At 42.0% G+C, this 231,636-nt stretch overlaps 7 protein-coding genes across 23 annotated transcripts; 4 read left to right on the forward strand and 3 right to left on the reverse strand.

The window, feature by feature from the left end:
* The first annotated feature begins 10,753 nt into the window (after window positions 1-10,753).
* On the forward strand, window positions 10,754-119,753 carry HECTD4 (HECT domain E3 ubiquitin protein ligase 4). 5 transcript variants are annotated; one of them, XM_090063984.1, is made up of 76 exons: window positions 10,754-11,131; window positions 36,932-37,449; window positions 41,103-41,192; window positions 41,567-41,697; window positions 43,950-44,058; window positions 44,524-44,662; window positions 45,406-45,576; window positions 46,704-46,896; window positions 49,945-50,106; window positions 50,209-50,322; window positions 51,071-51,211; window positions 51,602-51,834; window positions 52,321-52,466; window positions 54,264-54,334; window positions 55,119-55,224; window positions 55,914-56,034; window positions 57,452-57,580; window positions 59,362-59,486; window positions 60,368-60,521; window positions 61,859-61,959; window positions 62,961-63,159; window positions 64,587-64,733; window positions 65,961-66,065; window positions 66,800-66,963; window positions 68,038-68,271; window positions 68,556-68,748; window positions 68,911-69,015; window positions 69,407-69,495; window positions 70,054-70,229; window positions 71,295-71,430; window positions 71,540-71,681; window positions 71,802-71,968; window positions 77,575-77,721; window positions 78,187-78,371; window positions 79,084-79,237; window positions 81,586-81,866; window positions 82,255-82,444; window positions 83,785-83,866; window positions 84,640-84,842; window positions 84,974-85,109; window positions 85,635-85,817; window positions 86,115-86,285; window positions 86,676-86,845; window positions 87,285-87,400; window positions 91,030-91,133; window positions 91,380-91,541; window positions 91,658-91,806; window positions 92,091-92,170; window positions 92,265-92,428; window positions 92,699-92,936; window positions 93,406-93,542; window positions 93,689-93,815; window positions 96,829-96,966; window positions 97,242-97,378; window positions 97,524-97,684; window positions 97,779-97,960; window positions 98,741-98,946; window positions 99,304-99,434; window positions 99,689-99,894; window positions 100,587-100,766; window positions 101,880-103,183; window positions 104,505-104,712; window positions 105,335-105,558; window positions 105,646-105,797; window positions 106,031-106,137; window positions 106,988-107,111; window positions 107,867-108,057; window positions 108,389-108,535; window positions 109,756-109,875; window positions 110,017-110,172; window positions 110,705-110,808; window positions 111,547-111,768; window positions 114,353-114,519; window positions 114,788-114,983; window positions 115,553-115,775; window positions 116,402-119,753. In XM_090063984.1, exons 1-76 carry the CDS (start codon window positions 10,964-10,966, stop codon window positions 116,536-116,538), a joined length of 13,281 nt encoding a protein of 4,426 aa, XP_089920110.1. In that variant the 5' UTR covers window positions 10,754-10,963; the 3' UTR covers window positions 116,539-119,753. The 5 variants fall into 5 exon arrangements, with proteins under 5 accessions (XP_089920110.1, XP_089920111.1, XP_089920114.1 ...); XM_090063985.1 differs by having other exon boundaries at window positions 106,034-106,137; XM_090063988.1 differs by having other exon boundaries at window positions 64,614-64,733.
* A 1,519-nt stretch (window positions 119,754-121,272) lies between these two features.
* TRAFD1 (TRAF-type zinc finger domain containing 1) lies at window positions 121,273-132,914 on the reverse strand. 4 transcript variants are annotated; one of them, XM_090063992.1, is made up of 12 exons: window positions 132,831-132,914; window positions 132,093-132,156; window positions 130,727-130,862; window positions 130,590-130,643; window positions 129,040-129,454; window positions 127,358-127,621; window positions 126,430-126,503; window positions 125,572-125,808; window positions 124,276-124,399; window positions 123,381-123,693; window positions 122,611-122,683; window positions 121,273-122,290 (listed from the first exon to the last, which is right to left on the reverse strand). In XM_090063992.1, the coding sequence occupies exons 2-12, from the start codon at window positions 132,140-132,142 to the stop codon at window positions 122,246-122,248; spliced, it is 1,785 nt and encodes a 594-aa protein (XP_089920118.1). In that variant the 5' UTR covers window positions 132,143-132,156; window positions 132,831-132,914; the 3' UTR covers window positions 121,273-122,245. The 4 variants fall into 4 exon arrangements, with proteins under 4 accessions (XP_089920118.1, XP_089920116.1, XP_089920117.1 ...); XM_090063990.1 differs by having other exon boundaries at window positions 122,611-122,686; XM_090063991.1 differs by lacking the exon at window positions 132,831-132,914 and adding an exon at window positions 132,516-132,808 and having other exon boundaries at window positions 122,611-122,686.
* Window positions 132,915-137,150: 4,236 nt separating this feature from the next.
* Window positions 137,151-170,654, forward strand: NAA25 (N-alpha-acetyltransferase 25, NatB auxiliary subunit). 3 transcript variants are annotated; one of them, XM_090062882.1, is made up of 24 exons: window positions 137,151-137,236; window positions 140,996-141,081; window positions 141,382-141,520; window positions 142,750-142,868; window positions 146,091-146,165; window positions 147,018-147,125; window positions 148,286-148,364; window positions 149,469-149,580; window positions 150,890-150,979; window positions 151,346-151,515; window positions 152,335-152,447; window positions 154,367-154,574; window positions 155,382-155,471; window positions 156,174-156,354; window positions 157,082-157,181; window positions 162,046-162,197; window positions 162,751-162,876; window positions 163,191-163,434; window positions 163,653-163,776; window positions 164,149-164,214; window positions 165,745-165,842; window positions 166,371-166,481; window positions 167,621-167,767; window positions 169,093-170,654. In XM_090062882.1, the coding sequence occupies exons 1-24, from the start codon at window positions 137,179-137,181 to the stop codon at window positions 169,213-169,215; spliced, it is 2,919 nt and encodes a 972-aa protein (XP_089919008.1). In that variant the 5' UTR covers window positions 137,151-137,178; the 3' UTR covers window positions 169,216-170,654. The 3 variants fall into 3 exon arrangements, with proteins under 3 accessions (XP_089919008.1, XP_089919009.1, XP_089919010.1); XM_090062883.1 differs by having other exon boundaries at window positions 164,152-164,214; XM_090062884.1 differs by lacking the exon at window positions 141,382-141,520 and having other exon boundaries at window positions 137,182-137,236.
* A 3,213-nt stretch (window positions 170,655-173,867) lies between these two features.
* Window positions 173,868-177,515, forward strand: ERP29 (endoplasmic reticulum protein 29). The gene is made up of 3 exons (XM_090063655.1): window positions 173,868-174,032; window positions 175,874-176,012; window positions 176,803-177,515. The coding sequence occupies exons 1-3, from the start codon at window positions 173,913-173,915 to the stop codon at window positions 177,300-177,302; spliced, it is 759 nt and encodes a 252-aa protein (XP_089919781.1). The 5' UTR covers window positions 173,868-173,912; the 3' UTR covers window positions 177,303-177,515.
* Window positions 177,516-179,297: 1,782 nt separating this feature from the next.
* On the forward strand, window positions 179,298-197,239 carry TMEM116 (transmembrane protein 116). 3 transcript variants are annotated; one of them, XM_090063653.1, is made up of 11 exons: window positions 179,298-179,569; window positions 180,444-180,490; window positions 180,711-180,774; window positions 184,280-184,411; window positions 188,750-188,854; window positions 192,345-192,394; window positions 193,265-193,348; window positions 193,448-193,586; window positions 195,238-195,382; window positions 195,518-195,591; window positions 196,622-197,236. In XM_090063653.1, the coding sequence occupies exons 2-11, from the start codon at window positions 180,477-180,479 to the stop codon at window positions 196,820-196,822; spliced, it is 1,008 nt and encodes a 335-aa protein (XP_089919779.1). In that variant the 5' UTR covers window positions 179,298-179,569; window positions 180,444-180,476; the 3' UTR covers window positions 196,823-197,236. The 3 variants fall into 3 exon arrangements, with proteins under 3 accessions (XP_089919779.1, XP_089919778.1, XP_089919780.1); XM_090063652.1 differs by lacking the exon at window positions 179,298-179,569 and adding an exon at window positions 179,636-179,861 and having other exon boundaries at window positions 196,622-197,239; XM_090063654.1 differs by lacking the exon at window positions 179,298-179,569 and adding an exon at window positions 179,952-180,335 and having other exon boundaries at window positions 196,622-197,237.
* Window positions 197,240-197,447: 208 nt separating this feature from the next.
* On the reverse strand, window positions 197,448-205,622 carry LOC149857859 (disintegrin and metalloproteinase domain-containing protein 21-like). Its single transcript, XM_090063644.1, has 2 exons — window positions 201,493-205,622; window positions 197,448-201,112 (listed from the first exon to the last, which is right to left on the reverse strand). Exons 1-2 carry the CDS (start codon window positions 201,497-201,499, stop codon window positions 198,789-198,791), a joined length of 2,331 nt encoding a protein of 776 aa, XP_089919770.1. The 5' UTR covers window positions 201,500-205,622; the 3' UTR covers window positions 197,448-198,788.
* Window positions 205,623-205,752: 130 nt separating this feature from the next.
* Window positions 205,753-230,115, reverse strand: MAPKAPK5 (MAPK activated protein kinase 5). Of its 6 annotated transcripts, none has more exons than XM_090063647.1 (14): window positions 229,733-230,115; window positions 226,053-226,126; window positions 224,637-224,712; window positions 223,206-223,303; window positions 221,975-222,083; window positions 219,127-219,216; window positions 218,430-218,525; window positions 217,631-217,711; window positions 215,808-215,995; window positions 213,496-213,616; window positions 212,683-212,813; window positions 210,932-211,053; window positions 209,855-209,959; window positions 205,753-208,465 (listed from the first exon to the last, which is right to left on the reverse strand). In XM_090063647.1, the coding sequence occupies exons 1-14, from the start codon at window positions 229,766-229,768 to the stop codon at window positions 208,377-208,379; spliced, it is 1,416 nt and encodes a 471-aa protein (XP_089919773.1). In that variant the 5' UTR covers window positions 229,769-230,115; the 3' UTR covers window positions 205,753-208,376. The 6 variants fall into 6 exon arrangements, with proteins under 6 accessions (XP_089919773.1, XP_089919776.1, XP_089919771.1 ...); XM_090063650.1 differs by having other exon boundaries at window positions 210,938-211,053; window positions 229,733-230,114; XM_090063645.1 differs by lacking the exon at window positions 205,753-208,465 and adding an exon at window positions 209,158-209,381 and having other exon boundaries at window positions 229,733-230,114.
* Between the last annotated feature and the right edge of the window lie 1,521 nt (window positions 230,116-231,636).

Genomic DNA, 231,636 nt, shown 5'->3' on the forward strand with positions numbered 1-231,636 from the left:
CATCCTTCTAGTTTCCCTTTTTTCCCTTCAACTTCCTTCTCCTCCAGCACCCTACTATAGATGTAGAAGTTTCTTGTCTCCTCTCCTTCTCTAACAACCTCCATTTGAACCAGGGACACTAACCTGACCCGTCTCCTGACTGCCCTCATGACCAGTCTGAATCCCTCTCCACTCACTATTCTCCTTAATTTCTCATTCCTCTCTCCAAAAACAAGTGTGTTTTTAGTTTCTTCCACCTTACAATACCCACCCTGGGCACTGCTTGCCTCATCTCCCTTTGATCTCTAAGCTTATTGAGCATAGTTTGCAATATTGTTTGTTTCCTTTCCTTCGTTTCCACACTAGCTCATTTCCAATCTGACTTTCATCCCCTGCTTGCAATGAAAACACTCTCTAAAAATCACCTATGCAACCAAAACTCAGACCCAGAACTCCATATCCCTTGACCTGTCAGCTGCCACCAGAACAATAACCTATGTTCTTGAAATGTTGCTTGTTCTGCAATGCTGTCCTCCCAGTCCTCTCCCCAGCTCCCAAATCCCTCCTCCAGCATGTCCTTCCTATGAGCTTCCACAGGGCTCAGTCCCTATTCCTCTGCTCTTTTCCCTGTGCACCCTCCCTCTGAGTAGCTTCAGCTACAAAATAAATTCAGCTATTGTCTCTATGCTGACAACTCGGAGATCTACCTTTTTGCCTCCAGATCTGTCCCCACTTTTGTCCAGAGTCAAGCTTCCTGTCATGGATACCTTGCTGGTAATGAAGCTTAGCATGACTAAACCAGAGCTTTTACTCTTTTCCCATCAAGAAGGCTTCTCTCAATCACTGTTAAGAACAGTCCCATTCTTTCTGTCACTGAGGTGTATAATATGGATGTCATTATATCATACCATAGTGATCTGCTATCTGGGATGGTAATACAAATCAGAATGTTCCACTTACATGCCTACTGAAAGAGCATATAATTCACTTTACTGCATAATACAATGTAAGTCCCAGTTTTTGCTTATTGTTTACATTATAAAAAACATCAGTTGTCTGCATATCCATTAAGTGGATAAACCACCTACATGAATTGCATCTTTCAGCCCTACTGTCTAACTTGTACTGCAATTAAGCTTTCTTTACCTGCATACTAATTAGCACCAACAACAGACAGGGGGAGAGCAATTGCTAAAGAGCTAGTATTAAAAGTCTTGAAATTAAGTAAAGCTAGTCAGTTTGAGGTTTGTTATTAGAAGCCTTGAAAAGGAGGCCAAATAGGATCTAATCAGTTTTGTAGATGCTTTTCAATACCTTGAACAGCAGCCATGAAGCTGACTATAGGAAGTCTTGGAAGTGATGGGAGCTAGCCAGAGTCTGGGCTGCTAACATCACAACACTGACAGAGCTGAAGGAGTATTTTTTACATTAAGTTCAGCTATGTGCATACTCACATAATAAGCACAGGACCGCCTGAGGCTCTGCACGAACATGGACTAAACTGTAGTAACAAGTAGGATGGCCAAGTTCTTAATTTGTCAGTAGTAGTAATAAAAGCTCTCCACCTACCTACTCATTCTCAGGTCCCATTTTTCTGCACCTAGTTCATTTTAATGTACGTTTCTTAATGTCAAATCTTTCAGAACTTTAACTTATAGTAGTTTCCCTGTAAAGCATGAAAACATTACCCTATGGTGAACTGCACAAATATTTTCCTACATATTTTGATTTTCCTGTACTCTGCTGGCTCCAGAAAGTCTTTCCAACATGTAATTTATTCTACTCTTAGGTTGTGTCCTGTAATGAAACAAGGCTCTCATCACCATATGTTTTGGAGATTTATAAAGCAATCTGGTCACAAGCAATGAAACAGCCAAGATGCATCCCTATTTCATGATTAGTTCTACCATGTAACAGAGGAAAACTAACAGCTTCACTTGTGAATAGCAGGCTCTGCATTAAAGTACCATGAAATCTAGTTAGGGTGGTCAGAATTAGTGTTATAGCAAGAAAATGCTGAGGCCTAAGGGAACAACCTAAACACCAGACAAATAGATACAATGAGGTTTTTATGTAAGAGAAGAACCCTTGGGATTAATGTGTAAGTTTCTTGATTTTATGTTGGAAGTACCTCAGAAATAAAGCCTTGTTCTGAAAAAGAAGGGCTGTGAACAAGACTGTGTGTGCTTCCTGGTCTTTTCATTTCATTCTGATAACTACCCAATTCAGTTAAATTCAATAAGACTTATTGGCATGACAAACTGTACAAGTGTTAATAAAACACTGTCCTTTCCGGTATCTATCAGAAACAGTCAAAATCTGCTCAAGATTCTGGGCTTTACACACACACACACACACACACACACTTCCGGGCTTTACACACACACACACACACACACACACACTCCACCTAAGTGTCAACTCGTAGTCCCACTGAGGTTTCTCCCAGGAGTTTTACTTACAGGTTTTAGGGTTCCCTAATAGTACTAAATAATATTATTTTTAAAGATAAGCAAAAGGAACAGAGGACAATAGTCAACGCCAGCCCCCTGATCCTATTCACAGTACTGTTTCTTCACAGGCCACCCCGCTACTGAAAAGCAGGGAGCTAGTTTTTAGAACTCCCTACATTAATTCTGAGCTATACCAGGTCCTCAAAATCTTCTAAACCATTTTATTAGACCTTCCTAGCTGCAAGGGTCAAACATCCAAACATTCATCTCCACCATGTAAGTGTATCCCAGCGTGCTTTTCTCTGGGGGCAGAAAGGTTCAATCATAGAAGGGCCTGAGAAAAGGCAACACAGTATGTACTCAGCAGTGGTTTGTGGGTTTGGACTAAGGGACTTGAGAAGATAATGGATGGACTTTTCTTTTTAAATGAAGGCAGAGCCTTTTTGTGAAGTTCTCCGGCTAGGACCATGACAAAAGCCTTCTCTACACTAAGTTTCTCTGAGAATGGTAGACTGGTGTGATTTTGCACTGCAAGATGTATTTTACCTTCCATTATAAATGATAATTATATACTTATATATATAATATAGAATTCTCATTATAAATTATATTATATATTAAATATATAAAATACAAATATAAAATAGGATGTGTAATAAACTAAAAGTAATATTAAACACATTAAACATAAGATAAATCATCAAAATAGAAATTGAAATAAAATGTTTCAGTTGACTTAAGATTTTTTTAATGTTGTTACAGAGGGTATTTAAAACATTCTGCTTTTCATTCTAAACAGGTGAAACTTTTTTAATGTCTCACAGAGCGCAGGCTCCAGTTCCCAACCAACTTGAAGGGAACAGCTGTGTAGAAGGAACTGTGGGGTGAAAGGAAGTCTGCTGGGATCAGAGAAGACAATCTGATTCTTCATGGGACTCCAGCGTTTAACACCACGAAGCTCTCCTTTATCACAGAGCAAATTAAACCTAACACACAGAGTGAAGAAAGCAAATGAAATATAACACTAGTTGTTGTAACTGGTTCCTGGCAATGTAGACAGCTTTCTTTCCTCCTGAGACTTCCTGCATGTTTAACAGCTCTTTGGAGGGAGCCTTAAATGAGGCTGTACACACCTAGTGAGTCAGAACTAAACCTTGGGAGATGAGCCACCCTTCACCTGTAGCAATATTAGCCAGTGAGATAACATCCTGTTTGTCCATTCTTAGGCAGGGCCTCTACAGCTGGTCAGGGTAGCATCATCAAATTGCTCAATATATTTAATTGTCTGCATGATGCGATAGCAGTAACTTTGACATTGCAACTGCCCATGAAATAAAAGGGAGCATGAGAGCTGTCTTTATCCTGTGCCTTTTCAAATTATATCATGTAGAGCGATGCGCCTGTATTTGACAGGTGTTCAGATTTAAAAAATACGGGGGAATTTTAACATGTTTAATAGATCTATTCTACTTTCTTCAGCATCAAAGATTAAATAACATGACCTAGGGCTGGTCTACTCATTAAACTTATACTGGTTTAATTCAAATCTAAGACAGGATATTAGCTGTAAGACATAGCAATGACAAATCCTCTAGATGTCTTCCACTTCGACCAAAGAAATGTGCGAAGAAAAAGGTAAAGATCCCAAAAGAAATGAGATTCTTCTACCATGCATGTGTTTCCTGACAACAGTTAATAGTTCTCAAACACAGAGGCTTTCAGGATGCTGCCAATTAACACTTCCACCAATCTACAAGGAAATTTGGAGAAATACAAACATCGGAAACTGAATTATTTCTTGAGACGCCAACAGAACATCAGCATATGGTAGTGTTTTCTTTCCAATAACTGTATATAATACTTAATGCAAAATGAGCACCAAATATGCACCCAGAGATATTTCAAGTGGAAGATTCATTTTGGATTCACGTCCAAATATTAGTCCTGCCTATTCACAGACCTTTTTTAGTATCATACCAGCATTGCGAAGCAGTGCTTTGCTAATCCACAAGAGGAGGAAAATGGTGCAGATTCTGCAACATGGAAAGCTCTAACCAAACAACATTTTTGTAACTGACTCTTGGAAACTGCAATTTTAAACCCTCTCAGGACTCAGCTAAACCATGGAATTTTACAGCATAGATGCAGAAAACTGGTTATTTCATCACTTCAAGGGGAACTAAAATAAATTATCCAGTGGTGAGTGATTATTAGGAGTTGACTGGGGAGGAGCAGGAAAGAGGGCTGCTGGTAGGCAAGTGGGCAGTCAAAACAATGGCAAATTGAACCATAATGTTGAATTATCTTGTAGGCAAATTAACCAGACTTTACTGTATAACAATTCAGTGTAAAAAGAAGCCATAACATGCCTTGTAAATTGGCCCTGTAATAATTTGTCAGAAGCACATGCTCCCCCTTTTGCTATAATTATGTCTTCATAATAACAAGCACAATGCTGTCTCAGGATTTTTTTCTGATTCAGTTTTACAGAAGGCTGAATTTTAAACCAGGACAGAATACCAGTATTTAAAATCTACCTATTTTGGGATATTAATAATAAGTCCTCAGGGAGATCATGGATTTTGACGTTCACAGCACATTTGAACGGATCTCTTCATCCCCTAAGAATCCCTCCTCACCAATAGGTAGCATTTAACCATCTCCTTCCTTTAAAAGGTCCCTTTTGTTAATTTTTTTAATGCAAAAATTGCAGTTGATAATATACAGGCAACATTAAATAAATGCTTCCTCACATTTCATCTGAGACATTTATAAAACACTACCATGCATATCACACACTCATTACAGCATTAAAATATACTAGTTTCCAGTTCATCTCCCACTTAAATCTGTTTCAGATTCACCTTTCATTTAAGAAATGTTTGCCAGGAAGGTGATTCATTAGTAATGTTTCCCACATTAAAACTGTTTTTGCTTCTTTTAAATTAAATCTCTTACTATTTGTTCTTGTTATCAGGCCACAGCCTTATCCAGAGATGGTCATTACTAAATCAAAATGAGAAATATGTTAATGTCTTTCTACTGCAATTACTGAATGTGTCACAAGTCTGAAACTATATTCTTCCTCTATTGATTTTGTCCTGTTTTCTATGTCAGATACTGATTTGCCTACTCCAATTCCTTCTGTGTTTCGAATGGAGAGAAAATTGACAAAGCTGTATTTGTTTAACAACAGTTCCTTCAACGTATGTGGCACCTTGCCAAGAAAACAATATTTTCTCCTGGTGCAGAAATATTAGTGATAGCAGTATGGCTCTGTGAAAAAAATATTTAGTAGGTATCTATTGCTGAAGAATCAGGTTAGAGGACTAAATACTACAAATGATCACACAACATAGCAACACATGCTTTTGTTTTAAGCACAATGGAACATTTGTTTTTTAAGTGAATAAAAACACATACAACACATTTAGAATCCAAAGCATTTTTAATCATCATATCATAACAATTTGAAGGCAACTGAAACTGGAGGCCTAGACAAAGTTAATTTAAATGGTGTTAGAAAGCATAGGCACCAGACAATTACTGTACAGGAGCAGGGAGGTGCCATGTCCAGCTTACCAAAGTGCTACTCCCAACGGACCATGAAGGTCCATGCTGCATCCTGGCTTCAGTGATGTTTAGCACCTATACACTAAACATCCATCGACAGGAAGAGGGACTCTGCTACTGGGTAAAGTTCATTCAAGAATTTAGCCAGCAGGGGCAGAGTCACCTACAACTGAAAACAGATGAAGAGACAGTATTTTCTGCAGTGCATACACAGGGAAAAAAGATGAAGCAGGCAGATAGCTGACCAATCAGAACCGAAACAAATGAAGCAATGAACTCTTTCTGGCTTTTCCTGTAAGCCTATTAAATGGATTATGGAGAAATCTACTAGTAATTTCAACTCGTTATGTCTCTAACTTGGTGATTTATGGCAAAAAGATGTTTGTGCCATTTCAAGTCACTCACCCACTCTCTTATCATCATTTGATACCAGGGCCAGACACAGGCATAGGCAAACTGGGAGGCCACCCAGTGCCCAGACAGAAAGGGGGCCAGAAAATGGCAATTTTAATTATTATTATTATTATCATTATTTCTGGCAAAGGGGAGCCTGATATTAGAAGTTCACCTGGGGCCACCAGGAGTCTAGGTATGGTGCTGTTTGATCCAATTACTTTCTAATTAATGCACCATTCTTGAAACTGTTGTATGAAAGAGACTGAGACTGACATCTGCTAGTTACCTGAAAAACAGGAACAATATTTGCCTTTCCAGGTAGACTGCTTCATATGAGCAAAGCCTCATTGCAGGACTAGGTCCTTCATGGTTAAATGTCACCGTGCAAACACTTCCACATACTGTATTACAGCTTTTGGTCCTGAGGCACTCTTCGTTGCATAATAGTGTTCATGAAAATAATTACTCATCCCACACCATGTAGAACTGAGAGGCAGCTAGCCTATCAGAACATGAGAAGATAATCTTAAATTTACTAATAATTGTGTTATTCACCCTAGGCAAAGTTAGATTAGTACATGATAAATTACTGACACTGCAATATGTTAACTAAGTAACAATTAACTATAGAGTTCTTTGCATAACTCTTAAACTGAAACCAAAACCCTTCCACAAAGAACAAGAACCATTAACAAATGAATATATAATACTGCAGGGCAACAACCTCTAACATTCATGTTCCAAATCTTCAGTCAAATTTAGCTAAAATGGATTTCTAATATTTCTGTTCTGTTTCCCCTTTCCAGTTAAATGGCCGTTCATTATTCATGGGGCAGGTCATGTTACTCACCTCTTGCAAGGATGTATGCATCAGGCTCTCTGGAGACTGGTCCAATTTACAGATGGAAATCTGGGCGCTGAACAGCTGCTTAGCTGGATATGTGGAGCTGCACAGTCTGTGGACTGGCTGTGCTGGGAGAACTGGTCTGCTGGTTCCCACTCAATTTGAAGATAATGCACAGGCTTTGCCTGATCCAGGATGCTGCTGCCCACCTTTCCAGGCTGCCATCGGTTCCTATTCACTTCCCCCACCTTCACCATGGCCAGAGCTCTTACAGTACCCTTGTCTCCCTGTAGCATAGGATGCAGTTTTCTGTTGTATAATAGGATGCTTCTTAGCTAGGGAAGATAAGAGGTGCTGATGGTCTTGAAGATGCTTTTCGAGAAGGTTGGCCCCAAAAGTATGGGACTGGATAGGCAGCTTCCAATAACAGGTTAAGGCCTTAGACTTAATTTAAAAGCCTGAGTTCCATAAAAGGCTGAATGTCCAACGTATGAACTTGTGACAGCTGTGGTCCACTGGGACTGTGAAGACCATAAAGCTCAGGATGAAGCACATGACAGCTGGAAACAGGGCATTCTCAAAATGAGGGTGTCAGGCAATGCAACAATCTTACAGAGGCCACATCAGGCAAACCCACAGTCTAGGCATCTTCAGGAAACACTGAAAACCTTGCTGCCTGAGTAGACCTTTTCCCCAGAAGTGATGCTCCCAACATGAATACCTGCTTTTCTCCAAAATCCTCACCAAAACAACAACAACAACAACAAAAATGCTACCCCAGCAGAATTGTGATCCTGAACAGGGCAGTATGCCAGAAACTTTACCAAGCTCGCCAGGAATTTTGCTATTGATCCTTTCCAATGTTACAGTAACATGCAATTATACTTATTTTTCTCAATCTTTCCTTTCTTCCTGTCTTACAGAAATTAAAGACAAAAATAAAAGTCTTGGTTCTGGTTACAAAGCATTAGCGTCACAACTTTGTAACCAAACCTTGTGAACTGAAATAACAACAGCAGCTGCTCTGTTCCTCCAGGGAGACTTTGTGTGAGCAGCATGGTTCACCAGTCAGGGCATAATTGCCAGCCCCCCGAAGACCAGAGAGGCTTCAAACCCCAAGTTGCCACTTCTTTCTGCTATTAGAGGAAGTCCCAAGAGGTGATCGCATGGCTTAATGGATGGATATGTCCTTTTGTGGTCCATGTTTCAGAAAAAGTACAGCCTCCTCTGAATCTAGGAACCACCTTTCACAACTGTCAAAAAACTTTCTGAGTCCAGCTTTTCATATCATCCCCTTTAGAAAAGGATTCACAGAAAAGACAACTCATTCTCAACAGCCTTTGAACCTTCTGGTCCTAACTGCATTTTCAGCACAGAGAAAATGAAAAAGAAAAATCCTCTGCCAACACATTGTTTCTAAAGCAATTCCTTTTGCTCTCCCATGCTTACCCCCTGGGTGTGGAGGGTATGAGGGGTATGTGACAGGTGTTGGTGGGGTATGGAGGCAGGTGTGTGGGGGGAGCGTATGGAGATTTTGTGGTGTTAGTGGAGTGTGGGGGCACAGGGAAGTGTTAGGGGTGTGTAAGGGGTGTGTGTAAAGTGTGTTGATGGGAGCAGGCACTACAGATATATCCTGTAGCAGTGTATATCTGTGGTCACTGTGTTTTCACACAGATAAGCACCGAAATGCAGGACTAAACCTGCATAAACACCATACCGAGCTAGTGAGTATAAAGGTTTCCTACATGCTATGTGACCTTCTCCCTTGACTGCAGAGAGACCTGTGATTTTGGAGAGAGGCCTGCTTCTTCATAGTAAAGATTTAATAAGAAATACAGTGCTGTAGGTAGAGCTCATATTACTCTGGGTTCCAGGGGTTTTTCCCATTATAAATACTACAGAACACCTCTTACGATGCGGTCCTATATTTTAAATTAACCTGGGCAAATAGGTAAATAAATCTGTGGTGCCATCTCTTTGTTCAATTGCGCTTATTCACTTTTAGTTCCTTTGCAAAGTAATAAAAGCAAAATAGAAGTATTCTGCTCTTTATTGGTGCTGCTTACTCACCATCATAGAGGCATGCATGCATATCCATGTTGTATATGTATGTGCAGACACATGTGCCTCGCTGGGACCCTCTGGGCATCTGTGCACGCCTGCATACATTTCTGAACAGACATTGGCAGAGGGGTGAAATGATGAAGGTTGTGACAGGACTGGGGAGGGAAACAATGGGAATGGGGGTGCTTGAAGATGGGCTGGTGACCGCACTGGCAATCACTTAGTATTGGGGAGGGAAGAAGAAGTGCTACCGGTTGGGTCATGGTCTATTTGAACTCTCCAACACTCTTGTACTTCTTTCTGAAAGTGCCAAGGGGGCTCGACTTCGAGTGGTGCCCACTGGCATGCAATTTGCACAGAGGTTCAATAGGCATAAGTCAAGGGGTGAGTGTGGGAGGACATGTATGTGTGTGGGGTATTGGTGGGGGGCTGCAGGCAGGTGTGTGTGGAGGGTGTGAGGGGTGTGTATGGGTGCGTGTGTGGAGGGTGTTGTGTGGGGGTAGGTGTGCATGGGTGTGTATGTGGAGGGTATGTGAAGGTGTTGGTATGGGGTAGGGATAGGTGGGGGGTATAAGAGGTGTGTGACAGGTGTTGGTGGGGTATGGGGGCAGATGAGTGTGTGGGGTGCGCATGGGAGTTGTGTAATGTGGTGGGGTGTGTGAGGGTAGGTGTGGGGGGAGTGTGAGGCTGTGCAAAGGATGTCAGTGGGGTAGGGACAGGTGTGGGGGGTATGAAGGGTGTGCAGGGGGACTGTGTGATGGGTTGGTGAGGTATGGGGGGAACACTAAGGGTGTGTGAAGGATGTCAGTGGGGATAGGGACAGGTGTGTGGAGGGACATGAGGGGTGTGTGAAGGGTGTTGATGGGGTACGGCAGCAGGTGTATGTGTGTGAGGTGTATGGGGGTTGTATGACCAGTGTTGGGGTGCAGGGGCAGATGTATGGGGGAGGTTTGTGTGAAGGGTGTCAATGGGGATAGGGACAGGTGTGTTGGGGGATATGAAGGGTGTGTATGGGGGCTGACTGCTTTTGGTGGGGTGCAGGAGCAGGCATGGGGGGGAGGTTTTAGGGGTGTGCAGGGTATGTGTGTTAAGGCTATCAATGGGGTAGGGACAGGTGTGTGAGGGGTACGAAGGGTGTGTATGGGGGTGACAGGTGTTGTGCAAGGGCAGGCGCGTGGGGGAGGTTTTAGGGCCGTGTGGGGGTGTGCATGAAGGGTGTCAGCGGGCGTAGGGACAGGTAAGTGGGGGTACGAAGGGTGTGCAGGGGGTAGTGTGACAGGTGTTGGTGGCGTGGAAGGTGCGAGAAGATTTGGGGGTGGGTGTGAGGGCAGGTGTGAGGAGACGGGGGGTGGGGGGGCGCCCTTAGGCGGACCCGCGGGGCGGGGCGAGGCGAGGGAGGGGGCATTGTTCGCGGCGCGGTGCATGCTGGGCCGCTGGGCTCCAATATGGCGTCGCGCTGTCACCCGTGTGTGTGAGGGGGGAGCGGAGCCAGGCGCTGCGCCCCGGGCTTGGTGGTGCCGGCAGACCCAGCCCCCCGCCCTGGGCCCCGCACCCGCCATGTGGGGGTAGCGGCCGCTCCCAACCTGCCCCGCCGCCCACCTGCCACTCCCGCCCCCCCCCCCGTCGCCCGCCCGCCCGCAGGCAGCGCCGGATCATGGGGTCGCCGGCGGGCGCCTCGGCCGCGGCCGCCGACTCGGCGCAGTGGCTGTCGGTGAAGGAGGAGACCATCTTCCTGCACGACGGGCTCATCCGCGTCACCGACCTGGCCGAGCTGCCCAGCGAGATCGCCGGCGTGGCCGAGCCTGCTGACACCGAGCTGGAGGTGAGGCGGCGCCCGAGGCGGCTGGGCCCCGGGTAGGGGCAGCAACTGAAGGCCCGGGGGGGCGGGGAGGAAGCGGAAGGCTGAGGAAGATGTGGGGTGGGGAGGGGGCTGGAGTCTGGGGGGGGGTGGGGAGGGGATGGAGAGAGAGGAGGGTGCTGGGAGTGGGAGGAAGCTGTAGTCTGAGGGAGATGAGGGTGCTGAGGCAGGGGAGTGAAGGGAGGGGATGGGGGGCAGGAGGAAGCTGAGGGGTGGGGGTGCTGGGAGGGGGGCTGCAGGGAGAGGTGAGGATGAGAGGCCTGGGTGGGAGAAGATAGTGAGGATGTGGAAAGGGGGGGACTAAGAGGAAAAGGTTGACTTAGGGGAGCCTGGGAAAGATGCAGGGGACCTGGGAGATGACTCTGGGCTAGGGAGAGGCAAAACCATCTGCTTGTTTCCAGCCCATTTCTGGTAAAGGGAGTGAAGTGTTTTTGTTTTGGTTTTTTTTGTGGTGGGGGGGGGGAGGGGGATGAGGAGGGAATGAAGATGGAGGGATCAGAGCAGTTCCCCTTGTTTTGACTGTTTCAGCAAGGCCCTGGCACATTGGCTTTCTTATTTATGCTTCTTCTGATTTTTACTTTTTTTTTCTGTGCTAATGTAAAATCAGCTGGTCTCACTGTAAAGCACCTCTGATGCTTGGGGGGTGGGGGGTGGGGTCTATGTGCTGTATCTCAGTGGCTGATAAGGATGGTTATTAAAGGGTGAGGGGAGCAGCTAGAGTTTGTATCATAGCTTCCCCCCCTCCCACAACTGGTGGTGGCTCTCCTTGTACAGCTGCATGTATTTGTATCTTATGTAATAAAGATGTGCATCTTATCTTATTGGGGAGTGGGGGCTGTCACTGATCGAAGATTGCATCTTGTCTGTAGACTGCACCTTTTTTTCTGTGTGCCTCTTTGCTTCCTCACCCCGCCCTCTCCCCCCGGCAATGTGGCTTGCAATGACACAGGGTCTTTGTCAGAGAAGCTGAATGGTGTGAGCTGAGAGGGGATGGTTCAGCAGTAGCTTTATCTGTGTGCTGGAGTAGGTGACAGATATTTAGGCCACAAAAAAAAAAACATTTAGTAAGGCTGTGGCTATTAAGCGGGGTGTTGCCAGGAAGAACCCATGAGCCATGGCAGGTGCAGCAGCCTGCAATCCCGACAATAACACTGGATGTTGGGGACAGGAAGCTGAATCTGGTGTTTATGAAAACTCCTTCCAGCTTTATGTAGCAAGGGAAGATGATCATTTTTGCTGACTCTGCCTTTTTCTCTCCTGTACAAGATGACACTGAGGGTGGGTCTAGGTAGCACTGACTGGGTACCATGAAATGCATGTATGTTGGCACAAATCTCAGGAGTAGGAAGGGAAACTCTTATGATGGATGACTTATCTGCTTGTCTATATTAATGAGGGGAAAAAAAGGTAGGGGTTCTTCTCTTGTGATCAGAGTACCTTTTGACTATTCATTGCAGCTTGTATTCAGAAATTGATTTGAACCCCATCATGTACTTGTGGAGGGAGTAGTGGCCAATTCTGATCACTGTAGTAGAGATCTAGTCATGTCCACAACATTCCTATGTGTTTATTTCCTCAGACAGTGGTAAAGGCTTTACGCTCTTCCCCTTGAAAAATCCTAAAAATGATAATTTATTAAACTGGATCTAAAATCTTTTCCAGCTTGGATTTTGACAATCAGGGCTTTATCCTTGGAATTTTAACTTATAAATTTTACATATGGTGTTAACCTGCCCTAAAATTTTAAGAATTGGGGAAATGAAGCGTTGTGTTGTCCTCTTCTTTCTTGGGAAGAGAGTGGTTTATCAGTTTGGTACCAATTGTACAGAAAAACTCTGCAATTGGCAAAGAATGCGGATGTTGCATATGCTTTCATTATGAAATGTGGAAAGCAGCTCTTTTCTACAATATCTTTTTTTGCTTTGATATGTCATCTTAAATTGGGGAACATTGAGACACTAATGTTGCTCATAATGCCATAAAATCTTCAAGACCACAGACTGAAGAAAATATATCTGATTTTTTAAAATTCTGTTTGTACAACAAGTGTGAAGATTTAAATGTCTCGTATTTGGATTTGTGCTGTTTCTAAAACTGTTGCAATCTCAAATGACTAATATAAATGTACAGTACTCTGCTTACAACTTCTATTGTGCATTTTATATGCTGCTCTTGTGTTTTCCCTGTAAACTGGAATGGCTTTGAGGGAGCCATTTTGTACCAATAGGTGAATATCTTTGAATTATTATTTTTCTTAACTGGAGCTATGTACTCAATTAGTAGATCAGAAAGCTCATTTGGACTATCACTTAATTTTCTCAACTACGTATCCAGCACATCTTTAAAACTGGTGTAATATGTATCTCTTGTGAGGGGTGATTAGGTAGAGGGAAGATGCGCTGCTGCACTGTTTTGACCAATCAACTCTTCTTTATTATGTTTGTAAATTTGTCAAGGACACTCAGGACTCTGGATGGGTGTCTGGTATGTGATTTTTTTGGATTAAACAAATAATATAAATAAATGGATGTGTTGTATTCCAAAAGTGTCACTCTGGTCTGTTAAACTCTCCTTGCATGTTTGTCAGAAGAAAATATTTTGGATTCCCCAGTATGTTTGTTTTTTCTTTTTTTTTTATTTAGAGTTTTCCTCTTTCAAAACAAAACAGGAAATACAAGAGAAGTCTGACACGCTAACATCATGACAGAAAGGAATGCTCTTTAAATGGAAGGCCATGAAATACCTTACTGTCCCATGAGGAAAAAATACATTCTTACAATATCTTTTAATTTTAAGGACTACTGAAACATTTAAGTGTTAGTAGCTAAATGAAATTTAGAACTCCATACATGTGCAAGGTACTTATGTACTACATTATTCAAAGTACACTAATATTTTTGTACTGAAATGCTTATTAAAGCCAAAGTGACCAGTCTTGATGGTGAAGCCCTCTACTCCCAGAACACATGCAGCACGTTAACATGGTCTGTGAACTTTCCCACCAATGTTCTTAAACTCTCATGTAAAGAAGAAATAGAAGTTTGAGGTACAGTCACTCCTTTGTCTCCCTGACACTAACAAGGTGTCAGCAGTTAAAGTTGTGATGCCATCAATTGTTTACTAGGGTCTTGCTCTAGACTACTTGATGGGCTGTGTGAAGAAAAGAAAAAGTAGTCATCAGATGATAGTGCTTGGTGTCAGGCTGATTAAATTTTAAATGCTTGATGTGTGTTCCTGGTTCTTTCTTCCCATATGAACTAACATCTGGAGGAGGGGTTGAGGCCTGCCCTTCTATGTCAGCTGGTCAAGGGGGGCCTTGCTTCCATGGGTAAAGACCAGAGAACAGCATACTTGGAGCATGCCTCCAGTATTTGTCAGTGACTTGAATCCAGGAACTGTTCATGTTCCAGGTTTAACTTATGGCAGGTTCAGTTTCCATGAAACACCACTCGCTACAGAACTTATACCAAATAAAGCAGTGAGAGGGAAGGTGGGTTGTGAGATGAAGAAGAAAAAAACTGTCCCACTACAATTTTAATTCTCCCACAGGTTAAATTTTACATGTCTAACTTAGGGATGTAAATACTGTTAAAAAAAAGATCTGTTTAACCTTCTCCAATTATATCAGTTAAAAAGTTAACTAGTACCTCATGCCTTGTTTAGTGACCTCCAGCAAGAATAGGCCCAGCCCCTTACGTCTTCATCATGTGCCAGACACTGTGTGGGCTCCCGGCCTTTGGTAGGGAGTCACAGGCAGTGGGTGGCAGGTGCAGCTGAGCATCTAGGGAGTGCTGTTCAGCTGCAGAGCCGTGGCTTCCCCTTACCCTCATGGGCAGGGGCTGCAGACCTCTCCTATGTCCAGGCCCTACCACCACAGGGAGGGAGGAAGGTGTTGGACACACCATGGTGGGTCTGCCCAGCTGCCCCCTGCAGCTGCTATTCCCAGCAAGGTGATGGTCTTCTTGCACTGCTGCTGCACTTATGCCACCATGGCCTGGACCTGGAAGACTCCTCTATGCTGCCAGGCTGGGCCTTCCCCAGCTCACCCCAGAGGTGGTTGAGTCCCAGTGGAGCAGCTTTGGCTGGGCATGCTGCATCCTTCCTCCCTCCTGCCCATGACTCTGGGGCTACTCAGGGCCTGGCCTATGCCTGAGGCAGAGCTGAGTGTGCGGCTGTTTCGGGCCAAGGCGGGGGTGTTGCAGTAGGTAGTGCTGGGTCTGAGGGGTCATCACAGGCCCCTCATGCGGTGAGGTTGGCCTTAGAGCATTGCAGAGGGGCAGCAGCTCTAGCCTAGGAGGCTACTGTTGCAGCCCTAATGTTCCTCCTAGGATTCCTGCTATGCTGCTGTAGCTAAGAAACACCCTGGTGCTGTGCTCACCACCTGAGGGGCTGGCAGCAACCCCTCAGTCCCAGCACTGCCTGGTCCAGCTGCCTCAACGCCAACTCAGGCTGAACCAGCCGTGTGCTTGGCCCCTCTTCAGGGCTGAGCCAGGTCCTGCACAGTTCCAGCACCATGGGCGGGAAGGGGAAGGACATAGTGTGCCTCACAGGGACTAGACCCCACCCTTTCCCTTTGGGAGGACCTAGCCAGGTAGTGCAGAGTGGCCTTCCATGTCCAGGCGACAGGACGTGGCAGGAGATGCAGGGAGCCCATCATCCTGCCTGGCCCTGCCACTGCAGGGGGACAGACAGACCCACTGTGGGCCGGGAGTCTCACTGCTGCGCCAGGGAGGCCCCTCCTGACCTCTGTGGAGGCCCTGGCACCTCCCTCCTTTCCTGTGCCTGGGGGATCCAGGCACAGGAGAGGTCTGCAGTCCCAGCCCCTGCTCCTGCCCATGGAGGTGAGGGGAAGCCCTGGCTCTGCAGCTAGGGAGGATCCCCTTATGGCTCAGCTGGACTTGCCGCCTTCTGCCTGCAGCTCCCCACCAGCAGCTTGGGGCCCATGCAGTGCTGGGAGCATGGTGAAGACAAAAGGGCCAGGGCTGTTCCTGTTGGAGTTCACTAAATGATAGAATTATAATTGTGGTTTAACTGTTTACATCCCTAGTCTAAATACCCAATTCCTGTATTTGGAGCTAGAAATTCAACTGCTGTACCTGCAGCCAGTCACCTACTTCCTTGGACTTGAATATCACTGTTGGGAGAGGCCACTGGACTGGTGGTGCTTTTCAGACTTCATAACCATATTTGAAAGATGATTTGGGGTGTTGAACATAGGGCTGACAGCTCTTAGTGTCTTCATCCTCCTTGCCAATGTCACTGCTTGTTGATGCTTGAATTGGCCATATCTAATTCTACTTGATCTCTGCTATTTTAGTTTAGCTTAGATTTGATTTGTCAACAATTAGCTTTCCAACCGAGCCAGGGTTGGGCATCCCAGAAAAGAAGGTGCTTATCTACCTTGACCTCAGACTAACAGCTAGCTACTTCTCTTCATCCCCAGAAACTGCCCCCTCCCCTCCCCAGCTATTCCTAGTTAATTAGAACTAGGCACCCTGTCCCTTTCTGCTGTGGGCTTAAATCTAGGAAAGCTCTGCTTCTCTGGGTGAGAACTGAGAAAGGGATGCTTGGAACAGGCACCAATCACCCTGTGCCAAGACCTGGGTAAGGAGTTCAGAACGGCATGCTTGCTATGCAGCCTGGATTCAGAAGCAGTGACATTGGCAAGGAGGATGAAGACACTAAGATGCACAAATAGCTCTATTAATCTTAGAGCTGTTGTTTCAGCTCTACTTATCCTCCTGGGGTGTCTTATTCAGTTGGGAACATCTCATTGAGATGAATGGACCACTTCACACCTCTCCTGTTCTGTAGATGTCTTTGTAGAGTTTCTTCTGGGTTCCCTAGACCCAGATCTGAGTGTGGGGACCCTGCAAGCCCAAGCCCTTCCTTGCTCCATTTAGTCCAGGCTTTCCTGACAGCCCCAAAGCCTGGTGATTTTCAGTCTTTTTCCACAGTGACCCTACCTCAGGTCAGAACCAGACCAGTGTAATAGGATTTCTGTGAGGCTCTTGGCTCCGTTTGTTAAATTTGGGGACTGCTGCCATAGCCCACCGTGCTTACCAGGAGTATAGAGTGACATGGTGGAGCAGACCCTGGTATGTGTGGTTGAAAGGAGATAGTAGCTTGGAGCTCTAGGAATATGGAGGGCATTTTAGAAGACAGGAAGCATTGATAGGAAAGTGAGAGCTTTTGAGGGTTTCTAAAGAATCAGAGTCATGAGCTGGGCTGTTTGTAGATGGAGGTACTGAGAAATAATATATAAACAAACAAACTAACAATGTACAACATCCTCAACTTCATTACAAAAGACTTGAAGTTGTCCAGTGGCGCCTTGTGGCTCTCCAGATTGTGTAGTGCTTAAAATTATTCTTTATTTGGTGATTTTTATTTAAAAGGTTTATAGTGTAAGACAGCTTTTGACTTTTAGCTCCTGGGGCATAGCTGCTTGTACATGCTGTGCAACTTGGTGCTTGAGTGAGATGTACAGGACCTCTCAGAATATACCTGCTTGTGCTTCCTTTAATCACAAGTATGGTGAGATACCAACAGAGGATCTTCTCCTCACCTCTGAAGGCCAGGGTCTCCCAGGTCTCACTGCAGTTCAAGTTCTTCTAATTTTTCTAATCCTGCCACCGTTCAGTACAGCTACACATAACACAGTCAGTACAGCTAGAGTGCCCCCACAAAGTGGCTGTTACCAGTTCAGCAAGGGCACAGTTAACCGTGAATTGGTATGTACTTTAACGTTTGAAAAAACAGATGTGAGTTTTGTTGAGTGTGGCATTCTGGAAGGGCATGAGGTGCTGGTGCTTAACCTCAACAATGCGTTAATAAAAAATTTTATTTTATTTTTTTTTAATCATCGCATAGATACAGAAGGTGGGTGGGATCTCCATTAGTGGGTTGTAGGAATAATACTCTGGTGAGGCAGAGAACACCCAAAGTACAGTGCTGGGATTTCTAGCTGGTTGTGAAATAGTTTTGGGTGTTCTCTTTCTTAATGTCTTCAGACTTAGGTGTCTCATAAATTTGAAGCTATAACCCATTTTGCGTTTTTTTTGGGAAGGGGGGAGCCATTTTGTCTTGTTTATTTCCTTAGCTGCTGAAAAAGGGGTGGTTCTCTTTTGGTATTTATAAAGTCTCTCCTTCTGTATTTTTGGATTCTCTTTCGTTCCAACTACTCCTGTATCTCCCTGCTGGCACCTCTAGCTTTCACAGGCAGGAGCAGCATGAAATCTTGAAAGTATCGCTGCTGCCCAGAAGAATGACATCATAGGATTAGTTCAATGCTGGGCTTCTGTTTCGAAGGTTATCTTTGCAACTATATGTACTAGTACTAGCAACTTTAGTCTCTTAAAAAAAGAAAGCTTAAATTTTCCAGTAGTTGATGCTGAAGACCCACTCACTCACTAGGGCTAGTTTTTAATTTGCTGCTTTATTGGATTTTTCAAAGCTCCAGTAATGTTCCTTCTCAGGGTCACTTTCATAATACAATTTGGGCTGGTCTCTCTAATGCTGGTTTGATTTAATCTCCAATATAGATGCTACTGTTACATGTTTTATATCACCAGTTATCTTAACATGGCTCAGGCCTGAATTATAAAAAATTGTATCTCTAAAAGGCACTGGTCCAGTTGCACATCAGTGGCCTGCATAACTTTAGCTTAAATTGTATTCTAAGTATCTAAGTACAGAAATATTAGAAACTATACCTTTAGGTCTGATTCTGCAAACGTCTGTTACCAAGCATATTGCTTATTGCCGACTTCAGCAATCAGTGCTATACACTGCAGTGTTTAAAGGATGAGGATCTGGATTTTTTTTCCTCCCCTCCCAGTAATTTCTATACAGAAATATAAATAATAGGAAAGGCTAAAGGCCCATTTGAATACAGAATCTCCCACAAAGCGTTTTCTTTTGTAACAATATTCGTATGCATTTCAAAATATGGCTGAAGGGTGGTGGGATTGTTAGTAGTATCATCATCATCATCATTATCAAATGGCATTTTGGCGTGACTTGTTTATTCCTTGCATGCACTCTAAAAGATATGAAAACTGCTTAGAATATTTGATTGTGTGCATACATTTTAATTATCTTTTTCTTATGCCATATTTCAAAGTGAGTGATTAAACTTCTGATGCTTCCACAGGGGAAAAATGGTTCACACTTTTAGCTGAGCTGTTAAAAAGACTTGCTTCTATATACAGCATAATATGATTCAGTAGAGGGTTTGAACAAGGGGATATGATTAAAGTATTTGACACAAAAATTGGAGCAATCTATAAACTCCTGATTTTAAATTGAGGATACCTACTGCTATGTGTAATATTGTAGTGGTTGAAAGACTTGTGTTAGGAACAATGGAACTTGGGATGACAATTTGTAGCAGCTTTTAAAAACGACATATTTTCAAAATCCAAATGCCAAATTACATATGTATACACATACATCAAATATGGAAGCCATGTACACAGTTTAGATATAGCAGTGCGCAGAATAATAATAAGGAAGTTTTAGGCAGCATTCTTATTAATAGGGCCAGAATTTTTCCCCCTTATTCAAGCTGAGTATTACTTTTCTCTAGGAGCTTTCTCTTTGAATAAGATTCAGTGGGACTGTTTGCATAGTAAAGTACTACTTAATATCTCTAAGCGTTGGAGACTCAGATTTACAGTTTGAGCTATTCGCGTTAATTTTGGAGTACCTCTGTATAAAATAAGCAATTAAAAACTTCATTGTTATACTCTGCTTGGTGTTTATAAAAATGAGTCTTACTTATTTCCTTGCATTTGGCTTAGGCAGTATGTATATACTGTCAAGTCTATTGGTTCGCGTGCCAGACTGAACTTTGTGCAGTAGTACTCTTATTAAAATGTCTGTTAAATGAGGAAGTAATCTAGCACCCAACATAAATTTAATTGAAAACTATTCTGTTATTTCACAGATGGAAGAAATTGAAGGTTGTAATCTAATTATAACTGAATAAAAACCAGCTATGCAAAGGTTTACATCTCCTTGTTATGACTAGGACTCCTATATATTCGAAATACCAGTAACTTGACTGAGGCTCTGCATTATGCATGCAACCTAGTACAATGTAATAATTGTACTAAAACATTCTGCAATACTAATAAGTAAGACACCCGACTGAAACATTTAAAGCAGGTTTCCAACATCAGAAACTCATATGATGATATAAAGGCTGTCCGTGCTTTCTTTTTTCTTGATTTTAATAGCAGCTGAGAACTGATCATGTATTTCTCTCAATAGGCAGGTTATAAGACAGCTTTGACATCGATTTTGCAAAATACCTTTGCAGCAGAGCAAAAGCTTCTTTGTTTACTGCTACATGAGCTGGGCATGTAATGATTTTAAAGTTTTGTAATGCTGATTCAACCGTTATTCTGAGAGTTTAAAAACTTTTAAAGCTAAACTACCAAATTTACATGAACCACATGTAGACACAAATAAGGATTCCTTTTTAGACACTTTCTAACTAGTCTTAATTGTCTTTCAAGCCAAATTATCAGATGAGTTCAATCATTTTTCAAAAGAAACCAAGAAACTCCTGTCCTTATGTAATATCTGGGAGACAAGTACATGGCCTTTTGTTCTTGTTAAACTCAGTGGGCAGTGCACATGCAATACTGGCCTGTCCAAGCACCAGTAATGCTAGACTCCTTGGTCTACAACTTATTTTCCATTTTCAAAGTGAATAAACAGACGTTTTACAAAGCCATCGCCAATTTTGGTATGATTGAGACCTGTACGTCCTATAATTAGAGTTTACAATGCCTCCTCTGTCAAAGGATATGAAAATCCTTCCGAAGTCATCCTTCTGTGGAACCGTAGCAGATTAAACACACATCAATAGAGATAAATCCAGACGTTTGGAACCTGAACTTTTTCAAATCTCAAAATCCAGTCACTGGAAGATTCTTGTGACAGACAATGGAAAGATAAAAACCACCTTTGTTGTGCTTCCATGGAGATAAATAGTGCAAAATGTTCTATAGCTTTTGTATTTCTAAATTCGTGCAACAGGCCATGGAAAAGATGAAAAAAAGAATATTTCTCTGACCATCAAGTGGTAGCAGTAAATAAAACCAATAATCATTTTGAGAACAAATTGTTTCAAAAGTGCCAGAGTTCACTGCAGCCTAAAAAGTACCCATTGTGCTTCTCAGATGCTTCAACCCCGTAATTTTTTTCCAGCTATAATCTATACACAGCATATTTAACCAAACTACTAAAAAATACTTAATGAGTACTAGACAGATTGGTCTAGATACTGCTCTTCAGCTGTCTTCATCTAAATTGTTATGGACTTTGAACACATTTATCCATGGAAATACTGAAGCATTTTTATAGCTGACTAACCTCTTCTTCTGAAAGGGGTGGCCAATCTGTGGCATAGGTGCCACAAGTGGTACAGGCAACTTCTGTGCGTGGTGCATAGAAGATCAGGGAGGGGGCAGCCATCACAGTGGCTGATAGGACTGGGAGCAGAAAGCAAAGTAGCAAATTGAGGAGGGAGCACAGGGAAGGAAGTAGAAAACAGAGCTGCAGATGGAGCCAGGGAAGGGGATTGGAATAATCCTTGGGGAGCTCATGGGTCTTATTTGTGGCACACCTGCCAGAAACATTAGGCTGGAGGGACTAACCTATGCACAGCCAGCATGGGTTTTGAATCTAGTAAAAAGGGGAAGGAGATCATGTTTTAGCATCTTCTTCCAAGATAATTGTACCATGGAGCTCATTCTTTGTGGTGAAATTTCATGTCTGTGGGGAAGATATTGCCTGAAAGCTGGACTAAAAGCTGTACAGTACATCTGAACATTTGAGTTATGCATCATTCATTTTCTTAGACAATGTGAGACCCAGATGAGCAGTCGTGTAGTTAGTAGTGCATTGTTAATGCAGAGTATGACAATGAACGTCAGAGCCAGTAAGAGCATGCTAGAACCGTGGCAAGCTAAAAAAGAATCCTGTTTCCTTTCTAGGGCAGTTAGCTTCAGGGTAGTTGTCTCATTCTGTCAAAGAGCTCCCTCCCATGGGGCCATGTCATTGTCCCTGTGGCATGTGCTCAGTTCAGCTAGTAGTGCATTGAGTGACCAATTTCCACATACGGGCAGAATATGATTCCTGATTTAGTGCTGGGCAATGGATTTTGCCAAAGTCTGGGATCTAAATTCTTCATGGTGTCACAGACACTTTTAGCTTCCAGCAGAATCTCCTGCTGTAAGTCATCGTGAACTACATTGTCAGTTTTTTCCCAAAGACCTATATATTAGTTAACAAAAAAAAGAAAGAAAAGAATTAGCCTTTCAAGACTGGAATTTATTACAATAGTGTAAAGATTGAGTCATTTATGCTTATATGAAAAGATTTTACTAGTTCTGTAAGAAGTATTCCAACCATTAACTAGTGCGAGTATTTAGACTGCCTATCTGGATTACAGTACAACATATGTTTTACTGAGGACCTCAGGTATTCCACTGTCATTATTGAAATTGCACACCTAATTTCCCAGACTTACTTTTTTATTAAATTGCTGTTTCTCTTTTATGAGTATATACATTACAAGTTTCCACTATCTGAGCTGGGCATATGCTCAGAATAAATGTATTAAGTGTATTCTACACGGAGTTTAGAATTATGGCTTGCTGCTTTACTGTGGTTTCTAGCCTGTGTTGTCAGAAATGGCAATAGGCAAATGTACTGGACTGTAGCATGCTGACGGAAACCAGAGGTCTGAAGGTTGAGTGTGTGTCCAAAATGTTTTGGAGCAGGTGATATTTCCTATCTACAGACATGGCGGTATTTAGTTTGCAAAAGTTTATGAAAGTCTTGCATTTTTATTGTAGAGCAGTCTGGAACTTAGCATTCGCTTTTTCCTACTAGACCTTTTTTTTTTTTTTTAAAGAATAAAGGACCACGAATAGTGTCTGTCTGTCTACATGTGTGTAATATATACATAAATAAATATGCTTGATACTATATAAAGTATATAATACATATAGTATAACTCTATATATTCAGATACTTTCAAGTATATGCTTTATACACTATATAATGTATACTGTGTATTACTTAAGCAGTATTTAAATAAACATTAATAATAATTACTATTATACTATTATAACATTTGAAAACATAAATAAGTTGAAATAAACTAACTATGGTACTTTTATGGGTTGGGGGGGAAGTAGTATGAGCTCTTTAATGTCCATAAGTAGTACAGAATCTGCTTTTCTCTTCAACAGGGACATCTTTAGTAGCACTTTGGTCCTTATTCCTTTGCTGAGGTGTAGGTGTAGCATTCTACTGGAACAAATAGTGCCATATACTGAATGGGCACTTTTAAAATGTTTTTTTTATATAGACATTTGGCTGATGAAGTCATGTGCAGTCCCCTGGTGTCACATGGTTGTAGGGTTTAACATGTTAAAGAGAAAATGTGTATTATTTTCTGTAAGCCATGCTATTATGTTAGCAGTTGTAGCATATCATATCATTAGAGCACTTTGAAAGCTTGTGTTAATTCATGATGCAGGAATTTTCTATATGAAGATCCTTAGATTTGTATGTTACAGACATAAAAAGCTTTTTCTCTTCAGTCTGCAGAAATATGTCTACAGGTGATGTGAACTCATCGAGTCTATTAATGCTTATTACATGTGACACTTGAGCATCACACTTAATATGGTGAAAAATGTCTAGAAATTACATTTAGTACCTTCTCTCACTAGAGAAAGTAACTCCGTTGCTTTGTTTTATTTATAGTCTTTATCGTTTTTTATAATCTGTTTTTTAAGGCAAGGAAAAGCAGTTATTACCCTCTGTGGCATTTTGAATAGAAGGCCATTGAGCTCCAATTCCTTCCCTTCCTTTATTTTAATGGTGTTAATTGGAGGATTCTAACTGCTGATGTTCTAAAGGTACCTGGGATTCTTGTTCACTTAAAATGGGTTTACTCTCTTGATACAGACATAAAGCCAACTACCATCAATGAGAGAACTGAGTAAGCCAGGATCTATGAAGACTAGGAAAATGTAGTATTTTTGCACTGCATCAGGAAAAAGTCCAGCTATGGTTATCTGCACTCACAGGGTATTGCTGGCTGCAGAATTACAGGGGTCTTGCTTTGCTATAGTTCATTGCCCCAGAAGTATAATCTCTGTTGTACACTGGGAGGTACAGCATTCTCTAGGTTTTGGGGAAACTACAGAAGCGTTGCAATGCCTAAAAACAAATGTCGGCGAAGGGAAAAGCACAAGATCAACCTCTGTGTAATGCATCATTGTGCATGTTTTGGTGGCTGTTTTGGTAATAGAGAACTATAAAAATACATACTGCCAGTGCCATAAACACAAGTGATAGTTTTGATGTAACATCATATTTCCCTTTGTGTATATCAATTCTGTGTTCTAATTCAAGTCATTAATATGTAAGTTCAAGTCATTTATAATGTTCCATCTGAAGTGGGAGGAGCAGGGGAAAAAACAGCTTTTGGAGATTATAATTTAGATTACACAGTTTTTTTCACAAGTTTACTAATAAATAATTTAATGAGAAGATGGCTGTTAAAAGCTTAATCTTCACACAGTCTTTGTCTCTTTCTTCAACATTGTGTAAAACCCTTTCAAATAACATCCTTCCTTTCTGCTTGGTGTTATTTGGCTTAGGACATTAATCAGCTTCTTGTACCAGGCTGAGATAAAAAATCTGATCGTTTCTCTTAATGTCAGGAGACCAGTAGCCCCAGTATCCATTTGTATCTGCCATCACTAAAAATGTCTTGAAACACCATTCCAGCTGGTATTTGAGAGTATGAAACTGATGTTCACAGAAGAGTTGGTTTAGTTTTCAGTCAAATTTCAAATTATCAGTGTCATACCAGACTAAATAGGGCAGTAGTTGATTGAAGCTGCTACTCAATAATGTCTTTTTATGTGGCTGTTTTACTTGCTTATAGCTTAGGTTTCAAACATGTCCCCCAAATAGATGTCTTAGTGTACACATTATTTAACAAAACATATAGGTATCCAACGAAAGGCACCCCTCAATATAATAAAAGGCAGTGCAGTTGGGGAGGAGCCGTATGTGACAGTGGGGAGGCTCCAAACATCTGTTAGTGTGCTGACTTATCCCATCACCTTTTTGCCAAAGGTCCATGAACGAGTTACTGTATATCAGCTGCTCCACAGTTACTGCCCGTTTGCGTGCCCTTGTCCTGCAGTACATGAGCTTAACACCCAGTGCCTCCTTCATTAAGCACTAAAGCCAGGTACAAATGTTACACGTATACTGGGATAAATGATTGGAAACTGGTCTACAGCTATAATCAAACAAAAGGTCAGCACACATAGGTTTAAAAGTAGCGAACTTGGTCTAAGATGGACCCGGATTGATGTGGTGTCAGACTTAAATGATTTAGATTAGGCCAGTCTGTCAAACTTCTGGACCAGATCTAAGAGCCAAAGCAGACAGCTCCAGAACCACGTTTAGATCTTACTCGGGGTTGCCTAGTAGTTCTGGGCTCAGTCAGTAAAACATTCCTCAAGATATAACTTTTGTCACGAGCCACACAATTCAATGAGCAGGGTACTGGACTGGGAATCAGGAGACAGATGTTCCTACCCCTTGCTACTGACATGCTTTGTGACCTTATTTAAAACACTTCAGTACTCTCTGTTTCTTTTCCTGCTCTCTGTAGGAAAAAAATACACTTTTGCTTCTTGTGATGGCTGTCATTTCCTTAGGGTGAGAGCTTTGTTTGTGCAGGATCTGCTGTAGTGAAGTGTCAGTCTCAGTTGAGAGTCAAGGTGCAGCTCTAATACAAATACACCTTTGTGTAACATTCCCATTTTTCTGTCTATTCTGTAGGAACGTGATGTTCCTCTTCACTTGCTATTTCAAAGATTCTGGATTCCTTTTCCACATGAGCAGTTGTTTTAATTGTCAAAGAGAGATGTGATCCCATAAGAGAGGTGAGGAGATATGTTCAGTTGTGAATAGCTGTAGCGTAGCCATTTTTATTTCAAATGTGATTCATACTTGGAGAACTTAAGTGTTTAAAAAGCTTATCTTGATTAAAGAAATGAAGCCTTGAGGTCAAACTGCTGGATCTGTATACAACTTTTTTTTGGCACGTTGCATTTAAGAATTTGTACGTACCTGTTCTAAAATGTGGTAGTATGGTGTTTCTTAGCATCTCCAGCATTCATTTGTTTCATGTGTCCCTCCTCCTCCCCACCCCACACCTATTCACCCCCATTCTTTTGAGTTTTTCTGGGGACAACATCAGTTGTATTCCGTTAAGTGGGATTCTGAAACTTAACAGCAATTGGGCAATGTGTAATGCATCCCGTGATCTTAAAGCTCAGCTTTTGTCTGAACATCATTTTAATGAGTTCCTCTTGCAGCAGTAGACCATGCTGTGCATATTTCTTTTCTAGCTCCTCCCTAAACAGCAGACTATGCCTGTGGCTCAACTTCATGTTTTCACTTCAGTAGTTCTGCTGCAATTGTTTACAGTGGAGAAAATAAAACCTTCTGCTAGCTCTCTTCATAAGCATACTAAGCAAGTCTTTAATGCCTCTTCTCCACTAATAACTTAAATGCTAATAACTTGTGCTTACAAGAGGTGCTGAGCAGACACTCTTGGAAACTGCTGTCCCAAGCATGTCAGGTGGGATGAGGTCTCCTCACACTTCCTGTGTGTTAGACTTCGGGTGTCCTTGTAGAGAGAGGCCTGAACCGCAGGGATCGCTATCCTGGGTTCTGTGGGTAAGGTAGGCGCTGGATGGAAAGCTATGTTCGGAGGGGTTGTCTGCACACCCCATCTCGTCCCTCTCATCCTCTCTCTCCCTCTTTCCTGAACATACATGATGATACAGCTGCATTGCCACATGACTCCTTTTGATTGTCCATAGCAAGCAAGCAGGCATATCCATTCGTACACCATCGGGACCTTTTCCTAGTAACTGCCTTTTGTATGTCTGTTTAATTCAAGTAAACTGAGTCTGCCTTGGTTCACCAGGTTTTGGCCCAGTAGTATCCTGGGTCACACTATACTTTGGGTTTTTTTCCTTATTAACTGGGTCTCCTAATTGAGGTACTGATTTGTGAAGAGAGGCTTAATCATTTTCTAGCAACCTAGTCTAAAGTTTTCAGTTGATGGGAAAAATGCAAAACTCGGGAAGTTTTCTTTCGGTGCACCTGAACATCTTGAATCTGTGTTCTTTAGTTTGATTTAAGTTATTGAATTAGAGTATAAAGCCTCATAAAACATCTCTTTGTAGTGAAAATGTTTCTGAATTAAAAATTCCATGTAATGAGAATGCTCTTTGAACTTTTCTCTAAAAAATGCAACCAGAAAAAAACCAAACAACATAACTCGTCAGGATGTTTTTAAAATTCTGCTATGTATATGGAGGAAACATCTTTCCCTATAGGCTACACACAACTATGCACATGGCATTTTTAAACTAAACGTGTATTTCTCTAGTAGACCACAGTGTCCCTAAACAAATGTAATGCCATTTAAAGTTTACCAATACTGATCCTACCAGTTACGGAAATTTTGAAGGTAATTAAGTCCTTATGTTATAAAACCTGTAAATTCTTTTGCAAAATCCTTTTTTTTAAAAAAGAAGCAAATCTCAAGTTATAACTTTGGCATAGATACAGTCCATTCGTAGTCAAGTGTGTGTTGCAAAATACCAGGAGTATCATTTTTTCAGTTAATGAATTGGTCTGAGGTCTGTGTGCAAGTGGTGCAAAAGAGCAAGACCAAGCAGGTGCCTCCATTTCTGTTTGACTGGAGAATAAATAGTCCATAAATGACCAGGAGAATGATACATTCAAGGTAGGGGGCTATGTACAAGCTAATGGTTCCACTGTCACTTTTCTAAGCATCCAAGTAAAGAATTCAGCGAAAGTCTGGGACCTTAGGAATCTGAAAACTAGCAAAAAGAAACCCTTATGCATTTGATATATATTGCTTTAAAGGGAGAGCTCTTAAGTTAGCTGAGGACTGTCCTAGAAACCTTCCTCATGAATTGATGCACTTTAGTAGATGTACACCATAAGTGCCTTAAAGAAGGATCGGATGCGTAAGTGCAGACATATATAGCAACCTTTTGAGATCCATGATCAGAGACCATCAAATAAGCAGTGATATGAGGCAGCCCTGTGTTTAATACCAGTACTTTGTCATCAGGTATTAATTCCTATCATCAGCTTTTATTACTTTGTTAGAAGAAAACTATATTTTCACTTGGTCGATCTTTGGACTTTGGTTCAGAAGACTTGGGGCCAGATCTTGAGTATATATAAAACAGCCTAGCTCTCACACCAGCTGAATATTTAGTTTAGGATTTTTCGAATATAGGAATTAAAGTATGACTAATATAAACGGTCACAATTGAGTGAAAGACAGCTTCTAGATGAGTGCCAGATTTCCAATGTTGAACTAACCGGAGCCAAATAGTCCATATCAAAAAAGCTAAAAATCGCATTATAGCAAGTAAAAACACCCATTTTTTACATTAATTAAGCTAAAAATAGGCATTCTGCATGATTATTAGAAAGACTGTATAACATGCTGTTTTAATAACTGTCTAGAGGTACTTGAGCTCTGACACAATTGTTTTTCTAATTAAAATATTGCTAGCTGTGATTATAAGATTCAGTAAGAATATTGTTAGTTGACTGGCCCGGTACAGTAAAATGAAAGGAATACTGATCCTAAAAGATGATCTTAAAATATGTTAAAGATAACACCTTTAGGCTATTAAATCTGAGAGTGTTTTGTTTGGGTTTTTTTTTTTTTTTAAATAGTAGCTTTAAGTAGACATGACCTGCATGGGGTTGTATTCTCCTACTGGCTGAAGGTAGACTTGTTACTCATTATCAGTTTTGAAACAAAGGACAGGATTCTCAGTTGCTAAGAACAATCATACTTCTATTGATGTTCACCATAAATATAACCTAAGAATTACAGCAAAAACTTTTTAAAATCAGTTCCCTCCCTTATTCTTTCCCCTGTTTCCTTTATTTTATTTTCTACCAAGTATATAGCAAGTGGTTGTGACTTTCATGGGACTGTGCTTTTGGAAATATTTTAAACTGTATTAACAAGGACAATATTAATGCATAAAATTTAACTTTTTGGTCAAATTTAGATGGTTTAAGGTTAAACTGCTTTAACTCTACCACTGTGATGAGTGGATGCTGTTACACTGATTCAGTTTATGACCATATATATATAAGACTGGAAAGAAGCTATATCTGTACAAGGCACATGTATATAATGGTATAAATGCATCCTACAAGTTTGTACTAGTATTGCTAATTTAAGGAGAAACATTGAAACCTCAACAGAAGTGGTTATACTGGTTTAAAAAAAAAAAAGCTGTATAGACCAGGCTTAACTAAACCTAAGGAAATACAAGGTTACAGTCATAGCTGTTAAAAACTTCTTATGTAATGCTTATTGTATGCCTTATGTATGTATTTGTTGTGCATTTGTGGCATTAATGTACAGGAGACACATTTTGGGATCTCCACACTTCCATAACTTTATTAACTATGCTGTGTCATTGCAGTGTTTTCTTTTTTTAAGTTTGAAGTCTATTGCACAGTCCAGCTGAAATCAGTAATTTTGTACACGTGCAGTTATTGTAGAATGTAGGTCACTCTATCTATAGAGCCTCTTTTAAAGGTAGTCATCCTACACAATGATTACATCGTTAGATAGTCTCATTATTCCTTTCACAGGCTCCTTTCTCATTATTCCTTTCATAGGGTAATCTTTTGATAAAACCTAACACGATCCCAAATGCAGTCTTAGATATTCCTTTCCATTCCATACAAGTTTGAAAATGTTTATACTCCACTGAAATTAGACTGTTTCACTAGAGACCTTAGGATGCAGTGCTTTCAGAAATTAGACAGGTTATAAAAGGGTAAGCCTTTGTTAGCTTTCCTAGAAGGGGGAAGGTAACAAATAAAAGCACACTCTTCTTGGAGTGACAGATAGGTGGGTAACATAGGCACCCACAATTAAAAACTTGTTAGAATTTGTGGCCTTTGCCTGAATATTAAGCCTAACATTTCTTTTCTGTGTATGCAATTTCTTTAGTTGTCACAAGAATGTTATGAACTTCTAAATCCGAAGAGAAGAGAAGAGCCCATAACAGTGCTTTCTCAAAAGCCCTTCTGTTTTTTGATATGCTGAATTTAATGTAGCCTGTAATACTCTGGAAGTTTGTTTGAAATTCTGGGTTACATTTATGGTATGTTACTCAAATAGTTATAATCTGCTCAGAGAATCTAGTGAGTTTCTGACTTTCCCATTGTAAGGGCTGCATTTGGTTACACATTTGAATAGTTTATTTTTCATTTTGAGCCAATGTAAAAGTGAAAATAAATCTGTTGACAGGATTCAAATAATAGTTCGGATCTGCTAATGTACCATTCTTGGGACTGTGGTATTGCAGTTAATTTATTTAAAGCTGGAGTGAACTCTGAATTTAAAATCTGTTTGCAAGTAAACCAGACATTTTAGTGTTTCTTACTTTCAAAAAGCCATGTTGGGTGGGGAGGGGGAGAAGGTTATTAAAAGTGTTTCTTTGCAAGCTTGCCTTCTGAAGTCATTAGTCCTTTGAACACATGATCTGTATTCAAAAGTAGATGCATCTTAATTGCCTTTAACGTTGTTCTCAAAGGATGTGGGGTTCTATCAGAACCTTAAATATAGCTGAGGTGTCTTCTGCTATTTACTTCAGTTCAAGCCCCAGTTCTTGCTTCTGCTTTTAAACTACTGTGTAGTTATACCAAAATTAATTATTCAGGTTACTGTTAAAATTTTTCTAACACCTTTTCCTTCTCTTTTTCCTATCCTATTCCCAGTGATTTAGTCTTTGAATGGTCAGGTTGGTCAGTTCAAATGAACGTTCCTATTGCCATTTGAAATGAGAAATGCAGCATAAATCAGTAGATTCATTAGCTGAAGCACATACCAGCATACACTATAATCAATTTACTTGCAACCTCTGAGACTACTATTGGCATGTTCACACACAAAGCCAAATATCTGTATACTTTTCTTCTGAGGGATAGGAAATATGCTATTGGTGTCTTGCAGATTTGGCTTTGCTTGGGACTACTTTGACTCTGTAAAAGTGACATTTGTACTGTAATCACGCTTTAAAAGCAAATGGTAAACCTGGTTTATTGTGAGTGCACTCCAAACTTGCACACTGACTTTGAATTCCCACTTGTGAGAAGAGGAGACTTGACTTTATCACAGAGATGATGTGATTGACCTTTGGAATAAAATAATAACTACTTACGTAGCCTTCCTGCTTAAAAGGAGGAGGAAAAAAACCACTAGCATGCAAGATCACTAAGGTCTGCCAGCCTTCCTAACCACATGCAGTGAAAAGGGGAATGTATTTGACTTGAGTGTGAAATTTTATTTGTAGCATTTTATGTAGTTATAGAACAACTATAGTTAATAAGTAAGAGACTGGACTACAGAAAGGTACTCTGTACCTTTTTCTTGGAAAAGAAAAACACAAAATGATTGTTTAAAAAAACATTTCAGGCTATGACCTTCTTATTCTAGGAATTGGTGTCTGAGGAACAACCTTGTTTTATTAATAAATGGACTTCCTAGTGCTTATAAGATGGTATTGAAAATGGCTAATGCTGAAGAATGTAATGGGTTTTTGAAAGCACAGTAAGCTTTGGGCACTGCTAAATCAATACATATAACAGTCATTTAAATGTGTGCACCATATGATGCCTATTTTGGTTAATTATCTCCCAGATCCTTTCAGAATAATCCTATTTGTTGTTTGCAGATGGAATACTAAAAAAATTACCCATGTAAAGGATATAAAATAGAAAAAAGAATTGATCCACAACAAATTGTAGAGTTTTTCTTAATCAGTAAAGCTGGATAGTTAGAATCAAATTTACAAATATCATACTGGTTATAAAATTGCAGTATAAACATTTGGTAACAAAATACCCACAACAGTGTTCTAATTATTTGAACTAGCGAAAGCATGTTTTGATTTCTTGGATAATTGCTTTATGTAAAATTATTTTTTATTAAAAAAAATAAGATAATGTCAGTGGTGCATATGTATGTATGTTATATCAAAGAGTTATTTATAAGAACAACAAAAGAATTACGATATCAGTGGTGAAAAAAACACTCTTCTCTGCAAGAGATCGTTTAATTGTCTTCCAGCTGTTCGGACACAATTAGGAAGCTGATTAGATTAGGAGCATAATTTTTGCATATTCTTCACAGGTTAGGGATGAAATAGAATGAAAAATTGGATAGCTTTCTATTCATCAGCAGTCCAGAAAGCCCTTTGTAATGGCTGGGGGTATATAACACTTTTGGCAGCTGTCCCTACATGGATTATTGGAGCAGGAGGTATGGTGATCTATGAGAGAGACTTTCCATCGTGAAGCTGGGGTTTGGCATACAGTGTAGTCTTGGTACCATTCAGTTATGTAATTGAACCCCTTTGTAAAGGTCCACACTCAGAGCTAATCTCTGTGATACTACTTTCATCACTATATAATTTACTAGTTTGGTCCATTAAAATGTTGTGTACTAAGATGAAGTATTGAATTTGCACAGTAATTGACCTTTGGTTTGAAATTTCCATTCAGTTTCTTCCCTCTCCTTTTCTTTTCTGTCTCTCTTTTGTTCTCATTTCATATATATTAGTGACATATTAATTGAATATTAACAGGGGGGTAGGTTGTAGCCATGTTGGTCTAAGGACATAGGCAGACAAGGTTCTTTGTGTCAATCTGATATCTTTTATGATTATGGGTGGGTCTAATAATAGTTATCAGATTTACTCAAAGTACCTTGAATATTAACAGGTACTCTGATGTTTTTGATTTTTTGTTGTTTCTGTATCTCCTTCACTGACTGGTGCTTTGGACCATTCTGAAATTTTAAAAGTGACCTTTTAAAGTATTTTCACCTATTATTTGCTCATTTAGAATGTCCCTTTTGGGTAGATCTTATCCATATGCTCTTTTGGTGAATTTATGCATGTTTCTCTGTCAACTTAACAGACAAGGTTCTTTAGGTAAATGCAATATCTTTTAATACGCCAACTAAAATGGTTGGAAAAATTCTTTGCAAGCTTTCAAGTACAAACACCATTCTTTAGCCAAAGGAAGCGTCTGCAGTTGTTTCGTGCTCTTCCTGGATGGGACAGAATAGAAGCCAGAGGCGAGTATGCGAGAATGCCAGTCAATGAAAATGATGCAAGTTGAGGCAGACAGTGGGTGAGAAACAGGTGTGGAAGTAGGAAAGGGAAATGTAGACCTGATGATAAGATGTAGCTGGTAAATAGTAGAGACGTTACCTGGGGAATCAGATGTTAGGCAGGTTATAGAAAATGTGCCATAAAGCCAATGTCTATATTTAGTCCATGATTTTTTGTATGCAGTAGGTTGGTGAAGTGAAGTTCATAAGCTTGTCTGCGAAAGGAGTTTTGTAAATTCCCTTTGAGGATTAGAACTGAGACTGGAGACAGAGTGGTTCTCTTGTGAGAAATGTGCCCCCACCGGTAATTGCGTATTCTTGTCTTGGATAGATTTCCAGTGTGCATTCATTCTGGTGTGCAGTTGTTGTTTGGTTTCTCTTACATATTTTCCATCAGGGCATTTAGTGCACTGGGTGAGATGTACTACATTTCTAGGGGTACAGCTTTAAGATCCAGGACTGCTGATGGCTCTGTTGTGGGGTATAGTAATTGTGAGGGTGGTAGAGATATGGTGGCAGGTTTTACATTTCTTATCATGGCATGGTTTAGATCCATTTGGTGTGCTTGAGCCATAGGAAGTTTGCTTCTGGTGACAAGATTTGGTGCTTCCTCTGCCTGAAGAAGGGTGTTTGTACCCAAAAGCTTGCAAGAAGGGGGTCGGACTTGAAGATCTACTTAGGTCCCTTCTGACCCTATATCTATGAATCTATGAAAGAAGAATTTTTCCAACTATTTTAGTTGGTCTAGTAAGATATTGGAGTTACCCAAAGAACCTTATCTGCCTGTGTCCTAGACCAACATGGCTACAACCGATATCCCTGAAACATGGAAAATATTGAATCTCTGTCAACTTGACATTGTTACTGCTGGACCTAATTGTAGGAAAGGAAGAAATATCAGAAAGTGGAAAAAATAGACTGGCAACTAAGAAGCCTAAATATAGCTGTTTTAATTCATAGTATTAAATGCCATTCTGAAAGCACAACATCTTCTAAAATAATATATGTTTGGAGAGCCCAGCAAGTTTAAGGCTTGAAGCTACTGATTAGGTTTTCAGGGTAACTGTAGCCATTGCTATGTTTAGGTGAGACTGTAACCCAGGGGCGGGCAGTTATTTTGGGCAGAGGGCCACTTACCAAGCTGTGGCAAGCTGTTGAGGGCCGCATGGGTAGCCCCATCCCTTGACAGGTGCCCTGTCCCCTGGTTACCATCTTGGGACCAATGTCCCAGTGTCTTGGGACCAATGTCCTAGGGCCAGCACTGGTGGAGCCCAGAGCAGGGCGCAGCCTGGCAGGGGTCTGTGGAGCCGGCCGGGCTGCACAAGCAGGGCAAGGGGGGAGCTGACCCGGCTCCATAGAGCCCCTGCCAGCCGGGACCCTGTACCCATGCTGTCCTGCTCCGGGCCCTGCTGACGCTGGCCCTGGGACAGAGATGCGGAACCTGCTCCCGCACAAGCTCGCTCCCAGCCATGCGGTACAGGCGGGGGGCAGCATGCAGCCCCAACCCTGTGCTCACCAGCAGGAAAGGAGCTGGTGCTAAGCGCGGGGGGAAAAGCGACCCCTCACCTGCCCTGTGGCCAGTGCTTCCTGCTGCAGCTGCTCGCAACCCGTGTGAGCCAGATTTTCCCTACCCCTTCTGTAACCTGACTGGAATAAAAGTGATGATATGATGTTTGAACTTCATGCTTCAGATCCCCTTAGCAAGTAACTGTATTTGCAGATAGTTATAGATTTTGTTTGTAGCACATACAAGGCTGTAGAGATTTGTGAATTTAATATAGTGATACATGGGGACTTTTGGCTTCATTGGGCACAACTAAGTGTTTAAGCCTCATCTGGCACATGCTTTGAAGTCCCCATTATTTTTTTGAGAAAGAAAGAGGCTGAAAAACACAACATAAGTGATCTAAAGAAATCAATTTTTCTAGTGCTTATAACAGTATTAAAGGGGACCCCAAATAGCCACACAATGATTCCCCTTTGTGATGCCTTTGACATTAGTATAGTAAACTTTCGTTAAAAGGCAGGCTTTTCTCCTTAGGTTTTAACTCTTGAGGAAGCTGCCTTTTCTGTGGAAGACCTACTGGTTTTTGTTTTATTTCTTTTTTTGTTTTCTAAAAGGAGGTCTGAGATGACAGCAGTATGTGCATATTCTAAAACTGATCTTCATGAATTGTTCTTCCTCTTTGCTGTTCCTATGTGTTCCTTTCCATTTGAAAATTCGTCCTTGTGAGTTAAAAGTGTAATTTCTTGCAAATGCAGTCTACTTTGACTTTCTCTGAATAGAAGTTTTAGGTTATGATTGCTTCTATAAAACAGGTCGATTAATTTTGTCTCCAGGAGGCAATAGAATTCACAAAGCTTAGCATTTGAAAAATGTATTTACAGTAAATATTGTTCTGTATAATACAGTTTAGAAGCTAATATTCTTAAATTGCTTAGAGAAATTGATATATAAAATGTACTTGCATTTTAATGGCTGAATATTAGCCTCTATAATGGTGTAAATGCAGTTAGATTTTTCAGGTTTTTTTAATTCATTCTGGTTTAGTAGTAACAAATCCCGCTTACCGCATTCATGAAGCCAGGAAATAACTTTTCCTGAAACAATTTATTTGCCTAACCTGCAGACTCATAAGATTTAGCTGTAGCCATGTTATCGTATACCCTGGATGGCTATCTCAAAAATTAAAACATAAAAGGACTGCGGCAAGTGTAACCACCTCGGCTCTTATTCCATTCCTTCCTGATTAGCCCAAGTGACAAGCTTTTGCAGCATACCCAGAAAGCTTTTCTGATGGACCAAGGTGAGGAGTGAGTGAGTTCCAAGGACTTCTTGCAGAAAAAACACACTGTTAGCAGCCCTCTTTGATTCTGTTGAAACTTCAGGTCCAGTTATTCTGCTGATCTCAGCTGTGGTAGTGTCAGGGAGAAAGATGACCTATCGGTTGTCTCGTATATTTTGGTTTTCTCTCTTAGCACTTGGAAAAATTCTCAAACACTCGTCTTTCTGTCGGGGTTTGTGATTTTGTTGTTGCTGTCATAGCTTTGCTTCCCTCTTTGCACGGAAGTGCCAAGACATTTCTCCTTACAAAAAATGCTATCTGAGAAGAAAGTGGCAGCAGCTGTTTGAGGTGATATAATCTGAAATAATTTGAATCTGAAGAAATTAGGAGTATCAGAATGAAGTTAAGAGGAATAGCTGGAAGCAAACAAAGCTGCTTGTTAACTTTAGAGAAGTGATGTTAACCAGTCTAAAATCGGAGGAAGTATTACACAATGTACTTCATGGAAAAATTCCATATTTTCTGGGGCATGGACTGAAAACAGACTCACATTATGTTTCAGTTTAATATGTAGAGGTTGTATTCCATGGGTATGTTTGACTTTGCTTTTCGAGTCACACTAGTAAATGTGAACTACTTCTTCCTTTTTTTTAGATACTAACATTTGAAACCAAGAATCCAACAGAACTAGCTGAGCGTTTACGTTCTGTATGTGGAAACCAGAGCAACGCATATGCCCGACTTCTTGAATACCGCTTAAACGCTTTGCGTGGACTCTGGAATGCCCAGCGCCAGCTCGCCTTGGAGGAGCAACATGAACGGGAAAGCTCTGGGGATGAAGAAACGTTGGCTTTGCTTAAACGTCAGGGCTTGTTACAGCAACCTGAGCAGGCACCATTTACTTCTCGAATGGGGCTCTTACTGGTCTTTCCTCTCATTCAGTCTCAAAGTAGAACAGACCCTTCTCTCTGTAACATAACTGCTGAGGTGCTATTGAATTGCCTTCGGGACTGCCAGCCTTTGAGTTTGACTAAGGAACCAGCTGACTGTCTTAACGGAATAGAATCACTGCTCTGTTCCTGGCTGGAGGATACTTCTGCGACAGGCCAGCAGATTCCATATAAGCAAAAAGAAAATGCAGCTGCTGCCCTGGTTGCCTTGGCTTGTGCAAGGTGAGAAAAATGTTAATTGAGCTCAGTATGGTTGATGTTGGTAGTATGTGTTTGTGCTAAACAGTACCAGAAGTTATATGCTCCTACTGCTGAAAGAAATGTAAACTCTAGAACTCTTGGTTCAGAGATGATACCTTTTATTAGAACAACTAAGAAATCACCAAAAATTACCTACTGCTGAAATGCATTTTATTTTACATTAACGTTCAGTTTCCTAATAGTAAAAATACTTGTGAAAAATGAATTTAGTGAATTAAGCATTGATACTGAGCATAGACATAGAAGGTTTTAGGTTATAACTGAATAATATGTTTGTGGGTTTCCTTCATTGTAGTGAGTCCTTTTGTAGGAATGATCGAAACGGGTTTTGAAACATTCTCCTCACCTTTTTTATTTCTTTGGAGGGGAGGCCATGGTAAAAGAGTTCTCTCTCTTCTTTATGCTTTTACCACCCCCCTGGTCCTGTAGCTTCAAGGATGTGTGGAGGGCAGCTTGCCTTTGTGTCTGTTCAGCAATACTCTGCCTTAAATTGCAGTAGGGCCTTTCTCAGTGAGTTGCCACTGGACCTTGGGAGGGCCTCAGAGTAGGAAAGATATTCTGATATTTTGGGGGGGGGTAAGAATTCTTGAATGATACTTTCTAAAGTAACTGGTGATTTATATTTTTTATGCAGTCATTTATTTATTGGAATCCCACTCATCCCTTTCTGAAAACTAAGTCATCTCAAGGTGGGCACCTCAAATCAATAGTGAATTCCGAAAATCTTGGCCTAAACTTTTTTTAAAGTTATTTTTTAGCTGAGACTTGTCTACCATTTTAACTCTGAATAAAGTGGTAAAGTAGAGTTTTAACCCAAAGGAAACTGTTTCTCAGAATAGAAACTAACACATGGAGAGAGGAATGTTATCAGGTACTGTTGTACTAGATTTCTTCAACACTGAATCTGAAAAAAGACTGCTATAGTTTGTAGGGGTGTGCGAAGCGGGCCCTGTTTGATTCGGATTTGTCCTGAATTAGGGACAGTGATTTCATAGTTTCATAGTTGATAGGGTCAGAAGGGACCTGAGCAGATCATCAACTCCAACACCCTGCCATGCCAACTTGATTCGTTGATTTGGATCACTGTCCCTGATTTGATTAGGCCTAATCTGAAAATTTGATGCTGATTCAGAGAATCAGTGATTCGGACAGTACACAGCTTTAAATGTTTTTTTCTTCATACCTCAAGGTACCAGTGCGGCTTGTGAAAGCTGCGATGGTGGGGCAGATGGAGTGTCCCACAGGAGTGGGAGGGGCCCTCCACATGCTTGGCAGCGAACCTGGAAGTGGACCGGAAGTATTCCAGTCCACTTCCAGGTCTGCTGGGTAGCGCACAGGGCGTGCCCTCTGCACGCACCCCCGGCTTGACGATCAGCTGTGGGGGGACCCCAGGTGCTCCTCTCCTCTTCCCCCTTCCCCCACTCCAGACCCAGGAGGCACCAGTTGCTGAGCCAGGGGTTGTGGGCGGCGTCCCCAGGCGTGCTCCCCAGCGGACCCAGAAGCAGACTGGAAGTGCTTCTGATCCACTTCCAGGTCTGCTGCCGAGAATGCTGGGGAACCCCTGCACTCCCGTGGGATGCTCCATGCGTCCCAGCCTCACAGCATTTATGAGCCTCCTGCTACCCAGAGGTATGTAGAAAAAAACATTTAAAGTTGTATCTATGTCCAAATCTCTCTGAATCGATTTGGAGGGTTCCAATTCGATTCAGAGAAATTAAAGGGTTGTCCAATTCGGTTTGGATTTGGCCCTAGTAGTTTGGCCTATTGATGTGCATGACCACTGAAGTCAGTGATGAACTTCATATAGTTTTAATGTATTTTGCAAACTCTTCTACTTTGGAAATTGCCTTAAATATAAGGTATTCAGTCAAGTTTATCCTGGGTAGATGAGATTAAACTGATAAGCTAGGAATATTTATTTTTTTAAACATGACTTTGGAATGCAAGAATTTATTGACCCAAGCAGGAGGGGTATAACACAGCCTCATTTATCATGTTCAGTTTATTTCTTTCTGTCCCAGATGTCAGCTCTCAAAAAGCTTTGAAATACTGTTAATTCAGTTCAATGTGTAAAGGAAACACAGTTTTAAGTGACAAAACTGAAACACAGATCTTTTTCAACAGATTTGTATTACTTTATCTACAGTGTAGTATAGTATTTTGAGATCTCTTTCATTTACCTACAAAAGTCAGGGATTTCTTTACATTTCAAAATAATTCCATGCACTAAACACACTCATATGAAAGTTATTTTAAGAGGAGATTCTTATTGAGATTCCCTTTTCCAATCTTGGGGGCTTTATTTTCCTAAGAATATAAGACCTAATTTTTGAATGACCCACTGAAGTTTTCGGAGGGAAATAAAATTAAGCATCTCAAGAGGTCCCTAGATGGAGTTTTTCCCATTTTATAAGAGAAAAATGCAGACATCAGTTTGAAATAACTGGCACCAGGGACATCTCCCAAAGCCTGTGAGGAAGCATTAAAGACAAACAGTAGAATGGCCATTTATGAGGGAAAAACCCAAAGACACCCATAGCGAAAGAAATCATCTAGGGGGAAAAAGAAATCTTCACTTAATTAATTGCAATTCTTCAGAAACAGTGCATTTGCATCTGAATATTGTCACAACTAGGGCACAGTCAACTCTTTCATGCTCAATAAGAGTTTTAAAATTTTGAAACAAAGCCATCCTTTAATACTCATTTCATAATTTTATCAGAACCTATAAAATAGCTATTAAAAAATCCTTTTTTTAATTCCAGAAAACTGTATTCACCATTAGGAGATCCAACTGTACTGACATACATACATACATACATACATATACATATATTCTACAATTTACTAATCAACAAAGAGTACAATTTGAAGTAGAGCTGTTGTGGAGACTAAGTTTTCAAGAGACAAACTTTTACAAGTTTCTCCAGTAAAGTGACTTTTAATCCTTTCAGGAGGATGTCATGCCTTAATTCTTTCAAATATTCTGCTCTCTTTAACAGAGAGCAGGCTATTTGAAGGAATGCCACATTAATATTTAAATAGGAATTCCTATTTAAAAAGTTATTATAAACGTGCCCTCAAAAATAGATTTTTAAAATTTCAGCCAATTCTAACTGATCTAGATAATAAAATACTGTCGGTTCATAGCTGACTGGCCGTGTTTAGCCCTACCATTGTTAGTTGATGATAATCTAACTTTATTCCTGGGGGAACTAGATGTACTTGAATGTGTAAGTAAGCATCTCTCATCAGATTAACCAAATATGTAAATGTGGCAGTCTTATTGGAGAAGATGTAGAAGAAGCATTTGAAGTTTCCCCATTTGAAGTCTTTCCTTGCGTATTGTTCATGGAGCTGCTTTGAGGTTATGGCTGGCCGATAACTAACATTCCCATCCTTGATGGTTGCCACCTCTGACATGAGATAGAGATCATCCAGGTGAAGGATGCAAACTGAGAAGCTTTCTCTGTGTGAGAAAGAGAACCATCACTGAGATTTTGCACTGATGGACATTATACTCTAATTGCCTGTTTTTTTCTTTTGAGAGCTGCCTTGTGTGCATATTCATTCTCTTTTCAACAAACTAATCCCTAGTTTTATTTTTCTCCTAGGGGATCGCTGAAAACCTTTGTTCATACAGTACATTTGTTGCAGAAACAGACTGATCTGGGATCCCTGCCTGTGGCTGATGTATTATACAGGTAGGTAGTAATTTAGTGTTTTGTATCAACTCTGAAAATGTGCAGATGTTCATGAAGATAAAATGTCCGTCCTGAAATGGGACTAAACAGCTTAACTCAATGAAAATTGAAAGCTCTAGGAAAGATCAAAATCCAGTCAATTTACATAAAGACAGTACTAAATGGCCAATTCTTGATAAGTCCATTAATATATGTTTTTAATTAAACCACTGAAATTTCCTTAGAATGACTTAATATGAACTCTGACGTGAAAATTTTCACTTTTTAAAATGTTTTTATCTTTAGCTTTTGAGCTGGTTAATTGTTGTTTTCATAGTTTTCCTGACATTTTTCTTTACATAACTTACATTATATCTATCCTCTGTTGTTTAAAGGTTGCTGCTTTTAGAAGGGGGACCTGGATCTCCTTCTTGTCTGTTGGGAGGAAAACACATAGTATCTTGGGGGTTTGAAGATATGTTACCTGCACCTGATGCCAACAGTGGTTCTGGCACTGAAAACAAAGGTGAGCTAGTTTACAACTAGGACAGGATCCATGGAGGGAATGAAAGATATGTTTTGGAATGATACGGTGCTTTTAAATCTTTAGAACCTGAAAGTGCTTTCTGCTTCTAGTAAATAGCATAAAAGCAGTCACAGTATATATCAAATGACAGAAAACTGGAGCACTCTGCAGTCAGATGGAACGCACAGGTCACATTTTCAGAAGCGAGCGTAAATGGGCCCTACAGAAATGGGCAGACAGCTGTTTTATCTGTAAAGCTCCACCTTTGCACAGTAAAATGGCTAGCTTGGCTGTCATTTTTCCATCTTGCACATTCCAAATTTACTTTTATGGTCAGGGATCTAATTTTACAAGGCTACCCACACTGTTATTTTGCTGCATTGGCATATAATACAAACTCAGGAAGATGACAGTATTGGTTTTGCACTCTGTTCATGTGTAGACAGTTAAATTGGCAGCCACGAGGGCCAGAATGTTTTATTTTTTAAAGAAAGCTTAGATTCTCTGTTTCTGAATCTATAATGCGGAGCACACAAATACATTAAATAGACTGGGTTTTTTTTCATATCCCTGTTTTTATATAGTGTGTGCCATAGTTAGAAACCTACCTAATACATGACATTTACAAAAAAGCTGGTGGTCTGAAAGTGGAGGTGGTCTCTATTTTCAGTGGAGTGTTGCAGGGTCATGTGTTGTCTGTCCGTGTTTCCCCCTCTGCCATGTCTCTGGCCAATGACCCTTTGTCAGTCTTCAGGGAGGGGTGGGACTTCTGGTGCCCCTCAGCCAATCAGCTGCACTCTGCTGCAGAAATTTCTTTTCCTTCCCTCCCGCTCCCCAAACTTCCTCCCTCTTGCTTGAGGACGGAGGACCTTCTGCCCTTTTGTTTTTGCAGCGTACTTTCTCTTTTTTTGTTCCTTCTCGCTCACTGCCAACTTTTTCACAGGGGACCTTCCAAATCCATGGTTTCCACAAAAATCACAAATTGTGAATTTGGTAGGTCCCTAGCCTTAGTAGTCAACAGTGAATCAGATTTTTCTGCATTTCATCCCCCTTTACTTAGAATTTCGTATTTTTGTAACTGACAATTAAAAAAAGCATGTTAGAGATGAGGTCCTCCTTGATCAAAAATCTTTCTCAGTTTAACAAACATCAGAGGAACAAATGGTTACTTATAAAGAGAAAAAGTGAGTTGCATCAGTAATGATGTTACAACTGTACAGGGGTACTGTACACTTTTTCACAAGGCTCCAAACAGTGTTTTAAGCAGCAGGGGTGGTCTTGAGCAGAAAAGTTTGCATGTTAATACATCTTAGGTATGTTCTTCCCATTTGGTACTGATATGTGAACACCAATAGCCTCTTGTGACACCCTAGAACAGTGATTCTTAACCAAGGTGCTGCAGCATCCTGGGGTGCCTTGAGATGCTTTCAAGAGGGCCATGAGGTGCCACACAGTGTTAGCAGTCTTGGGTGTACAAACATCATTCACAACATAAACCCAGAGATTTCAAATAGGAATTGATATCATTAAAAAGATTTTGAGCTGTTGTGGTCTTTCTGAGTTCTTTGCAACAAAAGAAATAGTATATTATTATTTTGTAGTAAAAAAATGAGTGAAAAATGAGAGCTGGCATTTTCTGAGTGGTGCCTTGAGTCTAAAAAGGTTGAGAACCACTGCTCTGGAAAGAAGAATTGCGTTCTTGTCAAGAAAATAAAAGAAAATGGTCCTCCACTCCTTTCTGCCCTTTAATAGAAAATGCTAAAAATGTATTGTAAGAAATAATTTTAGATGTTGTTAATGAAGATGAAGCATTTTCCATCTACAGTTAGTCCAGTTGAACAGGTCCTGCTTCCCAAGCACAGTTAACTGCAGCCATCCAGCTTGCACTATATTTGTTGATTTAAAAGTCTGCAGCCAGTAAAGTCTATGAGCTGTTTATCTGTGTATACAGTAACTGTGGCCTCAGCTCTGAACCAAGAGCCATCTGGGATTTGAGGCTGCAACTTTGGGGTGAAAAGGTAACCTAGAAATAGGAAACTAGTGAAATACATGTCCTAGATGCCTGTTTTTTTCATATAGAGTGAGAAGGAATACACAGTGAATAACTATGTATAAAAACTACAATACTAATTCTGATCAGTGTAGAGGAGAGTCTCCCATAGGTTTTCAGTCATTGTTCTGAGTGTAACAGACATGATCGTCATGGTTGTGTTGCCTGTTAAAGGTCTCTGATCATTTCCTTCCCATTTCAGATGCAGATTTAGGGCGCTGTCTTGCAGCAGATGGACTCTATCTTTATACAACTAATTCAGTGGGCAGAGGAATAAGCAAATTAGGATCTGGATTACATGGTACTTTACGGTAAGCCACAGCAGAGCTGAATGTTCACATAGTTATATTTCTTCCTCTGCTCATTTTTTATCTTGTCAAGATAAACCCTTTCAAAGGAAATGAGATGTGCTAAATATCTTAATTTTTTTATTACTATTATTAAACCATTTTTTCAGGGAATCAGATTTTGTTACTGGTTTTCCCCTCTGATAATTATTGCTGTTAAGCACCATCCAAGTTAGGCAATGATTTATTATGCTTTTGTTAACATATTGAAAGCTGTAGTTAGTTTAACTGCAAACTGGTTTCTAGTTATGGAATTTACTATACAAATAACTAGTTCATTACTTATAATTTTTGAAAGATAAAACCAGCATTACAGCACTAAATATTTAGATATATGAATCTGTAGCTAGGGTCAGGAGGAGTTCAGGACAGTTCTGAAAAGATGTAACATATTTAAAGGTTTTAACATCCTACCATCCTTTTTTCCAGAGGCTTTGTATACTGTCGTAATGAAGAGCTGGAGGCTGGTTGGGTTGCTTTTGGCAATGGCAAACTTCTTCATCGTCCTGTCTCCTTTGATAATAAGCCTCATTCCCTTTTCCAGGTCATTGATCAGCATACCCTTCAGGTAAAAAAAAAAAAAAAAAAAAAAAAAAAAAAGAGTTATATGACAGCTCACAAGCCATCTATGGTGTCACAGTACTTGTACATACAGACCACAAACTAGTAGTAGCAGAACACAGGCAAAGAAAAATGGATTTTTGGTGGGAAATCAAATAGTTCTAGAGGATGCAAAACTCCCAGACCCTTCCATTTTCCTCAAGTGTAAGAATAATTTAAATCTTCGCTACTCTCCAGAATCTGTGTTTTGCAGACCAGCCACACTTTCTCTCTCTCTCTCTCTCAACATGGTTAAAGGATTTTTTTTCCTGTTCTGGATTAAAGAAATTCTAGTAAAAAATAAAAGAATAAATTGTTTCGTTATTTCTAACTGCATACAGTGAGTTTCCTCAAACTCAGCATTTTGATTCTAGAAGTTAACATTTTGGAAAAGTAGGGGAAAGCACAAAACTGTTAGTACTTGTACGATACCATTAGAAAAATGTGTGTACGTTTCCTGCAATTTGAAACCAGTGACTTTATTGTAGATGGATATTTAGATGTCATGCTAGCACAGACTTCTAGTAGGCAAACATTATATGCTACCCCTCAGACTAACCAATAATTAAAAGTGCACAAATAAGCCTAACAAGCCTTGCTACTAATACCAAAACACCCTTTTGATATATACTGCTAGACTTGAGAACAGACTGTGAAATGTGAACTGGTAAGACTCTCTTCTTTTTTCTTGCTTTCCTACTGTACTTGTAGGTGTGTCAAATAATCCCAATGCCAGTAAGTCACTTCCCAGTTGGCAGTACTATGACCACCGTGCATCTTTCTTCAGATGGTACCTATTTCTACTGGATTTGGTCTCCTGCGAGCCTCAATGAAAAAACACCAAAGGGACACTCTGTCTTTATGGACATTTTTGAACTCATAGTAAGTTTAGTTTAAATATACTTTGCAACTGCTTTCTTACTCTGTCTTAATTTGATAACATGAGTAGCACTTTAAAATGCCAACATTTAGTGAAGTTGGGAGACACAAAAATGATGGATTTAAGTGCTAATATTTGTAACCTAACAAATAATAAAAATATCAGCAAATAACTACTGTTGAACAAAACAAAGTCAAGCTATAAGTTTTGCACTCTAAAGGCCATGCTGGCATAACAGTTGTACAGTATGTGCAGTATATTTGCATCATTGTTCTTGGTTCATTTCATGCCGAAATAAATAACTGAGTATAAATGTGAGATATACATCAAAAGTTGTTTATTCCAGATTGACCTTATTCCATTGTAACACAATAAATAAAATAAATAGATCATTTTCACAGAAGTCATGTATATGCAAAGCTGCATAATTCACTTTGCAACCAAACTTTTCAATCACTGGCTTTTAAGTAAATCTGAATGCTTTTCAGAAAAATTACACTTTTTGGAGATCTCTAGAGTTTGGAATTCTTTTCCTTTCAACAGCTTCTTTGTATGCAAAGGAAATGTTAACAGTGTAACACTCCTGTCTCAACGCTGTATAAAATGTTAATATTTATCAAAATGGCATCTTTCCTAACAAAAGCCCTGCTTATCATTTTGCTGGTGTTGCCAGTTCTTTGCTGTACAGCAGTAAAACCTTCTAGTTGTAGGCCTTCTCCATATTATCCCAAACTACTTAATCAAGGGACACTTTCCCTTCAGATTTTTCACGTTGTGCATGACAGAGAGGCCTTTCTTCTCAAACTTAATGATTAAAAAAAATCTCATATAATATACCCTAAAAATAGGGGGTTGTATAGTTATAGATATATTTATAGAAATTAATTATTGCTATGGAAAACAGACTAACAGTTCTGCGTTCCCAAGGACTGAAGGTATTACATTCAGGAATGTTGGTTTTACATCATAATCAGAATAAATCTATCTAGATATTTACAGCAATTACCTTTTTAAATAATTTTTGCAAGAAGTTCTCATCCCACGTAGTGTTCACGCCCAGATGTGATCTATTATCTCCTTTATCTTAGACATTTTTATATCTAAAGACCTTTTTTCTCCATTTGAATAGGTAGAAAATGGTGTATGCATAGCAAATCCTCTACAGGAACGCATCATACTAATGAGAAAAGAGGGAGAGTCTGCAAAGAGTATTAATGAAATGCTTCTGAGTAGGCTTTCAAGATACAGAGCCTCCCCATCAGCAACACTGGCTGCACTAACTGGCTCTACCATCTCCAATACCTTGAAAGAGGATCAAGCAGGTTAGAAACATTCTCTATCGTTTTACATGTTTAGCACATTTGTTTTCAATGATGCATAATTTTAAGAACTGCTATATGTGGGAAGAGAAATAATTCTGTACATACCATATCTTGCACACCTGTGTGTATGGTGTCTATATTTAGTTTCTTTTCAACTGCTGTCAGACACAATACTGTTTTTTTGCCTACAAGTGTATTAAAATATTTTTGAGCTGTGTTAACTTCTTTGCAAAGATAACTTTGAAATATTTATATAAAAGTACTTTGATGCAGATGGTTAACACTCAGAAGTCTAGTAGAAAAAATGTAGGTCATCTTAATATGAATTAAGCTTCTGGAAGAGAACAGAAGCTGAGCATTGAACAACAGGAGCTATAATTGTAAACCCAACATCTTGTTATTGAAGCTATGCTCTTGAATGGCTCAGTTCTGCCCCCCTTAATCACACTGATTGGTACCTTTCTCATCACTTAGTTCCACAGTTTCAGTACAACTATTTCAAAATTAAGTACAATTCAGGATGCATTGGCCTTTTAAGCATTATGTTTAACATAGCATACTGCAGTGGAGAAAATATAATTTCTTATCTGAGAAGCAACTTATATAGTGCAACTTGGAGGTAATTTCTTTAGTTGCTTATTTTGTTAAAAGGAATAATTGTAGAAAAGTAGGGAAAATTTCAAGCGAATTTGCACTGCAGATCACCCCTAAATTACTCTTGAAAGGCCTCAGTCTCCCTTTGCGTTGACATTACAGCAAACCTCCTGAAGTAGATGAAAAAATGTTTTTGCCACTGCATCTTGTAAACTTTCCATAGGTTATATGAAATTTACTTAACTGAAAATTTCAAAATGCAGAAGATATATATGAAGACTGAACATCCTGAAATAAAACCGATACTGTTACACACATGTGGGAAAGATGTGTTTTAGACAGAACTGACTTGCTTATGCTCTCAGCAAATAAGTTTTAGCAGTGAGCTTCTCCTTATGTATACGTTCTTAAGGACAAAGCTACCCGCCTTTATGTGGATGAGTAAGTAAAGCATGGGAAGGGATTGGAGCAGGGCTGAAGCCTGATTGGAGTGGTAAGCAAGATCTGTGAGCTTACCAAGTGCTTTCTGAGTTGATTGAAGTCATGTGATGATCACCTCTTCCCCCTAATGGACATGACAAAGGACATTTGAATAGTTACATATCTGATTCTAACAAGCTTTGGACAAAATGTTGGTTATGGGTAGAGAGAAGAAAGGACAGATTTTGGCAGTACTGTTGTAAAAGGAAAATTGGCAGGCTTGGATATTGGAGGAAAAAAGTGATGGAAAATTTTAATTGCCAAGATAGTGAACCTGTATCCCATGGGGGGTTAATGAAAATGGGAGAAAGGGGAAAACAAGCTAGATGTAGAAGGTATCTTGTAAGCAGTCAAAAATGGCATTTGTAGTATACTGGGGTAGAGATCCTTAAAAAGAATCCTCCAAGAAATATAAAAGGACATTTTTTTCAAACAAATGTTTTATTTCTAGACAGTGGTTCATAATTAAAGCACTAATAGATCTGTAATGATAGCATAATGAATGACTTCTGTTATGGCATCATTAATTCTTACTAGGAATAGGATACTGTAGAAAATCCTAAATAAGCTGCTTCTTGTTGTTTGATATCAGAGGCTTTCAAAATGAATTTTGATATTGCACCACTCGGTCTACTCTGTGTGAGAACAGTTAATCTTATTCTTAATATTCTATGCAAGTGACAGAGTGTATGTTGTAAAATTTCATTAACCTTGTATAAATACATTTTGAGCAAGAGATGCTCAGATGCGATACTCCATGCTGTTTGAAGCGTCTAGGTATCTATCATTCCCATTCCGAGCTTTTCTATCATACCCTATTCATTTTGGGGCTGTGGTAGAATTTCTCATCTTTGATAGTGTCCTATATTATTACTGATGAAAAGGCAAGTATATGGATGTTGGTATAAAATATGTATGTATTGTAAATATTACAACATTACTTTGTTATGAACTTGACACTAATAATTTAGGATTGTTTTAATAAGATTCCTTGACAAAACTGGTATATTTATTACTTTCATGGCTTTTGATGGATTTTTTTTTAAGTATCTCCCCCAGGCAAGATTTTATTTAGTTAGGTCTTGAACATTTCTCTTCCTCTCCCAAAGATGCTCTGGGGGTCTGGGCTCACTGGCTAATGTTGGATCATGGTAAAGTTCTGAACTTTTAAATACTTCATAGATCCAGGTACCACTTAAGTACTTGGAAAGCTAGAAGCTTGAGTGGAATATACAATACTTTTTGTAAATATTTTCTTAAAGTTTGTACAGATCTTACAGACTGTGTCAGGGTATAGAAAAAGAAGATATGTGGAACATCTTTAAAAGGATCACATTTGGCTAAGTAGTGGATTGAAGTGTTATAGAGAGAGAACTCTGAGTTGCTCGTGAACGAACCCCAAATAGATAATGCTTGGGGAAGGGTGGAGGCAGCTTCATTCTAACCTGCTTGTCTGGGTGGTTAGCTCACTATTGGTTAATAGATACAAAGGATGTATTAAGGTAAAGTGATGATGAATCCCAGGCGGCCTCTTGTCTTTAAAACCTTTTCTGGCTTTAAGATATTGCCCATAGTACTTTATCACCTTGTAGTGCCTATGGCAGATATCTCTTTGCCTCTCTGTGTTAGGTACTTGTTTTCGTTTTTTGGCTAGGTTTTTATGGAGAGGGTGGAGTGGAAACTAAGACTCGGTATTCTTATTCATATTTAAAGATGTGTTTTTTTCTAAATCATATTGAAAAATACATCTGAAACCATGCATGCTCTCTTAGGGATTAACACCTAATTTATGAAGAATCTTTCAGATCTAGTAGCTACTTCCAAATTCTGCACAAATGTTGCTAATCAGAATTTCTGGTGAATTTATTTAAATTCCAAAGCCAAAGCCTATAAGTCTTGCCACCTATTATATTCTACATATTTAATTGTTCAGAAAAACACATTTTTTACTGTAGTTTCTATTTAATGTTTCAGCTGCCAACACTAGTTGTGGGTTGCCACTAAAAATGTTACGAAAAACTCCCATTTACACATGTGGAACGTATTTGGTGATGTTGGTCCCACCCCCCGGTGGATCAGGCAGTTCTGCTACACGATCACTGTTTGGTGGTTCAAGTGGTTTGTCATCACTGAAAAGTAAGTGTGTTGTGTTTCTGGCATATCTAAGGAAACTCACTCCTGTAAAATACGATGAACTTCGGAGAGATTAATTGGAGACTTTTTTTCTTCTCTCCAAAGTCCTTGCTTCTAGCTTGGTGTTCAATATTTCGGATGGGCAGTTCACAAGCCGAGCAGATCTCATTGATGCTGCAGGAAGCTCACTTGGACGTGGGGCCCTCGTACCCGGACTTGGTAATAAATAGATACGTTTTATGAGAACCAAGCAGTACTGTAGCAACCTTTTTTCTACCTAAATTTATTTCAGTTGGCCATGCCTCATAAGCAATTTATGAGCTCCCAGATTTATGGATTGTTTAAATTTTGTAAAAGTCTAAATGTAGACAAGAATTTGTAAAGTGAAAACTCAAGACATACTGGAGGAAGATCCTGGTTCTCATTTCTCACCCTTATACAACATATAAGTAGCATGCCAGCTTCAGGAGTGAGCAAAATCATTGATCCTAGCAGAAGAGAATAATAGAAGAATTTTTGTTCTAAATCTTCTTCTTGTTCTCTTTTTCCTATAAGTATGTAGTATGTGAATAATTAGTGAGTATGTGAATGATTGTAGAAAAGGAATTGTGAAACCATTTTATCTGATTTTTTTTTTTCTTGGGAACAGCAGCATCTGATACAGCCCCAACTTTTCAGTTGACTGCAAATGGTAGCAAGCAATGAGTGATAAGGTCATGGTGGAATACTAAATATAGAATTAACATGTTTCTCTGAGAGCAGAGGAAGGGTATGCATTAACAACTTTAGGAAAATTCTTTTAATATTTTGTTATTCCCAGCCATTATTTTTAAGTAGCTTGGTGTGCCATGTAATAGAATTAAGGAGATAATATCAGATATAGCAATATTTCGGTTTAAAAATATTATGATAGAATTTGCTATAGTCAGATATTTTCAATACAGGTATTTATTTTTTCTCTCTGCAGGTGCATGTTATGATACTATGAATAACATGATATGGACATGCTCTAATGACTATATTGATCAATGGTGTAATCCTGGAAACCAAGCTTTCCATTATGTCTGTCAGAGACTAGGAGTTATCCATATCATTACAGAGCCCAAAGGTGAGGTAAACCTACCATCAGCACTTTGTATAAGGTGCAAGTGAAATATGTAAGTGAATTTACAGTAGCATACTGTAAATTCAAATAAATGGCTAAACAGACTTTCTTTAGAAAGTCACAACATATTGCTCCATGCAAAAGTGGATATACTTATTGGACAGAATTATTTGATCTCATTGAAGAAAAAGATGTTTTTGCACGTGTGTTTGAAAGATACCAGGTTTTTACTGTCTTTAGTGCTTAAAAATATTGCACAGAAATCCTTTGCCTTTCATGCAAGTGGTAACAGAAACACTGCTGCATTGGCCTGATGCTGATACTGATTTCATAATGTATTTTAAATGTGGGTGTACATTTCATAGAAGTATTGAAATTTGATTTTCCTTGTAGGGGATGCTATAACCACAAATGAGGTTATCAACCAGTTACTGCACCATGTTGGTGCCATGTGCATCCACCAACTCAATCTGCTTGCAGCCAGTAACAATCTTCCAGTAACAAATTTTTTGGGCAAGCAACATCCAATTGAAGCACACCATCTCAGCAGTATTTGTGACATCATGGAGAAAGCCATGGTTAATGGAGACACTTGCATTATACGCTGCATCCTTGTTGTCTTTCAGGTATAAACTAACCTCAAATATATTTAGAATCAGCTCTCTAAAGGAGATCTTTGAGAATGCAGGCTAAAAAGTAAGCTTTTTTAGAAAAGGAATGATGACTTTTGTCAAGTAAAAAAACTAATGGACATAGACCTAAAATTGACATTGTATTTCTCTTTGTTTCTATAATGTCTTCCAGCCTAAAATTAGGACTCTGAGAAACAAATACTTATCCCCGTTTTGCAGAATGGAAAGGTTCCAGAGGGTAGGAAGTGCAAGGTTAGGAAGGATGGCTTGTCTTGTTAACCTGCTAGCCTGAAACTCAGGAGATTTTGGATCTAATTTCTGACTCAGTTGCAAATTTTGAGGAATCCTTTGCAAAATTAGGGTTTTAGCAACAAAAATGTTCAAAATTCTTTTCCCCATTAAGCCATTGTTAAAGATGTTTTTCTTAAGGATTTCTCTGGAGCAGGGAGAAAATTCACTTTTAACTTTCTGTTTTTGCAGGTGGTTTTAAAATTTTTCTTCAGCCCCCAAACTGAGAGAAACAGAGACATTGTTAGACGATCTGGCCTGTTACTGTGGCAGTTACTGATGGCACCAAAGGACCAGATTTGTTCTGAAATTCAGAAAGAGGTTTGCCTAGCAATCAGGTAAATATCAGCTGTTTACTCAGATCCAGGTGAATCCTAGCATCTGACCGATTACTACAAAAGAGTATTATGATTGGCTTCGAGGGTTTTTAGGCTTTCCAAATTAATCAGGTTAACAGTACAGCTACCCTCAATTTTATTACAAGAATCTAGGTTTTAGTTGTGCCTTCAGCAGTTTAATTTTAGATTAGTATCATTGCATCTTTTAAATCTGGCATGTAGTTTGGATAGTGAGGATACATTAAATGGTTATGGTGACTTATTAGGTAATAGCTTACATTATTATGTCTACTTAAAAACTCAGTAGTAGATTTTATTAGCTACAGCATCTTTATTTTGTCACCCTAATCAGGTGCATGGTGTTGAATAGCTGCAATATTCCAGTTAATGACTGTAGATGGACAAAGCAATTACATTGCTTTAAAAGGACTTTCCAGTTATAATAAGTTTTGTCTGTCACAATATGGGAAACTAACCCACAATAATTTTACCTAAATGAAAGAGGGAGTAAAATTACTGCAGTTGAGCTCCTATTAGCATAAGAGGACAGATGAAAGAGGTAATGCAGTTCAGATGAATCTGCTATATTCCACCCCTGCTTTTAAACCAGCATAATAGTTTCATTTGTCCACACTTCAGTCATGGGTGAAGTGATTTCCTTGAGCTGTAATGTATAAGTTTGCATATGCTCTAAAATGAAGGTAATATTTGTGTTAGTTGTAAATAGTAGTGCTTCAGAAAGTAAGTTCAGATTGTTGGGAGGTGGCCAGCAGCATGAGGGCAAGCAGAGTGGGTTGTAGAGGATGCTTGTAGGTTGATGAGCACTTTGAAAAACTACAGAGGGGATAGCACATTTGTCCAGTGAGTCACATAGGGAAGAGAGACAAGAATCCTGTGAACGTGTGGGAGTGAACACAGTGTGTCTGCTGAGACATCAGCCCTTGAAAAGCTTACACAAAACAGCTGTTTCAGCTCCCCAGCATGCTAGATGGTGCTGCTGCTGCACTTGAACTACAAGCTGAATGACTTCTTTTCCATGGTTTGTCAAAACAGCCGCAGGGCCAAATAGAGGACAATAACAATGGAAAAAAAGACAATTGTCTATCAAGAAAACAAGATAACGTTCATCTCAAGGGCAAGGAAAGTTGTCTCAAATGTTCTGTTCACAGATCTAATTCTGCTTTCAAGTGGGAAGTGTTCCAAGGCTTGAGAACAAAATCTTCCAAAGATCAACCTGTGTGTTTTAGTTACAAACCACAAAGTTCCACAAGGTTTGCAACCATTGAAGTGCATGGGAGAATATATTTGAAAAAGTATCTTTTAAATGTCTTTGGATTTGTTCACTGCATATATTGATATTGGGCAACAATTAAGTTATTGTTACACTATTTAAATGTTTCTTTGGTCAGGAAATCTCTTAGAACATTTGGGGTAGATTAAAAAAAAGAGCAGATCAGTGAAGACCAGAAATCCTTCCTTTTCCTCATTGTGGTATTAAGATACTAACCTGTACTTCAGGCTTGGAATTCATGATTTTTTGGACAAATCTGGAATCAAATCTGAAATATGATTCATTGATTTTCCATGAATTAATGATTCTGAGTCTTTATTTCAAATCTACTTGGATATGGTCAGCCATGGAATTAAGAAGGAGCAAATGGCTCAGGGCAGGAGAATCCTCTGTTTAGGGAACAAAACTTATTTAAAGTATAGTATAAATTCTATAGAATAAATTCTGTTATTCTAAATAGCAGGAGAAAGCAGCTGTCGATATGATATTATTATTATTTTTTTTAGCTCTGGTTTAAATATCCTATATCCTGGAGAAGTAGAAATCAATAACTTACTTAAGTTGGTCTTAACTGAAGGTAAGAAGTTCTTATTGTCATTTTGGAAAGTAATTCCTGTAATTGAAAACACAATAGAAGTGTGTGTTATTTTGTGGTGAATATTCTTCCATTTCTGGGATCAGAGCAGTTTAAGAATGTTAGTGAGTCTTAGCCAATCCCACCAGCATCATTATTTTCTTGGAAGTCAGGATGTTTTAGGTCTCACACATTATTCTTTACCGGAATATTTGCAGTTGTCTAAAGCAGTGATTCTGAACCAGGGTGCCATACACCCTGTGGTGCTGTGAGAGCCTTTTAAGGGTGTTGTGGGATGCCACCCAGTATTAGCACTGTTAGATATGCTAATATAGTGTCAAAAGCATTCTGACCTGTTGTGGTCTTTCTGAGTTGTTTACAACAGAAGAATCTGTCTGTTATTTTTCTGTAGCTAAAAAATGGGTGAAAGCTAAGAGGTGGCATTTTCTGAGGGGTACCTTGAGTCTAATGTGGAGTGTCTTGAGTCCTAAAAGGTTCAGGTCACTGGTCTGAAATCAAGAAGGTTTAAAAATCTTTTCCAATACATAGCATGTCCCATCCTGTTTTGCATAGCATGGAAATGTTGTCTCGGAATTTAAGATGGGAAATTAGGAATTTCCAGTAAGTTCCTTTGTCTGTAGAGAACCACAGTAAACAATAAAAGAAGTTACTGTTGGTCTGTAGCGTATGGGAAGCAGATGCTTTATGAATTAACAAATATTGTTTCTGTAAAAGGCTGTTTTATAAGTTTTCATCATCTGTATCATAAATATGTATTCCATTGTAGGAGAGAGAAATAGTGGTCTCTCCCAACTTCGTGATGTGATCCTGACTAATTTAGCTGAACAGCTTCAGAACAACAGATTTGGAAGTGAAGATGATGATCATTACAGGTAAATTAGAATAATGCTTATCTTCGTTACTCTTATGGAAAATAGGCTTCAGTACATATTAGGAGCTTTATTATAAACTTGGCTGCTTTATGCCAAAACTGCTCATATTCATGTTGCAGTTTGATGTATTGCTAGTTGTATGATTGTACTGCATCACTTGCCTAAGAAGTGCTAAATTCTCTGGGTGGTTTGAGGTATTAATGGAATTCTGGAGATTTCTGTAGAGCTACAGGAGTGCTTTGGAGGAGCCTTTTGTGGAGTCCTCAGATCATTACAATAGAGCAGATAGCATTCTATAATTTGACACGGCACTCCACATTCCCATATTGCTGCTCTTCTGCCACAAAACTAAGTTACTTCAAGACTGAAGTTTGGGAGAGGTCTCTTTTTAAGAACTGATTTGCATCATGGAGTCCCTCAGAACTGGAACAAAATGAGTGCAGATCCATCACACTGAACTCTTTTAACCAAGCCAGGGGTAGTTTTTCTTGTATGAATTGTGGTAAGAAGGAAAATTTTCCAGTGTCTTTGGTATGGTATGCTGTAGCTAGCATGTCAGTCCTCAGCATTTCTGATACAGTCATTTATTTGGCTTCACCTAACTTGTAATGTGGTTTGTCAGGATTTTACACTCTTTTGAAAAGTATCCATCCTGATCAACTTCTCCTTATCTTTCCTGAATCTTAAAGACTAAATGATGAGCTGTTGCACTACATTCTCAAGATAGTTGTTCGAGAATCTTGTGTCTTAATCACCAAGTGCCAAACTGTATCTAAAGATGACTTTCAAAAGCTTCTTTCAACTGTGCCTGTAAGTAAAATGTACCTGATTAAAAATGTTACATATGCTTAAGATTTTTTTTCTTTTTATTCAGCCCAGCCATTTTTCTCCTAATGTGTAGAAATGTAACTAACTCAGGATGTAGCCTTCAGAAAGATAGGTGAGGTAGCTTCTTTAAGTTATACTGTTGCAATCATGAAGCCTGATTAATCTTACAAATTTGAAATGCCCATAAATGGAAAAAGACAGCTGAAAAACAGTAACATTCTTTCAGTGAAAAGTGATCCTTTAAACAGTGGTTCTCAACCTTTTTTATACCCAGACCCATTTGTAAACATTGATGGCCAGTTCTGACCCAGTGCCCCTCACTCCCAACGTACTACCCCCTGCCCCCGCTCCAATGTGTGCGGCAGGGGGGCCCCAAACAGCCCCTTGTAGGCTGGAACTCTGGCAGTCTGCAAGGGGAAAGCCATGGTTTCCCACATTTTTCTCCTTTAGTGTAGAATCCATGTTTAAAGTTCGTTGATCCATTTTTAAAGTTTGTTCAGAACCATTTCTTATATTCTTGTTATTTACTTCTGGGGCGTGATCCATGGCTTGAGAAACACTGCTCTAAACAGTGCAGGGTTGCGGACTGGTGCATTGTCCTTGTCACTCAGCTGTTTCAGTTATTTAAAAAAATACTTTCATATAGTATCCTTCAAAATTTCAAAGTAATATACAAAATAGGATAGAAAACAGAAAACCTTTCAGAGTCGTATAAACTGGTGCATACAGAGGGGAGGAATGCTGTAGGTGCAGAAATAGGAGATGAGAAAAAGCTGATATTTAAAATGTTAGAAATGCATATAAATATTCTCAGAGTCAGCTTACAGAATGGAAGGATGCAGTGACTGGGAAATATTAATTGGGGTGAGGTTTGGGATGTGTAGTGTTTCATATTTACTGCAGTAGCAAATCGCTAATTCTCATTTCAACCTTATTGACCCTGTGCTCCTCATAAATTCCATGCCAACCAATTATGTCCTGCCTTTCAGCAAAGATCCTACGGCTGAGCTCTGCAACGAGGTCTTTTGTTAAGATGTCATTTCTCTTACAATATATATGTGTAAATATTTAATGCTTAATTGCAGCTGCAATTTTTCAAATAAAGTATAATGCAAGATGTAAAGCTTTCAAATGTTTCATTTATTTGTTAATTTGAAAAATTCAGTGGTTTGCCATTGCTCCCAAAACTTCATCATGAAGTAGGGAATTTCTGCTGATACAACAAAAGCAGTATAGATAGGTGGCAATTGTCTGTTCAAGAGAAGTAATTATTTTCCTTACGCTCTATTCTTTTTTCTTGGTTGTTTCTTGTTCTTATTTTGAAAACGCACGAGGATTGTCTATGCCATGCTTGATTAAAGAGGATGGATAATGTAAAATGTGCTTATTTATATTAAAGGCTGCGTCTTCATGCTTGCGGTATCTGATGGCCGTACAGAATCACCTTCTCAGTAATACTATATTGATTAAACCTGATGAAAATGATGACAGTGACAGCTCCTTGCAGGGAGAGACATTGAAGGTACAGGTAAACACCGAGTTTTATTCCCAGTACTGCTTTCTCCGGCCAGTGTTCTTCTGACAGTTCTTCTGTCTCCAGTGCAGCTTACTGGTAGAATCTTTGTGTGCCGTCTTGTCAGTTTTTGTTACGTTGATGCATTTACATGGTGAAAGCCAATGCCGTTCCATATTTCAGCTAGAATCGATGGTTAGTTTTTGTATAATGTCATTGCTTGACCTTGGTTTGTTTAATGAGTTCATCATTGCCTCCCTCCTAAAAATTTTTATAAAGGGGTTTCACATTTAGCCATTAAGGGGCACCTCTACAAGTGCATTAATGCGCTTTAGTTAATGTGCATTAAATCTAGTATCTCCAGGCGTTTATACACATACCTTTTTGTCCTGCAATGCACCAGAGGTTGGGCGGATCAGAGCAGACTCGATTAATTGAGCTGCAGCACACTGCGCTGTGCTGTGTGTAGTTGTATAAGCAGCAAAATGTGCACGAGTGTGCAGAAAATGGTGGCAGTGCACTTTTGAACTAAAGCACCTCTGACGTGTTTTAGTTTAAAAGCGCACCACCGCCATTTTCTCAGCACTGATGCGCATTTTGCCACTTAGAAAACTGCACATGCCACAGTGCTGGGCACTTTTAAAAGCACCCCACACTACAGCGTAAGCATGTGTGCAAATGCCCTCCATTGTGAAGTACTAGGAAAATGCACATTAGCCTGTCTTACTGCGTATGAACTAAATATCAGTTTTTAAGTAACGCTTAATGCACATTAGCTTATTTTAATGCACAGTAACTAAACAGCATGTTTTTTTAGTGATACATGAATGCACATTAAAGCACGATGTACACAAGGCATGTTTTGGACAGAAAATTAATATGTAGGAAGTCATCTGCATATACATGTTTTTTTCTATATTTATAGCTGTGAAACAACTAATTAAAAAAAGATCAGTTCTTCTGAGATTTAGATGTGAGTCTGTTGCTTTCAGAAAATGGTTTGGCTTCCTATCACTCAATTGGCATCATTTATATATATTTTTGAGTGTGTTTTGAGCTTAAGTCATGTGGAATTACCTTCTTCCTTGCTTTGTAATAGTTTGAGACCTGTTCACCCTTAGAGCTTTGTCAAAGCCCACCTTTTTCTTCTCACCTCAGCGGGTGTCATGGGAAGTATGACATTGAGGTATTAGAGTGGTTTTGTCGGTTCAAGCTTTATTACACTGTGGTTATAGTTACGTTGATGCTGGAATAGTGTTGTTAGTAATTCTCAGTTTTGTCCCAATGCTTGTCTTGTTTTTGTATGTTATACTGTGATCTTACTAACTGGTGTTGCTGGGCTGTTTGTCTGTTGCTTTATATAGGAGTTTGTGCTTGCAATATTAGGTAGTTTGTTTGTTCAAGCTTATTCGGTAAATACTGAATGTTTCAGTACAGTTGTCTGTCATTCTCACTATTCATCCATGTCTTCATTGTTCAGTTTCTCTCTCTACAGTGATCCTCAAACCTGCTAGGACATTTTGTCATCAGGTGCAGACCCTTGGCTCGCTAGTAGCTGCTCTCATGGGCTGGGGATTGCTTCCCTCTCTAGAAACTGGATGTGCATCCAGTAAAATGCACCTAGTTTCTCCCAGCACTTTTGGGCTTAGCATTAATCAAATTTAAGTCTGGGATGAAGCTACTCCTGCAGGCCTGCCAGGTCGCATTACCATTATTTAATTTGGAAATCCATTCTTTTGCTGCTCAGTTGTTTTATTCTCTAGGAGTTTAAGCATTGTCTAACTTTTTGCACCTAGGAGTTAAAGGCCAGTATTTTGTCTCTTGCCACACAAATCCTGACCGGATGTGATGAAGTCTTAGAAATGCTGCAACAAGTCACTACAGCTCTTATAAATAGTGACATTTCTGACAGAGAGCAGAGGTAAGACAAGCTGCCTAAATACCTGTTAGTCTGAAAACGGTGAGCTGCTGCCCTTTTTATAGACAGAATGGCTCAGTAAAAGGATGCTATCGTTATCAGTATTTGTATCTTTGTAATTAAGTTGGTGAAAGACGACAGGGCTATTTCTTTATATCAGCGGTTCCCAAACTCTAACAGATTATGCACCACCAATTTAAAATGATACAACCTTAAGTACCACCAGCAAATTTTTCAGTTCAACCTTAAGTTTGAAGTAGCACCAGCAAATTTTTGTCATATGAAGTAACTATAATAAATCCCTTAACGCGTAGCACTGACAGGTTGTCTGCCTACCACTGGTGATACGCGTACCACAGATTGGGAGCCGCAGTTTAATACCATTATTGTTTCTACTTCTGGCTATTTCTATTTCTGTCTCTCTGTCTGTCTGTCTCTGTTTCTCTCTGTTTTTGTGTCTCATCTTATAGTTCTCAAGAGCCTATATGCCATAACTAGAGCCTTCCATCTTCTCCTGTCTTGTGCAGTCCCTTCCTACCTTGTCACATCTTTGCCCATCCCTTCCAGATCCGTTTTTATGTAATCTTCCCATCATTGCCTTGGTCTGCCTTGATCTGCCTGCAAGTCTAATACCCTCCACCTCAGCTTCCAGAATTTGTCTTGCATGCCGTATCTTATTGGTTCTTGCAGTTTATGATTTAAAAATATTAATGTACTCTGTACATATTAATAGATGTTATTGGTGCACTTGAGTATAAGTATTTGCTGCCACAGTTTGAATCATTTATGCAGTCTCATTAGCTATGAAACTCATTTCCTTATATAAGAATGGTCATGGCAACTCACGAAAGAAGTGTTCCTATGTATATTCTTGACTTTTGCAGATTAAAAGGCCTGGAACAAGTTACTAAGGCAACCATGCTTGGTCATTTGCTTCCTGTATTACTGACATCCCTGATGCATCCAAATTTACAGACTCTTACCATGGCTGATGCACTGATGCCTCAGCTGGTACAGTTGGTACTTTATACCAGTCAGGTATGGCATTTTTACAGTAGATATAATTAGTGATTTTAAATGCATATATTAAACTTACTAGTGGCATTTTCATGAGTAAGCCTCAAAACACAACATGTAGGCTGAAGAAAAACAACAAAATATTATGTCAGATATATACCCAAAATGAACTGTGCTGGTAATGCAGCCTCCAAGGTGTTGAGGCATAAAAATATCAGCTAATCATAAGAATTGCCACACTGTGTCACAAGTCCAGCATACCCAGTACCCTGTCTTTGACAGCAGGTGGCTGGTAGCAGTTACTTTATAGGAAGGGTATAAGGAACAAAGCATGGTTAGAGTTGTACCCAGTTACCAGTAGCCATCAGGTGTTGTTTCTATTAAAGTTTTTTCGTTATGTTTATCAGGAAAAGGCTAGGAAGAAATGACTAAGTCAGTTTAATATTGCCTATCGTTCTAGCTTTCTGCTGATTTTTACAACCCAGTTGTTAAGTTACGAAAAAGTTCCTTAATTTTGACAGCGCTCATGTGGCTGCAGTAGCTGAAGTAAATTTTGCTTTAGTACTTTAGCTCAGACATTCTGGTATGATGGTATCTTACAAGACACCTTCATAAGCTTCCTTAATATTAACAATTTTACACCTTCCCTGTGGCAACAACAGCAAGTGTTTACTCAAAATAGGATTTTTCGTATGTTTTTAAGAAGTGATTTTAGACAACGAGAACAATGAGAAGAGCTAGAACCATATGACCAGGCATAACTAATGCACGGATTGCAGTCTAAGAACTGCTGCTTGACACCTACTGATGTTGGAAACAGATTCCATGCAACGTGACCAACCAAGTTTAAGACACACTGCCATTAATACTTATGCTGCTAATATTAACGGGCTTCAGGGTACAAATCTACCCTGTTTCAGTAACCCAAGCAATTCTGGAGAAGAGAAGACAGGATTTGATAACAGCCTTCAAATATCTGACGGGTGGTTAAAGAGAATGAAGATTAGACTCTTCTCTGTGGCTGTAAGGGACAAGACTAGGAGCAATGGCTTCAAACTGTAGCAGAGGAAATTTAGTTTGGATATTAGGAAGAACTTTCTCACTGGGCATGGTTAAGCAATGAAACCAGCTACCTAGAGAGGCTGTGGAATCTCCATCCCTTGGAAATGTTCAAGAGCAGGTTGAACAGACACGTGACTGGGATGGTTGAGTCAGGGATGAGCAAGCCTTGAGCAAGGAGCTAAACTGTTAGATGACTCCCTGAGGCCCCGACCAACCCTGCTTGACTATGGTTCTATGACTCTTCCCAACAAATGTATTGTTTATGTATTGTTAAAGTTACTCCTGTTATGTTACAGACTGCCTTGTTGCTTAAAACTCAGTCTCCAGTTTTTGCGGAAGTGTGCAGTTCCCCCAGTGGTACATCAGACCAGAAGAGCAAGTTGTTACCTGATGAGAGGTGATTGATGTTAGATCAATTTTTTTCTCTCCTGTTATGTACCACCTTTCATTACTGATGGCATTCCTGCTAGAACATTACTTAGGAGTGAATGAAAGGAGCAAGAATCTTAAGGGTCAATACTATAGTTGTCTGTAAATTTCCTTGCAAAGTTATAAAAAGATGTACAAAGTGTATTTGATTTTTTTAAAGGAAGTAAATAATTGAAAAATCAGTCTAATCAAGATGCTTAAATAAAGTACAGCTTCATTTCTGCCCCTTAAACTTTTGAAAAGAATTTCTATAGTCTAGAATCAGAGAGAGCTCTATAACAAAATGCCATGTCTTGTAGCAGAATAGAATATTGAAAATGCATTGGAATTTAAGTTATAATAGGCAAGATGTAATTATCTAAAGTTCTGGCTTTAAATCATGGGTCACAAATGAAAAGCATATACTTTCTGCTTGAAACCTGTTATGATAGCTGCACTTCAGTTTTAGCAGTTGGCTTTTCCAACTTGCATCTGTTTTAGAACAGGTGGTATTAAGGTGGTATTTTGAGACGTGAAATTTATTGTGAAACAGCAATGAACAGCATGTTTTGCACTCAGTCTTTTGCTGACCTGGAGTGAAAGTTATATGTGTTCTTTTATGATAATCTTATCCTTTATCAAGTGCTATTCAGGGAGAAAGATTGACTTTTTTTTTATATTAACATTCAGAAATGAATCTTTTTTCAGTAAAATACATAACTTTTTCTAGAGCTGCTTAAATTTTTAAAACGCCATAAAATGTATTTACTAGGTAGACCCTTGGTATCTTGTACTTATATGTAACGTGTTCACATTATTAAAGACTCAACTCCTGCTTGAAGTGAGAATTAGTCAGATATTTAATTGCCTTTTGTTACTTGAAGAGCATCACTGGGCCTTTGAAAACCATGTTGCACTGTTTTGAATGCATACTACAAAACTAAACAGGTATGTTATGAGTAGTAACTTCTTGCTTTTCTGTGGTTTCAGAATGCTAGAAGAGAAAGAGGAACCAGGTTTTCTCACTGGCTTGAAGATCCCAGCTCCCTGGGCCGCTGGGAAGACTGTAGAAACAGTACATCCTGTCAGGGACAACTATAAATTTAAAGAAACTGTACATATTCCAGGAGCCCGGTGTTTATACCTTAGATTTGATAGCAGATGTTCCTCACAATATGATTATGATAAGGTAAGCAAGGGCCAGTACAGCAACTTGCTTATCTCTTAAGTGTTTCTTTCATGAATACCTCTCATTTTCATTTTGGCTGCCACTCGCTCTCCATGGCGCCTTATTTCTAGCAATGATGATAATTCAGGATGCTTTAACTTACAGCAGTACTAAGGCCTCCCTCTGATCAGAGGATCTTAGAATTTAAAGACTGAGAGAAATTATTTGGGGTGATAGGTAGCTGTGAAATACTATCCCAAAAGAATGGTGTAAGTCTTATCTCCAGAACATGTGGAATTAGGCTCGACTAAACAAGAGAATATGTTCAAAGGCAGTTACTCTGAAAGGGCAGGGAGGTGGGAACAGTGTGATCTTCCTGCATCTTATTCTCTCTCTACCACCCACCATTCTTTTAAGAAAAGTTGCAAAAGGGTATGCACTAAATGCCTACAGTGAGCCTGCCTAGAACATAGCGTCTAGTGACTGCATTAACAAGAAACTTAGTTGGCATATCCTTAATGAATTTGGTTCCTTTACTAGCCTGCATACAAAAAAAAAATCTTTTTAATATACCAAAACAGGGTGGTGATAATTGAATGGGAAATATGTCAGCCCTCAGAAAAGTTACCTTCCCCACAAACCCAAGCCAGTCTTGTTTGTTTACATCCATTTCATGACTGCTAAGGTGGTTTTTCTGTATTTTAAAATGTTGAATTCATTTGCATTTTCTATGTCACCCAGTTTTCCTTGTTTCTTTAACTTAAACCTACCCATCTCCTTTGTAGATCAGCACAGTTTGTATCAAACTGGGCAGAACTGGAAAGGATAACTTTCTGACAACAAATGGCTTGTTTATATGGATTAATATTAACGAATATTTTCAATTTAAGATTGTAGCTACTACCATTTTTCCTTTGTAATTATAGAGCTGCTTTCACTGATTAGTAACCGTTGCTATATGTTCTGTAATGTAACAGAGTGAGTCCTGTGGTACCTATATTAGATTTATTAACAGAAATACATCATAATATATCTGTCACCAGTGACTGGTTAAGCACTTTGGGGAAATTTTTGGGCCTCATCATGTTCCCAGTTGAAGTAGCTGGAAAACTTAATTCCTGTTAACTTCAAAAGGAGCAGGATCAATCCCTTTATTGTAGAGAGGCAGCATGTCCTAGTGAGCTGGGCATGGGAAGTAGGAACCCACCTGATGTCTATTCCTAGCTCTGCCACAGACTTGCTGTGTGACCTTGGGCAAGTCATTTAACTCCTCTCTGCCTCAGTTTCCCCATCTGTAAAATGGGGATAATAATGCTTGCCTTCCCACCTCACATGGCTGTTGTGAGGGTTTGTTAATCAGTGTTGATGAAGCGCTTTGAAGATCTGAAGTGCTATACAAGTGCTAAGTATTATTATTATTATTAGATTTTTTTGTTTTTCTCTTACAGTCTAACAGTGTATTTTATGTTTTGAAGTTGGTGATCTATGCTGGTCCTAACACAAACAGTAGGAAGGTTGCTGAGTATGGAGGCAATACACTGGGATATGGCAGCCGTAGTGTCTTAGGAACTGGTTGGCCGAAAGACTTAGTAAAGGTACAGTATTACAATCCAACGATATTTCACATAGAAAAGTGCCCTCTTGAAAACTGTATAGCATCGTTTTAACTGATTTTGTAGCTGTGGAGTCCAAGTATTTGAGTGTAAGCTTACCCTTGCTGAGGGCCCTTGCTAAGAGTCCCTGGGGAAGGAATTCCTGTCCTACATTAGGGTTTCCCCTTTTTATGAGTATGGCGTCACCTTTGGCATTAACTTATGTTGCATTGTCATGCTGGGATGCATTAGCAGCATTGTGTAGGACGAGAAAAGAATTGTGCATCAGTCCCTGAGACTTTAGGAACAGTACCTTTCTGCATGCGTGTGTTTATGTAGCACGAGTTCCTGCTGAACCTGAGGTTATACAAACTTCTTGGGAGTCTTAGTCGTGTCTTGCAAATAGCTCAAAAACCACTAAAACCCGTTAAATATAACATTTTTTTTTCTCTCTCTCATTTTGGTTCGGATTATAAAATAAACTAATATGTATATTTAAGAAATAGAAATTTAGTGGAAACCCATTGAAATTCCTATAGATCTATTCACTTAAGCAAATGCGAGAATGTGCTCAGTATGTTTTCTCTGATTCATATAATATCACTTCCCTTATGTAGTGGGTGTGCACCACAATCTTACCTTTTTTGTCCTATACTGTAATTGGGACTGTATGCTTGTATTTCAGTTTTAGAGTTGTTGGCTTGGGAATGTCAGTTCTAGTTTTTCCAAATTAGTGGAGATGGTAGAAAGTTGTCAGGAATGGCAGGGTTCAGTAGTTTTGCCAGCAGCCCCTTCTATTCACTCTAGATTATTTTACCAGCTTTCTCTACTTGGAGAGCTTATCTCTTTTCCTGGCCACAGTGAAGGGCTGTTGAATTGGTCTATGCTGTCAGAAGAATAAAGGAAGTGTTTTAGAGGAAATTGGTAGGCCTGTGCTATTTGGCCTCTAGACTTTATTGGTTATTCTTGTAACTCTGTGGCTATACCCTTTTCCCTTGCCCTGCCATAAGTAGCTGGCAGCAAAGCCTAAGCAAAGTGAACCCAGAAAAGGATACTCTTGGAGGAAAGGGGAGAGGGAGGCCGGAGCTTAAATTAGCCTGCATAATTGGAAATAGAATACTTTAATCAACCGTCACTTTAAAATTAATCCATAAAATAAGCCACTTTTGTGAAAGCTGTATTTGTTTACTTTATTGAGTGTCCCTTTTTGTCATTCCTTTAAAATTTAAGGTGGAAGGAGATACAGTCACCTTCTCCTTTGAAATGAGGAGTGGCCGGGAGCACAACACACCAGACAAAGCCATGTGGGGCTTTGCTTGCACAGTTCGAGCACAGGTACTTGCAGTGTAACTTAAGTCTGTCACAGAGACTCAACTTTATTTCAGAATTGTTTTGTGCAATATTAAATTTTTTTTAAATATGAAATTACAAAATGGACCTGATAGCTGCTTTAGTAGCCATGTAACCTGTTTCTTTACAGAGTAAGGTTGCCCTGTCTTCAGCATCTTATTTTATTTGCTAGAGTTGCTCAGGCACAGTTTAAAAAAAAAAAAAAGGAAAGGAAGTGACATTTCTGTAGAACCTTATTACTGAAGGCAACTTAGACCTTCTTTGAGTGTTAATGATCATGGGTTCAGTGGGGTGGTTGGGTTGGGTATCTCCTTATGAGCTGGGCATTAAAGGGGCTAAATGTGTGTCAAATAATGTCTCCAAACTAGACTTGGAGAAGAGGCAGGAAACTAAAGTCAATCACTAAGAGGAAAATTTGTACCACATGAGACAAAATATGATTAGCAGAATGATAGAGTCCCTGTCCTCTACCCAAGAGGACCAAGAATTATTTTTATCTGGCTCCCAGTTCTCTGTGCTTGGGGTTTGATTCTTCCAGCCATTGATTTGCAGTATATCTGGAAGTTTGGCGGGGGGGGGGGGGAGTTAAAACTGTCAGAGCGTGCTTCATTGTGGCACAATTTGATGATGCTTACAGATTTTTTTAAATAAGTTGCTTTGATTAGGAAGCAGTTGCAAAGGTAATTGAGCAATGTGATTTATTCCTGTTCATACTGCAGGAATCTTCGGAAGATGTGTCAGGAGGCTTACCATTCTTAGTTGACCTGGCTTTAGGCCTCTCTGTGTTAGCTTGCTCTATGCTAAGGATCTTATATAATGGACCAGAAATTACCAAAGATGAGGAAACGTGCCACGAGCTTTTAAGATCTAAACTACTACAGAGGTAAAGAAAATCTTGGTTTAATCTGAGTTCAAATAAATTTGTTTTTGGAGGCTTTAAAAAAAATGCTTCTGTGGTTAAGATCGTTGTCATGTAATTGACTTGTTTTAACTATTTATTAGTGTTCTGTCTTGGGAATTTTCTTACATCCTATAAGCTGCTTGAAAGTTAAGAAATGATCTAAAGAGTAAAGGCTTTAATTACTAGGGTTGCGTGAATAGTGCAAAATGTGTGTTCTGTGAATATTATTTCACACTTAGGAGAAAATTTCCATTTGTGGTTTTTTATATTAGCTTTTGGCAAACAGTTAAGTACTTGAGCTTTATCAACTGAAACACTTATGAAAAGTGTATTTTTAACTCATTCTTGAATATTAGCGAAAAGATAATTCCCAATTTGTGGTGGTAGCTTGGTAAGTAATGTGGCATTTCTGTTCTTAGATTGAACAGTTTGAGTAACTGACAAACACTGCTTGAATTGCAAGTGCTTCAGTCTAATATAAATTGAGATATCTGGGCTGTGTGGGTTAGATATGTAAATTACAGCACAAGTTGTAAAAGCAATTTAAATATGCACTGTTAGGGTGACTTGTGGACACTAAGAATTTTTGTTCCTTGAATCTGCTGAAAGGATTCATTACCAGAAAAAGACAAAATTCCTTGAATGAATTATTCATTCCAAATTAGGAACTCAAATTACATGAATTATCTTTTCTAAACTTGAATCCAATGCTCTGACTTTGTTAGAGGATTGTTCTCTGTGCATTCTGGACTTTCTGTGCACTGTTCTGCTTTAGGTTATGTTTTCATTCCAAACATAGATATAAGATGATACACTACAACCCAAGGGTGAAACAGTCAAAATTTGACTCTTATCAGTGCTACTTCCCATATGTTGTGGGGTTTAGACACTGCTTAGAATACAAGCCGCATTCTTTCTAGTTCTCAGAGAGCCACACGTACCCTGTGGTAGGCTGGAATATATTCTGAACCATTCTGTCTTTTAGGATGTGAGAAGTAAGAGTTAGAAAGAAACTAAAAACCCCTTTGATATAGGTACTTTTTTTCCCCCCCTCAGATGCCAATGGCAGGTGGAGGCAAATGGTGTAATATCTCCAGCCCTCACTCCAAGTCCTTCTCCACTGCCTCTTACCATAGATGAAGATCGAGAATTCACATATCCTTCTGATGTTCTTGTGCCTCCTGTGGGACACTACTTTGATCTGCCTAGAATCAGGCTGCCTCCAGGAATCATGATAAAACTCAGGGAAATATCTGGACGTGCTCGGCCCCAGTTTAGACCTAGTATAAAGTAAGTATCCGTGGCTTTCCCACTGTTTTCCCAACTCAGTTTTAGTAATAAGATGGCTGATGCATAAAGGGGACAAACTAAAATGAAATCTCTGACCTCTCAGTGGTAGTAATTGCAGAGAGATGCTTGCAAAAATATATTGAAAGGAAATTTTTTTCAACTTGATGGCCTTAAGTTTAATGTTTGCATTGTTGTTTACGTAGGCTAATGAATTAGAAATATAAATTGTCAAAGTATGCAGTGAGCCTTGCCCTAATCTGTTTGTTTTCCACCTGTAACGTCAGAGAAGTGATTCAGCCAGAAGTAATGGAAGAGATGGTAGTTTCGTGTGTTATTAAACATTTGAACTTGGTTGATGCACTCCAGTCCCTAATAAACTTTCAGTATCAGGAAGAGCATGCGGAGGAATATGACCTTCTGTGTAAAATTATGGGAGAGACCTTCAAGAAGCTAAATGCCATGGAAAGACAATTGCAGGTAAGAAAGCAAAAGACACGTCAGCAGAGAGAGCAAAGGATGCCATTGATGCATTAGAAATGTAAAAAGTATCAGTGCACTTGACCACTTGTTTTCTGACTGAGGTTAAGATGAATGAATACATATATGTATATTCAGTATTGGTTTTCTGGCTTTTAATAGAGCGTAGCTGAACTGGAACAGAAATGGCAAAGTGAAGTAGATGATGCCATGCATGGAAAGCTGGAGAACAATGTTCCATTCTTTTATGATTATCATTTCAATGAGGTGAGTTCTGCACTTATTCACGCTGTTAAGACTTTGCTATTTTATTTTTGTATTTATGGACTGCAGTAATAGCCTTTTATTTATTTGCTAATTTTTTTACTATGTTAAATGCGTAAATAGATACAGAAAGGATAGCATACTTACGTGTGGGCTGAAGATAGAAATTTTCTATAAATCTCAACCAGCGTTGCTTTTTGGACTAGTCTTTTTTTAAGAAGTAAAAGGAGGGTTTTTTTAAGGAGTAAAATCTCACAAAAGTATGTAACCAGAGCAAACTGGAAAGTAGTGGGTATTGTAACTGCTGCCATGCCTAGTGCTTGTATTCAGCAATCACAGTTCTATTCAGTCATTTATATTTCAACCTTTCTTCCTCAAATCCTTTTATCTACAGAGTAAAATGAAAGAACTGGAACTCTTATGTTCAATGAAAGAAGTGTCCTTTGATGGAAGTGATCTTGAGAATGTGGTCCTAGCATTAAGGTTAGTTGTTGGATCTGTTAGCTGAATTTTTAGTTCTCTGTTCAGAAAGGTAGATCAGGAAATGAGTGACATGAAGCATATGTAGAGTCCCATTGAGTTATATGAGATTATTCATGGATTTAAAGTTATGCATGTAGATAAGCATCCTTTTAAACAGGGTTGTGAATCCTATATAGTAGCATTCCTGACTCATTGATATGGAACAGAAGTGTTTACTAAATAACATTTTGAAGACAGAACTTTTAATTCTATTGAAAGGTCTTTCCAGGCCTACATATAACTCCTACGTAAAGGAGACATTATTTAGGAGCAGCAAAGTTCATAAATATTAAAACATGTTGATTGTAAGTAGAGTTACCTAATTTGAGATGTTTTACAGAGAGATGGGCAAAATAATCCTATTAGATTCTTCTGTTTTCTAGTTGAATTTGTTTCTTGACATTAAAAGCTTAAGTCTACAAGATGAACAGATCTTTACATAACTTTCCTTAGTGAAGTTATATTTTTGGCAGCATAAAAATAAGTAAGTGTACATTGACTTTTGTTTCATCATTTTAGGGAGAAATTTTTTCAAGAAGTGAATTCTTTGGTTCAGAAACCCTCTCATCCTCTGGCTAAAACAAAAACCTTAGTAAAGAGCCTGATGAACAGAGCAGAACTACTGCTGCATGTTACTATTGCAGCCCAGTCTGGTATCACAAGAAGTATATCTGGTACGCCTGCTGAGACACCAGGTACCAATTTACATTACATCTGATACTTAATATTGTGTGTTTATTTACCATTAATTCAGTTAAACATTCCTATATTTTGTGTTCTAAAAAGCACTGTTAAAAGCTTGAAAATGTTGTGTCTCTGCTTTTATTCTTTTCCATTCATTATGCACTGTATTTTTGTTTGCAAGAACAGTGAACCAAAATGGTGTGCTGTGTGCCAGCATTGTCACTTTGCCTTTGGCAGAGCAGATTGCTGAATTGAAAAGGCAATGGTGGGAATTTGCAAAAAAAATTTATAGTTACTGCAGAGAGTTTTAGGGTGGGTGGGGGTTTAAAAGCTTGAATGTGTAGCATTAACTTTAAAAATTAGTCTCCTGACATGATTCACTAGGTGATATAACCTTTAGCATGGTTATCTAACATTTTGATGCTTAGCTGGATTCCACTTTAAACATCAGTTTTATGGGGTAAAATATAAATTAATGGGTAAGACTTTTGTCTGTCTATTCTAATTTCTGGCCAGGGCCAATATTTTGTTCTTAGGGAAGAGTCACATTTCTCCATATTGCATCCGATCATATATGTTCCCTGCATGTGGATTTGTGGGATTTTACTTCCTGGCCAGTCCAGAAGGACAAGGCTTAACTGCCATTCTATCACTGTTAACTTGCATAGCTGTTTTGCATTTTAAATCTGGCTGAAGAATGTCTGTCATGTAATGGTGAATTCCACACATTGGTTACATGCTGCAGAAGTAGCACCTGTTTTAAGATATTATTTCATGTGTCTGTCAGTTACTATCTGATTCATCTCCTTCCCCAGTCTCCTAAAGTGTAAACGCTACAAACAACCAGAATGCAAAGAATATTTTAATTAGAAATGGCTACCTTGAAATAAGGTTTAAATAATTGAGGTTGCCAGCAGGGAAGTCATGGAAATTGAATACATAGCCCTCCCAAACCCACAGGACAGTATGCAATTCAGTTTTACAGTTTTTGTTCCATCATTTTACTAGTTGAAAACAATATGTAAATGAGGTGAGAGATCAGGGGTGACTGTCCTGTCTGTTCTGTGACTTTGCAGCCTGTAAGTCAGCATCTGAAACCAAAGTAATATCTCATGCTGTCCGCCAGCCTGTCTTCTTGCGAAGCATGTCAGCACCTTCTGACCTAGAGATGATTGGAAATGAAGATTTGGAGTTCACTAGATCAAGTCAGAGGTATATAAATGTTCTTCCACTGAGTTTTTAAATGATGCATTCTATATTGTGAGTTAAATTTTCTATTACCAGTCCATTCCTTTAATCTCTTAAGTTCTGTTTTCCCCAGACGACGCCATGTTACCAGTCATAGGAGTAGCTCTTTTACTCTCCTTCAGTCTTTGACCATTGAAGACAGCAGAGATAAACCTACGTACAGTGTCTTATTAGGGCAGTTGTTTGCTTTCATTGGAACAAATCCGGACCAAGCGGTATGTCATGTTAGATAAGCTAAATCATTAAATAGTGAAGAACATATATATTGTCAAACCTTTTAAGCTGGAAGATACAGATGCATAGTTCATAACAGTACTTTACTGTGTCTCCCTTAGGTGTCCAGCAGCAGTTTTCTATTAGCTGCTCAGACCAGGTGGCGTCGTGGGAACACAAGGAAACAGGCTCTAGTTCACATGAGAGAGCTGCTGACAGCAGCTGTTCGGGTTGGTGGTGTTACACATCTTGTGGGCCCAGTGACTATGGTTCTTCAAGGAGGGCCAAGGTAAGTTGTTCTCTGAAACTTTGGGACCAAATGATGAGATGATTGGCTGCCCAAGTCTACAGCGTTAATATGCAGTCTTTATGCTATGACGAGTTCTCTTGTAAAGTATTTCAGGGTTCCTCTCAGTATTTTCTACAGTGCTTCAGAAGAGCTGCTAGCTAGGTCCAGTACAAAGTCTTCTGGGGCACTGTGTTAATGTTTAAGAAGAGCTAGTTGCAAGTTGGTTTTAGTAAATTCATCTCAATGGAAGACCAAAGACAGGGAAAGAAATACAAGTTGGGAGCCATCCCCCAAGATATTTGCCACTGATGTAACATGTAAGTTGAGAATTGAGGGAAGAGAAGCTCTGGGCCTAGTTTCTATTACGGTTTTTATTTCCTGATGACTCTGTATAGGAGTAGGAAGGAAAATGGACTGGCTGTTCAGTTCTTAGGGATGGTGTCATATATGTTTAACTGAGGACATGAGCTCCTAAAGCAGATGGGAGAACTGTTCATCTGTGATCCAAGTCTGCAAAATAAAAAAGGACAAAATCTGAGAGTGTGTATTTTCCTGATACACATTATGAGGTTTTTGTTAGGGTATTTTATGAAACTTAAAGCTAAAAATACAGCATTCTTCTGCAGGTAGTTTTTGAGAACAGAACAATACCAAGTTAAGCAACTGCAGCTACCGCCCCTGCTCTACCCAAGACAGAACGTAAGGTGTTTGTTGTGGGAGACTCCATCTTGAGTGGGACTGAGGGGGCAATCTGCCACTCTGACCCCTTAGCCCAGAAAGTCTGCTGCTTCCTGGGGGCCCGCATCTGGGACATTGCGGAGAAGATCCCTGAGCTCCTCCAACCCCCAGACCGCTATCCCATGCTCCTTATTTATGTGGGCACCAACGACACGGCTCGCAGCGCTCCCAGCTGGGTCATGAGGCGCTACACAGATTTGGGAGCGGGGCTAAAGGGTCTGGGGGCACAGGTGGTGTTCTTTTCAATCCTCCCAGTCTTGGGCTATGAGCTGAGGAAAGAGAGGAGGATCCCTGTAGTCAACCAAAGACTGCGGCACTGATGTCATCGGGAAGGCTTTGGCTTCCATGACCACAGCCCACTCTTTGGCGAGAGAAACAGCAAGCTGCTGGGAAGAGATGGCCTCCACCTCTCTCCCCTGGGGAAGAGGCTCTTCTCAGCCAGACAGGCTGACCTGCTCCACCGGGCTTTAAACTAAGCCCGTTGGGTGACGGGGGAGGGAGGCGGGGCATCTACCACCACTGTTGGACCACTGAGCAACCCTTGCAAAGCCAGCGGGCCAAGGCACTTAAGGGAGCCCATCCTTGCCCCAGCTCTGGTACAATCTGTGGGCAAGGCAAGAGCCCCCAAGGGCACACTTGCCTGCCTGTACACAAATGCCAGGAGCTTGGGGAAGAAGCAGGAGGAGCTCGTCCTCCTGCTCAGTGCAAATAATTACGACGTCATAGGGATAACGGAGACCTGGTGGGACTCCACCCATAACTGGACCTCGGGTATAGATGGCTGGCTATACCCTGTACAGGAGGGATCGTGTACATAAAAGGGGCGGGGGTGTAGCTGTCTATGTTAAGGAAAGCTACATGTCCCTGCAAGCTGATCTTGGTGACCAGGTGGATGACTGAAGACACTCTGGGTTAAAATCTGTGGGGAACATGGCACAGGGGACACAATGGTGGGAGTCTACTACAGACCTCCCACCCAAAGTCCTGAGCTTGACCAGGCGTTCTCCTGGGAACTGGCTGAGGCCACATGGTCCAGGACCATGGTTGTCATGTGTGACTTCAATTACCTGGACATCTCGTGGGAGGATCACTCAGCAAAATCTGAGAGGTCGCAAAGCTTTCTCTCGTGCGTGGATGACCTCTACCTGACTCAAGAAGTCTGTGGGCCAACGAGGCAAAATGCTGCTAGACCTGGTACTGGCTACTGGGGATTACCTAATTGGCGACCTAGTGATCAATGGGAAGCTGGACGACAGCGACCATGAGCTGATCACCTTCACCATCCACCGTAAAGCTGGCAAGTCAGTCAGCAACACAGAAGTCCTTGACTTCAGGAAGGCCGACTTTGAGAAGCTCAGAAGGCTTGTCAGTCAGGCCCCCGGGGACCATGACCCCAGGGAGAGGGGAGTTCAAGACGAGTGTTTGCTCCTCAAGGGAGCGATCCTCAATGCACAAGCTAAGTATATTCCATCTCGGAGGAAAGGCAGTGTGACAGGGGTGCCACTTTCGGAGCCTCTCCGGACACGCAGCTCCACTCCCCTGTAATGGGCCGACCGTCCGCCTACTCTCGCCTGCCATGCCTTGATCTTATTTATAAACGATGGATAATTGGAATTAGCAGGAAGCTGCCCATTCGTGTGCGCCCCGATGACGGGGGGCACTGTCTGTGGCTCCTTATCCTCCCCTGCACCGCAGCCCAAGCCTCGCCGCTGGTGCTGGTGTAATCTGTCCTGGGCCATGTTATTATGCCACGGCCCATTGTCTGCCTTCGGGGCCCCTTGCCACCCCTTCTCCCCCTCGGGGCTCCTCGTCACCCCTCCTCACTCTGAGTTCCTCACTACCCCCCTAACTCCGGGGCTCCTCACTGCCCCCTGGCTCCGGGGCTCCTCGCTGGTGCCCCTTTCCGGCGCCTCCGGGCTTGCTGCGCAACCTGCGCCCCTTTACCGGCGCCTCTGGGCTGGTCATGCACCTGGCAACGCCCACACTGGGCCCTGTCTTGCTCTTCCCCCGCTTCTTGTCTTTCTGGGGTCTCTTGCCCCCTCTGGGCTTCCTGCCCTCTCTGGGTCTATGCTGCTCCTCTCGTGCTTGTGCTGCGCGCCCCCTGGGCCTGTACCGCACTTCCCGCACTTCTCGCCCCCTCTGAGGCCTGTGTCGTGCTTCTCGTGCTTGTGCCGCACTTCCTGTGCTCGCTTGCCCTCTCGGGGCCTATGCCGTGCTTCTCGCCCTCTCGGGCCTATACCACGCCTCTCACGCTCCCCCGCCCTCTCGGGGCCTATGCCGCACTGCGCCGCACCTCTCGCACTCGGGGCTTAGGTGGCCCGTAGCCGTGCCTGGCCCCCTGACCCTTCCTCCGGGCCACGCGCCCTACTGGGCAACCGCCCTTGCGGGCAGGGATCCCAACCCCACACGCCGAGCGCTTCTCCGGCGCTCTCCCACCGTGCCCACTGTGGCACCAAATGCCGTGCCACCCTGACACCACTCGCTGTGCCCCTAATGGGCACCCAGAACCCCCAACTACTGGGGAGCCCCCGTGAGGGCTCCTTACTCCCCTACAGCCTCACCCAGTCCTCCGGTATAACCATAACTAAGCCAAGAGCCAAACGGCTATAACACAAACACAAGAAGCCTCCTGGCTTATAACCCGAAGTCCACACTCACTCAGCTCTTCACCAGACCCCATCTCGTCATGCGGCCAGTTAGGGCAGCCAGGCTGTAACCCTGGACTCTGTCTGATCAGCTCTCCCGCCAAGCTCCTGCTCCTGTGGCTGCCAGGAGGGAACTGGCTCTGGCCTTAGCCTTCTCTGTTTATAAAGGCCAGGCCCTGCCCCCTGGCGGTCAGCTGACCCACTCTGTTACCATGGTAACTCTCACCTGCTGCCCTACTGAGTGGCAGCTTAGCCCATTCACTACCATTCAGTAGCAGGCACCCTAGTGCCATGCAACAGCAAGAGGGCACAGCAGCCCCCCTGGCTCTCCAGGGACCTAGCAGACCTCTTGAGGTTAAAAAGAAAGGCCTACAAAGGATGGAGGACAGGATTCACCTCCAAGGAGGATTATTCTGCACTGGTCCGGTCCTGCAGGGAGCAAACCGGGAAAGCCAAGGCTGCAATTGAACTCGAACTAGCTTTGAACATCAAGGACAATAAAAAGTCCTTTTTCAGATATGTGGGGAGTTGGAGGAAAAGGGCAACATTAGACCCCTGCTGAACCAGATGGGCCAACTGACGCCCAGGAAAAAGCCAACCTGTTAAGCGGGTACTTTGCGTCAGTCTTTCATCAGTCCCATGGGACACCCATGCCCGCTACGGGACGGAACAGGGATGGTCTGGGACAGGTCCGGATGAGGGAGATCCCCTGCCCTCCATAAATGCTGACCTCGTGAAGGAACATCTTGAGAAGCTGGATACCTTCAAGTCAGCTGGCCCTGACAATCTACACCCCAGGGTACTCAAGAAGCTGGCAAGCGTCATAGCCCAGCCTCTGGCACGGGTCTTTGGAGGCTGGCGGGGGGGGGGGGGGGGAGTGGGCAGGGGGCCGCTCGCGAGGAGAGGGTCCGGCCGCTTCCTCTTCCCTCTCCCCCCCGCGCATCTCTCATCACTCCGGAGCCTACCTCCGGCTGTGCTGGGGGTCGGCAGGGGGCTCAGCGGCTGCTGAGGGGGTGTCTGGGGGGCTTCGGGGGAGCGGGGGCGCAGCGGGCTTCACCCGCGCATCTCTCACCACTCCGGAGCCTACCAATGACACCAAACTTTGGGGCAAAGCATCCACGCCAGAAGACAAGCGGGTGATTCAGGCTGACCTGGACAAGCTCAGCAAATAGGCAGACGAGAACCTGATGGTGTTTAACACCGAAAAATGCAAGGTTCTCCACCCTGGGAAGAAAAACCTGCAGCATCCATATAGGCTCAGCAGTGCTATGCTGGGTAGCACTACGGAAGAAAGAGACTTGGGGGTCATCACTGACCACAAGATGAACATGAGCCTGCAATGTGATGCTGTGGCTAGTAAAGCGACCAAAATGCTGGCTGGCATCCACAGATGCTTCTCAAGCAAATCCCAGGATGTCCGTCTCCCCTTGTACTTGGCCTTGGTGAGGCCGCAGCTGGAGTACTGCGTCCAGTTTTGGGCTCCACAATTCAAAAAGGATGTGGAGAAGCTTGAGAGAGTCCAGAGAAGAGCCATGCGCATGATCAGAGGTCAGGAAAACAGACCTTACGATGACAAGCTGAGAGCCATGGGGCTCTTTAGCCTGGAAAAGCGCAGGCTCAGGGGTGATCTGATGGCCACCTATAAGTTTATCGGGGTGACCACCAGGATCTGGGGGAGCGTTTGCTCACCAAAGCGCCCCAAGGGATGAAGAGGTCGAACAGTCATAAACTACTACGAGACCGTTTCAGGCTGGACATAAGGAAGAATTTCTTTACTGTCCGAGCCCCCAAGGTCTGGAACAGCCTGCCATCGGAGGTGGTTCAAGGACCTACATTGAACACCTTCAAGAGCAAATTGGATGCTTATCTTGCTGGGATCCTATGACCCCAGCTGACTTCCTGCCTTTTGGGCAGGGGGCTGGACTCGATGATCTTCCGAGGTCCCTTCCAGCCCTAATGTCTATGAAATCTATGAAACATGGACCAAAGTTATCCAAATAAGAAACTAATTGCACTTAAGAGTTTAAGGTTAAAAATCTAGACAGATATTTGCATTTATTTTTAAATAATTTCTTACCATTTTACATGAATCCAGTATAGATTTTTTTTCACATCAATCTCATGAGTTCTTTCATATTGTGCAGATGTCCTATAGCTGTATTGGTAAGTGTATTAATTCTACATGACACAAATGTCCGATTTCAGACATTTAACTTCCAACAGAATTGAAGAGCTCACTTGTGGCGGGATGGTGGAACAGGTGCAAGAAGCCTTTGGAGAGACCATGACTTCAGTGGTTTCATTGTGTGCTCGCTATCCCATTGCCTGTGCAAATAGCATTGGCCTCTTGTGCACTATACCGTATACAAGGTAAGAACGGCTTTTCCTCAAGCAAGACAAAATGAAATTAGTGCTGATACAGTTATGCTGTCTAGTAAACTGTTGTGTAGAGGGCACTCTTTTTTTTTCTGGTTCCCTCACAGGCTGAGTTCAGTAAGTGGTATTTAACCATTGTTAGCATAAAGTGAACTCTGTAAGCTATAGACTTCATCATGTCTTGGTAATGCTTTATATAGCACTTATTCTTCTCTGGGGCTTGGGGTAATGAATATGATGGTCCAGGGGTAATGCTGATGTATATCTGCAAATATTCCTCTGCTTTTCCTTCAAGGGGACAATATGTAAAGCAGGAAAAACAGAATTATCCAATACTGTAACAGAAGAAACATGTACATTGCTGAGTATCAGCAAATGTATGTTATACCTGTGTGTCTAGCAAAAGACTGAGAAGTTATTGAAGTACAATCTTAATGCTTCTCTTTTTCTTCTGAGCAGGAGTGAAGAGAAGTGTTTGGTTCGCAGCGGCCTGGTACAGCTTATGGATCGGCTTTGTAGTCTGAGCAGCCAGACAGAATCCAGCTCGAATGAAAAGCAGACTAAGAAACAGAAGGTGGCCACTATGGCTTGGGCTGCCTTCCAGGTTTTAGCCAATCGCTGTGTTGAATGGGAAAAAGAAGAGGGTAGGAACAGTGTTAACAGCTTAACTTGTACATATTTTAAATTGAGAAGCACCAGTAAATGTCTCTTAAAATATTGCATTGACTAGGCACTGGCATTTAGCAGTAGCACTGTTATACATAAACACTGAATTGGGGTTCAAAAACAGGGGGGGCGGTGAGGTTTCTAAATGAATCAAAGGAAGTTTTTCATTCCAGAATTTTTCAAGAGGATAGAAACGGTTCATATTCTTTCTTGGCATTACTGCATGGGAAGGATTTTGTCCTTTGTGGGTGTCTCTTTTTTTTTTTTTTTTTGATCTTACAGCTCTGAACTTTAAACAGCAATATTGACTCTTTTATTTCTTTACTTCTAAAGTAATCTGAAATTTCTTGTAGCTGGACTTACCAGAGATTGGGTTTACTTTTTATGTGACATAAGTAAAATTACTTGTGGGGAAATGACCAAAATTACAAATGTACTTTAACCTATCTGCATATAGAGTGTAGTCAAATGCACTTCACTGGCATAAGCATGTATAAGTATTTGTCCATTTGCTACTTGCCACTGCTTTTTACTTGAGGTTGGGTTTCATTTAACTCATAGACAAAAACAAATATTGTAGAATTTATAAGCAAATGCTGTACTGTAAATTTACCATTCTAATCTCTTTCATTATGTGTAATGTTTATCCCCATTCTTTTCTACCATTGTGATTTCTTATCATTTTTGCAGGTGGTTCAACAGAGGCTGTTCATTCTGGTCTGGCTCGTCAGGTCTCCAGCCTTCTTACCAATCACCTGGCTCGAGCTACAGAGTGCTGTGGTAACCAAGCTGCTGGAAATGATGCACTTCAAGATGTGCTTAGCCTTCTTAATGACCTGTCAAGGTAGGGGAAGACAGATAGGTTTTTTTTTAATGCCTGAATTACTCTTCATTGTGGTGAAAATCGTTTCATTTTCTCTAATGGAAATAGCAAATATAACAGCATTTCTTTAAATACCATCTAAAGCTAACAGTATAAACTTGTGTTAAATCTTGGTACATAATCCCTTCATAACAACAGGTGATGGTATGTAGACTTAGTTATGCACTCTTTAGCTAGAATCCACACTCTGGCCAAATCAATGGGTTTTTCTCATAACTTTCGTGTGTTTATTGTTGTCACTAGTCTGCACGCTTTTAAATGTTTGTTCAGCAGTCAAACTGCTAACTTAATGCCATGCTGAACCTGACCCTGCTGATTCACGTGTGCAGTTTTTATTGACTTTAATAGGAGCAACTGGAACAGCCACAGGATTGGAATGTCTGCAGCCTCAGATACTACTGTTGGTATTTGACTATGTATGGGGGTTAGTTTTTGATTAGTGAAATATGATGCAAAGTTGTAACAGTTCAGCAATTATAGTTTCATAGTTGGTTGGGTCAGAAGGGACCTGAGCAGATCATCAAGTCTGACCCCCTGCCATGGCAGGAAAGAGTACTGGGGTCAAATGACCCCAGCAAGGTGTTCATCTAGCCTCCTCTTAAAGACCCCCAGGGTAGGAGCCAGCACCACTTCTCTTGGAAGTTGGTTCCAGATCCTAGCTGCCCTGACCGTGAAGTTGTGCCTCCTGATATCTAGACTGAATCTCCCCTCTGCCAGCTTGTGACTGTTATTTCTAGTCACTTGTGGTTGTGCTCGGGGGAACAGGCACTCCCTCAATGCCTGTTGGTCCCTCCTGACTAGTTTGTAAATGGCCACTAGATCCCCCCTGAGCCTTCTCTTGTGGAGGCTGAACAGGTTCAGGTCCCATAGCCTCTTCTTGTAGGGCCTGCCCTGCTGCCCCCTGATCATGCGAGTGGCTTCCTCAGGACCCTCTCCATGTTGTCCATCCTGAAGTGCGGCGCCCAGAACTGGACACAGTACCCCAGCTGTGACCTGACCAGTGCTGCATAGAGGGGGAGGATCACCTCCTTGGACCTGCTCGAGATGCATCTGTGGATGCACGACAGGGTGCAGTTGGCCTTCCTGACCGCGTCCCCACACTGTCAGCCCATGTTCATCTTGGCATCAATGGTGACTCCAAGATCCTTTTCTGCCTCTGCCCTGACGAGAAGGGAGTTCCCCAGCCTGTAGGTATGGTGCTGGCTCTGCCTCCCCAGGTGTAGCACCTTGCACTTGTCGGTGTTGAATCCCATCCTGTTCTCGTCTGCCCACCTCTGTAACCTGTCTAGGTCCGATTGCAGCCAATTCCTCCCTTCTTGCGTGCCCACTTCCCCCCACATCTTAGTGTCATCTGTGAATTTGAACAGGGTGCTTTTCACCCCCTTGCCCAAGTTGCTGATGAAGATGTTGAACAGTGCAGGCCCGAGGACCGAGCCCTGGGGGATCCCACTGCCCACGTCCCTCCAGGTCGAAAATCACCCATCCACCACCACTCTCTGGGTGCGGCCCTCCAGCCAGTTAGTGACCCATTTGACTGTGTAGGTGTCAACTCCATAGTCCCCTAGTTTTTTAATGAAAATGGGGTGACAGACAGTGTTGAAGGCCTTCCTAAAGTCCAGGAAGACTATGTCCACTGCTACACCTGCATCTAAGGATTTTGTGACCTGGTCATAGAAGGCCACCAGGTTGGTCTGACAGGACCTGCCCCCAGTGAACCCGTGTTGGTTGCCCCTAAGCATAACCTCCCATGCTGACCCCTCGCGGACATGCGCTAGGATAATTCTCTCAAAAAGCTTACTCAGGATCGAGGTAAGACTAACTGGCCTATAGTTTTCTGGGTCATCGTGTTTTGTACTGGGCTGTGCAATACAGCTGAAAAAGGAGATTAAGGTGGCTGGATACCATAAAGCTTCTTGCTTTTTTTTTTTTTTATTTATAAGCTTTGGTGCCTAATGGAGCTTTTCTGAAATTTTTGTGCATGCAGATAAATGGTTACTACATATCAACACTTAAACTGTCTTGTTGTAATATTCATCTTGACATTTCAGATAGTAGAGCTATTTTCAGGGCTGTGTTCTTGGTGATCCTATGGGAAATAAGAAAACTGCATTCTTTGAGAGGCTCAAAACACTGAAGACAGATAAGGGGTTCCCATTCATCAAGCACTTCATAATAATTTATTAATCTTATATCACCTTTCAGACCCTTTTTACCTGAGGCAGAATGTCATGTTTGATTTCAAAAGTATAATGAAACATGCCTGTTTTTGCAATTAAAAAGAGAGGTAACTAGGCTCTTCTTTCTCTCAGGAGTCACATAGGGAAAGCAATCTTGAGTCAGCCAGCCTGCGTCTCCAAACTTCTGTCACTTCTCCTGGACCAGCGTCCTTCACCAAAGCTGGTCCTTATAATCCTCCAGCTCTGTCGTGCTGCACTTCCTCTCATGAGTGTTGAAGACTGTGGAAATGTTGAACTGCCCCCCTGGAGTTATTCTGTACCCTCCCTGAACAGTGAACAGGATGACCCCAGTGACCCAGCCTCCAAGATTGCATCTCTGCTGTTAGCAAAACTGGCAGACTATGTAGTACCAGGTGCTAATATTTTCTCATATTGAAGTAGCTTGAGAAACTGGGAGGTGATTCATGTTTGTGCAAGAATCATATGTTAACAAAAGGCTCAGAAAGGATGATGTATTATATGTGAATGTTCTAGAAGTGAACTTGTCAAAAACCTTAGCAGCAGGATGAGCTAGCTATGTCTATCAAGCATTAGACATATTTCTTTCGCTCTTTCATCCTGCCTCTTTAGCATAGCTCAGTTATCTGAATATAGCATTTATTGCGGGCACATGAAAGAGAGCTCAGAAATATTTAAAAGCATTATTGTTAAAGTCAGGAAAGTCCATCAATAAAGTCAGCTTCAAAGCAAATGGCATTTAAAATGCTTGACAATTGTTCTGTTTTTCCTTTTTGATTGAAGGATGCCAGACTGTTCTTTCTCCAACTGCTTCTGAGCCAGATACAGCTCTGGCAAAAGCCAGTCCAAAAAATTCCATAAAAGGCGATAAAGATCCTGGGGAAGAGAGTGAGGCTGTGGATGGTAAACTTTCTATTTTTATTCATAAACGGGAAGATCAGTCGTCCCATGAAGTTCTTCAACCATTACTGAGGTAACTTTAACTCAGTGGATTAGAAATAGCAAAGCAGTTCAGGGATTTCCATTTCTGCTCCTATTCTTCCACAGCTATGGAAGCTGTCAGCTGGAGATGACACTAAATGAGAAGGCAAAATGTGTTTCAGATTCCATTATGTACTGTTGCTGCTTGCAAGTAAGTTCTGATGCACAGCATACAGTTACAAAGATAGAAGTGTATGTAGCTACACTGAATTTGAGACAAATTAACAACGTCAAGAACATGGATCACAGCTCCATTAACTTCTGTGCATGCACATATATACTCTAAAAATCGAATTTCTGTTTATGCCTTCATGTAGATGGGAGAAAGGTTTTTCTTTTACTTCATGTATTTCATAGCATGTGTTGTATATCCATCATCACTGTTTTGTTGATGGTTAATTGTACTTCATTTCAGAAGTGCTAAGATAATGACCTCAGGTTTGAACCTCAGGGAAGTTTTTGTGCATGTTTGTCTCCAGGCCCTGCAAGAATTTCCTTCCCAGCGATGAGAACTGTAGCCAGGGTGAAAATCTTTAGAGGGAGGGAAGTGGTAGAGGTGTGACATAGAGTAGGCCTTTCTAGTGGACTTATTCTTATGGAGGGGTTCTGAATAACCCAGATATGTTAGCAAAAGAGCAGAAAAACCTTCAATGTATTTTTTTAACTTTAAAACCCAGGACTATTTACAGGGGTGTAGGTTATAGCTGTGTTGGTGTAAGGACATAGGCACCCAAGGTTCTTTGGGTAAATCTGATATCTTTTACCCAAAGAGCCTTGTTGGACCATCTATTTAAAACCTACTAAAAGAAGGTTAAGGTCCTCTCTTAGTGTTGTAAAAAGAGGTAATATTGCAGTTGGTAGAACTATCAACAGAAAAAAAATATTTTAAGTGCCACTCCCAGTAAATGGCCATTACCTGGATAATTAGTTTATTATTAGGGGTATATAAGTGCTCTCAGTTGTAGGTCAAACTAGTTCAGATTTTGATTTCTGGAAGTATCTGAAGAGATGCCTCCAAAATAAAAATGGGAGTCTGGCCTGGAAGAAACCATGTTAGCAATGTATTATTCAGCTCCACTTGCTCTGAGTCAGCCGTGAACTGGTGCCTCAGTGCAAAATGAAAAGGTACTGTGTCAGACTGTTCCTACCAACATTGCTGTCTTCCGGAAGCTCTTCATCACTCAGGGCCATCTAAGCAGCTCATAAAACTTTTTTTGTAAAATTAGAAGTATTAGCTGCAGCATTGCCAACAAATTCCAGTGTGAATTTTTTAACTACGTTCCACCTATTTTTAGCTACATTCAACCTATGCCTTTTGTTTTTTCTCTGTAGTAGTTCAGAGGGTCGGCCATTCCGGCTTGGTACTGGGGCTAACATGGAGAAAGTGGTGAAGATGGACCGGGACATGACAAAGGTAAGAACAGAATGAAGATGGTTATTTAACACCTTTCAAGGTTATGAACCAGTAAATTCTCATTTCCCCCATTTGTTCTTAAACCCTGTTTAAAAGAATCAGGAAACTAAATTCACTTCAGAATGAGTTCCAAAGAGAGCTTTCTCCTAACAGGCTTAGACTGCCAGAGTCTATTGACATGCATGTATAAATGCTTAAAGACGGCTGTTGTGCACTAGTTGCAGTGGTGGATAAATCCTGCAAAAATAATTTCTGCTATTATTTTCCCAAACAAATTTGGATGAGGCTCCTTTTAGTGTTCGCTTTCTGTTGGCACTTTAAGTGACTGAGTTTTACTCGGAGGAGGCCTAGATAAAGTGAATGTCGAAGCACATGTTAGAATATTTATGCAAACGGAGTTTAAAGTCATACCTGTGAGTATTTGTGCCAGAGGTAACGATGGATTCTTCAGTCAAAATAGAAACAATACTCTCTGGCTGTCTGAACAGTCAAAACCAAGCTAAATTACGCTGCTTGAATACCTAACCATGTCAAATCCACACCAATTTATTTTTGACTAACTCGTAGGGGAGAATGGAGAAAAATCTGTTCCATGTGAATAATGAATAAATCTTAAGGAAATGGTGGATCTGTTTTGTGACTCTTCCACAACTGGAAAAAGAGTTTAAATTTGGTATATAAATGATATCCTTTTAGCTCCATCTCCATGGATTATATTTAATCTGAACTTAGCTAATTAATCATTTTCAATATCTCTGACATTTCCTTTGCAGAGTGGCTGCTGTGAAGTTATTACAGAAGAGGCAGCTGCCGCTCTTCGAAAGGCAACCAAATGGGCACAGTCTGGACTAATTGTCAGTGTTGGGCCCCCCATTGAAACTGTCAGTCCAGAAACCACTAGTGGCTTGTCAACTGGTGACAAAAAGAAAACTGCTCAAACCTCTATTTGCAGGGAGAGGAATTCTGAACTCGCAAGGTAAAAAATCTTGACAATAGCATAATTGCCTTTGTCTTTGTAATAAGTGCAGCTCTTGGAGTCTCCTTGGCTGGGTTGGGGAATTGATTGTTGTGTGAGTATTGGGCAAGTGAATATTTTCTTCTGTACAGAACGGATCCTGTAAGACCATTCATCAGTGGGCACGTTGCAAACAGTATGGCAGCAGAGGTGATTGCTTTGCTTCACAGCTTGCTGATGGCACCAGAATCAAATGCAGCTCAAATATGGACCACAACAGCTGAAAAAGTAAGCAAAAGTGGTTGCAGTGATAATGAACATATATTCCAGTCTACATATCCAGTGCAAGATAACTGCTGGCAGTCTAGAGTCATTTCCAGTCCCTTTTTCTCCACCTTCCTATTTGTAGTTGTCATTACTCAGCTTTTGCCCTTGGCCAGTTTGTCAAAACAGGACTCCACTGCCATTAATATATATATATTTTTAATATTCATGTGTTCAGGTGATAAACCTACCTTCACAGTCCAATCCTTTCTGACCTCTGAGGAGCTACAGGCTGGACGAAGTTGCCTCTGCTTCCAGATCCCAGAGGTCCCTTTGCCTATATCCTGGCTACTCAGCCTACATGGTGGAAAGGATTTTGGCTAGGACATGTGCACATCTCTGCATTTTAATTAATTTTGGAATAAGCAAATATTCTCTTTGAAAGTTGAAAAAAAATCAAGTGTGGGTTTTTTCAAACAAACAAAAAAAAAGCCATGTGTTCAAGTCCTCTGGTTTTCTCATCCTGCATTACTGCTTTTTTTTGTTCAGGTTCTTTCTCGGGCTCTGATGTACATTCCACAACTTGGGAAATATGCAGAGAGCATCTTGGAGAATGGAAGCAGCAGTGGCAGGAAGTTAGCAAAACTTCAAAGAATTGCTCGACAGGCTGTGGCTGCACTGTGCGCTCTTGGTGGCTTTAAGGAGACAATTAAAATAGGTTCTGAAGTTCAGGTAATTTCCTGCCTTTTGCTGTTTATAATTCATATGTAAGTCAGCACTTCTAATCACTGTACTGCCTACAGAGTCCACATTATTGTATCATATGCAAACTCAGAGCAATTATGAATCATGGTCAAAGCCATTGTACTGATGTTCATTTGTGGAGACTATTATTGTGCAGTATTAATTGTACTCCCAAACAATTGTGTAAGGCTTTATTGTAGTAAGTATTCTGTGTTTAGCATTTAGTATAGTTGGTTGTAAGTCTGAATAAAATGTAAGTGATCTTTTTTTGTTTTTTTTTAATAGGTTTTGGGTCGAGGAATAGCAGGAAGCATTGGTGTGGTAGCATCCATTAACGAACAGGAAGGTATAGCAACAGTCAAATTTCCTCCTACCTGTATAGACGGTAGAAAGACTGCACAAGCATCAGACACATTAACTATTCCATTATCTAGGCTCTGTGTTCCACGATCTGAGGTAAGGTAGCTTTGAAAAATCTAACATTAAGTGCAATCATAAGTTATGCTGTTATTAAAAAACAAACCTGCGGCATGTAAAAGGCCTCGATTCATCTTTGTTTGTTTAAAGATGGCTTGTAAAACTTATCTCTTTTTTGTTTTAAACAATTTATAATGATATTTAAATATAAAGTTCTCATCCAAGTAACAGTGTTCATTCTTCCTCTGTTAAGGATGTTCCATAGCATACTGTATTGTTTCTCTTTTTGACTTGTGGTTTTTGTGTGTGGTGCTGTTTTTGTGATAGTGTAAAATGAGAGTTTAACTCCAGGTGATAAAACTCACTCATTTCCTAGAAACTAACTACTTGAATTTAACTTTTTACCATGCCCCCCACCACCACCATCAGGCATTGCCTCTTCATAAACTGTCCATTACTGAGAAGGTAGTACAGGCAGTCCAGTCCATGTTGCTTCCTCAGGAGGGAAGTCTATCTATTCATACCTCACTTCCTGCAACAGGAGATGGCTCAACTCCAGTAATGGCAGTGGTCCGACTTCTTGCTGAAATAAGAACAAGGTGAGTTGTTGTTTGCTTATACAGTGCTCTAAATGTCTGCCCTGCTGTCCCAAATGAACATGTTCCAGATAGATGGGTGCATCTTTAGTTTAGTTTTTTGTATGTAAATAGTAGCATAGGACTACATGAAACTGCATAGTTCATAAAGATATTGTATTAGTTTCCAAAAGAAAATAAAGCAACTGATTATGTATTAGCTAGCAGTGAGGTGCCACTTTAGGAACCCAAAGCCAAGAGTAGAAACAGCAACACAGAGAGCATGGTGTTGCTTTAATATAAAGCAGGTCAAATACATTTTGCAGCAAACAGGCAAAGTAGTAGAAAAGAATGCAGCTCTTCTTCAAACTGGTCCTGAGATGGGGTTTATGATTATTGATATCAGGCTCAACAGAAGAGGTCCATGTTAAAGTGTTTTTAAATGTATTCTTTTTACATTAAGAGCATGCCTGGTGATGGCCCAGCTGTTAGAAGACAGCTCATTCTGTGAAGAGTTCATACAACAATGTCCAGCTGCTGTTGAAGTTCTGAATCTGGTGGCCCAGGAGTGTAGCCCTGGTAGGTCCTCAGTGTGTTTTGACAGCTGTCCTGCCATATTTTGTCATGCCAGCGAAGCCCTTGAATATTAAACTACTTCCATTTTGGATACAGCCTCGCAAACTATTTAAATACTGTACAAAGTACAGGCAGCCCCTGCTTAACGTGGCGTTGGTTAGCACTATTTTGCTATAACGCTCATTTTAAATTGATACCTGATTCCACTTAGCGCTCAGCAAATTTCATTATAATGCTCGCGGTTGCCATCTTGGGTCATTAAAAAGGGTCATTAAAAACACTTGCGGTCGCCATCTTGGGTCATCAGATACTTTTGGTTTCACTTAATGCTCGTTTTTTCAGGAACCAATTAAGAGTGCTAAGCAGGGGTTGCCTGTAATAGGAAGACAGCGTAATAGCACTTAGTCTGATTCAACATGCCTTATTATGCTTTTAGACCCCTAAATATATTGGTAGATAAAAGTCAGCTTGACTTTAATTAGGTTTTGTGTCTGAAGGCAGTGTGTTCGTATCTGACCTCAGTATGGCCCTTCAGTTCCCCTCACATAATTAATCTTACTGTTGGTTCACCGGTTTTGCCTCATATTTTTAAATTGGAGACCTTTCTTTGAGAGAAACCTATGTTAGGGTGCAAGTCTACTCAGTCTGAGTTAGTAGTAAAGCCAAATCCAAATGAGATTGTAGAGGATCTCCAAACTGTCAAAAGTATTAATTTTTAATAAGCTGTGGCAGTGATTATTGTGTAACTATAAGCTGAGGTATTCAGCTTACTGTACCTGCCCATGCTAATGCTCAAACGTAGTAGAAATGGAATCTTTAAATAGTGGACTGGGGGTGTGAGTTCAGATTAATTCAGCTTTTGTTTCCAATGTAAGCTGTTGTCTTTTTCTTCACAGTTCTCTTCAGTGCATTCTGTAGCATGTCTGTGCTTTTCATCTTTATTAAATGCTACTTTTGTTTTCTTCTTGTTAACTTCCTCATCTCTCCCCCTCTTTAAGGCTAGGCACTTGGACCCAGCAGAAGCCCTAGGTCAAGGACAGATTATAAGATCCAAACTGAGCGTTTAAGTGGAGGAAAAGGACTGAAGAAAAGGAAGCTTTGAGGCTGCAGAACCAAATGGCAAACCACTGTTTGGCCTCCAGTATGAAATTGGGTGTGCCTAGCTACTTGCCGTGTGATAAATTCTGTGACTTCATGCTTCTGTTGGGTCATAAGCTTGCTGACTGAAGTAATTCCTAGTACATACCTTGATTTACTTACAGTATAACTACTCATCAAACAGTTAGATTTAAATTCAAGCAAAACCAAAGCTTAGACAAATGAAATACATTGTCCTTGCTTCTCGTGGTTGCTAGTAGCTGTGGAACAACCTGCACAAATGGAGCATTAATTTGTGATGCTGAGGCCTGTTTTAACTGGCTTCCAAGGGACTAGATAAGGCTGATTGGGAGATGGAAATTTCCAGTTCACTTTAAAAAACAGTGCTGTGACTCTGGCAGTCCTTCTTTGCATGCCGAAGTGCATGAATGAAACTTCAGAGCTGTCAGTTGCCCTCTGCTTTTGATTTCTGCCTTTCTATGGCTCATTGGTCTTTCTCTCCCTTATTGTAGTGGTGCACCATCATAAAAATATTCAGCATTCAGGTTACTCTGCTGCAGATTTTGAAATTTTCATTGTTGCAAGTTTTTTATTGAAAAGCTTAAAAACACAGGTTTCTTGAAACTTACATCTACACAAAAAGGCTATTAATGTATGAATATGAACTGAAAACAAGACTCTAGTTTTAATCTTTCATTTAAAATATGGTGGCTCTGTAGACATGCATGTGTCATACAAACTGAATAGTGAATCCTCTAATAGTTCAGTAGTTTAAACAATGAGCAACAAACTGTTCTTCCTGACTGATGGAAGTCATCTTTTCTCCTTTAGGCTCAGCACCACTACTCCCCAAAGTTGATTCTACCTGAATTTTGGAAGCTTAACGTGGTTTTTCTTTGGCTTCTGATGTTACAACTCTCATTGTAAATGATCGGAAATTAGGTTTAAATCAGTAAATCGATTATAGGTGATTTGAGAAGCATAAGTGCTTCAACAAAGTGCTTTTACCCAACCTGGTTGGTCTGTGTGTAGCCTCATGGAAACGGGGTGAATTTTGTATCAAACATGTATAAATTAATTAGTTTTTCCCTTTCTCTCCTAATTGAAAGGCGTATTTTTAATAACAAGCGGTTTTGCCCTGGACACTAGTTTCATGTTTTTGTTTTACAGGGTCATCTACACGTGCATTAATGAGCTTTTCCTAATGTGCATTAAACTTAGTACCTTCAATATGAGGTACTAAATAAATGCATGTTAGTCTGTGCTAATGTACAGAAGCATAAGTGCACGCTTTTTAGATGATGCTTAATGTGCAGTAGCTTATTCTACTGTGCATTAGCGTATTAGCACTTTTTTTACATGCTGCTTTAACATGCAGTATTATAGGCTACTGCTCATTAAAGCGCACATGAAGATGCACCCACAGTGTTTTATTTATTGTCAGTTGAATGTAAAGCTAAGTCTCTCAGCTGAATTCATCTTTGATCAGGAGTTCCCCTTTCTTCCAGGTAGGCTTCTCCATAGAATAGTACCTTTGAGGGTGATGTTAACTAGGCCTTGAAAGGATCAAGCGCCATCTGCTCTCAACTAAACAGCGAGACATGTTAGTCTCATTCTTTTACTTTCTGCTCAGTCACAGATTAACAGTTTTAACAGAGGGAAAGATTTATGTGTTCTCGTTCACGCAACATTTTCTAGCTCCAATTTTCAAAAATGACGAGTGGTTTAAGATCTCTCTCCTTGAATGCCCAACTCAGCACTTCTGATTTTTCAGAAAGTGCTAAGCACTGTCCCTGTAACAGGAAGGAGGGTTTCCATTTGGTTATCCCAGATCACTGCATATTATATTTATGAATAATAATGCCTGTGCCCAATATAGTTTATTTCAAGCGATGATCAGGCTAGCTATTTTATTTCAATGGCCAGCCTATAACTTTGAATTTTCTTTACACAAAGTGCCCTGTAAGAATCAAAATGTTTGAAGCATTTTGGCTACCTCAGTGAAAACACAAGAATTGGATTTGACAGTGCTTTACTCAACTTCAGCTTCACTTGAAGCTGTATCAAGCTCATTGATTTTAACTTGAAAAAAGAAAAGCATTAAATCATAAGGAAAGCTAGAAAGAGTAAGGTAATCCTGAAAGGCGGTTGAAGGGAGCAGGTCTGAACACATCTCACAGCAGTGGGGATGCTAGATGTTGCTGTAATATTTCATTCTCACCCTGCTAGGAAAAGAATGAAGTGACAATCTTAAATGGAGAGTAACTGCTTTTGTTCATTTAAGCTGAAGTTACCTGTGTATTTGTACAGGGGAAAAATCAGAACAAAATGCACCACACACAAGCCATTTTTCAGAGGTCTCATTTTTTGGTAAGGTGAAGGGAGAGATTAATTGAATGTATGTATTTACAGTTTGACTTCCTTGCAGCATGTAGGGGCTTTTAACACAGTTGTGCTTGGTCAGGAATGCTAGTCCCCCTCTAGCCTGACCCACCTAAAAGGAGATGCCACTGGTTTCTTTTGTGTTGTTACAGGGGAGAGGCTCCTCGTTGTGGAAGTGCAATGTGAAAGGCTGAGAATGTTGTACCGAGATTGTGCTCGTCCCCCACCCCCGCCACTCCAGGCAGACAGAAGACAGGTAAATAGAGAAATATGGTGTGGGTTTTTTGGCCCCTTTTCAAATGGATTCAGGAGATAGACCGTTACAGTGTAAAAGGGAAGGCATTTCTCCCACTTATATGTGCTTGAATGCAACGTGGGTTATGTAGGTTACATCAGGTGCACTCCATAAGCAAACTTGGTCACTGGATTGCAGCAGGCTAATGTCTACCTTACTGTGTCCAAAGCAGTCAGATGAAGTAAAATGCCCTCTTCCGATTTCCAGCCCAAGGAGATTACATGGAGCCCTTCAAGAGTGTTTCCACCTGTGCGAGCCTGCATGTTTTCATCACATCTCACAGCTGTAACGTTCTTGGCTGACCCTAGCGCAGGTGGGGGACTGCCTCGTGGCACCTTTATCTATGCTACATCACCAGTCCCAGTACAGGTAAGAGGGCAGTGTGTGTGTGTGTATGTGGCTGTATCATTGTGATTTGTCTTGAATGCCTGACAGCACAGGCAGTCTCTGCCTGGCTTAATCCCATGCACAACATTTTTTCCTAGGCTCCATCATTCTACTGGGAAATTGAAGTAGTTTCCTATGGAGATACAGATGATGACACTGGTCCAATCGTTTCATTTGGGTTTGCCACTGAAGCAGAGAAGCGGGACGGAGCTTGGACAAATCCTGTTGGCACGTGTCTCTTCCACAAGTGCGTTGGAAATATGTTCACTGAAAAATACAGCCTTGCTCACTATATTAATGGCATATAAGCCCTTTGGGACTTGGTATAATGTTTTTCTGAGTACATTTGCATACTCAACAAATAATGTCGACAAAAAAGGAATCTTTTACCCCTTTTTAGTGAAATATGGTAATCCCTTATCCAAATGAGGAGAGTTCCAGTTGTGTTTCAGCACCATGAGCCAGTTTTAATGTTGCCTTATATAGAATGCTCCTGCTGTTAATGTGTCTTCTTCCTGTTTTCCTTCTTAGCAATGGACGAGCTGTGCATTACAATGGATCCAGCTTGTTACAGTGGAAGAGCGTTCGCCTAGATGTGACGCTTTCTCCTGGTATGTCCGGATGTAGCTTATTTACATAACTGACCACCTTAGATAGTGGGACAAAAGCAGATAAATGTGTACCTCTGATTTAATTTTTCTCCAGGTGATGTAGCAGGGATTGGCTGGGAGAGAACAGAAGGAACTCCTCCCCCTCCAGGGCAGCCAGCTAAAGGCAGAGTGTACTTCACGTATTGTGGACAGAGACTTGGGCCATATCTGGAGGATGTCTCGGGTGGAATGTGGCCAGTCGTGCACATTCAGAAAAAGGCAGGTGTAACACCTGAGCATGTATTTGTTGATATACTCTCTTTTGTGAGCATTGGTAAATTTTAGTGAAGGGGAAGAATTAGCTGGACTTTACATATTTGTTACTCAAGAGTAATCATTTTAATCTTCATTTTATTCATTTGTGTTAAAATATTTATTCAGTCCTCCTGTACATATACCAGCAATGGGTAAATGCATTTTTTCAGCAGCAGTTTAGGAACAGACCAGTGCGTTAAAACAAGAACTTATTTTGTGTGATCTTGGTTTCAGAACACGAAAGTCCGGGCTAACTTTGGATCTCGCCTGTTTGCCTATGCTGAGGGACAAGCTCACAGAAATGCTGCTGATCTGTGCATTGACCTTGCTGAAGAAATCAGTGCCAACTTTGAGGCTTTGCCTTTTGCCATGGCTTCTGATAGTGATAATGATGCTGGTACCAGCATAGCTTCTGATCCTGGGACACATGGACCTCCTTGTAGAATTGCTGCTGTTGCCACAGCTCAGCAACGTAAAGTAGTCGCTAATAATATCTGAATAGCTTGTTTGGTTTATTTAATTAAGACTTACTGAAATTAAGTATTCCCTAGCTGAATTTCTCAGGGCACTTCCAAGTGTAAAATGCAACTGTGATGCTTTATGTAGAGCTGCCATTGGCAAATAAATGCTCATTTAATTTTAGACAAAGCATTGTAGAACTCAGTTATCTCTTTCTTCCATAATGTAGAGCATATTGCAACCTGTTGTTCTGAGTTAAAATAACAGTAATTAAAATGTATTTTTATTAGGAATCTGGATGTAATTAGATGTCATAATTGATTGACTCACCCAGTTATTTATACTATCTCTGAATTCATTAAATTTCCACCATCTGATATAAGATAATCTGTAAGGGACAAAGTATTTGAAGGACTCTGTAAAGTACTTTAGTGTGTCTGCTAATGCTTGGAAGTTCATTATTTCATTGTGTTTGGTTACAGAATATGACAGTGACAATTCTTGTCATTATAAAATGGAACTTAGCTATGAGAATTTCATTACGTCAGGACCTGATCCCCATCCCCCTCCAATTGCTGATGATGAAAGCGATGATGACGATGATGATGACATCCCACGGGTAAGAAAGAGAAGCCACTCCATGTACTGTAAAAATGGTTTCTTAATACAGATTTTGTGTATTGAAACAAATGCATGAACTATGGGTTTTTCATTTTCAAGAAACTTCAGTTTCTTCATTGTTTTCTGTTTGGCTTTTCTTTGTAGGAGGATCACTATGCCTTGTTGGTGAAAGCCTGGGAAACTAAAGTTTTTCCTACCATTAGAAGACGGTTTCGTAATGAAGCTGAAAGGAAATCTGGTTTGGACCAGATTAAGGGTGCCTTACAGCTAGGTATGATTATTGAATGTTTATTTCTATGGTCATAATTGCATGTGATTAATGACGGGAGAGGAAGCAAACTATAGCGTAACGCATTTAAACTGCACAGTAAAATCTGCAATATATGAGAACCTAACTATTAAGATTCAACCAACAATATGTTATATTGTATTTTTCAGTGTTTTTCTAATTTTTTTTTGGTGTAAAATGCACAGGATTTGGTGGAATTAATCATAGTTGGTAGGGTCAGAAGGGACCTAAGCAGATTATCTAGTCCGACCCCCTGCCATGGGCAGGAAAAGGATGCTGGAGTAAAATGACCCCAGCTAGGTGGCTGTCTAGCTTCCTTTTGAAGACCCCCAGGGTAGGAGCCAGCACCACTTCTCTTGGAAGTTGGTTCCACCTCCTAGCTGCCCTGACTGTGAAGTAGCGCCTCCTGGTATCTAGCCTGAACCTACTCTCAGTCATTTTATGGCCGTTGTCCTTGTTATCCCTGGTGGTGCTTGGGGGAACAGGGACTCTCCCATTGCCTGCTGGTCCCCGTTGGCAAGTTTATAGGTGGCCACTAGATCCCCTCTCAGCCTTCTTTTGTGGAGGCTGAACAGGTTCAGGTCCCGTAGGCTCTCCTCGTAGGGCCTGCCCTGCTGCCCCGATCATGCGAGTGGCCTCCTCTGGACCCTCTCCATGTTGTCCACATCCCTCCTGAAGTGCGGCGCCCAGACCTGGACGCAGTACTCCAGCTGCGGCCTGACCAGTGCCGCATAGAGGGGGAGGATCAGCTCCCTGCACCTGCTCGAGATGCATCTGTGGATGCATGCCAAGGTGCGGTTGGCCTTCTTGACCATGTCCCCACACTGCCGACCCATGTTCATCTTGGCATCAGTGGTGACTCCAAGATCCTTTTCTGCCTCTGCCCTGATGAGAGGGGAGTTCCCCAGCCTGTAGGTGTGGTGCTGGCTCTGCCTCCCCAGGTGCAGCACCTTGCACTTGTCAGTGTTGAATCCCATCCTGTTCTCATCCGCCCACCCCTGTAACCTGTCCAGGTCTGATTGCAGCCTGTTCCTCCCTAGCATGCCCACTTCCCCCCACATCTTAGTGTCATCTGTGAATTTGAACAAGGTGCTTTTCACCCCCTTGTCCAAATCGCTGATGAAGATATTGAACAGTGCGGGCCTGCGAACCGAGCCCTGGAGGACCCCACTGCCCACATGCCTCCAAGTTGAAAATGTCCCGTCCACCACCGCTCTCTGGGTGTGGCCCTCCAGCCAGTTTGTGACCCTACTTTTAGAATCTTTTGATCCATTATCCCCTTGCTTTAACATAGGTTTTTATATTTAATTTTATGCATAACATACCTTTTAACCAAAAGACCTTGACAAACTACCATATCTCTCATGGACTTTTGGTGGTGTGTTTGATTTTGTGCTGTTCTTCAGGTACTGAGTGCTATGTAACAGCAGAGACTACAACTGTAATCTTGCAGGCAATATATGTGAATTAATTGTACTTCTCTGGTGGAAACCGTAGCATTGTTATTAGTTTTTCCTTTCCCTTCTTTCATGCTGATAAACTGGTGACTTGGACAAAGCAGAAAGATGCTACAGAAGGGTCTTTACTTCCATTTCAGCACAAATTTGGAAGGCACAACCTCATAGGCAATTCTCTGCTCAGCAGGAGAGATGTCAGCTTTCCCCTATATTTTCCACACAGACATCACTAATCATGAATGTTTAATAAAAAATGTGTACTGTAAATCCAGCTACTTCTGCCCATTTGTTCCAGAAGTAATTTTTTATTCCCCTACCACTTGGATACTAACTCCATTTGTCACATGAGAGTTTGAGAGAGCTGGCATGTGAGTAACAGTGTAATCCTTGTTCCATATCCCTTGACGTTGAGGTGTAATGCTGACCTCCTTCATGGGATGAAGATTAGGGTACTCGCTCTTCATGCCGATTACAATAGGATGCTCTTATTAAAAAGAGAGAGAAACATTTCTGTTTAGATGCATCTTAAACAAACTCCTGTGCTATGACTTTCCCTTAAAGATCATGCGTTCTTATTTTCTGTTTCAAGACCATTTTAATCCTTTGACTCAATCTTCATTTAACACACCCCTTGGTAATAGCAATCCTGGACTGTAATGCAAAACAGATTAGTTGTAATCAGCCTAGCTGATGGACTTCTTAAATAATCCTTAGGATTTTTTAAAATAAGCCTTAGGATTTCACTTACCTGTGATGCTAATGAGGAACAGCAGTGTTCTTAATTCTTTGGAAGAAACTTCTCTTTTGGGTGGAAGGGAAGCAAAGTGCTGATGCTATTTATATCCCTTCTTCCTTCACTCTTGGCACAGTTAGGGACATAGAGTCATAGTGTAGAAGCTATTCAGGCATTAAAGTACAGTGCAGTATCCTGAGTGGCAGGCATACTAAAACTCTACTGGAACTCTCAAAGGAGTGATAGGGAGATGAACCTATAATTTAAGGTTTACCCTGCATAATGGACCCGTATAATTCTGCTTTTGTTTTCCATGGTAGTTTTCCAAGTGTCTATATACAGCATCTTAGAATGATGCTTTGACAATGTCTTGTTTCTTCAATAATTACTGAACCACAAGCCTAAATAATAGAAAGTGGGGATGACAACTTTTTGTTCCAACTGCCCACGTTTACAGGTTTAAATACTGTGTAGTGTCAACATTGTGGCTAATGTACTGTCTACAGAATTGCTCGAGGGTATAAATGAGTTTAGCTCCACTATAGAATCGTGATTATCACTTGTCTGCAAATGTATTGGCTTTAACTCTAGAAATGCTTTCCAAAAACTGTCAGAATTGATGTAGCCCTCTTTTTTTTTTAAAATCTTGGCATAGTATGTGGTTCATAGTAACCACTTGTTCATTGTGGTGGTAGGGTTTTAATCCTCAACTGGAGAATCTGACCTGAAACATTCGTTAGAGATGGTGTGGTTTGTTGCAAAGATGACCAAGGCCAGATTTAATCAAAGGCTTTTCTGTTATCAGGCATGGTGGATATAGCCCGACAGACAGTAGAATTCCTTTATGAGGAAAATGGTGGTATCCCAAGAGACCTCTATCTTCCTACCATTGAGGATATCAAAGATGAAGCAAACAAATTTACAATTGATAAAGTTCGGAAAGGTAGGTTTTTCTTTCAATTTTATCGGTAATGGAAGAGTTGGGTTTGAAATACTGTTTTAACTTTGCATGCAAGAATGAAGCCCAGGACAGCATTGTGCTTGGTTAAGTCATGGCTGCAGCTTTTTTAGGTAACTAAACTCAGACTTCCTTTGTGTATCCTAGCCAAAGATAAGGCTGTGTTACTTTGGAGCTAGGGCCCAGTTGCATAGACTGTTACACTTAAATCAAGAAAACTTGTCATTTTTCTGGAGATATGCTGTTCCTTTTATCTCCAGGTCTCACAGTGGTGACTCGCTCTCCAGACAGTAACAATGTGGCCAGCAATGCTGTTGGTACAGCTTTACCTAAATTTGCTATTCGCGGAATGCTGAAAACATTTGGTCTCCATGGTGTTGTTCTGGATGTTGATTCAGTGAGTAAATCTGTATTTCAGTTTTTACATGCATTTACAGCCTGCATGTATGACCCAACACGATAGCATGTGCTAGTTGAAGTTATGTTCTGCGTTCTTTGTCTAAAAGTTCTTGTGTATTGAGACACTGCACTTGACATTTCAGGTCAATGAATTGGTACAAGTGGAGACTTACCTCAGAAGTGAAGGCGTTCTGGTAAGATACTGGTATCCTATCGACATGTTAGAAAGGCCACCTGCCGGTTATCGGAGGACTGCAACAAATGGCCTGGTTACTCTGGATAATACAAATATTCAAATTCATAGGTAAATAGAAAATCAGTTCAATAAACATTTCCATTCCTATTGCATAAATCAGCCTACAGTATTGAAAAGTCAACTCTGTTTTGCATTTTTGTAGAGAGCTGTTGCGATGCGAAGCCTCACTTGCCAAGCTGTACTGCCGCATGGCTCTCCTGAATATCTTTGCCCCCAAATCTCCACACATGTTTACACGCCTTTTTCATATCCCTGCCATCCGTGACATCACACTGGAGCATCTTCAGCTCTTGTCCAACCAACTTCTTGCCCCACCTCTCCCTGGTAAGTTATACTTGACTTGGTTTCTTCCAGTATGATAATAGAGTGATCCCAAGCAGTGTATTCTTTCAAGAAAAGCTGTGAAAGATGGAACAAGTTCAGAGGCTTCTTGAAACTGCCAGTTTTCCATTTGTTTCACAAAGGCATGAAATACTATTGTCATCATAATTAAACTTTTTCAAAGTTGCACAGACACATGCAGTCAACAGTCTCTTGCTAGATTCATGAACAGCTGCAGAAAAGCTTGTGATCTCAGAAAGGCAGGTAAGTAAGTTCTGGGCTGAACTGTAATATGTTCACTGTAAGAAGAAAAGAGCTAATTAAGGGGAAGGACAATGGTACAAAAACAAGAGGAAGATGGTGCAGAACTGCCATGAATAAATGTAGGTTGGCTATTAGAAGAAGGTGGAGCTTCCCAATAGAACTAGTAGGGGCAAAAAACCTGACAGCTTGAAGTTTCTGAAAGTGGTTATGCAGCATGTTTGTTTGTATAATACGGGAATGGGGTTTACTCAGGAAGAGGCTTCCAATCTGAAGCCCCTAAATATTTATCAGTGAGCTCACAAAAACTCAGAGCCATGAGAAAGACCTTTCCCTGCTTGCTTCTGCCCCAGACAGATTTATTCCACTGGGTGCTGTGCTTTCTGTATGTCCTCTTGAGATAGGTGGGATACTGTAGAGCCTTGTTATCCCTGGGGTCTTGAAATGTTTTTGTTTTACCAAGTGCTTAGAAGTGTAGAGTCACCTCCCAGGTCTGCACTGTGTTTTCTCCACCCTTTGCAGATGGAACAGTCAGTTCGAGTTCAATTCTTTTGGCCCAGTCCCTGCAACACTGCATCCATTCCCAGAACTGTTCTGCCACAGACCTGTTTTACCAGGGCAATTCACAAGCCATCCGGGAATGGCTTACAGTCGCCATCACCCGGACTTTGCATCAAGGAGAGGAGAGTCTATTAGAACTGACAAAACAAATCTGTTCCTTCTTGCAGGTAGTGTTCTTGATGCTTTCTGAATGTGTTTGTAGTTTATGAGAAACATTTAACTTACTAAAATATGTATTAGTCTTTCTCTTTTCTCTGTGTGTTGCCTTTGTTCTTCACACCTTGACACTGCTTATCACTATTCATAAACTCAACACTGTTTGTCATAGTGCACCATTTTTCTGAACATGCTGTAATGCTACTCAGATCATACCAAGCAATGGGATGCCCTGTGTAGTATTAAACGAAATGTCCTCAACATGTCAAATTATTTGCAATCCCACCCTTAGTTGTACAGTAAGGAGAGGAGTTTTGGCTTGTTGCTTTGCTACCCTGAGATTTTCATGCTTGAATGTCATTTTACAGACTGCGCCAGAGCAGTTCCCTGCTGAAGAGTTTCCTATTTCAGAATCCAAAGTCAGTATGGATGTTAACTTCCCTGGGGCTGCTTTTGTAGTTGTGTCCTGCAAGGAGAGTCAGTCTGGATTCCGCAAAGAGTAAGTTCTTCAGGAAAAGGAAAGGAAGACAAACCCTTTCAGGGCCAATAGGGCCAGAGTGGGATCTATCCCTCCCAGTACTTTCTTATGAAATCTGTGTAGACTTGGGTTCTTTTTTTTTTTTTTCTTTTTAAATAAAAATGACCAAGGATTTCTGAGGCGGGGAGGATTAGTATTGCAGAAGGGTACAACATGCATACTCAAGGGTGTGGATTTTGATCAAGCACCTAACATATTTTCTGGTTATTTTCTAGCTCCTCCCTATATAAGGCTCCCTGGGCTCGAGTGCTTGTTTATGGTCTTGGTCATAAAGTAAAGCGGAATGGCCAGTTAAACCTCATTGAGGCAGTGTGTTACCCTCGGGATGCCTCACCAACCAACACAGGCTTGACGCCTCCCCCAACAACCAACCAGTACCCTTCTGTGATCATCCCCACTGACAAGGTCCACATCAAACTAGGTAAATGCCTTTGCCATTTCTAAAATAGGTGGACGATGTGTCATCTCTTAGGAATTTCCTCCGTTGGCACCAGGTCTGCACTCCATTGGTATATGAACTTAGAGGGGGCCTTTTGAGCAATGGGATTATAGCATAACAGTAACCAGACACGGTTTTATATTTCTGGAAATTTTAGTGTTGCCTTTTCAGAGTGTGATAGCATCAGTTCACAGAAGCCTGTCAGTTCCTGTATATTCCTTGGCTGTCTCTAATTCACACAGCCGGAAGTGGTATATGGAACTAAGTTCAGCCCTGAGCTTGCTTGGTGCTGTGCTGCATTTTGAACAAAATACAAAACCTAGGTGGTGCTGTGGCAGGCACTCATTGCTGCAAAATGAAATAGTAATTACTATTATTATATTATTATATTGTATTATTATATTAATAGTAATAACGGCATTCTCCTTGTACAACCAGCAGGAGAAATAGCTTGACTTGTTTAGAGAGGAGTATGTGTATGCGAGAGCCCTTTTCCTTCAGAAGACTCTTAAGTTTCATCAACTTTGATCACCGGTTCCTGTATAACATTCTCCATTAGCCCTGCTTTCCATGAAAACATGCACCTGGCCTGGTGGTATTTTTACCTTCGGCTTGGCACTATCATTTGCTTTAATCAAATTGTAAAGGTCGTTTCTCCCTGTCTTTTTGTCTAGGGGTATCTCCTCCTCCTGGAGCCGTGTTAGTCTTACATTCTGTCCCCCTTGAATTTCCACTGGCTATGGCATTTACTGAACAAGTCTTAACTTGGAAATCAGAGGATGGTGATGGCAAATCCGAAGATGAACTGGATACTATTCCTGTGTCAGTTCTTCTACAAGTAGTGGAATTTTTAGGTGAGAGCAAAGTGCTTCTTGAGTGTCCGATAAGCACCAGTGAAAAAATGTGATCAGATGCAATGTTCATCAAAAAAAGAAAAATGACAGCAGTTAAACATGTTTGAGACACTGTCATGGAATCTGGTTTTTAAAAGTCCAGAAGTGTCTGTTGATGTGATTTCACCTTTTTGAATATTTATAAATAAACTCAGCATTAAAAAAGACCAAAAAACCCACGTGATGCTTTTCAGCTGACACATTTCACATGACTGGATAACATATTTAGAAGTGCCTCAGTCAGTTTGAAAACATAGTTATTTAAGCACCTTTAAATTTTTTTCTCCTGGTGTCATCAGTGAAAGATTTTTTTTTAGTAACCAGAGCCTTGTGTGTTCTGCAGTCACAACTTTTTGCCATAGAACCCGAGATTGCCCTGGGGAGGAAAAAATATAAATATGAACAGAGTATGAACTGATGCGGCAGTAGCCTTCAGACAAATTGAGATCCTAGGTGTTAATGAGCAAGTAAACTGCCGTATTCATCCTCAAATAACCATAAAACCTTAAAGATGGGAAACCTGAACACTAATTGTTTCACTGCTCATCAGTTTAAGATAAATATCCAGGTAATTTGCTTTTTTTCATTATCACAAATGGCCTCCTATGCTGCCTCAAATGTCCAGAAGCTCAAGCTGTCTCCACAGAGCTGCCAACCTCTCTATCTTCCCATGCCAAGATTTTTTTTTTAGTGTACGTGTGCATTGTGGCTTCAAACATATGGACCATAAAATCTGAAAAGATGTTGACATCACAAAACAGACTGAATGGAATATTACAGGAATTCAGGGGTCATTGGTCTGATTATACTCTTACTTTTTAAAACAAAATTTAAAAAGCTGCTACATCTAAAGCCTTCTGCAGCGCCGTATTTAGGTTGATTTTGCCTAGCGGCCTTTGTGATACCTACATGGTATCATGCAGCTGTTGGTTGCTCAGAGTCTCTGTGGGAAGAAAATAGCCAGTGGTTTTTTATAAGTGGCCTTGTTGATGTTGTATCTGTTGCACAGCGTTGTTGTAAATCACATAATAAAGCCAGTTGCAGCAAGATCAATCTGTTTGTCATCCTGTTTAGGAAACTTTCTCTGGACGACAGACATGGCAGCTTGCATGAAGGAACTATTATTTCATCTCTTGGCTGAGTTGCTTCGCAAAATTCACAGCCTGGAACAGAAAAAAAACCCAGCTGGGTTGTCTTCCTCCATTGCACTTCAGCTGAACCCCTGCCTGGCTATGCTGATGGCTCTCCAGTCAGAACTGCACAAGTTATATGATGAAGAAACGCAAAACTGGGTGTCTGGAAATGCGTGTAGTGGTTCTGGCATTGGGGCGGCTGACCAGGGGAGATTTTCAACGTATTTTCATGCTCTGATGGAAGTCTGCCTTGCTGTAGCAGAAGTGACTCTGCCAATCAATATGAGCATAACAGCTAGCGTGATGTCCTCAACAAATGCACCAAATCTCAGCGACTCCTCTTCCTCGTCCTCCTCATCTCCAGGGCAGACCCCACAGAGTCCAAGCCTCCTGTCAAAGAGGAAGAAAGTCAAAATGAAGCGGGAAAAGACATCGACTTCAGGGAAACGGACTTCAGCCCGAACTGCCGAAACTGACACCACGATGCTGAGCATAGGAGGAAGCAAACCTGAGGACATGTTATGGTTTCACAGGGCACTGACCCTGCTTATAATTCTCAGACACCTGACTAAAAAGGACCCCCAAGGGCTGGGTGTGACAAATGATGCTGTAGCTGATGCTTGTCAGGCACTAGTGGGTCCAACAGCTCACAGTCGGTTACTGGTGATTTCTGGAATACCCACTCACTTGGAGGAGAGTACTGTCAGGAGTGCAATCCGGAAGGCATGTAATGCACACGGTGGGGTCTTCAGAGATGAAATCTACATCCCTCTGCAGGAAGAGGACCCGAAAAAGGTCAAGGACAAAGCCGAAGGAGGAGAATGTAGGACTGAGTTGGAAAAACCAACTGTGTCGAGTAGTGCCGACAGCTTGGATATCAGCAGCTCTAGCAGCGTCACTCCTGCAATGAGCGTCAGTGCTTCTGCTTCTACAAGCCAGGCTTCTCTCTGCAGCTCACAGGGCATCTCTCGGACAATTAGTGATATCTCCGTGGACCAGTTTCAAGGTGGTCTGGAGTTGGCCATTCCACCAGGACTGCTAGAACCTCATGTTGTTTCCAGCCAGGAAAGCTTAGACCTTTCGCTTTGCAGCACTGGAAGCCTCGGCAGCCTTGGCAGCCTGGGGGAACAGTTGGACAACGTAGAAACAGCATCGGTGTCTGATGTTGGATCAATGTACACGGTCACGTCACTGGACAACCAGCCGCTGATGTCACGGCCCATCAAGGGGTTTGCAGTAGTAGAGGTAATAGCCCCCGGGCAAGGCAGGTTTCCTTACAACAGCGGGGTTGGATTCTCCCCTAGCAAATAAGGTTGATTTTCATGACTCTGTTTTCCTCAAACTGCAAAATCTGACTTTTTGCTTCCCTGTGCACAGTACTGTGGGGGTGGACTGCTGGGATGCAAAGGGGGAAGGGGTGGTTTCTATGAAGGAGACCATGACTTGAATAATTCATTTGTGTGTGATGGATGGAGAGTGGCAGGTTATTGTAAACACGGAGCTGTTCGGTACAAATGATGCATCTAACAAGGGTGCAGTGTAATGTGTATTTTTGTTTGAATTTGATGGATCTTCTTTTCTATACTAACCTGTCTGCAGATTTATTGCTACCACCACTGTGCAGTGACCAATCATTTCTTCCCACAGGCTTTATCGGACCCTTTAAAATACAGCATGCTTTCTGAACATAACTGTGCAAAGTGACCGACTGGGGATTTTTGCACAATCCATTCAGTGTAGAGCCTTGTTTGATTCCATCGGTGTTATGGTTTGATACGAAAAGATGTATTCTGAATTCCACAAGCATAAATCCTGTTGTGAAAGCCTTGTGCTCCTACATCCCTTCAGCCTACTTGGAAAGTCTCCCAATGGGCTTCCAGACACTGCCTTAATTTATTCTAGTTTCAGAATTAGACGTGTTTCAATTCTTCCTAAAGAAGGAATATACCATGTTTCAACAGCAGCTATTCAGCTGCTGTTCTTAACTTTTAATTGACCCAAAGCCATGACCATTGAAAAAAATAGTAGGTCTCTACAAGGAAAATGGCAACATAATCATGTTAACTCCTGTTCTGGGTCTCTAGCAGCTGTGGGAATGATGTATGATTATTACTCGCAGCATTCAAGGAAGTTATTTGGTGTTTCAATTCCCCTCTGCACAGCTCTGGTTCATAGGGCTGCTTGTATCTGTTTTTTTTCCAAATGAGACATGAAGCCAGACAATATGGTAAAGGAGAACTGCAGGTGACCTAGCAGCCTTTCAAACCATTGGGAACTGTATTTTCTTATCAGAAGATTTCTGTGAGTGGCTACCAGATTTAAGATATGGCATAGCAAGTCCCAAGAGGCCAGAAAAATTAAGTTTTTGGTGTAGCAGTTTCAGTTAGCTTTTTTCTCAGAGCAGACATGTTGCCAGGTGCGTCTGAATTCTGGTATATCAAAGGGTGAATGTGGATGTATAATTCTGAGTCTCTGCAAGAAAAGATAATGCAAAAATTAACTCATGGATGGCAGATCATTTGTCCCTGGCGAGAATTCCTTTCAGCTCTTTCCTTTTTTTGCACAGATAAGGTCAAGAGCTAAAATAGAGAAAATCCGTGCCAGTTTATTTAACAGCAGTGATCTGATTGGGTTGTCAAGCCTGGATGGTGAAGATGAACTAATGGAAATGTCAACTGAAGAGATTTTAACTGTTTCTACTGTCAATCAGAGTTTATTTGATACACAAGGGAGCCCAGCACTGGAAGACTATTTCAATGATAAATCAATAAAAGGTGTGTATTTTCCATGTTAGCAAATAGTTTGCTTGCAGCACATAGACAAGAAGGCAGATTCTGCCTTCTCATTGGTGCAAATTCAGGGTATTTTATTGATAGAATGAGTAGTAAAGGGGAAAAGTATTTCTCATTAGTTCCTTGCCAGTAGATGGTGGGGAAATTTGTTTGCAGTCTGAGTAATGTTCAGTCATCTCTAAAACTGGCCAGGTAATAGTAAACCATTATTCATGGCTCACTTCTTCCATGATTGATAAGGTGTAAGATTAATTGTTGATGGGCGAGAAGGGGAAAGGAAATTTAGCTAATAATTAAAGTATTGACAGATACTACTGTGTAGCTCTACAGATTGTGATCCGAACCTTAGGACCATATGAGAAATGCTGAAGCCTCTCAAAAGTCTAGTAATCTGCCTGATCAAAATAAGTTAAAGATGCTGCATGCGGTAGCACAGGCTGAACTGCTTTTTGTAATGTTGTCGAAGTGTATTTGATCCCTAATACAGTAGGTGCATCTGATATTATATTGGGTCAATAGAAAAATATCTTTCCTGTGCCTTAATCTTAAATCCTCTTTTCATAATGCCTTTGTATCTGTACTGCAATTTATTTTTTTGTAATAGGTGAGAAATTGGTTCCAGGTGCTCGGGAAGTCCTCACAGAAATCTTTAAAAGCTGTGTCCATTCTGAGCAAATGCTGAGCCTGACCCCGGCGAAACCCATTAAAGTTGCTGATATTTATCTTAGCAAAGAGCAAATCAATTCTCAGACCCCTGGAAACCTTCTCCACGTATTCTTCATGAATGTCCGGCCCCCAAAGAAGGTGCTAGAGGATCAACTCACTCAGGTAGCACTTTGTGAAATGTGTTTTTTAATTCCGTGCTTGGATAATTTAGAAGACTTGAGGCTAACTGTTCATCTTCTCTGTTGGCAGATCTTAAGGAAGTACGGTGTGCCCAAGCCAAAGTTTGACAAGAGCAAGTATAACAAGGCAGGCAAAGAGCAGCATCCAGTGAAAGTTGTGAGCACCAAACGCCCGGTTACAAAGCCACCTACAAAGGAAAAGTCTGTGCTCAACAGTGTCAGGTGAGCACCTTGAGGCTTCCAGCTGATGTACAGAACCTGTCTTTTCTTTAGGGAACTAGCGGTTTCTTCTCTGGGTGTGGGACAAGTTAAAAAACAAAACTAGAAAACTCGTACCCTCAGAGCCTCACAATTTTTGCACTCTGCCAAGCCAGTATTTCATATTGTGGCCAGATAATGACACTTACTCTCATAAGGAAGTGTGCATTCTAACATGCAGATGTTCTGTCCTTTAGCAGAACAGCGTTGAGTGAGAAGAAACCTACTGTGAAGCCAAAGTCTCCAGAAAAGAGCAAACCTGAGGAGAAGGACCCTGAAAAGTCTCCCACAAAGAAACAGGAAGGTAGTGTCTGCCTAGACATTCATGTCATCACTTTGTCTGGGGAAAGAAGCCATTTACCAATGGGAAATACATGTCACAAGTTCACATTGCCCAGGTTTAACTAAAAGTCTAGAGTTATGTGGGAGTCTGGACTGATCGATGTAACTGAGGGGAACTTGGTTAAGGAATTATTTTTGTTTGTGCAGCTCTTAGAGCGTGTGTTACAAAAACCCAAGTTCTCTACTAAAGAAGCTTATAGTTTAAAGGCCTCATACAGGGGGAAATGAAAGATACTGCAGTAGAGCAGTGCAGCTTGCCCGTGTGTTATGTTCCCTAGTTTAAGTGTGGAATAGTTCAGTTTTTTAAAACTTCTGTAATCTAGTACGAGAGAATTCTCTTTCACTAGCAATGTGGACTGCACAATCGTTCATAGGGCTGGAGACTGTTAGTTACTCCTCGGCCAGCTGGGGTTGACTGTGAGGGTTTGCTCTATGATGCCATCCCTCACTTTTGGAAATACAGGATGAGCTCTGAAGGGGAGTGTCGGCAGCCAGCTGTGAAGCCTTGAGGTGTCCTGTGATTATATACCTAGGCACGAATACCCTCAGTGGAGCTGAGGGGGAGGGTCCTGGGTCATCTGCAAGAGAAGTGAGCACCCTTCTCTTAGGGGTAAATTTTAGTCAGCGTAACATTTGGAGACTTAGTTGTTCTGGGAGGGGCTGCGCTGTAGTTCCTCGTTCTGAAGAGGGGAAGACCAGAAGGAAGTTGGCAGACAGGGTCTTCAAGTTGTGAACTTGAGGGCAACACAGGCCTGCTTATGTGTTAGCATCATGAGTCACTAATCATTTGATATTTGCATTCCTGCTACCAGTCCCTGAAGAGAAGTATCTGACGCTCGATGGATTTCACAGATTTGTTGTTGACCGTGCAAAACAGGACATCCGGAGTGTCTGGCGAGGTATTCTGTCCTGTGGATATGATCTTCACTTTGAAAGGTAAGTTCTGTAAAGGTAATATCAAATAGGGAATGCTTCATTTGAGCACATTTGGACTGGGTTATTTTTGCTACAGCGAGTCTTATCAAACTTCTTTAATGCTGAGCTCCTGCTGTAGGTGGCTGCAGGGCCTCAACACAGAATTTTTAAATAAGCCCTTAAAGATAATTTACAGGATGATGCCCATTCAGCAGCCAGGGGGGCGGTTCCTAGGCAGTAGGATCATATCCAGAATTACAGAGATCTGCTTTGAACAAAAGAACTTCATTCCCAAAACCCATGGCTAGCTGTGGACTCTCCTACTGCATAAACCAGCTCACATGGCCTCTTGCCTTGTCAGCCTTGCATTCTGAGCCCCATGGTAGATGTCACTATTGTAGTAGATTTCCTCAGTTACTTTGCAGGGGGAGTCATAGGGAGAGGAGAAGGATCTGTTACCACATTAAAATGAAGAAGTATCATCACTAGATCCTTCTTCTCCTCTTGGATCAAGCCATGGATTGATTGCTGTGTCCCCTCTGCACTATTTATGGCAGTGGGTAAGCCTGCTGAACAGGGGTCACTTTTGTCAGACTGCTGAAACCGAGGCAGGGGTATGGTAATACAGTCCTTGCAGACACCTGTGCTAAAGGAATTGTTCTCATGAAAGTGAAAAGAGAGATGAGTAGCAAGCCCCCTGGCTTCTGGTTAACGTGGGCTCTCTCTAACTGGGGTATCATTTGCACTTCACCAGTTCTAATCTCTTTGTCCTTCAGATGTGCCTGCATTGATGCCAGGCATGCGCAGAAAGCTTCCCGGAAGTGGACTTTGGAGATGGATGTAGCCCTCGTTCAGTACATCAACCGCCTCTGCCGTCACCTTGCAATCACCCCAGCACGACTGCACCCACACGAAGTTTATCTGGATCCAGCTGATGCGGCGGATCCCAGGATCTCGTGTCTGCTGAGTACGTGCAGATTATATACCGCTCATGGGTTTGGTTTGAACAATCTAGGAATGAATGTGCATTTAGTGCTGGGGAAGGGCACTAGGTGGACAGCCCTGTAGTTGGCTCTCACCATAGAAAAGGAATAGCATGGGCTGTGGCAACACAAGTTTCCTCACACTACCCTGTTACTGTGCCTTGACACTGGTCTTCAGAGTGAGGGCAGGTCCTTTGAGTGTAGGGTTCCTAGGCTGAGTGTGCTGGCATGTTGGCCCTTGGAGGAGGGAGGAGTGGGATTGGATGCCCTGCCCTGTCCTTTCGCCCTCTGATTCTGTATGGTTCCTCCCCTCAGATGTTCCCATTGAAAGTCTGCGCCTGCGTTTTGCACTACTTCAGTCTCTGAACACCACGTTAGAGACCTTCTTCCTGCCACTGGTGGAGCTTCGACAGACCGAAATGTACACAAACAGTATCGCCGCGCTGCTGCAAGAGGCCAAAGGTCAGACTTTGGGAACTGTGAGAGCTCTTTGCATGTATCAGGGTTGGCACAGACAGGCTAAATACTGATGTACATCCATGGGACTGGGGTGCAGGAGAGAGTACAGCCTTCTGGCAGGGGCTTGCTGGCTTCACCTCTGCATCATATAAACCTCATGCACTGCCTGAAGGGGCAACTATATAAGGACAACTGCTCAGGTGGAGAGCACTTCTTGTTCTCCCTGAAGCAGGTAGTTGAGCCAAGGGGAGTGCTACACTTGAATGAACCTGGCTGAAGTGCTGTGAGAATTTGCAGTGGGAATTTCTGGTAGAAGGCTGCATCTTGTTAGAAACAGCATGAATTTTTAGATATTTGTTGAACAGAGACGGTGTCCTCTACATCTGTGTGGTGCCTGGCACAAACGTGCCTTCATCCTTTTGGGAGGTTCAAGTACTTCTGCAAAGTTAATAATAATAGTCTTAGCAATAATAATGATAATAAGGCTCAAATAACATCACTGGCACCTGTAGCTTATGTGGGCATTCCAGGTGCAGCACCATGACAAGATCACATCCTTAGTGTGCAGTCTTCACCACAAGAGAACTAGAGATCAGGATGATGTGTACCAGGCATAGACATTCAGAGGAACTAATAGATGTCTTCATGTGAGCTTCCAACACAATAGCATGAGACTTGTGCTACTGTAGCTGGATTTATTTCTCCAGATTAAATGCAGTCATCAAAGGTGTAGAATGCTATATTGGTTATGATTTAGAGCCTTGCTGTCTCCCTCTGGCTAGTCAGAAAAATGGCTTACAAAGCCAGGGTGGAAAAGTCTGGTATTCTTAGGCTCTGCCTTAATATAGAGCCAAGACTTGGGGGCACCGTGTGACACTTAATTTATATCTTGTATCTGTCTCAGAGAGCATCGTATCTTAAAGCTGTTTAGTAATGCACATTTCCTTTGTGTCTGTACATCCCATAGTTTGGCAGTCAAGAAATATTTCCCTAATGCGGGAAAAATCTGGTGATGCAGCAACCACATGGAAAAATTCTCATTTGACACCTTCCTTCCGGCAAACTCGGAACGTAAAGTGTGGCCAAAGGTCACCTAGATTGAGCAGCTCTTAGACTGTTACTTAACGGCATTTTCGGTCCTTTCCCAAATGTTCTGTTGCATGATTTCAGGAAATGAACTTCCAGAAGGATCAATAACAGACAAACTGTGTGTGTGCGTTTAGGTTTAATCTTTTATGACACAAAGGTGACTGTAATGAACCGCGTGCTGAATGCTACAGTGCAAAGAACAGCAGACCACGCAGCCCCAGAAATCACCCTGGATCCACTGGAGATAGTGGGAGGTATGTGCAGCAGTTGTACTCTTAATCAGTTTACATTTACTGCCAAGAGAATTTGGAATCCATCTCAGTGCCTGAGCTCAGCGGCTGCTGAGCACAGCACACGCACAATGCATGCCAGTTGAGAGGTGCTTTCTCTCGTAGGTGAGATCCGTTCTTCAGAAAACTCCTACTTCTGCCAGGCAGCTAGACAGCTCGCCTGCGTACCATCCTCTCAACTGTGTGTCAAGCTGGCCAGTGGGGGGGATCCCACCTACGCCTTTAACATCCGCTTCACAGGCGAGGAGGTCCATGGAACAAGTGAGTTATAGTCCCGGCCACATGGACCTGGGTGCGGTAAGCACAACGTCCTCAAAGGGCAATCAAAGCTAGGCTGACCCTAAGCTTGGAGATTGGTGTAATCATGGGGGGCCAGACTTCCTTTGTATTGCTTTGGGCAGAGGGGGGACATGGTGTCCGTAATACATAAGAATTTGAACACCAGGAAGTTTTCCTTTCATAAAGCAGGAAAACAAACCTAAGTTTGGTCTCTGCAGTGCCTGCCACTTGCTTGGTTTATCTGAGCAGAGCTTCTGCACTCTGTAGAAGGCTTTACTTTTCCTCCTGGCAATCTGAAATGAACATCCAGCGCTTGAAGACAATGCACAGAGCTTGAATACTTAAGAGAGCAGAAAATTAACCCACTGCTTGCTCTCTTATGTCATGAGCGTGGATGGTCACTGGACACAACCGAGTGCGTTCCATATGAGAATCTCAAATGATAAAGTCTGATTTCACGGGGGAGGAGACTCTTGCAATGCAGCTAACAAGGATATTGCCCCTTTTTTTTCAGGTGGATCTTTTCGTCACTTCCTGTGGCAAGTCTGCAAAGAGCTACAGAGCTCATCTCTCTCCCTTCTCTTGCTGTGCCCCAGCTCTGCTGTCAACAAGAACAAGGTGAGGGGCCAGACTTGCAGCCAGTGATGTTCCTCTTCCAAAATGCTGGGAAGGTACGAGTGTTTTTGGTGCCTGGGGCAGGACTGCTGACAGCAAGGGGAATTTCCAAACGGGTGCCTAAGCAACCCCCACAGCTCTTTTTTGAATCTGCTACTTTCTGCAATGCTAACCTTTGATCAACACTGGTCTGCAGTGTCCTTTCAGGGTTTCGACTGTGAGAGCTGCTCTGGTATCCATGTGAAGTTCTTTTTGCCACTCCTACTCTGTGCCCTTAGTGCCACTCATAAAGATAGGCAAGGGGATTGATTGGAAACTCGGAATCTTGCCCCATTTGCCTGTGTTGGGTGTTTACAGATGCAGAGGTGCGGTCTCAGGTCCATGCCCCAAAGAGCTTATGATAGCAGAGGCCTTGCTCCTTCCCTGCAGTGCTCAGGGGTAAGTCAGTCGCATGCAGGGAGACTGTATTAGCTCAGTCCAGCCTAGTGCCTGCACTGTTGGTTATTACCATCCATCGGCTTTAGGTAATAGAATGAAGCCAGTGCAGCAGGTGAGCGTGCCCCTCTGCATCCTCACATTCCCACATGGAGACAAAACCACTGGTGCCAGCCTTTAATACGCTTGTTCGGTGCGAAGGGCCAGCACCTCAGATATGAAAGTGTTTCTCTGTTATATCATGCTGTGTGGGCGCAGCCGCCTGCAGGGCTGGGTGTTGAAACATGTGTCTGTTTGTTTTTCAAGGGAAAGTATATTCTGACGCCCAGCCCCATCACCTATGCGGAAGAGCAGTTGCTTCACTTCTTTGGGCAGCTGCTGGGCATTGCGATTAGAGCAGATGTTCCTCTCCCCCTGGACCTCCTGCCCTCATTCTGGAAGACGTTGGTGGGTGCGCCACTGGACCCTGAGGTGGATCTCCAGGAAGCTGACGTCCTGACCTACAACTACATCAAAAAGTTTGAAAACGTAACTTTCCTTCTTTTCCTCTGTAACCGCGGCCCCGAGTGCACTGATCGTTAGCGGCTGCTGCGAGCAGAGCCTGCAGGGAATTGCCTGAGGGCTTTGCCCTTCAAATTGATCCAGTCATGTAGAGGCACGTGGCATTCTGTGGACTCCCTTTAGGCATAGGGCCTTGTTAATCAACCACAGGACCAGGGCCAGAATCTTAGACACCTGCATCCTATCTGGAAAGGCAACTCAGTCTGGCATGGAGGGCAGATTTGCCTCCCCTAAATGTTCCCATTAGCAAGCTTAAGGAGTTTGTCCTTCAACAGGTTGCTGACAAACCTGGGGAAACCTAATGCTATGAATCCACTGTTTGGCAGGAGTAACTCAGAGCCAAGGTTTGAAATGCTGTGAGCACTATACAAACCCTGCACAAGTACTAGTGAGGGCACGAAGGTCACTAGAACCACAATGACGGTGATAACTTTCATAGACTTTAGGGCTGGAAGGGACCTCGGAAGATCATCGAGTCCAGCCCCGTGCCCAGAGGGCAGGAAGTCAGCTGGGGTCATAGGATCCCAGCAAGATAAGCATCCAATTTGCTCTTGAAGGTGTTCAGTGTAGGTGCTTGAACCACCTCCGCTGGCAGACTGTTCCAGACCTTGGGAGCTCGGACAGTAAAGAAATTCTTCCTTATGTCCAGCCTGAAACGGTCTCGTAGTAGTTTATGACCATTCAACCTCTTCATCCCTTGGGGCGCTCTGGTGAACAGACGTTCCCCCAGATCCCGGTGGTCACCCCGATAAACTTATAGGTGGCCATCAGATCACCCCTGAGCCTGCGCTTTTCCAGGCTAAAGAGCCCCATGGCTCTCAGCCTGTGGTTGTAAGGTCTGTTTTCCTGACCTCTGATCATGCACGTGGCTCTCCTCTGGACTCTCTCAAGCTTCTCCACATCCTTTTTGAATCGTGGAGCCCAAAACTGGACGCAATACTCCAGCTGCGGCCTCACCAAGGCCGAGTACAAGGGGAGAAGGACATCCCGGGATTTGCTTGAGAAGCATCTATGGATGCGAGCCAGTGTTTCGGTCGCTTTACTAGCCGCAGCATCGCATTGCAGGCTCATGTTCATCTTGTGGTCAATGATGACCCCCAAGTCTTTCTTCCGTAGTGCTAACCAACATAGCACTGCCGAGCCTATAAGGGTGCTGCAGATTTTTCTTCCCAGGGTGGAGAACCTTGCATTTTTCGGTGTTAAACACCATCAGGTTGTCGTCCGCCCGTTCGCTGAGCCTGTCCAGGTCAGCCTGAATCACCCACCTGTCTTCTGGCATGGATGCTTTGCCCCAAAGTTTGGTGTCTTTGGTGAACTTGGCCAGTCCACTCCTGACTCCAGTGTCCACATCATTAATGAAGATGTTGAACAATATAGGTCCAAGGACACGGCCTTGGAGGACCCCACTGGTCACAGGACACCATGATGAGTGACTGCCATCAATTACTACCCTCTGGGTCCGACCACGGAGCCAGTTTTCAAGCCAGTGGATCGTGATGGACCCAAAGCCACAATTGTCCAGTTTCGCCAAGAGGTGATCATGGAATACCAGATCGAAGGCTTTTCTGAAGTCAAGCTATATGACATCAATCTCTTCTCCCTCGTCCAGGTGATAGGTCACCTGGTCATAGAAGGAAATGAGATTGGTCAAGCAAGACCTACCCGCAACAAACCCGTGCTGGCTATGCCTTACGAAGTTGGCGTCGGCCAGTCCATTAAGGATGGCCTCTTTAATAAACTTTTCTAAGATCTTCCCTGGGATAGAAGTCAGGCTGATGGGCCTATAGTTAGCCGGATCCACTTTCCTCCCTTTCTTGAAGGTAGGCACCACATTGGCCTTCTTCCAGTCTTTCGGGCACTACACCAGAGCGCCAGGAGTTTTCAAAGATCCGTGCCAGAGGCTGGGCTATGATGCTCACCAGCTCCTTGAGTACCCTGGGGTGCAGATTGTCAGGGCCGGCTGACTTGAAGGTATCCAGCTTCTCAAGGTGTTCCTTCACAAGGTCAGCATTGATGGAGGGCAGGGGATCTCCCTCACCCAGACCTCCCTGTCCTGTAGCGGGCATGGGCGTCCCATGGGACTGATGAAAGACCAATGCAAAGTACCCATTTCATGGGTTGGCTTTTTCCTGGGCGTCAGTTGCCCCATCTGGTTCAGCAGGAGTCTAATGTTGCCCTTGCTTTTCCTCCGGCTCCCCACATATCTGAAAAAGGACTTTTTATTGTCCCTGATACTTGAAGCCATTTGGAGTTCAGTCGCAGCCTTGGCTTTCCTGGTTTGCTCCCTGCAGGACCGGTCCAGTGCAGAATAATCCTCCTTGGAGGTGAATCCCATCCTCCATCCTTTGTAGGGCTTTGAACAGACAGAGATGCATTAGCTAGATTAGACTCTTAACTCTGACCTGGGGCCCAGGCATGCCCCTGCCAAAAGCACAGGTTACCCAATACTGCCTGTGGCGTTGTTCTCAGATGATGTGATTGGGCAGTTGTACTCACTCCCTTGGCGCAACTTCTGAAGAGCTAAGGTGATGCTCTTCTCATGTTGTCCTAGATAAATGATGAGACAGAACTGGAGGCCTTGTGTGCAGAAATCGCATCCCAGCATCTAGCCACCGAGAGCCCTGATTGCCCTAACAAGCCATGCTGCAAATTCACCTATCTGACCATGACAGGCGAAGAGGTGGAGCTTTGCCCTCGAGGCAGGCACATTCCTGTAGCGTGAGTAGAACCTTTCATGGCAGGTCGCTGCACATGGGTAAAGGGACACAAAATGATGCTTTGACCAGGAAGCCAAACAGTGGTGACATGGGGAAAGCTGCAGTGCTGGGGATGCAGACGGGGGGGAGGCGTGAAGACAACAAGTGTTGATGGACCTGGGGTAACTTAGGAAGGGATGGCTCCTTGTGAATGTGTTAGGAAAACCATGCACAGGGCTGTGCACAGAGCAAGATGTTCCCTCTTAGGCAGACTCTCCTCTTCCTGCCAGGTGGGAGAACAAGGATGTGTATGCAACGGCCATCCGGAACCTGCGGGTGCATGAGCTACAGAATCCAGACTGCATGACGGCCGTGCGTGCTGGGCTTGGCTCCATCATCCCCCTGCAGCTTCTCACTACGCTGACACCTCTTGAGATGGAACTGAGGACCTGCGGGCTACCGTACATCAACCTGGAGTTCCTAAAGGTACCAAGTACTGACGTGGACCTGGTCAGTCCACATCAAGCAGTGTGCTGGTGGGACCTTTCCCCAGGGGAAGCCAGCCCAGGGAGAGACTGCTTGTACTTGTACTTAGCCTTGGCCTTTCATTTTACACGGTGAGCAGCCTATACCACCTGGAGGAACTGTTTGCAGCCTGCTGGGTTGTTCAGTACTGCTAGCCACCTGTATTAAAAAAGGTCACCTTTTCAAACCTGTTTGCCTTGCTGTAGCAGCAGTCTGGAACTGCGGCTGGCCAGCGTATTAAAAGCAGTCCATGGAGACTGCACAGAGCAGTCTGGTGTGGACTGAAATAGGGTGGCCAAACCAAAGCTCAGGGTGGTGTCTGACTGTCCACAATGTACCAGGTTGAGTGATTGACTTTTTACAGGTGCGTGAGACCGTGGAAACTGGGTCAGGCTACCAGGAGGGTGAAGGGAGTATCATCTCCGTGATCTCATCTTCCTTTAAAAGAAAGTGATGGAAGCATTTGAGGGAGAAGGCAGCGGGCATCGTGTCCTTCCCCTCTGCATCTAATTCCATTCTTTGTCTCCTAGGCACATACCATGTACCAGGTGGGGCTGATGGAAACAGACCAACATATTGAGTTTTTCTGGGGGGCATTAGAGATGTTTACTCAGGAAGAACTCTGCAAATTCATCAAATTTGCCTGCAACCAAGAGCGAATCCCCTTCACGTGTCCATGCAAAGATGGAGGGCCTGACACTGCACATGTCCCGCCCTACCCCATGAAGATTGCACCACCAGATGGAGCTGCAGGTAGGCCAGTTGGTGGTTGGTATGTAAAGGATGTAGCTGTGCTTGAGTTTTCTCTTCAGTCCTTATTGCTTTTGTAAAGGGAAAAAAATCCTTCCTTACTCAGAAAAATGAAAGGACAGTAACGGTGTGGGATGTGGTTATAACTAGGGCAAGAGGCTATACTGCTGCTTGTAAGCTGTGCTCTAGGTGCCACTGATCTCCTTCCTCTGTCTAATCTGCTGCTGTGCTGCCTGTCCCCTCCCTGATCTGCCATGCCACGGTTTGGCCCCCCACTGTGCTCTAAGATATTTGAAGGGAATAAAATAGCTTTTAAAGATCCAGAATAACCCATAGTTTGGCTTTGTATAGCAGAGCCAGAATGGCAGAGGGAAGGAGCGTGGGGAGATGCAAACTGCTGTAGTTTGCTGTGCTTCTAGACTTGCCGCACTGTCAATTAAACATTGGACCCCCGGGGCATAAATTCCAATGAGCCTGTTGGTGTGAGACCCACCAAAACCTGACAGGGATCCTATTCCTTTGATGTCAGCTAAGCTTACACAGTAAAAATTGACATCCTTGGAAAATGAAGTGTGGATACAAAGTAAAAGTGTAGTGTGTTACTGGATGTCCCTGTGGTTCCTTTCCAGGGTCTCCGGACTCTCGATATATCCGCGTTGAAACGTGCATGTTCATGATAAAACTCCCTCAGTACTCCTCTCTGGACATAATGCTGGAAAAGTTACGGTATGCCATTCATTACCGGGAGGATCCGCTTAGCGGCTGAGTCGAGTAAGACCAAGACTAAGAATGACTCCTTGGAGGATTGTTTCGGGGCTCTGCTGTGTTGGAAACCCTTCGATTCACATGCAAATACCTCCTGTGACACTATGTGAAGAATTGGAGGCTAATTTATTTTCTGAACTTTTGTTCCCATTACAATAATTACTGGAAGACTTACATTTTTTGTATTTGTAGATTTTGTGGTGGACTGGTTATTTTGCTGCCTTGTTTGTGGAATATTTGTAGGATAGTTTAGTAATGACCAGTTTGTTGTATAATTTAATTTAAAAAAACAAACCTTTAAACATGTACATTTCTAATTTTGTAATTTAAATTGTGTTGCCCTTGCGAACACAACAAACTTGAGCACTCTGAGGTCACGAGAGCTCAGATGTGAATGTCTGCGAATCCTTCTGCCCTGAAACATTTCTGAGTACAAGAACAGGATTAACTGAAGAGAAGCAGCTGCCTCCTTTCCACAACGTTGGAACATTACCTCTCATTTCCAAGTTTTGAGGGTTTGCTTTCTAAAGTGGATAAGAGGCAATGTTTAGCCTTCTCTTGGGTTATGCCATTTGGCAACAGGTTTTCTGTTGCCAATGTTTACATTTCGCAAAAAGTTCTTACGTCTGTTTCGGTAGAACCCAAAGTCATTGGCATCCCCTCCACAACTGACGTAGTCTTCTTTTGAAACATTCCTCTTCCAAGTCTGCGTTTGGCCAAAACGCAGGACAGTGGAAGGACCATGAGGTCCCTAACCAAGATGTTCTTGCCTTTATATTCAACCACTTAACGCACGAATTCCTTCAGTGATCCTTAATTCTCTGTGGCATTATGGAAGGATGTAACTTTCTCCGCAGACTTTTCCTGTAATCAGAAACTGAGTTACGGGCTCCTCATTTTGTTTTTGTATTCAGAAATGTTGTAGCTAAAATAAATTATCCTAAAAATGTGACACAGAACGGGGTGGGCTAGGGTGGGAACGGGAGGCACAAAGGTGCTGGTTTGAAGAATAGAGCTTCTATTTTATATGGAAAGATAAAGGCAAAGAGAGGTAACGATCCTTTATGTTAAACCATTGTATGTATCATACGTTGTGAAATACGTTCTGCAGTGGTAAAGAACAGCACACGTATCTTCCTTTACTAATGCAAAAAACTTTGCCCTGTGCCAGGTGCATTTAGAAACAAAGCTACACTTGGTTCCACCATTTTGAACTGGACTCCAACGAACAAGCTGGAGAACCGGAGAGGACATTGACGTGACTGCTGTCCTGAGCTCCGTACTACTGTCCGTTAAGTGCCAGTACTGAGCTTCGCGTTAGTTATTTCCTTCAGGTGCGTCCGGTGCACATCTAACCACATCGAGATCCGTGACTGTGTGCGTGACTGTACTTTAAGGTGGTTAATATACATGTCTCGTTAGAAGACAGACTACACTCGTTGTTTGGCTTGTCCGTGGTCATGGGAATTGAAACGCTGTATTTATTGTATATTATTGTGAATAGTCGGAGTGACGAGCGTGTGGTGACTGGAGGGTAGTGTGTGCAAACAAGGAGAGCCCTAAATGCATCTTTTCCTGTTGTTCTGTGAGTGAGTGGACAGGTATGCGAGAGAGACCCTGTTGTAGAAGTAGTTGTTGGCATACAAAGACTCCAGATCCTATTGTTAGAAAAACTGCGTTTCCATTTTATAACACATCTCCCTCCCCAAGAAACAGTTCCACGTAGGAATAATATTTACTCTTGAATTTTGTCCACTTTCTGATAGAAGCATATATGTAGCTGAAATATCATTCAGAGCAAGGGCAAACACATGCAGAGTTTACAGAGACCAAGGGAAGACAAAGCAAAAGAAATTGCTTGAAACAACTGAATTCCAGTCCAAAAAGTCAAACCTGCCGAGTAGGAGGAATGTGAAGAATGTCTTTGGAGCTTCACGGAAGCTGCTGGTGATGAGATGCTTTGGTTTTCTTTTGAACACTGGTTTTGTTTTGGGTTTCATGGCTCTCTTTTCAAGACCTTAACCTAGCGGGCGTAAAACTTTGTCAAATACCTCACGGGGAGGGGTGTGAGAACTCACTATTCCAATCCTTTCCTAGGATCTGATCCCAGCTGTGAGTAAGACAACTGCTGCTAACATTTCTTCTCCTTCCAGAGAGCACATCTGGGTAAAACGTACCCCATCTTGGCCCTGAAAGCGTGTGCTGTAGTTGTTTGATACGTATTTATTACGATTATTTATGGTTGCAAGTAACAAATTTTTCCTCTGCTCTTTACACCCCGTTTGTGTAAGTGAAGCTTGTCACTACAGGAAAAAACATGTGACGACAATAATCCAGAGCTGTCTACTTCTGCTGTACTTGGAGTGGTGTGATCCCTTGGGAAAGAGTCGGTGTAAAGAATGTTCCTGGAGTGACGTGCTGCAGTGGTTTGGACTGTAGCCCAATGGCCTTGAATTAAAGCTTTTTCTAACCATCATCACTTTCCTGCGCTTTGAATGAACTGAGCGTTATCTGTAGTAAGCTTGTCCTTCAAAGCCAGCCTTGGTGTGTGAGTGTTCATTTATTCGGGTACTCATTCAGAATGTAAAATTACACTAAACAATGGAAAATGCAGAAGTCGGGTATTAGTTCTAGTCTGTCGTGTCCATCTTGGTACCTTGCACAGCATTAACTTGTTAAGTGCTCTTGGCCATACAGTGTACACTTGCATAAAAGAAGATTAACATCCCTCGAGATGTATTCTGTGTCCTTATTAATTGGGGCTGGAAACGAACAACCCTCTCTTGCCGTTGAAACGGCATCCATCCAGAGAGCTAACCTGCTAGAAGCCAGGTGCAGGCTACTTGCTTTGAATCCCGCACTGATGGGTTAAGACATTGTAATTCTTTGTATTTACTTGCAACAGATGTAAATATTTTGTACAAAAGGGAAACAGCAAGTAAAATGATCGCTCCCATTTTTCTTGCACGAGAAATGGTGCACACAACCCAAAGCTGTCAGCTGAGCGATTGTACTTAATTTATTCTATTTTCACACTAAGAGTTTCTCAGATGAGATATCCTCTTGACCCTCAGAAAAGCAGCACAGCCCTAGCTTTCCCACTCAACTTGCTGTAGCGTTTTTCCCCAGGAAATACCATTGCAAAGTTGATCGCCACTTGTTTAATACCTTTATTCTGCTTTTTTTTTCTTGTATTTAATAAATGCTTACATTTGGTGGAAGCGTCCTTAAAATGTTTTTTGTTAAACCTGAGATCCTCTTAGTGGCACTGCCAGCTTAATTTGCATGTTCAGCCTCTGCTGCACTTTGCACCCAGACCTGTCCAAACGCAGATTAAAAGTGGAACTAAACATCACTTTTCCTGCTTCCCCACCACCGCACAGCAAAGACAAGGGAAACGTAGGCCACCGCCAAGCAATCCTGAATGCTGTAATGTTCTTACTCATTAAAAGACAATTGGTTTCTTCAGTCCCCTTCCAGCTGTGACTGCTAGGCTAAGGACTGTGTCTCAACAAAAGCAAAATGATTTTTCTCTCAAGCTACCCAACTTTCTCTGAGCTACTTGAAAAAGTAATGTTTTGTGATCATCTCAAAATGAAATGTTGGCAGCTTAAGTGCCACTTCCCTTGTCAATGCAACCCTGCTCCTGTTAATAGCATCCTCCCCCTAGAGCCTAAGGAGATGGCACAAGGCTCCTAACCAAGATGTCGTTACAATATAAATTCAGCCTGTTAACACAAGACCTCCTTCCCTGGTCCTGCTGGTACCCGTTCCAGCTAAATTAGTGCTAGCACAGGTGTGATCATCATGTAATAAGCAGACCTTCCCACTCAGAACTGAATGAAGTTGTATTCTTATAGCTCGCCCTCTTACCTTGGCACTGTTCTCCACTCCTCTGCTGAAAAATGGACTTGCCAAGTCCCTGCTGCGGTTCAGCTAGTCGATCTGGAATTCAGCAGCTCATTTCTAACTTGAGCAGGATAGCATTGCTGGAAGCTAGCTCATGTATTGCTAGCAGCAGTTCAAGTGACTGCCCATCCACCTTTCAGCTGCCTGTTTCCATTACTGTTGGAGACCAGCAGTTTTACTGTTCTGTACATTTGGTACCCCTCCATCACCATCCCCGACCTCAACTTCTTGCAAGTGGCTCTTCCCTCACTTACCCTCAGCTTTCTTTTCCCTTTGTTACCGAGGAGAACCTGGACTGTTCCCGTCATGACCAACATTGTTCAAAGCTTCTGTTGTTTCTGATCCTAAAGGGCTTGAATCTCAAAAAGGAAGTTCACAGGCGACCACACAGGCCACGATCCAGGCAGAAGAGAGGCAAAGCTGTCCCCACGCTTAATAGAACCAGCTTTCTACTATCCCTGTATCGCCTCTTCTCACTTTAGTTTCTTCCCTGGCTCTGGGCTTTCACCCCGAACTGCTCACCATGTCAGCTCAAGAATTTCTGGCAAACTTTAGAAAAGGGGGATGTGAGCAGAGTGAGGGTGTGATTTTAAATCGCCTCACCAGCCCTGGGAGAAGGAAGCGGCTTTGATGCCAGCCACCCACTGATTTCAAGTTTTCACTTCCCAGGCAGAAGAAACATGGCGCACAATTGGAACAAGAGAAGCCAGGATGTCCAGGGAGTGTATTGGGTGTGAGCTATTCCCTGACACAGAGCAGCCTCCCCCTGCGGCAGAGGTTTCCCTTTTCAACGTGGGGAATGGAACAATTCCACGCAACCAGTACAAGTCATTAACAGATACAAATTTTATTACAAGGAATTTTTAAAAAGTAAAGGCTCCAAGATAGCCAAAAATAAAAGCAGCCAAGAGAATGGAAAACTAGGCCTGGATCTCCTCTGTGGAGGGTCACAATCCTGCTGGCAAACGCCTCGAGGAATGTTGGGCACTTGTGGTATCAGACAGATATATAGGGACACAGGCACAAACACACCATGATTACAACCGGTATGGCTTTTCCTAAGTGAATCAGAGGATGGTAACAACAGGATGATGGTAGAAAGCTTAGAGAAAAAGAGGCTTAACTGCAGTCAGATGCAATACAGAATTATTTCCCAACTACCACCTGTAACAGATGGGGGAATAGGTTTAAAGCCAAGACACTAAGCTCACCCCTATCCCAGACCTTAGTGAAAATAATCACCGAGATCTACTGCTCTTTACAGAGAAGTAGTGTCCCCAAGTCAGACAACATCCAACTGCTGAAATGTACTACAGCGTTCTCTTCCCCTGGAGTAGCTCAGGTGTTTAACAGGTTTGGGGTTTGTAATGCTAGTCATTATCACTTTGCCTTGAAGGCAGCGATGCATTACTTGTCACTAACTACTAAATCCAGGGCTACCATATTAAAAAGAAGGCTCCACTTGCTACGTCAGACAAGCAGCTGCAATAACAGGTTAGTCCCTTCCCAGGGAAGTCTCAGCTGGCTTGAGACATTGCCAGTTTAGACCACAGAAAGCAGCAATAAAAGCCCCAAGCCACCTTAGATCCCCTGTCTCCACACAGCAGGTCTGGGGCCATATATTCCACTCCACAAACTTTAAAAAATTATAAAATGATCACTGCCTATAAAGATTCAAATTGGATACAAAGTTTTCCACTGATGCAGCAATGCAGCGAGTCCTCACACTGGGATAAATAGGTACGTTAGTGCATAGTGAGAGTGCTACAAGTGCTAGGCGTGCCCCCAACAAGAGGCCATTATTCCTCCTCGGGGTAGCTGGACTCTGGTGTCTGGGGTTTTACCTGTGGACAGGAAGAAGTGATAAGGAGCATGTATGACACATCTATTCACTACGGCAAAGCACTTGTTCTCTCCCACCCTCGTCCACAGGGTGTCAGAGCTACCCTAGCTCCTGTCAACACCAGAGCAGCAGTATGTTCACACCAGCTGCCTCATGCCCTCAGACATACTCCAACATCCCATTTTGCCCCCAGGAGTACAGAAGAGTGCTGGGGACAAGTCAACAGCCACTTTCTGCACGCTAAATGCTGCATACCTGTGCTTGCCATGTTTAAAACGCAAGTATATAGTCAGATAGTGGGACAGTGGCTTGGATGGTTACCTTTGTGCTCCTGCTCCTGAAGTGGCCAGGAACATTGGGCATCCTCTGACTCCTTCCTCCTTCATTCCTCACACTGCTGGAGAGAAGACTTGGTTAGATAAAGCAAATCTGCAATTTCAGCACTGTTGTATGAGCTGGTTTAAGGAGGCACTGGCACAGTTCCTCTGAAGAGAGAAGGATTCCTTCCTAAATCCCCAACACCACATCATCTTCCCGTATCTAGATTGCTGAGTTTTGGAACGTGAAATCTAGACTATGAATCCCTCTTCAGCTACTCAGCTAACAAAAAAAGTTGGTTATGTAGACTGGAAGCTGAACCAACCAGCAAAGGATGTGTGAAAGCTACAGCTGGCTGAGGGAGAAAAGAGTTTGTTGGAGACTCCACCATGGTTACTCACTCCCTTGAGAGAAGGAAGCATTCAAGACACAGGTGCTAACTGCATGACTAGACAAATCCCCTTTCCCCGCTGAAGAGTGCCTTAGCAAACCTGGGGTCCATCCCATTGTACTCATTTATCTGCAGCTAAATCAAATTGAGGAGCTATCGGCTAAAGACACAGGAGGGGAGATGCTCAGTGTGAACTAAGCCCTCTCCAAACGCCCTTCTGCCCACTCACACGCGGATACCTGCATTGCTAGAAACAGGCCTCAGACTGTCCCTCATTCTTAAACACGAATGCCAGATCACACAATGCTACCAGTTATCTGCCCACCATTAACCAAGCCAAGCTAAGAGTTCTTGTCACCACTTCACCATGCGGACGAGTTACCTTGGTAGAGTTGGAGGCACCCTTGAAAAACTGGACATGTAGCTTTCCGGTTGGAAGTTCCGACTGGGTCGCACAACCGAAACATGGGCAGCTGTGGATTCATCTGCACCTTTGCCCCTCATTCTTCCTTCACCGCCACCCAAGTTGCTGGGCTTCACTCTTGGAGACAGAGCATTATTCATCTTCACGGTGTTGGAAGAAGTCAGCTGCAAGTCCCGGGCAACTGCCAGGTTGTTCAGTGATCTCTCCCCTCGCACAGCATTGGTAAGCTTCGGCTGCCCGATGTCTTCTAAATAACAAGGTGAAACGTCTCCTGGAGGAGAAAGGATGTAACCAAAATTCATTCGGCACAGCAATAAAATAGGCAATCAAGACAAAGGGCACGCACCAGAACGAGAGGTAAAGATACCTTGGCAACTACTTATGGTGCAAAGCTTTGCCTCCCACAACAAGGCTGGGTTTTAAGGTGATGGCCAAGATTTTAAGATACAGGAGATGAGAGAGTCTCCTAGACCAGGAACTGAACCATGACAATACTGAGCTTGGTCCCTAAAAATGGAGAAGCCCGTAAGCCAATAATTTTCTTACTCCTGCCAGTTTGAAAAACCAGGTAAGGGTGAGAAACAGGGATAAGATTAAGTCAGTACCAGAGTATTTTTTAATTTATTTCTTTTTATAGGTGTACAGAGAGCTTTGCCAATTTGGAACAAGCTGGGGATTAACACACATTTTATACACACTATAATGGAGGCTGGAGTCCTTTGAAATTGAGTTATGGGCACTGTTCACCATGGGAAACCCAACATAAAAAAGGTGCATTAAATTTGTATTTTGGAGACAAGTAGGAGCAGAGTGACTAATTTCTGCAAAGCAAAGGTCTGTACTTTGCCAATACCTTGATGCCGCATGCGTCTAGCCAGCTCCGGTGATTCCCTCTCCAGATTCTCTCTAGGAGGCAGTGGGTGCCGCGACAGGCCTTGTGTGGGGTTGGCAGTGACTGGATACAGATCACATTGGTCCTGAAGCAACAGGCAGATTTAAATGTAATTTAACACTTCACCACTGGAGACAGCTCTTCCGTCTCGCCGCTTGTGGTCTGTGTGGGCTCCAGCTACACCTAGAATACAGGCTTGGTCTCATTCCCTCACCCTTCCCAGTCATCCCAGTTGCACCTTGTGTCTGTCTTCATTTCACACCTCTCAGGTTCCCCATTAGGTCTGAGCCTTTCCTACTTGCCCAGTGCCTGTATGCATCAAGTGCTTTCACACCTGGCTACCCCAATTTTTGCTCCATACTTATTTCTGACCATCTTAAAACTAAAGTCCTCTGCAGCATGGACCACCACCTTGCTCTGTGGCTAAAGCATTAAGTAACACAAATGTCTCATCTAAAGTGTTGCTAGAGGGACACTGTTTATGGCAGTGGATTCATTTCTAGGGAAAGTGATTTCCAGAGTTAGGGCAACCTGGCTCAGCTTTCCTCCCCGCTCCCTCATTTATACAATACAGCCTGCCTTTCCAACTAAGGTTAGCAGACTCTTTGGAGCAGAACAGTTTACATACCAATTTAAGAATCTTTCATTTACCAAGTAGTTTTTCATGAGAGAAAACTAGCCAGGAAGGGTTTTCAGCTATGCAAAACCAATCTTAATCTTCCACCCACAACTCACGCTGGTGGCAGAAAAACTTACATTTCCCAATTAAGACAACTGTCAGCTGTTTGACCCATTAGAAGCGACTGTCAGCTACCCCCACTGTACAGAAGCTCAAGCCTGGAAGAGATATCTAAGAGGACCAAATTTCTAAATAATCTTCAAGTGCTCTTCGAAGTACACCGAGGTGTAGGCTCAAGTGCCTTCTGACATTTTTCAGATCCTGGCTCTGGGGCTTCTTTTAGGTATATCAAAAGATGGTCACCCTGCAGACAGCATTACAGGGGAAGAGTGGAAGTGTGGCTGCAGAAGCTGCTTGGATGCAAGGAACGTGCTCTCTTCACGCTGTAAAAAAATTCTTATGCTTGTTCTTTCTTTAATCAGAGCTCCAGAATCCTTTATCATCTTAGGGTGCCAATCGCAACTAGTTTTGAGATGGGATGGATTCAGAAGAGGACCCCTGGGAACTATCACAATCAAAATATTTACCAGTAGTTGGATCTGACACGACTCAAATTCCATCCGTGAACAGTTTTGTACCTGGTGGTGGAAGAGAACCTCCTCTTCTAACTCAATGCCACAGAATTCACACGGAATAATGGTGCTCCCTTCTGTCTGCACACCTTCGTGCTGCCCTGGATATGAGGAACCCAAACTACCAAAGCTGGTTCTGTCCAGTTCCAAGTCATCTTTAACCAAGCCACCATACTCTTGTCGAGTTGGAGAGAAGCTTCTTTTACTGAATGAAGCCAAGGCACTTGCAGGATTGCAGCCTGTCTGTAAGGTGGGCAACACTGAAGAGTTAGCAATACATATTTGCTATACAAAGGCTTTATAAACCATGCTAAAGCAGAACATAAAGCTCACCCAATATTTAACACACATTCACTCTCTGTTTCCAACATGGAATAATACAGCATTTAGTGACCACCATAAAGACACTATTTCCCTTCAGCTATTCAAAAGCAACAGCTTGTATTAGGCAACCATCTATTACTCCACTGTAAAATTCAGTTTAGCTTGTTAGCAAATAATTTTTTTCTACAATTGATGTGGTTTAATTCTGACATGGATAAAAATAAAAGCAAATGAGTGTCATATGTAAACAAGGCTTCAGTATATGTCTGCAGAGTGCATGGAAATTTACTGATTAAAATTTTAAATTAGCATTTGAGACATTCCTATTAGACTTAACCGAGTTCTAGTCCTAAATTTCCATACGTGGTATGCCTTCAGTGTTACAGGAAAACGCATTCCAGTACTTCACAAAAGCCCCATGTAAAAAAAAAACAAAAACAAAAAAGGGGGGAAAAAAAACCCAGGAGTTTCACTTAGGCACAAATGCTACTACCATCCCCTCCAGTGCAGGCACTGAGTACAATACAGAAGTTACCCAACCTGATGGAGAATCAGATCTTCCTCAGGGTACAGCTCTTCACAAAACTCACAGGGCAACATGATCACGTCATCATCTGCAATGTGAGTAAAAAGGGTGATCACTCCACCATAAAAAAAGCTAACATAAGCAGACTAACCCGTCATCATTTTTAATTTATACACTTATCCTGTTCTGTGCCCCAGAGGAGGAATTACAGCAAGCCTCATGGGAATAGTTATTCCCACTTCATATTGCCCTGGAGTTTTACAAGCAGGGAAAGAAGAAAAAAAAGGTCATGCATTCCACAATTTGGAAAGAAATTTTGGCTAAAGAACTCATGGTCTTTGGTCTAGTAAAATGCCCATTAGTACATTAACTAAGTAGTTCAGGGAACAAGGCGAACATTCCTTCTAGAAATGCCAAAAGACTTTTTTACTCTCCCATATTCTCTCTCCGACTATATTCCACGATTACTCTCTCAACCACTCAACTGTAGCAGAAATAAGTTTGTTTGGGTTTTTTTAAGCCAAGGAAGAATTACAGCAAGTTAGATCTGCTGGAGCACTATTTTGAACTCTCATCACTTTTGCCTTCTGATTCTAGTAAGCTATCCTCTTACCAAAATGTTTTTGTATGAAAAGGGACTCCTGGACAGACAGATATCCATGTTAAGTCTCACTCTTAATTCTTATCCCCCCTTTTCCCATCAGTTTCTTAGAGCTGAGAACTGAGGTATTGCTCTGTTAGCACCCAGTATAATCAGACATTTTGGAGAGCTCAAGACATGTTAGAAAGAAGGAAGGAAAAGCCTCAAGAATAGGCCAGTTTCACAGAAAGTCTCTCTGATGAAGAAGTAACATCAAAGCAGCTGATGGAGTCTGAATGCTATCTAGTCCAAAGAGCCTCCCTGCTCCCCAACAGCTTGGGAGGGGTGGGGGTTATACTTGCTTTTTAGGTGATTTGTAATGTTAGACACCAAAGGTTCATGCAGGAAAGTATCAGACTTGTTTATTCTGTTAAGATGCTCAGGTGGCTTGGCCCCTTTGGAGTAGTTCTTCCAGAAGTCACTGTGGATTTCAGTGGAAGTAGTGTCGTGGGAATTATTCTCACTTTGCAAGCTAAGAGCTAGCATATAGTCAAAATTGGAATTCTGCTCTTCAGGAAGCGAAGACTCAGTATTCTGATTCCTCTGTAGCTGCTCCCGCTCAGCCACTTAAATAGAGAAATATCAGAAGTATTAGAATGCTGAATTCATAGCAGTTAGTGTTTTAATCCACTATCAGTTTAACTGACAGAGAAACAAAGTTCTCACAGGCAGAATTGAGCCCCACATAAAACAAGCACTCTGGTTTCAAGGAAAAGTTGCAGAAGAAAGGATAGGAAAGGCTGAAGATGACTCTCTCAATTAGTGGATTTTCCACCACTTGAAATTCTTAAAAAAAAAAAAAAAAAAAAAAAAAAAAAAATCAAACTCAGGTGTCTACATCACCTAAACGTTAGCCTTTTGTGGGAATTACTGGGGAAAAGTTCTGATTTGTGTTATGCAAAAGGTTAAAAGAGATCAGCATGGCCCCATCTAATTATGTACTGTATGGATCTTCTCAGTCTCATGTTTTTTGTCAACCACCTTCCCACCAATCCCACAAAGAAAGGCTACTGAAGATAATGCATGAATAAGCTAGTGTCTCAGGAAGAAGCATTCAGATTCCCAGCGCATGCAATATTCACTCATGTGGGACATGCCACTAAAGTCAACAGTGTTCCAAGCAAGACAGCATGCTACAAGACTGAAACTTAAGAAAAGCAAAACACCCACAAGCTGGCACATTGGGACAAAGACTGCCATTATTTCTGAACTGACCATGTCACCCAGATTTTTTTAAAATTTGTAACTTCCATAGGGAGAAAATTTTGTAATTCAACAACCACCCCTTCCAAACAGTTCAGTATTAGGCTTACTAGTAGCCTACCTTCAGAAAACACCATTTTTGGATTAAAAATAAGTAATTATAAAAACACCCAAGGCCAGTTTTCTACAAGGGCCATTATTCAGGTGTCCAGCAGTGCAAGTCCTTTCAGTATCCTAGAACATGAAGTGGGGCATATGTTCAAAAGACTGCTTGGAGATAGACCGTATCGTAAGAGACTTGACCCTAGACACACCGAGGAAGGAAATTTGGGCTAAAGTGGAAAGAGTAGAGGCCTTTATATCTCAGCTATGTCCAAACACGTTGCCATTGCTTAGCAGCAGGTATGTGAAATACCAGAATCATTTTCCCTAATCCTTTTATGTAAGCCAAGCAGGGAAGATGGACTGTTATCTAAAAAAGGACCAAGTGCGAAAAACATGGACACCCGATTCCATTTTTAAATAAAATGGATAGTTTGTCAGAACATCTGTTTGGATATTTCAGTGATCATCTGCTTAACAGGTTTTACTGTGGCATAGAACCGCAGCTGTAAAAACAGCATTCCTTAACGAACACTGGCTACATTACATTAGAAGTTTTCTCCCCATCTGATATTTGTATCCAGTACAGAGGCATGGAGTTTTCACACCATTGAGTTAGGAGTGTTGAATGAGAGGCCATTCTGAATTCAAACTTTTTGCTGCCTTATCCAAAGTTTACCTCGATTCTGATCTCTCCACATTGCTGACGTGTTTCTCATGTTTATATCCTTAAATAGCTGATCTCTTCCAAAGCTGCCGTAAAACGGACTTTGCAGCCGTCTGGGAATCCCACACAGAGTCCTGATGTAGTTGTCTGGGCTCAGAATGTTTTGGATGCTTTGAAAGCTGCACGGCTCTGCTTCCTCATCCTCATAGCTGAACAGCGCTCTCGCTTTGTTAACGTGCTTTTGTTTAGCCTCCTTCCCACAAACTTCAGCGTGCAACTTCAGATCTTTTACCATGATGTTGCGACCACACCCACTGCATGTTTCGGTCCTAGTTCCACAGTACTCCTCATGGTCCTGAAGCTTGTTGAATGTGAGCTCTATGTCACAGTACTGGCAAACTGCAGGACGCAGAGGGCATGATGATGCCTAAAAGATAAATGTGAAAAACCCTTGATATGTGCAGTCTGATAGTTATAAGAGTCTTGCAAGAAGTAAAGCAGGTGGCTCGCTCACTGTGCTATTACCAAGTGATTTATTATACAACAAATCTAAGGGATTTAGTCCACCTTCATGCAAACAGCTATTGGCAAAGAATAGTTATGCAAGACTTCATATATGTATACAGGAATCACACTCCTTGGTATGTATACATGGCATGCCTTTTATGGTAGCACACGCAGTGCAGAGTACCTTATCTTTCACGTATAAATACCTTAAGGGAAAAGAAGCATGCATTTATTCAACACCATATTTCAACATAAACGTCTACAAAAACTTGAAAGAGTTCTGAATGGATCAGGTGTTCAAACCTGCCAAACTAAAAGGAATGTGTTTTGCTTTGCTACCCTGATATCCCCCATGCCTCATTACAAGTCTTATTAGCCATCACAAAGAACTCTCTAAAGCAAATTACTATAGAACTCAGTCACTTGTAAATGGTACCCTATAACCCAGGAGGTCCCATCCATTTTTATGTTTCATAGATTTCAACTTTAATGCAGACTAAACTAATTGGCTCCACAGTAAAGCCTCGGTATCTACACGTTTGCTGGTATAAGGGGGACATGTCGGGGACAGTACTATCTTACAGCAGAGTAATGAATTGCAATGAAACACACGTGTGGACAGTGACTACAGGTATAAATGGCTTCCTGCTGACTGGGTGCAAGACTGCCAAAAGTGTGGAGCTGTGTGGCTAGGCAGCTCGTGCCCAGGGCTGACCCCCTGAGCCTGCTGTCAGCCTGGGTCTGCTCCACCCTGGCTCATATTGCTGCTGTCCAGGGTGCATGTGTAGATGCTGTGCCTGGGAGCAGTGTACCCTGGCTCAAGCAGCTCCAGAGTTTATCCCTTTGCATTAATTGTGTGTGTAGATGTAGATGCACCCACTGTGTCTGAATAGCATGACTTTAGAAAACATGTTAAGTGGAAAGAGCAGATGCAAGATCAGGAAGCTCAGCCATTCTGATCTGGTCAACATTAAGGCTCTAGCACTGGTACTAGAAACACACTAGTTTATTGCCAAGTGCAAACAAATAAAAACAAAAAAAACAAAAGCACCAACCTCATGATCTTCTAGGTCACTTTTTTCAATCTTCATATTACATTTACAGGTAACCTAGGATAAGCACAGGCAGTTGTTAAATCACTGCATGAAGAGGAAATGCTATACAGGATAATTGTTTGTTTCTATTTTATCACCTTCACGTGTTTAGATTCAACATGGTTTTTCATTTCAGATTTGGGGACCGACTCCTTGCAGAAGCCACACACTTCAATGTTTCTGCTGCAGTGGATCTCATGGATGGTGAAGTTAGCCACTGGAACATCCTTTTTGCTGTAAGAGATGCATAAATGTTACTCGTCAGAACTTATCATTAAATTCAAACAGAACAATTAAGGAATCAGAAAGGTCTGGAACCAGAAAGCCACTGCAAAAGTGATAAGTCTTTTAGGGCATGTCTGTAACACTTAATTATGGTGCTAGGCAGTGACACACAAGTTTCACCCTAAATATGCCAATAAGCTTTACTTCTCAATGCAAGTTGCCGTATAGCCAGACTGTTTGGAAGGGAGAAATCTTCGACTTACTCAGTCTGAAAAACTAAGTATTCCATCCTCAGCTATGCACAGACTTACGACTAAAATGTATACATCTCCACTTGTTTGACAAAGAACCAGAAGCAAAGCACCTGAAACTCAGCCCTGATTCTGCCCAAGGAAATACCATCATCTCCAGACATTCAAGCTTTTTCCCTTAACGGGAAACAAGTTCATAAGCCCAAAAAGGGCAACTTATTCATTGCTAATAAAAGGCTTTTGCCTGCCACAACATGAAAAACCTAGGCCTCCAAAAACAGCTGCAGCCCTTCATACTCATCCTCCATCTGCTCCCAAGAACCCAACAACCAGAGAAGCTAGCCAAGTGATGCTGTGTACATACGACGTGTGCTTCAGCTTCTTGCAATTCTGTTTTAAATACCTACTGCTCTAAAGATTACTCTCTACAAGGGTAAGACTTTGAAATTCTGGTTGTTTCCTGTTTTCAGGGTGGACCAGAGAAGGGGAGACTACCAGCAGCACCCACTCTGCATATCCTCTGGACCTAAGCCAAGGGCAAGCACTCATCATCGTTAAATAACTAACCCTCCACTGATACATTACAACTGACCTCATCCCCCCTGCCACTCCAAATGTCCTGCCAAAGCAGCTGGAGCAGACCTTTGAAAATGCTGCTCTCCTGTTATCTTATCTGTCAAAATCAGCCCATAGCATTAATTGGTCTCCATTTATGACTGCAAGTTATCACACCCAACCAGTTACATTCCTACTTCATGATCTACAGCATTTTATCGGTGTGTTGCAGAAACGTGTTTCTAAGAACAAGACATCCCATTTAGTCAAGTATTTTACAGGGAAGTTTCGTTTCCCTTCACAAGAGTTAGGAAAAAGCTGGTAAGCAACCAGCGCCCAGTGCCAACAAGGCAAGTCCCTCGAGCCTGCGTGGAGGGATTGCAACACCCCGCACTTGGCTGGTGGCAGCGAGTGCTTAACTTTTGTTTCTCACCAGTTGCTGCACAGCTGGGTTTCCTGCTCTGTCCCGACACTCACATCCATGGCGTCTCTGATTTCTAAGGGAGTGGAAAGTTAGAGCGTTTTCAGTTTCATTCCTGCTTCCAAGACAAACTCGATCGCTCATCTGCCGCTCACGGTTCCCCCGGAGCCGCACCATTATCGTCGCAGGAACCGCGAGCGTCGTGCTGACCGGTGCCCTGCCCCCCCCCCACCTGGCCAGGACTCCCCTGACCCTTCGGGACAGCAGCCACACCACAAGGCGTGGGAACACTGCTCGTGCGGTCCGCGCAGCTGGGGCTTTGAGGGCTTTGCAAGGGGGGAGAGGGAAAACAAACAAGCAAACCCGCTGGTGTTTTCTGTAGGCAAAAAAAGCGAGAAAGGACACGTCCAGACAAACCCACTCGAGGCGTCGCACCTTTCCAAGCCCACACTTTCGAGCACCGGGGCTCTCTCGGGACCTGGGCGGTCGTCTCCGTTTATGGCGCAATCCGCGCTCGGGGCTGGCCTCCGGGGGAGATTCCCCAGGGAATCCCGCGACCGCGCCTCGGCCCATGAGGCCGGTCTCACCCCGCGCACGCAACCGGTCTACATTTATGGCGCGGCCCGTGAGGAAATCGCGCGCGTGGGGCCGGTCTGATGCTACATTTATGGTATCTACATTCGTCATTGGCATGACGACAGCTCCCCGGCCACGGGCAGCCCACCCCCCGCAGGCCGCGCGCCTACTCACCGGCTCCTCCGGCCCTCACACCGCGCCCCGGCCGGCTCCGCGCTTCCTGCCCGCCCCTCGCCTTCCCATTGGCCCCGGGGATCCCCGCTCGCGCGCCGATTGGCCGCGGCACCCGCCCGTCGCGGGCCGCCTCGGCCTCGCCTCCGCCGCGCCCGGATTGGCCGGGGGTGACGTCACTGGAGGAGGCTCTGCCCCAGCGGGCGGGGCCGGGCTGGGCAGGGGCACGTGGCGGAGGGGAGGCCCTCGATGAGAGCTGGGCTGCTGCACTGCTCCTGGCTGCTTAAGGCCTTTCATGTGTTTTTACCCTGGTGGGTCAGAAAAAGGACGAATCTCTTTCTAACTCCTATTTTCTGGTCTGCTAAGAAACGAGATGCGTCTCAGTGAATCAGATCTCAGGTGACAGTCGCGCTCCTTTCCTTGAAATATGTTATGAAAAGAAATCTAAATATGTTACAGATGTGCTGATCGGTTGGTTCCCTAGACGCACAGAGAGGAGTGCTTGAAATGCAGGCCCCGGCTAGTAGCAATACCAGGCACTCGTTTCAGTAAAAGTCACGGGTATTGTACCATGTCAACTTAGATCTCTACCTTCTGCTTTATGGGTAAGAATCTAATTGAGGAGGATGCGTATGGCAGAAAAGTGCAAGCTTTCCAAAGGGAAATGTCCCAGGACCTGCTCTCCCATTTGCTGAATAGTCACACATTGTTTGCAGGCATGGGTTCTTGGGGAAGTGGAGATGAATATATACAATATTAGGGCTGGTGCTATGAGAGAAGAACTAAACTTCAGGATTAGTTCATTTCTTAGAAGACTTGTGTCAGAGAGGGGAATAGAGTAACCTGCACTACAACTTATCACTCAAATAAAAATATATCAGTACTTGGGAGCAGACCACAGACAGGCTGGATGGGAGATACGATGAAGAAGGACTAATGAGAGGTGTCAGGCTGCCAGCCCTAGAGAATTGCATCCGCTTTTGCACAGAACAAGGACGGAACGGGTAAGTTTGCCTTGCAAGCTTTGCCGGATGAAGTTAGAAGGTAGTTCAGGCTTTGTTACTGCAGTACGGCTGCCAGCTGAAGTGTTGCTTCAAATGAGGGCGTCTGCTTACTGAAAACTGGACTGAGACTACTAACCCGCAGACTATACGCAAAGCTCCCCCAGTAAGTGTCAGTCAGTTGGGACTAAATTTGTTTTGGTGACCTAATGAGGAAGTACTCTACATCCAGTTACCAGTCCCTGAACCAAACAGCCCTCCCATTATGTTAAAAGGGTAAGCTGGCAGAGTTTTTGGTGGCTGTCTGGAACAATCCTTGAAGGGTAGGCTTTTCCTCTCTGATGATATTCGTCAGAGGTTTTAGAGCCAGACTCATATTTTTTTGCAGGCATTAAAAAACAGTAACAATACTCAACACTCGTGGTAACTTGGGGCTTTCTGTGAAGTTGCATTTCTAATTTTGGCCAATGGTTATTTCCAGAGTGTTAGAGGGAAAGACAGATGCCTGTGGGGTATAATATTAACAGGACACAAAAAGGGAGCTTACAACTCTCAGCATGATGAAGAATACAGTCTTGGGACAAGTTTGAAACTGCCTCACCAGCCAACCCAGGACTTGGCATTTGTGACATGCCAAGGCCTGTTGGAGGACTACAGAATCTTACAATTGTGTGAATAATGACGACTGCAATGTGCTGCATCTGGTGACAGCAAGATGAGATGATCTTAGTGTGTGGGTGCGGCATGTGGCTGAGCATTGAAAACAGAGGGCAAACTCCAACTGCTGATGTAAGCAGGTGCCATTCAAGTGATGTCACCCCTAAATTTGGTTCAGAGGCTGCTCCTTTTGCAATGTTCACCCTAACCCTTCTAAATCCTTTGTAGTAAGACTTGCAATGCTTGATTTTTTTTTTACTTCCTTCATATTCATCTTTATTCTTGTAATCTGAAATCATACAAAGTTATATTTTTTCTTTGTAATTCTTAAATCTATTTACTCTGCCTTAGAAATGCCAGGTTGATGGCTCTAGAGAGAGAAATATGGCCTGTGCTGTCCAAATAATGGAACTGAGTTTCTGTAAGAAACAGATGGGAGGAGAGAACATTTATTTGGTACTGTAAATGTACTGTACAGCGGGTGTTCGTTGCCAAACAGATAACAGGTCCCTTGACCAGATGAGCATTGCGATCCTGCAGCACAATCAGGTACAACACAGAAAATAAAGAGCAAAGTCAACTGTAGAGTGAGAACGTCACAGAACAGGTGTGCTCTTGGTAAATGACTTAAGTTTTGCAAATCTTCCTTTTATTAAATTCAGATCCTGTATTAAATCTGCTTGCATGTTAATTTTGATAGTACTCTAATTTCAGCTATCCAGTAATTCCACTCGGCAAGCATTAGTCAGACACAGACACGTACTTTGAACAAATATTATTCTAATTTCTGGATCCACAATTATTGCCAGATTGGGATGCACATGTATTCCATCTAATCTGTTCTTCTTTCTCAGACATTGGCAAGACCATTAATCTGTGAACAAGAGAAGATGAATTTGCTGATGTTGTTAACCGTGGTTAAGGCCCTATTCATCAGATGGAATAAAAATACACATACATGTATCAATGTCACATGCAAAGAGGGCTGGTCGTGAGGGAGGAGATCTAACAGTGATTGATATTTTTGGCCAAGTGTTACACTCAATGCTAAATACCACACTTGGCATCCAAGTTACAGAGTTTGTAACATTGGGTGTAGCCAAGAAGCCTATAAATGTCTGTTCTCTTCCATTTTGCTGATGCTGGTCAGGCACATACTTTGCCACAGAATATTAGATTATATCTACAGATTTCAACTAAAGAAAATGTATAATTTTAGGCAAGTTGTTGATCCATGGAAATTTTTCTTGAAAATGTGCTATACATTTCTTACTCAGCTATATGCCATGAACTTCTTGCCTGCTATCTGCTACAAACTTCTTTATGCTTTAAACTTCTTACTCTATATGGCTAGAAACAAGAGAGCCTGTATGAGATGACCTCTGGAAGCTAATACAGTGCATATTGAACATTTTCCTTTCAAAGAGGTTACAAAGATGGAGCTGGGCTGTTCTCAGTGATGACAGATGACAGAACTAGGAGCAATGATCTCAAGCTACAGCAAGGGAAATGTAGGTTGGATATTAGGAAAAGATGTCTCACGAAGAGGGTAGTAAAGCACTGGGACAGGTTACCCGAGAGGGGGGACTCTTGCCGATTGGACTTGCCATCCTTAGAGGTTTTTAAGACCCACGCAGACAAAGGCTTGGCTGGGATGATGTGGTTAGGGATGGTCCTGCTTGGAGCAGGGGGCTGGACTAGACCTGCGGTCATTTCTATGATTCTATATAAAACAACATCTATTTTTTCTCCATTTAAAAATAAACTGGAAGCATTTACTAGGGGCCTAGGGCTATGTTATATTGTTTAACGTTGTAGCAGAAACAAATATAACTTAAATGGAAGTCTGCAGGGCTGCAAAGTAAGAGCCTAATTTAATTACCAGGAGCACTAAATAGACAGCAGCATTTCAGGACAAACTGGTAGAACATCAAGACCATCCAAAGAAGAGGGTCCTTCTGCCCTAGCATGGTGTTTGTGTATTTATTCATGATACAGTATATCATGTTGTATTGTGTGTTTGCCTATATATACACACCCCACACACATATATGGGGGGGTGTATATATCTCTATGTGTGTGTGTGCGTACGTCTCTGAATGGTGTGTGCGTATATACCCCTACATGGTGTGTATATATATCTCTACAGTGTGTATCTCTTTCTCTCGCTACACGATGTGTATATACTGTTGGTGTGTGTATATGTATCTCTACACAGTGCATATATGGGTCTGTGTGTGTATCTGTATATTTATGTAGAGGCACACAGTGCATGTGCAGCTCTCTCTATGTGGTGTGTATGTGTGTGTCGATATGGTGTGTGCATACCTCTACATGGTGCATATGCATGTGCTTGTGTATCTCTCTACATGATGTGTACATGGCACGGGTGTATATACCTCTACACCGATGCACACTCAACATGTGTGTACTGTATCTCTCTGCACGGTGTGTGCGAGTGTATCCCTCTCTACCCGGTACGGACACGTGTGTGTATATTTCTTTACACGGGCGCGTGCAGGCACACGCGCGCGCGGCACACCCACCCCCATAAGCCCGGCACGCCCGCCCACTCCTCTTCCCGCGGCGGCGGGCGGGAAATCCGCCGAGCGCTGCGGGCGGCCCCGCCCCTTCCCCCGCCCGGCCCCGCCCCGCTCGGCCGCGCCTGCGCACTGCGCTTCTGCGCTCTCATCATGGCGGCGCGGGGCCATGTGCAGGACCCCAACGACCGGCGCCTCCGGCCCATCTACGGTAGCGACCCCGCGCCGGCTGCCTGAGGGGCGGCGGCCCCGAGCGGGGGGGCGGCTCGGGCGGCCGCGCGGGGGGGCGGGGGGCACTTTGCTGACTGGAAGTTGCCGTCGCAGCCCCCCCTCCCCCCCCGGGGGACGGTTCGGGGCACGGCTGCCAGGCAGCTCCCCGCTGCCCGTGAGGTGCCAGGCTCCATCGCCTCCCTGCGCCCACCTCCCACGGGGAAGGGTTTCCTGTGTGGAAGCGAGCCACGTCTGTGGGGGCCGTGGCTTCAGCCCCCCTGCATCAGGCAGGACACACACTTCGCCTCAGCGATGCCCACATCGGTGGCCGCCTCGCCACCCTGCCTGTTTGTTGGGAAGCCTGGCTGTGTCCCCCAGTTGCGGGACGCTCGCCGTGTTCATGTCTCCCCTCGAGCAGAGAGAACAAGACTGGTTGGCTTCGCTTCCCCGTGGCCAACCGTGGGCGAGTGGTTTGTCGCTACGCGGAGCGCATGCCCTCCGTCCGCGTGAGGGAGTCGCTTGTCTTCACCTCGCTGAGGTGATTTTAAGTTAGAAAAGTAGTTCTGTCTGCGAGACAGTTGAAGTTGTGTGTGCGAGGCCTGGTGAGGACAGGTGTGCGAAAACTAGGAGCTGTGAAATCGCGAAATGTAGACCAGAAGGCATGCTCCTTTAAGCAACATCCTGGTTTGAAATGGACCTGGAGTACCCTCAAGAAAACCCCATGCATTGGGTTTTTTCCATCTTGATATTAGGCACTGTTTGCCTGGTTTAAAATTGCCCCAAGGAGACCCCATGTGTCTTTTTTTTTTTCACCACACCTTGATCTTGTTGTTTCGTGAGGTTGTATATAAAGTTTTGTTCCTCCTGGATGTCAATATAAAGGGAGGGAAAATATATCCCCCCGACTGGTGTTGTTTGTTTTTGTGAGTCTACACGTTGCATAGCTTGCAGAAACTTTTTGTGAGATCCCAGGTAGAACTAAATCACTGGGGAGCAAGGAGAATGGCGCTTGGTTAGGGATGCACTTGTTTTCTCGTGGAAATGGTGGTGGTGCGGGTCTAGGTATCAACACCAAATAGGCGTAGTTCTCAGGGCTCAGTCCGGGCACGACATGCTCCTGCTTAACGTTAATTTAAAAGACTGCCGAGAGTGAAGGTCTAAAGATGCAGTTGTAATACAGAAAAGCGCATCTTACAGAAGCGGTAACTGCTGCCCTTCACTTTACTTTGATGTGACTTTGCAGGCAGTCGGACTCAGCAATCTGCTGAGGTCCCTTCCAACCCAAGCATCTATGAATGTATGAGCTGTCTGAATTTTCTAGTCGTTAAATTGTCATTTTCGTATGCATGCGGAGATTGCAGGGTGGCTTCTTGAATGGGAGAGAGTTCTAGTATTGTCATCTGAAGTTGTAACTTGAATTGAGCAATGTGGTGCTGAAATACTAACATGCAACCGAGTCTTGTTTCAGTGCTTCAACCACTGGTGGTAGTTGCCAGTGAGAGTGAATGCCTTTGAAAATGCCATGTGCTATGTGTCTAGCATTGATTTATTCAGAACAGTCTTGCATTTAGTATCCGGTATCAGAAGTCCTGTATACTTGGAGCGTAGCTTTAAAAAAATGTATTTGTGGACTTTTCTAAAATGCTTACATGGGGGCAAGATTCTCATTACTTCATTTCTAACAGTACCGTTCTCTTTGCACTCTGCACTTTATTACTCATGCTGCCTTGACAGATCTATATATTTTTGTTGTATTTGTTCTTCGTACGTTAAACAGAAAGTTAATTGTATTGACTTCCAGCCACTGAATATACACACCCATAAACTTGCTATTAATAATCTGTCTCTGGATGTTTTTCTCTTTCTGAAGTTCTCCTGGATGTTGCCACCTTTTTCTGTTCCTGATAAACTTGTTTGTTGTTGACAAAACATCATTCTTGTTCTGTTGCTGTTCAGAAAACTGGTGACTTTATTTAATGTACTTCAGAAGACCTAAGAAAGAGAATATATAAAGACAGCTGGTCATGTAACAGCACTAATATAGCCAGTGAAATCTGGAAACTGAATTTTTGTCTATATGTTGGAATATAAATCCTTGAACAACAACGATGACAGTGACAAAAATATAGAGAGGCTACAAGTTCATTCTGTTTCAGAATTTGTAAAACCTTTATTGGACAAATCTGTATCTGAATTTTAATACCAGTATAGAATAGCATGCACATGCTACAACCTCTGCCCCCACCCCCCAAAAAAACAACCCAGCTACTTGACTCATATATTACATGAGAGATTTTTGTCTAATTACTTGAAATACTTCAAAGATTTTTGCTTTTGTGTGGACAGCGTGCATCCTTTGTGCTTTAACTTTACAAGATGCCTGTTCAGTTAGCTGTGGCTTAATTCTCCTGCACAGACATGGCCTTAGAGGCAAGTATTAAAGGTCACTTAAGGTAAATCTTAATAAAGTAGTGTACACATTGTGTACCATTTGCCAAGAAATTACTAAAGACACTTTTTTAATGCATTGCAATGAGAACTGTAGTCATCATTTAAAAAAAAAAGAGTAATATACTTTAATTAGGAATACTTTAATTGGGTCTTTAGGTCTGTTGCAGTAGCATTAAAACTTTTGGCCCTGCAAGCCAGGTGAGTGGCTCAAGAGCAGATGGGGCCCTGTGCAGCCTTGGCAGCCCGCTAGGATAGAGTTGTACACTGCCTCTGCATGCTGGGATCAGGCACTGGGGCCCGTTTCAGGATTGGGCCCTATACATCTGGTCCAGCATACAGGGCCACACTCGCTGGCCTGCGAGGCCTCCCATGGTTGGCAGTAAGGAATTGGTGCCACACTCTCCTGCTAAATTTTCAGGCTCCCAAGCCAGGGATTGGGAACCCCTGGTCAGCTGGATCTGGCTTATTTGTTCTGCGCTAGGGCTAATATGTCTCAAGGTTTGATGCGGCACAAAGATTGCATTGATTTATTCTTTTTTAAAATTAGTCTCTTATTCTGGTATTTGTAATATGACTACATGTCATTGCAACTGCAAGTAATGGTATAAAATTGAGAAAAAGAAAAACTGGCTATTCAGCTGACATTTTTAACAGTTGAAGCTGTATTAGATAGTAGAATAATCTCCCTAGGGAAGGTGGAAGCTTTATTTTTTGAATCCTTTAAAACTGGGCTGTGCAAAGCACTATAAAATGTTGGTGAGGAACAAACCTGCATTGACTGAGAATGAGAAAACCTAGTAGGTCTTCCAGTTTACTGTTATGTTAGACTGCATGTCTCTAGGACCTAATCCACTGTCTGGTAATGTCTTTTGAAACTCCCATTTACACACCAGCTTAGTTTCTACTGCTTACCAAAGCAAAGGTATCAGTCCAGTTTACAGAAGAGACTGTTTTACCTGGCTCCTTTGTACCACTTAGCCTTTATGTTATGAAAGCTCTGGGTAGATTTTTATAAGGAATAACCAAAAGAGCCTCTTATGGCACTTTGTGTTGGGATAACTAAACCCAGAATAAAATCCCTAATGTGTCAGTGAGTGCTAAGAACTTTTTTCCAACTACTCGGTCTAATGAAAGATACCACACCTATCCAAAGAACCTTCCCTGGCAATGACCACTGAACATTTAGATCAATGAAAAATACATTTTTGAATAAAGGTATTCCAGCACAGGCCCCCACCAAGTATAGAGAACAGACTTCCAGCTATTTTTGCTATATGTTGTAACCACTGTGTATGTTCTTTTCACATAGATTATCTTGATAATGGTAATAATAAAATGGCAATCCAACAGGCAGATAAACTGCTGAAAAAACACAAGGATCTTCACTGTGCTAAGGTAAGCCCGATTGGTTTTTTGTCAGTTTACTTTTATTTAGTTAACAGAGTTCTGAAATTTGGGGGCATTCAACTGTACTTTTCAAGCATCCAGTTTTCTCTGCCATTTTTTAAGCACACTGTGGTCTCTAAATGTTCAGAATGTGAATGGCCATAGAGAACACTAGCAAGGCTTGTTAGCTGTTTATTGTGACAGTTCTCCACTTACCATAGTTAAGATGACATTTGTTTCTAACTAGTTTATTTCTTCATAAGCTGCTAAGAGTAATGTTTAATAGCTTCTGCTTTATCAACTCAATAGGTTCTAAAGGCAATTGGCTTGCAGAGAACTGGGAAGCAAGATGAAGCATTTGCTCTAGCACAGGAAGTAGCAGCGCTTGAACCCACGGATGACAACTCTTTGCAAGCATTAACTATCCTTTACCGAGAAATGCATAGACGTAGGTTTTTTGTTTCGCTTCTCTTCCCTTTCTTTTACATTGTTTTCCTATATACACTGAACTGTTTCAGTTCTTTGAAAAGAAATGAGATCCATAATTTGATGGGAAAGATGCCAAGCTAAGCTTTCAGACGCAGGCACATGAATAACAAGCACAGATGTGCAGTTCAGCTCCTGAAGCCAATCTAAATTCTACAAGTGCTCTCTCTAGGCATCTTATAGGTAAATGAGCTCACAGAAATGTTAACGAACGGCAGGTTAATCATAATATCAAATGAGTGCACTTGTTTATTCTAGTGAAAATCATTTGAACATGTTTCCTTAAGGCTGTAGTTAGAAAATGGTTACTGCAATATGTGTGAACATCTGAGGAGCAGAATAGGCAACATGACGTCCAGTAGACAGTGTCAGGAATGTAGGCAGCTGCGCTGCGAAGTCGGAGGACAAACCCTGGCTCTTTCTTCCCCTAAATTACTTGCTTTTTGCAGTGTTAGGGTAGTACAACAAAACTAAATCTTGGCTCCTTTAAGCAGCCTGGGAAACAAGCTGGGCATTCTCATTCTGAAAGGGAAACCATATATGTGCAGCACACATTCAACACCAAGAGGTCACTCTTTTTCTTCTAGAAATCTTTTCACTATTCTGCAGATGTGGCAGGGATGTTGATTGCCTTATCTACAGCATAAAATTATTGTAAAGCAGAGGTTTTTTTCATGCATATGGCAGATGGAAAACCAGTCCTTAATATGTAGCAACCTCTTGCGTCATTTTAGTTTATTTCATGTCTGAAAACCTTGATTTGCTAAAGCCCCTTTACTGCAGCATCTTAATGCCAATGCTTTTTTTTCTACAAGTCTTAGCAACTTGCTTAAAGGTCAACAGTCATATTGTTTTTTAAAGGTGTTGAGATGTCAACATTTTGCTGTAATGCTGCAGAATGTATAAGTTTCTCTAAGGGGATATTTGTAAACACTTGAAGCCAAGCTTTCAGTGTACCTGAGACCTTGTTTTTGAGCAGTTTACAGATTTTTTACACCAGTTATTTTTGTTTGGAACATTTTGTTTCCGGTCCACTGTATATTTTTATGGTTTAGCATGTTGAAAGAGAGAACCCGTGGGTGTTGAGCCTAGTTAGATTGCTCTACACAGTATCCCAGATGTTACCTTGAGACGGCTGCTTTATAAACTTATCCCATATGTGTCTGAATTGAGTGTCTGGTTTTGGTTTAGCGGAGTTGGTAACTAAGCTTTACGAGGCAGCTGTAAAGAAAGTTCCCAACAGCGAGGAGTATCATTCTCATCTCTTCATGGCCTATGCCAGGGTTGGGGAATACAAGAAGATGCAACAGGTATGTTCATCAACTCCAGTTACTGTCAATTTGGGTGTCACTTGTACTGACTAGAGGGGAGAGCTGTCAGCAGTATCTCGGTAACAAAACAATGTATTTACCAAATTTAACACTTCCTCAATGGTCTTTCCTATATTATACTGTATTGCCGAGCACACTTTTAAATTATATTTTAGTCGCTTATAAAGTTGACCTAGAGCAATTAATTAAAAAAATCCTCATGTTTAATACTTGATACAAAGTAAAAGAGCCATTGTTTATATTTGCTTGTTGTATATAGAAGACTGTTGATTCCCTTTCCTTTAGAAGGGAGGGATACCTTCCTCTCTTGTATGTTTGTCCTCCTTGGGACATTAGCTGCCTGTTGGTACCAGTTTCAAAAAGCACTCGGTTTACATGCAACAAAAATCCCAGAACATGTATATGATATAATAAGAGCTTTGAGCCATGTAGTTCAATTTAATATAGTCTGGGTTACTGTTTTGTTTTTTTTTACTTTAAGTGCATCTTAGTTTTCATTTGGCAAAGCAGTCTTGTGCCTGTTAGTTTTGTTTCTGTCCTTTCCAAATTAGGTGCCTGGAGAATGCCTATAAATGGAAGTTTCTTTCCCAAGCACGCGCACTCCCTCTTTCACGTATGCAAAAATAATAAATAAAAGGACAGAGAAGCAGGCCAGTCAGTTCCAAGCTTTCTCTCTTCCCACTAATAACATGATTGGTATCCTTACATGAAACCTCAGTCTGTATAACCAAAACTAGAGCAGAACAATGGTGCTAATCTCTGTCATGGCTCAACTGGGTTGTAGCACAGCTTAGTTCAGATTGGGGAAAGGGCTGAACTGTACTTGGCACTTTACAGAACGAGAAACTTTTAAATAGATTACTTCACAAAAGGATTAAACTTATGGTATCATAGTGTGTCTGATGTCAGATTTATGCCCAGGACTGCTAGTTTGCAACAATTCTTACTGTTCTCAATGACTTTGAAATTAATTAAAAAATAGCTCTAGATTTGACCACAGCACAAAAAAAAGTCTCTGGGTTGTTAGTCTCTAAGTTTGCAATGATTGCAGTGGTTAATTATTTGGCTGGTGTCAGCGAGACTGATGTCTTACAAGAGCTAACTGCATCTGAAGTCAGTATCTAGGTGAGTGGTGGCATTCTGGTGGTGTATGTATAGCACCAAGTTACAGGATTATTAGTAAGGGAATATACATGCCTGCCAAGTGCTAGATACTAATTCAGAGTGATCTGATTTATTCCTGTTTAACATGCCCTGGGTCAGAAGTTAACAGCTTTTATACTAAAAGGGCAGGAATGTAGTTTGACGTGAAGTGTATTGCACCATATGTGATATTGCTCTTCTACAGAAACACAGCATGCTTATTTGGTACTAGTCTAAACTTAACACTGCTTATTTACTGTGTTTTTGTTTGCATAGACAGATCCTTCAAATCATCCATGATTGTCATTCCTTTTGAATTAATGCCTTAAATAAGGATTATGATTATTCAGACAAAGCAGAACCCAGAATTATTTTGCTTCATGCATGGTCATATTAAAACAATTGTTTTGTTTAGGAATTTTCCAAAAAAAAAAAAAAGGGAGAATCATTACTAACTTAATTTTTCAGATATTTTATATAATTTTTAGCTATTTCTATGTGTGTACATCTTTTAAAGATTATATTCCTTTTCAAGTCAGCACAGATGAGCATGTGTTTTACACTTCAGGGTTCAGAATCATCAAGGACCTGAGATCACATCAGTACCAGGTCATTTCAAATTGAATAGTATTGCAGTCCCAGTTTAGTTATGGGTAAAGAGCAAAGGCCTAGAAAACAAAAAATCTGTTTATAGGTGAAGTTCTAATTTATTACTGAACTAAGCAAGACTCTTTTTCCTACCCCGAATGTGTAGAACTCTGCCTGCTGTTCAAAAACCCCTCCAGCAACTGCAACTTTTGCTGACGTTCTCCAATGAAAAGAACTTCAGTGAAGAGGCCCCATTGTTTACTCTAGCCCAATACATTGTGCTGCATTAGGAGCTTTATGTGACAGCCCAAAATTCAGAGACGATTGACCTTCTAATAATTGTACTCCTACCTGGAATAATGAATGAAAAATGCCAGTTTTAAATCGATAACATTACTTAACATTGACTTGACCTTTGGTATGTTCAGGGCCCCATGCAAACGTATCTGGTTTAATGATCCAGATTTATCGTCATGAATAGTAAATTGAATTGGTACATGCCATTTTACCTAAAGACTTAGAGATGAAGACCTCAAACCATTAATAGGATTGGGGGTGAAAAATAAACCATCATCTCTTCAGTTCTATCTAATCTCAAATGAAAGCCCTGAATATGTAATTGAGTATCATCATCAGAAAACTGGCAAAGAACATAGAAATTAAAAGGAAAAGTTTGCGCCTCCTGTAGAGGCGGATTAGGTAGTTTAAAATACCAAATACTGTAAGTATCTGTTGTTTCTTCTCAAATTAAAACTGTTAAAGTACAGGAGGAAAGTTAAGCCCCTGTTTATATAAAGAATTAATGCAGTTGTGGGAAGACTGTGAAAACTTCTGTTCACAGCTAAATATCTTTGAAAACTTTGGCTAGGCCTTGATACTCAGGGCTACATTTTTCAGCTGGGCCTCCTCAGTCATCCCTGTGCACATGCATTTGTATTTCCAGGGACTTGTTCTAAAAATCATAGCACAAGCACATATTTACAAATTAAGTGTACATGTGCAATTGTTACATTCACGAGGTCTGAGTGTGGTTATGTGTATATTAATGAGCATGTGCACAAGTGGAGATCAGAGCTAAAAACATCCATAATCTGCAGGCATAAGTGCTCTGTTTTACCGTACATGTGTCAGTCTGGTGATGAAATCCATTGTCTGTTAAGGCAATCATCTAATTTGCCATTCCTCTAGAAATGCTTTGTCAGGCCTGCTAAAACAGTAATGCTTAAGAACTAGAGGCTTATATAGCTTCTTCCATTTGCTGCTGCTTTTGTAATATATGTTGGGATAAAAAGGGTCTTTTTGAGATTGTGGTCAAATGGAGTCAATAACCCCTCCCGTCTGTCCATTAATCCCCAGATATTGTCCTCTGTTTTAGTCGCACTGTTTAACTTGCATTTGCATTTGCTAAAATTACAGCTTATAAGTTGATTCACTTTGGGGGATGGTACATGCACATCTTTTCTTTTTCAGGCTGGAATGGCACTTTATAAGATTGTTCCCAAAAACCCTTACTATTTTTGGTCTGTGATGAGCCTAATTATGCAGGTGAGTACAGCAGTGCAGGTGAATTTAAGACTTCAGCAGTGGATGTAACGTTAATAGAGATGTTCCGGGCCTGTTGTGAAAATGGCTCAGTTGCTTTAAGTAAACCAGCTGCTCTTTGTGTAATAGTAGAGTAAATACTAATCTCTTCCCGAACTGCCTCCTTTGTGTAGTGCAGACATTTATCTGGCATTTCTCTTCTGTATAAGTGAATGGGATCATGCTTTTTGGTATAATTCATGATCAACAAAATCACTTCACTTCAGTTGTTAATGCAAACACTACGTGCCATACTTCTCCTTTTAGTTCCATTCACTTAGAACTAAAAAATGAATTGTCTGCCCATCACTTTCTGCAATGCCTCAAAACAGAACTGCTCCTTTCTGTGACTGGGTTATAAAGCATCTAGGAGGTCAGGCCTGCCCTTACCAGGGTGTCTTTTGGGCATAGGAGGCGGAAGCAAAACATGCTTTGTTGTAATCAGTAAAGGTAACAGACTTAAAGATTAAGTAAATTTCCTTTGTGCCTTGATCAGGCCAAAAATAAGTAGGGAAATAATAACTGTGCTTGAAAATAGTTTGATTGTAGAAGAAATTAATTTGTTCTTCAGACGTGGTATTTACTAGTTATGTTTGATCATGGAGGTCAGAATACAGTGAGTCCCACATTATGTCATTAGGTTTTTAGCAGAAACTCATTTTGCACACATGGACACAGTACTATTAATGATGCTAGCCCCAAATGGGTATTCTTTGGTTGTAGCATGATTCATTTCACAAGGAAAACAAATGCAGTTTTCACTGGGGCAAAGTGAAAGGCTGATGAGACATTACAGTAATTCTTCTCTGTGCCTAGTCTATTTCAGCCCAGGATGAAAACCTCTCGAAAACTATGTTTTTGCCTCTAGCCGAAAGAATGGTGGAAAAAATGGTGAAGGAGGAGAAGATTGAAGCAGAGGCCGAAGTAAGATGTACAGATGTTTTCTACTTGACTTCAGCATCACTGATAGATTGTATGAGTGCCGTGTTATGACAGCAGTGTAACTCAAACACATTTATAGCATATTTGGTAAAGAGTGTGGTTGCCATTATGGTGCTTCATAACGTTTTACTATTAAATGTACAGAGCACTGTGGTAGGGATCCAGGGACAGCTGGCCAGTCAGTGCTAGCTCTCTCACTTCAGATCACGATGAAAACATCAAAAAGAGGTTCAGAGAGGTATGAGCTTTTTTCAGAGGGGCTGTCAGTGAAATTCACATCCCATTCCCTTTTTTTGCTGGCATATAGCTGCTCATGTTGTCTGGGGTTCTCTTCTTGGTTGTGCAAACCAGTGTGGTAAAGCACCTTTTCTTACACGGTTATGTGTGGACTGAAAACATGAAATAAGTTCTGCAAAGAGCCTCATTTTTTGAAGGAGTTTTTAAAAAACGATTTTCACAACTGATGAAAAGAATATCTACACAAATTTGTGTAGTGGCAATTCATGTGAACCTATGCAACAATTTTCTAGAAAGTTACAAAGTATACCAATAACCAGCTACACCATGAAAATTAATATTAAAAATGATAACTAAAAACTGAAATTGGAAGATAAACGGGGGAGCCATTTAGATGCAAAAAGGGCTAAGAATCTCAGCAGTCAGCTCATTGCTCAGAAAAGAAGGATGTGTTTGAGATGGGTGTTGTGGGGAGAGGTTGGTTTGTCTGCAGGGAACAGAGGACTGTTACAAGTATCAGGAATACATGAAGAAGGTGTGAAATAGAGGCAGAGGAGGAATACAAAGAGTAGTGAGGAGAGAGGATGTAGAAGAGCACAGGAACTGGGGGTAGGGCAAAATTGTGAGTTGATTGATACGTGAAATGATTCCTTTCTAGCATGTGCAAATCCCTGGAGGTACTGTAGGACAAAGAATAGGAAATAAATCTTACTTCTTGAATTTTCCTCTGTGGCAATTGGCATCACTAGTCTAACAGGTAGTGTTGGCTGTCTCCTCTTCCTAATGACAGTAACACAAACTGCTATTTATTTCTAGACACTCTTGTTTTCTTTGCACATAAACCGCTTTTTTTCTTAACTTGTTTTCTTTGCGTATGTCAACATACCCTAATCTCTTTCTTCAAGGTTGAACTTTACTACATGATTCTGGAACGCTTGGAGAAGTATCAAGAAGCCTTGAGTGTTGTTAGAGGAAAACTAGGAGGTAATTTTTAGAGAAAAGTTTGTCAATTAATAACTATGGTTGTATGGAGGTGTGATATGTTCAGACTTTTTTGGGGAAGGTTTTCAGTGTATTTAATTGGCAAATTCTGCATATGTACTACAATATAACTTTGTGAATCTGGCATGCTTAGGACCAAGCACCTGCCAGAAATGTGAACATTTCAGATTTTTGAAACAGGAGCTCAGGGAGGGCGGGGGGTAGTAGTGGGGTAGTGGTGGCCAGTCCTGGGGCAGTAGCCGCATGCAAAGTGGCAGCGTGGGGTGGCGGATGGTGGTGGCAGCCGCTGTGTGCAAGCTTCTCCTTCCACTGCTACGGGACTGGCTCCCACTACTCCCCAATGGAGTATAGTTTTTAAAAGTGCCTGCTATTCGATAATTCCAGATTTTTGAGGTTATACTGTAGTTTGAAGTTAAACATAAACTAATTTAACTCATAACAGTAGTTACAAACTTTGCGGCTAGTTCCATCTGCTCCTCAGTACCAGCCTAGAATCAGTGCTTCCAGAAATTAGATTATGCCCCTTACTCCATATTTATGCCATAAAAATGCATTTGTTGGTGAAGAACTAGGTTCCTGTTGAACTCTGCTGTTCTGTATTTAGCCTGATCTACTTTCTAAAGGAAAGGTGTGAATAGCTGAGTGGATGCTTGTTTTATTAGATTGTATAAATGCGCAGGTTCGTTCCCCTCTTGTCTTCTGTTGGCCCCAAAGCAGGATAAAGTATTTCCTTTCTGATCACAGTTACACCATGTTCCCTTGTTTGAAAAAATATGTGCTTATCCACCAAAATATAGCAGAGCTAGAATACCAGCTCTTAAAATAATTGTTAGGGCTGTCAATTTTATGCTAACTAAAGTGCTCATTTCCAGTGCTGTGGACTTGAAGGCTTATACGAGCTTCAGCCTGTCCATTGATTTCCTAGTTAAGGTGGTGCTTTTTAGCACTAGTTTTGGACCTTGCTTCTGGCCCTTTGGTCTCTGAGACCGTTTTCTCTTTTGCATTCTTGTAATCGGGTAAGAGTCTCTGTTCTGAGCGTATGGATAGATGGTGACTGACTAAATTCACAACTTTTTCTTAATTTAGAGAAGTTGACAAGTGAACTCCAAAGTCGAGAGAATAAGTGTATGGCAATGTACAAGAAGCTGGGCAAGTGGCCAGAATGCAATGCGCTGTCTCGGAGGCTGCTATTGAAAAAGTAAGTTGAAATTTTGGCTACTGTAAAATAAATAAAAAATAAATAAAAATGAGCAGATTAAATTGCCCAGGAAAATCTGTGTTCCCCTGTTTGGTTGCTATTATGGAGATTGTGCCTGAAGCAGTTGAAAACGAAGACTTCAAGTTAAGATGTCTGCAGAGTGTTTGAGTTTCTGTGCTGCTGACTCGCCCTGTAACCTTGGGTATGTCACTTTGTCACTGGTATCTTTCTCAAGGCTTGTGAGACTAGTAATGTACTTCTAGGGTTTTCTGATAAGAGCTTATGACTGCAAATTATCATTAGTCCAGCCCTAAGCCTGGCTGACTTCCACAGTGGACAAAGAGTCATGCAGTATGTCCTTTTCCAAAATAAGTTGATTTAATTTCCTTTTGTGCTTCCAGAGAGCCAGCCCAGAAAGAATATAAAAAATTATATTTGCATTTTATTTCCAAGATCTGCTCAGCTCCCTTAATCTGTCAGGTGTCCTTCTGAGAAATGTACTAAGTGGTTTGAACCCATGTGTGTCTGCGCATCAAAGCAAGCCAGGATGATCAGATCTGCCTGTGAGAGCAGCTGTATGAGTTTTGTTATGGACTGAAACACAGTTAATGGCATCTGGTCTGAAACCACCATCCAAAGGGTCACTAAAAACATCTTACTGAGGAAAAAAAATGTTCTTTCCTTAAAGACTGACTATATTTGTAGTGGAAAATTTAGACAGGGACTTTAAAGCATCTGCTTAGAGAGACACCCACTCAAAATTCATGTATCTGACAAAAAAATCACGTAGTAACACTGAAGGTTGCCACAGCTGAAAAACAAATGCATTCAAGTTTTTTTTTAGTCAACTTTCTAGATTTTACAGCACCCTGCTTATAGTTAGTTGGTTTCACTGTTTTGTTGATTGTCAGTTGGAACCTCCTGTCTCCTGCATTAGCAGTCTGGTAGAATAGCTTTTGAACCCATATGTTTCCCTTTGCTGGAAAGACATCTTTATAAATGTTAACGAGAGACCAGAAATCCCAGAAAAGAATTATGGTACAGGAACTTAAAAATCAGGCTAAGCTGCATCACAAACAGTTTCTCAAATTAAGTCATGTTAGGTAATTTAGATGATGTGTCCCTCCAGGGTGAAGCTTTTTGCAGTAGAAATAATTCTTGGCACAGTATTGTTTTTCTACCTGTAACTTTCAGTAGTCTGTTCATCTTGTTCTTTATTTAACACTTATATTTTGCGAGGAATAGAGTTGCATGTACGAGTCGCTTTGTTTGCACTTCTCTAAATTTGCATCTTGTCTTTTTGTTTCAGCTCAGATGATTGGCAGTTCTATATAACTTATTTTGAGTCAATTTTCCAACTGATTGACTACAACTGGACTCCTCCAGCAGAAGGAGAGCAGTAAGTTAACAAATACCGCTCAGGTTTTTTCTCTGTGCTGTAGAGTGCCAAAATATTCATAAGTCCTGTCCCTTACTAATTTATCTTAGTAGATGTATGTAAGGAATTGGTGTAAGAGCTACATACCTAGTGTATTCCTGGCTGTAGGCCCATGTTGCTTGACTGTTGAGACTGGTCCTTTCTGGAAGCACTGGTATAAATAACAGTTTTGGCATGATCAAGGCTTCCCAGCCTGCTTCCTTTGCAGGAGTTAATGTACCACCCTGAACTACCTTGAGGGAATGTTTATGGGGCATTTTGACCAATTATTGCCTGGGCTTCATGAGTAGGAAAAGGCTGAGCCTGTTCATCTCTTTAATTGCATAGCTCTTTGGAAGGAGAGGTGCATTATTCTGTAGAGCAAGCTGTGAAGTTTGTAGAAGAAAGGATAAAAGAAGAAGCAAAGAGCTCTCGGCCACTTCGGGGACCATACCTAGCTAAACTGGAGCTGATTAGACGTTTGCAGCACAGAGGTTGCAACGATGAATATAAACTAGGTAAGAGCCACTAATTAGATGAAAAATTAATCCTTAAAGGAAAGAACATAAAACTAGAGCAAGCCCTTCATATTTGGATCATCAATTTAATGGTGCCTGGTGTTTAGTGTGTGCAAAGGTTTCATATATGAAGTATTTTGAAATGTTCAGATGAAAAGTGTTTGAGAAGGACAAGATTTTTTTTTTTTTTCCAGGGCTTTGGGAAACGGTCTTTGGGAGAGGCTGTTAAAGATGTCTAATGGATTTAGGAATGTAAACTGCCAATAAATGTACATTTCTTTGGCCCTTTGGAAAATCCCCTCTGTCGTTTTTTGGGTTTTAATTAGTGGGTGATGTTTCTTTGAGCGCATTAGCAGCCTTATGTAGTTGCAAACAATTAGGCTTATTGGACATACTTATGGGGAGTTATTAGTGGCTTTAACAAACACATTTGGGAAGGAAGTGAGGGAGAGAATTGTATTCCTGTTAATGACATTTCTGCATTCCAGTAGTCTCCTTTGTACTAAAATCTAAGTGAATAAACTTTTTATATTATTATTTAAGATGAACACATGTATATGAAGCCATTGCATTGAGTTTTTGTCTATTTGGATAGCTTGAAAGATTCTCCTAGATTTGTCACTCATTGGTTATCAATAGTTAGGCCGTCTAGTTGACTCTAAAATCTGAAGGGGGATATCATAGTTTATAAATCACTGTTTAAATTTGAATGTAGGAAATTGCCTATTATGTTAGACTATACTCATATTTATCGTAGCAGTATTATAGACCTTGCTTTTAATGGAACCTTTTACAAAATTGAACTGGCCTTTCTGTTAGGTGACCCAGAAGAACTAATGTTTCAATACTTCAAAAAGTTTGGGGACAAACCCTGCTGTTTAACTGATTTAAAGGTGTTTGTGGACCTCCTTCCATCCAGCCAGTACACAAAGGTAAGGATAACAGCATTGGGTAAAATGAAGAAGTGCTGCTGGGAACTGCTGAGTGCACCTGCAGTTTGGTGCTGTAACAAAGATTTGCTAGTAGCTTAGGGCTCTGGTAGTGTTTGAAGGAAACCTTCCTCCCCCCTCTCTCTCTCCTTTTTTTTAAAGATCTGTTTTGGGGAAACTACCAGTTGTTAACATGATGGAATTGTCTAATATTTCCTCAAAACTCTTCTTCAAGCAGAAAAAAAAAATACAGATTTTTGAAAAGCCAGAGTCCCTCAGCTCTCTGAGTAACTTCATCAAGGGCATAGGGACTTGGGGTTGGATCCACAAAGCCTTGCTACCTGGCACACTACTTGCTTGCAGGAGTAGCTCCAGTGGAGCAGTTAGTAAGTCTCTGTAGGTCTTAGGCCTGAGCTTTTTGTCTTTCAGTCTTAACGTGTCCAATTGCCTTGAGGTGGTCTTGGTTGAATTCCTGTCCCTCTGGATTAGTACATCAGGAAATGCAGTTTAATTGATAAATTGCCAGGTTTTTTTCATTTTTCAACCAAGTATTCCCCTGCTGCTCTTGTTCTTAAATTATCTGCCACAGTCTGAGATGTGGAGTAGAGCCCAAATGTCCAACACCCCAAGGAGGCTTATCTTCCTTTTTTAAATGTGCACAACTCCCAGTGACCCAAATATCACATGCAGACAAGTCCACGTGGAAATAGAGGTTCATTCCGATGGAAAGATCAGGCTGGATAATGTGGGCTTACTGTCTACTAGCACTCATTGCTTTTGTTTTTAAACATTTTTCTCCTTTCACCTTGTTTGTCCCATTCGCATTCTGTGTCAAATCTCCTAATCCCAGTGAGGGCACTGTGTGAATCTTCGATAACATAACAGCAGATCCAGCTAAAAGAGTGGTCACATCAGCAACAATAAAGAGGTGACCAAAAAACTCTCTCTTTCCAGAGTCTCTCCCTGAGACATGCCCTATCTACACTTGAATTGAGAGAGAGCATTTCTGCAGTCATGAGTAGTTTGTTAGGTGATTTTTGGCATCTGGGAATCCAGCCACTCTCCCTTGATGTACAATTACTGGGGATAAGGATCAGCAATACAAACCTGGGAAGGATTAGAAACACAAACATAGTGGAAGCCATTAACAAACATTTGTAAATTATAAATTGACAATTTGTGTGTGTCAGGGGTACGTTTAAATAACAAATCCCTGTTGTGTATAGCGCATATCTTCTATTAGACATAATGCATTATATTATGTAACATACTATATGTAAAATGTATGAATTGTATACATTGTACAATGATACGTTGTTTAAAAAACCAAAACCAAGCCCCCACCTATTAACACTGACTCAGATTCCCCAGCGATAACGATTTTTGGGAGCATTTTTAGAGCTGGTTCGCTGCTAACATTTTAAGCTCCATGTAGCCATCCCAAACAGCATTAAAGTCATAATCATTGCAGTGTTGGAGCCATTTTTAGCTAGGGGAAGATGCTGGGTATGTTTCAAATTGAAATTTAAAAAACCAAGCCGCTCGATTCCTGATGACTTTTACAGGTTTAATTCTAACTTTCCAAGAAAATAACTTTTACTCTGGGCTGCAAGTGATCTTAACTGGTGCTGATGGACATTATTTTTAATTTACTTTACGTACATTTCACTAGGACCTCTCATTTTTGTAAAGTTAAGCATTTAACAGAATTGGGACCAGACTGTTCACCGCATTACAGTGTCAAGCTCTTAACTGTAAATTTCAAAACGGCCTCATAGACTTGATGGTTCCGGTTCATGAAAAAGGAATTTAAGGTTTGTTGCTTTCTTCATGTGACCTAGATATGTTGTCCCCATCGCTGCTATTGATCATTGGAGGTTCTTGGATACATTGCAAAATTCAGTCTTGTGTTTCCTTTATAGTTCATCAATCAGTTGCTTGGAGTCATACCTTTGTCAGCACCAGTAGATGGTGATCTTGCATTACCAGCCGACATCAAAGCTTTGCAACAGCACTTGTGCGTGGTACAACTATCAAGAGTGCTAGGCCTCTATCACAGCATTGACAAGACACAAAAGCTGAGTGTTGTCCGAGAGTTGATGTTAAGATACCATCACGGACTGCAATTTGGTGAGAACTTGAAACAAATGTATTTCTATACACTTATATTTGGGCCTTTTCATGGACTATGTTTCCAAAATATGTCTTTGCTGCCCACCACCTGTGTTGAAAGCACAGTTTCTAAGAAACTTTTAGGCAGTGTTTTACATTTTCTCTTTGTTGGCAACATTGTAGGTGTTATATAAAATGTTGGGTTTTTTTTTTTTAAAGTTACATTTTTTTCAGTTGACTGGTGCCTTAAATATAAATTAGAGGACATAGTTGTTGTTCCTTGTCACGTATTCAGATTCAGTGTTTTGCTAAATCATGTTTTTTTAAAACAATTGGCATGCTTTAGAAATGTGTTAGCCAAGATGTTTACTAATAAATCATTGAATTTTGCATATCTGAAAAGTCCTGATTTAAAAAATGTATTCATGATTTTAGTTTTTTCAGTACTGCTCAGTAGTGTCTTAACCGAGTATCTTCGGTATTAAATTAGTGTTTACAACAAGTATGAAAGTGGCTTTACTCACAAATGAAATGGCTCCATGTGTGACTAGAGAAATGGCAGGTTCCAAATTGAAAGAATCAAAAAAGCGCAAACAAGGAAAAGCAACAGGCTTACAATTCTTTCACACTTCCTACTCTTAACAATAACAGATAAAGATATTTTGGGTTTATTAATAAATCTGACAGTGTCCTGCAAATGTTGCTAGCCTGAAAGACAGCCACCTTCATTAAATGATGCAGTTATTGGCCCCATTTGTAGAATGCATTAACTTTTGCCATTTTAACTCTGTGGATTGTGAATGAGTGCCATCTTTTATCTTTTAGGGAAATCTTGTTTGAAAACTGAATTGCAGTTTTCAGATTATTACTGTCTGCTTGCAGTTCACCTGCTCCTTGATCTGTGGCTAGAGGAAGGTAAGTCCCTGCTTTCTTTTTCTTCAGAACACTGTTCTCCTTACATCAGTGTGTTGTGTTCGCTTATCGAGAGACTGAACCATACTCCCTTCAGATTAGATAATCATTAGTTTGCAGAGGCCAAAAGATCTGCTCTGCTATACAGCTGGCATAGATCTGTATGCCCTCCAAATCCGGGATTCAGAGGGTTGCACAGCTGTTCTCCGTCCCTACCTCTCTGTTTTTCTGTCAGCCAGGTCAGCAGGTCCTGACCCTGGCAAATCTCATGGTGGGCTCCCCACAGCAGGTGAACTTGCCCCTTGAATCCCCCAGCTTGGCTGGGGAACAGGGATTGCTCAGGTAGCTCTTCGTACAACACTATCTAAAAGCACCTGGCTATGATCTAGAAATACTAAGTTGTCTAGGATTCACTTGTCCCGCACACATAGCACTGCACTCTATGTGGTAGATGATATCAAGATGTTTCTAGTGGGAGCCCCACTCTGCTAGAACCTCCTTCCCCCTGCCCACCCAAGGAGAATATTGGGTTACCTGTTTCTGAGACGCTGACATGCCTTGGCTTGGTGATGGGCACAATTTAAATGGGCAGTTTAAAGGTGGCAGAAACTTTCCAGTCCATTATGGCATTGTACGTTTCAAACATTGCTCTATAAATCCCTGTTCACACTTAACTCCTGTGTACATTTGTCTCCTCATCTCCAGGTGAAGAGTTGGCTGTGTGGCAATCTCTAACTTTATTAGAAGAAGGATTATCTCACAGCCCTTCTAATGCTCAGTTTAAATTACTGCTTATTCGAATCTACTGCATGCTTGGTGCATTTGAACCTGTTGTGGAGCTCTATTCCAGCCTTGATGCAAAGCACATACAGCACGACACCATCGGGTGGGTAGTATGTACTCGGAACAACTGGTCACACCAGCTTGCCACTAGCCGTGCTTAACTTTCTTAGTGTTTTCAGTATCTTGTAATGTTAAAAGTCAGTAATATATATTTTTTAGTTTTAATAAAAGACATTATGTGTAAATGTGTATTAGTCTTACAAGTAAAACATAGACCTGAAGTGTATTTCAGCTGTACCATAGCATTTATCTATCCACTTTTTGTTGTAGCATTCATTTCTTGCATATTAGTATTTGGTGACTTCAAAATCTTGGTACCACTGGCTTTTACAGTGTTCTTGGTGTGAAAACGTCCTTTTGAAATTGTAAGTCTAGCACTGAGAGAGCTTAGCCTGATGTGCAGGACTAGTCATAGAAGCTCAAGATAGCTGTTGTACAGTGCACATGATAAATTCCCTGAAGACTCTTGAATAGTTTGTAATGTCACTTGTTTGTAGGTATAGTCTACTTAAAGAGACTATTGTGGCTAGAAGGAAATGGAAATGGCATCCGTGCACTGCCACTGTTAAATATGTAGCTTCTCCCACTAATAAAACTGGCATCTTTAGGTAAAAGCAAGCTGGTTTGAGAGCCCTCTCTTTCCCTGTTGAATATTGTGTATGAAGGCCAAAGTTTGCTTCAGCTCTCTGTTCAGAGCAATCTTAAAGAAATTGCAGTTCCTGGGGCACAGTGTGCTGGTGTTTAACTCCAACTATTGTGTTGTATTGCAGTTACCTTCTGACACGCTATGCAGAGGCACTGGGTCAATATGCTGCTGCATCCCAATCCTGCAATTTTGCACTCAGGTTTTTCCACTCCAACCAGAAAGATGTAAGTGAAAGTAACATCTACCGTGACTGCTATCAGAACAGTTGTGTCCAGACAGCTTATAGGAGACCATGTCTAATATCAAGACTTGTATGGGACTTGCCCTGGTGGGATTGCAGTAAAAAAAATTTCACAGATAATATGCTGGTTTGTCATGGCTATGGTAAATCTTATTTAGCCATCATTTCTTGTTTATATGGTTAACTTCACCATAGGACTTCATTTCACTCTGGAATTCTGCTTCCAGCTCCTTATTTTCTTGAATCCTACATATTCTAGTTACATTTGGGAAATGATGTTGCCATTTTTGTATGATGCCTAAGAATAAGTACTTTCCGCATTAACATAACTAAAACATAACGCAGCCAGCTTCTGTGATTTACACCATCACATTTAGGATTTGAGGAAGACCTTTTTGGCATGGGGTGCCTTGTTAAGATCCTGATGTTCTAAACATTTATACCTGAAACCTTGCTATGCATTGGTTGAAATGGGATAACTTTCTAATGACTGTACTCAGGAGTCCCAGGCTGTTGGGATGCAGCTCCTGCAGGAGCATGGTGGCAAAGCGAAAAGAATACAAATAACACCAACTTTATTGGAAACTTCCACACCAGTAAAGCAGAATAAAACTGAAGAGTAGAAACAATATTTTGGAGTAAAAGATGAAGGTTGTGGGTTTTGCAAAGGTAATAGGAGCTTTTGTTTCATCTGCCTTTAGCAGGTGGCATGACTTAAAGCAGTGGACTTTAAACTGGGGTAGGCATACCCCCAGGGGCTTGCAGTGCTTTGCCAAGGAGTACATGCCTAAATCTTAATAATGGCAGCGGAGCTTTTGATTTCTCAGTGCATGGTGAGTAATGGCATAGCTGCTCATGGGCACAGGTGTTGACACACTTTCAGTGGGATGAATATGCAGAGTCATGAAGAATATAGGGGACACGAGCAGCTGTATTTTACAGGCAGGAATACACAAGCAGTAAAGCTTGAAAATTAAAGAAAGCGCTTCCTGATTGAATGACAGACTTTAATGGGACTGATGGTGAAGAAAGGTAGCTGAACTCCCAGAAGAGCACTGATGCTTCCTAAACCTGTGTCCCTTGGCTAGGCCTCCAGAGCTGTTCACTTCTTTGTTTGTGTAATGGTGGTTGTCCTGACTTTCCTACTTGAGCACCACATTTCCTGGAAGAATCTTGGTATGCCCATAGGGAAAATGCCAGAATTTTCCTGGCATCCAATCCTAGCACTACACCAAAATGCCATTGGCTGAATAGAACACTATAGTCAGTAATAAAAATGATGTTGCACTTACTGCTTTCCCTGATCTGTTGGCAAGAATTTATTGTAGAAAACATTGGCTTAGTGGAGGATGCATGTAAACTGTTGCTCTGCAGGAAGAATTCATGAGGCATATTCCTTGGAGCAGGGAACAAACAATCCATGTAATAATATTTACACTGCAGTGATCACACCTTTGATTGTCAAAATATCCCTGGAGTTTCTGCAGGAGAAAGTGATTCCCAATTTCCCAGTGTAAAGGACCTGACACACAGAGGGGTGGTGACTTTACCATGCTTTGTGGCTCAGCAGAGATTAATGTTCCAGGAGTTTGTGGTTCCTAAGCCAATGTCCAATCTAATAGTTCACTTTGCTGTGTAAAAATGCTTATATGATACCTACAATGCAAGCATCTTACAGAAAAATTCTCTGGATCTCTCAGTAGCTGTTAGTTCTTTTACTCCTAAAGATGGAAATCAGAAAAATAGGGCTAGTCCATCTTTCTGCTCGAGGCAAGATCAGTCCAAACCTTTGGTACAGTAGGAGAGAAAGATGTGAATGTATGGCGTTTTAAGAACTTGTTCTGTTACTTTATCTTAACTTATGTATGTGTTTAAACTGCTGATCTTAACTTTTGAAGATCAGGTGTCTGGTGGGTACATACCACTGAAGTAAGGGCATGGCACCAAAACAAAAACTTTCTGCCAAGCAGGAGTTTGGAGTCTGTTGCTGGTAGTCACTTTTATTATTGTTTCCATGAGGGGTGAATCTCGCTTTTTGTTAAAATGTTCTTGATTTGTTTCAAAGTAATTCAGCGGTTGTTAATGGAGAAGGACACAGATAAGACAGAATTGCTTTCACAGAGCAAAAGTTTGACTGTAGCGTGCTAAAAGGAAGGTATGAATATTTGAAGAAAACATTTAATGGATGCAGTTTACTTAATCTAGAGCCCTACATTGTAGAGAGGTAAGGGATCAGCTGGAAGACAGCCCAGATTTAGCTAACATTACTGTCTTGGCATCAACTTTGGACAAGGATCTTTAGTTTTGTATGAATCATAAAGGAGCTTCAGATGGAAAAGACCCTGGCCTCTTTTTTTGGTAGCTCAGAGTACCTGTCCACGTAATGAGCCACTAAGCCCCATTCCTTGTAGCATTAGGATACGCCCGACGTGAGGAGCACTGCCGCCCAGTTCTACAATTCAAATGCTTTTCAGGATTCGTGGAGTACCTCTTGCGTATTATACTCTATTAGTACCTCCTCTCAAAGGGTTTGAATCACAAATGGAAAAAGATTCATTTGGACAATTTGTTCTTTGTGCAACTGGACCAAGGATACAATTGAGAAGACTGGTGCATGTTTTCCTTTCCTCCTTGTGGAAGGAAGACAGTCTATTTCGAAAAGGCTAGACAGACCTGCCCTTGACTTCCTTGAGACGAGCATCAATTTACACTGTGACTGTTCCTAGATTATTTCTGATAAATATCAGCATTTAAGCTTGTAAAATGGGAAGTATTCTGTTGTAAGGATTGCTTGCTTGCACATTAGTATTCATCTTTAATCCTGCTTGATTATAGGAAAATGCCAGAATCCCTCTTGCATTTTTCAGATTTTCCTAGAATTACAAGAGATGAAGGTTTGTTTCCAGAGTGGTGCTTGTACAGGACGATGGCATGTTAACTAGGAGGAAGATAGGTTTCCAAATGCAGAGGCCATCTCCCAAGTTCAGCACCTCCTGGTCCCTTCCTTTGTGCTGTTCATGTAGGATTGCCTCTTTATCCTGCTAACAGCGCTTACATCAGTTTCTTGGATCCCCTTCCAATCCCAGCACAGCATCTAACTGCAGTGTTAAAGGAGGACTGTTATTTAAAAGCTGTCTTTTTTGCTGGGCTAAGATATACTGCCTGCTTCTTGCTTTGAAGAGTCTGTGTTGAAAAGTTTTCCAGATTTCCCTAGAATACCGTCTCTGTGGTCCTGAGATCGAATACCACATGCCATGCAGTGCTCTGACCATGGGATTCTCCCTGAACCAGTCCGTCTCTCAAAAGTGCAGCTGTTCATGGTGAACAGTAGCAGTAGTTTTAAGTGAATGTATTTTCAGCTAGCTTGCTGCTTTGATACTCTGTTGTAAGGTGAATTAAATCCCAGTCAGAGTCCTAAAATGAACATGCAGGAATTTCATGGGACACTGCATCGTTTTTGTGTTATGAGAGAATGTAAAGGACAGGTAGAAGGAAAGAGCAGCAACTGTAACTGTACCGACCAAAACTAAAAAGGCATCATCATCCTTTTAAAGGCAGTCCTCCTTTAAATCTGCAGAATCGCAAGTAATCTCTTCAATTTTCTTGTGTCCGTCCGTCTTTAATCTCTCCAGGCAAACAGAACACCAAGCTGTCCCATGGGGATTTAAAAGCCACGTCAATGCAGTTGAATTAGCGCCCATGGCGCAATCTCACAGCCTGACATGAGCTCTGCAAGGCTGTTTATTAGAGGGTACGTTGTTGACTCTTGACATACCTTTCATATAATGCACATATCCAAATTATGGGACAGAACCAGCTAAGAGGACATTGTCAGAAATAAGGAAGTGTGGTAGCAGTTGGCTGGTATGGTATCCAGTGTGCGACAGGAGGAGGCTGACCAGCTATCCTTGATACAGGGTCTGTCAGGTGTAAACTCATCCCCTAATTTTGTTCATGGGTGGTGTTCTGATTTGCCAGGGTTTCACATTTGTTGGTGTAGTTTTGATTAAAATCTTGTCTTAGTGCATGTGTTGTATTGTATTTCTTTAAATGTAGATGCTGACATCAACGTAGGTGTTTATATAGGGCCCCCTACCCTTAGAGATCCTTCCACTGGACGGACCTGCAGTGTTGGTCAAGAGCCTTTATCACTGCATTTTGTCGAAGTGGGGAAGCAAGCTGTCGCATTCAACCCAGTATTTCCTTCAGCATTGTGTTTGTATTCTGTTGTAATATGTGCGCGCTACACAGTGCTGTCCTATGACCCTGCATTCAAAACCTAATAAAAATGAGAAGCAAAAGTATAGTGTAATTCTTTACACCTGTGTTAAAATGACACAGTGGCATGTGTCTGTGTTAGATGTAAGAAAGTGCGGACTAGATTTTTTTGGTAACAGCTTTCTCAAATGAGATGATCCATGTCTATCGCATACATCACAAAGTTCAAGAAAAGCAGAAACTTCCATAGTTTAAAACAAGTTGCCTCTCAGTTATGTTGGTGGCAGCAGTCTGGTATTTCTCACCGTTAGCTCCTTTATTTAATAAAAACATCTGTACCATGATAGACATGCTGTCCAAGGAACAGTCTGGCTTTGTGAAAGGGGGCATCAAGGCTACACAAGAATCTGAGTCTGGGAGACTTAAAAGCCACGTCAGTGCAGTTGGCTATTGTTGTTGTTGGAGTAGGACTGCCAGCTTCTGGCAGATGAGTGCTCACTGACTTCATGCCTCCCATTTAGTAATAGCTGTCGTAATTTGATTTGTTGAAATAACCCTATTAAGACTCTTGAGACTTTTTAAAATTCCCTAAGTAACTAATGCAGGAAACGGTGTGTGTTCTGTCCTAGACCTCAGAATATATCATTCAAGCTTACAAGTATGGTGCATTTGAGAAGATCCCAGAATTCATTGCTTTTAGGAACAGGCTGAACTCCTCACTCCATTTTGCACAAGTTCGCACTGAACGGATGTTGCTAGACCTCTTACTTGAAGCAAATATGTAAGTGTGGGGCAGAGGCAAGTACAGTGGCAGGAACAGTAACCCAGTGAGGGATTTCTGCATGGGGAAGACAACCTTTTCTGAGCCAGGCACTGCTATCCTACCTAATCCAAGTCTTCAGCGCTGCCTTCCTTATTCTGTCTAAGCTTTAGTTTCCCCTTCTGTAAATTGTGCTGTGCTGTGCTGTGCTGTGCCATGCCATGCCATTGCTGCCCAGGAGCTGGGGAAGCTAATGCTTGAGGGCCCTGATGGAATATGTTGAAATTAAAAAAAAACACAACAAATAAAAACCCTTGCTAGATGCTCCTAGTTTCTCCAGTAACATTTGCTACCTTTAGCTAGCCTGCAACCCAGCTAGTCCATCTCTGTTTCCAGAGTCCTGTCCCCATAAGCATTTCTTTTAACACTAGTAAGTTATTTATAATAGTTTTGATATTTTAACATGCCACGGTTAACTGTTCTCTTTAGGGATCATGGCCTAGATCAGTGGGTTGGGCTTTTGACTTTTAACTTTTAAACCTTTGGTTTAATGATACTAATATTTATGTACTAGATCAACCAGTTTAGAAGAAAGTATAAAGTCCATGAGTCTGAGTCCAGAGGAGGACGACATTCCATGGAAAGATTTGCGTGACAACAGAGACTTAACGGTCTTATTTAATTGGGATCCAAAAGACAGGTGAGTAGAAAGGTCCCAAACTGTAGCATGACAATTTTTCAAAGAGAAAAAAACCTTTCAAGGCGTATTCTGTTACTTAAGTATTCCTTAGACTGGCTAACTGTACCAATTCAACCATAGCAGCTTCGTTCATAATTCCTAACTATGCACTTACCTTGCTCATATTAACAAAACAGTGTTTCCAGCCATCCCCGTCCTCTCCGCATGTTGTTCCTAAGCTTTGTGCCCGAGAATAATAAAGTGTATGCAGAAACTTGCTACCATGTTATGAATATAAAACATTTGCCTGAAAGCATTTTGGTGCCTTTTTTTAGGGATATTTCTGAAGAACACAGGAGACTGTCATTAGAGGAAGAAACCATCTGGTTGCGAATCCGATCTTTAACTTTAAGGCTAATAAGCGGACTTCCAAGTCTTAGTCATGCTTTTCAGCCAAAGAACTCTGAAAAGGCTGCTGAGAATGGAGTTTCGTCCAAGATTGATACAATTCGCACTCTGCTTCAGCAGCTGGAAGTGGCCATGGATTCAGGGAAGAGGTTTCTAGAGCAGACAATTCAGGTATCCGTTAAGAAACACTATCCCAGAATCTTAAATGAACGTGGATGCAAGCAGAGAAACTGAATGCATCTTGTAACATCCAGCAGGCTGCAAAGTACAGTTAACTGATCCTGAGTTTATAGCTGTGAAATCTGCCTGAGATGTGCCAAAGACTGACACTGTTACCCAATTAAGGAAAAGCTGCAACACCTTTATCTTTTTCTTTGCTTCTTGCCTAGTATCCTGTCCTTGGCCCTCCTCCTACCCGGATGGCTGGCTTCTTCAGCAATGGCAGCTGTCAGTGCCAGACTAGCTTGTTTTATCTTGTTAGTGATATTTATGAACTAGATACCAATGGCTTAGGTAAGTATGTGGGGAGGGCAAAAGCTTAACAGATGCTCATGGGGTGTAGTGGGGGTTAGCCCAACAGTTTGAAATTACTGTGTGTTAGTTAATTATGGGAATTAATTGCAGTCAACCCAATAAATTAACTGCATGTACATTTTTGAATGACACTTCAGCTTGTGTCATTCAGGGAAATGGGTTTTATTTAATCTTATATACTTAAGTTGTCTATTTTTGCAATGATACTGATGTACCAGTTGAAAGCAATTCCATTTATTTTTGGGGGCATTGCATATTGTCCTTTTTTTTTTAAATGCCTCTTGAGTTTTTTGTAAGCAGATCTATCTCTAACATATATAAGAGAGTTAACAATAGCCTTTTTTATTTCAGAAGATTCAACAGACATCCAGGAGAGGATAGGGAATAGTTTAAAATCATTACTAGAACAATTAACAGGTAAGTAGTAATGCAGGAACAAGTATGTAGTCCAGGTGTTATTCAAACATTATTATTTCTAACGGGAAGGGCTTTTTCGTAGCATGGGTCTTGGAGTGTAGTGTAGAAAAGTAGCTCAAAGCATTTTAAAAACAAAATAGGATATTTGCAAATGAAGGCAGGATTTCCTTAGGCTCCACTGATCTCGTCCTCAGATTGCTGCATACTGAGGAATGTTCTGTCCTATTGTGGTCCTGTTTTTCTCCGAGTAGAAAGGATGGTCTTATACTAGCTTTCTAGTCCTGGTTCATGGTGAGCTAAGAATAAGCCAGGAAGTTAATCTACTTTTTTTTTAAATACTTATTCTTTACTCCAGGTGTTCATGCAATTTTAAAGCAAAAAGCCAGGGTCACTACAATTCTAGATTGCATTTTTAAGCAGAGCCTTTTCATTACTGCAAAGATCCCTATGCAGCAGTAGAGGCCTACTCTGGCACATTTTATATGTAATTATAATCTCACATGCTTTTTAAAAGGGGAAGAAAACTGGCTTAAGCTATTTAATGCAATTTACTGCCTTGCATCAGCCAAAAGTTGCAAATGTCTGAATTCTGGCTGGGGTTGCATGAAATTAGTTAGATCTGAGCCAGTTCTTCAGTTTGCAGGCTAGTTCATCCAATGAGGCAAGGTAACCTCATCAGCAGTCTGAGGAACCAAGGAGTAAAAGAATCTCACCTGCAGGTCAAGGTGAAGGTATTCTTATGAGATGGGCTCGGAGAACTGGGACTGCCCTTATTGCATCAGATGTGTGCACAAGTGTGCTGCATTCCCTGGGTCTGTCAGCCCAGCACCTGTTGCAAGCAGTGAAATCTGCATAGAAAGGATCAAGAAAAACCCTGCTTTGGAATCAAATCACTTAGTAAGCTTAACAGTCAGCTTCTGCCACAGTGATGGGAAATACATCACGTGCATCAGCAGAGAAGTTGTAGAGAACTAGATCATACTTTCTCTGTCTGGGCAGGGAAGGCACTGTAAAAAAACAAAAAACAATCCAGGTGGAAAGGAAAATATAAAAATCCCCCAAACCTGGCTTTTTTTCTATTCTTATAATCTTCCTCTCACCTACTGCACTCTAACTGTCTTGCTTGTGAGCAGAGTTCCTGGCTTTTGATTTTAAATTAATGTTTAATTAAAAAGAAGGTAGCAGACTTCTTGGTATCTCCCACCTTAAACAAGCTGTTGCCAAATCTTGGAAACCCCTGGTTGTGTGACCTTCTGCTTTGTTCCTGGCTATAGATTGACTTAGGGAACGCACACAGCCCAAAACACTGGAGACTGTATTGAATGCTTTTTGTCAAATGCTTTGTATGCAGGGTAGTTCACAGCAGTTCAGAATGTTATTCATACGAGAAATGGCTTTCAATCATACACCAATTTGTAGCTAGCTCTTTTTATAGTTTTTTGTGTCTTAAGTTGTGCACCACACAGAAAATTCAGAAGTAAATATGTTGGTCCTTATTCAGAACATGAGGTTTTCTCATCCCCTTTTTAGATTTGTTCAATAAATGTAAAGGTGACTTGATTGAAGTCAGAGATGGCATCTTGAAAACTCATCCGAATGTTTTAGAAAACTTAGTCTTCTTTGTTGAGGTAAGTATTTTTCCTTTGCTGTAATTCTTAGTGTCTTTGGAAAATTTGCAGAGCTAATTTCAAATTCTTTCCACCTGAACAATCATCCTCGGTTTACAAAGTGAAATGCATATTCTGCCCTCTCTTTTTAAATTCTTCTCCAGTACCTTACTTCTACTGCCTGGGACTTTTTAAGTAATGATGATGCAAAAATACACCCATTTCTTTGGTCTTGAAATTAAAAGGAGCACATTCTGTCACCTTAACATTTTTGTATCTTGGTATAACAGCCCATTCCTTTTGATTATTGGGAAGTGAGTTGTTACTTGGAAAACAGGGATATGATATTTTAAAATAGACTGTCCAGACCTACCAGAATACAGTAATTAAGGTACTTCCTTTGCTCAGTGCTGCTTTTGCATTCTTTTCGTCTTCTAACTATTGGTGGGGGGGCGTTTAAATAAAGGATGAAACATTGATTTAACATCGTCTTAGATGCTGTTGACAGTACTTGTAAAGTACTTGTGTATTTGTCTGTCTTCCTTTCAGACGCTCTCCATCACCCTGTGGATTTCAAGTTACTGTGACAGTGTCCTCCGACCCTTCAAATCAAACTTGCAAAAAAAGAAGAAGAAAAAAAAAGAAACCAGCATAGTTATGGTAGGTGATTCAGCAGAGACAAGTTTCAAGTTTTATGTGGCTTCCCGAACATTGGTGGGTAGAATTTTCAAAAATAATTTAAGAACCTGAATCCCACTATAACATTTAAGATTCTCAAGTTGCTTTAGAAGATGGGATCCTAAATCACTTAGATGCACCACTTTTTAAAAAAATTATCTTGCATCTCTACAGGAGCTGCCTTATTCTTTGGAGAAATTATGGTTATATTTTCTCTGTTTTGAAACCTGCGTGGAGTAGACAACTTCAGTTGCAAAACATGTCCTTAATTTTGCAGGTTGCAGTTACTATTTGTACAGATTAGTGCTGAAGTACAGTGCTGAGATTGGTAGCCCATTACTAGAAAATACATTCTAGCTCTGCCTAAAGGAATCTATTGTTTTACCCAATAATAACCTTTTAATATTTTACATTTTAGTTTCCCTTTTTTAAAAATGAGTGTTGAAAGTGTATTATCCATAACTTTATGATATAGCCTGTGAAAGTTTTGTTTGTTAATGGCATATAACTTATTAACAGTCTTGTGTATACACTACTCTGTATAGAGTTGGTATGATTTTTTGTGTGCAGCTATTTTGAGTTCATCTCTTTGTTTTGAAAATGGTAGATTTCTGCAATGAGGTTATCATCAAATTCGATGAACTTTTAGGTCTTACATGCAACAAAACTGCACTTCTCATCCTCCTTGTTCTTTAATTTCCCAGACTAGTTAATGTTTGTAATCTTGAATAGAGCTGTTGGGAATTTTTTTGGATGAAAAATTGGTTTTTTGTTGGTGTTGTTGTTGGAAAATTCCAGTTCATTTAAACCAAGACTTGACACCATCCCCTCCCCCCATCCCTCCATTTCAATAAACTTTTCTCGATGAGAGTTTTCAGGTTCAGGATGCAACTGAGAGACAGGCATGCTTTTGTGTCTGGGATGTGGGAAACTGCCATTTTGCAAAATGAAAATATTGTCAGCAAAAGTTGAGAAGCTATATTTAAAAACCACATCTCTAGGTTTGACATGTATATAGTAGTCTGTTTTTAATCAATATAGTAGGCTGAATGTTTTGTGACATGTAAAATGGACATAAGTATGAGTATTTTAACATCACTTTATGCCTAACTTTTTTATAGCCTCCTGTATTCACCAGTTTTTTGGATTATGTTACTGAGCTACAAACATTAACTTCCAATGTTATAGATCATATCAAAGGGCTTGAAGTAATGTTGACTGCACTAAAACTTGAAGAACTGTCCCTTGAGGACACTTTACTTTCACAGGTAAGGAACTGCACCTCATTTGATACGATCTTTCAAAAACAACTGGAAAAAAACAAACCCTAGAGAATCTCTTGAATAAATCTTATTCTTTCAACTATATATATTGAAAAATCTTTGTCCATCCAAATGATTTGACTCAGTTTTGCCTATGTGTAATTTCCTTACCTTGGCTCACAGATTGTTTGCGATGCTAGTCATCATCACACATGCTTGTACCATGATAGAGCCAGATAATGTTTAAGCAATTTAACACTACTCAGAGCCAGTGTATTAAAAATGGGTGTGTATCTTTGCACAGAGAATCCTGGACACATGCAATTTCCAGACCAAATTAGGGACTGCTTATGGAACAGTTATCCCCGGGATGCTAGGTGTTGAAGAGGATATGCTGATTTGTTATGGAATATAACTAACTATCTACTAGCCAGGGCCTACCACGGTTGTGTAACATTCACTTTTGCAGTGCATGGAAAAAAATTTTGCCCTGCCTTGAGTGTATTTGAAAGGTGTCTTGTGAGGTGGCAAGTCCTCCCCTCCAGTGAAATGGTGGTTATGGTTGCCGTTTGTTTGACGGCACAACTCGCCCTTTAGATCTGCACAGAAACAATGACATGCAACATAGGGAAGCAGATGTTACTTTACAGTATAGCCAGAGCTAAAACAATGTGAAGGGGTGTCATGTATGATGGGAATTAAAGAAGCATGAAGAAGATGAGACTGTTCTCAGCCATCTAACTCCTGCATCTTTGGAAACCTGGGAGTGAGAAGGTTGTTTAGAATTGTTTCATAACACGGGGGAAACTGATGCCAATATTCTTGAGCTCCAGTTTCCCACCTTGAGCCGTAGCCCAATCGTGCCTGTAGGATTTGGGGTGAGACTCCTTGTTTATTGCTCGCTGCTGGTTTGAATTTGTCATTGTTTCTCTATGCAAGTGATTCACTCCTGGTTTAATACATATTTTGTAGATCCAAATATCTTTATTTTGTAACTAACGTGGATGCTATTTTACAGTGTTAAATGCAAGGATATCTCCTGCAGGTATTAAAGAATGTAAATTTTCTATGGGTTCTGTGATTAGGTAAAATTCATATTGATATAAGTAGGGAAAAATTACTGTTTCAGGGGGTGTTTTAGACTGGATTTGACTGCATTATAGTGTGAGTCAACTCAAATACTGCCCTTAATGTTGTTGTTGCAAGAGTTCAGTCTGACTTCCTCCCCTCCCCATTCCCTCCTTTCACTGGTACAGAGGACTAGAGGGGAGTTACATGGGGATTTAAGTGATTACGTTATTAGGCTGACTTTTTTTCTTGATGATTTACAGGAAGAAAAAAAGTTTACAAAGACTGTGCAAGGAAAGGTCCAGAGCAGTTACCAGCATTCAGTTCAGGAAATTGGAGAGCTGCTGAAAAAGAGACTTGATACTGTTAAAAAATTAAAGATTTAAGAAATGCACCGTAGGCATAAAGTCTCCATGACAGAGTGACATCAGAATCCCAGACAGAAGCAACATCCGACGTACCATCACTTTAATCCAGAACTTCCTCACAAATGCATGAAGGACTTAAAACCATAAAATGACTTCTTTTTTTTTTTCTTTTTTTTGGTATTAAAGGTATATTCAGCCAATTAAATTATTGTACATAAATCGGAAGCAGGGACCCTCCATTGGGGTTTGACCACTTTTTATACATGTTCATAAGCATATTGCGACAGGAAAAATTCAACTTTCTTCCCTTTTTTGATCTCCAGGAACAACTGGAGATGGTCTTTAGAAGCAGCAATAGAAATCCAGTGTAAAGCATATATCTCAAAAGAGTTGTATTTTCATCACCATACAGTGTTTATACTTTTTATGTATGGTCCTTGCCTTAGAAAAGCAGAAACTGTAGATGCCCAAATTCAACATTGGAGCTTGTATGGCCTCTTCCACTGAAGCAGGTTAGTTCTGGAGCTCTCCATTTCGTTGGCAAGCCACCTGGCCCTGCTTAGGTTACAAGTCCAGCGTGGAGAGATGACCTTGTGTTGGAAGCACATCTTTTATTTATACAAAAAGCCTTCCAGCAATGCTCACCATTCACTAGATAGGGTCGTACGTAAGTAACAATACAGCTTCCTCTAAGGATTGAACCCCAGAGAGGGCTGTTTGCACACAGATCACTTTCTAATGGAAAGGTAACTTAAAAAAGTACGAGCCTGATGTAAAACAAAACATGGTCATTCAGGTTTAGAAAGGTGGGAATTGGTGGTTCAGCTAAAAGCTAGAGACCTTGTACATATCTGCAGTGAAGTCTGACACCACAATCTCTGATTTTCATGTCAGTTTAATGTAAATCAGCAATCATCATGACTTTAAAAAAGTGTACTGAGGTGCTTGAAACTTTAAAACTTAAATATTTTTAATGGAATTGAGTTCTATTGACTTACTATGGTTTTAAGTTGGCAGAGGTCATTTTTGCTTCCACTGTGGTATGAGGCTGAGAATGTTGCTCTTTTAAAAAAGAAAAAAAATGTATGCTTGCTTTTGCAATTGATCTTTTATGAGTATCCAAGTACTAGTTCTGTTAGAAAAATGTAATTGCGTCATCTGCTCCCATCAGATCTGCAGTTCTGCTATTTTAGTTTTTTAAAAAGTAATACAGTCTATTACAAATAGGCACAAGAAATACATGTTGCACCTAGTATCTGAGGGACACTTCAGACTTTTACAGATTCTTTATCTTCTGATGGGGGGAAAAAAGCAACTATAATCTGAAATCTATATTTAAAGTTCTAATAGAGCTGACAATCCTAGTGTTGTCATCTCTTCTGAATACATTTTTGTTAGAAATGCTACAGTGTTGACAAGAGTATTTTTTTAAAATAAATCCCTGTGTAAAATTTCAAGTTGCTACTCTTGCTGGATTTGGTTTTACTTAGCCCCATCCTAAAAGGGAAAGAGGAGTTTGTACAAGTTTGAATTGTAATGGATGTGCTCTGGTTTAGTCGCAGTGTCTGGTAAGTGCTTTGGATCCAGTGAAAACAATATCAAAATGTGTTAGGTCTGCTTTATAGCGAGACACTTTGCTGAGCAAACGCAGCTATCTTTCGTTATGTAGAAATACCTTTGGAACAATGAATGTGCCGTTTTAAATTAAGAGTCATTACCAGGCATGTGAAATATGAAGTTTAAGTGGAAAAAAAAATCCATTGCTAAGATAGTGCAGTTACTACGGTGGAACTGAGGGGAGGCCATGCAAAACTGTTTTGCTAAAAAAATAAATAAATAATCCAATCACACAGGGCTAACTCCAGCAGAACCCCACCTGCGATGCTGCTCCTATGTACAGGACTCTGGGCAAATGCTGGCACGGGAATACCAACATGCCAGATAGCGCAGTGATCTACGCTGGACCTGCCGCCTCTTTGGTGCCGCTGCCAGAACTGAACCAGCCCTAGCGCCAGGCAGAAATCGTAGTGAAATAAGCTTAGTGTGATTGAGCTTTAAAGCCTTGTGTACGTGAGGTGGTAGAACTTGCTAAAAACATGATTTGCAGCATCAGTTCCCTTTGAAGCAGGAGTGAAACAGCTGGGTGCTATGTCTGGATATGTTGGCTTTAGACAGCTGCATTGAGCTCTGGGGAGGGATGGACGTTTCAATCACTTCCTGAAATAGCATTGGATGAATTTGTGCCCGGTCCACACTAGTATGAAAACATTTTCTTACCAGTTCAGGGAAAACATTCAATATTTCCCAGTGTAGATAGCATCTACCTAATTGATTGTAAGTTAAATGTCAAACCATATGACTTTTGTTACTCTGTAGATGTTTTATACTAACTGTAGTGTAAAATCTCTAAAGGAGGAGACTGAATGGGTGTGCACAAATGGCTAAATACGACTGATTTTCCTCGGGAAACTTCTCTCAATTCCTATAAATTGTGTACAGTTAAATATTATATATTTCTTACTAAAGAGCAGGTTCCCCTCCAGCACACATCCTAATGAGATTTGATAAGAAATCTAAGATATAACCCATTGCTGCTGTCTTTTTTTTTTTTTTTTTTTTTGGTGGTGAATTGAAATACAAAGTTAGAAAAAAGCTATCAAGACTACTGTTTACAGACTGAGAAATTATTGCTTTTATACTACTGGGATCATGAGCCAAGATCCTTCTCTAGATTTTCTTTTCAACTGTTTTCTTTGCTTTAAATCATAAATCTTCTGTGGATGAAGGTCAAGAGTTCACCACCTACCTTTCTCTGCATAAAAGAAAAATGTACAATGCCTCCTGTGTTGCCCATCATTTTTTTTGTATCATTTTAGCAGTTTTAACTGTTCAAAAATTGCATTTATTTTGCGAGCGTTATGTTAAATCATGTTTTCCTTTTATTTAACCTTTATTAATATAAAAGGATTTTTTTGTTGCATCTACAGCCTTACCTGAACTTTCTCTTGCTTATTCATTGTAATTTATGACTGTGGAAGATATGTATGCTTCAGCCTTCTACGGAATTAAGTGACACAACTGCAGGCAATCTGCTTTAAACTGGATGGGTTTATAATTTATATAAAGGTCAGTTTCGTTATAAATTATCCTTGCTGCCTTTTCTTTCTTTGTCTCATCCAGATCTTTGGGAGTAGATGAAGTACCAGTCTGTGCAGCTTCACTTTATACGGTTGCTGTCCTGGTGAACTCGAGCCAGATGCTTCCTTTCTTTGTGAGTAGGGGAGTAAAAGCTGCCTGGAAAATAGGGCTGTGGGGCAAGACAAAGTGCTTACATGCTGACCTCTGCATTTTCACGCAAACCAAAGAGGCTGGTTGCTGGCAGGAGCAGAGAGGAGAAATGGTTATTCATATGGCTGATTGATGCATGCATTAATATTGAACTACTTCTGCATTTCCTACTTGCCAAGCTGTCGGATGCAATAGGGGCTTGCAGTAAGCAGGGATCTGGAAATAGGACTTGGAGTAAGCCTAGGCCCTGTGGCGGACTTGGACAAGTGTATACGTAGTGGCCTCTGGCAGTCTGTACCCCTGGCCTCTCTGCAGCTGGCAGGCTCTGTGCCCCTTGTGTGTTCCAACACCAGATTCTGGAGCAATACAGACTTGTCTTCTCAAGCTGCCTCGTGCAGTGCTTCCAGCCTTCCTCTGCCCGGAAGGGGATGATTTAAGTAACTCTGTTCTGTTGTGGAACGTAATCTCCACATCGCGCTCTCTTGCTTCCGAGTGCAGTGTGGATTTATTGCCAAAATTCTGTTGAAGGTTTCCAGATCTTAATGACGGTCTTGCCAAAAGCGGCACCAGCACCTCTGTCTCCTCCCTCCGGCTCCGACTCGGCCCTGACCTGTGAGCACTGCTGTGTCTGATGGGTTGGGACCCTCTGCCCACTGGGGCGTGGGCATGCTGATGATCACACTCATCTATTACAACTTCTTGACCTTAAATGTTCGAGTCATATTTGAAATTGAAACCCACTAACCAGAGCGCACTGTGCGCCCGTTCTTAGCTCAGCTGCCCTAGGGTGTTTGGATGGAAACCTAGAAATGCGTGATCAAACACCAGTCTCCCTTTATCTCCTTGTTTGTGTAGTGTCTCCAGGTGCTCACCTGGTTACATCTGGAAGGACTCAAGGCTGCAGTAACCAGTAGAGCCGGGAGGGGAGTTTTATAACCGCAGAGAAAGGCCCCTGGATGAGATGCATGCTCAAGGTAAGCCCTGAGAGCAGGGATTGTTGCTGCTGCTTGGTCTGGTCTGGTTTTTAGGGAATAGAGGTGGTGCTTTGCCCGTTGTTTGCCTGTCCCTTAAATACTTCACCTGTCCATGGCATCACCTCAACAGCAGGCACGTGCAGAGCTGCCCACTTTGTTTTAAGGGGGGCTCTAGGGGAAAAGGAGCCTGTTGTAAGCACTGCATGGGCGAAGGGAAGAGTCCCATTAAATGGGAAGACGGGCACGCAGGCGCCCGGCGGCTGGCTCCCGCGAGCCGCCGCGCCGGGAGAGCCGGGCAGGCCCGCCAGCCGGGTGCCGCCGCCGCCGCCGCCGCGCAGCAAGGGGGCACCTCGCCCCCGGAGCGGCGGAGCGCGGCCGGGGGCGGGCTCGCGGCGGCGCCTCCCCCGGCGGCACGTGACGGCGGCAGGGCAGGGCAGGGCAGGCAGCTCCATCATGGCTCGGGCGGGCTGCGCCGTGTCGCTGCTGCTGTGCGGCCTGGCGCTGGGCTGGCAGCGCGCCGCGGCGCTGCACACCAAGGGCTCGCTGCCGCTGGACACCGTCACCTTCTCCAAGGTAGGCCCGGGCGCCGCGGGAGCAACGCGCCAGCCGGCGCAGGGCCGTTTTCAGGCGCTGCGCCGCGGCAGCCAATGGGGAGAGCGCGCGGGCGCCGGCCAATCGGCGCCGGCCAAGTGGAGCAGTTGGGCCGCCGGGCGCGCGGGGCCGGGGTCAGGGTCGGCCGGGCCGGGGGGTTCACGAAGCGGAATGGGGAGAAGGGCCTTCTTCATCTGCCGAAAGGGCGGGTTTGATTGCAAGAAGGACCCGGAGTCCAGCCCGGCTTAGGAGCGAAAGGAGGAAGAGAAACCCGGGAGAGGCAGAAACGTGTCTGGGGAAGTGAGAAATGAAGTGGGCTGTGACAGACGGAGCCCACCCCTTCCCTCCCCGCCTGGGTGAGCAAACCAGCCCGGGAGGGAAGCAGGTGGCCCAAGCAAACCAAGTGTTGGGAGACCCCCGCTGCCTGCAGCTGGGTTTTGGTGCACTGGCCCCAGGGTCCTTGGACACGTCCTCGCCTTTGGCTTCTAGCTCTTCTGTAGGGAGGTTGAGGCAGCTTCGGCGCCACATTGCTGGAAGGAGTTTGAAAAGCCAGGCCAAAATGGTAAAGCCACACTAATTGCAACACTTGAACCACAGCGGGAAGTGTAAACGTAGGTTTCTGATTCAGGGGGCTGAAACTGAAGAGTTGGCTTCAGGTGTTGCAATCAGCTTACCGCCCACCAGTGCTTGCAAAATGCCCGCGGTGGAGGCCAGCTGCTGCAGTCACAGAGCGCACCTAGCTCAGACGTGTTGCGACACCGGCTCCCTTAGCAGAGAAGCTGCCGGAGCAGGCGCTAGAGTTGCCGAAGTGGGGTTGTATGTGCAGAGCAAACATGCACTCATTGCTAATCTCGCTGCAAACAGTTAAATGGACAGGCTGAGTTCAATGCCCAACAGGACAAATGATGGAAAGTTAAAAAAAAAAAAAAAAAAAGGCTTGTTATCAAAATGCAAGATTTTTTTTTAAAATATCTTTCCACTTTCTGAACAGCAGTGTAATTTGGTTCTCACAATGTCTCAGTTTTAAACATTTGTTGTCCTATTGCTGTATCTCTCTGGCCTAAATCCTATTTGCATTGCTTGTTTGGGATGTCCCGCTGAACTCAGTTGGCTTGATACCGACTCCTTCCAAACATTCACAGGCAGATCCCCTGAGTAAGGCAAGCGTAGTGTGATCTTCTAGGTCACTGATACTCAGCGAGGGTGCTGCAGCACGCTAGGGTGGCTCGATCCCTTCAAGGGTGCTGCGAGGTGCCACACACTTCAGTACAAACAGAGTCACAGTATGAATTCAGAGATTTCAACTAGAAATCCATCATTATGGTCTTTCTGTATTCTCTGCAACAGAAAATCTGCTCTCCTTTTCTGTAAGCAAAAAAAAAAAGTGCAAACTAAGAGCAGGCATTTTCCAAGGGTGTCTCAAGTCTGTCCAGGGGTGCTAGGAGCCTAAAAAGGTTGAGGACCACTGCATTATGGCAGTTGGATGTTGCCATTACAGAAAGGATATGAACGTAGGGTGTAATACAAACCACAGTAGCAAATGCTGAAACCCACAATATTGAATTTATTTTAATGGCAGGCCCGGAAACGCACACATGCGCACCCTGCTCACTTCTTCCCTCCATGTTGCCATGGTGACAGTTATGTTCACTACCTGAGCACATGTTAATTGATTACACTGATCATTCCCCATCATCCCCCAGACTCCACATTAATTTCACAGGGAAAGTCAAAATAAGCTAGAGCATACTTGTGTGCAGTTATAAATGGTATGATTATGGAACAGTCAAGAATTGCTCCCTTAATTTCCGTTGTTATTCCAGGTGATTCCAAAGAATAAGTTTGTCCTGGTGAAGTTTGACACCCAGTATCCTTATGGTGAGAAGCAAGATGAGTTCAAGAAGCTGGCGGAAAGTTCAGTGTCCAGCGAAGAGCTGCTGGTGGCTGAAGTGGGAATATCAGGTGAGATGCTGTAATGTAACAAACTAATATGGTGTCACCCATGGGGGGCCGGGAATGAAATGTTGGTGCTAATCAACCTTTAAAGCAGCTCCTGCCAAACCATGCAGGCCTGTTTTCCAGCAGGCCTTTGAAGGAGCTCTGGTGGTGAATGGTCACAGAAGAATTACAGTGATCCAGTTTGACTCGGGGGATCTAAGTAGCAGAGTGGACTGCCCCCACATGTGCTGGGTGTAGGAGTGCTGAAGTTCATGAAGGCACTCTAATTAAAGTAAATATTCCTTTTTGCTTTGCAGCTGCTCCTGACTAGTGGAGGGGTGTCTGTCCTTTATGCCTCAGTAGAACAAGCTAAATCCCTGGGTTCAAATCCTGGTGTCTCTTCCAGGAATTCATGTGAGACCTGCTTGTCCTCAGATCATGTCTTTTAAATTTGTTTGGCGTGTTCTCGCTATGAGTGTCTGCACTGACGTGAGTTTGGGAATAAAATTGCAAAGAGCTGGTGCAGTCTGCACCCTTCACACCTTAAGCTGATCTCCAAGAAGAAATGAAACCATCAGAACATGACCGAGAAACCAAATCAGTGGGAGAGTTAGAGCAAGGTTAAATAAATGCATTATGGGGGTGGGATTTGCATCTTTCTCTGAAGGACATAATGGACTTTTAAATAGGCTTTTATTTTTGTTCCAGTGGATGACAAAGGCTGTTACAGTTACGAACACAGATGTCTACTGGTTTGGAGAGGAAATATTCTGATCGATGTCCTGAGCCTTTTTGTGTTTGTTTCTCTTCACAGATTATGGTGATAAACTGAACACTGAGTTGGGTGAGAGATACAAGCTGGATAAGGACAAGTATCCTATTTTTTACCTCTTCCGGGATGGTGACCTTGATAATCCCTTACCTTATAGCGGCCAAGTGAAAGTGAGCGCTATTCAGCGTTGGCTGAAGAGTAACGGCATCTATCTGGGCATGACGGGCTGCCTGAAAGAATATGACATCCTGGCAGGCAAGTTCATGAGCACTACTGAAGAATCAGAACGCCGAGCCCTTCTCAAACAGGGCCAGGCAACTTTAGAAAGAACCAAGGAGACGGAGAAGAAATCTGCTGAGCAGTACTTGAAAATCATGACCAAAATCCTGGAGCAAGGAGAAGAGTTTGCTGCCAATGAAATTGTCAGGATCACAAAACTGATTGAGAAGAACAAAATGAGTGAAGGGAAGAAGGAAGAATTACAGAAAAGTCTCAATATTCTTGCCTCCTTCCAGAAGAAGAACGAAAAGGATGAGCTCTAACAAGCTGGAGAACTCGGTGCAAGCTGTGAAACACTGGTGGGAGGAGTCCCCTTCCCTTCTCCTTACGCGGGCAAACTTCCCATCAACTTCAGGGGAGCAGCAAAAGTCCTTCTAACGTCCTTGGTGCTGTCGACTACTAAGAGGATGACATCCTTTCACAATAACAGTATTCTGTAGTTGGAGTTCAAAAAAAACCATCACCATCCAAAGTGAGACTGCAGTGTTTGTGGTGATCAGTATTACAACCTTTCTCCTTCCCCTTCCCCCTCCCAAAAAGAATTATGGTGGAAAAAAAAAACTAAGCATGGAGCAGCACTTGAGGGGCGTGCAGCACTCTTCCCAGTGGGAATTACTGGGTTTCTTTCACGGCAGATCAGTGACAGATGTTGAGTCCCTTGCGCTCCGGTCCAGGGTCTCAAGGGGAGTGTGATTCTAGACGGTTCTTACTTCTGGCCCTGCTCCCCCGCAGCTCTGAACCCTTCAGCCTTGTTCTTCCTAAACTTTTCCCCATTCTGGTTCTTTTCCTCCACTTCTGGCTCTGTGGCTTCCCAGTTCTGGTTTCTGCCCCTTAGGCTTCTGTTAAAAAAAACACGTTAGTCCCAATGTCCTTGTGCCTAGTCCTCGTTACGTGCGCCTTTCCAAAGTCAGTTGGTTCAAGAGCTCCTACACCTCTGTGCGCTCTCACATCTCTTTCACACGCATGTGTCCCAGTCCTGTCTTCCCTTTCTCTCTGCCTAGCTCCCAGAGTCATTGCCCAGGTGCTCCTTACCCAGCGCGTCCCAATAACCTTGTCCTGATCCCCTCTTCCCCTCCCCTGAGGGCCAGCTTTTGTCCCTTCTGCATTCAAATCAGATGCGTTCCTCTACGCTGCTTGGGGACCAGCAGGAAGTCACCGATGGCAGGAAAGATAGGCATCATCCTCTGTGTTTCTGTGGCCGGCCCTGACACTCAGAGCAGCCATGACAGCCGCCATCCTCCCAGCAACAGATTGCAATCCTGGCCAAGCCAGAAATTTTCCCAAGTTTTTGCTAATAACTCCTGGCCTATCTTCATTGAGTCAGTGTGAACTATGATCCCCTTTTTCCCTCCCCCTAAATAGTTGGCCAGACTTCCTCTCCCCCCCCTCCCCCCATGGTGGCCAAACCGTATGCCTGCTGCAACGGCCACCAGACCTTCCTGTCAAATTTGACATTCCCTTTCTCGAAGTACAGGACCAAGAAGGGAGGAGAAGGGCACAAAAGCATTGAAAAAGTCGGCCTTTAAACAAGAATTAAGGCTTCAGTTTCTGTAAGGGCCGAACACCTAGGGTAGAAAGGTAAAGCTCCCCCCTAATATTCTGGCACGGTTTCAAAGCCACTAAAACTGGATCTTAATAATGGGAAGGGCTGGCAACCACTGGCGATGCACGCGAGCGTGCGCGCCCCCGCTGCAACAAGGTGTCACCGTGCCACCCTCCTCCCCCTTGCTGCCAACACTGCGGGTGGCCGGCGACCGCCGCTGACGCCGCCGGCAGCGTCTCTGAGCAGTCGCTGACCGGCCGCGGGCGCTCACCGCGCCACCACGGCCACTTGCTGCCGCTGCCACGGCCTGCGGAAGCTTGCCATGCCCCCCGTGCTGGCAAGCGGTGCTAGCACCCCCCCTCTGTAATTCGAGATGGGTCTCCGTGCAGAAAGCCATCGCCTTTCCAGGGATGGCCGTCGCAGGCGCTGCCGTTGCTCTCGTCGCGTTGGTGGCGGAGGGATGCGCCCGGTGTATTTCACCCATGGACGGGGGTTGTGACAGCGCTGCCTCGCTGTGGGAGCGGGTTGCTGCCAAGCGGGCTGTGCTGCAGTAAAGGAGTGCCCCTCCCCCCCTCCCGCGCTGTCCATTCCCTGCTCCCGAGCGACGCCTCGCGGCCGCCGCCCGCCTCTCAGGGCAGCTAGGGCTGGGTCCCTGCTGCTGTCAATCACGGGCACCCCCTGAGGCGAGCGCGCCTCTGATTGGTCTCTCCCCCTCCTGCCCGCCCCCTGCAGCGGAGCGGCCAATCGCAGCCCTCGCCGGCCCCGCCCTCACGCCTCTCCCTAGGGCGGCCGCGCGCCCAGCTGGCTGCGGGGGAAGTCTGGGGCGGGGTTAGCTGAGTGACGTCAGGCGGAGGGGCGTGCAGAGCCCGGCGGGCGGCACGTGTGGTGGCGGGAAGCGGCTTGTTGCCGCGTGCGCGGGGCGCTGGCCCCCGTCGGGAGCCCGCTGGCGGGGTTCTTTTTAGGGGATTTTTGTCTTTCGTGCTCCAGGTGCGGCGCAGCCGGGCTCCGTGCGCGGGTCTTTGCAGGGGGCGGGCGCACCCTCCGCTGCTCCCGCCCAGGCATGCCTCCGTCTGCGAGATCCCGGCAGGTCCCGGAGCCGAGCTGAGCCGAGGCTCAGCCCCTCCCCAGAGGAGGGGCACGGGGAGGCGGGTGGCAAGCCAGCCCTGGCCGTCTGCATCGGGGCGGGAGGCAGCTGGTCCTGTCCGGTCCCTGGAGCAAGCCCATGGCCGGGCCCCAGCTCAGCCGGCGGGACGGGGACGGGGACGGGGACTGGCAGGAGGTGAGGGGGGCCCGGAGTCTCCCGTCCAGCTGCCCAGCCTCTCCTCTCCTCTCTTCTCCCCTCCCCAGCTGCTAGTCCCGTCCCTCTTGATGTCTTTGCCTCTAGTCTCTCTCCACCTCCCTTGCTGATCCCTCTTGCCTTCTTCCAGCTGCTCTCCATCCAGACCCAGTGTCTCCACATCGCCTCTGTTCTTTTGAGCTGCTCTTTCTCCCCCAGTTCCTGGAGGCAATCCCTCTTCTTCCCGATTTTTCTCTCTCTCCATCCACCTATCCTTCTTTCTCGGTTCTTCCATCCACCTCCTCTCTCGTCTGCTCCCAACGTTGGGGCGCTTTTTAACACCCCTCCTCTGGGGAGAAATAATTTGAGCCACTTAGTTTTCACTTTCCATGCATGAACCCAGCCTCGGGGTTTTCTGCCAGGCATCACAATCAACTGTAGTTAGGATTGAATTTAAACAATAATTTCTCCTTCCAGGTGAAAAATAAGGATTGCTTAGTGTAAAAAGTATTATTACAATAAAAAATATTAATAATAGTAGTGAAAAAAGCTTCTTTGACAACACTTTTTTTTAATCCTCCCCAGGTTTATTCTGCAGTACAATGGATCCAGTTTGTCATGGCCACTTTAAGGTACGGTATTTAAGCAATATATAGATGTGAGGAATTACGTGTAGGTTTAGTAACATCTTTTAAATCTCTTTTTGTGTCGTTCCATCTAAATAATGTGACTTTCTTAATTTTGATTTCAATGTTAATAAACTAAGTAAAAGTAGATGTGCTGCTCTGTAGCTGTAGAAGAAATGAAACAAAATTCCGGGTTTCGGTCTCACGCCAACCTCTCAATTGTCAGTGTTACAGGCTCCAGCTCCATCATTGCCTACGCCGTCTTCCAGAACACAGTGCGCTCTCCGGAGGTAAGGACCCCGCCTTTCATTTTTTAAGTGCCTTTGTTTGGTGCCCTGCGGATAAATTGGACTTTATGTAACCAAGCAGATGTTTGTGCATGAGCTCTCCGCTAGGACTACGCAGAATTTTTAGGCACATCCTCTTTTTATTGCTAACCCTTAAAAGAAATATTTAGGACTTGGAAGCAGATGTCTGAACGATTCATCAGCTTGTTATCTGAAATCATACATTGTTTTATGCAACAGATACTCTTTCTAGGATTTTTTTCCTTCCCTGCTGCATGGATTTAAGAGGATAATGAGAAATTGTGGCGCTGTGGTCTGACCCAAGGACTGGGAACAGAAAGCTTCTCACAGTAGTCTCGATCCTTGCTCTGACCCTGACTGTTTCTGTCGCTCTGGGGGTGTCACTTAACCTCTCCGACTCAAAAAATATGCCAAACAATGGAATAAATAATACTTGATTTACTTCATGAAATGGAAGAAAAGAGGCGGTGAAGATTAGTTGGTTAGAAGGATAAAACTGGATCAAGCTCTGTGGCTGCCTACTAGTACACATCTGCCAACTAAGCACAGAGAGTGGAATTGAGCCCCCCTTTCTGAGAGCACAAATCAACCAACATCAGTGTGTGCACAGCTACATCCTGTAGCCAAACTATAGATCAGTGAACAACTTTGGGCAAACCATTTAACAATTTGCATTTCACCTCTTTTTCTAATGCTTAGCTATTGTAAACTCTAAAATATGTTCATGATTCTTTGTGGCATTTGCTCTACAACTGGAGTTTTGCATCAAAACTGTTTTTAAAAACTCTTCATATTTCAAAGTTTAGTATTTGCAAGGTTTGGTAATTATGTCAGTCACTTGGGGTTGCCTCCATTCCCTGGTTAAGTGGCCTGTGTAATTAACCTATATAGCAAATGTTCCAATAAGAAATCATTTTAAATGAACTTTCAGTGAATAGTTGTGAATAATATTTTTCATAAGCATGTGTACTAGAAAATTGCAAAGTAAATGGAAAAATGAATGGGGCTGAAAAGTAATAAAAAGGTATAAATTAGTTGAGTTCTGCTGACTCCTAAGGATTAGTTCTGACATAATTATAACAAAGTTTTCTGTTTTATGCACCTTCCTCGTCTTTAAAAAATATTACACACCTCATGAGTCAGATCTTTGATTCCTATGTACCCACATCCCCATGGAGCATAGCACAGAATTGGGATGTGTGCGCAGAGTCGAGTAAACATAACACAACATTGGGTGATTGTGGAGAAGGGAAAGGATGTTTAGGCTGTTCCTAGAGATTGGGGTCTTATCTACAGGATGCTAGGATTTCAGATCTCTTACACAGAGGCCATCTAATACACAGAGTAAAGAGCATGCAACTTATTCACCTTGGAAGGACAAGGGCTAGGTCAGTCTTGTTAAGATTTGAGGTGGTGGCTTTAGGTAGTTCAAGTATTTCTGCCCTCATGCAGTCTGTTTCTGAAGGCTTCTGCAGAAACACTGGCTGTCAATTCCTGATGCTTCAGAGGCAAGTGAGCTCTGCAGTACCTGTGCACTGCTATGCACCCTGGCAAGACTCCGGGCAGTTGCCCAATTGTGTAAAGATTTGGGGGTGAATTCTTCCTAACGCTTGTAGCAATAATCTTATTCCTCAACTCATGATTTTTATGAGTAAAGTATGATAAACCAGGTGTTCATTCCCAAGCTATGCCAGGTGGGGGATAGAATTCTAAACGTTGATTCATCCAGTCTGGGACCTGCTGCTGAATTTCAAAACACTAAAACACACTTCCTGGGTGTATGTTGCCTAGAAAACCCCCAGCACTAACTGTTATTTAAGGTGTGACATGTTACCAAAAGAATTCCCCCAGCCAGCCAGCCTTGTGTGGGAGAAAAACCAGAGGGACTCAAAAACACAAGCTATCTGCAGGTAGATGTGCTCTGGGGAACTTCCAGTCAAGTTGCACACAATACCCACACACTTTTTTCCCCATCAACTATCTGTTCTAAACCATTACATTGTAAACTAGAGGAAGGAAATGTAAAAGAAAACATTTAGTTTTTCTTTTTGAAAATGAGAACAAGTTTGCCTTCCGCTTTAACAACAGTATCATCTGCTTCCTTGTACGCTTCTGTACCTAAACGTTTCTCTATGGGTGAACTGTTAGACGATGACTGGGGTCACCTGTTCACTCAATAAAGTTGCTGATCCACTTCTTCCAGGGTTGTTTTCTTTTAATCTACCCATGGGAACAACCATCAGCAAGTTCTAGACTTCTGTACATATACTGCTTGTCACTGGTCCAGCTCCACATTCACAAGTGGGTGGCAGCATTTAAAACAAATGTTATAGGGAAGAACGAGTAAATACAATGAACTCAGTTATAAAAACTAGCTAAAGATATTTACACAAAGACTAAAGGTTTGATTCACTGGTTGGCAGGTATTGGATGGTGCTACTCAGAGCTAAAATCTAGAGATCCATGTTCTCAGACGCTATAAAGCAAGAGGTGCTTAAACTACAGACAAAACAAAGACTGAGACGTAGAAAGACCCTGAAAAGAATCCATTGCTGCCTCTTTGTAGCTATAGAATAAGCACCAAACTGATGGCCAGATTGTTCACCAATGTTAAATTTAGCAAGCCATTTTTCTTCATCTGGTATGAAGGAGACTGTTATAAGTAAATACTTGTGCTGGTGTGCAGTTGTTTTTAATTAAAGAACAGTGCCAAGTTGCATTCGGTCCAAAACATTGGTTTTGTAAAATAAATGACCTTTTGAAAAACTAAATCCTGTAGAAAGGTTTCCAGATTTGTTCAAGCTTTAAGAATTCCTAAAGAAAAAATTACCAGCATATTTTCTCCTGGATGTTGAAATTTACGCACCAAAACTTACATTTTAATGTCTGCATAATTGGCCTGGTTTTCAGAGGTTGAGCCCCAGTAACTCCAGCTGGCCCAGAAAATGTTGTCCAGTGTTTTTAAACAACTGAATACTTCCCTGTAGTGTTTACAGTCCAACTTAAACAGCTTTTTGCTTGTGTATGAGAATGTGAAATTGTCTAGAAACTGCCGATAAACAGGGATTGTTCTAGTGCTTAAACTCAGAAAGATGCAGCAGCGAAACAGCCACATTGCATATGCTTCAGGTATGTAAAATTATTTCAGACTTAAGTCACTATGGGCACTAATTGTAAGACATAGAAGGACAACCTCTTTATCAAATTATAGGATTTTGAACCTTTAAACCACTTACAGCCAAGTTCAGTGCAGCTCAGTAGATTTGTTTAAAGTTGATAAAGTGTTCATTTATTCTGGACACTTCTGGTATAAACCTTCCCTAAGTGCACAAAGCAACACCACTTTCTAGTGTAGGGATAATGGCACTAGCTGGGTACCTGGGCATGAAAGTTAATCGGAGGAAAGATAGCAAAGCTCTAACTGTTGAAGTTGGTTCAGACTACCTAGAACATTCATCAAACTAACTAATCCATTTGACTTTTCTAGGTGCGCCCTCTTTTCTACCTAAGCCTCTCTGACCTGTTCCTAGGGGTTTGCTGGCTTGCTGGGGCTCTGCTCTATAGCACACAAACTGCAAATCAGGATATCATATGCTATAACCTGCAAGCAGCTGGGCAGGTGAGTAACATTGGGTTATCAACTTATGCCGTCAGGTTGCTTTGCTTGAACTATTGACTGAACTGCCCTAGAACAAAACTCCAAATGCAGTTCTAAATGCAGCTCAGGCACTGGCTTCCTCTCTGATCTTAATATGAAAGATTGCCATGCCTCATCTGTACAGTGTTGTAAATAATATACACCCATAGCTCATGGCAGAGCAGCAATGTGGCTGCAGTGTTTGATTATCTGTCATAAAAATAGTTGATGGTTTCTCTGTTTTTGAAAGGGTACCAAAACTGCCATTATGTGTAACATAGCATTACTTTTTTGCTCTGATTAGAAGTTTTCTCCTCCCTGCAAAAGACCCAATTCTCATGTTTCTTTAGGCCAAGACCTGAAAACCTCAGTCACCAAAGCATCGTCTTACATTGATAGTCCTAGCCCTCAGTTTGTCCCAATGAAACCCAGTAGTTACTCAGTTGCCAGAGTGCTTCTCCTGAGGTTTTCTGCTTGCGTCTGCTGCCCGTTCCTGTTCTGCACTCAATTCATGTGAAGGGGCATCAATGAAGTGGAAGCATTTTCCTGACAGTTCTCTTTGTCTTGATGGCTTGCCTTGGCATCATTAGGGTTTCTTCTTGTCAGAACCTATTTGTCATTACCTGGTGCACATCAGACATCCATCTACTTCAGGGAGAAGGAGGTTCCAAAAAAGATGCCACTGGTTCAGCAAAAAGATCCATTGCCCACTAGTGCCTACAGGACTTTGGAATGGCTTGAGCTGCAAGGAACACATGGGGTGTATGCAGTCGAGACTTTGGGGCTATGTAAAGTTGCAGAGGCTGCAGAAGTTTAAAGTTACTGTTATGTCCAAAAGGACAAGGGGGCTCCAGCTGGTGTTTGGACGAATTTAGTGTGCACCCTAGAATAGGAGAAGACAAAGTACTGGCAAGCCTGCTGTAAATGGCAATACTGTACTGGAGTGATGGAGTGTGTGTGATGGAGATAATGATCCACTCAGTCTCTTTTCCTTCTCTAATTCTTTTATTGCAGTCAAGATGTGGACCAAACCTTATCTGGTCTGTAGGCTGCAAATTGTCCAAGTGGGCTAACAGGACATTTCCCACCCTTCTACTTCAAACCAAGTCAGTGGGAGTTGAAAATAGCTCTCTGTAAATCCTAGAGAGGCAGGAAGACAGCTCAGTGTATAGTATTGCATGAGACCTCGCAGTGCTTTACATTTTGTAGTCAGGTTACCATGACTTAGGTTTTTTTTTTTAAAGATCAGTATTCTTAGGTAAGCCATATGACTCATCATAGCAAGAGCTGTACTTATGCAGAACTATTCCACTTGTAGCTTATCTCTGACTTCTCCAGTTCCTCTTGTGCTGCTGTAAAAACAATGATATACATTTGCCTTGGGGTAGGGAACAAACAGGTTTGTTAGGGAATGTGCTGTAGTGGTCCTTTGGCAAGGAGGAGAGGGATGTATTCTAGCTGGGGTCACATAAAGGAGAGCAGTGGGGGAGAAATAAGGGAAGTATATGAAAGGATTTTCTGGGCACATGGCTGCTGGGAGCTTTGAGGATGGAAGTCGCTTTGTAGGCCAAGTAGGTAAGCTTTTCATTGCGGCATGGTTTTCAAGGGCTATACCATCCATCCAGACATGGCCCAGAAAAGAGTGTTGCATTGCCATGATACGTATACATTTGGAAAGCAATCATGTCTGCTATTTTTGCTGGTTCTGTCTGCTCAGGGAAAGATGGGAATGCAGGTCCGCTTGGAAGTGGTGCACTGTTGTGTCTCAGGAGATGCGGGCTTGGCAGTGACTTCAGAGACACCTCCTCTTGCCCTAAGTGCAGTGAAGGAGCCAGTGTGCTTAAGGCCCTGAAGGTTCATGGCATTAATTGTAAGACTTCATCACCATTGAACTCAGGGGACTACACTCCATGCCTTCCCAGCCCCTGGCAAGGTCCCTTGGTGGCATCTGCAGGTACCTGGAGAACATAGAGGTGAGAGGGGCAGCTGGAAAACAACAGAGCTTTACTTTCTCTGGAAGCAAGAAATCCAGACCATGAGTTGGGGCAGGACACTACTCTAAATGGATAAGGAGTACATTGAGGTACAGTGAGTCCTGCATCTATTTAAGAGACACTTCCAGCCATCACCTGTGTTTCAGCCCCGGGGTGGGGGCAGTACTACAGCTCAAAGTTCCCACTGCTGTTTCCCAGGTGCAGTGGAAGTTGAATGAAGCCTTTTCCCTAGGTCCATGTTACAGTGGAAATAAGTGGCCAGCTCCCCACAGTACAGGAAAGGGGGATCACATGGACTTTCCCTGGGTAAAGACAAAGGCAGTCAGTCTCTGATGGAAGGGTGCTCCAGCCTTCAGCCCTACTGAAACCTCTTTCTTCTGTTGACTCTAACAGGAGTTAAAACACCTCAAGTACTTCCCATAGCAACCTGTGGCATATATGCACCATATGATAAAATACAGGATAATTCGTTAAAGAAACATGCTCACTACAACTGCGTGTAGTGAGAACTTCACACACACATGAATTGGTAATCGCATTTGAGCAACACCTCAGCCGGCCACAAGTGATCTGCGTTGTAATTAAATAAAGAAATATCTCCTCACCACCATCTACAGCTCCCTTCTAGTCCCCTGGCTTAGGAATCTCACATTGTGTTCATAGACATTTTGTTTAAAATAGTCCAAGCCTTTATCTAATCCATGCCCCAGGGCACATTCTGGTAATGTTTATAAATGCTCTGAACCTCGTAAGTAGAAGGGGCCAGAGATAGGCAAGGAATTGATATTTCTTAGTGTTCTCAGATTAACGGCACAGGGACAGCAGTGCAAGCCTCTCCATACTGTTCCACCATGTGAGACGCCTGCAGAAAACGCATAAAAGCAGTTGAGCCTGTTTGGCCCATTCATTATGGCCTAAAAGAAATCAATACAAACTAGTGCCTATAAATTTCTAACTCTGAGGGAGGTTAAGTACTGAAACAGGTTACCTAGAGAGGTTGTGGAATATTGATCAGTGCAAGTGTTTAAGTGCAGAAATGTACCTAGAAAGTCTTAGACAGGGATTTTTCTCCACTGCAGTCTCCAACAGATTGTTAAATAAATTGAATAAAAATGTAGCATATGATCCCTTCTGCTGGCCTGTGAGTTTATCTTTTTTCCGTCATGGCCATCGATTCCATGCTACAAGAAACAGAGGAGGTGCCACGGTAATTATGAAATGTACCCATAGTCTCCCAATTAATTCTAATGAAACAGTGAGATCTTTTGTGGATTCCACTCTGTTTGGCTGACACAGTGGGAAACTAATTATAATTAAGGACCAAAGAAGAGAAGACTAAGTGCTTTCCATTCTCTTATATTCCAGCCTCATTCCTACATGCCAAGTGGTGATGGGGATGGCAGCCCGGGGCCTGGAAGTTTATCCTCAATACCAGAAGTTGAGGGGGGAGAGTCAGGAGAGCAAGGCTCTTTTCTTAGTTCCGCCAGTGACTCGATGAGTGGCTTTGCATAGGTCTCTGTGCCTCAGTTTCTTATACGTGAGAGGTGAGAACAATAGTTACCTGGCTTTTGCGGAGGACTGATATACATAAGAATTAAAATGAGTTATGTTTGCAGACTGTCCTGTGGAAGACGCTGCAGAAGAGCAAAAGATTCTCATTCAACTCCCACCATGAGTTGGAGAGCTGTTCCAACATTCCTGACTCGGAAACGGTCGTGCATTCTTTCTTGATCTTCTTGCCCAAGAACGTTTGTTGTCTTGATTAAAATGAAGTCTTAAGTTTCTCTTACTTCGTTAATGTTTCCCAGGATAAGATGGGAAGCCCCTAGCATAGTCCCTCTGCTGGAGCTCATCATTGCTTAAAGTAGCCTGAAAAAGCAGGTCTGTCATCACATCTCTGTCTGCCCATGTCCAGTGGTTAGTTCTGGCTCCAACCTTCAAATCAATCTTGTTCCCTTAGCCCCCACATCAGCTCTGTCTTTCAGCCCCCATCAATTTTGGCCTCTGTTCAATTTGCACCCTCTCATTGCCAATCACTTCTGCCTCTTTAGTTCCCAAATCAGTCTTGTTCTTCACCCCCTCCTCTACCAGACCTATGGTAGCAGCTGTAGCAGGGACATGGACTAGAATCAGCCTTTTAATTTTTGGCATGTCCTTGATCTTTCCACAGTGTTTAATATTTTACCTCCAATGCTGTATTATGGTATGTTTTTGCAGTTAGTATACAGTAGATTGATTAGTGGTTGGGGTTCACTAGAGATGTAAAGCGTCATAAAAACACAAATGCTATTGATGGAATAAAATTAAACCTGTTCTTATTTCTCAGATTTTCTATATGGCTTCTTTTCTCTACACCATTAACTATACCTGGCATCTATACATGGATTTGAAAGTGAAATACAGCCAGAACCTTCACAGGATGTCCTCTTTGGTGAGTTCTGTTGGTTGGTTTTTCATTGTATTACATATTAAGAAGCTGTGCTAAGACTTACAATGCTGTCCAACACATAAATAAGAAAGACAATTCTGGTCACAATGAATTTACAATCTGAAGCTCCATCCCTGTAATTCTTCCTTTAGTGATTGTCAGGTTAAGGTCAAGAGGGCTCCATGTGGGTCTGTGTTATAGGTCCTGATAGCTAAAGTAGGCCTGAAAGACCAAAACAGAGAAGATAATCTACACTGTAAGTCTCGGAGGGAAGAATAATTCAGAGGGCCAGATACTCAGGCAGTGCATGATGGCATCTTTCTGTCATCAGTAATGCAGGAAAGAGAGACAGCCTGACTGAGGAGCAGTCCAGGCATGAGGAGCAACATGGAAAAAGGATGAAAGAAATACATGTAGGGACAGATCCTCCTTTACCTATTGAGTGCCCAAGTGCTCCTTTTCCACCCTGCTTGAGTCCATGGAAAAATATTCATACAAAAGGTGGGTACATCCTCCTTATTGTTGTTGTTTTGTTTTTTTTGTTTTTTGTTTTTTGTTTTGTTTTGTTTTTTTGTGACTTGGTTTTAAGGCTAACAGGACAGCCTGTTACAAAAATAGTTGTATTAATGGACTTTCAAGGACTAAAAAAAGGTGGAATAGGACTGTATTTAGGCACCTAAGTCAAATTAGGCACCAAACAGGTTGAGTAGGATTTGTTCTTTAATATTACTGCGCTTCTCTTGCTCCATCTATAAAATAGGCATAATACTTACTAGGATTGTACAGGCTTATTGTACTGCTCCATTCATGAATACCTGCCTGTAAAATATGTTGAGAGTTTGAGTGGGAGGACATTGAGCAGGACAGGTTGGTACTCTAGCATAGGCTTTTTTGAGCTACTGTTGTCAGGAACCTTTAGACGCACTGTTCAAGATCTAGCATAATCTTTAGGAATGAAGAAATACAAAGACACAACTCAGAAACGCACCCTTCAAGTACAGGCTAAACAAACACTTCACATGTCATTCTTCACACCCAGTTCTACCTTGAGCAACTGCTATCTCTCTGGAGAGAGAATTCCTCCTGACGTATTACTGCCCAACGAGAGACTCTTTATCCAGCACTTCCTGAAGAATGTGTCAGTTGAATTTCTCTGTATATCTGTCCTTTTTCCCAGTGAGAAATCCCTTTGCCAACTATCCCACGCTTCCCTGCACAGACAGTTGCTCCTTATGTTTCCACGTTTCTGTTGGTGGAAAGCAGACGTGACAGGTCATAACGCAGTTGAGAATTTCCCAGATGTTAGACCAGCTCAAAGGGGCATTTCTCCCTCTTCACTAGTTCTTACAATCACCCACTCCATTTTTACACAGCAGGCCAGTCTGAAGTCTCGTGTTTCAAATTCAGCTCTGAGCACTGTAAATTGAGACCATTACCACTTCTTCTGTGCCTACTGGTTTAACTTCTCTGATTTAAACTAAGGCTGGAACAACCTGGACCTTTGTGGCCCCATTAATATTGATAACCTGTCTTGATTTTTTTAGGGCTGCTTTTGTCCACAGACTGTAAGAGTTCTGCTTTATCTCTGCCTCACTATCTAGGTGCCTCTGGGAAGGCAGGATGCCAGTTAAGTTCTCCTTCTCTGCCTTAAAGGGGAAATCAAAATGTGTGTTTATGTACCCACCCTCCGCTCTGGTTTCTCTTATTGTTCAACAGAAAAGGTGGCACATGATTACCCTACAATGTGATTGCATGCATGTGTCTGTAGAGCTATGTGAACTTGAGCAAGAAAGAGCTCTGATCAAGAAAAACATTTGAAACTCATACTCTTGCTGGGAGTTTTTACTCATGCCACTGGTTTTCCACGACTGCAGAACTGGACGGTATTGTGGGCCAAGCCCACCGTTTCCCAGGGGCAGTCTAATGCAGGCAGCCATGGCGTGTCTCCCAACAAGCAGACTCTGACTCTCATATTTCCTCTCACAGTTTGGTTATGCTTCTGTGAAGCCTGCCAATTTCTATTGCGCAAAATTGTGTGCAAAGACCTCATCAAGAGTGTTTTCCATTTTGAAGTTTTCCCTCTGGATCCTTCCAGCTTCTGAAGGGCAGCCATTCAACAAATTGTTGGGAGAAGCAGCTACAAAAGTTAAATCTGTTTAACTTCCATTGCACTATGCATTCTTCATTGCATTTTATATCCTTCATTTTGGGTTGAATAAGGATTAACATGCCTTGAAACCACAGTGGGGAAATGCTTCCAAAGTTTAGAAATGTAGCTTAATGGTCAGAATGAATTGCCAAGAGCCAGGATCTCCTGTCTGAGACCCTATCTCTGACCCTAAGTTTCCCTATCTGCAAAATACAGGTAGAAACAAAGCTGTTTAATTACCTCAGAGGGCTGACACAAAGATTAACTAATGAGTGTTTGTTAACCACTTCCACCTCATAAAGGTCTCAATACATTTTATTATTTGCAATTCCCTTCTGCTTTGGGCTGATACCCCAAAGATGTTATATACCAGAGCCATGTGGATCAAGAGGATTTTGGTTCCAAGTGCATGTGGCCGTCAAGTGACTCATTGCTCAAGGGAAGATGTTTCCATGCTATTCAGTGGAATCTCTATTTTGGTTTTTTGGCCTTTTTCATGGATTCTCACACTAATACTTACTTCAGCATCTGGTAAATGTAATGAATTACATACTGGTCTTCAGGGCTTAAATGTCACATGTTCATTTACTCCTCCCAAGGAAGACAGCATCAAAACTACATCCATGTGTCTTATTCTTTCCTTAATGCAACCTGGTGTGATATTATAGAACAGGTCCTACGGTGAAGGGAAAATCACATGTCAGTTGATGGAGAGAATTCCCATTGATTTAAATGAGGTCATGATTTAGTCCAGTGAATGAGTATTCGTGTGGCTTACATGCCGAGAGAATGGAGCTGGACAAGAAAACAAGTGGGGAAGTGTAAGGAGGCTTAAGATAGACTGCGAGTCTATTGTATGCTTTCTTGCTCGTGGCTTTTCTAGACACAGTCTCACCCTGTTTCATATGTTTCAGCTTACACTCATCAGTACAGCTCATGCCAACCTACTGATGTGTACCTTACCCCCATTCACCTCTGACTTTTTTCTCTCTCATTTTTCCTGTGTAGTCAGGAATCTGACTGTGGCTGTTCGAGACCTCTCTCTTCTTTTGGTTTCCTTGGAGGAGAATGATTAAGTGAGAATCATTCTAGGAGAGCCTCATGCATGGGACTACTGGGCTTGGTCTCAGATGCCAAGATTTGTGGCTTATCTTACATGTCAGTTGTTAATTTGGTACTTCCCCCTCAGTAATTTGGTAAGATTCACTACCTCTACTAAAGCACAGATATCATTATGGAACTGAGCTACTGATAATTTATCCTACGAGCATGAATCCTCTTAAGTTGACAGCTCTCATGACATACAAGGAATGATTGTTCAACTAAATGTTTTGACTCTTGCAGGTTTTAGATTATGGTAGTTGTCTTGGCCGAACAGCAACAATTTTGTGCAGGTAAGGTCTATTTCTCTCTGAGATTGGGTGTTTTCAGCAAATTGGTGCTAGCTCAAAGCTCATCTTTATATTTGAAGCCATTATTATTATTAAATCCTGACTCTGTATTGCATGACTTGGTAGTAGTGGAGTCTTTGACCAACAGACTCAGAGTCAGAACCTCAGCGGACACGGATCGCTTTTCCTCCAGTTAAATTAGCTGTAATGTGTCCAACTGTAATGAGCCATTGTTTACGTGCTTCCATGTATGAGTGTGTGGGAGAGAGACGGTGTGTACACTTCCTTCTGCTTCATGGAAATGGGACTTGATCAGTGTGTCCTGGATCCCCTCGTGCTTACACCAAATGATGATTCTCCCTTTGGAGGATCTAGGTTTTATTCTTATCATCTTAGTGCCTGTTCCAAGTGATTTTGATATGACCATGAAATGATTATGATTTCTAGTAGGGATCACATCCAGTTTTTAAATTCTTTGAAAATATAAAGTACTGTTGCTTAGATATACATTATTGTGATTATGAGGATCCTTCTGAGTTATCAGGAGCATAGCAGAAGTGCCCACGTCATAGCCCTGTCAGATTCTAATGAATCTGCAAATTCTGCTAAATACCTGTGCTCAACAATCTCAGACAGGACGCAAGAAGTAGTAGTACGAAACTATTAAAATATACTGATATAATTTATACTTTGTTACCCAGGTATATCTTCTGCTGTCCATGTGAATGAAAACACAGAAGCTAGAAGTTATATTAGTTGGATGTTAGAGAACTATTATTTCACTGTATATCCATGAAAGCACAAAAGAAAATGCTAGTCGGGTCAGGAGAGAGCAGCTTCTTTAACTGAGCTACTGTCGTTTTCTCTCTTTAGCTTGATCCCTTTCCTACTTATGGTTCCTGTGTTTTGCATGGGCAACAGTAGTGATTGCTATGGGAACTTCAGTCAGAAACATGGGTAAGCCACACCTCAGCTCTGAATGCCTCGCTCCCTCCGAGATGGATATAAGGAGCCCCCCCCCAGTAAATACACAGGCTCTCCCCTTTCTGGTTCCAGGTGTCTCCTGATGCACACAGAAATCACCAAACCCACTGGTCAGCTGCAACCTGTTGGTGGCTCTCTTTGTTCTGTGATATATTTGTATGGCATCGGGATCTTCCTGATCTCTTTCTGGGTCAGCTTCATAGCCATTCTGGTAAGAACATTTTTTTTCCTTGTCCATCAGACTGCGAGTACAGTGAGTAAGGCTAGTGCTTCCCATCTGGATGATCCCCCTGTCACTTTGCAGTCACAGGTGGGTTATATTAGCAGCCCTTATATTCACTCTTGGAGTCATCAAAAGAACTATTAAATTACCTTTCTTTTGGCAGTCCCAAGAGCCCAGCTTTGTTTGCCTTCAGAGCACTGATGCAAAGCTTATGTTTGAGCCAGGCCTTTGCTTGACCAGGTCAAGCAAGCTGTGGAGGGATTTCTCTTTTCTTTTCTCTTATTCTTCTGTGAGGATCAGTGACCAAAGAGGAAGTTTCAAACAGCGGTGGGCAGTTATAAACAGATGTTGGTTTCTGTGTGTGATATTCCCACATGTCAAAGTGAGGGGCAAAGTATAAATATCTCTATATGTGGTAGTTTTAAAATACGTTGGCTGTGAATGTCTTATTCCCACTGGATACCTGTAGGTGTTCCACCCAAAAAACTACCCCTTTGTGCACATTTAGGAATGATTCCACTTCCCACTGAAATGCTTCCACATCTGAAGTGGAAAGTAGCAGTTGTTTAACAGAACCTAGCAATGCTATCCAATAACCTAAGGCAGGACAAATACCAGAAATGTTAGTGTGTGATCAGGAATTTCGTAAGAGTGGGATGCATTGTTATAAGAGCTGTTAAGGGTGATTGCTTATTTCCTGGGGTCCAGATCTACTATCTAGAGTTCCAGTAGCTGGGAAAGAAATTTATAACAAGTCAATCACTGTTTTCCCCACAGACAAATTATTGTTTTAATAATACTTTATATTGCATTGTTAAGCATGTGGTCCTGGCCACTGTACGAGGGCAGATGCCAGACGAAAGGGAGTGTTGCTCGTATCTGGCATTGCAGGGTCTAGTTTCCTAGATTAAATTCTACCCAAATGGCTTGGATCAGGGGTCAGAAATCTATGACGTGCAGGCTGGATTTGGCCTGCATACATGGGGTTTCAGTGTCATTTGGCAGCAGAGGGCTTCAGCAACAGTCATTTTTCCCTGCTCCCACAGGGAGAGGACCCAGTTGCAAGCACTTTCTCTGTGCTGCTGCGGAAAAAAACACCAGTAGCAGGTGTGGCTGGGTCCTAGTCCCACTGGTCCTCTCTGACCCAAACTGGATTACTCTGGCCTGCAGTCTAAAAAAGGTTGCCGACTGCTGGCTTAGATACTCCAGATCAGTGCTTCTCAAAATGGTGGTCTGCGGACCAGTGGTGGTCCTTGAACCGCCGGTCGCCAGTCCGCAGCGAGTTGGCGGGAAAGAAAGAAATATATTTTCAGGAGCATAACATTGATATGTCATAGCGCCACAGTTCTTATGTTCCAACACTCCAGGTGACGTCGCGTCGTGCGAAGTGAGGAAAGAGAAAGAAACAGCCAGTCGCACATTTGTGTAGCGCTGTTGTACGCAGTTGCTGACACCAGCTGAACTGGAAACCGGTCCCTGGCCCACTGGAAAAAAAATTGCTGGTCCACCACATCAGATAGTTTGAGAAGCACTGCTCTAATTGACCATGTGTCCGACTGCAACTGCGCATGAGATGCAATGAATTTTCCAGTTACACGTACATAATCATATATATTAAGAAATGCAGTTTCTTTTCTAGGTTCTACTCGTTCAAGCCCAAGGGTTGTACAAAAGATATGTAAACTCGTCAGGATTCTTGGGCAGTCAGCAGTGGGCAGTGATTAAGATGGTGGAACAAAGAGTGGTTTTTTACCCCATCGCTTACTTCTGTTGCTGGGGTCCAGGTTGGTAGAGAACTAAATTACTTTTTACAAGATTCCCAATCTTGTGTTCTAGCTAGTAGATATAAAGAGAGAACAAGTGATAATGCCAAAGGTATAAAGGCAACAGCAAAATCATGTTACCGATTTCTTTTCCAGCTGTCCTCCTTGGAATAATGAAGTTGACTGTTTCAGAGAACAGCAGACTCTACATGGCTCTTTATATTCTGCAGGTAAAACTCAGCGTATGAAATCTCCCAGAACAGGTCTTTTTGACATCCATCTGTGCTTTTGGCCCACTTCTAAATCCAGCATGCAATGTACTATATGCTTTCAATCACAGATTGCTGTCACGTGAGTTTATGCCTGATGCATGCATGGGGTTTGGAAAGACTCTAATCTCAAGTTTATTCTATGTCCTTTTTCTGGTCTCAGAGGCCAGAAGAACTTCTGCACATTAAGACTTTGAGGGCCAAATATTAACGATCCTTTCTTTCTATAGTTCTTCCCTTTTACATGCGTAACACTGACGCACCAGTCTGGGGTTAGAAGTGACTCTTAGGGAAAAACAGTCACCCACTGAATTGTCATTCACCACTTCCTTGGGGTTGACACAAATGTTTCTTATCCAAGTTTGGACATGCTCAGTTCTGCTGAGCTTGGGAATGGCTGTAGGCAGATTTTGAATTGACCTCTCAAATGTCACCCACCACCTACAGTTAGTTTTCGAAGAATATCAGCTGCCACATGGAACTTCTGACTATCCATTTCTGCTCAACAATAGTGGGGGCACCAAAAAAGCTTTGGGAAACAGAGCAGGTGGAAGGATACTGCACTGACTTCCAAAGGCAGCCGGGGTAGTTTAGCACGCTGAAACTTCTGCCAGAGTGCACTCAGGTCATCGAATATTCCTCTGCTGACTTCACCAGGCTCTGAAGCAGCATTCCCCCTACACTGCGTGGTCGCACAGGCATGCTCATGTTGCGTTGCCATGCACGCCTGCGTGGCTGTGCACACTACACAGCTTAGAGGGAACACTGTTCTGGAGCAGGACTTCCAAGATCATGCCCTAATGGGATTCTAACATCCTATTCCAATTTCAAGAAATCTTGCATTTCCCTTAAAATGTAGCCTCACTTTAAGCCGGATCCAGTAACAAATGAGGTATAGAAGGCAAGGAAAAATACGTATTTTAATTCCTAATACTTACTATGCATGACGTAAGACAAAACGGAGCGTTTACCTCTCTGGGGTCTTTCTTAGGCACTCACTGCAGCTTCCCAGGGGCTCTTAAACTGTCTCGTGTATGGGTGGACCCAGAATGCATTTCAGTCTGTGAAACGCAAAGCCTGCCACGACGTTGACACACAGACACCTCTCCTTCGCTCCCAGAAGAAGTTTTATGCCAGCATGCCAGACCCCAGCACCCAGGCAGTAGCAGTATCTACATCCACAGTGCTCTGACAGTTCTCTGTCAGCAAAGAGGAATAGATGGCCTGCTACCTTCCAGCCCTGGCCTGGTCACAGCTGGTAGATGTCAGGCAGAGCCACTTTCTTGACTGGAATGAACTTAACTGCTTTGTCAGTTATAGGCATGAAGAGTTGCATTTAGGCTGGCAGGCCTGTACAAATCTGGATGGAGATGAACTGTTCTCAGTGAAGATTGTTATTTATTTCATAGGGTTTTTAATGCATTATTTTACCTTGTAATATATTTAGTGTAGTCTCTTCTTTATGGAAATATCTGAGAGTTGCACGGATTGCTACGGTGTCTCAGTCCTTAACTGCCTCTCTCGTAAGGAGAGATGGCCAGGGGATAATTTTTCTTGCCTTGGTGATTGTCACATTGTACTGACAGATTTCTGACAATAAAGTAAAGAGGAATATTTTAAAATCATGCTCTTATTACCAAAATATAAAAAAGAAAGAAGCTGAATGCACTACAATGTAAAGTAATGATGGCAGGTTGAATTAGAGAGGTCAGCCTAACCCCCTGTCCTGTAAACTCACTGAAATATCAAGTGTTGTACTTTCTGAAAACTGATTTCCTTATCTTTAGACTATTAACATGGAAATAATGCTTAAGACTGAACTTCCTTTATATGCCTCATTCCGCTTTGACTCTAAACAGGCAATTACATTTCAGTTCTCTCCTCCGAACTGGTCATCGATCAGCTGAGTGTACCAAGACGAATAATCCCATTTTAAGTCAGTGAGGTTCTTTACATGACCAAAGTAAGCAGGATTTAGCCTGTTGTCTATTTCTACAGAATATTTCTTCTTTAAAACATTTCCTGCTCCCTCAAATCAGAGGGGAAAAACCAGCTTTCCCTTTCAGACAGAAGCTTTTATTTTTCTGTGCTGTGAGTTTATGTGTTTGTTAATTTACATTCTCAGAGAAGATCCCTAAAGCTCTGGAGCTAGTTCCCCTCCTGTGTCTTAAAAATACCTGTCAGCATGCTCCATAGGATCTCGCCTTACCTGGCTTTTGCAGAAGGGGAAGTTTGGTGGGATCAGGTGGGTTATAATTCAGTATTTAACATCAAAGGCCCCAGAGTCTTAGATGCACCTTTTTCAAACCTTTTAAATACATCATTATATATACAATGTGGTCATGCATGCACTCAGGTTAGTTACTGAAGTCCTACTTTAAATTTTTTTTCCATATTCTGTGGTTAGCTGGAAAGAAAAACCTTAAAAACTTGATAACTTTCATGTTGTTTATTTGCCAACATCTTCACTTCTTTCTTCCTATGCACAGTGAACTTATTTACGTATTATTTAAAAAATAGAAATATAATGCTGGAGTGTTGGGTAATAAAACAACTTCATGGGAACCCTCTGTGTCTAGTAATCTAGATCCACAGATGCTCTATCTAGTAGGAACTGCCAGGCCATGGCAAAGCAATACCAGGTAACCCTAAATGATAATCCTTCCACTTCTTTCACTTTTGTGAACTAATTTTGCCTTCTTTTAGCTGTCTCTTTGCATCCTGTTCAGGAGGAGGACTTCTCTTTTGGCCCCACCATATACCTGTATTAAGCACTACTGGTCTGATACTCTTCTTAAATGCAGTAATCATTTAAGGAGAATCATCAAGTTGCTATTACTGCTTATATCTCTAAAAGGGTAGAAACAAATACTGCCTATGTGCTACACTTGTGAGGCTGAGGAAACAGAAATCCTTGCCCTTTGTCATTCTACAAGTGGCCAAAAAAAAAAGAAAAGAAATTATGTGACAATGGGGGGGTCATACTTTTTTGCACCTTCTTTTAAAAATTGATTGTATGTATTTAGAAAGTAACTTTATGTGAACCCCCTAAACTATCTGAAACCATCAGTTGTTTTTTAAGAATACCTTTGCTTTTCCAAAACTGCTCAGAGACCCCCTAAAAAATGGACTTTCCGTTCTGTATTTTCTTTGTGAAGCTAAACTGTGTCATCTTTCTGCGGGCTTCTACTGTCACTCGGGGAAAACAGAGTTCTAGACCGAATGTTTTGAACTGTTCTGCTAACTGCTTGTGTTACAGCAGCACGTCTAACTATTAGAATGGCAAAGATAACAATTATAGCAGTAGCACCAAGGACTATTCCTACAATGAGCATAATCAAATTGAGAATTCCTATTTTGGAAACTGGTGGAGGCCCACTGTCACGGCTTCCTCCAAAGCCAGGAAACTGGCAGAATGGAGGGGCCCAGCCATCCTTGCAGTGACAGTTCCCATTATTGTTGCAGACCCCTCTTCCATTGCACATTGAAGAAGGTGAACACGAGAATTGCAGCAATACTGAATGATTGAAACACGTTTGGTTATAACATATCTTGTCTGCAGCACATGTTGCACCATCTTCTATTAATCCATAATCAGCTGACTCTGCCAACGAATAATGGTCTGTGCCCCAACACCAGATATTGCTAACAAGAGTCTGAATGATGGTCACATGTTCCTCCAACCAAGGTAGCATTTTAACATCCACGCATTGTAACCTCCCACACAGTACATTTTCTGGTTTACATTTCTCAAATGTCTTGTTTTCCCCACCGTCCCAGCAGTTGCCAAACCGATCCCCTTTCATGTTCGCTTCTCTGAAGCAGCTTATTGGAGCAGCTTTTGCTGGCTTGCCAAAGAGTTTTTCACATTGTATATTGTGACTATTGCATTTCCCGTGAAAACAGTAGCCATCACCACCACATACAGTCCCATCTTGTATGTGCGTATCCTCTGGACAATATGGAGAAGTCCCATTGCAATACTCTGGCAGGTCACACTCGTCTACAGTGTCTCTACATATTGCCCCTTCTACAAGAAGCTGGCAATTTTTACAACATTTTCCAACATTACAAGTAGTCCCTTCTTTTCTTTTGCAAGTGTGATCACAACAGGGGTCCTTTCTACACTGCTTCTCAGAGCCACAATCACATTCTTCTCCTTCTTCTACAATCTGGTTACCGCAGCGCCGCATTAGAAAAAATACCCCGGTCTCTGGAAGGTTATTTAGACAGTTTCCCTTGCCTTGACGCATGAAGTTAAGATAGTATCTCTCACTGCAGTTACTGAATTGATAGACTTCCCTACGAGCTGGGTCCATGATGCAGAAAGATGAATTGCCACATGCACATGCTTGTCCATCATGCACCATACCAACCTGGTGTCCCAGCAAATGAGCAACAAGCAGAGCAAAGTTTTTTACAGGACTGTCGATGAATGATACCACAGCTGATGCACGTGACTGGTCACAGGCACTGTAATGATAGGATTTTGCAGTCAATTTGTCCTGCTGGTCTTTTCCAAAATCGTTAAATGAAAACAGGTGTCCAACATCATGTGGCACACGTGCAAGTGGCTGAGCTTTTCTCCAAATGTTGAAATTATGCAGAACTTCAGCCACGTTCTTTGTTATTTTGATTGGATTGTCGTCTGTCCAAACCTCTAACGCGGTCAGCAGAATGCGAAGACGAAGGGAAGAAAAAAATTCATCTGCCAAATTCACTACTTCAATCACTGACAGTACCACGTTAGTCATATTTTTGTCAGCATGGACATATCGTTGTTTGTCTACCACTACAAGAAACTCAAGGTATTTAGTCTGCCCCCACACAAAAGGTTTCTTTGATGCCTGCTTCTTAGCCTCCATTACCTCAGCAGTTTGCTTTTCCATCTCTCTATCTGTTAGTTCACACACTGCGGGCTCAAGACCGGCCTCCCCTATTCGATAGAGAAGGTGCTGGAATATCAAGGAGCTCTTCACAGGTTCGATGGCATACTGCAAGCTCCCGATCCGGAGCAAACCTCTCAGTCCTGAGCAGGTGCTGAGGACCGCAAGAGACTCCGGGCTATCTTCTACATACCCATGATAGTAGCAATCCTCTGGAATGGAGGGGTGATCTACCAACAGCCTCCCCTGGGGGTTGTAAGTGTAGACTGGTAAATTTTTTACTATAAATCCTTTTTTCTGCTTCAGGTGAACAATATGATTCCTTCCTTCCACTTTGATGACATAGGACATTTCATCCTTGACAGCGTTTCCTTCCTTTGATGCAAACTTCCTTGGAACAACTACTTCATAGGAAGCAAATCCTGGAGGTGGATGCGGGCTGCAGTCTGTGCTGGGAGGAAGCAGCCCCAGTAGCATAATAGGAACTCCCAATCCAAGGAGCACCCCAGTCTCCTGCGCTCCAGCCCCTGCTCTGAACCACATCCATATTAGTCCTACTGGCCTCTGGATCTGATCCATGGGCACTGCCTCCCAACCTGGAGCAGAGAAAGGAAACATTGGATTAAGTGAGATCGAGTGCACCACCACCAAGTTGGTCACAGAGAGGTGCCTTCAGCCATCATAGCCCAAGGTTTTCCAGCAGAATAGATGACGCCTCGCACAATTTCTCTCCTCCTCTCCATGCCCTCTGCTGGCTGCTTCCCTCAACTTAGCTGTAACAGTACAGCTGTATCCCACCTGCTTTTACTCGTCTCTTAGGTTAGCCACAGGTAACACGTAGCATATTCTGCTCCCTTGTATAAATACATTTTTGCGGGGGCCTCTCCCCACCCTCATACTTTCCAAAGCATTTCCTTAGCGCAGGGGCAAATGTTACGTACCAGAAAGAAAAAGGCTGACCAGAAAGCCAACTTACGTAGCATAGCATAGAAAATCCAACAAGCCTCAGCAAAACGAAAGGAAATGCTGCACTGTAAAGCAAGGGAGGAAAAGGCTGGTTTCAGATGGTCCCGTTGCACTCCTGGCGTGGAGTGGCGCAGCGGGCGGCCGTTTCCGTTTGCGCCGCTTTGAACGTGAACATTCCACAGCAGGAGGCGAGCGCGGGGCGCTGGTCCGAAGCACGGATGGCTCTTTGGGCCGCCTCATTAAGTATTTTATTGGATGTTGCCTTTTTATTGTAAACAGAAATGTCTTTCCTTAAAATGTATTCCCTCCACCAGTCAAGAGGCATTCGCATAGGATCCGACACACTCATTGGGCCACACTCAATTAGTGGGACCTGGGCATGAAAGCAGTTTGTTTTGAGGTGAGGTTTGGTCATTTGGGTTCTTCTGTATCTGAACGAGATGGATCAGAATACAGCTTTGGACGATCAATGTCATCCCCTCCTTTGGTTGCATTTTCCTAGGGCTCTGGCAATTCCCTATATTGTAGTCTACATTTTATGAGTTTAATAACCCAAGGGGCAAGGAGAAATGTCAGTGAGTGGGATAACAGCTGGAGTGGATCAAGAACTTGGACAAAGCTCTGTTGGTAATGTTGCGATGCAATTTTCTGATTGGTTCCCACCAGAAACACTGTTCTGGTCCCAAACTCTCAGCTAGGGGTAGTCCGAATCATGCGGTTACCACCCTTTCCTCCCTGGTTTTGTTTAACAAGAATGACATTTTCACATCTGTATATTAAGGGGAAAAGGAGATAAGAATTACTGGTTTCCAAGGATTCCTTTATAGGGTGAGTTACCGGGTATAAAAGGCAAGGTGAGATTTATTACAGTTACATGTGGCCCTAGTTACTGGAGTACAGACATATTCTTTGCCCTTCCCAATTTTATCACTTACAGCTAAATCACATAAGATACTCTCAAGGAATGGGACTAAATGTATATTACTAAATGCATGCTACTGGCACCTACTAGTAGGTCCCATAGTAATTCAAGAAGAGAGGTTTCATTTTATTTGCCCACTGTTACCAGGGCAAGATTGATACCTACTATATTTTTGTAGGTGCTTTGTCCAGCCTAGTTTTGTAGCTTACCTTTAAATGCAGTCCTTTTCTGCTAAGCTACTCAAAGCACTTTACAAAGAATAAAGACTCATAGCACCCCTGAGATGCTGTGAGTACAAACATTCTATGTTTGTGTTATTCTGCATGGTTTATTTTAGCTGACTTTTATAAAAAACCATGCGACTTCCCATTTATGAAACAGAAGTCAGAAATCTTTTAAATTTAGTAAAATCATTTATGTACACTAATGTAAAATATTTACAATATAATACTGGTCCAAAATAATGTGATAGATAACATTGGAAAAGAAAAATGTAATTTTTTTAATACAAAAAACAAGTTAAACATGGCCCAAAGGTGTCCAAAAAGGATTTCAAAGGAAAAAATACATACAGGTGGCAATACCAGAATTTTGACACTTTGCCATTACCAAACTGAAACATCCTCTTTCCTAATCAAGTTCCTCTAATGTTTTTTTTTTTTTAAATAGCCAACAACAGGAAAACCTAGATATAAAAGAAGATATGTAAAGGTCAAATGATTTCTAGCAAAGATTATTTAAAAAAAAAATTAAATAGAATAGCCATGGCAACTTTCTGGTATGCTTTTAGCATTGTTACAAAGAATCGTTCTTCTGCTGGGCACCCTCCTGAAAATCCTTCTGTTCAAGGATGCTGTATATCCAGTATTCACAGTCTCTCTGCACATAAACAGTGCGTTAGCATCTCATTAATGGAATTTCATCAACCGAAGGAAAAATGGAAGAAAAAAAGAAAATACAATAAAGCATCCCTACACTCTCTTATACGTAGCATCCTCTTCCTCCTTGCTGCTCTTTTGTGATCTAGGGCTAGGAGTTTGCCTTTGATGTCACTGTGCCTCACTTCCCCATTTATAAAATGGGCATACTGACCTAGAGTCTCACAGCTCCATTTGTGAGTGCCTGCCTGTAAAATACTTGGAGAGTTCAGGTGGGAGGTGTGATGGAAGGAAGGTAGTCATTCAAACAGTAAGACATTGAACAGGACCAGTTAACACCATCAGCAGAAGCTCCTTTGAGCAAATATCATCAGGACCCTTTAAAGATGCTGCTCCAGATCCAGCGTAATCCTTAGGAATGAAGGAATACAAAGACATATTATTCAGACACATGTCAAGTACAGGCTCAACAAATGCTTCATGCACCCTGCAACCAAAATCTCTCTCCTCGCAGCTGTTTCATTCTTCGGACCCAGCTAAACCTCAAGCAGCTGCTCTCTCTGGGGTGAGGACTCTTCCTGACGTGTTACTGGCTGACAAGAGCTCTTTATCCAGCACTTGCCGATCAGTTGAATTTCTTTATGCATCCTACTGTTCCCAGTGAGAAATCCCTTTGCCAAATATCCCACGCTTCAACACTTTCCCGCGCAGGCTGTCACTGCTCAGATTGCCCGGTTCTGCATACCCATTGGCAGGTAGCCTGAACAGATCAAAACGTAGTTGAGACTTACCCAGGTGTTGGACCAGCTCACAGAGGCATGTCCCCCTCTTCACCACTTCTTACTCCAAAGTACCGTCTTGCAACCACCCACCCCTTTTAACCAAAAGGCCAGCCTGAGCTTTTGCATTTCAAATTCAGCTCTGAGCACTAAATTGAGACCACCTTCACGTCTCTGTGCCTACTGGTTTAACTTCTTTGTTTCAGACCAAGGCTGGAACAATTTGGGCTTCTGTGGTCTCACTAATAATACTCGGTCTTAATTTTAGGGGTACTTTTGCGCCCAGACTGTAGGAGTTCTGATTTGTCTGTGCCTTGCTACGGAGATATAAAAGTAGGAAAGGCAGGATGCCGGTTGAGTTCTCAACACGTTTGTGTGTATCCAACATGTGCTCCAGTTTTCCCGTCTGTCCCATATTTGTTTCCTTCAGGGACCCCTTCCTAACGAAGTGAGTCGCCTTCCTACCCATCACGTACCGCGGCACTAAGTCCCCTCTTGCCGAGCCTGCAGCCTCCCAAACAAGGCTCTGACTCCTGCATCCCTACACCGTTCCCCTTGCCCATAGTCCCCCCCCCCCCCGATGCCTGCCATCCCCGCTCCACCCCCTTCTGCAGGTATGTTGTAAGGAGAGGTGCTGAGAGGACTCCCCGAGGCAGCATGGCCTCTTTCCCTCTGGGAAAGGTAGACGCACTGTCCTTTTCTCTTCAGGGCAACCTACACCGTCTCCCTTACGGGCTGTTTGGGAAATGGTAGCCGAGGGCTGCCTGCGGCTTCCGCTTCACTGTCAGGCGGCAGCCATTTTGAAAGGGGCATTTTTGTGAAGAAAAATGGCCAAAATCAGAGCCCTCAGCTTAAAACATTTCCTTTTGAAATCCCCCATTTTGCCAGCAACTGTATCAATTATTGCAGTGTTATTAAAAAAAAACCAATTTTAAAAAAAAGGTACACACTAGCAATGAATCAGGCAGCACTGCTCTTGGGGTTTCAGTTGGACACTGCTCTCGCACCCTCACCAAGAGGAATAGCGGTACAGTAGGGCTGCTCAGGTCGGTTGAGGACCAAGGAAGGTTTAAATCATTTCAGTCTTCCCTGTGTTGTTATCCCAGGACAGCATCGCTATCATCACACACCAGCCAAACCAGAATTTTTTTTAAAGGAGAATAACATGCCAAAGCAGATATTAGGAGGTTATATATATGTGCGATGGTACGCATTTAAAACAGGGCTATATTGGCAGGGTAGTTGGAGAATGGCAATAGTCTCTGCGGCTGACAGGACAGGATGAGAAGTGGTTGCAGACTGCAGTAAGGGACATCTGGGAGCGGGGGTGTGCACACGGAATTATAACATACATTTATCATTATAATATATATTTTTATCATTTAAATGATAAACGTCCAGTTGTGGTAGCATCACTGGCAGCAGCAGCAGGAAGGAGCTGCCACCAATGGGAAGCTTGAGTTTAGCCACTGTACCGGGGCAGCAGGACCAGGAGCATGTGCCACAGCTCAGGATGCACCCCCGTGCCTAGGCCAGGTGAGGCAGAGAGACCCACCACAGGCCAGATAAAATCCCCTCGTGGGCCAGATCTGGCCCTTGGGCTTCAGGTCTCAAGAATACCTCTCTTCCTTCTTTCTGTTCTGTAGAGATTTACATTCACTTGTTCATCTGAACAAAAGAAGCCAGAAGCCTTTTCAGTTTAGTAAAATTATTTATGTACACTGATGCAGAATATTTACAATATAATACTGATCCAAAATAAAACTAACGTGACAGATAACACTGAAAGAGAAATCAAAATGTTTTTAATATACAAGTTAAACATGGCCAATGAAGGTCTCCAAGAGGGATTTCAAAAGAGAAAAGAAACCAAAACCCACATGATGTAATGATACCAAAGCTATTACCAACCAAAAACATCTTTTCTAATCAAGCTCCTTTAATCTCTTCTTTTTAAATAGCCAAAAACAGTCAAATTACAGGATAAGTTAATATAAAAGACAATATGTAAAGGTCAAATGATTTCAGCCAAAGATTTTTTTTTAAAATTAATAATAATAGCCATGGCAACTTTCTGGTATCCTTCTAGTGTTTTTACCAAGAATTATTCTTCTATGGGTACCATCCTGAAGACCTTTCCTTTTCAAGATATCATATATACAATACTCACAGTCAGCTTTGAAAGATCCATGGGATTTAATTTCCAAGTTGAATTTTACACAATCAAGAAAAATACCTTGTAGTTCCATTTCCTGAAAACTTAAAAAAAGGTGGAAAGACGAAAATATAACTTTTAAATATTTACATAGGAACCAGTAAAGTATATTTAATTCTGAATTCTAAAATTTACCCTAAATTTTTAAAAAACAAAACTAATTAAAGTTTTTATAACCAGACATACAAAACCATTTGACCTTTAGGTTTAGCTAGTGTCATCTTAATCTTCTCTTCCTTATACACATATCAGATCAGCCCAGTTCATCAGCTGATGAACAATATGATCAACAGCAAACCCCTATACAAGTACTTTCTCACCAAAAACATGTCAAAATGCATTTGATTTCTCCCTTCCAAACCTGCACTGTTAAAATATCAAATTGGTTTAGTCAATTGTGAATGAACCCACCTTGCAATTACCAATGGCCCAGAGTAATTCTGTTGCTTAAATAAATTAAAGAGATTCAATGGAGAACAGACAGGCAATTAATTAGGCAGTTCTAGGTCTTCCTAACCCATTTGCTATTTCTGTTTCAAGTCTATCTAAAAGCAGTTGCTATGACAGTCTGAGGCTTTCTGTTCCTGATATAACACATACTTTGTATTGTGGAAACAGCTTGAAACTATTTCTAAAAGGATCATTACAAAACAGCGGCAGAGGAAGTCTTGTTGGAATCTCATATTAGTTTGAATCCCAAAGCAAAGGCAGATTAAGACACCAGGTCACCAGTTAAGGCAGAAGTAGCCAAAGGTGACCTATGCTGGAGCTCTACAGGGCAAGCTTTGCCAGAATCCCCTTTCATACTGGGGGCAGCCCGCATCAGAAAGCTGGCCTTAGTGCATTTATATTGCATCTTGCTCACCAACCAGAAGTTGTTTGGCTCATGATAGAGAGTAGCATGGCAATAGTGCATGTGCAACACCTCTCCTTATTAACCATGAGTGTCACCATCTGATCCCATTTCATACAAGCTAAATCTGGCCTCAGTCTCCTGGGAACTTACTAGTGGCTTGTATGGTAAAGTTTCAGAGTGGTCTGTGGGGAATTAAGAATGTGATTCCTACTAAAAAGACAGTGCAGTCTGTTTTATTCTCCACATCCCATGCCTAAAAATTTGCAACTGAAGACAAGATATATAGTGAGTTTGTTTTTTGAATTTAAAAAAATCTGAACTCTTCCAAGATTTGATGGAGGCTGATGAGGAAATACAAAAAAAAGTGATTCCTTTCCTACTAGGTCACTACCTCTCATTAGTATGCATTAGTGCACAGGTATTCAACGTAGTGTTTTAAAGGCTGCAATTCTGTCATTCTTGTGCAAGAAGCAATCTCCTACTGCAGTCAGGAAAAGAGTTGGCTGAGTAAGGACTGTGAAATTTGCAATAATCAGGAAGTTTAAAGCTCTGCGATATGGAGGACTGCTGAAACAGATTGGAAGAAAGCTAATGAGGTTAACGTATACACTGGAAAAAACCGCAACGTGACATCTCATTTTCGTAAGAAAAACTAAGACATTGTTTACAAAATCCTGTAGAAAGAATCAGACACAGGTTGACCATCCAAAGCTAAGAGTCTTGAGGAAATCACATTTAGAGAGGGGAAAAAAAACAACACAAAATGAACAAGGCCTGACTGCCATAGTGGGTACACTGGGAGATCCATGGCTCAGGTTTTTAAGGTTAAGAATAAAGGTTAAGAGTAATTACTCCTAATAGCCCTGAATTGGCACTTCAGTCAGCAGACCAAACTTTCTCAATGTCTGCACAGGTATGGTACCAAAATATCTCTATAAAAAGCCTTCAACCAGTCTCAAAAGAAAGAAAAGTGTCAGAAGATAGAAAACTAGAAATATGTACAGTTTTTTGTTTTTTTTAAAATTAAAATTAAAAAAGCAGCTTTTTGAACCATTTCAGAGTAGTGTAGGAATTTGCCCTTGGTGGCCTCAGTACTGGCAGCACAGGGACCTCAGGTTAGGGAGCAGTCCTGGTGAACCACTCTGCCAGCAGAACGGACTCCAGTACAGCAGTGCAATGATGGGCTTAGACTCCAGAGGGGCTGCAACCGAGTGACCAGCATCAAACTCACCGCAGCATCGTGTTCATACAAGGGAGAAACCGGAGTCGTCATCTGATGCAGAGTCAGATATTCCAGCAAAGTGGAGGGAACTCAGGCTCAACTTTTTTTTGTCTGGGGCAAAAGCAAACAAATCCCTTATAGTGTTGTCTGAGGGAGGAACCACCATTCAAATAAAAATAAGTAATCAAAGTCACTAACGTTCTCCCCTATTTAAAAAATAACATGAAATAAAATCATGTGACAGTTCCACGGAACTGTCACTCAGTCTTAGCGAAGCCAGGATGAAGAGGCAGGGCTGAAGAAGAAAGGACGAGAGTTATCACTCAGAACTAAAAATTATAGCAAGCGTATGGGTTTGGATGCACAGCTTCCTGACAAGTGCTAAAAGAGTGGCCAGGGCAAATTATTCTGCTGCCACTACCAAAAAAAAATAAATAAATAAAATCATAATTTAGGTACAAAGGGTGGCTATGAAGTTTATGTTCCACAGCACTTGCTTCAAGTATTCACTGAGCAGAATGCTAAGAAATTGTAGTTGCCTCATTCATTTTATATATATATATATATATATACACATATATATATATATATATATATTAGCCATTGCAGCTAGCTGTATGTATAGCAGATGGAAGGCAGCTATCTGGTTATTAAGAAAACAAATGGTTTTTAAACAATAATTTGCCCCACGTAAGGGACTCATGAGTTAACAGTACATAAGTGATCATATATACCTTAAGGAACTGAGTTTTAAAAAAATATTACAGTACCAATGATTTTTATATCTACAACTATACAGCATCTTCAAGCAGTATGGAAATTTAATGAAATAATTATGATTTATTAATTTACATAAAAATACTTTTTACAGTTAAAGAATAACTCTTAAATGGTAAAAAAAAAAAAAAAAAAATAAGATTAAGAAGCTTCAGCTATTGTGAATCATGAGAATTTGTCTGTTCTTCAATAACTTGTTTTACTATTTCTGCCAGTTTTAGCCGATCCACCTTATCTGTGAATCCTCTACCTGGAATTAAAGAAAGAGTTGGTCAGTTTTAGGGGTGGCACAAAGAGGAAAGCAGTCCCAAGTGGGACCACATCCTGGCTGAACAGAAAGGGATGCGCAAGAACGGGACACGGGGTAGTGTTCAAAACCTCCAAAACTTGTAAGGAGCCCAAGTTCCATTTTCAAAAGTGATTTGGGCACTTAGAAGCCTCACATTAAAAACCACCAAGACCACATAGCCTCCTAAGTCACTGAGATTCTTTCTGAAAGCTTTACCTGAAACTTCCTACGCAAATTAAAAGCAGGTTTAAAAAAAAAAAATTGAGCTCTGTGCTGGCAAGATTGACAGTGTTGGAGCTGTGTACATTTGAATCTATTTTAAATAGTTTCAGGGGCATAGCTCAATTCCCTCCATATGTGAATCCTCACCAGCCCACCCATGGTAACCTTGCCTGTGGTAGCATTCCCCATACGAGGGGGAATGTGCCTCTTACCATTCCAGCTGAAGCTTTGAAGAGTGTCTCGTAATAACTTGCATTCCCTATTATATTTCCAAGCTTCTTGCATCACTTCATTCAGTTTCTCATCTTCATTCTCTCCTGTTCAAAAGAATTCAAAGGTAAGAGTTATACAGCACAAGTGATCCAAAAATATTAATACCTCAAGTAATAGATACATACAGTTCTTACTGTAGGTTAAGTTATAAACATACACAAAGTTAATATAATAAAAAATGAATTTGGGAGGGGACACTGTTTTGAAAATCACTTTAAAAGCATGCTGTTGGTACAGTGATTTGACGACAATATTACAAAGCTATCCTAAATTACAATCCAGTTAGTTAGAATAAAGTACTCCAGTCTTTTACATAGAAATTCTGCAGCCATATCGCCTTTGTCTCAAGTCCCTCTGTGCTGCACCAAGAATCTACTAACTGCCCCAAAACAGCAACACATTAGGTCTGAAAACATATGAAAAATGCCAGTTACAATGAAGGACCCCAGGTATTGTAGTCTTTTGAAGGAAATGTCTCCATTGGCTTAGTGGCAAGAGTGTATAAATGCAGATTTACATGCGACTACACAAACACCTGTCTTTTCAATATGAATTCCAGATCCAGGACCTCTTCTAACTAAATGTCATGCTTAAGTTGACAGAGTCATAACAGTTGGATGTACAGGTCAGCCTAGTGCAATGCAGTTTTCTCTATGACAGAACAGGGGACACAGGACAGAAAGCAAAGCAGGAGATCAGTCCATGAGCACAGAACGGAGAACAGAAAGCAGAGACGCAGCCTGGGCAGAGGAAGAAAATTGGGTGAGAGACTATAATTTGTAGAATCCCTACCACAAACATTAGCTCCCACTGTCCTACAGCGATATTAAAAAGAACACAAATGCCTTTCAAGATACCACGTGATAGTCAACGAGCTCCCCACCTCCTCCCAGAGACTATAGTAATGGGAACGATATCCATGCTCCTTCAGTGTTGACACAGGATCCCATCTTGTAGCACAAACACAACCCTCTCCCTTGCACATTTATGAACTTAGATGTCTTAAAAGCAGCAACCTTTACCAGCCTGTGGTAGAATACACTGTGCAATCACATCTCGGAGTTTCTCCAGAGCCACGTTGGAATCATCACTTCCATTCTCGGGGTCATGGATATAGACACCATCCTTTGGTTTAGTGCTGCAAAAGAACGGTATGAAAGGAAAAACTATTACTATCTGAGCACAACTTGGGCGTGTAAATAAGTCGGCTCTAAGAGGTTTATCAGTTGTTAGTAGCAGCAGTTGTTAGTAGCAGATGGTTCAGACAGAAATCTCAGTGCATCCACTTCTCAGTGAATTCTTCTCCCCTTGCATCTGGAAAGCTGTAAATGGGAGTAGGAGATATATCAGCTCTTCTGATATACACCACTCTGAATTACAACAGCGCTTCAGAAGAATCTGACTTAGTGCTCACAAAATCAAGTGCCACGTCCAACACTCCTTCAAAGCGGAGAAGCAGCATCCACATTTTCAGATGCAGAAAGTCAGGAAGAAACAAGCCATGTGAATTTGTCCATTGAATCAGTAGCAGATAAGAACCAGCCTTGGAGTCCTGAGTCCCTTCTGTTCTGCTCTAAACACTAAGGCATGCCTTCCCATTCAAAATTACAAATTATATATTGATATCCTTATTTAATACACATTTTGCAACTACTTTTCAAAATACAATGTCACAAAATACAATGAAATAAAACAGTCCAACTAATTACATATTTTTTCAAATGTTTATATTAATCTATTTCGCTTCTAACCATTGGAGGAAAAAAAAAAATAGTCCAGCCAAGTATATTTTAATTTATAAGAAACTGATTCTATATATACACAACAGCAGATTTCAGTATACACTATCTCCTTAACTCAAGTGGAAAATTATTCTAACCAAAATGCCAGTACGAGTTATAGTTAAAGTTTGCTGCTTGCAACCTTTGCTCTGAAGTCCCAACATTGTCTGAATATTAAAATTAAGGGCAACAGCCACTTTAAAAAGCCACATCAGATGTGCTCTGATATAAAAGAATATTTTTTCTTATTATTAAGCTTACGCTTAGGTTTCTGGTAAATGTTGTAGCTCTTAAGCCTTGTCTGTAAATTCCTTATATTTGATACTGTACACATTAGCTAACTAGCATCTTAACAGGAATTGCCAAGACCTTTAAAAAAAATAGACTCAAAGAAGGTTTCTTTTCCAAACAGACTTCAAAGTCTTCCTTCTCCTTGTAATGCTGGCACACATATGACTACATCTTGATATAACCCTTCCTTGCTGTAGGTCAAGGAAAAGGTTTTCATCCTTTTGCTTTTCTGCTTCAAAGAAATTATTATGATGCGACTAAGGTAAGAACAGCGCTGAAGATGAAGGGAAAGAAATGATTACAGGTTAATGGGGACAGTGTAACCATAGTGGTACACACTGGGTCACAACTTGGAAAATGAAGGGATTCAAAGCCATGCTCTGCCTCTGATTTGCCAAGTGGCACTTCATGTCTACCTGCCTCAGCTTCCTTACAAAAAAAGATGAGGATAAGAACATTTTCCTACGTGACAGATATTTGGAAGTGGGGAGCTCTTAAGTTATAGCGATACAGGTTATCTTCACTGCACTTTATCCCAGGAAATAGGAACAAGACAGCCAACCGGAAGTCTTAGGAGGGAGCTTCCCGTAAGCAAGCCCAAAGAAGCAGCTTGTGTTAAGCATCACCAAGGCATTAGGGCTGTTAAAGTTTAGAAAAGATGCCAGATTTAAGGAGACAAACATTTGGAAAGGTACCCCAGCAATTTCCTTTTGCGCAGGATTGGGTTGTTAACAGAGTTGAGAGGTTTGAGGCTGACTTTGAGGTCCTGGATCCTCATGTTAGCGAGCTGTTCTGCATGAGCCTGCTGTATCCCAGCAACCATTGCCTGGAATGGAAAAAATTACACTTAATGTTTTAATTAGTTCCTTTGAGCATAAAAGGCCCATATAAGCCAGCACAAAAATAACCACATTAAAAGAATGGTGCATATTTCAAGGATGCACAATAAAGTTAAGCTTGTGCTACATCAAATCCATTCAGCACTATTAGCAGAAAACAGCCGTGCCTTACAGGTATGAACATAATACATGTATAAAAGGCTTTGATTTTTCCAAATTCCCTGGTCTTACAGACCTGAGTTTGAAACCACTTTTGTGAAAATGAGTTTTCTACTTAGAGGGGAATAAAAACTGCACACATCATTCATTGTGACCTAACAGAGCAGTAATTGCAGCTCAGTGATAAAAAGTAAAGAAAGGATACAGCTCAGAAGTGAGCAAAAACAGACAGAAGAACCCCAGTAAGTGACATCTCCCGTTACACGTCATCTCCTTCCAGCTAGTGTAGGATTCCTCTTTCCAGCTTATGTTCAGGCATTTTCCCAGCCTAGTTCTAAACCTATTAGAATTTTGCTTTTCCCTTCCCATAATCACCAATACCCTGCTACGAAAGAGTGTAAAGTCTTAATCTTGCAGCACACAATTTAAGGTAAAATGCACAGAGACCATCGGGTTTACCTAACTGTGAAATGCAACTTTTTTTTTAAAATAATAAAATATTGTTTAAACCTTGTCCATCATCAATTGGGCAGAAGGCAATATATTATCGAGAGCCTCGGTAGAGTTTAGCCAGGGATGATCCAGCACTCCTTCTATCGTCAGCCGTTCCTCAGGCTTCACCTTCAGCAGCCTGAGAGAAAAACAGATCAGTCCTTCAAAATGCATTGCTCTTTTCAGATACTAATGTTGCTCTTCTGTCTGGAGCCAGAGCATTTTGCACCCAAACTTCAGAGTTGTTGAAGAGAGCTCACCATCTCCTTAAACTAAAATGCAAAAAGTTCATTCCCAATAAGTTATTTTATTTCATTCTGAAATATGTTAGCACTGAGTAATTCCAGTTCAGCTAGCGTATCTTCAGCAACATGATGAGAAGAAAGATACTTGAAATCCCATTTCAGTAATGGAGTTAATTCAGCTAATTTATATGTTCAAATCCCCCCAAATAGAAAGTTCTTCCCGGCAAAATAGCCAAAGCAAAAATGGATCAGTGTGTTAGAGATTTGCCAGGTGGCAGTACTTACTTAATCAGGAATTTTCTGCATGGTAGACTAAAACAGAATTTCAAAGCTGGATATGTTTATTGAACAGACTGCTGCTATAATGCAACTTCTTAACACGGTTTCCTCAGCAGCATGATAGCCTAGTGGGCACCTTTGGGGCAGTACTTAATATAAAAGAAATCTCCAATGGGCTATTAATTTAGGCAACCATTTAATGGCTGCGCTTGCAACAGATGGCCAGCCTGCTTTCCCTTCCGTCCCTGGCATTGAACATACAGTCTCCAGGATAGGTTGTTAACAAGAGAAAGCTGCTACATTAGTTATTTTCACCCAAGTCCCAGTGTTGGCAACACTGCCAGACATCGGTTTATTTGCTTTTTTCTCCTACAAACATTCAGAGCACATGCAGAGTCTCACATAGGGCTTTTTTTAAACATATGAAAAAGCAGTTATATAGGGAAACCTATATAATGTGAAAACCTTATGAATTCTGATGGATAGAAGTTTTATATTTGTGACACTAGGAAGATAAATCATGAGACATGGACCAGAAACAGCAGCCTGGAAAGAAAGAATCTTTGGGTAAATTATTAAGCACAACTGTTCAATAAAAAGATAACGTGTCATTATTTTGGTTGAAAATGTTATAGGAATTCCTAAAAGACCAACATAATAAAAACAAAGGTGGAACCAGATAAACCCATAAGGACAAATTAAGTCATAGTAAATGTACAGAGCTGGACTGCAAACAAGCAGCCTGACTATATGGCAGAGCTATTTCATGTACAAAGAGAAAGCTTTTATCCAAGTGTCAGAAGTGCCTCAGGCTAGTTCAGAGTTCACTGCAAGACTCAGTGGCACACAGGCCTCTATTTCAATTTTTATCAAAGATTCCCCACACATGCCTTTTTCTTTTTAGACTTATAAGTCAAAATTTAGATAATTTAGTCTTTAATAAGTAATCCAATTAGTAAAGATCAAGGACAAAAATCAAGGCAACATGGCCGAGGCAGGCAGCCATGTGAGGCCAGAATGTGAACTGCAGAACAACGAGCTCACGTGAATAAAGTTATTTATGATAGGTTTATTACTGCAACCATGAAAATACAACTAGCTTCACTTAAAATACATAAATAATTAAATAAATAATGTCAGATTCTAATTAACTTTATTTTCTTGTGTTCATGCATTAGCAAACACACTACTGCAGTGTTTGGGATGCAAATGTTTCAGGGTGTATTAACTGGAGGGAAAAAAAATCTCTGGGGTTTAGAAATGAATGGAAGCACTTACTTTAGAGCCTTGTGCTTTGTAACAGATTGTAATATCCAAATGTGAGAACAAATCTGATCTGGCAACGTCACTTTCATAAGAAAATTAACAGAAATAAACATCTGCATTCTATCCAAATGCAGGTTTCTGTTCAGCTGCTCCTTTTAGGTTGCATACTTGTTCACTTAGCCCTAAACGCTCATTCTGTTTTGTTTTATTTTTTAAAGAATTGTGCATGAGACTGTAACGCTATCAGTCCTGCTAAAGACTATATATGCATATAACTAAATGTTTTGGAGATAGGATGCATCAAAGCTGGAGGACAGCAGGTCAGAAAGGAAGTAGTGGAGAACAGGGAGGAAAGAGGAATATTTACCAACACTGAGGTCATGCTGAATATGAAATACAATTTTTCAACTTAACGTACTGCAAAGTTATTCTTACTTGAAAATAGAGCCTTTAGGGGGAAAAAAACCCCAACCGGTCTTAAAGGTATTTTCCAGTTCCTTAGTATAAAGGGCAATATAAAGTTTTCCTTAGATGACTCACTTTCTCACAATGTCTTTTGCCATTTCTGAGATCTGGCTCCATTCTTCTTCTGGAAATTCAAAACTTCCCGTCATGATCTTTTTCCGCATGTCCTTTGGAATTGTCCGACTCTGATGCTTGGAGTAAAACGGAGGGTATCCGCACAGCATCACATAAATGATGACACCCAGAGACCACAAATCACAGTCCTGAAAGCAAAGAAATCATCATTTCTGGGGTACAAGCAACAACATGCGCTGGTCTAGCCACGTTAAAAGATCTACTTGACTTCTTATGAACACACACATGCATCTTAACCTCTCTGAAAAAATGGTCTGTCTGAATCAAATCAGAGGGGAAAAACAAACTAACAAAAAGAGCTAGAATTCCATAAGGATTAAGGTGTCAAAAGTCTTTTCCCTCCCATTAGCTGCTTAATATGTGTTAAAAAAAACATAAATATACTCCACGTTTCTGCCTGTGCAGGGTATGTCTATGCTGCATGACTCTACAGTCAGCAGTGGAGACAGCAGAGCTGTGTAGAGATAGAGCTGCTGAAAGGTGTAAAGATGACTGCCTTGAGAGGCTAAGACATGTAAGGGTGGATTCACAACAGGAACCCACAATATGTGATGCTTTTACAAAGTGTTAGTTTTATTTATTAAAAAGCCCTAAAGCCTATGTAATTATATAAAATACCCTTCACATGCAAGTTTTCCACGAGGCAGAGAGATCTGACATTTCAAGAGCAAATTCTGTGTGTAATCCCCTGCATATACACACATAGGATCCAGTACACACAGGGCCTAACACAGCAGGAAAGAGAAAACCAACATTCATTGCTTGGTACTCATTAAGGATTTATAAATCAGAACAGCCCTGAATTCCTATGCAAAGGCAGGGCACCTGAGTTTAAACACAAGTATTTCAGAGACCAAGGCATGTCCTAGGTGGTTCTTTGCAATAAGCCATATTTGGCAAGGTGTAGGCTGCAATATTCTGTACAGCATTCCTAATGAATGAAACCACAACTGAAAGCAAGTTGAGAATGAGCTGGAACAGTCCTTTAAGTGATCTGCCTCGTGCAAAAAGTAGTTTGTCATATCACCGTGCAATCTGATAGAAGATGGAGAGGTCTTAATATGTGGGGAGGGAAAATGGCCAGCCTTATCAATACAAAGACAAACAGAGCTGATTTCAGTCATGTTTGCAAGGCTCTGTCATTTCTCCCTTTACCGTATCCTCATCATGAGAAAGTCTAACTCACACCAATCACTCTATTATGTTCCTGGTTTTGAATTGTTTTGTAATGGGATCATAAATTGTGCTATGTGTCAACAGACCCAAGATAGCTATTTGGGCACAGTTAGCAAGCAGGGGCCTCTGAATTACTAGGTAACTACATTCTAAATAGAACCCCTGAATGACTAAGTTAGCTCTAACAACCCCTCAAAAAAAACCCAAACACACAAAAAACACAAACTTCAGCAACTGAACAACAGGGAAATCTGTATGTTAAGCTAAGCTGCAATGCGTTGTATTTTTGAAGCAATGTCTGGCCTTTCTCCATGCCATAATACTCAAATAGTGCTTGGCAAATGGTCTTTTCATAAGGTTTGTTACAGTTCTGGCTTTTACATGAGGAACTTCAATGTGAAATATTCATGTACCAGAAAGTTCAGAACATTTACTGCCCCTCATCCCAAATGCTCCAATGTTACGGCAATGCAGTTCTTAACATGCGATGATCCAGCATTACAGCCCACAGTAGCACACATATGTAGAAAGAAAATGCACTGTCCTTAAAAGGTTGTGAACAGCTGAACTATTTGAAAAAAAATTACCTTGTTATAAGTGTAGGGTGTGGGTGAGGTAGGGATAATACCAGATTTTTCTTTCTGATGTCGTCTTTGTGCCTCTAAAACCTATTGCCACATGAAGAAAACAAGAAAAAAATATGACAAAAGTTACAGTAGAAGAGTTCATTGCTGACAGTACCTGTAGCAATGCCTATATTCAGAGCTAACTGACACTTTCCATTAGATGGTCCTGTTGTCTGCTTGTTACATTCTGGTGCATTAATACAACCAGAGCTCTTTGCAAGTCTAAAAAGTCTCAATCATGGGTACCAGCCCACCTTTCACAGAGGGATCATTCTCTCTAAGGTAGTCATTCATAATTTAACATCTCATTTATTTTCAGAATACCTTTTAACACCTGTACTAAACCCCGAGTGCTGAGAGAGTACCAGAACCATTTTGCCTTCAGAGCAATGGGAAGATTTAAGCAGTTAAACTGCATGAATCTGTTACATAATGGGTAATTACTATAATTCCCATTTTATTAATACATGCTAATACCATACTATCCTGTAGAAAGATGAATAGATTTAACCAAACTGTGTAACAAGATAGTTTGCAGGCTAGACACACAACGTAGGAACACCGTCTCACAGAGACGGATCAGTCTTGGAAATCAACTGGCACATGGTCCTGAAAGAAGGCTTTCCACATGGCTTATACAGTACTTTCAACTCCTTAATAGCACAGAGACATTTAGTAGTATAAACTGATGGTTTAGATTGCAAGGTTTACAAAGGTGCAGCCATATTATTCCTTTGACAACAGTGCTTTCATTCATTACCTGAGGTGCTACATAATATGGAGTGAACTGGGGTGTCATCAAGTCACCTTGGTCTACCTTAGCAAATCCAAAGTCACACAATTTAACAGGAGCATCCTGAAACAAGCAGGAAAGGTTCTGTTATGGAAACAGGCTCTCTTTAAAGCACAGATCTTTCCCTTTCATGTTCAACTTGTCTTACCTTGGCTGTTGTTCACTCCTCTTTTGTGACTATTCCCTTACCACTGCCACAAGTCAGAAACTGGCTCGCTTCAGCAACAACAGCCCAAGGCATACCTCAAGCCCAGGCATAGGAGGCTCTAAATGGCAATTCCATTGCACATGCAAGGTAGGAAGGGACAAGACAGGCCATGAGCTACACAGATGCAATAAGCAGAACATCTGTATTAGATGCATTGGGGGGGGGGCGGCCTGGAGGCATGCGGGATCTCCACGATATTAAAAGCAGAACAGGAGGGGTCCAAACCCGTGTAAGGTCTTTCACACAAGGTCCTTTAGCAGGACTTCTTGCAGAGGTGCAGGATTTGACCTTCAAGACAGGTCCCCAGTGGAATAAGCAGCCCGCTCCAAGCAGATCAGGGGCACTAGTGCAGGAACGGGGGGGATCTTCCTAAAGAAGAGCTGGAAGCTAGGAGCGCTGTTTGAGCCATGTGACAGAATTCAGTGATAAACAAAAAAGATCAAGTGTCCATCTTACCAAAGAGTTATCCTTGAAGAGGAGATTTTCAGGCTTGAGGTCTCTATGTGCAATATTTAGTGAGTGGCAATGCTGCAAAGCCAAAGCTATCTGAAAAAGGGCACAATAAATCAACTACAATTTTAGAACTCCCTTTGCCTTGACAGTAACTTTTGCTTTAAAGGGACACTGTCCATGCCGGCTACACTTCAAACGTTTTCGCCTGGAGATTCATTTTAAATGTAGACATTTCTGTATGCTGCTGGAAACCTGAACAGGGCAGCACTGGATTACTGCATAAAAACCAGGAATAAAATTACCAGAAGTGCTGACCTTTCACTGTGTTTTTCACGCTAACAGCGTAAGTTTTAATATTTTTTTTTTTCAATCAAGCTTAATTATTAAAAGCCAGGGCATTCTTACTAATGCAAGCAGGAAATGTCTTCTTTATAATGGGGTTTTGTCATGACAGTGTCCCTTTATATGCAGTACCCCGTCAACAGGGTCACTAACATGCTCAAGTGATTACATTCAACTTAACCGTCAACAGTGACGTTCTTATTTCAGGACTTCAGCTATGAGGATTGATTTTTACCAACACTTTCTTGCTTTTGTTAACTTGTTTGAGAGCCAACATTCAGACACCTTTTCCCTTTAGCCCTTGAAGGGACTGCCAGTGCCTTCATGTTACCCAATTTGTGCAACATTAAACACTCAGTTCTTCTAAGGCAGAATAAAACAGGTTCTTATACCTGAGCAATAGTTTAGAAATTTGAAACTTAAAGAATCTACAGATGTGAAGGTCTAATACATTTAAAAAGAAAAACAAAGAAAATATCTAAAGAGCATCACTGACGCTAAACACACCCCAGGCCTAATCATGCAGTCCTTATTTGGAAGGACTCCTACTGATTTCAGCAGAATCCCACTAATAAGAGAGATGAGCATTAGGAAAAAGTGCATATATTATTTTAACAAGAATTTTTCAAGGTTAACTTAACACACAAGCATATGCAAAAGTGTAAATATGCACCCTCAAATAAGACAAGATAGCTTTACGTCAAGGGTTTAATATTTACTGGGAGCAGGGGGTTAAAAATCCAATTGTAGGCATTAATCAGGAAAAAAAAAAGACACAAGAATAAGATTTTAAAGTCCCTGCTTTGCAAGCATTAACACAAATCTGTCACTTTATGCGTCTTTGTAGGCTTGAAGTCTAAGCGAGCTGAACTCAACCCAGGTGATTACTTGACTCCAAATCTTGTTTTAAAAAAAGAACTTTGAACAAGGTTTTCCTGGAGACTTACGTTTAAGGAGTGCTCAGTTTTACCAAAAAGACAACTTTGCAAAGGCCTTTAAAGGCAAACTGATGAGAACAATCCCAGACTTCCTATCTAATCTCTATACAGGTTCATAGCAAAGAATGAAAGTAACAGAATGAAGCCGTGAAACTACAGTTTTAACATTTCTTTACAAACAATTCCCAAACACAAAGTACTTTATGGAAAACTAGAGCTGGAAAGAATTGAGTCCATCCCCTCCCACCCCACCCTTCCTGTCCCCAGAAACCCAGCACAGAAGTCAGGATATTAATAACTGATCATTATCAATACCATAAAAAGCCAAATACACTTTCTGGTAAACCGGGAAAACCATTTTATTTAGAAACAATGATGTTCACACCACGTTATCTGGTTTTCTCCCCTTTAATTTATGCACAAGGGTCATTTGCATAGGACCAGGATATTTGTTGCTCAAAATGTTCACTTAAGCTTGTGTATTAAAGACCCACCTAGAGCTCACACTTCAGCTACTTGGGATGTTACCATGACGAGGGACGGGGACAACATCCCTTGGATCGGCATGCCATTTGGCATATAGAGGGGCTTAAGCACTTTCACAAGCCCCTCCCTTCCTGCGATTCCTGCCCGAGGTCTTTCCACTCGGATAGTTCTCTGGAAAGGCTCTTATCTCCTTCCTTCAATGTGGGCTTTTTGGTGGGCCTCTAGACTTGGTCAACAGTGTAAGAGGGAGAAGGAGCAACTAAGGAACGATTCAATAAGCTGTCCTTTGGCCCATCCTATCGAGCCCGCTCCTCTACTTATGCCCACACCCCATCCTTCTCATCGGAGGTAAGCTATAAGAGCAGATGCCCGGCTAAGCAACAAAGAACCTGATGGATGCAAAGGTCCTTAGTAATACAAGCCAGGGAGGTGACTAAGATACCATGGCAAGGAGTATGCTATAACTGCCTAGAGATAAAATGAGAGGAATGAAAGGAACCACAGAAGATGTGAACTATACACCAGGACACGTCTCCAGAAACTCAACTGAGTTTGAAGTCTTCCATGAGATGTTTGCAGTTCCTTAACTCTTTGAGCTTCCAGAAAGTACGAATGCATAGGACATCTATACATTATACAGGATGTCTGCCATCTCCCAAGGCATGAGAGAAACATTATTCATTAGGTCTTATGCAGGGCAGTGGCTCCCGAACCGTAGCCCTTGAAACCATACACCGTCCACAGAGACCCTCTTCCTGATGGTCTGCTGAACACAGTTCGAGAACCTTAGTGAAGGGGACACAGCAAGGAGATTCAAGTCTCTCTCCGGTGAAGTGCTCCAGAAAGCGAAGAAGTTGGAGAACCACCAGTAAGGACTTTGGAGGTACAAAACCTAGTAAAACTAGCCCAGACCTTATGGCTATCAAAACTCTGATATTGTCAGATTATAACAAAGCAGGCAATGATCATCAGATCAGAACTGAGGGTTATTTTAACTTACTTTTTTCCCTCCCCCCTCCCAGGAAATTGTAAGTACTTTAACCATTATTGCTCATGGCTTGGCTTATACATGGGAATTAACTTGCCTGCTTTGTTACTTGGCTTGCTTGCTTCTCAGTAAAGTGCCGGTGCTGGCTGATTCTGTGAAATAGCTCTCCCCCTTCCATCATCTCCATTACAATTAGGAGCCGAGCCCTGTTTAAAAGCATTTCATTTCATTACATTAAAAAAAATAATCAAAATACAACAAAATTGCTAGTCTAAGAAAGCACATTTCACATCTGTTGATGCAGGGCAAAAAAAAAAAGAGACAGTGTAATTGTTCTTTCTGCTTTGGTTTAATGATTTGGGCTTTTGGAATGTCAAGTACAGTATTTTCTGGTCTCCTGCACAATTTGAGTGGCTGAATAATGCACTGGACTATCCCATGGGAGACTACAATGTACACGTCACATTAGGTTCTCTCACTTGCAGCTGGAGGGAGCACACTGAGCAGTTATTTTACCAGTGATCTGTGTGCTCACGGACACTTCTGAACAGGAGGCTGACAGGTGTCCTTAAAGTTTCTGAGTCCAGATACCACATCTGGGCTCCTAGTTTTGTTCTTAAACTTCTTCCAGACATAGCACCCAGTTAGGAACTAATGATATTCAATACGTCATCTTAGCTCATGCTAATCGTTCACAGCAGTCCAGGTTTCACTGCACCCCTTTTAGACAGGGCCATGTTTTGACAGCTCAAGGGGATATCTTACTGTCAAGTGCAATTTAATATTAGGATTTTGTTTTAATAAAACTGATGCTTTTAAACATTCTTCAGGCCAGCAGTAACCACCCTCTTGCAAAGGAGCCTCACTTAGAAGATTGGGTGAAATGGGAAAACGTCACTGTCAGGGAGAATAAGCGACAGCTCCCAGCCTCTTAATACCAGTCTGCAAATGGAAAGATCCTCCAACTGCAGACTGGTACTAAAGCAGGACAGAAGCCTATTTTTACCCTCTAGGCAAAATGTGTATGTTGCAACTGATGGTACTGTTCAAGGAGACAGGATCTAGAAGCATGCAGCTACGAAATCAAACTTCCATCAGAAACAAAACTCAGCGCATACAACGTACAAATGCTTTTCACCACACAAAAAGCCGGAGTGCTGTTATAAGAAAAATAGCTGTGGCTTACTCTGAAGAACAACATCACACCCGGGAACTCCTAATGGGGCTTCATTTCAGTTATATTATTGTTATTATAAAAAATCTCCACTATACCTTGGCCTAAACATGGAAAGCAAGCTGTGGGAATTAATCACCCTATGTAATCTTACCTTGGACTGGATTCATGAGGGAACTGCACACTGTTAGCATAAACTTCAATAATTTGAACAATATTTGTATGTGTTGCACACATCATATGCAGACGTACCTTAAAGAAAAGGTAAGAAAACGATACTGTACACAATGATATGTAACAGACAGCCCAGCTCCTCCCTCTACCCCCAAGGCTATAGGATGAAACCAAGCTATAAGCCACCGAATGTTCAGCGTAAATTACACGAGTTAAAATTATACAATCCATTCAATTACAATTAAAAACAATATATGGAAAAGTTTTCATTTGACTAACCAAGGAGCCAGTAAGTTATACTTAAAAAAAAAAAAAAGAGAGAGAGACAGAAAAGCAACACAATTTATTTACATGTCACATTTTGTTACGGACCATGGCATCAACTTCAGCAGGCCTCTAGGAAAGCTCAATCTTTAGAAATTATGTATACTTTAAAAAAGAAATGCAAACCTAGAAATAATGTTAACACAATAAGGATATGGCTTTGGCTGACAAATCTTGAAGTGCAAAAACTGAAAGTCTGTAAGTTATAGCCTGCCTCCTTTATGGGTAAGTGGAACGGCACTAATAATATATATGCAAGTATGTTGTGTTCAGACTCTCTGCAGAGCTGGAACCTGATGAATTTCAACCAGTTTTCAACCTCTTAGTTTCCAGGATCAAATCAGGCCCTTAATATCATTTTATACTGAGTTTTGGGGACAATTTAAATGAGAATGAACTCTGAGCACAACTTTTTTGGTGGTAAAATAGCAGACAACAGCAAGTTGGCAGTTTCAATGCGAAGGAAAAGAAAAACTACAATAGGTATTAAAAAACATGGCATACTTTTTTATCTAAAACGTTCCAGAAGGGAAGAATGGCTCGTAATAGACACTGCTAGAAATACCACATCTCTTTTCATACAAATCAAAGACATTTAGAGGAACAGGAAATAATAGTTCAAAGCTGCACTCACCTAACAGTCACATCCCAGATGACTAACTCCCTGTATTTGTCAGCCACAAATTATACTACTACTACTATTAGTGATGCCTGAAAGCAAGATGCACAGAGGCTAAATTACCTCCGAACTATTCCTATTACACTGCGGAGCGCTGAGCATGAGAAAGGCACTGTCGGTTCATAATACACCCTTCCAAACTGCACTCATCCAAAAACAGCAAATTATCTGCAGTGAATACAACATATCTACAAATATTCCCAGTATCCCATCCACCATGAAATACATAGCTTAAGGGTCAAGTGTATTCACCTTCATGAATTATGCCTCTGTGTATCCTGTCAATGGGTGACTTTCTGCTTTGGCTTTTACAAGTGAAACAACTTGCAAAAAGAGGATAAGACTCCATGTTTCAAGAATTATACAGTTTGTTTAGTTTTTGTTTTTTTAAAGAAAAAAGGACTATACCTCATTTCTAGCTTTTGGACGATCGAGAAGAATTTTCAGTGCAAATCGTTCTTGAGTAGATTTTTTCACGCAGACTCTGGTATCATACCAATAAAATTATTCAGTCAGCAGGAAGGTTAATAGGACATTTTAAGCAATTGCTTTGTAATTACTATAGTCAGTTCATTGTGTGGGAACAAAAATCAATGCACACATTCTGTAACAAAAGGGGTCTGATGTGATACCAGGCTAGACGGCCTCCCTGGGATGATGGGGTGGCACTATATTTCACAAAAAACACAGGACATACTTTGAAGACACACTTTACACAAATTTTATACTCCAGCAGTGTATATGGAGCATCACAAATAAAGAGAAGGCAAGGACTGAAACTAGCAAGCTGCTCTGCAGATAAAGAAGTTTGTTATAGCACACAGGTCCCTCTTAAAGGGATTTTTTTTTTTAGTTATCATTATTATTTAAAAAACAAGACAACAACAAAAGCATCTGGAAGGTGGAGTCTGACTTGCAGCAATAAATAAAAGGCAGCAGAATGAAGGCTTTCAATGAAACAAGGCCACAGACCATACTGCACAAATGCTCAGTTTCAATTTGCATTCAGCATCAACTTAAACTGCTCTGGAGAGAAAACCCCAGAAAAAAAGAATAATGAACAAAAGGACATTTCTAACTAGACTGGACACAGTAAGAGGAAAATGTATTGCAAGAGAACATCCTGCCTGGGCAGGGAGACAGAGTAGGTGGCCTCCCAGGCTCTGACCCTTGCAACCTTCCAGGAATTAAATTAATTTAAGGGCACAAAAGCAAATTTCAGCTCTGTAAAGGGAGGCTGTGGTGCCTTCCGGGTAGGGCCCTTTTCTTGTTGTGATAAGTAGATAGATCCATGGCAGTCAGGGCTGGGCCAGAGGCACTACGTGCAATGGCCTCACATGATAACCTGAAAAAGGAGCTGGTAAAAATAGCTAAAGGGCATCTAGAGCTGAAGCCCTGACAGACGATACCATAGAAGAGAGAGGTGCCCTTTGCACTGTATTGACAGTGGTGTTAGAAGGACAAATAGACATTAGAAGAAGAATTCTCTGCCACTGCATTATCCAAACAGACCCCTGATCCTGGTCTGGCTTAGTAATGGTATGTCAGGAGCTGGGGCCATGTAAAAGAAATGAGAGGGAGGAGTTTTATTTCATTTTTTCCCCCCAGTAACAGCAGTCATTCCTGTGGTATCCTGGCTACATGGACAACTGAGTCAAAAAGAGAAGCTGGCACACTGACTTTTCCTATTTTTCTGTGAACAAACAAGAGAAACTTTTCAGTCACAGCCTCCTACTAGCAGCATAGCTAAAATACATACTCATATCCTTGCTGCCAACAAAACAGTCTGATACTATCCAAAAACCAACAGGTGTGGTGCCTTACCTCACTGGACCGCTGATTCCAGCCCCCAGCTTCTGGGTCCAGTTAATGTTGTACTCCTCTAAAATGAAGGTTTCCTAATCAAAGAGGAAAAAATGGATTACCACATCCTGTCTGGAAAATGCGTCTCAGCAGACCTAATCTGGGAGAAACTGGAGTGCTCTGTTTTTAGATTTCCTAGGAAAATTTTACACACACAAATATTAGCTAACATACAGATATATAATATAATATAAAAAAAAGATTAGCCAACTAACATGAAGAACATGCATAAACCACATGAGCACCTTCACAGAGAACAGGGGTGGCAGGTGATGGAATCACTGCACTGAAAATTAAACACAGCAGGGCCCAGTGACATAAACTAGTTTGACATTGTCTGGCGAGGGACCAAAATCACAACAGCTCAATTCTTTTCATACAAGCTTGCCATGACAGGGCACTGAGATGCTGAAAATGTTCGGCCTTATTAAAGACAGAGCCTGGATTAATACTTCTGCCCTTTGCCGTTAGAGTTAGTGATCTAACAACTCCAAGGAAAAAGAGCATAGAAGAATACAGGTGCTGTATGTTAATACAGTTCCCAAGAAAAACATCTTAAAACTGGTCCTGATCCTGAATGTCTTTCCATAAGAAAGTCAATATAAAAATTAAGGAACGGGGCCAAATGTTCTAATGTGTCAAGAGAAACAAGGACGCAACAAAAGTCAACAGGGGAGAAAACAGGAGAAGATGACTTTTAAAAGGCTGTGCAGAGACAGAAATAAACCACCTGCCAAGTGACTGTATTTGGATCTGGATTTCTAATGTGCATAGAAACAGAAAAGTGGCCAATCCCAATCTAGGCTCTGTTCTAACTATCGGTTTCCCCACCCTACAAGGTCTGAAACAACTGTTTTCCAGTTACCACACTTCAACTCCGTGCACGATAAATGTATCGTTAAACAGTGGGAACAAGCACAATCAGAGATGTACGTACAGAGAAAGTCGCACCTTACACCATGAAACACACAAAATTTGTAGGAGGCAGATGATAGTGTCCAGATGCATTAGTGACACGCTGCAAGCTCAAATTATGTGGGTTTTATTTAAATGAGACAAAAACATTTATTGCAGCTGGAGCATTAATGTTGACAGAAAGCCCCCAGAAAAGATGTTATTGAAGGCAGGTTTTGGAAAGGGCTAGAGCTCATACATTCAGAGTCCTTAACATTAATTCAACTGATAAGAGCTAACAGCAATTTCAGCAATCTTGGAAAGACATGTTAAGGAGCAGATCAGAGTATCAAAGAGTAGGGCTGGAAGGGACCTCAGGAGGTCATTCAGTCCAACACCCTTCTCAAGGCAGGGTTGCCTTGGTGTAGGTTTTAGTCTATACGCTGTCATTTTGCTACAGGGAATAGAGTGTGCTACAGGTAAAAGGAAAATACATTCTTAAAAAAAGCCCTGTCTTTTGGCTGGAAATGCACCAAGAAGGTATAGTGCGATGAGATCCACTGTTCCTCTGCGGCCCAACCCACCGATACTATCAGACACCAGCGACTTGAAGCTCTGTCCAAAGAACAGATAAACACACAGAGGTTTTGTTTTTATTTTTTTAAGCTTCAATATATATATATTTTTCCAAGTAAAGTGAATCTGAACTTAGGACAGCCTACTCTGAGGACTACATTTATTAAAACTCTATAAAAATAATTCATCTGAACCAACAACAGTATTCAAGCGGCACACTGGCAGGCTGTCTGGAAAGTCATTGGCTAAGCATCTAGGACCAGGGTTTGGTGAAGAGAGAAACAGCGTTCGACAGCTGGAGCACCTTCTGCAGCTACAGAGAAAACATTCGGCCTCTTTCAGATCAGTTCGGTTCAATAACTGGTTTATCCAAGTTTAACAAACTGAGAGTTGAAAGACTAGGAAAGCTTGTCCCCCCCCATGCACTCTATGAAGAAAAACAAGGTACAATAGGCTGAGATCTGTTATTAAAATCTTGAAGGACATGGCCACCAGAAACAATCAGCCCAATTCACTGACTAGAGATAATACTTCCTTTCATTAATACATCAGGAAGCTCTAAATCTAACACATGAATTTATTTTCCTTCTGTACCCAGCACAATTAATATGTTTTTATTTAAGTAATAATAATTGTTTAAATGCTGCTTTTCTGCATTTGTAGATAAATTCCAGTTTCCATAAAATCAGTTTGACAAAGCAGGAGTAAACGAAATGTCAAGTAACTGGCCAATAAGACACGCTCATTCCCTAATATACTAAAATGTAAAAATTAAGGACCCCAATAAGCATACATTAAGCTGTTTAAATATATGCCTATTATGTCCACTTGGTTAGCAAAAAAAGAAGCATTAAAAACTTAGGATAAAGGTTCCATTTACTTGGAAAAAATCAATATCTTAAAAGAGTCTGACTAGTGCTGGTGGATAACCATTATTTAGGAAGAAAAACTAAAAACTAAAATGTACAAATGCAAGCAAAACAAATGAGATATTTAAATCAAGGCTTCCTCTTTCCTGATTTAAATCAATCCTTTGTAAATTCAAGTAATGAAGGCTGAACAAAGTAACTTGGAGTAAAAGTGTTGCAAGGCACAGACCTTGTGAAATGACTGCGAGAAGTAATGCTGAAGAGCGTGCACATGCTTTATACAAAGCGATGCAGTTTCCTCTTGAAAGTGTTTTACAACTAAGACTGGAGGGATTTAATAGTTCCTCACCATCTTAAAAATCAGTCTGAGCATTCATTCATACAAGGGTGATAGTTGCATCAGTGTGAGGTAAAGGATTCTCCTCCACCATACCCGTACGATTGGTATATTTTTTCGTTCATCTTGCAGCCCAAGACAACAGCGAGTCCGATTTTGTGGGGCTCCGTCACATTACACCACGTTTCTTCCCAACCTCTCTCCCCCTCAGCGACAACTGCGTCGTGGTAAGACTGAAGACACTTAAACACAACGGTGCAGACTTCTTCTCCCTGCGCGCAGACTCATTCCCGCAAGGCTCTTGCAGCCACAGACACAGGCGTCGGCATCTCGCCTGAATGACCCTGACAACAAAGCCATTCCCAGGCTGCACATTACGACTCTCTGCAACAACATTCACCCTTTACAAGTTCAGTTTCCCCCAACGCTGTTCACTTCACTGGAAAAGTTGCAGGGACGGATTTGAAGGGCCATTTATATTCAACGTAAAAACGAATGAAAGGCAACAAATGCTTCGAGAACGCTCTTTGCTTCCAAAAGTGAATTGCTAATAACATCGTTACTCTTAGATCGGCATATTGTCCACATACAGGATACTTGTCAACTTTTGCTACGATCTCTTCGTTCAGGCTAGACACAATGATCTTGCCAGGTCCCATCCAGCCCCACCCAATGTCTACAAAACCCAGGTCCTGTCCAGCCCCGATATCTACAAAACCCAGGTCCCTCCAGCCCGAGTGCTCACGAAAGCAGGTCCCGTCCAGCCCCAATATCTACAAAGCCCAGGTCCCTGCCAGCCCCAATGTCCACAAAGCCAGGCCCCCGTCCAGTCCCAATGACCATGAAACCTGGCCCCGTCCAGCCACACTGACTACAAAAGCCAGGCCCCGTCCAGCTCCAGGGTCCACGAAACCAGGTCCCGTCCATCCCTAAAGCGCGAGTCCATGAAGGCGCCTCCCGCCTACCTTGATCGTCCTCTCCATGTTGCGCTCGTCCGACATGGCCCCGCGGGCCCGGGCCGCGCTAGGCGACGGGCAGCCCCGGCGGAGCCCGCCTCATGCCGCCCGGCCAGGCCGCGGCCGCGCTCCGCCCGGAAGCCGCCGAGACGCCGCGGCCGCCTGGGAGCCGGGCATTGCCGGCGATGGCGAGGCGAGGCGGGGCAGCCCCGCCGGGCCGCGCGCCGCCCCGAGCCCACCCAAGCGCCGCTGGCACAGCCTCGGCACGGCCGCGCGGCACGAGCGCTGCCCCCCCGCGCCTCTCCCCGGATTTTAGGAGCTTCCCCAGCCGCGGCGGAGAGATTGACAGGCACCCGCTTAGCCTCCCTTGACAAAGCGACAGCGGGGCCTAAGGACCCCCACCGGGGACCTTGCATGACGTGAGCCCCTTCTTGTGACGTCACCGCGCCCTGGAGACTATCGCCGCGCCCCTCAACTGGAAACGTCACCGGGCAGACGGATGAGACTCCGAAGTCTCGCGGGATGTAAGTGATATAAAAGCAGCGCGCGCAGGGTTCTGCTCACCATTTTGTGAGGGGTTCTGATTACGAAGTTGTGGATGTTATTATATTAAATAATGATAAAAACATTCCTCACTGGGAAGTAATTAATATTTTTGTATTAAATAATAATAAAGACTCCTCACTAGGGATTAATATTTTTATATTAAATAATAATGAAGACTCCTCAGTGGGGCATAACTAATATTTTTATATTAATAATAATAAAAACAACTCCTCAGTGGGGAATAATATAATAATAATGGAAGGATGCTTCAGTGGGGAATAATTAATATTAAATAATAATAAAAAAATGCCTCAGTGGGGAATATTAAACAATAAAAATAGAAAAAATGGGGAATAATTAATATTATTATAGTAAATAATAATTTAAAAAGACTCCTCAGTGGGGAAAGAGCTAGTGCCTCGTCATGAGGTGGTGGGGGCCGGGCCAGCGCTCTGCCCCCGCAGCCTCTGGGGAACGTCTCCTGCCTCAGAAAAAGAGGGGTCAGTGGCTCCCGCGGAGCTGCTGTGGCAATGGGGGCTAGCGGACGAGCGATTCTCACCCTGGCACCCAGGCGTGCCTGGCAGTGCTCTTGGGCGCCCCGCTGGGTGTGCAAGCATGACTTGCAAGATCAACCCAGAGACTGCAAGTGATGTCCAATGTTAAAAATAATTCTGACTTTGTGGTCTTCCTTATTGTGGCAACAGAAAGGCCCACCGTCTTATTTTCCATTGTGCAAAGGAAGAGCTGGCATTTTCCGAGAGCTGCCTAAATCGCAGCATGCGGTGTCTCGAGTCCGAGGCAGTTGAGGGGTGCTGGCTTTGCCCCTCACAGGTCAGGCTCCAGGCCCTGGGGACGGCAGAGGCAGTTCTACCAGTGGTTACGGCCTCAGGAAACGCCTCAGCTGGCCTGTGCGTGGTCCAGCCCTTGCTGGGTGCCAGTTAAGGGGGAGCAGGGGCGGTATGGAAGTTATCCTCTTCAGGACCCCTGCAGAGGTGCAACTGGAAATCATGTAACTCGCTCCCTTTTAAATAACAAGTCACCCTCTACTAAGTAACAGTAACTTAACAATGCAGCATCCAAGTTCAAGTAGACTCTAAGTTCAAGCAGACTCTAAAAATGGGGTGTTTGTTAAGACACCCCATTTTTAAAGTAAATTTACATTTGTTTTGGACCAGTGCCAGCCAGCACCCACCCTCTGGGGTCTTGCTTCTCTACTGCAGCACAGTTGATCAAATAACTGGTAAATTGAGCAGTTCTTAGGTCACCACTTTCATGGAGCCAGTAGCTGCATTGTGTAAAGAAGGGGCTGTCTCCTGATTGCTTAATAAAACGGATGCAGAGACCCTCACCATCATGGCAAAGCCCCA

This window comes from Crocodylus siamensis, chromosome 9 (assembly GCF_052110815.1).
Source record: "Crocodylus siamensis isolate JL-2025a chromosome 9, ASM5211081v1, whole genome shotgun sequence".
NCBI classification, from domain to species: Eukaryota; Metazoa; Chordata; order Crocodylia; family Crocodylidae; genus Crocodylus; species Crocodylus siamensis.

Bases quoted from the DNA above. Each gene is read 5' to 3' on its own strand.
- HECTD4 (XM_090063984.1), top strand. From the start codon at position 10,964: ATGGGGTCGCCGGCGGGCGCCTCGGCCGCGGCCGCCGACTCGGCGCAG. The intron at 50,323-51,070 runs GTAATAAATAGA...TTCTCTCTGCAG, and splicing joins GGCCCTCGTACCCGGACTTG to GTGCATGTTATGATACTATG. The intron at 79,238-81,585 runs GTAGGGGAAGAC...TCTTTCTCTCAG, and splicing joins CTTCTTAATGACCTGTCAAG to GAGTCACATAGGGAAAGCAA.
- TRAFD1 (XM_090063990.1), bottom strand. From the start codon at position 132,142: ATGGATGTGAGTGTCGGGACAGAGCAGGAAACCCAGCTGTGCAGCAAC. The intron at 127,622-129,039 runs GTAAACTTTGGA...TCTCTATTTAAG, and splicing joins GTGGAGAGATCAGAATCGAG to TGGCTGAGCGGGAGCAGCTA. The intron at 126,504-127,357 runs GCAAGTATAACC...CTCACATTGCAG, and splicing joins CATTACAAATCACCTAAAAA to ATGATGACGTGATCATGTTG.
- NAA25 (XM_090062882.1), top strand. From the start codon at position 137,179: ATGGCGGCGCGGGGCCATGTGCAGGACCCCAACGACCGGCGCCTCCGG. The intron at 163,435-163,652 runs GTATCCGTTAAG...CTTCTTGCCTAG, and splicing joins TTCTAGAGCAGACAATTCAG to TATCCTGTCCTTGGCCCTCC. The intron at 167,768-169,092 runs GTAAGGAACTGC...GATGATTTACAG, and splicing joins AGGACACTTTACTTTCACAG to GAAGAAAAAAAGTTTACAAA.
- ERP29 (XM_090063655.1), top strand. From the start codon at position 173,913: ATGGCTCGGGCGGGCTGCGCCGTGTCGCTGCTGCTGTGCGGCCTGGCG. The intron at 174,033-175,873 runs GTAGGCCCGGGC...TTGTTATTCCAG, and splicing joins ACACCGTCACCTTCTCCAAG to GTGATTCCAAAGAATAAGTT. The intron at 176,013-176,802 runs GTGAGATGCTGT...TTCTCTTCACAG, and splicing joins GGCTGAAGTGGGAATATCAG to ATTATGGTGATAAACTGAAC.
- TMEM116 (XM_090063652.1), top strand. From the start codon at position 179,805: ATGGCCGGGCCCCAGCTCAGCCGGCGGGACGGGGACGGGGACGGGGAC. The intron at 184,412-188,749 runs GTGAGTAACATT...CTTATTTCTCAG, and splicing joins ACCTGCAAGCAGCTGGGCAG to ATTTTCTATATGGCTTCTTT. The intron at 195,592-196,621 runs GTAAAACTCAGC...GGTCTTTCTTAG, and splicing joins TGGCTCTTTATATTCTGCAG to GCACTCACTGCAGCTTCCCA.
- MAPKAPK5 (XM_090063645.1), bottom strand. From the start codon at position 229,768: ATGTCGGACGAGCGCAACATGGAGAGGACGATCAAG. The intron at 211,054-212,682 runs GTACCTTTCCAA...GTTCTTTTGCAG, and splicing joins CGCAAAAGGAAATTGCTGGG to CACTAAACCAAAGGATGGTG. The intron at 209,960-210,931 runs GTTGCTGCTTTT...TCTTTTGAACAG, and splicing joins TCTACCACAGGCTGGTAAAG to GAGAGAATGAAGATGAGAAA.